This window comes from Mesoplodon densirostris, chromosome 10 (genome assembly GCF_025265405.1).
Source record: "Mesoplodon densirostris isolate mMesDen1 chromosome 10, mMesDen1 primary haplotype, whole genome shotgun sequence".
Classification (NCBI taxonomy): Eukaryota; Metazoa; Chordata; class Mammalia; order Artiodactyla; family Ziphiidae; genus Mesoplodon; species Mesoplodon densirostris.
Genome location: NC_082670.1, coordinates 102,245,277 through 102,527,563, shown reverse-complemented (window position 1 = coordinate 102,527,563; position 282,287 = coordinate 102,245,277). Strand labels below are relative to the sequence as shown.

At 47.3% G+C, this 282,287-nt stretch overlaps 1 protein-coding gene across 1 annotated transcript; it reads left to right on the top strand.

Moving 5' to 3' along the window:
• Nucleotides 1-134,690: 134,690 nt before the first annotated feature.
• On the top strand, nucleotides 134,691-268,501 carry SRGAP3 (SLIT-ROBO Rho GTPase activating protein 3). Its single transcript, XM_060109195.1, has 21 exons — nucleotides 134,691-134,785; nucleotides 154,970-155,132; nucleotides 178,184-178,246; nucleotides 191,056-191,241; nucleotides 196,387-196,515; nucleotides 198,223-198,444; nucleotides 199,988-200,089; nucleotides 202,293-202,490; nucleotides 206,670-206,754; nucleotides 216,648-216,675; nucleotides 221,609-221,711; nucleotides 226,989-227,049; nucleotides 228,767-228,844; nucleotides 238,017-238,151; nucleotides 241,433-241,538; nucleotides 241,741-241,968; nucleotides 244,800-244,879; nucleotides 259,091-259,271; nucleotides 260,462-260,611; nucleotides 262,795-263,122; nucleotides 266,983-268,501. Exons 2-21 carry the CDS (start codon nucleotides 155,070-155,072, stop codon nucleotides 267,394-267,396), a joined length of 2,940 nt encoding a protein of 979 aa, XP_059965178.1. The 5' UTR covers nucleotides 134,691-134,785; nucleotides 154,970-155,069; the 3' UTR covers nucleotides 267,397-268,501.
• The last annotated feature ends 13,786 nt before the right edge of the window (nucleotides 268,502-282,287 follow it).

Genomic DNA, 282,287 nt, shown 5'->3' with positions numbered 1-282,287 from the left:
AGACTCCCAACCACTGCGCCACCAGGGAAGCCCCTCATATCCTTTTTATAATAGTCATTCTAACAGGCATGAGGTGGTATCTCAGTGTGGTTTTGATTTGCGTTTCTGTAATGATTAAAGATGTTGAGAGCGTTTTTCATATACCTGTTGGCCATTTGTATATCTTCTCTGGAGAAATGTTTATTCAGGTCCTTTTCCCATTTTTAATTGGATTATTTGGTTTTTTGTTATTGAGTTGTGTGAGTTCTTCATATATTTTGGATATTAGCCCCATATCAGAGAGGTGATTTGCAAATATTTTCATCCATTCTGTTGGTTGCCTTTTCATTTTTTAAAAAAATAAATTTATTTATTTTATTTATTTATTTTTGGCTGTATTGGGTCTTTGCTGCTGTGCACAGGCTTTCTCTAGTTGTGGCAAGCAGGGGCTACACTTCGTTGCGGTGCACGGGCTTCTCATTGCAGTGGCTTCTCTTGTGGAGCAGGAGCTCTAGGCACACAGGCTTCATTAGTTGTGGCACATGGGCTCAGTAGTTGTGACTCACGGGCTCTAGAGCGCAGGCTTAGTATTTGTGGCACATGGGCTTAGTTGCTTTGCGGCATGTGGGATCTTCTCAGACCAGGGCTCGAACCTGTGTCCCCTGCATTGGCAGATGGATTCTTAACTACTGCGCCACCAGGGAAGCCCTGCCTTTTCATTTTGTTGATGGTTTCCTTTGTTGTGCAGAAGCATTTTTTAGTCCTCTTATTTATTTTTTACTTTGTTGATTGTGCTTTAGGTGTCATAGCCTAAAAATCATTGCCAAGACTCTGATTTTTATCATCATAGGTTAGTTTTGTCTGTTTTTGAATTTTACATGAAAGGAAGCCTAGAGGGTTGACTCTTTTGATACATACATATTTTAAAAATTGACTTTTCCCTGTTCTTTATACTAATGCATTTTTCTGGATGTGAAAAGTATATCTTTTTATTATCAACATTTGAAAATATAGAATAATATTATGCAGCATTAAAAATTATTGTCCTTAGATCCACTCTCCATAGGTAACCGCTGAATCTTGGCATATTTCCTTACAGCAGTGGTTTTCAAAGTCTAGTCTCCAGGCTAACAACATCAGAGAACTTGTTAGAAATGCGAAATTTCTAGCCTCATCCCAGGCCTTCTGACTCAGAAACTTTGCAGGTAGGGCCCAGCAGTGTGTTTAAAGAAGTCCTCCAGGTGTCTCTGATACATGAGTATTTGAGAACCATTTCCTTAGAATGTTTTTCTCTTTCTTTTCTTTCTTTCTTAGATGAGATCATGCCATGCTAACATTTTTACGTTCTACCTTTTCATGTAACAATTTATTGGAAACATTACTATGTCATGACAGTTAATGAGTTAACTTATCCAGACTAAGAAAAATTTGTATGGTATGTAAGTGTAGGAATGAAGCTAAATGTGGCCTGTTTTGGCTTTTGCCTTCTCTTGGGATATCTACTTCCAAACTCGACCACATTTGTGGGCAGCTTCCTTTACTGGCTCTCATCACCATTTAGCATGATGATGCTGGAAATGTGTTTGGGTGGAATGATTCCAGTTGAACTTGGGAAGATTTACAGACAGACCTCGTCTGGTGTAGGACTGGTGAGTAACAATTTCATCCAGGCAAATGATGCAGAGGACTGACACTTGTCGTTCCCAAATAAGAGTTGGCCTTCTGAAGTCTAGGTGGGCAGGCACAGACATGCCAATGGCAGAGGAGACATCTTGAAGGAAAGGTAGCTATGTGGCTCTGTTGGGGACACTGTCTGGGTCCTTGGTTATAGTTGAAAAATAATCCTCCGTCTTGTCTCATGAGCCAGCCCTACTAAGGAGCACTATGTCCAGTGGGAGACTCCAGACTGGCAGGCCTTAACCTCAGTTGCCCTGAGTATATCCCTCCATATAAAGGCTTTATAGTCATGTTACAAGAAATTATCTTTAAAGAGATGGCCTTGAGGACTCAGATTGGGAAAGTAACTTACCCAAGGTCACATAGTTGGGGTGTGTTGGCAATGCTGTGATTCCAATCTAAATCACCTAACTCCAGATTCTGCCTGCTTTCCGCTCTTGGTGCTGCCTTCTGGAGAGTATATGGTCCTTTTCCTATGCCTGGTGGACAGGACATCAGGAAAAGGGGCAGTGTCCGACTGTTTCAGGGCATTAGGTACCTATATTGACACTTCTGGGGAAAGTGATAGAAGACAACATGAAAGGCAGAGTGAGTGGGTTTTGGAACTATGTTGATTTGATTTAGAGTCAGAGATAAGGCACTTATGGGTTGTGTGACTGTATCAGTTATCTGTAGCTGAGTAACAAATTATCCTCCAAAATGTGGCATAAAACACACACATTTATTATCTCACAGTTTCTGTGGATCAACAGTCCAGGTTTGGTTTCCCTGGGTCCTCTGCTTCAGGAGCTCTCATGAGGCTGCAGTTGATGTGTCAGTGGGTGCTGAGGTCTCCTATGAAGACTCAACTGGGGAAGGGTCTTATATTAATTAACTTGGGCTGCCGTAACAAAGTACCACAGACTGGGTTGCTTAAACAGCAGATACTTATATCTTCACAGTTCCAGAGGCTGGAAGTCTGAGGTCAGGAAGCCAGGTGGGCTCTGGTGAGAGCTCTGTTCCTGGCTTGCAGACAGCCACCTTCTTGCTGTGTCCTCACATGGTGGAGGGAGAGAGAGCAAGATCTCTGGTCTCTTCTTATAAGGATACTAGTCCCTTCATGAGGGCCCTACACTCATGAGCTCATCTAAATCTAATTACCTTCCAAAGGTCCCATCTCCAGACACTAGCACTTTGGGGGTTAGGGCCTCAGCGTATGGATTTTGGGGGAACACAGTTGAGTCCATAGCAGATCCACTCCTAAGCTTGTGTGGTTGTTGGTAGGACTCAGTTCCTTATGGGTTGTTGGACTAAGGGCCTCAGTTCCTTGCTGCCTGTCAGTTAGAGTTCACCCTCTGTTACTTCCACATGGGCCTCTCCAACAAGGCAGATGACTTAACTTCTCTGAATCATCCCCCTTTTTACCCTATGAAATGGGGATGGTTATAGCTCTTCGAGAGGTGCTGTGATAATTCATTGACATAATGTAGAAAATAGCTTTGCACAGAGGCTGGCATCTTGTTGGGGCTTCCTAAATGGTAACTATTATTACTATTATTATAATTTTTTGAGCATCTGATACTCTAGAGCCTGGCCATTGTCCAGATTGCATATGAGGATATGTCCCCTGTCCCCTGCTATAACAGAGTCTTCCCCAGGTTAAGGACAGTTTCTAAACCACAGAGAAAATACAGTTTATTTCCTGAAGCATCTCAGACCACTGGACTGGCAGTTCTCAGAGATGTGCCATGAAGTATACAGTAGTCACACCTTTTTTTGTCCCTCCATGTCAGCCTCTTAGAGCAGGCCCAAGAGTTTCCTTTCACACCCCTAGAAACCAGACCCCTTACAGCATCCACTGCCTGTGCATGACATGGATTCGCCAGGAAGTTCAACTTGAGCCACCTTCACTTAGTCCACCTCTGTTTATCATGTCTCTTAAACCGTTGTCTGTTCTCGGTCTCATATCTGGTATTGTCTCAAAGCATAGTGTCTGCTCCTTTCCCATCCAAATCCTGGCACAGTTAACAAGGTGAAGCAGTGCTTTCCAGAGGCCTTGGAAGCCATATCTTTCTCAATCATCATTTGGGGCTATTACAGGGGGAAGTATGACTTTGTCTTATTGCCACGGGATCATGTAGATGTCCTAATCCTCACTCCGCAGAAATAAGACCAGACTGAATGTCTGTTCTGAATTATCTTTCTGCCTAAATGGAGCCCAGGAGGGACCCTAACTTGCAAAAAATATATTATTCAGCTGAATGCTGATTTCATTTCCTAAAAGAGATTGGGTCCAAATAAGACTTTAATTGAATTCAGCCTCTTGACCTGACACTGGCTTGGTTCTCCCTCCCAGTGCCTTCCAACATTAGACAAGGGAGGAGGAGGAGGAATAGACAAATAAAGAGATTCACATGGATTTATAGGCCGAACCACTTCCACATTCCTTAAAGCCCGAATGGCTGTATAAGAAACAGCTGCAGTATTTACTGGGGCCTCATGAGGCCTCATTACCATCCCACCTCCTCACAGCGGGTGTTCAGCTCCAAATGGAGTGCAGTGGAGGGAGTAATTGACTCTGCTGCTCTGGCACCTGGTGTTTCTGCCAAATGCCTGAGGTCCCTGCAGCAAAGAAACCGCCTGTCCTGAGCTGGGTGGAGGGAGGCCTCAGGGCCTCTAGTGAGAGGTGGAGAGCAGAGCCAAGAGGAGGTCAGAAGAGATTTCATTGTTCACTTGTCCATATATCTGTCCATTCACTCAAGAATTTTTTATTGAGCACCTACTAAATGTCGGGTAATGTTTAGGCACAGGAGACATAGTGAGACATGGTTCCTGCCTTCTGAGAGCTTATACTCTAGGCTCTGTCCAATACAATAACCATGAAATTTAAATATAAACTCACTAAAACAAAATCAAATTGAAAATTCAGTTATTCAGGCACATGTGCGCATTTCAAGTGCTCATAGGCTAATGGTCATTGTATCGATCAGTACAGGTAAAGAACATTTCTGCCATCGCAGAAAGGTCCATAAGACCCACTGGAATAGGGTGGGTGGGGTGCAGAGGGTCATTAAGTGAACAATCATGTAGGTAAATGAGGTAACGTCAGATATAGTGGCACTACGAAGAAAACAAAACAGGGGAGTGGGCTAGAGTTGCCTTTTGAGTAGGGTGGTTTGGGTGGGCTTCTCTGAGAATTATTGAAGTGTCCACTGAGCCCCTGTATGCCTTGACACACGGGCCAAGATCCTGGAGGAAGCTGGGTGAACAGCAAGTCCTTGGAGCATTCCAGAAGTGTAGGAAAGCTGCTGTGGCTCGGAGTAGGGAGACAGAGGGGCAACAGTGTGGGGTCAGGGGCAAGGCAGAGGCCCAGTTGCGTGGGTCATGGGGAAGAGTGTGGTGGGAGGCTATTGCAGGGTATTTAGAGGGAAGCATCAGGATCTGATTTATATGTTACAAGCTCACTCTGGCTTCTGGGGTGATCATGGATTGTAAGGAGGCTAGACTGGAGGCAGAGGGACCAGGAAGGAGGCTATTAAGGCTGTCCAGGTGAAAGAAGCTGGGGCCTTGGCATCAGGGGCTAAGGGCAGCAGCTAACCCCAGAGGGGTAGCTCTGTAGGAGATAATTCCTCATCTGAAAATATGGGTACAATAATAGTACCCAGTGTATGCTGTCACTGATGCAAGGATACAGTGAAGCAACATTCGTGAAGGACCCAGTCTTCAGAGCACTGCAGTGCATGGCATTATCTTGTCTAACTCCCTTTATAGCTCTCCTAGATGATGCTAACAGCCTCTCCTCTGCTTTCTAGTTCCTTGTCTTGCCTATTCTAGCCCAGTTTCCACACTGTCCCTGGAGTCACCTTTTCTGAAAGGCCAATCTGTCGAGGTCAGTTCCCTTCAGAGGCTCCCGACTGAACCTCGGCTAAACTTGAAACTTGTTTACATGGCTTAGGAGGCACTTCACACTGTGGCCCATGTTTCTCTCCGGGATCATATCCTTCAGGCTCCACCTTGAGCTCAGACTCCATCTACACTGATCATCACCTTTTAGCTCATGCCACTCCACCTGCCCAAAACACTTTCCCTCTCTGTCTTGGACTTGCTGTCTTCAGCTCTGTCTCTTTCTAGGCTCAGCTTAGAAATTTCCACCTCTGAGAAGCCACCTCTGGCTCTCCAAGTGTAGGTCAGGTGCATTTACCATGAGATCCCATGGAACCCTGTATTTTTTCCTCACATTCAGTTATAATTGCTCGTTTACCTGTCTCCTCAATTAAACTAAGATCCCCATGTCAGTTGGGACTATGTCCATCTGGTCTGTGATTGTGTCTAGCTCTTTGTATGCTTAGCCCATATGAAGTGTTTAAGATATATTTGATGAATGAGTAAGTGTATGAGTTAATAAAAAATTTCAATTCATATCCCTTAGTATAGCTACTTTCATTCTCTTTATCCTTCTTTTTTCCATTATTATTATTATTATTTTGAATTAGCCATTCTTCAGGCTTCCTAACCTGAGTGTCTTAGCTCAGGCTACCATAACAAAATACCATACTGGGTGGCTTAAACAATAGATATTTATGTTCTCCTAGTTCTGGAGGCTGGAGGGCCAAGATTAGGTGTGAGCATGGTCTGGTTTTCATTAGGACCTTCTCCTGGCTTGCAGACGGCTACCTTCTTGCTGTGTTTTCACACACAGGAGGGGTTGGGGGGAAGAGAGAGAAAGAGAGTGAGAGAGACTGAGATAGAGAGAGAGTGTTGCCGAGAGAGCTCTCTGGTGTCTCTCTGGTGTCTCATGGCCTCATCTAACCTTAAGTATCTCCCAAAGGCCCCACTTTCAAATACCATCACAGTGGGGGTTAGGGCTTCAACATATGAATTTGGAGGATGTTACAAACATTCAGTTTATAACTCTAAGACGAGGTGAGAATTTGACACGGGTTCCCTACTTCCTACCCTGGAATCCACTGGCAGCTGATGGCCTGCATGATGTATTCAATAGTAGTCAGATGACCTAGGTTTAGAGCCCAGCTCCAGCATTTATGAATTGTAACACCTTGATCAAGTCGCATCATCTCCTTCTTCTCCCAGTACTCAATAGAGGGTATTTAAGATGGTCAGGACATACTTGTTAACTGCATATACAAGCTCAGTGGGTACTTCAATAATTCCTCACATCGACAGCATAAGACATCTCATTCATTATTTCATTTAATCCTCCCAAGAACCCTAAGAATTCATATTATTTTCCCATTGCAGAGATGAGAAGGCTGAGTCTCTGGGAGTCCCCAGTAGTCCCTTTGTCTTGATCCTGGAATATTGTCCTTCTGCTTTTGTTTCATGGCCTCTCGTTTCACTCCTCACCCCCTGTCCGATCTTGAGGACTTGTGACCTGGGCAGGCATCTGTTGGTCTGCAGTCTCTGGCCTGAGTCCTTGTAGCTTGGTGCTGTGGTCTGAATGTTTGTGTCTCCCCCAAATTCACATGTTGGAATCCTAACACCAAATATGATGGCATTAGGAGGTGGGGTTTTTGGGAGGTGATTAGGTCCTGAGGGTGGAGCCCTAAGAAATGGGATTAGTGCCCTTATATTAGAGACCTGAGAGAGCTCCCTAGTTCCTTCTGCCTAGTGAGGATACATGAGACATCTGACTTTGGAGAGGGCCCTCAGGCAACCATGCTGGCACCCTCATCTCAAACTTCCAGTCTCCAGAACTGTGAGAAATAAATGTTTGTTGTTTATCAGCCAACCAGTCTGTGGTGTTTTGTTATAGTGCCTGAACAGACTAAGACTTTGGGCTACCTGACCAAGCACCTGTGACTATGCATTGCTGTGATTTTTCCCATACCTTAGAATTAAAAAAACTTTAAAAGGTATAAGTTCTCTAGTGTGGACTTTCATAGGGTCAGTATATCAAACCCAATTCTTCCCCTTTCAAGTTTTGAACCAACTGAGAAGTAGATAAAGGAGAAAGGCAGAGGATTATCTTGTTATTTATGTAACAAGCACATATATGACTTACTAGGTGCCAGCCAGCAACTTGCTCATGGTCACACAGCTAGTAGGTGGTAGAACCAGGCTTCCAACCCAGCTCCAGAAACTTCTTGTTATTCTACTTCTTAAATCGTAAGCTTTGTTCATGATAAAACTACAGTGGAGGACAGGGATTAGGTGCATGTCCAAAATGGCGAATTAACTCTCTATTCCTGAATTAGACTCTCCCAGCTGGTTGTGGCTCCCATAGGTGTCTCCACTATGGAGGAGCTAGCCCTGCTTCTCCTACTGCAAGTTTGGTCCTTCCTATAAGCAGGCAGACCTGAAAAGAGAAGATTAAGGGGGTGAGTTCAGTCTCTCCTTCCAAATTCACCTATCTGCTAAGTCACTTTTCCTCCTCTAGGGAGGAGTAAGTGAGAGATGGGGAGAATGGCCAAAGTGTTCACTGAACTAAGGTCTCTCCAGGTGGAATAAATGTTCCCCCGAACCCCATGGAGGCCGTGGACCAAATGCCTCATCATCCTTGGAAGTGAGCAAACTCTGCTGGCAATGATTCAAGGGCTCAAGTGTTTTCAAGTCCTTCTTTCTGTTCTTCCAGAATTAGGATTCTGAGGCCTAGCTGTGAATCACTGTTCCTGTGACTGCCTAGCCTTTGGATGGACAAGAGGACAGCTGGGCTGCATATCAGGAACTGCTCTTCTTAAAAAGCCAGAGGAGTTCTGTAGATCACCTAGCAGCCCTCCTCAGGCTTAGTGACAGGTCCTGATTGCTAAGAGACTGATTTTTCCCCTTTTCTTAACAGAGCCAAGTGGGCATGTACCTGAGGCTTGAGGGTTCCTGTGTGTATCTCTGTGTCTCTCAGTAGGGTCTGGCACCTATATGGGTGGGGAAAGAACATCAGATGTGGGGTCAGGGGTCCTGGTTTCTTGCCTGGCTCCCATTTATTAGCCATGGGAGGTTGAGAAAGTCATTCAGCCTCCCTGTGCCTTCATTTCCTCATCTGTAAAATGGGAGTGATATTACCTATCTCAAAGGGCTGTGTGAGGATCAAGATAATGGATGAGAATGTGCTTTATAAACAACAAAGCTGGATAATTTCAAGCTGCTTTATCACATTTCCCAAGGATCTTTTCTGTGAATCCCCCTTTCTCCTTTCCCACATCCTTTTCATAGCAGACACAGGTTGATTGCTCATCCAGCATCCATTCTTCCTTCTTCTGGAATAGCACCCTGATGCTGCTTTGGGAATCTCTTGGGCCATGTGGATTGTTTGGATCTGACCCATCCTACAGCTCCAGGGGCAAGCCCACGATCCAGGCCTGACCAAGCAGAATATTCTATCCCTCTGGCCATACTAATTGGTTCAAGCATAGCCATGGGCCCCAGCTTGGCTCAACTGACCATTCTTGGGGCTTTTGCTGGAACTCCTGGGAAGGACTTTGCCTTCGTCGCCAGAATTGCCAGCTTGAAGAATGTAAGCCTGGACTGTTGGGGGCCACCTTTGCCATCTTATGGGGAGAGTCTGCCACTATACAGGAAAGCAGAATGGTGAGTTGGAGAAAGGTGTGTCCTCTTGAAATTGTTAGAGCTCCTGGACCCAGCCATGCCTGATTTATGTTCATTATGAATGAGGTTGATTAGCATTTCATGTGTTTTTCCCTTTCTGTGAACTGTTATTCATATTCTTTACTGATTTTTCTAATGGACTGTTGGTGTTTTTCTCATAGATTTGAAGGAACATTTTTTTGGTATTTATTTTATATTGAACTGAAATTCACAGAAGATAAAATTAACCATTTTAAAGTGTACAATTCGATGGCATTTAGTACATTCACAGTGTTGTGCAACCATCACTTCTATTTAGTTCCAAAGAATTTTCATCATCACCAAATCATATCCATTAAGCAGTCACTCCCCATTCTCCACCTCCCTCAGCTCTTGGCAACCACTCACCTACTTTCTATCTCTATGGGTTTATTTTTTCTGGATATTTCATATAAATGGACTCATACAATATGAGACCTTTTGTGTCTGTCTTCTTTCACTTAGCATAATGTGTCAAAGATTCATCCAGATTGTGGCGTCATCAGTGTTTCATTCCTCTTTATGGCTGAATGGTATTCCATTATACATATAGAACATGCTTTATTTATCCATTCATCTGTTGATGGACATTTGGATTATTTCCACCTTTTGGCTATGGTGAACAGTGCTGCTAGAACATTCATGTACAAGTATTTTCTTGAACTGTATATTAGGGAAATTAGTCCTTGGCCTGTGATAGGTGTCACAAACATGGTTTCTCAGTTTGCAATTTGTCTTTGACTTTGCTTGTGATTTTGGCCAGGCAGAATTTTGAAACAATTGTTATGTAGTTGAATCTTTCAGGCTTTTATGACTTATGGGTTTTGTGACACAGTTAGGAAGGCCATTATTTTTTAATTTAATTTAATTTTTTTTTAAGCTGCACTGTGTAGCATGCAGGATCTTAGTTCCCCCACCAGGGTTCAAACCCATGCCTCCTGCATTGGAAGTGCAGAGTCTTAACCACTGGACTTCCAGGGAAGTCCCAGGAAGGCCATCATTATACTTGAGGTTATAAAATAATTCTTCCATTAAAACTGTAATTTATCTACTCTTATCAGTCAAACAGGGATTAAAAACAGCCACACTTGCCCCCCTCTTCCCCCTGCCCCCTCCCCACCCCGAGTTATTGTGAAGACCAAATAAGAGAAACAATATGAAAGGGCTTTATAAAATATAAAGCAGTATATATATACAGACAAGACATGTTATTATCATCACTATTAACTGTATCAAATTCTGGCACTAACTAGCTGAGTTCTGCTGTTGCTTTCATTTTGCAGAGCAGAGATTGAAGGGCAGAATTATTTACCAAGCCAGCCAAGGATGCATTAATTGGTAGCATTGGAGAATGTCACAAAAGATATCAACTCTTAGTAGTCATCTTGGGAGTGTTTCATATTTGACCAGAAAAATAAAATTGCCTTAAACTAAAAACTATTCTGGTCATTCTTCCTCCAAGTAGAGTCTTTTTTTTTTTTTTTTTTTCCTACCAGGAAAAGAAACCAGTTCAGTGGGTTTTGTGTTATTCAGCTGTAATTGTGATTTAAGCTTCATCAATGGCCGTTTGTGACATGTTTTCCTTATATTTTAAACTCTAAATTCTTTTTTTAATGGCAAACTTCAGGTTGAACACTATATTGATTGAAGAAAAATGTTACTACTTGACAGCAATTATTCCTACGCTGTTTGCTCTGGGATAGAATTGGGTACTGGTTGAGTCCTTGGGCTCTGATACGGCCGGATGTGGGCTTGCGTGCAATTCAGCTGTGTGATCCTGGGCAAACTGTTTCACTGCTCTGTCCCCCTGTTTCCCCATCTGTAAAACAAGGATGATTACAGCACCTGACCCAGTGATAAAATCTATGTCAGTGATAAAACCTATATAGAATACTTGGCCCAGTGCCTGTATGGAGAGATGGCTTGATAAATATTAGCTATTAGTATAATTCAGGAATATCTAAAAGAATCCAGGAAATGAGCCTGAGGGAAGTGAAATATACCCTCCAGGGGCTATTCTCATCCTTGGGGGTGGGGCTGGCACAGATCAAATCACATGGCAGAGCCCCTGGCCCTGCTGCCTACCACATTTATTTTTGGAGCAATCTGGTTTCTGTTTCTTCCTTGTGAAGGGTAATTATCAGGAATGGCAGTTGGTTCTCATATAGCGAGGAAGAAGTGGCCACATGGAAGAGAATGTCACAGAGGGCAGCTGGGAGATTGGGGTGAGCTGTGGGGAGGAGTGGAAGGAAAAGAGCAGGTCATACCACCTCTTGGTGGGGAAGGAAGATTCTGGATGCTGTGGGTTCATGGTGTGTTATGATGTATTCACAGGGGGCACAACGCTTTTTTTCTTTTTCCATTTTTCTTTTTCCTTCCTTCCTGCTTCCAACCCAGGCATGTGTGGAGCCCCATCTCTGGTCCTAGACCCAGCATGGTTGGACCCTAAAAAGAAATACTGCATGGGACCTCTGCTATGTGCCAGGCACTTTAAACCCATGATCACACTGGATCCTGTGCAAAGAGTGAGATCCCCACCATTTTACAGATGAGGAAACTGAGACTCAGTGGAGGCACAGAAGCTACCTAAGGCCCCCCAACACGCTGGAGTGGCAGAGCCAGAATTTAAATCACCACCTGTCATACGCTGAAGCCCAGCTTCTTCTGTTGTTCAGCACATAGCTCTATACCATACTTCATTTCAGTTTTATATGGATTTTTGTGACATTTCTGTGGCTCAGGTCCTTACACATGAGTCTCCCAGAAATCTTTGTGGATTTTAAATTTTAGTAATGAAGAGAGTAGCTGACATTTGCTAGTTTCTGCCTCAAATAGGCAGCAAGCAGTTTAAGTCACTTGCTCTAGTGTTCAGAGCTGGTCAGTGGCAGAGCCAGGCAGGGAATCCATTTTGTCACATCCCCAAATGCATGATACCAGCTCCCATTTTCCTTTGAGAGTCTAGGCTTGAGGCAGGGATGCTAATCTCTGAGCACATCTTTCTCAGGTAACATGTGTGGCTTTCACTGTTTTAAAATGGTCCAGAGGGTGACTGCAGAGGGTCTCAGTGTGCCTATCGGAAGGGAGAAGCGGGGGTAGTGGTGATGGCTGTGGGCCAGTGGCATCTACCTGTGAACTCTGTGACCTCCTGTCTCTGGGCACAAAGCTCTAATAAGCCCTGTGATTCGCCAGCTGGACTTCTCGCTTGCTTTCTCCAAGCAGATCTCATGCATTCCCAACTGTGGCTTGTACTCTTTGCTCCAGCTTGTACTGAGTGCCCCTCACCTCCCCATGCTGACCCGGAGAGAATGGCTACAGCTGTCACTTTCTCTAGGAAGCCTCAATGGACTAGCATGGATAACCTATTTACTTCTGAACCCAAATCAAGTCATTCATTACGCACTCAGGAAAAGGCAAATGGAAGATTATTTTGAGAAACGTGAAAATACGACATTCGGGGGACAATACATGTTAAGGACCATCTTAATATGTGAAATTCCAGTGGCAGCAACCCTGTAGTGCTTGACTTCATTTTTACAGAACAGATCTTATTCTGCCTTAACTGCATGTGAAATGGGTTTAATCTCCAGTAGAATGCAGGAGACTTTGCACATCTGCACAGGCAGAATCTGGGGTCAGACAGCCTAGGTTTGAATGCTGGTGACTTTGGGTAAGTCACCTCCCATACCTGTGCCTCTGTTCCTTCACATACACTATGCTGTGAGGTTGTTAAGGGATATCATGGTTAATAAGAATTGCTCTCACTTACTTATTACCAGGCTCTGCACTAAGCTCAGCCTCACATTCTTACTTGAGCCTCCAAGAGCTCCCTCATTCCGGAAGGCCCTTACCCTGCAATATTTTTTCCTCACAGCACTTATCATCGTCTACCATATTATATAACTTTCTCATTTTGTTTACCATTCATCTTCCCCTCCCAGGGCCTCTCGCCTTGCACAACTCCAGGAGGCACCATTCACAATGCATTCTGAGTTCTGCTCGGGGCAGCTTTTACTGAGAATATTACCATGACTGGTGCTGAGTTCCCAGAGTTGGGTGATGTGGACACCCTGGAGCTCCAGGAGGGTGGGGATATTTTTTCTTTTTTTTTGGTGGGGGCGCCTAGTTTGATCATTGCTGTGTTCCCATACCCAGAATGGTGCCTGACCTGTATTAAGCGTTAAGTGAATATTTGTTGAAAGAAAGAATGAAAAAGCCCCCAAAGAGAACCCATTTTACTGGTGAGGAAACTGAGGCTCAATGAGTTATTGATTTGCCCAAAGCCCCACGAGACCCTGAGGTGGCTGGGTTTCCAGCAAGCCTGCTCCGAACAGCTGTGCAAAGCTGTGTGTCTGAGACGCCTGGCATTGTCCCTGCCACCCCATAATGCTCAACAAATATTAATGAGGTTGCCTACATGGGTCAGCCCCTCTCCTCTGCTAGATAATCCGGCAGAGTGACAAACTGTCACATAGCCATTGCTTTGAGAAATTGAATTAAATTGCATGTTGCAAAGAAAAGGTGGACCTTTTGGAGTTTTTGGAGGAAAAATCCCTAACCCAACTGCTAATGGTTGGAGTTTGCAGGGGCCTCTCAGGTGCCCCCAGCCCAGTTCTTTTTCCTGCCTCCTTCCCTTTTGTGAATGTTTCTTCCCCTTTTTGCTTGCAGTGAGTTCTGCTCTCCTGTAGGCTACAATGTGTCAGTTGTTATAAAATCCGGGAGGTGGAGCTTGGTGACGAGAGCGGTGGGGGGAGCGCTTGGCCAGCCCCGCAGGGCGAGCAGTCCGGCCCCCTGTTCACCCCCGAGCTTAAGCCGTGCAGCAGGAGAACTTCCACCTCGCTCTCCTGGCTTTGAGCCTCACTGTACATCGGACCAAAGGCGCAGAAGGGAGGGAGGATGCGAGATGACCGGCTCTTTGGCAACCTGACCATCTCCTTAGCAGAGAGCCTTCGAAAGCCAGCCGGAGGCTGACTGCAGGACCAAGGAGGTGCCGCGCCTCTCGTGGATGTGTGTGTGTGTGTGCGTGCGTGTGTGTGTGTGTGTGAGCGGGTGTGAGGGTGTGTGTGTGCATCACAACTGTGTGTGCATGTCTGGATGAGTGTGTGAGTACACACATAAGTGTGTTTGTGTGTGTGTGTGAGTAGGGTGAGTGAGTGCTCTTGGTTATATTATTTTTTTGGAAGAAAAATCTTGAAAATATCAGGCAGGTTACCGTGCTCCTAGGGTGGTGTTTCTTCTTCTTCTGGTCAAGAGGACTTGGCCAGACCAAGCTACTACAGACATTTTTCAGCGAGTAAAGAGAATTTTCCTCTGAGAACAAGAGGGATTTTTTCTCCTGGCTCTGCAGCCGAGTGAAAGAGATTTGTCCCTACACCTGTGAAATCGACCAGAGCCGTGTGATTACCAGGGCTGGAGCGAGGACTCGGGAAGAAAAGGAGCAATAAATCCCAACAGCCTGTCAGTGCCTTTGGCCACATTGGAAGATGTCATCTCAAACTAAGTTCAAGAAAGACAAAGAGATCATTGCCGAATATGAAGCCCAAATAAAAGGTGAGATTTGGGCTGGGGAGTCATGCCTCCCCTCCCCTTTCCTTCTTCTCTTGCTTTGGCTTTTTTTCCTTTTCCTCCCTGCCATCATGAAATGCTGTTATGCATCAATAATCTTATTGTGAGGAGGAACAGTGGCAGCCGCACAAGTCCGGACTGGTTTCAACTGCAGAGAGCGCTGGCGTTGGGAGTACGGATTGTAGAACGGGCGGCAATCACTGCATTGCAGGTGTGTGAGGAGGATCCTACGCCCTGCTTTAGGAGTGTCGCGGATACTCCATCATCTTGGCCATGACATGTCACTCTAAGGCCATTTTGACAGTCACTGCCTCCTCCCCCCGCCATGCAAAAAAACCCTTAATTTGATTTATTTTTTTAATCATCTGTTTTTTTTCTCTCTCCTTTCTGGATTTTGTCATTGCTTTGCCTCTGTCCCTTTCTCTGGGCTGGAATTCACATGCATGTGCTCAGGGAAGCAGCATCCCTGGGCTGCACTTCTTTGTCGGTGACTCTCAGCTGGCCTGGGTTGCCATGGATTAACTGTTATGGAGCATATTGATCCAAACTAATGCAGGCATTTAGGCATAAAGAGGGAGCTCAGTGCAGAAAATGTATTGTCTCGCAGTGTGCAGCCCCGATCACCGTCTGTGCACTAGCGTTTGGGGTCATCAGCCTTCACTGAAAGCCAACAGCTAAGTGTGCTGGCTGGTAGGCGCTGCCTGGCTTCCATAGTGTCAGGGAAAGCTTGCCAGGAGGATGAGGTGACCTCTGACTGCTTGTTCCAGCTTTAGTGCTACTCACTGGGTGCACACTCCTCTAAATCCACACTGGCAAGGGGAAAGAGGAAACCGGACACAATCGTATAGACAGATTCAGGCAGAATCCTTATTTAGGCCAGACTGGAGCTTCTCCCACCCTCATGAGCTCTAGGCTCAGCCTTGGCAAGGAAAACCTGAAAGCACCATCCACCATGCTCACCCTTTCTCTTAGGATGTACCCTAAGGGAAGGCTGGGCCTGGCCTCTTGGCATATGTTTTCTTTCTGGTCACGGTTCTCCTTGCTGCAACACACGGTGTGTTGTGGTCTCCTGAAGAAAGAGTAAAGACAAAATACATCTTCGGGGGTGTTGATGCCTGCCCCTGAGGTTATAGGTGGACTGTTGAGCAAGTTGGTTATTTGGGCCTCCGGCGACCTGAGGTTCCACACCTGCTTCTAGGTACTGCTGCAGCTCGAGGCTCAGTGACCCAGGAAGTAGGGTGGCCTCCACAGGAGCGGTGGGAGGCTGCGCATCACAGCTGCTGTACACGCTTCAGATGCTTGGGAAACTTTGGGAGGGGAGCAGCCATCAGGGGAGAGCTTTGTTTTTTTCCAGTCTCGCCAACCGTCTTGTGCCTTTCAGTTCTGGTCAAACCTGGCATGCAGATGACCTCTCAGTAGACCCCAGGAAGAAATGAGCAGAAAACCCTGCTCTTCCCTGGGCTCCTCCTCTTTAGTTTTCGGTTCAGTGTAGAAGACAGTGATTTACAATGTTTCAGCCTTGCTGAAAATTTAGATACCCGCCCTTTATTGGTCAGAGATCTGAATTCTCTCGAGTGTTCAATACAAAGCCTGGTTTCAGCCTTTGCCTGCACACTTTTTAGGAAGTTTATGTTTTGTAAGACTGGCTGATTATTACTATTTTTTAAAACTGAGTTTCCCATGAAAAATGCCATAAGAGAGAAGGGTATGCTGAGTTTGGGACAGTTTGGGGTTTTTATAAGTATCGTCTTGGTAGAAAATGTGCTCATCTCATTTTGAAGGATTGCCACCACTGGGTCCGTGAACTTTGCTTGAGGATCAATTAAGCATTTATAGCTCTGGCTGATTCTTTTACTTTTTATTTTTTGCCTTTATTTTAACAACTAATTAGCAAGGATACGGTAATGCATTTCAGCAGGAAATTTGTCCAAATGATCTTGTCTCTTCCAGACTCTAAATGTCTCTGCATTCTAGTTAAAAGAGTTTGATTTTATTCCTTTAGGGTTGACACCCACACAATTTAGGTCAGGATGCTGTTGTGCCTGAAATTGTCTGGAATCTTTTCTGTCAAAATTCTGTTTGTTCATCATCATCATCATAACTATTGATGTGTGTTCGGGGCTCAACTGTTTCCATGGCTCCCTCACAGACCTCACCACTCTTGGCCTACACAAAGTACAGACAGGGTCTGTAGGAGCTCAGTTTTAGAGATGAGGAAACTGAGGCCTTGTAGTGTTAAATGACTTGCCCAAGGTCACAAGGTGGGAAATGTGAAGGCAGCTGGTTTTCTTCCAGGCCCAGTGTCCCCGATACATTGTTTGCCTGAAGCTGCCCCTTGAAGGATTGATGTCAGTAGCAGATGGCAGTTTTGTGGTGGGGACCGGCTGCCTCTCGATCACGGTCCATTGTTTACCCTCTTACTTTCCTCCCTTGCCTTTGTTGCTGGCCTCTGAAGAGCGTTTGACCAATCACCAAAAATAATGCCTGATGCCAATTACCTTCGGTATCATCTGGCCAGTTTGCCACAAACACTCCACCTAGTTTGACAGATTTTGTCCTCTGTGCATTTTGTGAGGGGAACTTTTGATTTTTAAAAATGATACTGAGTTCTTTGTTGGCTTAGTCCCTTTTTTCTCTTTTTGAAGAATTTACTGACCTAACAAAGGGGAATTTTTTTTTTCTTTAAAGGGGAATGTTTTAAAACAGCTTTTTTTTTTTCCTATTGTGAAAAATTTCAGACTCATGCCTTCTCTTGCCTAATCAGATACTTGAATCCCTTTGATTATATACCTGCAACACAGTAGTACACCACATGCTTGCACATTTCCAGTGATAGAGAACTCACCACTTCCCAAGCCCACATATTCTATTTTTGGACCACTCTGGCTGTTGTAAGCAGTTTTTATGTTGGGTTAAGTATGTCTCTAATCCACCTTTTGGTTCTATACCTTGGGACTTCATAGAACAAGACAGATGCTTCTTTCCCATGACTGCCCATTGGGTGTTTGGAGACTCCGATCATAACCCATGGACTATGATTATCTCCCATTTGCTCGTATAAGATGGTTCACTGCTGCTTTATCATCTTCACTCACCTTTGGATCTACTGCATCCCGGGTTGCAAACTCCAGTGCCTTTGAGTACTTGGCAGATAGAATAAGTGAGTGAAGCTGGCTAAGTCAGATGATTTGTGGCAGCTGGCCCAGTGCCTCAACCAGGGCAACATAAGAAGAGGTGGTAGTTATGGTCGGCCCGAGAGCACATGTCCTGTCCAAATGGGCAGTCACTACTTGGGTTCAACCAGTTGTTACCACTTAGAATGTAGGCCCAGCCAGATCTTTCCGTTTTTCAACAGATACCAGTAATCTGGATTAGAGCTTTATGCTTTTAAAGAGATTCTTGCCAAATAGACCTCCAAAAGATTGTACTGTCAAAAGCCTTCTTTAAGAGTGATACTAAGTTCTAAATGCGACTCTTTAAATGTGGTTGGAGAAAGAAAACCACTCTCACTTCCTTTATGGTGTATGTAATGCTTCTGTTAATATAGCCCAAGGGTTGAATTAGCCCTTTTCACTGCCCACCCCATCATTGCACTGTATATATTTTATCTGCTATATTTCTCTCATCCACCAGGCTAGGAGCCTTGTCAGAGAGAAGAAAATGAAACGGATTTAGTATGACTTGTTCTTGGTGACCCTGTGCTGGCTCCAAAGGGATGTTGCTTTCTGTCCAAGGTGTTCACAAGTGTCCCTTTATGAATCTGTTCAGGAACCCTGCCTGAGAGTGACACCATATTCTCAGTCTGGAACTGGCAATCTCGAACTTCTTTCCCCTCTTGAAAATCAGAACATTTGCCCATCTCCAGCTTTATGGCGCCTATCCTATTTTTCACTGTTCCCTCAAAGATCACTGATAGTGTTTGGTAATCTTATTTGCAGGTTCTCTCCACTATCCTGGCCTCTAATTCATCTTGCTGTTAGACATAATGGTCTGTTCTGCATTTATTCAGAATTCCCGTTTCCATTTCACCTTCATAGAAAATGAAAATAGAAATGTAGTGATTGATTTTCGTGTTTTATTTTTTTATTACACATCCATATTCATTTTAGGCCATCTTCTTTTTTTTTTTTTTTTTTTTGCTGTATGCGGGCCTCTCACTGTTGTGGCCTCTCCTGTTGCAGAGCACAGGCTCCGGATGCGCAGGCTCAGCGGCCATGGCTCACAGGCCCAGCCGCTCCGCGGCATATGGGATCCTCCCGGACCGGGGCACGAACCCGTATCCCCTGCATCGGCAGGTGGACTCTCAACCACTGCGCCACCAGGGAGGCCCTAGGCCATCTTCTTAATGGCATAAGTCTAGAACTGGGGGGAAGAAGACAAGGTATTGAAGAAGATCACAGAGAAGCATTTATTTACTCATTCATTTATAGGTTCATTCAGTGAACACTGAGCATCGACTTTGTTCTTAGTCTTGTGCTGGGTGTTGTGAGAGACGCAAAATATAGGATACATTCTTGGCTAAGAGTTTTCTTGGAATATGGCAATAAAATCAGTGAAGGAAAAGAAATTTAAAAAAACCCCAAACATAAAAAACTTCCAACTCAGCACCAGAATGAATTTAGTCTTAAAGAGATTATGCGATAGAGTGATTGGACAATGACCTTAGGAGGCCTCACCACCTTCAGTGACTTCAGTGAGGAAAGTAGCCTGGGTTGGGGAACAGTGGGGAGTAGTGAGGACTGTGGCTGATTAGAGAGCTCACTTAGAGGAGGCAGCCCCTGCTCAGCTCTCGCCTGTCATTACCATTGAAGGGATGTGAGCCCAGAGTGGTTATAGCTCTTTCAGTGTTCCCAGGGCATCTGGATTTTAAAACAAAGTCTCCTGATTATCATTTTAACTATTTAAAAATTTATCTTTTAAAACGTTTAAAAAATTGGGTTGTCTTTTTCATTATTGAGCTATAAGAGTTCTTTCTACATTCTGGATACAAGTTCCTTATCAGATATATGATTTGCAAATATTTTATCCCATTCTGTTGGTTATCTTTTCCCTTTTTCGATGGTGTCCTTTGAAGCACAAAAGTTTTTAAATTTTTATGAAGTTCTGATTATCTATTTCTTTCTTTCTTTTCCCATGCTTTTGGTGTCATATCTAAGAACCTTTTGCCAAATCCAAGGCCATGATGAAAATCTCCTGATTTTTTTTTTTTTTTTTTTTCCTTTTTGCGGTATGTGGGCCTCTCACTGTTGTGGCCTCTCCCATTGCGGAGCACAGGCTCCGGATGCGCAGGCCCAGCGGCCATGGCTCACGGGCCCAGCTGCTCCGCGGCATATGGGATCCCCCCAGACCGGGGCACGAACCCGTATCCCCCGCATCGGCAGGCGGACTCTCAACCACTGCGCCACCAGGGAGGCCCGAAAATCTCCTGATTTTTAAGTGGTAGCTCGAGTTTTTTTTTTTTTTTTTTTGCGGTATGCGGGCCTCTCACTGTTGTGGCCTCCCCCGTTGCGGAGCACAGGCTCCGGACGCGCAGGCTCCGGACGCGCAGGCTCAGCGGCCATGGCTCACGGGCCCAGCCGCTCCGCGGCATATGGGATCCTCCCAGACCGGGGCACGAACCCGTATCCCCTGCATCGGCAGGCGGACTCTCAACCACTTGCGCCACCAGGGAGGCCCAAGTAGCTCGAGTTTTTAAGAAACACTTTGCTACATGAACACACCTGTTGGTAGGAGAGCTTCAGCCTGTGCCCACCAGTCTGCAACTTGTGGCCTACAAGTTAACGTCCATAAAGGGTCTTGGTGATGGGGTCTCAGCCAATTTACCTGTTTCATCTTCAGTTGTTTTCTCTATTATAGGCCTGTGCTCTCATATCCACTTTAGACCAATTCCTTGTCTCTGCATCCTCCATACTCTTTTTCACCTCCAAGTATTTCCCCATTTGTGCCTTTATTCTGCTTAAAATGTCTCCTTCTTCCCCTCTTTTTTTTTTTTTTCTTTTTTTCTTGTCTGGGCAACTCCTGACCATCCTTCAATGCCTGCTCAAATGATCCCTCTTCCATGACACCTTCCTAATAACTCTTCTAGGCAGAATGAGTGATTCCTCACATCTGCCTCTCTATTCTTAGCCTTATTATCCTTCATTCCTATTTTGTGTTTAGTCCTTCAGCCATGAACTCTTGAGGGCAGAAATGCTTATGGTCATTTTCATTTCCCCCATGTGATTGGTGTACAATCAGTTGAGTGAGTGACTGATAAGTTACTAATAAGAAGTTTTACTCTTATAACTCACAGCTCAAGCTCAAGCTCGAGTTATATATTTTCTTTGACATTTGTCTTAGCTTGGGCTGCTATAACAATATGCCATGGGTGGCTGGGTGGCTTAAACAACAGGCATTTATTTCTCATAGTTCTGGAGGCTGGGAAGCCTAAGATCAAGGTGCCCACAGATTTGGTTCCTGGTGAGAGCGCGCTTCCTGGCTTGTAGACAGTTGCCTTCTCGCTGTGCTCACGTGGTCTTTCCTCTGTGTGTGGAGAGAGAGCTCTGTATCCTCCTCTTCTTAGAAGGGGACTAATCCCATTGTGAGGGCACCACTCTCATGATCTCATGTGAGCCTAATCACCTCCCAGAGGCCCTACCCATCTCCAAACACCATCACATTGGAGGTTAGGGCTTCAACACGTGAATTTGGGGAGGAACACCAAACATTCAACCCCTAACAATGTCATACTTTCTGTTCCATTGAAAGTGGAAGTTTTATTTGTTAAGGAAATATTTTTCATGGCTTGATGAGTTTCCTTGTTTGTGCCTGATAGGGGAGATGTTTGTCTATGGAGACTGGGTGAAGGCTGATGTGTTGAAAGCTTAGGTGATGTTTGATGGGGTGATGTCTGTCACAGTCGTGGTGGGATGTGGCTGGGGCACATGGCACACCAGGCACCTGCCAGTCTGAGGAAATCAGTGGATCTGGGGGTCTATATTGGCCATTTCTGGAGTTCTCACCACCAGAGTTTATATGCTAGGGAGGACTTTTCCTTTCTAGAAACCTCTATTATTTGTTCATTCATTCACTCACTCACTCACTCACTCACTCATTCAGTGACTGTTGCAAGCCATGCTTCATTTCAGGCTATACAGCTTTGCTTATCAATGGGAGGTAATTTATTTATCTCTACGTCTCAGTCATGCATATGGTATCTCATTTTGTGATCCCCCAAATTCTGTGAAATAGTCATTATTATTCCTATTTTACAGATTAAAACGTAAAATTCAGAGACATAAATTGTATCAGATTGCAGAGCGAACAGTGGCAGAGCTGAGGTTTAAACTGGAGGCTTTCTGACTTCCAGTTGTACAGGGAGGCAAGATGTATGCCAGGGCAATTTGGCCCTGAAAGCCAGGGGTTCCTTCACTGGGGGGCCAGTCTGGGGCGGGTTTTAGTCTTTGACTTCCTACCCTTCCTAGCCCTTGCACGCTCCTTCTAATCCAACCTCTGCTATCCCCTACTTAGCCACCTAGCTGTGTCAGATCCCTCACTCCCACTTTGAAAAAGGGCCCACTGGAGACTTGACGGAGGCTCCACCAGCCTGGAAATACAGAACCAGCAATCTTAGGTGTCTTCTAGTCCAACGCTCCCACTTTTTTTTTTTTTTTTTCCCTCCTGATGTGGAAGCTGATGTTCAGAGAAGACTTCTGGCTCACAGGCACTTCTAGACCATATTTCCGTGAACACAAAAGCTCTATTTGCTTGGCTCGTTGCTGTAGCCTTGTGCCTGGCATCTCGCTGGTGATCAATAACCACATGGAGTTGAATTGCTTTGGTGGGTGGGGCCAGCCAGGTGGGGATGGTTGCCTGGGAGGCAGAGCAGAGGTGCCTTGGAAAAGAGGATGAGGCGGGGGTATAACATGGGAAGGAGGAGAGGAGGTGAGGCGGGATCAGAAACTCGGTCCTGTCCTTGTAGCCGCCAGGAAGGGGACATGGGTTGACTTCTTAGAGGTGCTGAGTTTCAGTTCAGAACCTCTGGCCTAATACAGGCCGCAGCAAGCTGTATCCTGGGCTTGATTTCACTTGTCAATGATTTCTTCCTGATGGCTTGTTGGTGTTTATAAAATATCTTGGCTGCCCAGGAGTGGGGTTTTGGCTCTGTTCTCTTAATTTGTTTAATCATTAGGCCAATTTATGTTTGGAGTAGTGTTCCTTGAGGTGTATTCCATGAAACTGGATGTAAAGAGGCATTGGGTGGAAAAAAATAGCTCTGTGGTCAAATAGGTTTTGGAAGTTCTAGCATAAAGTGAGTTAAATAGGTTTGTTTCCCACAGGACTTGAATGTGTTAAGTGTGAACCGCCAAGAAGCGGGCCACAGACTTTCCTCAGACTTACTCAGCCTTGTAAACCTTTTTCATAGAATATCCCACAAGACTGTTCCAGAGATTACATTTCGGACAATGTCAGGCTACACAGTTTGTGGGTTACCCAGGTTCTTTCTCTTTTTGCCTTTTGCCCAGTTCCCTAATTTTTACAGTTTCCTAAGAGGACAGTTTGAAGAGGGGAAGAGGTAAAACAAATGCGTATCCAGCTCAGATAAGTGATATCAATGTGGTGTTTCGAGGTCACTTAGAAAATGTGGGTTTTGACATTTCCATTTACTGAGTGCTCAACCATTGATTTAAATGGTAATTTGGTGACAGTTCTTTCCTGATCAATATGCGTGGCCTGTGCGTGCGTGCCCGCCTGTGTGTGACAGGAGGTGCACTCAGCTGCAGGCAGTGTGCAAGGGACCTTGAATGGACCTTGGTGCCACCGCTGGGATTGCACAGTTGATGCCAGCTAATAACAATGCAGATGGACATGCAGAAGCCCATGGCGCCTCAGGGTGAGCAGATCTCAGCCACAAATCCAGGTGCAAAAAAAATATGGTTTTCTTTATTTTTCTGTAACTCGGTATACATTTCACATCCCTATTCTGCTGGGAGTGGCAGAAATAAATCTAAGTGAATTGGGGGTTTTCCTCTTGTTTTCTCCAGTGTTGTGTCCCAAGGTGCAGGGGGACTGGGGCAGTGCCAAGGGGACATCTGTTGTGGTTTATCATCAATCTACTTTGGCAGCTACCAAGATATCCTCCTTCCTGTTGGGTCTGCAGTGGTCGGTCCAGCCAGTGGTCCTTCTCTGTTCCAAACCTGAGGCCATTTTGCCTATTCCCCTCCTCACCTCCTTCTATGAGATTTGCAGGCACTGGGCATCATCCTGGGGCTCACACACTGTGCTGGGTCGTGAGAGACTCTGGGCATTAGTCTCAGGTCCATCTTGCCGTGTCCAGCACTCACTTCTCCTCCAGGACCTCCCTAGGGTGCTGCCTGGGGAAGTGGCCCAGCTCCTCGGGTCTCAGATTGTACAAATATATGTGGACATTCCCTCATCACCCTCCTTCCCTGGGCTTGTCTGTGGTGAGGCAGGATGTGGGTTATTTTCTTACAGATCCATAAAATCTACACACACCTTGCTTTACAGTCTCCCAGAATCTTTATCCATGTGTGGGGGAGGGAAGGAGAGGGGGATTAATAGGGGTGGTATCCTGGCTCTTTGTCATCATTCTCTCAAAGCTATTGTCCATAACCCACATTCTTTCTCTTCTCCCTGAGGGCTGGGATTTTGAAAGTCAAAAGCCAAGAATTGACTCTTTCCCTGTATTATCCCTGAAGCAGTGAACACAGAATGCCCTCCCTGCCTGAATAAGATCCAGGAGGTCTAAGGAAATATGGAAGAAAAACCTTCAATATTTCAAAATATTAAATGCAGTGAATTTCCTTCCTTTTACATCTGCACCATCCTGGCCCAGGCCACCATCACCTCTTCTTGGGACCACGGCAACATCCCCCTAACTCAGGGTTTCTCCACCTCCACACTACTGATATTTGGGGCTGCATCATTTTTTGTTGTGAGGGGCTGTCCTGCACCATGTGGGATGTTGAGCAGCATCCCTGACCTCTGCCCACTAGGTAGAGGTGTCAGCAGCCACCCCCCCGCCCCCAAAGTTGTGACAACCAAAAATGTCTAGGCCCCCGTTAAAGCCGCTGTCCTAACTGGTCTCTCTGCTTCTTCTCTTGTCTTTATAGTCTGTCTCCCTGCAGCAGCCAGCAGTAATCCTCACACAATTTAATCTAATCATGTCACTTCCTACTTTCAAACCCTCTGGTAGTATCTCACTGCTCAAGAATTGAATCCAAACCGCTAGCTGGGCTTACGGAGCCCTGCTCTGCCCATCTCAGCCAGCTCACCTCTCCACTCTCCTGGTGCCTTGAATTCTCTAAACTTGTACCCCCTCTGGGACTTTGTACTTAGCTTTTCCTTCTTTCTGGAATCCTCTTCCCCTGGATTGTCACATGGCTGGCCTCTTCTAGGTATTCAACTCTTGGCTTGCATGTCACTTCCTGACCACCCAATCTTAAGTATCTATGGAGTAACTATTGGATTAGCTGACTTGAAGTCTCAGGAGAGCATTTCAAGCTGTATGATGTTTTCCCTATATGATATTTTCCCTTCTTTTTTCTTTTTACCAGAGTTGAAAGTCTTTAAGAACAAGAGTTTTGTTTCTCATGTCCATTTGTGTTTTGTTAGTACCTAGAATAACATTTGGTATATAATAGGTGACCGTGGGATTCCGTGAGTGAACGGTGAGTGTAGATGTCCTTGTGCTGGCCTTTTTAAAAAAATATTTATTTATTTTATTTTATTATTTTAATTTATTTTTTTGGCTGCGTCAGGTCTTAGTTGCGGCACGTGGGATCTTTGGCGAGGCATGCGGGATCTTTTTTCCTTGCGGCGCGTGTGCTCTTTGTCGCGGTGTGCAGGTTTTCTCTCTCTCGTTGAGGTGAGCGGGCTCAGTAGTTGCGGCACCCGGGCTTAGTTGCCCCACACGTGTGGGATCTTAGTTCCCCGACCAGGGATCGAACCTGCATCCCCTGCATTGGAAGGTGGATTCTTTACCACTGGACCACCAGGGAAGTCCCCGGACTTTGCACCTAAGCACACATGTATATTCTGCTTTGGGGTGCCTGGGCTTGTACCAGGAATTGCAGTCTAGAGGCACGTAATGGAGCAGATCCAGGCTTTCTGAAACCCTGACTGAGAGGTAATTCAAGAAGATGAAGAATCCACAGAAGGGACAATTGTATCTACGCAGAGCCGTCCAACCTTTGGCTTAGAGGGGAATGAGATAGAGAGACCAGGGGGCCACTTGCAGGGATACTGCAGGGAATTTAATGTTTTCTGTTGAGTTCCTATTATATAGCTGAAATGGGGACACAAAAATGGATAAAATATGGTCCCTGTCCCTGTCTTTGATGGACTCATAGTTTTCCAGGAAAGATAGTTACAAAAATAGATTAATCGATTATAGTACAGTGTGGTAAGTACTGGGACAGTACTGGAATCACACATTGTGGAAACTCAGAGTGAAAGTGACAGCTTTGCTGGGGAGAGATGGAGAAGTTCTTCTAGAAGAAAGGACTTTTGGGTAGGGTTTTGAAGGATAGGTAGAAGCTCTCCAAGTAGTGAAAGGCATTTCATGAAGAGAGAACAGGAAGCGCAAAAGCATGGGTGTCGTGAAAGGGCCTGGGTACTTGGACAATGGTGAGAAGTCTGATGTGGCTAAAATCCAGAGTAGGTAGAATGGAGTGGGGGTGGGAGATAAGACCAGAAGTGAGAGGATTTTGAAGTTCCTTTCTAACCACTGGCTCCTGTGAGTCTTTGACCTTGGAGATAGTGGATGAAACTCTTATTTTTTGATAATACTTTTTTCTGATTTTGGGTATAATGCATGCTCATTCTTCTAAAAGTTTTGAAAATACAGGAAAGATAGAAGATTCTCGAAGTCACTACCTGAGATAATCACTGTAAAAATTCAGTGTATTACCTTTCAGACTTCAGATCTCTTTTATATCTATATATAACAAAAAATAGGATCCTAGGTCTTTAATGAAAAATTATAAAAATAAAGCTGATAGGCAAAACATCATAGGCCTATAGGCCTACGGCTTGAAATAGAGTATGACCTTACAATAAAGAGACTTTGCTAAGTAAGAACATCAGTCAATATGCATGACCTCCCACGTGTTTTGATGGTCCCTGAGGGCTGGGGATTTGTTTGTTGGAAACCATTTTCTTGTGGTGATAGGTTTGTGTGTGGCCATTTCTGTCCCACCAGATTTATATAAAACTCATCAAGAACTTCCCCCATCTCCACATCTGTCCCAGCTACTTTCAGCTAAAAAATTTCCCCTTCCTGGTCCTCCATAGTCTCACTTCCCTATTGGTACCCAGGCAGCTGTTCCTGCCTTTGGCAGGAAGTATTAAAAGGAGAGTCCTGTCAAAGGCAAAGAATTTAGCCTCCACAGCAGGTTCCCCCTCCCTGGTGGTACCTTTCGTCATTGTTGTCCCTCTGCCCACGTCCCTGGTGATCAGTGGTACTTTTGGGGTTCCTGTTTGCCGGTCTACTCCTAGCAGTGGTAACCTGCTATCCCTTTGCTTCATCATGGCTGCTGAGGGTATTTCCCGGGTATGGTTTACTATAGATCAGTAAGTTTTCCAACTCTTTGTCAGACAGAAAGGCCTGGATTCCTGTAGGCAGGTAGAGTTCCCATGGAGGAATTGGACCTCGGTGGGAGGGGACAGCTCCGAAGGGGGGCCATCCATAGCTTAGAGTGCCTCATAAGGAATCAGAGAGAGATGCCATGAGAGGACCCTTACCAGTGGAACACCTTAGCCACCTTCAGGGACAGAAAAGAGTGGGTGTCTCTTCTCTGATTTCATTTGTACTAAAGAATGCAAACTGGCTGAGCAACGTGACTGCTCCCCAGCTGTTGTCTCAGCAGGATATTTCCAAGCAGAGTTGCCAGCGTGTTACTTTTTAGTTTACAACATCTGTATTTTGATCAGTGGCCTCTCCGGACAGTATGTTTTGGATCTCCTGAAGATATATCACCTTGGGGAAACTGAGGCAGAACAACAGCCACTGTCTCACTTCTGACACCTGATAACTGATTACTCCTGGACCTCCAACCCCAGTCATTTGGACTCCGGAGCTTTTGCCTGGTTTTGGTCTTTTGAGTTTACTTGTCCCTTGACAAAGCTAATGTAGGGCTTTGGCCTGACCCTCCTGTCTCAGGGCTTACCCTGAGTGTCTCTGTCTTGCTGGATCTCATACTTGGCATAATAGTGCCATCGAAACTCTGCGCCAAAAACAGCGGGGGTCCTATTGTCTTCTGCCAGAAACACAGAATTTTTAGACCATTGGGAATAGTGGGAAAGAAATGTTGAGAATGTGGTGGGTCAGTCCACCTTGATTTAGTTTAACAAGTATTTATTGAGTTCCTGCTATATTCCCTGCCCTCATAGACTTTATAATGCTGTGAGGAAGACACATTTTAACTTGTAATTACAAAAAGATTGAGTATTATGTAGGGGTGGTTCAGAGTTCTTCAGGGAACCTGTAGCAAATGGATCTAAATTGCTGAAAATGTTGTGATTTCTGATATTGGTCTGTAAAACTGAATCGTATTGGCTAAGCTTACCTCACCACCATTATTTCCTGAGTTATCTAAGATCTAGACTGAACCATCTTTCCATTTAGAGAAGGGTCAGAAGCCATCAAAATATTAAAGGGGTCAGGAAAATGGGTTCTTCTAAGAGAAACACACAATTCTTTGTGTAAAAGATAAATATAGTTCCAAAAAAGGAATTTTCTAATAGTTACACTCAAGTTGGTAAATATAATCATAGGATAAGTGCTTTTAAGGTGAAATTAAAGCCAGGGATCAACTGAAGAGGATTGAAAATCATCTTGGTTGGATAGAGCTATGCTGAAGTCACAGAAATCGGGTGAGAGAAGAATGTGGACTGTGAAAGGAGGCAGCTGTGACGTGGGGGGACCGTGCTCTGGGTGGAGTTGCACAGACCTGGGTTCGCGTCTTGGCTTACGGCTCATCAGCTGAGTGATGTCTTTTTTTCAATCCAAGAAAGAAGACACATAGGTATAATACCTCATCCGTTTCCGTATATGAAAAATGGAGATAGTAATACCTACTCATGCGTGTGTGTATGTGTGTGTGAGAATTTGTTGAATAACACACATCAGAATTTCCAGCATGCTGCTTGGCACACAGGAGCATTCACTGAACGGTGGAAATGTTAGCTCAACCAATCAGAAGGTCACCAACATTGAGTCTTGGACAGTGAACCTGAGCCTACAGGTGAAGCCCTCAGTGAGGTTACCAATTAGTAGGGAGAGGAAAATGCAACAGTACTGGAAAACCATCAGTAGAGGTGGCGTTACCTGTATGGGCAGCTGGGAGAGGAAGGTTCCAGTAACTCTTAGACAGCCATGATGCTTTCTTTGCCTATTGCAGTGTTTTTACCCAGTGTGGCTCCTGGGCTACCTGCATTAGAATCTCTGGGGGTGGGACCTGGGAACCTGTGTTTTACAAGTGTCCCAGTTTTCATGAACTTGAAATATTTGGACCCGGACTGTGGTGAACTCACCAACTTGACTGTCTGTGTATCTTTTTTTGAAGGCAAAAGAACATTTTAGTTGCCATGTAGACTACTGATGAATGAGAAAAAAAACAAACCTGAATCCCTAGTGTGTGTGTGTGAGTGTGTGAGTGTCTGTGTGTGTGTGTGTGTGTTACAATCCTGTGTTTTTTTAATAAAAAATGTTTGTGTTTATATATTTAGGTGTGCCTAAAAAGACTCTGATAATTCTTACTGACTGGTAATGATGTTTATTCTTGGGAACTAGGAATGGAGTGGAAGTCAGGGATGGGGCAGGATGGTAGTGACAGGGAACAGCAGAAAGGAGACCTTTTCTCCTTATATTATTCAATATTGATTGAATTCTAAAATAATGAGCATGATTACTTTTCTAATTAAAAAGCCACCAAGATGACGATAAGTAAGGAATTTGACAAATTTTTCTGCTGTGGAGGATGTTCAGACATCAACTGAACTATAAAAGAAAAGAAAAAAAAGAAATGTAGAAAGAAAGAAAGACATCTGCAAGAGATACTTAAGTTATGCTTAACTTCTTGTGGTGCTCATTATATACAGTAAGAATGATTGCTGAAATGAAATGTATTATTTTACTGGATTATTCCTTCATGTAGCAAGGAAGATTTTTTTCCCTGCCCTTCCACAATTCTAAGAGATGGTCTTAGACAGGGAATAGTCAAGCCCAACCATTTAGTTTATTGGGTTTAAATCAGAAGCCATTGTGGTGCTGTGTCCAGAGTCTTGGATTCAGAGGCATAGACCTGATTTTCATCTCTGATCTATCTTTTGAGCAAGGCACATCTCCATTCTGCATCCTTACTTCCTCATTCGTAAAACGAGGGTGTTATCTACCTTAAAGGCTAGTTGCTGCGAGGATCAAATGAGGTGCTGTGTGAGAAAGTAAACTCTAGAGTGCTGCAGAAATGTTAATTATTTCTATTTTTGCCTAGCTCCCCCTGGACGTGCTGCTATTACCGCTGGGTTGTTTATGTGTCTGTCTCCCTGTGAGCTCATTGAGTGCAGGGGCCTTGTTTTATTCATTCCCTGAATTCTTATGCCTAGTGCCTGCAACACAAGAGGCATTCAAAGCAAGTTCTGGAATAGCTATCAAGGATAGAAAAATACATGCACAGTTAGGTTTTGGCTTATGAAAATATTAAGATGCTCTTCCAGGAAATGCTGTCTTCTACTTCTATTTAAAGGAATTAAAAAAAATTCATCCAAGTCAACAACAGAAATGATACTGCTAGGAGAAGGTAAAGAACTTTATTAAGGAAAATTTAATTGCCCAGTTTCTAAAGAGACAGCCACATCTCTCCATCCTCATTACTGTCAAGTGCGGGATGGCTGTTTCCAGGGAGGGCAAGATGAATGAAAAAAGACTGTGAAAAGGCAAATCCTGATACTCCTGGAGAAAACTCTCCCAAGAAACAGGAATGCCCCCTGGATCACCAGTTTCCTTTATTGTTTGTCAGAGCCCTAGAGTAAGGCTTCTCTGGACTCCTCAGACAATGGCCCTCTTTGGCCTCTACCCCAGACCTTGGCTGGTGAACCACAAAGTCCCTTACTTCCCCTGGAAAATAAGTTGCTTGACAAAACTGGAAGGATTATCTGAGGCCCAATTTAGGGGCTCCGCTACCTCTAAGACCCAGATAATTATCATCTGAATGGACAGAGGGGTGGACTGGGGCCAAGACTGGAAACAGAGCCCTGGTGTAGATCTGCAGTTAGGGCAGAGGGGACCAATCTCAGCTTTGGCAGTCTGGACCCTTCTCCAGCACTGCCACGAATCTGCGCTGTCTTCTGCCTTTCCCGTACCAGTTGCCTAAGCACAGAACAGCTGGAGAGCACCATTACATGGGTTCATGATTGTCCAGACAAGTGCTGATTGCTACATGGACCGTTGTCAGCCTAGATGAAGTCTCTAGTGGCCTGCCAAAAGGCTCTGCCCTGTTCATTGTTTTAATTGAGTATTTGGATGAGGACATGAGCATGCCTATCCAGTTTGAGAAGGTCAGGAAACCAAGGAGTGCAGGCTTGGTGACCAGGACATGTTTTTTTTTTGTTGTTGTTGTTTTAAAAATATTTGTTTATTTATTTATTTGGTTGTTCTGGGTCTTAGTTGTGGCAGGCTCATTAGTTATGGCTCACAGGCTCCTTAGTTGTGGCACGTGTGCTCCTTAGTTGCGGCTCATGGCTCCTTAGTTGTGGCATGTGAACTCTTAGTTGTGGCATGCATGTGGGATCTAGTCCCCTGACCAGGGATTGAACCCAGCCCTCCTGCATTGGGAGCATGGAGTCTCAACCACTGCACCACCAGGGAAGTCCCAGGACCTGGTTGTTGGTATAGAACTGCCCGAGTTTTGCAGCCCAGCTTCTCTACTTTCTAGCTGTGTGACTTTGGGCAAGGCTTTTCATCTCATTGAGCCTCAGTTTCCCCATATGTAAACTGGAGATAATTATCCAACCTCAAAGAGTTATCTAGGGGGTTAAATTAAGATAATTATTGTAAAGCCCTCCACACAGTGCCTGGCACATAGTAAGGACTCAGTGTTGGTTATTATTATTAATAATCACAATAAGATCACATATTAATAAGAGTAATATGGCAGGCTTGGGAGTCCAGTAGATCTGGGCTCAGATTTCAGCTGTGCCGCTTATTAGTGTGGACAACTTGTTTAACCTCTCTGAGGCTCAGCTCTCTGTACCACTGTAAAATAGGAACAGTAATACCTACCTTGGGCATTTCTGCAAAGCACTCAGGCCAGAACAGACACACAGTAGATGCTCCGTAAACAGTGGTTAGCATTAAGAGAAACATCACATCGTGTGGCAGACAGAACCAGGAAGCAGAGAAATCTTAAGAGAATGGGATGAGGTACTGACTCTAAAAATGTGAGTTTAATAGTATCTTTAAGAGAATACCACCAACTCTTCAAGAGAAAGATATTGAGCCCTGAAAGGAATTTCTCCTTTGAATAGATAGAAACATGAATGGGACAATAACAAGTTGGCCTTTGGTTAGGATGCCAGACCTTGGACCCTGGCCGCAGCCTGGTCCCTTGTCCAGGTGGCTTTTGCCCCTCCCCCCCACCCCGGGAGGTTCCAGAGGGAAATAGATGATAGAGGCCACGGACTGGGAAATGAACACCTGGCTTGAAGCTGTGGCTCAACACCCTAATGCAGAAGTCTGGTTCTCTACATGAACTCCTTTGGTCCAGGCGGCTTGGGCATGCAGGCCTCCCCTCCAAGCCCATACTTGAATCTTGGTTCTATTGCTCCAGGGTAACCACAGCTGGTCTGGAGCCTGAACCTCTGCCCCTTCCCTGTAGGGACCAGCCTGGACAACTGCCCTGACTTTTCTCTGAGATGCCAACAGGCCTAACCAGACACAAGGGAGAAGGGAGTCAGAAGCCTAGACTCACCCAGACTTGACCTTTGACCTCCTTGGAAGTACAACCTCTTGGAATTTTGGTCCGCAAAGGTGCCTAGAACCTGGCAAGTATATAATATTGTATCATTCCAATGGATGGATTCCCATGCTCTTCATTGTGACCCTGACTTGGAAGAAGTGAACTGAGTTGGCCTTTAGCTCACTAGAGGTCAAAATCCCCCTCCCTCCCCATCCTTGTTGACCTTTCTTCTAACACCACCAGGAGCTTAACAGCCAAGCCTATGGTCAACTCAGGGTGTGGCTATCTCCGTTTGTGGAAGAAGTCAATGGAGAATCAATGACTCCCAGACTGCGTCCTCAGAAGTCTGGATTTAAGAATGACTCCTTGATATCCTTCTCTTTCTCCAGATGTTTAAAGCAGCTCAAAACTAAAAAAAAAAAAAAAAAAAAAATTCAACTTATTTTCTTCCAGACCAGCACTGATGACCAAGCAAGAGGTCGTCAGCAGGCCAGCCGTGTATTTTATTGAGATGCACAACAAAGTGAGCAACTTCATAGAAAAATCTGTATTTTTGACTCTTATGAGACAAACCAGACGATCTGGTGCGCTGGGCCCCTGTTCCCTCACAGCAGCCAGTCAGCCAGAGCTGAGTGGCAGCTGCCATTCTTAGATGAGGCCTGCACTCTTAAATCTCCACTATTTCCTGGGCCAGGAGCTCCTCCTGGGTCCCTACACCCCCTTACCTCACACCCACTGCTTCATTCATTTCCCTAAGTTCCCTGGTTTCTATGGGCAGTTGGGTTTACCATTTCTTAATAAGGCCAAGAAGTTACATTCTATCTTGTCTTTCAAATTATGCTCATCAGATAGGATTGCACAATGAGAATCACATGACAGCATAACAAATGGTGCAATATCTATGAAACAAAAATGCCTGACTTGCCACCATCCTTTCAAATTTCAGAATAGAGACTCCCTTTCATTACTTTAAGTAAAGGCTTTACTTCTCCTCAAGGATGAGTTTGAGGTTGGAGTCCAGGGCAAGACACTCTCCCCCAAGGAGAAGCACTGTGGGGGCTGCCTCCGGCCCGTCCCTGAGGGGAACTGGGGAGAGGTGGGCTGGAGGGCCCTTCAGCTGCTGGAGGTCATTGAGGACCTGGTGATGTGGTGGATGGTGGCCTTAGTCATCCTTGTAGTAGTCACAACACATTTTTAGTAGTTAAAAAATCCCCCAGTGTAAGTTGATAGTTTGCACACCGAAGCACAGTTCACTAAAAGCAATTCTGCTCAAGCAGTGTGGTCCGGGAACTGTTCATTGAACTCTGAAGTCAGACTCAGAATGGAATTTCAGCTTCATTACTTACTGATTGCTTGACCTTGGGCAAGTCACCTCACATCTCTATGCCTCAGCTTCCACCTCCTTAAAATGGGCACCTCGCTGGGCTCTTTTTTTTTTTTGCAGTACGCGGGCCTCTCACTGTTGTGGCCTCTCCCGCTGCGGAGGACAGGCCCCGGACGTGCAGGCTCAGCGGCCATGGCTCACGGGCCCAGCCGCTCCACGGCATGTGGGATCTTCCCAGACCCGGGCACGAACCCGTCTCCCCTGCATCGGCAGGCGGACTCTCAACCACTGTGCCACCAGGGAAGCCCTTTTTTTTTTTTTTTTTTTTTTTGCTGCGTTGGGTCTTTGTTGCTGTGTGCGCGGGCTTTCTCTAGTTGAGGCGAGCGGGGGCTACTCTTCATTGCGGTGTGCGGGCTTCTCATTGCTGTGGCTTCTCTTGTTGCAGAGCACAGGCTCTAGGCGCGCGGGCTCAGTAGTTGTGGCTCGCAGGCTTAGTTGCTCCGCGGCATGTGGGATCTTCCTGGACCAGGGCTCGAACCCATGTCCCTTGGATTGGCAGGCGATTCTTAACTGCTGCGCCACCAGGGAAGTCCTCGCTGGGACTCTTGTGAGGATTAAATGACATAATTCACACTCAGTATTTAGCTTAGTGTCTGGAACGTGGGCCACACTCTGTTATGCTTCCCCAGATGTGGAGAGCTTGATCTGATCCAAGAGTGAGATTAGAACACTAGAGCAGAACCGGCAGCTTGCAGGCAAACTTAGACTCACTAGTGTGTTTTGTTTGGCCTTTGGAACATTTACAAAAGTGAATTAATTCCCAACATTTAAAAATTAGAAAGTCTTTAAAAAATCAGGAGACTTTACATAAAAATCCAGATTTCTGGCATTTCTTATGAAATGGGAAGATCTAGAAACACTGGGCGCCTGTTTTCAGACAGAGGCAAGAATTGGCTGCCCCCTCCAACTGGGGCAGAGGCTCCACTTTTTTCTAGGGCCCACCTAGTTCACTTCACTCATTTTTGTTACCTGCTTGGGCGTTTGAGTTTCTTGATCTGGAGGAAGGGACCAACCTTCGTTTAATCCTCCATAAATATTTCCAGCGACCAGGCTTTGGAGAAGGAGACGGCAGGTCGTCTTTACCGGCAAATGCCCCAGTGCCTTCTGTGTTATCGATTGCATGCAGGGCCCTCAGCTCCAGAAATCTGTGGGGCAGAGGTAGTGCCGAGGTACTCTTAAAAGAATCTGGGACACTAACAAAGATTTGTACCTGTTAATGGATGGCTGCCTTATCACAACCTGTAGGTGGGCTGACATTTAAGAAGGAAGAAAGTGTAAAGCTTGCCCTTCTGTCTAAGAACCCAGCTGGCCAAGCACAGACTGGGGAGAGGTGTGCTCAGCAGAGCGCTGGTGAAAAAGACTCAAGGTTCTCCTTGATATTAAGTTTGGTGTGAGTCATGGGGAGGCAGCTGCCAAAAAACGTAATCTGATTTGGGGCTGGGTTTATGGAAGTCTGGTGTCTGGAAGACCTTTCTAACAATTAGAGCTGTCTTGAAAGGACAGGCAGACAGCCTCAGGAAGCCTCAAGCTCCCTGGTGTAGGAGGTGTTTGAAGCTGGGTGACATGCCCCTGGAAAAGATTGTCAGAGTGGGGATTTAGGCATCAGAGGGAGGTTTGCTCTAAGTGACATATAAGGTCTCTGCCAAGCCTGTGATTCTGCTTCCTGCAGCCCAGTGGAAGAAGATAATTTCCATAACAAAAGTAAAAATCTTGCTTTCTGATAGAGGAAAGCAGAACACGCTGAAGAGGCAGCCATTTTGCTCAGACTCTGTCAAAGTGGAAATGTAAACTTGCAGCTCTCACCTAGAGATTTGGACAGCACACGTCGCTGGCCCTGCCTGATTGCTGAACCTCATCTCACCTGCAACACCATCCCTGGCACCCCCCTCATTTCTCAGAGATGGAGGGGGTGATGGGGAAGGATCTGTTTTGCACATTCTGGTCATTTGTTTAAGCTGAACTTTTATGCAGAGCTTGCAAACTGGAGGCACACAGGCCAGATCCAGCCCTTAGTTGTGTTTGATTTGGCCTGGATTGTGTCTTTGAAAAATGTGAATTAGATGCCAACAAGTAAAAGTGAGGAGATTTCACATAAAATCTGGACTTCCAGCACCTTTTTAAAAAGTCAGAAGGTCTGGCAGCGCTGGGCCTGCATTCCCACGTGGCAGCACGCGATGGGGCTCAGCGCCAGAGCCCTTCCTGGATAGGACTCGAGCTCTCACTTGGCCACTGTCTTCATCCCCCTAACCTCGCCTGCTCTGCTAGTTCACCTGACCCCCTGAGGCTCCTATAGGTACTGGACTTAGTGACACCTGGTATAGTGTTGTGGTGGTTGTTTATTTTAATCAAAATCTCATTGAGCTTTATTTTCATTATATAAAAGTCACTGATTTTCTCTAACTTTGGAGGGAGTATCATGTTTGGGATGGTCTGACTTAAAATATGGCCTTTGTGGTTTACCTGTATTTCACTTTCTAGGACGCGGGTTGGATGGGGCACCTCAAAGAGGAATTAGACATCTTCAGAGCAGCTGGAACCAAGATAAAATCTGTATCTCAGGAAAGACTTGCTATAGGTGCCAAGACAGTGCGAACCAAGAATGCAAGCAGCACCAGTGTCAACATCAAATTGAAATTTTCCTCCAGGGCTAACTATACAGAGGATGCCTTACTCTCTGAGGAGCAGAAGAAGTTGATTTGTTTATTTAAGCATGACCAGTACATTAGGCAGCAGTTTGTTTTCAAGGCTATATCAAAATGCCCTGCATGGTCAGAGACATCTAAGATGCAGTCCTGGATGCCTCTTGGTCATCTCCCTAACAGTGTGGCAGGCAGCTGGGGGCCACAGGGGAGGGTTGAGAGTAGGGTGGGGGGAGCAGAGATGCTTTTGCAGCTGCTCCTAATGAATAACTGTGGCTTGCATACCATCAGCCCCCATTTCTTGCATCTCAGCAAACACCCCTGCCTCTTCTTTTGAACTGCTCCAAGGCTTCTGATGGTTTTCCTTATATTGATCCAAATCTTCATCCTTGTAACTTCCACACCATGGGCCTGTTCTGGAGCCACGCAGAACAGTGGCTTCCCCTTGCACAGCACAGCCCTGCAGATGTCTGCCTAGTGGTCTCCTCTGTTTCGTGAGCTGGCTGACCTTTGCTGCTTGGAGGGGATGGGGTGTGGGCGGGGTTGCAGAGAGACCAGCTGGAGGCGGTTGAGGCAGTGTTGCTCACAGGTGGCTCCCAAGCTGGCTGCTTCTGCTTGGAAGCCCGAGTTTCTTATGAAGCACCTTCCTCTCCAGAGGCTCCTGGTGCCAGTCTCAGAACCTCTCTGCCAGCTGCTGGGGTCTGAATCTTCTTAGGAAACTTTGGTATTTGGTGGTAGAAATTGCAAGAACTTCACCAGAAGCAGAGGACGGTCAAGGGCTGTTAGCTCAGTGTCTGATGGCTGCTAGGAGTCAGGGGAGTGAGGCCCACTGTGGGCTTATTGGTTGGCTGCCCCACTCCGAGACGGAATCTGCTAGACCCTCATCCTGCTTGAGTCTGTCTCTCTGCTCTTAGGTTCTCAGACTGAAATTGTCCAACCTGGGCCTTCAGAATCCTTAGGAACTCCCTCCAACACCACTTCCTTGCAGAACGAGCCCCTCCCTGCATGGGACCTTGGGCTTATCACTTAGGAAATGCCCTTCTGGTCTGAGTATTTCTAGTGTAGACAAAGGGTCTTGTCTGGCTCTCCACAGTCATCTGGCGGCAATTTTCTGTTTTTACTGTAGTTGCCTCAGTGTATCCTTTTATTGAGTCATCCTTTGCCTGTTATTTTCCTTTCACCTTTCCCTAATTGTTTTTTAAAGACTTGCCTTTCTTGGGACCTTTCTTCCACAGATAGACGTGGTATTTGTGAATTGTGGTTATTCTAGGAAGAGTTATCTCTTGGGAATGCCAGGGACTGTCTGTGACTACTTGGCATCTGGAAGATGCTGGATCTTTATGGTAGGGGAGAAGATGGGCAGGTGCCATCTGAACTGCCTGGAGAGGGTTAGAGTTGCAGGACGGTGGGTGGGTGGATGGTGTTTCCATATATCCATCTCGCTTCCCACTTTCTTCCTTCTATCCCCTTCCCTACACTCCCCACTTCTTGTTTTGGAAAAGGAAATGGCAACATCCATTTCTAAATAGCGTGACATCTCAGTATAACATCATTGTTGTTTCCTAATCTGGGGCCCTGGCCATTCCCTACCTGACCTGCTTGGCCTTCCCTGGGCACTTCCTTGCATCTGAGTCAGAAGTAGAGAGGTCTTGGACTTCCCTGGTGGCGCAGTGGTTAAGAATCTGCCTGCCAATGCAGGGGACACAGGTTCGATCCCTGCTCTGGAAAGATCCCACATGCCATGGAGCAGCTAAGCCTATGCACCACAACTACTGAGCCTGCACCCTAGAGCCTGCGAGACACAACTGCTGAGCCCACGTGCCACAGCTACTGAAGCCTGCGCGCCTAGAGCCCGTGCTCTGCAACAAGAGAAGCCACTGCAATGAGAAGCCCGCGCACCACAACAAAGAGTAGCCCCTGCTCACTGCAGCTAGAGAAAGCCCCGTGCACAGCAACGAAGACCCAGTGCAGCCAAAAATAAATAAATAGGGAAAAAAAAAAAGAAGTAGAGAGGTCTTTTGTCTCAAAGAGTTGTTCCATTAACTGGTATTACCCAAAGTATTACCTTTGGATAATACTTGGTGACAAAATCTAGTTGGTGCTGTAGGTGTTACATGGAAAAGCTAGGGGCATGGAGCATATATGTGTGGAGTATGAGGAAGGGTCTGTACTTGGGAGGGAGATCAAATGTTCCTTCTGCAGGAGCATCTGTCCCGATCAGAACCCCATGGCTTGTGGAACGGCTTTGTGTGAAGAAACAGCCTATCTGGAGCCCATGTCCCTCCTGTAGTGTGGGGAGCTAGTCAAACCTTCAAGAGGAGAGGTGCCTATGTTCCATCCAGAATCAAGATTAATTGATGTTCTTTAATGGAAACAAATTGAATCTCTCAGCAGCCCTTCCCGTTAGGCTTCCAGGAGCACACTATTCTATGGAGGCCAGGCGAGTTCTTTAGAATCAGCAGGTTCTTGGAAACAGTTGGCTCCTTGAAGCTGTTCATGTCTGTGCTCAGAATGGCTGGTGGGAAATGGAGAGAAAATACCTTTAAGTTACTGGGCTGAAGGTGTAATTCTCATTTGCCTGTGGTTTGCTCGACCCACTCACATTGTTGTCGCATTTGATCTTCCACAGTTCGTGGAGCAGGTAGAGCTGGGTTATTATCATCTGTATTTTATAGGTGAGGAACTCTCTAGACTCTGGAATACCAGTCCCTCAAGATGTCTGCTCTAAAAAGGGCTGTGTGTTCAAATAGGCATGGGAAGCATTCTAGTGTGTTCCCTCCTTAGAGAGTCATAGAGCACAGCTGCATATTAAAGGCTCTGATAAGTCCTATAAAAAAAAGAAAATATTTAACCCATTGTTTCCTGAACTCATTAACTGAGGTCCTTTTTTTTTTTTGACACCTGTTGGCATCTTCTAGATGTTCAAACTTTTTCTGTAAATGGCCAGATAGTAAACATTTCAGGCTTTGTGGGCCATATGGTCTCTGTCTCAACTACTCAGCTTTGCTCTTGAGTGCCAAAGCATCCATGGACAATAGAGAAATGAGTGGGCGTGGCTGTGCTCCAACAAAACTTTGTTTACAAAAATAAGCTGTGGGCTAGATTTGACTCATGGACTGTAGCGTGCTGATCCCTGTTCTAGAACAAGCATCCTTGGAGAGATGCTGCTTGAAGTGTCCAGAGTCCTACATAGGGACTGCACTCCCAGCTCCCAGAACAGGTGGCATGGTGGCAATGTCTCATTGAATGTGGCTCAGAGGTTGGATGCTTTGCTCAGGGTGTATGACTGCCAAGTGCCATCAGAGATGTCACCCAGGCTCTTGACTATAAATTCTATTTTTCATTGTTTTCTGCTTTTCTGGAGCGAAAGACCCAGGAAGGGGGCAAAATGCACCGAGTACCTGCCTGTGCAATCAAAGTGATATGCACGTAGGTGCATGTGGGTGTTTGCGTGAAGTTGGTCTGAATATGACCATGGCATTTGTGTTGTTAAGCATGAATGTGGCCAGTGGAAAAGTTATCCAGTTAGATGTCTTTGTTTCAAAGCATCTAATGGGAGGTGCTAAAGAGATTCACCAGTGCCGTTTAAATTGAGGTCTGCAGGGAGAAATAAGGACTGTATTCAATCAATGTACAAGAATTGACTAAACACCTAACATGTGCCCTCACTTTAATTAGAACTTTTGGTTGCAACAACAAAAACCAGATGAAGCTGATGGTAGTGAAAATGGAATTTATTATAAAGATGCAGGGTGTTATCTGGAACCCAGATGGGGAAATGAAGTTGGCCTCGGACTTGCCTGGGATCAGGAACGGGGTGCTAGGGATCCCTGGTTTGTTCTAGATATTAATTGGTGTACTTTCTCTCATTGTGGCTTCTCTCTGTACATCGGCTTCACTCTTCCTTCTTAGCAAACTGGCTATTTCTGATATGTGTACGTCACAGGTGTTCATGGTTGCCCACAGCTCCGAAGTTCATGTTTTAGCTGGAGTGAATGCGTGGAAAGATTGTCTCTCTTACTCCTTCCCTCTGTCTCTCTCTCATTTGCCTTCTTTTCCTCCTCCCTCACTTCAGTATTGCTGGGGAAGACACTCTGATTGGCCCAGCTTAGGTGGTCCCTGAACCAGTCACTATGGACAGGAATGTGGGGTTAACAACACAACTCTGCCAGCCAGGATGCTACCGGTGGGGCAGGCACTTTCCAATGAAGGAGGTCTATACAGCCCTGCCCTGACTAGGCATTAAGCAGGTGCAAGGTGAAACAGATATTTTTATCCGTTGACATTTATAAACTAGCTGGAAGGTAAAACAAATACTTAGTGGCAATGAGGATGTCAGATGTGCTAACTTGTTTCAATAAGGGACGAATTTTGCTGTATAGACATTGAGTGCAAAAAGAGAGACAGGAAAGGGCCGTGGGCTGGCATCACCAGGAAGGGTTTTAGGCAGCAAATATATGTTCTCTGAGGGTGGATGGGAAGCAAAAAATTCGACTAAGGAAATGGGCATGGGTAAAGACATAGAATTACAGACATGAGTGTGCTGGTTCCTTAACAAGATCGGGGAAGTAACTTTAGAGCAGTGGGAAGTGCACTCAGGGAAGTGGGAAACATGGCTGGAGGCACGGTCCACGGTGGTCTGGTTCACTGTAGCAGGAGGGGGCAGGTGGGGCTGTAACAGGAGGGCCTGGAAGCTAGAAGTCCACCCCCTGGGGGAGGGACCCCCAGCTCGACAGAGGCAAGAGGAGTCCAAGCAGGTGCGGGTCTATCCAGGTGGGAGTGCTGGGTGTCTGGGATGGGGGTTCTGCGTGGTGCCAGCAAGACAGAGCAACAAGCAGGGCCTGGCCAAGGGGTTGGATAATTCAGAGACAGGACCCAGGCACTGAGGAATAAGGCAGATACTGTTGCTGGAGGGTGGGACAAGGCGGGACTTGAGAGAGTGGGGATTGGGGTACAAGACGGAATCCCAGGGAATCTGAATCGGGCCATGACGTCGCAGCAGGACCAGCAATGGGAATGGAGTTCAAACTCTCCTCTTCCCTTTCCCTCATTGAAACTTTCCTGTTCTCTCTCCCATTGCTCAGGACCTCATAGCTGACGATTAGCTACTCATCTGGGGAGTCAGTGATCGATGCAGGTGTCACCCATTTTAGGGACTTTTGCACTGGAACAGAAGCCACAAGTGCCTTAAACCAAGAGAAAGAAAGTGCCTGGGATTTTAGGATGGAGATACTAAGCGCGACATCAAAGATTCCATTGGTGCCCCTTCGTTTGGGGATAGGATTAGCAGAAAAGATGCCAGCTGTCCAGCAGTGAGGGAACTTTGGCCCTGGACCTGAACACTTTTAGAGCAGCAGATGTGAGGCCATCACATAACAGCTAGGCAGCATCTTTAGGGAGGAAAAAGCAGCCAGCATAGGTACTATCTGAGGACCAGTTGGCTTCAGAGGAGGCCTTGTCTTGGTGTTCATTTGCAGCTAAAAGAGGCGGGGGCAGAAAGGCAGGGGCATGCAGGATTTGGAGTTGGGAGAGAGGGATTTGAGTTCCTGACCCACCACTCCCTCACTGGGTGAAGTTACTCAGTCCCCCTGAGCCTCAGTGCTCTTCTCTGTAAATGATGTCACAGTATCCACCGTGATAGCCTGTGTGCCCATCCCTGCCACACATTAGATGCTCAGTACATAACGTGTTATATCTAAACCTCGACTCCTACTTAGAATCACAGAATTTGCCCAAATGCCCACCCTAGGCAGGAATCTCTGATAGCTGTGAAACTTCTGATTGGAACTTCCCATAGCAAGGCACTAACCACCTCATAAATAAGACCATCCCATTATTGGAAAGATTTGCTAGAAAGGTCTTCCTTGAATAGAACTGCAAGTCACCTCCTTTGGAACAACCAGAGTAAGTCTAAGCTTATTCCCATGGTAACGTCTCCATGCTGTGAGGACCGCTTTCATGTATTCCTAAGTCAGTGATGGGGAATAGTTCATATCTAATGTGCCATCTGTGTCCCTTTATGGAGAGAACACTCGTTTGGGGATAGAACGATCCCCAACCAAGTGCCAACTGTGATGGATTGGTAGTGGCTGCTGGAGAGCTGTGTTGAGAAGGATTCTGAGGCTGTTTTCCAGGGTCAGTAGGAAAAGATTATATCTACCATGGGCTTGGGGGTGAGCAGTGGTGGTATATGTGCAAGGTATTTGTTTTCTCTGCTAGGCATTCTCATGTTAGGTTCTTCCTTTGTGCTTAAGGTGACTTGTTCCCTTACCTTCTGTTCTCTTTGTCCTGCCACACTTCAACTTATCAACGTTTTAAAAGCCATCTGGCTGCCAGATCTTCTACCTCATTCATTTCTAGGGCGGATTTAACCAATCTGGCTGGCCGGACTGGGGTTTTTCCTAGAGCAATATTTTTCCCAAATAGAGGAGGACCATTTTTGAGTTTGCAGCCCACTGATAAACCTTCCAAATTATTAATATCCCTTAAAATATGGAGCCCAAGCTAAGCACTGTCTTTTGGAAGTACTTGGAACAATATGGAGGCCAGCGAGACTCATAACACATCCCTTGATCCTGGTAATGCAGCTGGAAGTTTGCATTAGCTTTTTCCCTGTGTTTCTAAAGCTGAAGCTCAGGGACTCTGCTCCTGAGTCTGAGGGTGGTGGTGGGGGAGGTGGGAGGGAGGAGGGGTAGGAGAGCCAGACCCAGTCCGGCCACATCTCCTCCTGCCCTTGCCGCACCTGCCCCTTCTGCTCTCCTCCCTTGTCTTGTGGGTAGGGACCACTGGCACATGGCTCCTTTGGGTGGAAGAGCTTCCGCTGAGGCTGCGGGAGCACCCTGCTTCCTCTTTCTGCCATCACAGTTCTCTGCCGCCTCTGTGAATCTCTTGGTAGTTTGGCTTCAACAAGACTAGGGCCTGCAGCCAGTACAGCGAGGTCCAAAGGGCCCAGGTCTCCTTGTCACAATAAGGTGGTCTGCCCGAAAGGTCCCTGGACCACTCTCTGTCCTTGAAATGTCTCCCATTCTGCAGCACCATGGAAAACCTAAGGGTGATGCAGGGATTTCCCCATAAAGCTCACTGTATATAATTAATGTCCTGCCCTTTATCCTTTATTTGAAATTATGTTCTTCCTTTCTGGGTTGTGTGTGTGTGTGTGTGTGTGTGTGTGTGTGTGTGTGTGTGGTGTGTGAAATTATCCTTTCTTAAACAGTTGGGGTAGTTTTTTCTCCTTAATACCCTTTGCAATGTTGGCCACCCTTTGTAGACACCCTCCCATTTTTTGGGAGGGGGTGTGGATTTTGCTGAACCGTGAAATCTGGTCTGAAAACTAGAAGCTTGTCCGAAGTGAGGCCCATCAGGACATAATATGCCTTCTGGAGGGTCTGGAAGATGCAATCTGTCATCCCAGTGAAGCCACTGAGGCACGGGATTGGGCAATGGGTGACTTTTAATAGTAGTTTAAATTTCCCACAGCCCAGGTTATTTTAAAGTTGGTGGTGTTTGGAATTGTGGATTTTGGAGACTCCGTTGATGAGTGCCAGCCTTGTCGATTTTTAGCGTGGCTCTGGCAACTGACTTAGCCCCTTAGTACCTCAGTTTCTTTGTCTGAGTCAGAACAGCCGTGCCCTTTTCCTAGGGTTGTAAGAGTGATTGTCAGCGACAGTGTTTAGCTGCAAGATCCATCAAATGCTGCCCATTATTGTAGTCATTTCTGATAACATTCAGCTAGCATTTATCATGGCTTCCACGACCCTGTGGACATTCAGCTTTTGAAGGGTAGGGGAGGGTTCAGAGACTGATGCAAAGATGACAGGGTGGGGGTACCCCGTGAGGCACTTTGGAAGATAGGTCTCTGCATGGACTGTCCCCTGCATCGCAGATGTCCCCTGGCCCCTGCCCACTAAGTGCTGGTAGTGCCCCCCAGTTTTGTGACATTGCCCACAAATTTTGCATTCCCCTTGGAGGGATGGTCCTGCCTCCAGGGGAGAGCCACCGACTGAGTGCTTTGGAATGGTCGGAGGCAGAAGTAGATGCAGTATGGAAAAGAGGGGTCTTTAGAGAATGGCCTGGTGGGCGATAGTCTTAAACTGTGCATATTAGCAGTTGCATATTAGTCTGTCCTGGGTATTGAACAGAGAGGGAGCCTGGGTGTCACAGAAGGAGCATACGGGGTCTGCCCCCTGGGCTGGGAGGCAGGGGGTCTGCACTAAAGCTCCCATTTGCTGCTAACTAGTTGGGGGACCTTGAGAAAATCTCTTCTCTTCTCTGTAAAAGAGGGTATGGAGAAGATGGTCCTTTTCAGCTCTGTGGCTCTAGGATTTGAGGGGGAAATGGCTTAGATTTGAGTGAGACCAAAGGAAGAACTTCCTACATGTCACGCTATGAAGAGGGAAGAATAGGCCTGACTGCTCACCTTTGTTTGGGTTGAAAAAGATGAAATCTGATAGGAGGGCCAGATTGGAAGAGCTGACCTGCTGAAATTCTCATTCTCTTCATTTTAATTGTTTGTTTAAATTAATTCATTAATTTAATTAATTTAATTAATTCATTTTTGAATATGTAATATAGACACATATAAAGCACAGTAAATATAGTGGAAAGTATTCCCATCCACCAAGCTCCCCTTCCCCAAAGGCCACTTCAGTTTATCGTCCCAGAGATTTTTACTCTCATTCTTTTAGAGCTGGGACTGCGAAGATAGTTTTAAACATGCTTTGGTTGTTATGCCTTTAACTTTCTGGTCTGAAGGGTGAGAAATTTGATCCTCCTATAGCATGTGGTTAGTTTCCTACAGTGAATTTTCCCTATTAGTCATAGTTTCTTTTTGCCACTCTTGGGTAGCGATACAGCCCTTTTCTTCTCTTGTCACATTCCCCCACTCCCAAGTTCCCCATCCTTCATTTGAATCAAGGAATTTCATAAGCACAGATCAAACTTAAGATATGACATCTGGATGCCTCGCAGCTTCTCCCTCCGTGGATTTCAGAGGGGGCTCATTTTACATAATTGTCTATTTTGATTATTTCCAAAATGGTTTCATATCCTTATGTTCTCTTTTGTCTTGGAGCTTAACTCGATCCTGCAAGGAACTGCTTTGTTCCTTGTCGAGTGTTGTAAAGTTTTTGCTTACTGAGTGGGAAGCCCTGTTGGATGTCAACCATATATTGAGGGAAGGACTCTGGACTTGGAGGGAGAAAATCTGGGTTTGAGTGCAAAATAAGCTTCTTTCTTGCTGTGTGATCTTTGACAAGCTGCTTGACCTCTCTGAACCTCTGTTTCCTCATCTATAAAATGAGTGCTACCTGCCCTATAGGGCTGCTTTTAAGCTTAAATAAAGCAATAAATGTGAGTATATTTGCAAACTGTTAAGAGGCTTACAGTTATAATTATTGTCATGCTTTTAAAAAGTATTTATTAAACTTCTGGATACCAGAGATAGAGTGGGAAATAAGCTTAGATACTTGTGTGTATTGGTGGAGGTGGTGTAGGGGGTTAAGGGAAGGCAGGGAAACGGGCAATAAAAAGGTTAACTAGTAAACAAGATAAATTCAGATAATAGTAACCATTAAAAAAATAAAATAGTAATAGAGAATGAATGGGGGTTGTTGGAACTTCTGATAAAAGATCAGGAAAAGCCACTCTAAGTTGACACCTGCATGTCATGTGAAAAGCTGGAGAAGAGAATCCAGGCCTGGGAAGCAGCAAGTGCCAAGGCCCTGGGGCAGGAATAACAAGCTTGGAGAATTAAAAAAAGAAAAATGGGGAAGGAACTGTAACAAAGCAGGTACAGAAAGAATAAAGTGAACAAGATAGAGAAAGATACAAGAACTGGGAGAGATTGGCCAGAACAGGGTCATAGAGGGCCTCATGGACCATGTTAAGAGCTTATATTTTATTCTACATGCAATTAGAGATTTTAAGCAGGGAGATGACATGATCAGTTTTCTCCTTTAGAAGGATCCTTCCTCCTAGAACGTAGGGAATAGACTGTGGGTAGGTGAGCAGAAGCAGTGGGACCAGTTAGGGGCGTGTGCCATCATCTAGGCAAGAGAGGATGCCTGCACAGCAGAAGATGCACAGATGAAGTCTTCCTGGAGGTGTTTGAGTATGAAGCTCATGCAACTGTTTCCACAGGAAAAGGACAGTCTCTGGTGCAAAGTAGGATGTTCTCTTTTCCTTTTCCCATCTGCTTTGTTCTTGTAGGAATGTGGATGGAGGGAGTTGAAGTGGGCACAGGGAAATTCTGCATTTCCTTTTCAGATGATGCAGGGTTTGGGACTACATATTTCTATAATTAATCAACAAGCATTTATTGATTAAAGGAAGGTTTTTCTAGGCCTTTGGTTTTCACTTCAGGTCAGCGTTTCCTGTGGACAAACTGGGCATCTGCCTAGAAGCCTGACAAGGAATAGTCTACGTGATTTGTATTTTCAATGGGCACAAGAAGCAGTAGAGATACCAACTCAGGGCCGCCCATATGACAGTGCAGGTTGTCCCCTGCACAAGGGCACTTGGTTAAGAGGTGGGGCCTGAAAGCCAGTTCAAACTCTGCTCACCAAGCATTTGCCCTGGCGTGGAGGTGTATCAGCAGGGAGAAGGGGCTGCCCTTTTCTAATTGGCACCAAGGCTCATCTGGGTTAGCAGTAGCACTTTCCAGCCCTTGGGGTTTCTGCTTTGTGGCCCGGTTTCCAAGGTCTGTCTTCACCTTTTCTATTCCAGTCAATTAGCGTTTGTTTTAAGAAGTATTTATTGAGTACCTACTGTGTACCAGGCACTGGGTTTATACTGATGAACAGACAGACACACTTCTTGCCCTCCCAGAGTTTATAGTCTAGTGGAGGTCATTCCATCTTTCTTCATAGCAACTGGAGAGCTTTCTTTTGGGGAAGACTGAGCTGATCTCAGCCCCTGTTCTCTGAGACATGAAATGTTGACATCTGACTTGGAAGCACCTCTGGGGGTTGGGAAACAATGACCACCACCCACAATACACGTGCACCTGAGTCCAGACCTCCAGGGAGGCGGGTCCAGCGTGGCTATGGACTGTTATTAGCTCAGGTACTTCATTGACCTCTTATTAGGAGAAGCCAAAGAAAAAAGCAAAACTCATTAGAAAAGGGTAAGATTTATCCTTGAGCCTTAGAGTCTTCATAAAAATTCTGCTTAAAATATGTACACTTTTCTGTATGTTTATGACACTTCAATAAAAAGTTATGAAAAAGCTACTTAAGTTTGTTGAGTTGTCAGGGTCTGGGCTTTGAGAATTCAGGACAGGGAGATAGGTCAGCCATCTAGGTCAGGCCTCCCAGGGGTCTCTGTGTCTTGAGAGAGTCCTCAGGCCCTTGATTCCATTCTTTAGCTTAATGAATAATCAGATTATTTTATCTGCCTTTGAGGAATCCATTTTTTTGCCAGCCAAACTCACAAAAGATTGTTTCATAAGCCCTAGTATCCATAGATAGATTAACACTGGGAGATCCACCTCTCCTGGGCATTCGTTCTCCCCAGCTTCAAGGTAGCTGGGAAACAGAATTAGTCACAGTTTGTTTGGGAAGCTTGGAATGAGAGAAAGAGAGCTGGGTGGTTTTCAGATTTTTTTTTTTTTCCAGGCTGTGGTGGAGCCAGGAGAATGAGAAATTCCATACATCTTGTGACCAGATGTGACATCTTTAACTGGGACTCAGCTGTATCAGCAAAACAGAGTCAATTTTAAACAATGCTCCTTTATTTACCTGTTTATTTTAATATTTACATTGTGTTTTTTAAGATTATAAAAGTAATGCCCACTTTCCCCTCAATGGTTTATTGAGAAAATGTTCAAACATATAGCAAAAATACCTAATTAAAAAAATCATATATCAGAAGTGTCCCATAAAGAGAGTAAAAGGTTCTCATAATCCTGCCTCCTGGAGAGAAAATCCCTATTACCTGTTTCGTAGATATTCCTCCAGACTTTTTTTCTATATGTATATGAAGATATATTATTATGATTGCCTGAACAATCATATAATATTATTCATACTATTTTCTTTCTTTTAAAAGAATTAACAATATATCTCAGACGTCTTTGCATGTGAGAATTTATTGATCTATTTCATTCATTCTTTTTTTAAAATAAATTTATTTATTCATTTATTTATGGCTGCATTGGGCCTTCGTTGCTGCGAGGGCTTTCTTTAGTTGTGGTGACTGGGCTCAGTAGCTGTGGCTTGTGGGCTCTAGAGCGCAGGCTCAGTAGTTATGGTGCACAGGCTTAGTTGCTCTGCAGCATGTGGGATCTTCCCGGACCAGGGCTCGAACCCGTGTCCCCTGCATTAACAGGCAGATTCTTAACCACTGCACCACCAGGGAAGTTCCTATTTCATTGTATTTGTAAAGTAGCTTTACTGAGGTACAAGTTATATGCCATCAAATTTACCTGTTTTAAGTGTACAAGTCATTAAATTGTTAGTAAAATTTCAGAATTGTGCAACAACACAGTCCAATTTTATTTATTTATTTATTTTTAATTTTTTATAAATTTGTTTGTTTGTTTATTTATTTATTTATTGGCTGTGTTGGGCCTTCATTGCTATGTGCGGGCTTTCTCTAGTTGCAGTGAGCGGGGGCTACTCTTCGTTGCGGTGCACGGGCTCCTCATTGCGGTGGCTTCTCTTTGTTGTGGAGCACAGACCCTAGGTACCCAGGCTTCAGTAGTTGTGGCACGTGAGCTCAGTAGTTGTGGCTTGCGGGCTCTAGAGCGCAGGCTCAGTAGTTGTGGTGCATGGGCTTTGTTGCTCCGCGGCATGTGGGATCTTCCTGGACCGGGGCTCGAACCTGTGTCCGACCCTGCATTGGCAGGCGGCTTCTTAACCACTGCACTACCAGGGAAGTCCACAGTCCAATTTTAGAACTTTTCCATTACCCCTAAAAGATTCCTCGTGTCCGTTCGCAGTCACCCCCATCCTCATCTCTGTTACCAGGCAATCTATTTTCTGCCTCTGTAGATTTGCCTTTTATGGGCTTGCATATAAATGGAATTATAAACACAGTATATGTATTTCGTGTGTGTCTAGCTTCTTTTAGGGAGCACAGTGTTTTTGAGATTCTGTCCTGTTGTAGCATGTAACAGACCTTGGTTGCTTCTCAATACTATTCCATTTTAGGATATACCACATTTTGTTTGTTTACCAGTTGGTGGATATTTAGGTTGTTTCCAGTTTGGGGCTATTATGAATAATGCTTCTACAAACATTTGTGTACAAATCTCTGTGTGGATACATTTCGTTCTTTTTGAGTGCATGTATAGAGTTCCATTTTATGGCTGTCCATTAATGTATTTAGCCGAACCCCCCTGATGGCCATTTACTTGGATTTTGATTTTTTTGATGAATAATGTGTATTGGACATCCTTATATATATATATATATATATATATATATATATATATATATATATATATATATCTTTGTGCACATTGGTGAATGTTTTGGAAGGATATATATTTACAAGGCGAAGTTCTGAGTCAACAGATGTAAACATTTGACAGTTCAATAGCTGGTGTCGAGTTGTCTTCCAAGAGAAGCTGCACCAATTTATACCTCCCACTCCCGGCAGCACAGGAGAGTAGCTGTTTTCCCACATACTTGTGTACAAGAATGAATATTTTATTGTATATTAACACATATATGTGGAATCTAGAAAAATGGTACAGATGAACCAATTTGCAAGGCAGAAGTAGAGACACAGATGTAGAGAACAAACGTATGGAGACCAAGGGGGGAAAGGGAGGGTGGGATGAATTGGGAGATGGGAATTGACATATATACACTAATTTGTATAAAATAGGTAACTAATGAGAAGGTGCTGTATAGCACAGGGAACTCCACTTTGCTGTACAGTAGAAACTAACATGACATTGTAAAACAACTGTACCCCAATTAAAAAAAAGAATGAATATTTTCATTTTTTCTTATCTCATAAATGAAAAATGTCTCATTGTCATTTTAATTGTTATTTCTTTTATTATTGTAGAAGTTGTTGACCATTTATATGTCAGTTTCTTAATTTTTTACTGGTTTATCTTTTCCTATGACTTTGAAATAATTGTTTGTATTTTAGAAAGTCGGCTCTTTGCTTATAAAATGAACTGCAAATTTTTCATTCCTTAGATTATCCTTTTTTTTTTCCCATCAGAAACTCTGTTCATGGTAGTTGTGCTATACAGATATTTTACATTTTTTTTTTTTTTTTTTTTTTGCTGTACGCGGGCCTCTCACTGCCGTGGCCTCCCCCGTTGCGGAGCACAGGCTCCGGACACACAGGCTCCGCGGCCATGGCTCGCGGGCCCAGCCGCTCCGCGGCACGTGGGATCCTCTGGGACCGGGGCACGAACCCGCGTCCCCTGCATCGGCAGGCGGACTCTCAACCACTGCGCCACCAGGGAGGCCCTACATTTTTTTTTTTTTTTTTTTTTTTTTTTTTTGCGGTATGCGGGCCTCTCACTGTTGTGGCCTCCCCCGTTGCGGAGCACAGGCTCCGGACGCGCAGGCTCCGGACGCGCAGGCTCAGCGGCCATGGCTCACGGGCCCAGCCGCTCCGCGGCATATGGGATCCTCCCAGACCGGGGCACGAACCCGTATCCCCTGCATCGGCAGGCGGACTCTCAACCACTTGCGCCACCAGGGAGGCCCGCCCTACATTTTTGAGTACTCATATCTGTTAGGGAAAAAAGGATCTGTGAACATTTTACAAGTATCACTTAGATATTTATAATATCCCCAGAAGGAGGTGAGGAAGGTAAAATATTGATAGGGGAGAAAGCTGAGGAATGCAATATGTGCTTCATCTACCAAACAGCTGAATGGGTGAGATTTTTGTCAACTCGTTATAGTTGTTTTGGTGTCACATAAGCACAGCTTCCACGTATTAGTGCAAAACCTGAGAACTGAATCTGGATATTTTTTACTTCCCAGCCCCTTGCTTGTAATAATTATGACAAATGACGTTAACGGAATCCATACTGTATGCCATTTGTTCCCACTCATCCTTGCAGTCCCTCTATGAGATGGGTAGTTATTTCCTCATGGAAAAAGGCACAGGGATCTTCGGATAACTTGCTTAGTCATACAGCTGGCAGATCCTGGGGCTGGGATTCAGGCTCAGGTTTTCCTGACACCAGAGTCTGTGCTTAACCAGGAATCTCTCCTCCTCGCTTCTGAAGCATTCAGTGAGTTCACCTAGGTCTGACCAGTAAGGAGATATTTGAGGAGGCCTTTATAAAGGGACACAGTTCCTCAGGAAGGTGGAATGTATAGTGAGAAGGCCACTGATTTGGGCTGCAAGATATGTGGGTTCTAGTCTTAACTCTCCAAGACTCTTTTCTTGTAATGAGAGAAGGCATGTGTTTGCAGCAGAGTCTGGGGAGGCGGGGGCAGGAAGAGTGGACCCTAAGACCCTTCTGGGTTTTCTGTTTGCTCCATGGTAGGAATGAGCTGGCTGTTGGCAATTAGATCTAGGCCCAATGGAGGGAGACTAGGGTAGTGGGAGAAGAGAGGTGCTTTAAACTCCGAAGTCAAATGGTGTCTAGGTGAGTATGGCTCTGCCTGGGATATTTGACCCTAGGTGATACTGTTGCCTAACCTGGATAGGCAATGGAGATATTGAAGACCTAGAACGGATATGATTAAAATCCTGAAAAATCTTGGGGATCCAGGAAAGGGTAGATATACTCTTGCTCATGTATTAGCTACCTAGGAAGCCTAAGATGCCGAGGGCAGCTGTGGGAGGGGACACAAAGATGAGTCAGTGTGGCCTGTTCTCAGGGGACTCACCATCTGGGTAGGGAAATGGGATGTATTCAGACATTACTCGAACTCAGGCAGAAGTGGTGACATGAGAGTTTCAGATAAAGAGCTTGGGAGGCAGAAAGAAGGAGCACTGGCTTCGAAGTGAGGTAGACCTGGCCTTGAGTTATGTCCTATGATAATGACAACAGCATCATTTGTTGAGCATGTACCATCTATGTTGCATGGAGTGGCAGACAAGGAGGTCCCCTTCAGAACTGAAGGACTTATCCCCAGGTCCTGGAGAGACTGTTGGCTGTCAGCCCTCTTTGAGAACGGCCCCTGCTGAAGGGAGCTGCATAGTCCCAGATTATGCCCCCTTCCCAGCCCTAGGTATCCCCTCCCCCACACCTGGACGACTTGAAGAGCCCACTCAGCTTCAGTGCCTCCACTGAGACTGCACTGTGGCTCGGCTCCTCACTCTGTCCAGTGCTGCTTCCTTCCCCTTCCTATCACAGGTTTTGAAAAGAAGAACATACCCTAAAACACTCCTGTATGATGATCTCCATCTCAGAGTTTGCTTCCCAGGGAGCCCAATCCATGACACATAGATGATCTATTCTCACGAGAGACCACTGAGCTGGATTACTTATTCTGTTTTAAAGATGAAGTAATTCAGATGTAGGGAGCTTGGATGGCTTGCCCAGGGACAGTACGTGGCACATCTCGAGTTCATACTAAGTCTGTGCTCAAAGTACAATCTTTCCATATTGCCACCCTGTAGGTGTGGGACTTTAAGCAATGGAAACCATGGGGTTATAAAATCAGGTTGCTGGAAGGGAACTCAAAGTTCATTTGGTTAGAGCTCCCATTCCTGAACCTCTGGATCTAAGTTGCTGAGATCCAGGACTGAAAGTCTCATGTCCTGGGAACTCCTTTACTCCCTCGTGGACCAGGGGGGTGGGTCACCCCATGTGACGATTGACTGAGCACTCATTGAATCCATCCATTCAGTCATTCATTCAACAGATGTTCACTGAGCATCTGCTATGTGCCAGGGACCACTTCAGGGACCAGGGGTACAGCAGTAAACAGAGCAAAGCTCTTGCCCTCTTGGAGTTGCCTTTCAGTGGGGGTGGGGCAGACAGCAATGAAACAGACAAATAAGTACACACTATGATGTCAAGCAATGGTAGGGGCTATGAGGGAAAATGAAGAGAATGTGGGGGATGGAGGGTGCTGGGCTGAGGGCGAGGAAGTGTCCTAGTTTAGAGTCAGGGGACAAAGAAGCTTTCTGGGATGAGGGGACCTTTGGCTAAGGACCTGAATGAAGAGAGGAACTGGCTATACAGAGGCCAGTGGAAGTGCCTTCCAGGAGGGAGGGACAGTACATGCCAAGGCCCTGGGCATTGGCAGGTTTAAGAAAGATGAAAGAGGTGGGTGACAGGCTCATGATGAGCGAAGGGGGGAGAGGGGATTGGAGAGGCATCAAGGGGCCATAATCCTGCAGGGCCTGGGGGCTAGGAATAAAGAACTTGGGTTTTATTGCAAGTTGGTTTGGAGAAAGTGAGTGGCACGATCAAGTTTATGTTTCAAAGGGGGTTTTGTGACTATTATGCTGAGAATAGATTGTAACTAATGTCATTTCCATTTCTTTCCTGGATTATTTATATTTCTGTTTCTATTTGGGGACAGAGAGAGTGTTGTGGAGGACATCATATTAAAACCATGGGCTTGGGAATCAGACTCCCTGGGTTCAAATCCTGGTTCCACCACTCCCTGGCAATGGGACCTTGAACTGTTTGCTTAATGTATTTAAGCCTTGACTTCCCCATCAGTAAAATGGAGATAATAACCCACCTAATTTATGAAGTGGGTTTGTTATGAGGATAAGATGTGAAAATGCTCATAGAGTTCAGCACAGCACTTGCATTTCTTTTTACAACTCATTTGTAAAATTGTGGTTAAAATATAACAGAAAATGGACCATTTAAACTTTTTTGGGGGGGGCACATGGCTTGTGGGATCTCAGTTCCCTGCTCAGGGATTGAACCCAGGCACTTGGCAGCGAAAGCGCAGAGTCCTAATCACTGGACTGCCAGGGAATTTCCCATTTAAACTATATATATATATATATTTGGGGTCTTTTGTGGTACGCGGGCCTCTCACTGTTGTGGCCTCTCCTGTTGTGGAGCACAGGCTCCGGACGCGCAGGCTCAGCAGCCATGGCTCATGGGCCCAGCCGCTCCATGACATGTGGGATCCTCCCGGACCAGGGCACAAACCCGTGTCCCCTGCATCGGCAGGTAGACTCCCAACCACTGCGCCACCAGGGAAGCCCCATTTAAACTATTTTTTTTTTTTTTTTTTTGTGGTATGCGGGCCTCTCACTGTTGTGGCCACTCCCGTTGCAGAGCACAGGCTCCGTATGCGCAGGCTCAGCGGCCATGGCTCACAGGCCCAGCCGCTCCGCGGCATGTGGGATCTTCCCAGACCGGGGCACGAACCCGTATCCCCTGCATCGGCAGGCGGACTCTCAACCACTGCGCCACCAGGGAAGCCCTAAACTATTTTTAAGTGTACAGTTTGGTGACATTAAGTACATTCACATTGTTGTGCAACCATCATCACCGTCCACTTCCAGAGCCTTTTTTCACCTTCCCATCTGGTTGCATTAAAACAATAACTCCCATGATCCTCCCCTAGACTCTGGCAACCACCATTCTACTTGCTATCTCTGCGTCTGACTGCTCTAGGGACCTCATATAAGTAGAATCATACAGTGCTTGTCCTTTTGTGACTGGCTTATTCCACTTCACAGAATGTCCTCAAGGTTCATCCTTATTGTAGCATGTGTCAGAATTTCCTTCCTTTTAAAGGCTGAATAGTATTCCATTGTATGCATATACCACATTTTGTTTATCCATCCATCCATTGATGGGCATTTGGGTTGCTTCCACTTCTGGCTGTGTGAATCCTGCACCTGCATTGTATAAGCACTGGATTTATCTTTGCCATAATTTTTATCCTGCTTTGTGTAAGTGCAGGGAAATGATAGGTGCTTAGGACCAGGAGGCAGGAGATGTAGCTTCTAGATTTGCGTGAGTTCAACTCTTTTATTCTGTCTGATCCTCAACTCTCTATCTATGAAATGGTGATGATAATGCCTACTTCAGGGGGCTTGTTGTAAAGATCAAATTAGATGTATTCTGCAGACTTTAGAGCTAGGCTGTCCTATATGGTAGCCACCAGCCACATGTGACTGCTGAGCTTTGAGATGTGGTTAGTCCGAATTGTGACATGCTGTGAATGCAAAATGCATACGTATTTTGAAAACTTTAGTACAGAACAAGGAGAATGTGAAATATCTCAAGTAATAACCTTTTATATTGATTAGGCATTGGCATAATATTTCGGATATATTGCCTCCTCCTGCTTCCTGGTTAAACAAAATATATTATTAAAAGTAATTTTACCTCTATTTTTATTTTATTACTTTTTATTTTTAAAATTTTGTATATTTTTAAAGTTATTTATTTTATTTATTTTTATTTATTTTATTATTTGGGCTGTTTCGGGTCTTAGTTGAGGTATGTGGGATCTTTGTTGCAGCATGCGGGATCTTTTGTTGCAGCATGTGGGATCTTTTGTTGCAGCGCAGGCTTCTCTTTAGTTGTAGCGCACAGGCTCCAGGGCACGTGGGCTCTGTAGTTGTGGCGTGTGGGTTCCAGAGCACGTGGGCTCTGTAGTTTGCGGCACGCAGGCTCTCTAGTTGAGGTGTGCTGGCTCGGTAATTGTGGCACACGGGCTTAGTTGCTTTGCGGCATGAGGGATCTTGGTTCCCCCACCAGGGATCGAACCCGCACCCCCTGCATTGGAAGGCGGACTCTTTACCACTGGACCACCAGGGAAGTCCCTATTATTTTTTAAGTTAAAGTGTAGTTGACTTACAATATTATATTAGTTTCAGGTATATAACATGGTAATTCAATATTTTTATATATAAAGTTATCCTTATAAACTTATAAAGTATTGACTATATTCCCTGGCTGTACATTACATCCTTGTAACTTACTTATTTTATACCTAGTAGTTTGTACCTCTTAATCCCCTCACCTATCTTGCCGCCCCCTACCTCTTTTTATTTTTTAATGTGGCTACCAGAAAACTTAAAATGACACTGTGGCTTGCTTCAGATTTTGATTGGATAGCTCTGGTCTAGAGTTCATCACTCATTTTCACATCTAGATCAGTAATTCTCTGGGTGTTCCTCCCATGGTTGGTTGGGGTCTGAAAGGAGATTCTCTCCCAGAGCTCCAGGCAGACAAGTGATTTATATCAGAAAGGTGGTGTAGTTTAAATGGTGATCAATGTTTATGGCCCATGGAAGCTTAAACAAGCTGAGAGAATAGGCCCCAGCGTTGCTGCCAATAACGTCCAGCCATTAACGTGCAGCCTCCCAGTTCCCTCCACAAAGGGTGGTTTCAGCATCGCCACTCTGCTGGGGTTGGTGATTCAGCTCCGTGTTCCCCAGTGACAATAGATTTCTTCTTTTCAAAGCCTGACTCCTACGGAGGCCAGGGTTGGGAAGTGGGGAGGGCAGGCGATTTCCCAGCTAAAGCCTCTGTGTATCGCTAATTGTATTATCACAGTTTCTTTAGGGAAAAATCATGCATTTATTTAGGACTTAAAAAATAAGAAGACCCTAGGGAGAGTTAAGATCCATTTGGTACTGTGCTTGGTTGTAGCATTTTTTTCCCCTGTGGGGTAGAGGAGAAAAGAATTTCTATTTTGCAGCTGGAAGAGAGCTTTTGTGTGCACGCCCCTCCCTCTTTCCTCATTTTATCTCCCCACTGATAGGATATTGAGGGAGCTGAGACAACGAGTGTTCCACACAGAAACAGAGATAAGTTTGGAGGCGAAGCCAGTGGGAGAAAAGGCACAGCTAGCTCAGGCCTGGGGGAGGGGGGAACAGGGTGGGAGGGCCGCCCCACCCCCCTGCTCTCTGTATCCACAGGGCGCTTCCCGCACTAATGCTCTGCCCAGAGTTGAGAGGCCAGTCACCCAGGCGTCCACTCGTGCAGGCAGGCACTCTGCCTTCGCCAGCTTTCCTGAGTGTCACATGGATTTTTGTCACATGTGCTGTTCTACCTTGGGGTCTAAGTAGTTTCCAAGACAGGTCCCAGATGCTTCATGGCTTCCTTCATTCACCATTAGGACGGTGGTCTACAGATGAGGGAAATCACAGATCCCACGCACCAGTGGGCTGGGGATGGAGGCAAGCGCTTCCTACCGTGTGAACCAGTACTAGTGAGGCCTGCCTCCACCTCGCTGTGCTTTGGTGGGGGAGGGGGGTGGAAGGGAGCTGCCTGCTGAGCAGTCAGGAGACCAGGCTCCAGCAGGGTATAAGTCAGTTTGACACATATTGGCCTCTGTTTCATCTACAGAATGGGAATACTGTTCCAGCCCTGCCTACCCCGCAAGGTTGTTATGAGGACCAAATGAGACCTGGGTATGAAAGCAATCTGCACGTTGTAAAGGGCCGTGTGAATGCAGGATATTGTCTTTGCTTTTCCTGCAACACCTAGCTTAATGACTTAATTAGTTTATAAATATTTTTACAGTCTTACCATGGGCCAGGCCCTGAACTAGGCATGAAGGATATAAACGCCTTTTCTGCTCTCATGGACCTCCTGGTCCAATGGAGGAAAAGACATAAAGCAGGTAATTGCAATTCAGGGGGTAAGGGCCACAGGAAGGGTAAGATCAGGGGCTGCAGGAGCACAGAAGAACTATATATCCCAGCTTTGGAACTTGAGAGGGCTTCCTGGAGGAAGTGACATTTAAGTTGGAGTCTGAGGGATGAAAACATGTGGTCAGTTCTCAATATGTGTTTGTTGAATGAATAAGATAATTAAAAATGCTATGAGCTGCAAGGATAACTGCTCCTCATTTATCAGTTTATAGATAGGAAACTGACCAGAGAGGTTAAGTAATTCCCTAAGGGGCCCAGCAAGTATATGGTACAGTTAGGAGTAGAATCCAGGTTCAATGCCCCAGATTTTCCTGAGCTCAGGGGAGTGGGTGAGTGTTCCAATATAGGGACAGGCTGCAGCTGCAGGGACAAGCTGGGAGGGGCATGGGATATGGTGCTCTCTAGTTTAAAGAGGACAAAACTGTCTTTATGAGGCTGGGTTCTCTGGGAAACAGACTTTGAGTTGGAGACTTCTGTGCAGTAAGTTTATTGAGGATTGCTCTTAGGATCAACGTCTGTGCAGGAGGGAAGGAAGCAGGATTGGGCAGAGAGAGAAGCTAACCTGCTATGCAGTCATATCGAAAGCCTCAGCTGATCTCACAGGGAGCACTGAAGCTGGAATGGCCTACAGAGTTGTCATGAACTGGGGAGGAGGCTGAACTTACACCCTCACAGCAACCTGTCACTGGGGTTGGTTTCCCCCCAAAAGGAGCTGTGACCTTTGGAGAGGCCTAGAGCACATCTAGAGATGGGCTCAGCTGAGGGCTATGGGGTGCCAACCCCACGGGCAGCTGGGGGATGTTACCACCATCCTGGTGTGGGGGAATGGTTGCATGAGAAACAATAGAGGTCTAGGTGGCGAAGGCAAAGTCCAAGGCTTGCAGGCTCAGTGGAGAATCAGGCCGAATGTCAGTTTGGGGGTTCTCACAAAGAGAAAGAAGGGTTCCTAGGGGCTGGACAGAGCCGGGGCAGGAATCTAGGAGGGGCTCAAGGTGAGGCAGGCGGGCACTTTCTGCCTGGAGGTCTGAGTAGGGGCGGTAAAGACCTCTGCTCTAGACAAGAGTTCAAGGGTGAGGCCCAGGTCTTTGCTAGCGCAGGTCAGGCTAGCACAATCCAGAGTGGCAGCATGTCCTTGGGCCTCCCTGGGAGGGTTTTCAGCCCCCTGGAACTGGGGGCTCAGAGGTGATTAAGGCTTGGCTTCATAAAGGGCCTGCTATCTGGATTGGCTGGTGTCTTGGGAGGCCTGTGCCTTCCGGTGGTCCAGCTGTGGGGGCAGGCCCGGCAGAGCCTGGAAGATGAGGTGGGAGCTGACACCACTGTGTCTCTGCATCAGGGAACAGTCTCCAGAGCCCCCACCCAACTGCCTCAAGGGGGAACTAATTTGGCCTCTGCTCCTACCATAGCTGTTTCCATGGATACATTTCAAACCTCAGTCTGGTCATCTTCAAAAGCATCAAAGGCAGCAAACCTCATCCATGCATAATCGTTTGTTATAGCCCTTCCCCCGTCTCTCCCACCCGTCCTCTGAACCGAAGAGACTGGCTTAATTGTGGCACAGTCGTCTAGTGAAAGAAGTATTGAACTTTTCCTGGAAGTTTAGGAGACGTGAGTTTGAATCCCAGTCTTATCATTTATAAAATGCAAATAACACCACCTAGGGCATAGAGTTGTTGTAAGGATTAAATAAGATAAATGTATCTGGAAATGCCTAGCACGTTGCCTGGCCCATGGTGAGTCCTCATTAAATGTTAGTTTCTTTCCTCTCTGTGTATTGATCAGATGCACCACTTAGAAGTCCCATTTCTCCAGGAGCACCCACAGTCTTTGTACAGTGTCTCCTTGAGTGTCACCAGGCACTTGATAGTGACTAAGCTCTCCTTGATGTCAGTTTACTTTCCCTGATGGCAAGCATCATATCCTATGACTGTGGCCTCATAGGGTATCTCTTCACCATTCTCTTTGCTGGCCCCCAAGTTTGGAAGGAATCGAATGGACCAGTGTCCTTCTCTCTCTTCTTAAGGCCAGGCCTTTGCAGGGAGCAAGCTGAGGCACACAGAGGTGGGGGAGGCTCCTTGCCTCCAGAGAGTCTATTCCAGCAGATGGCTCTGCTGCAGCTCTGCTTAGGAGGTTAATGGATACCAGATGTCTCGGCAGGCAAGCTTTCATTTTCTCCTGGAACCACTTAATTTGGCTGAACATCTGCCTTGGCTTCTGGGCTTTTCCATCACCTGAGCTTCAACACTGGTTCAACCACCAATGGATGTCAGGGGAGCTCCCTCTCCCCTTGCCTCACTGGGGGTCTTGGGGTCTACCAGTCTGATTTGTGACAGTTAGAGGTGGTGGTCGAGAGAGCACAGAGTGGGATATGGTTGGCTCCTGCCACTGTCCTTCATGTCTGGTCTGTTGTTACTGAGCCTTCCTGTTGGAAAACTGATTTTAAGCTAACAAAATGGTGTCTGCCTGTTTAAGGAGTATATGCATCTGGACCAGCCTTGGCTGGCTGTCAAGGGGCTGGGCGGGGGGAGTGTCGAGTCTTTGGAAGTGGCTTGAAGGAGGTGCCTCTATGCTCACCCCTCTCCTGCTCCATGGCCTCTGTTGGTGCATTTCCAGACCACTGGCAGCTGATTACCTCAGGGCGCAGTTGTGACGTGATTTGTGCTTGGAAAGTACCATTGTGTTGTTGGTACCACTGGTTTTTAAAGGTTGGTATGTGTCAGAGTGACCGGAGGAGTTTAGTAAGGTGCAAACTGCTGGACTCTACCATGGGATTCAGTAGTGTGTGGTGAAGCCCAGGAATCTGCTGCATTTGAAACAAGCACACCAGGTAATGCTGATGCAGGTAACTTTAGACTACTCAGAGCAAGATGACCTGGAACCCTGTCTTTTTGGGATCTGGAATTTCTTTTGCTTTCTATTCCAGGGATGTGCACACGTATCCATGATCCTTCTTCTTTGCCGGGGAAACTGCCCATCCATTAAGATCCAGATCAAAAGTGGCTTCAACTCTGAGAACTTTTCTGAACACCCCTTTATTGGGTAGAATTACTTGCTTCCTCCTTTTGCTTCTATAGCACTTTGCAGGTACTCTTACTGGACGGTACACCTCACTTTTTGTGTGTGTGTGCTCCTTGAGGACAGGGAGCTCATCTTCTTCATCTTTCTGTTTATCTTAGAGTACAGCAGACTAGCGTGTCATAGACACCAATAAATGTTTATTGACTGAGCAAAAGAATCTTGTCCAACCCCCTAATACCATACTCTTACTATATATAGGGTCTTCATAAAGTGTATTCAAATAAGACAATTTTAGTTTTGATAATATAGCTCATTTATCTTAAAAAGTATCAATGATATTTAGAGGATGAATACATTTTCTTTTCATGGCTCATGGCTCTAATCTCCATAGGACACAGTTTACTATCTTCCAGGCTGTAGTTATTTCCCCCCACCCCCCAAGCACACAAATGATGCCTTGCATATAAATGTCACATTATTAGCCTCTACTTTAAACAGTTTGCTTTTAAATGCCATTTTTATGGTTACTAGTCAACCTACAACCTATATGAATTTTGTAATTCCTAAGGCCTTTTTGAAGGTTGATTTTTTCTCTCTCACATTTATACTTCAAAGTCTAGAGGTTAGTCTCCCACTTCTTCTCTGTCATAATTCCTCTATTTTTTTTTTTTTTTTTTTTTTCTTTTTGCGGTATGTGGGCCTCTCACTGTTGTGGCCTCTCCCGTTGCGGAGCACAGGCTCTGGATGCGCAGGCCCAGCGGCCATGGCTCACGGGCCCAGCCGCTCCGCGGCATATGGGATCCTCCCAGACCGGGGCACGAACCCGTATCCCCTGCATCGGCAGGCGGACTCTTAACCACTGCGCCACCAGGGAGGCCCAATTCCTCTATTTAATAGCTCAAATTGCTGTCTGTCTCAATGGCAAGTTTCCAGTGGACAGGGACTCCGTGTTTGCAATTCTTTTTGGACAGGGCTTAGCACCTCCAGTCATAGTGAAATTTGTAGAGCGCCATATAGTTTATATAGCACTTTCCCATGATCAATGCTTTGAATCAGGAAAAACTACTATTTCCCCTCTAGGGTCTCACCAGCTAGTAAGGGACATAGCTAATGTTTGAATGCAGTTCTACTCCCTCTAAATCCCTTTCAAATATGATATTGCAGTACTAGTTATAATAATAAACAAACAAAAGCACAACCTATATAATGACCATTGGGAGGAGAATAGTTAAGTGTTCGTTGGTGTCTTAACTTGGGCTGCTGTGACAAAATACCACAGACTGGGTGACTTAGAAGCCAGACATTTATTTCTTACAGTTCTAGAGGTTGGGAAGTCCAAAATGAAGATGCCAGCATGGTCAAGTTCTTGGTGAGGGCTCTCTTCCTGGTTTACAAACGGCTACCTTCTTGCATATCCTCAAGTGGCATAGAAAGAGAGAACAATAGAGAGCTCAAGAACTCTGGTCTCTTCCTCTTCTTATAAGGACACTAATCCCATCATAGGAGCCCCACCCTCATGACCTCATCTAAATCTCATTACCTCCCAAAGGCCCCACCTCCAAATAACATCATATTGGGGGCTAAAGTCTTCAATATATGAATTTAGTGGCAGACACTCACATTGAGTCCATAACAGATGATCACAGCCATTTGATGGAATATTACTCAGCCTTTAGACAAGAGGCCTCGGCAGGCGATTTAGCAACATGTAAAAGATTTTACTGTTATGGCAATGATATAGAATGAATAAGGAAGGAAACTTGGGAAAATGAATACCATTCAACTGGTGGTTGGGGTGAAATGACATGAACATTTATGTTTTGTTTTGTTTTTGTTTTGTTTTGTTTTGTTTTGTTTTAATTTCAGTGACTGTTGCTAGAACATCAGTGTTACTGAGAAACAAAAACACAAAACTGAACCCCTCCTCGTCCCCTGCCTCTGCCACTGCACATTTGCACTTTATTAATGCTTCTGAGGTGCTGATGAAGTGAGAACAACTTTCAGCTCCCAGAGGGTGAGTGTTTGTGCATGCGTCACGGGAGTGTGGTCTGATGCAGATCATTAAGCCCGTGGCAAATGCAGAATTAAGTAACTCTGATAACAGAGCTCTGGAGCATCCTTCTTGGAGATTAAACCTTTCAGGCTTTTAGCAGCTGAGAGGTGCTGGGGATTGGAGATAGCTGGCTTAGAAAGGAAAGGAAGCGGGGCAGATATTGGATGGGGACAGGAAGGAAAATGCATCACGTTCAGGTTAGTGCTCTTTTCTGATATTGTCTGTCGCCTAGAAAAGCATTGGAAAATGTCCCATTGTCTGGGGAGAGGACAGTGTGTCTGCCTGCTTCCTGTCTTTTGCTTACTTGCTTTCCTATAGGCTGGGTTTTAATTTCATGTTCTGGCCTATTCCTCCAGCTTGTCTGTGGGTGAGTTTTCATTCTCACTCAATGACTGATCCTGTTTTACATGTGAATGCCCTTCAAAATTCAAGGGGGGTCCTACACCTTGTTGGGAAGAAGGACCAGGCCTCTCCTCTCTGCAGCCCTTTCCTTACACCTGTTCATTCAATACATCCATAGGTTGCCCCTTTTTTGTGCTGGGCACAATGCTAGGTGCTGAGAGTAGGCAGATATGGTCTTTCCCTTCACGGAGCTTACAGTTAAACACTGGTTGTTCAGGATGGGCTGCATAATTTGTAGGGCCTGGTACAAGACCAAAGTGTGGGGCCCTTTATTCAAAAATTATTAAGAATTTATTGCTTCCTTATTACTCCAATCCTCTTATCCCTGTGTGTGAGATTTGACCAGCCTCAGAAGAGGAGGATGTCTTCCTTGACTCAGTGGGCCTACAGAGAGACAATTGAACACACATAAAAGGCAAGATAAATGTTAAGTAAATATTGGTTGCTTGAGACGTGCAGCTAGGCCACACAGACATTCACAGAATGCTCAACTTCTCTGAAAATTATCTGGATGTAATCAAATATGATGATGGAAAGCTTTGTCATTCAAAGTTTTGCCTTGTGAAGCAAATGGATAGGCTGTGATCAGTCTAATTATTATAGGCCTGAAAGACAGGCTTTATAGAAAGGTCTGTTTTCTGTAGTTAACGTGGAATAGAGAGTTTAGCAGTTTTCATAAAGCAACAGATAACCTAACTGAAAGTAATGATAGAACTAAGAGTAACTACAATAGGATAGTGTCACATTTCACAAAGTGTCCTCTAGAATGTTAATTTTTAGAGAGAGAGAAATTTGACAGAATTGGTAATTTGACAAATCAGTTTTAGAAATGCTTCATACTTCGTTCCCTCTTGGAGATTTACAATTCATATGAAAGTTCCATGGCAGCAAAGAAGCCCTCAACACTTTTAGTACAATGTTATTTATGATAGCTCTTTTAAAAAGTAATAACTAGCAACTCTATCTATCAATATCAATCAACAGGGATTCTGAAAAATATGCTTTGGGAAACGTTGTTGATATACTTCCAAACTTTTAAAATGGGTGGTCTAGGGACACAGGATCTGGATTTGAGACCCACTTACAACCATGAACAAGTTACATGGCCTCTTTCGGACACTGTCTCCCCATCCGTTAAATAATAAAATCCACATCAACACAATTATACAGATTAAATGAGACACTAGGTCTGAGGAAACCTCATGTAAACTGTTAAGCTGTCCTGCAAAACATTTAGTGGCTATTGAAACAATATTGAAATAAACAACAATTATTTTCTCTATTTAAGAGTGGGTAAACTGAGTCTTGGAGAGGTTGAGGAGGGAGCCTGAAGTTCCAGAGACGTTTAATGGCAAAGGCAGTTTCCTGCTTCACAGTTCTCATGAAGATGCGTTTTAAACCAACTCTGCTTGTACATTTTAGTTTAGAAAACAAATAGGCTACCTCTTTGACAGTCACGCCCCATGGAACAGCTGGAGGCAGATGCTGGCATCAAAATGCCAACTTTCCTTTCCAGCTTTGACATCCGATGTTAGCAGAATGATGAATTCAGAGGTGACAGATTTCAAGAGGATTTGTGTCCTTTCCAGGCCAGCACACCCTGTTATCTATGAGTCTCCTCTGTACTCAGAAAACCACCAGTGAGGTTGATTGAAAAGGGAAGGTGGCTTTTTTCTGTCGTGAATGAGAAAGAACCTGGTGGGTTTTCTGTTATATACCTTTTGGAGGGAGGACAGAATCTTTGGGAAGGTGTTTTCTAGAAGAAAACACATTGTTTTTCTTCCTTCTTTGAAGGAAAAGCAGTGCAGAGTGAAAAACGTGGAAGCAAGAATTACGAGATCTGGTTCTTGTCCTGTTCCTTCAACTAACTAGTCGTGTGATCCTTAGCAGTTCCATCACCCTTTCTGGGTGCAAGTTTCCTATCTTAAAATGAGAGTTTTGGACTAGTTTGCAAAATTTATGGTTTTTGTGTTCTGCGTTTGTGAGTTTTCCATATCTGTATCACCTTTTTATTATTTTTCTGAGTATTTTTCTTTAAACAGCTCCATTCTGTACAAATTATTTTAAAGGGAAACATTACGTATTTCTGCAAATGAAAAGTGAGCATTGCTGCTAGATATTGAAGGTGACTAAAAACAAAAGCAAAGCATGGGGACTTCCCTGGTGGCACAGTGGTTAAGAATCCGCCTACCAGTGCAGGGGACGTGGGTTCAAGCCCTGGTCCGGGAGGATCCCACATGCCGCGGAGCAGCCAGTACTCACAGCAGCAGAGGGATAGTGCATGGCGTGGATAAGATGATCTAGACAGGGCACTAACAGTGTCCTCTACTACAGCAAGTCATTTGATGTTTTATCCATGACCTGACCTGTGGCATCCTCTCCTTTGCTTATATGTTTCCATGGAGTATAAAGCAATGGAATAGAAATCTGGAGCCCTGGGTTCTGGTCTTGGCTTTGCTACTACCCTGTTGTATGACCTTGGAAAAGCTATTCAACATCTCTTGTTTCCTCACCCATGAAAGGAGGAATCATATGATCACTCAGGAGACTTCCAGCTCTGTACAACCTCAAACTATGTGATCCTCTTACCCATCTGGCCTGTGTTGGAAGCATTACAAAAGCCATGTCTCACTGTAGTACTGTAGGACCTAACACCCAAAAGTTTCCTCTCTGATCGCCAGGCTTAGAGAGACAACAGTCAACATATGTAACATTTATTGAGCACGTACTATATGTGAGGCATTTTAGGCCTTAACTCATCAATCCACGCATCAACCCTGTGACGTAGGGTTTGCTCGTTTGTTCTTTCTATTTCACAGATGAGAAAACTGAGGCTCAGAAATATTAAGTAACTTGCCCAGTTACATAGCTAGTAAACGGCCACTTTGGGATTCCAGGCCCAGTCTACTGGATTCCAGAGCCTGTGCTTTCTTTTTTCTTTCTTTCTTTCTTTTTTAATGTTTATTTATTTATTTATTTTTTTATTTTATTTGGGCTGTGCTGGATCTTAGTTGTGGCACATGGGATCTTTTGCAGGCTCTTAGTTGTGGCATGTGGGATCTTTTAGTTGTGGCATGCATGTGGGATCGAGTTCCCTGACCAGGTATCAAACCCGGGCCCCCTGCACTGGGAGCGTGGAGTCGTAGCCTTTGGACCACGGGAAGTCCCCAGAGCCTGTACTTTCAACCATTTTCCATATTTCCTTATTGGGATAGTATTTATGCAAGGCTCTTGCTGCATCTGGGTCCCCATTTGGGACCTAGAGACTAGTTGGTTCCACCCCTCTCCACTTAGTCTCTGCCTTTCTCTCTCTGGGCCCTCTTCTGGGTAGAATGGGCCATAAGCCCTTTGCAGCTCAGGCCTTTGTAACTGTTGAATAAGCAAATGAAGGAGGAAGGCCAGGAGGCCAGAAGCCAACTGTGCACTCAGCCATTTGTCTGGGACGCACAGTGATGGGCGGAGGAGCAAAGAAGGCTGGTTTTGAGCATTTCCCGGTGATACCTCCCCGGGGGCGCTGCAGGCTCTGTGCTGCTATGGAGGCTGCTGGGTCTGCAGAGCAGAGCAGCCAGGAGACGTGGGATTCACCCTTGACTTAGTGATGGCTTGGCTCACCTGCATCCAGAAGGCCCGGCCGCTCTGTGATGTCTGGTCCTGGGGCCAAGTGTGGAGGGACCACAACTCACATTGACTCCTTGCCACCTGGAAACCCATAAAGTGCAGCTTAGCACCAGGCAAGGGGAGACTTTCTGTGCAGACCAAAGAGCTTTTCTTTCTCACCAGCTTTTCTTTCTCACCGTTTCCCTCAGCCCCATACCCCCACTCCATGTAAGAGGGATCTGAGTCTCACCTCCGTGGTATCTGGCCCAAGACCCCATCTAGGTGTTTGAAATCTCCTCACATGTCCCTTGTTTTCTTAGGCGTCTGCCCACCATCCCGGGCGTTTCCTCTGCCCGGCTCCCCATTTCACAGCAGGCGCTAATGCCTTTCTTGTGATTCTGCCAGCAGAGAAATCAAGGTCAGGGAGATCTGCCAAGTATACCTTTTGGTGGTTTTTAAGGAGGAGCAATCTGTAAGTGATCACTGAAGACAAAGGGCTGAAGGGATGGCTTCAGGGAGAGAAAAAAGGATGGACAAAGCAGTCTGTCTGCCCTGGATGGTAGAAATGAATAATAGTGAGAGAAGCCACATTGGCAGTCGGGACACCCCCAAACTTTTTCCTGAAGGATCCTCCATTTCAGAGGCTGATACCATCATTCATCCAGTTGCCCAGGCCAGAAAACTGGGAGTCAGCCTTGACTTTTCTCCCTCACCCCAGAGTCTAGTTGTGGCTTCTGTTCTCTGAATCTCTCTTGATTTCAGTCCTTCTCCATGGCCACTGCCCACTACCAAGGGCTCGCCAGCTCTTGCCTGGACTGGTTTAGCAGTCTCCTCTCTGCTCTTGGTCTTCCTGCTACCAGCCCTGTCCCCTCCTGCCGTCCATCCCCACCTGTAGTGCGACGTGTCTTCCAGAATGTACTTTTGACCTTGTCACGCCAGCCCCAAGTCAGAACCCTTCAGTTCCGTACTGACTGCCTCCAGGATGACGTTCAAACTCATTGGCCTGCCAGGCGCAGCTCTTCTTGCTCTGCTCCTGCTTGACCCTCTGTGGGGGGTCTCTAGGACCACCCTTATGTTAGATGATTTTCTAGAAGGGTTCCCAGCACTCAGAAAAGCTGTTATACTCATAGGTTATGGTTTATTACAGCAAAAGGATACAGATTAAAATCAGGGAATGAAAAGGTGTTGGGGGGGGGAGTCCAGGGGACACTAGGCATAAGCTTCCAGTTATCCTCTCCCAGTGGAGTCCTGTGCACAGCGCTTCATTCTCCCAGCAATGATGTGTGACCACACATATGAAGTGTCGCCAGCAGGGATGCTCACCTGAGTCTCGGTGTCTAGAGTCTTTATTGGGGGTCAATCACATAGGCATGGATTACCCATGTGACTGACCTTAGGAAACAAACCCAGGCCTTCATCATAAATCACATTGTTAGCGTAGACAATCTGGTGTTGCCCAAAGCCCCAGGTATACAAAGACAGTATCAGGCAGGATATTCCAAGAACTCAGAGGTTATCTCCTAGGAGCTGGTCAAGAATCAGTCCTTTCTTTGGAATGTTCAGGGTTGGAGCACCCCAGGCCTCCTGAGTTAACCCATTATTGCACATCCTCCAAATTCACGTCTACCACTCTCTCCCATGCACCCAGCACTCCAGCTGTATCATTTAGCCTGCACTCTCATGCCTCTGTGCCTTTGCATGCACTGTTCCTTATGCCTGGAATTCCCTTCCACCTCTCCTGCCCTAGTCTACCTGGTGAGCTCTTACTCATCCTCAAGTCTCCAGGGAAGCATTCCCTCCTGTGAGAAGCCTTCCCTGATGCCCGCAGGCAAGCTGAGCTTCTCCCTCCCTGTGCGCCCAAAGCGCTCTGTAAATGTCTCCTCTCATCATAGGTCATTCAGCGTCTACTTCCCACACAATAGGAAACACTGTAAGTTCTTTTAAGATAGGGAACATGTAGGCCCTTAAAAATAATGTTTATTTCATGTTTTTGCAGTGCTAAAAATAATACTTGCTCATGGTAGAAAACCTGGGGCAGTGTATTGCTTCTGAACTTTTTCTCTCCAGTGCTTTCCACCTAATAATCCTGGGGACCAGAGGGCCTGGACCTGCCTCTGCCTCCAAGTTCCTGCCTGATGTTGACTTAATCTGTTTGAATAAGGGTGGTTCACAGCTGTGCTCTCTTTCCTCCTCCTTTCCCCTTCATCCAGAAACATGTGGAATGGGCTGGGAGCTGAGGAAAGCTCAGGCCCTGTCCTGAGGAGCTCAGTGTGGTCGGGGAGACAGGCCCTGGACAGCTCACCATGGTGTGATGAAGTTGCTGGCAACACAGAGGAGGAGGAGGAGGGGGAGGGGGAGAAGGAGGATGGGGGAGGGGGAAGGGGAGGGGGAGGAGGGAGTTTTTTTGCAGGAAGTAGAAATAGGGTAAGGATGAAATAAGAGAAAACTTCCCAAGAAGTTGACATTTGGGCTAGGCCTTGAAGGAACTGGAGGATTTTCCTCAGGAAGGGGAGGAAAGGGGTTTCCAGGCCAAGGTCATGGAACAAAGGGGTGACTGGCTGTGCATGGCCTGGACTGGCTGGGCTCAAGGCTGAGGGGCCCCCCTTCCCCCAGACTCTCCAGCCCTCAGATGTGACATACCACTTGACTTTCCTTTGATCCCAGGCAGGGGTTATTCCCAGGGGGCTGCCCTTGCTGAGCTGCTGGCCCCGAGTTCTGTTTTGGTCATGGGGTTTCTTTATTTTTTTTATGTCATTTGGCTCTGAATATGTGTGAAATTGTAATTCAGGCTCAAAATAACTAGCTGATTAAAACCTAGTGAAACAAAAAAATGGGGGGAAATGTGCACTGAGACAGATGTCGAGCAGCCCCAGGTAGCTTAGCTGCAGGCCAGCTTTAAGCCTATAAATATATTGATGGGCACCTCTTTCTGTTCTGAAACAGCAGCCCTGGGCATCGAGTCAGCCTGTGCTATTCCATGTACCACGTTTTTCATTTCAAGGGGTCTTTTCAGCAACATGAGACCTTTTGGGGCCAGCCTGTCATGCTTGAGATCGTAGTGAGACCTGTGTGTTCACGCCAGGAGCTTGGTGTCCTACCTGAGTCCTGCTGTCTTCTGTCTCCTCAGTCACTCACTGCTGCTCCCTGCCCCTGCAAGAGGACTTTGTACTCCTTATTCCGCAGCCTTTAGGTGCTTTGAAAAGATCACAAAGGCTTCCTGGGATATTTTTCCAATGTTAGTTGACTTCACATGTGTTGGTGAAATTACCAGTCTCCTCCATGGATTATATGAGGATATTTCTGAATCCAGTTCTGTTCTTTTCTGAGTTTTTCCTTCCCTCTGTGTTTAAATCCCTTCGTTGCCACTTACTGGTCCTGGAGTCTTGGGCAGGTAACTAACCTCTCTTGTGCCTTAATTTCATCTATAAAGCTGGGATGATTATAGCACTTTTCTCACTGTTCTGGCAGGATTGAATGATATTATATGTGAAAAGCACTTAGAACAGTATTTGGCACACAGTAAGTGCTCATAAGTGATTAGGAGTATTTTGATTACCCGTAGCTCAAAATTACACTCTGAAGTCCATCTCCTGTTTTAAACCTTGGAATACTAGGAAAATGGAATATGCAGGGAGACCTGGGTTTGAGTCCTTATTTTTCCACCAACTTATTCTGTGACGTTGGGTAAGTCAGCTCTTCCTCTTGGGACTTAATATGGTCATAGTCAAATGATGAGGGTGGATTAGATCAGAAATGACAGATAGAGGAAGGGCATAGAACTTCTGGATTTTCTCTCTCATTTCCTACCAGTCTCAGATATGATCTCAGAATCTTCTGAATACAGCTCTCCAGGCAGCCATTGTGAATTGATTAGATGGCACCTGATTTCAAATCTGTTTTCTGTCCCTGGATTAGATGATGTTCTAACTCTGATAGTCTATAATCTTAAATAAAGCGGTTCAAAGAGCCCAAATTTCAGGCTCCAGAGATAGTCCATCCCCTTGCCATATACCTCTGCCTATTAAGTATGACTCGAGATAAAAACTAACTTCCAGAAGGGACTCATACCCCATTTAGCTGGGGATGAGCAGGGGCTTGCCTTTTACTGGCTGCAATATTTCCTAAACCTCTGTTTCCTCTGCATAATGTTCAAGACAGTACAACTGAAGATCTGAACACCTTTTACTTCCATCTTTGAATTTGACTTTTAAGTCAGCTTTATAAGTATTTGCATCTGTATGTCCTCTTTTAGGCAGATGTGGACAGGGCTTGGCCTCTGCCCTCAAGGAGTTTATAACTTTATAGGGGAGGTAGTATTGAGGCACACACAGCAGTGAAAAACAGTACAAAGTTGTATACAATCAGTTGCTAAGTTAAGTACTAAAACATACATTATACATCAGAGATCGGAAAACATAGCATGGCAGACATAACTAATCAATCACTACAGTCTTTCCGTAGTAAGCTCAGATGCTGCCTAGTAATCCTTCTCAACGTGGAGTTCCAGGCAGCCACTACCATAGGTCAGAATTGGCATGTGTAGTAAAATCTATATGCCATCCTGTGTTAGTTAAAATATGTTAGTTAAAATATGTAAAGCTAGCTGCTGTAATAGATAAATCTCAAAATCTCAGTGGCTCAGCACAATAAAAGTTTATTTCACACTCATTTTGAATTGGGAAATCTGTTCCACACAGTCATTCAGAGACCCAGGCTTCTTCCATCTTGTGACTCCGCCCCTCCTCAAGGCCTGTGGAGTCCTTCCCATTCAGCCATAGATGGGGAAAGAGAGAGCGAGGACCATGCCTGAGAATTCTTTATAGGTTAGGCCTGGAAAAGGCAGGCACTACTGTGCTCACCTTTTATTGGCCAGAACCCAGGCACATGACCACACCTGACTGCAAAGAAGGCTGGAAAGTTAGTCTAGCTGTGTGCCTGAGAAGGAGGGAAGAAATGCAGATACTGGTGGACACTAGCAATTTCTGCCATGTACCCTGGAATCACAGGAACTTCCAAAAAGGGTGGAGTTGTCAGAGAAGGCTTTAAGAAGGGCTCTGAAAGATGTATAAGATGTGGATTTGTCAAAGGCAGTAGGGAGGGCATTTGAGACAGGGGTAAAAGCAGGAATAAAGTTTAGGGATGGGAACCATTTGGCCTTGGGCTAAGACAGAAAGGAGACAAGATAGGCTGCGATAAAGGTTTGTGGGAGGAAATCCTGCATGGATGGGATTAAGTGATGGTGGATCCTTGACTGTGATGATATTTCCTCTCTAAATGGCAGAAATTTGGACAAGTGTTTTGTCTCCAGCAAAAGCTACTAAAAAGGCAAAGACCTGGTAGCAATCAGTGGTCTGATTCTTTCGGCTTCCGTTTTGTCCTCCAGCCATCCTTCAGTGAACCCAGTGGCCTTTTTAGAAATACCACCCTTTCTCAAGTTTCCTCAAAACCCTTTCCTAATGGTGTGAAGAGAATTCCCAATGAGAAGAGAGCGAGGGGGGCAGGGAGCTGGGAGCCCTCGTTCTTAGCCCAACTTTGCATCTTTCCCTATTTGCATTTATTATCATGCACTAATTATTCACAGAGAGCCTTGCCCTTTGTGGGTTCGCATTAATTTAGATTGCTTTTGAAAAGCAATCAAGGAGGGAATTAAGTGATCGTACATCAAGGAAAAAAAAAGACATGGCACCAAAGAGATGGGATGCGCTTTGCTGTAACTGGTCGGGTCAGGCTGCTGTGAGCTTTCCTCTAAGCCCAGGAGATATTGGCAGGTGCACCTCAGCTCTCCTGGGACCTTTGTGGGCCTGTTCGTCACACTTTTGATCAGTATCCCCATGGATCAGAATACAGAAGAGGCATAAGTGGCAGGTAGATGATCACTGGCCTGAGACAAGACAGTTTCCCTTTCTGAGCCTCAGTTTCCTCATCTGTGAAATGAAAAGGGGGATTAGGTGATCTTTCAGGCCCCTCCCTGTAGGTCTGCAACTCTCTGCCAAAGTCTTTTTGAAGACTTAACAATTGTGTAGCATTACAAATGGACACACCAACTACCTGCTCCTAATCCATAAAGTTTTCCTTGCTCAGTCTTCCCATGGGCATTAATAGGAAAAGGAAAGTGAACTAACATTTCTCTCTCTCTCCTGCTTCAATTATCCAGTGCTCTTGATTTGGCTATGGATTTCTCAACTGTTTGTTTTTGGTTTTATTTGGGAGGTCTTTGAAAACCTGTGTTTGTAAAGTGGAATATGCATACAGGTAAGCACACATTTGATAAGTATACAGCTGGACCCTTGCTTTTTTTTTTTTAATCTTTATTGGAGTATAATTGCTTCACAATACCATGTTAGTTAATGTTGCACAACAAATCGAATCAGCATATGCATACACATGTCCCCATATCCCCTCCCTCTTGAGCCTCCCTCCCATCCTCCCTATCCCACCCCTCTAGGTCATCGCAAAGCATCAAGCCGATCTCCCTGTGCTATGCTGCTGCTTCCCACCAGTCAACTATTTTACATTCGGTAGTGTATGTATGTCGATGCTACTCTCACTTCACCCCAGCTTCCCCTTCCCACCCCATGTCATCAAGTCCATTCTCTATGTCTGCCTCTTTATCAAGTCCATTCTCTATGTCTGCCTCTTTATTCCTGGGCTGCAACTAGGTTCATCAGTACCACTTTTTTTTTTTTTTAAGATTCCATACATATGTGTTAGCATACAGTATTTGTTTTTCTCTTTCTGACTTACTTCACTCTGTATGACAAGCTCTAGATCCATCCACCTCACTACAAATAACTCAGTTTCGTTTCTTTTTATGGCTGAGTAATATTTCATTGTATATATGTGCCACATCTTCTTTCTCCATTCATCTGTCGATGGACATTTAGGTTGCTTCCACGTCCTGGCTATTGTAAATAGTGCTGCAGTGAACATTGGGGTGCATGTCTCTTTTTGAATTATGGTTTTCTCAGGGTATATGCCCAGTGGTGGGATTGCTGGGTCATATGGTAGTTCTATTTTTAGCCTTTTAAGGACCCTCCATACTGTTTTCCATAGTGGTTTTATCAATTTACATTCCCACCAAGAGTGTAGGAGGGTTCCCTTTTCACCACACCCTTTCCAGCATTTATTATTTCTAGCTTTTTTGATAATGGCCATTCTGACTGGCATGAGGTGATACTTCATTGTAGTTTTGATTTGCATTTCTTTAACAATTAGTGATGTTGAGCATCTTTTCATGTGCCTCTTGGCCATCTGTATGTCTTCCTTGGTGAAACGTCTATTTACGTCTTCCACCCATTTTTTAACTGGATTGTTTGTTTTTTTTGTTATTGAGCTCCATGAGCTGTTTGTATATTTTGGAGATTAATCCTTTGTCTGTTGTTTCATTTGCAAATATTTTCTCCCATTCTGAGGGCTGTCTTTTTGTCTTATTTATGGTTTCCTTTACTGTACAAAAGCTTTTAGGTTTAATTAAGTCCCATTTGTTTATTTTTGTTTTTATTTCTGTTACTCAAGGGGGTGAGTCAGAAAAGATCTTGCTGTGGTTTATGTCAAAGAGTGTTTTTCTTATGTTTTCCTCTAAAGGTTTTATAGTTTCTGGTCTTACATTTAAGTTTTTAATCCATTCGGAGTTTATTTTTGTGTATGGTATTAGGTAGTGTTCTAATTCTTTTTACGTTCTTTTACATGTAGCTGTCCAGTTTTCCCGGCACCACTTATTGAAGAGGCTGTCTTTTCTCCATTGTATGTTCTTGCATCCTTTGTCGTAAATTAGGTGCCCATTTGTGCGTGGGTTTATCTTTGGGCATTCTATCCTGTACCATTGATCTATATTTCTGTTTTTGTGCCAGTACCATACTGTCCTGATTACTGTAGCTTTGTAGTATAGTTTGAAGTTGGGGAGCCTGATTCCTCCAACTCCATTTTTCTTTCTCAAGATTGCTTTGGCTCTTCGGGATCTTTTGTGTTTCCATACGAATTGTAAGATTTTTTGTTCTAATTCTGTGAAGAATGCCATTGGTAGTTTGATAGGGATTGCATTGAATCTGTAGGTTGCTTAGGGTAGTATAGTCATTTTCACAATATTGATTCTTCTAATCCAAGAACATGGTATATTTCTCCATCTGTTTATGTCATCTTTGATTTCTTTCATCAGTGTTTTATAGTTTTCTGAGTACAAGTCTTTCACCTCCTTAGGTAGGTTTATTCCTAGGTATTTTATTCTTTTTGTTGCAGTGGTAAATGGGAGTGTTTCCTTAATTTCTCTTTCTGATTTTTTGTTGTTGGTGTATAGCAATGCCAGAGATATCTGTGCATTAATTTTGTATCCTGCAAACTTACCAAATTCATTGACTAGTTCTAGTAGTTTTCTGGTGGCATCTTTAGGATTTTCTATGTATAGTATCATGTCATTGGCAAATAGTGACAGTTTTACTTCTTCTCTTCTAATTTGTATTCCTTTTATTTCTTTTTCTTCTCTGATTGCTGTGGCTAGGACTTCCAAAACAAAGTTGAATAAGAGTGGCAAGAGTGGACATCCTTGTCTCGTTCCTGATCCTAGTGGAAATGCTTTCAGTTTTTCACCATTGGGTATGATGCTTGCTGTGGGTTTGTCATATATGGACTTTATTATGTTGAGGTAGGTTCCCTCTATGCCCATTTTCTGGAGAGTTTTTTTCTTAAGTGGGTGTTGAATTTTGTCAAAAGCTTTTTCTGCATCTATTGAGATGATCATGTGGTTTTTATTCCTTAATTTGTTAATGTGGTGTATCATATGGATTGATTTGCTTATATTGAAGAATCCTTGCATCCCTGGGATAAATCCCACTTGATCATGGTGTATGATCCTTTTAATGTGCTGTTGTATTCTGTTTGCTAGTATTTTGTTGAGGATTTTTGCATCTATGTTCATCAGTGATTTTGGTCTATAATTTTCTTTTTTTGTGATATCTTTTTCTGGTTTTGGTATCAGGGTGATGGTGGCCTCATAGAATGAGTTTGGGAGTGTTCCTCCCTCTGCAGTTTTTTGGAAGAGTTTGAGAAGGATTGGTGTTAGCTCTTCTCTAAATGATAGAATTCACCTGTGAAGCCATCTGGTCCTGGACTTTTGTTTGTTGTTAGATTTTTGATTACGGTTTCAATGTCATTACTTGTGATAGGTCTGTTTATATTTTCTAATTCTTCCTGGTTCAGTGTTAGAAAATTGTACCTTTCCAAGAATTTGTCCATTTCTTCGTGGTTGTCCATTTTATTGGCATATAGTTGTTGGTAGCAGTCTCTTATAATCCTTTGTATTTCTGCAGTTCGACCCTTGCTTTTATGATCATTTTATTGTATTCTCTTTCCCCTCCCTCCACCGTCTTCTAATTTGGGATGGACACTGAAAGGGATTGGGACAAGAGTCCCAAATCGATTGCTTCCCTAGGCCTCTGGCAGGGGATTGTTTGCTAATCACCATTATGGTTACTGCAAAGATTTGCAAGTGTTCTGAGGGTGTCACTGATTGGTATAAGCCACATCTCACACAGGCTTGGATGAGATCCCCAGGGAGCAGACATCCGGTGAAATGAGACGGAGCCGAGGCCCTGATTGAAGAGGTTGGCAAAGGAAAAGGAGATAGGAGGAGGAGAGTGAGGTGGAACGGAGCACATGCTGTCAGAAGGAGCAACAAAGGGAAAGAAGCAGCAGAGCCTGGATTCATATAAGCCCAGGGATGTGGAGACGGGGGTGCGGGGTGGAGTGGCAAGTTCTGGCAAGGAAGAGAGAGGATGAGGAGGACCAGGGTTGAGACAGGCCCCTGGCTTTGTGATTACGAGGGTGGGGAAGATGGTGCTTCTTTGAAGAGGTGAAAGGGTGATGACGTGTGGAGAGATAATGGCTGCGCAGCACTTAGCATGGAGTTTGTGTGTGTGCTGGTGTGGTTCTCCCCCTAATTACCTCTCATCTGCCTTCAGTTACTGGATGACAATGATTAAATCCCATCCAGCCCCTTCCTCAGTTAATCCACCGACTGGGCCATCTTGCTTCCACATTTTACCTAGGAGGCACATTGTGTTTTAGAGAGATCACCATTATAGCTCTTTTTGTTGAGGAAAAAGTAAGATACAGGGAGAATTTAGTACCCACTGGCTGTAGAAAGGTCTAATTAACCTTGTTCTGGGGCTATCCACATGACAAGCTGCTGCTCTGTAGAATAACAGATGCCCCTGATGTTTATTCAAGAGCAGATTATCGATTGGACTGACTTAAACTGAGGAGATTTCAGTAACCAGAAATAAATATCTGCTTCAGGCTACCTAAGGACACAGCACACATTTAGCTGAGGTTCCTGCTTTTCCCACACACTTAGCTGAGGTTCTCCAAAGGATAGCTTCCTTATCTGAAAGATGGGGTAAGTGATACTTAGCTTGCAGAGTTATATGGGGGTTAAATGAGATTTTCTATCTCTCATACTTAGTGTCATCTCTGGCATGTAGCAGGCATTCGATAAAAAGTGGTATTGATGATGCTACAAGCAAGCATTTATTGAGTGTCCCAGGTGCTGTTACAGAATGAATAATACAGGACTCCTGTTCTTAAGGGGCTGGCAATGCAGCAATAAAGAGAGACTCATAATACTCAGGAAGTAATCACAAGGCAGTGTGGTAAACATGGTAATAGAGGGGCACTCTGAGTTCTGTGAGAACAGAGGACAGGACAGTGGATCCTCTCTGGGAGAGCCAGACAAGGCTGCCCTGGAGGAGGAGTCTCTCAAGTTAGACATTGAAGGCAGAGTGGAGAAGAGACATTCCTGGCAAAGGAGACTACAAGTCCAAAGGCAGTGAGGTTGGAGACAGCTTGGTGCTCTTTGAGGAAGCATCTGCTGGTGGTGGCATGAGAGAAATGGACTTGGTGACTCTTTCCAGCAGCCCCAGCATTTGAGGGTGATGGGGTTGGAGAATGCAGAGCTGTCTGGTATGGATGGAGAGTGGAGTGCTTCCAGTACTCCAGTGTGCCAGCCCACTCCCTGCTCCTCCATCTAATCTTCTAAGTAGCCTGTTGGGAAGGAGGGATCAAGCTTGGCATCCAGGGCTCATTACAGTCTGTTTCTAAGCCTTTTTTCACTCTATTACGAATGGGGTGCACCTGGGATGCCCTCCCCTTCTGCAGTGAGCCCAGTTCACAGGTGGCTCTTCTTCCACTGAGCCTCTCTCTCTGGCCACACCAGCCACGACCTTCTCTGCCTTCTCTTGGAGCACAGGGTAGCTAGCAAGAGGGGCTGGAATCTGGCCGAGACTAGGCACGGGGGGGCGGGGGTTAGAGAGGCACACCTGGTGGAAAAGGGGGGGCAGGGTGTCCAGGGGCACCCAGTATGTCAATGGGAGGTGGGATTTCAGGTAGAGAAGGGGGTTCACAGTGTTTCTGAAGCCACAGATGGCCCAGTAGGTGGCTGGAGTGCTGCGAAGGGGAGTCTGGGCCTGGGACCTTTGGGAATCTAGGGCAGAGCCTCCTAGGGGGAAGACCCTGTCTGGGGAGGGAAGATGGTAAGAGCAAGGTACACCAGGCAGGTGACTGATATAGCACCCACACCAGGGCTTGGGAACAAGGTGGGGTCCTGGTGGTCATACTGGTATTTGTGTTGCCTGGGAGTGGGGTGGTGTGGGTACAGCTGATTCATACCTTCTGTCTGGTAGGGATCTTTCTGGAGCTAGGTAAAGGCTCTTGGGAGGAGAGGTGCAAAGGTAAGGAGCCAGGCTGTACTGGATAACCTCCCTCTTTTAATCTCTCCTATAAAGCGACTAACTAGCTCTCTACTATTTGTGTGACCTTTAGTTTCTGAATGCCTTTTACAGTACTGTAGCCAAGTCCTCATCGAACTTTCAAGGGGCTCTGCCTAACTCCCACTTAGACCTCCAAGGCAAAATCTGTGTCTGCATTTCTAATAATAAAAGAACGTCAACAACAGGGTCCATTTATTGAGCACTTCTTCTAGGTACTGGGAGATTTACATGTATGGCTGATTCAATCCTCATGTTAAGACCTTGAGGCAAGCTTATTCCCATTTGGCACATGAAGAAACTGAGGCTCAAAGAATTAAAAATCCAGTGTTGAAGGTCACACAGCTAGTGACTGTTGCAGTTCAGATTCAAATGAAGTCTCAGGCAAAGTCTGTACTTTTAATCCCTGTGCTATGCTGTGAAATAAAATCATTCCAATTTATTGAAACTGGTCTTTGTTAAAAGCCATGACACTGCAGTGCATTATCATGCTCCTTCCTTACCTTGGCCTCCAGCATCACTTTGCTTATAATCTCTGTATGTGAATTAATTGATTGATTGAACTGGGGGAGAGGGGGTGGAGATTGAGGGGGTGCACAACGTGGGGCACATGGACTAGTGTCCTTTCCTTCCTCGAGGCCCTTGGAGAGAGCCCTGGGGGTGGATGGAAACGTCTGCAGAGAATGTTTTTCAAACAGCCTCCGAAAGCACTTTGCCGAGCAACAAAGAGCCTTTCAGAGCACAGCTCCTGAGGAGGTGAGGGGCTCAAAGGAGTGGGGGACTTGCAGGCTGAGAGCAGAGTGGGAGGGCCTGGAGTCGCCACTGCCTACAGCCTCTGGCTCCACCAAAAAGCCAAGCTGAGGAGGATTGAGTTTCATCTCGGGGTACCGCTGCGGGGCTGAGGGGCCGGGGCTGAGGGGCCAGGGCTGGGGCTGGGGTGAAGGCGCATGAGAGGGAGAAGGTCTTTAGGGAACACTACAGGGTGTGTGTGTGTGTGTGTATGTGTGTGTGTGTGAGAGAGACAGAAAGAGAGAGAGAGAGAGGGAACAAATCCGTTTCAGTTCTAGAACACAACTCTATGGGTGTGGAAGGACATTCAAAAGTAGTTTCCTAGGGACATACATGCTTTTAATTAAGAATAGTTTTACCTTATAAAAGTAATACATGCTTGCTGTAAAAATTCAACTATCAAGGTTTATAAACCTCTAAATAAAACTTTGAAAGCTCTTGTCACCCATCGTAAGTTATCACTGTTAACATTGTGGATGTATCTCCCAGACTCTGTGTGTGTGTGTGTGTGTATACTGTGTTTTAGATATATAATTAAACATCTGTGTACTAGATATGTAACTATAGTGGCTAAGTTCTATCGAATGCTTACTATGTGCCAGGCTTTATAGTAAGTAGGAGGTGTTCTTTATTTTCATGACCTCATTTCATTCTTACATCTCTGTGAAGTTAGGTATTAATGATCTCCATTCACAGGATGGGGGAAGTGAGACTTAGTGAGGTGCCGGGGGTAGAAATGTGGCTTCAAGATGCGGACGCTTCCCTGCTGGTCTAGTTCACCTTGTTTATAACAAAGTGGGATCACATGTGCCCTCTCTGCAGTGGGGCTTCTGCTCTGGCCCGTTTTCTTGGCCCCTTCACCACCTCCTCCTCCTCTCCCAGTTCCCAGTCATGGCCTTCCCCTTTGGATGCAGTTTGCTCAGTGAATCTGATAAGAAAGCATGCTAAAGCATAAGGATTGCGATCATCACTGGATGAGTTTGGTAGGCAGAATAATGCCTCACCCCCCGCAAAGAGCCCTGCACCCTGATTCCCTGGGAGCCTGTGAGTGTTACTTCACACAGCAACGGGACTTTGCAGATGTCATTAAGGTTGTTATTAGTTTCCCAGAGTGACCCTAACAAAGCACCAAAAAATGGGTTGGCTTAAAACAACAGAAATTTATTGTCTCACAGTTCTGGAGGCTGGAAGTCTGAAGTCAAGGCATCAGCAGGGCCATGCTCTCTGCCGACTCTAGGGGAGGATCCTTCCTCGCCTCTTCCGGCTTCTGGCGTTTGCTGGCAATCCTTGCCGTTCCTTGGCTTGTAGATGCATCACTCCAGTCACATGGCTGTCCTCTCCCTGTGTGTCTTCACATTGTCTTCCCTCTGTGTATGTCTGTCCCTGTGTCCAAATTTCCCCTTTTTATAAGGACACCAGTCACCTTGGATCAGGGTCCACCCAAATGACCTCCTTTTGACTTGATTACTTTTGTAAGATCCTATTTCCAATTAAGGTCACATTCTGAGATATTTGGGGCTTAGGACTTCAACATATCTTTTTTGGAGGGGGGCACAATTCAACCCATAATGACCTTAAAATATGGAGATTATCGTGGATTATCAGGGGGGCCCAGTCTAATCACATGAGCCCTGAAAAGCTGAGCACCATCTCTGGCTGGAGGCAGAAGAGAGGTGCCCAGAGGGGAAGTTAGAAGGATATGACCCATTGTGCCACCCCTGGCTCTGAGACATGGGGACCTGTCCAAGGGCAAAGACTGGAGAGAAGCCTCTAGGAGCTGAGGGTGCCCCCCAGCTGGCAGCCAGCCAGGATATGGTGACCTCAAGTTGTATAACTGCAAGGAAATAGATTCTGCCACAACCACAATCCAGGACGAAGTGGATTCCTCCCAGAATCTTCCCATAAGAGCCCAGCCAGCCAATACCTTGATTTCATCCCTGTAAGACCCTAGACCGAAAACCAGCTGAGTCAACCTGGACTTCTGAGCCTCAGAACTGTGAGATAATAAATTTGTGCTTAAATTGCTGAGTTGGTAGAAATTTATTCTGGCAGTAATAGAAAAGGAATACAGTTACCTTCCCATTTCACCGGACCTTCAGTGCCTTAAGCCAAAGACATGGCCAATGATAGGAATTCTCAGGGCCTCACGTTTACTTTCTTGGGTCTTTGAATAATACCACCATCCTGTACAGAATGTGATGTTTCCCAGTGCATTTCTTGCAAAATTTCGCTTGCTTCTCCCAGGACCCCTGTGAGATCTAAGGATATTATTCTCCCCATTTTACAAGTCAGGAAACCATGTGATTTAATGAAAGAAGTGATTTGCTCAGGGCCTCACAGAAGTGGGATTGCAAGCCAGGTTTCCTGTTTCCAAATCACAGGCACGTTTTGCCACAGCCCATGGCTGCCTCTATTTCCCAAAGCACCTGTTGTCTGAACACAATTACAGCTGTCCGAAGGCCTGGACCTCATGTGAGGGCGTGAACTTCCTTTTGCTGAGAAATGGTCAAGCAGAAGCCAGTGGACAATTTGCTTGGGATGCTGAGGAAGGGATTCCTGCCATCTGTGGGAGGATGTTGGCAGGTGCCTCCTGATGCCCTTTTCAATTCAGGATCTACAGTGGGAGGTGGGATAAGCTTTTGGTACCACGATTCAGACAAGAGAAAGCCCACTGGGTTTTGCCTGGAGAAGATGCACAGAGGAGGCTGAGCAGGACTTGGAGGGGATGGCTGCGTTTGGATTTCTGGCGTGATTGCAGGACACGCCTCTTTTTTTTTTTTTTTTTGCGGTACGCGAGCCTCTCACTGCTGTGGCCTCTCCCGTTGCGGAGCACAGGCTCCGGACATGCAGGCTCAGTGGCCATGGCTCATGGGCCCAGCTGCTCCACGGCATGTGGGATCTTCCCGGACTGGGGCACGAACCCATGTCCCCTGCATCGGCAGGTGGACTCTCAACCACTGCGCTACCAGGGAAGCCCCAGGGCACGCCTCTTGCCCGCGCCTTCCAACAACAGTTGCTTTGGTGAAACTTGCAGGTCAAACCTGAAGTAAGTGGACCCCACGGCCTCTGGCCTGCCCTCCGCTCGCTCAACGCCCCCCTCAAGTCCATGGTGCTGGCTGAGCGTACACCATGTGGTTGTAGCCAAAAGAACAGTGGTGGGAGAGCAAAGGGGTAAGGGAAATACAGGCGGAGAATAACTTCCTGCCCAGCCTGGCTTCCCGTGGCTTCCCCGCTAACCCACTCGAACCCTCATTAACTCTCTTTGTCTTTCTGTGGGTGGGAAGCAAACAGCCTGTCTTCTGAGGGCAGCTGCCCTCCTATTAAAGGTTCCTTAGCAATTTTCCACTTGTCCTTGAGCCTGGGGCCTCCCCTCCTCAGTCTTGTCGCCTGCATGGCTGAGGTGACTTAGACTGTACCTTCCCTGTGCCTGAACTCCCTGGGGAGCTCCCTCGCTTCCGCCCTGCCTCCCGCCTGTCTTGGAGTGCCCTTCAGTGCAGGAGCTCTTTCTAGCCCCCAGACCACACGCCGTCGGGACGGCTGGAAATGATGGCCTCGTAGGCTTCAGGCTGGGAAGTAGCACAGCATGGTGGACAGAACTGGGTATTTACTAAACACTTCCTGTGTGCCTGGCCCAGTGCTAGGACTCAGGGACACAGCACTGAACAAGACAGCAGAGGACCATGTGCCAGCCTTGGTTCCATCCCTGCTGGTGGCGTGACCCTGAGCTCGTCACCTCACCTCTGTGTTACAATCATGTCGAACAATGACTGAAACGGCACTCTGCAAGCATGCTGTAAACTGTAAACTCTATGGAGGAGGTATTGTTAGTTCGTATCCCCTCACTCGATCCTCTCAATTATCTCATGAGGTAGGCATGGCAGCAGTTCTTATACCCATTTTACAGTTGAGAAAGTAAAGCCTTGGGCGGCTGAAGAGTAGAAGCGGGAACAGGAACTACGTGTTCAGCTACTTAGCTGTGAGCTGATTCTATTTTACTGCATGCTATGCCCCAGGAGTTCACTGGTGACAGTGTTTAATGACATTTTCAACAACCACAGCATTCATAAACTCACATTCATCAACTGCTTACTACTTACCAAGGACTGGGTTAAATCCTTTATATGCCTATTATTATTCCCACTTTCCAGATGAGAAAACTGAGGCTCGGCAAGGATAAGTCATTTGTCCAAGGTCACTTTTCTATGCAGAGGCAGAGTCAGGGTTCACACTCAGGTGTGTCTGACCCCAGAGCCTAGAGTTGTAACCTCTGTGCTATTGCTTATCCAGCTGAGCATCTCAAACTGATGTGCCCAAAATAACCAGAAAGCATACAAGAGAGTAGGAAGGGGTTAGACTAGCAGTAATCACAACCCCGACACCCCCCACTAGAAGTGTGCCTCAGGCTAGTGGGGCCTGTGGGCATCAAGAGGGATGGCTTCCTGTAGCCGAGCTTTATCGGGAAAGTGGATCTTGAACGACGGGCAGGATTGGAAACTCAGAAGGGCAGAGGCGGGTATGAACAGGGGACCTGGAGAAGAAAGGGAGATGAGGAGGGGATCAGGCTGGTAGGTGCATGTGGGGGAGCAGTGGAGATCAGATGGGCTTTCCCTGAAGCAAAGGAACTGAAGTTTGTTCCAGCAGCCATTGCAGCTGTGGCCCAGCTGCCCACACCCCAGCCACTGAAGGAAATGAGTGCCCAGAGACGTCTCTGGGTCTGGGGTGGAGTAAAGATCATGCCTTTTTTGTTGTTTATCATTCTGGACCTTGAGATTAGAGAAGAAGAGGAACAGAGCTACTTTCTCCTAGACTCGGGGAGGAGGAAGGAGAACAGAGGGGACCAGCCCTAGGGAGGGGTTGGGAAAGCCCGGCACGCCAACACTGGTCTGTGAGTCTAGAGACCCATGTGCTGCGCTCCTGTGTAGCACTGTGAAGTTTGAATATAGATTCCTCTCTGGCCCTCAGTTTTCCAAACTGTGACTTGAGAGATGTATCAGTAAGAACCACTGGTTGCACGTGACAGAAACATCATTCGAACGGCTGAAAACAAGGCTTTATTGACTCATGTGATTGGAAAGTCCAGGGATAGTTCTGATTCTAGGGTTGGTTGGATCTGGAGGTTCAAATGGTATCATCAGGTATCTGTTTCTCTCCATCTTTTGCTCTCTTCTCCACTGAGATGCCTTGTGTTACAGGCAGGTTCACCCTTCAGGATCTCAAGGTGACTGCCAAATTCTCCAGGCTTACCTTCTACCAGCCTTGCAACCCACAGAAGAAGAGCATATGTCAGTAGTTCTTGCAGAAGCTCTAGGGTACACCCTAGGACAGCTCCTGGTCCTATGTGGTCATGTGGCCAGGGTTGCCTGCCTCTAATTTGCCAGACTGGGGTCACATGATCTCCATTAGAGTTGAAGGTAGAGTTAGTCCCACAGAAGTCACATAGAGTGAGAATGGGACGGGATGATTTCCCCAGAGGAACATAGAAGCGCTGATACCAGAAGAAGGGGGAATGAATGTCAGGCATGCAAGAACCGCAGATGCCCTCCTCAGCATCCAAGGGCTGACCTGCCTGTCTCTGAATGAAGCCACTGACAATGGGCCCCCTCTAAATTGTGTTAGGGTCATGGAGCCCTTTAAGAATGCCATGAAAGCCATGATCCCCCTCCCTAGAAAGACACACAGAACTCCTTAGCATGGCCTCTGAGGCACTGCATGATCCGTCTCTCCTGCCTCCCCTAGACCCCCAGCTGGCCACACTGGCCTCTAGCTGTTCCTTGTTCTCACCATGCTGCCTCCCTCCAAAGGGCCTTGAATTTCCTGTTCCCTCTGAGTTAATGTCACCTCTGTGTATGTTGCCTCGTAAACCTCTCCCTGGCACCTAATTCAAGAGCAGTTTAAAATTTTTTATATGGTTGTTTGGCTAATATCTGTCTTTTCCAGCAGAATGGAGGCTCCATGGAGGAGGGAGCTGATTTTGCTTCCCTTTATATCTGTAGCACACAGTAGAGTGTCTGGCACATAGTTGATGCTTAATAGTAGACAGGTCAATATATACCTTTAAATATACAATTTTCCCTGAATTATTTTTAGTGGAATACACCTTCCTAGAGTCAGTCTCTGAACCTCAGGTTAACAACCTAAGAATAAAAAATGGAAAAATGAAGGCATTGGACAGTCAGCTCACTTAAGGCAGGGCCATGCAAATGAGGACCTCCTCCCTACCCGGGCCGGTTTTCCTGATAATCTAGGTGCCATTGACTTAAGTTGAAGTCTTCTAAGTGGAGTCCCATGGATGATTAGTGTGGGTAAAACCTGTGGTCAAATAAATTTGGGCAACACCGTCTAATCTGATATATCCTCCTGCTCTTGGAGATTTACAACATACATTAATAGTAGTAATATATTTAAAAAATTATCATTAGTATAACGATCATTTATCAAGGGCTTACTATGTGCTAGGTACCTTACTAGGTCCTTCACACGTATTTTCACACATAATCTCATAATAGCCTTATGCAATAGATATCATCATCACCCCATGTTACAGAAGACAAATGAATGCTTGCATGGATTAAGAATCCCAAGTTATCGTCTAGAAAGTGGTAGATATGGAACTCAAATCCTGGCGATCTGATAGGTGTCCAGTCTCCTTACTCACTGAAGGTATGAGAAATCCTATAGTGGAAACACTATCTTTGTGTAACGTGTGTTTGTTGATAATGGAATCCCTTTTCTCTCCAAATACTTAGAAGATCTCAAGGATCGCACCTAATTTGGGACATGCTGGTGAAGTCTTAATTCATGTTGAGTAGGACCGAGACCAGAAGAATGTACCTGGCACAGACTCAATGCCACAAATATTTCTGGAGCACCCCTTGTGCCAGATGTGGTGCTAGTGGGCACAGAGCCACATTCTCATTGCCCAGGGGTACCCATAGCAGACCGGAGCCTGCTCCTGGGCTGCCCCACCGAGAGCCTACCTGTCTCTGGGTCTTCCTCGGACCATTCAGCTGTGTTTTCCCTTGGTGCGGTACTGCCCTGAGTCACGTCTATGAGTTAGTTCACAGCTAAACACACGTTCATTCTGTAAATGTTTAGTGAGGACCTTCTGTGCTCCAGGACTTGTGCTAGGGATTGGGGATCCAGAGGCAAATAAAATACTCTCTCTTTTCCCAGGACATCCACTGTCTAGATCAGTGCATAGGGAATCATAATAAAATGTACAAGATAGACTGAGAAGTGCTGTGTGAATTTCGAGATACAAGCAATTACTTTTTTTTTTTTCGATTAACCAAATTAATTTTGGTTTGGGATTTAAGTTCATGCCTAAATGATGTTGGAACATGTGGACATTGGGCAAGTCCAGATGTTTGGCTGATAGCAGTGAGCAGCTGTGTGTTCCGAAGCATCCCGGGGAATTCCTGCCCACCTGCCGCACAGGACGGGGAGGGATGTGGGAATGAGGTGCTGGCTCAACAAGAGTCCTTAGGCTGTGTCGCCAACCACGCCTGGGCAGCGAGCGTCCGCGTGCATAGAATGCCATCGCCCACTGCCCCTGCCCACTGTCCCCCCAGCCCGCGGAAGGACGCCTTTCTGGTGTCCAGTGTTGCCAGGTCACTCACATTTCTCCAGATTACTCACCTGAGCCCCGAGGGACAAGCATAGACTTTTCATTTCACTGACCTCGGGTTCCTTATCCATCAAATGGGAGTAAAGATTCCTCCTCAGGAAGTGGCCTGAAGGGTGGGGAGGTGGGGAGGTGGGGATGGGGAGGGCAGGGCAGGTCCAGGCAGAAGGAGCAGCATGTGTGAAGCTGCTGAAGTGCGACAGAGGTGGCAAGTTGGAGGAGTTGAAACAAGTTTAGTCCTTAGAATGTCACTTGGCTGTGCCCTCCTCTGGGGAGCATCCTGACAACCCCCAGGCCCACTTTATTTCTTCTCCCCCATCACTTTCTCCACCCTGGCTATTATTCCAATCCACTCAAACTGCCCCTTGGCTCAGCTGTTTCTCCCTTTGGCCAGTAAGATGCCTGATGCACAGCTATTATCTTTACTTTATCATCTATTACTTTATTATCTTGGATATCTTGGTAGGTGTCAGTGACTCTCAAACAGATACTCCCCTGAAGGGGTCAGCTGTTTCACTGGCAGTGCCCCCAGGACATCTAAACAGGGAGGCTCCCGCCATCTGGGGCCTGCCAGGGCTGGACAGGGGACAAGCGAGAGGACGTTTGACTCAGCGTGGAAGCTCTTCCTCTGTGCCCTTGCTCCTAACGTGCCATGCACTTGCCAGCATCCGTGCGCAGGGCTGCCTGTGTTGGCCGGCTGAAGCTTTTCTGCTCTGTGGCCTCCTAAGCAGGGAGTGTGGGAAGCATCCTGCCAGGGCTGGGCCAGATGTGGCCAAACTTCTGCAGCGGCGTTTGCCCCAGTCCGTAGACGTCCAGCCTCGCTGCACCAGCCTGGCCGACTTGGCCGGGCCACAGTGTGCAGCGCTTGGAGGTTGGTGACTGTGAGCCATGCCCCACCACCTCTCCTGTTGGCCTTGGTAGCTTCCCAGCTTCCTCTCACATGACTTCTGTCTCTGTTTACTTCTCTCTCTGGCCTCCCTGCCTGCGGCGTCCCCGTGCCACCTCCAGTCTAATCTGCTGCACTAAACCCAGCCCCTGCGCTGGCCCCTTCCTGGTGGCCTCATTCCAGAGTGTGCGCTGTCTTTGGCTCACCCTCCCAGCCCGCGCTCCCCCCCACCCCCCGGCTCTCTCTACCACTGCGAAGGAGGATCGGTGCACTTTTTCATGTGAAACCTATGATGTTGTATCTGGGGCTCCTCCATCAAGTGCCCAGGAGGGGACCAGCTCCTGGGGGGGGGGGCAGAAATGGGCTGCTCTTAAGTTATGGGATGAACATTCCATAGCAACCTAGCTCAGAGCTTGACAGAAAACAAATGAGTGGGTAGACACATGGGGAGGCAGACGTGAGCTCTGGGGATCCAGGCTCTGAGCGCCCCAGAGAGTTGGGGGAAGGTATCTATTATGGGTTGAATCGTGTCCTTCCCGAAGATGTTGAAGTTCTGAGCCCTCAAGCACTGCGAATGCGACCTGATTTGGAAATAGGGTCTTTGCAGAGATCAAATTAAGATGAGTTAGGGTGGGCCCTCATCCAGTATGACTAGTGTCTAAGGGGAAATTTGGACACAGACACACACACACAGGGAGGGTGCCATGTGAAGATGAGGGCAGAGAGGGGGTGATGCATGTACAAACCAAGGAATGCCAAAGGTCGCCAGCAAATCTCCACAAGCTGTGGGGCCTCCCTTACAGCCCTCAGAAGGAACCAACCCTGCTGACACCTTGATCTCAGACTTTTAGCCTCCAGAACAGAGGCAATAAATTTCTATTGTTTAAGCCAGGCGGTTTGTGGTCCTTTCTTATGGCAGCCCCAGGAAATGAATACAGTATTTGAATACCTTCAGAGCCTCTCACCTCTGATTATGGGTCAGTGTGCTCTAGCTATCAAGTTTATTTGCATCTTATTTAGTTTGGACATACAGGCTCTATTTTGAGGTATCTGGGCAGAGATTTTGATAATAATAATAAAAACTTTTAATAAGGCTCTAATGAATGAGAGTATTAATAAGATTCTAATAAGGAACTTTTTAATATCCTTCCGACTGGCGTAGAGCTGGGCAAGGTATAAAACAACCCATTATCCCATATATACTTTTACAGGGCTTTCCAGTCTACAATTATCCCATTTGGTGCTCAGAGCGGCCCTGTGAGGTTAGCACTGTGAGCATTCCCATTTTGCAGAGGAAAGAACTGAGGCTCACAGGTGTCCCATAATTGTCTTAAGTGGCAGAGCTGGGACTTAAATGTCGGCCTTCTGACTTGAGTCTCATGTTCTTTCCATGCCCTCACAGCTGCCTCCGAACTTGGAGCAGATGGGACAGTTCAAGGGCAGCTGAGCCCTTGCCTGGTGGCCTGAAGAGTAACACAGTCTTTCGATCCTCTTTCAGGAGCAAGGAAGAGGGGACATCATCCTGCCGGGACTTTGCCAGGTTCTCGTAGGACTTTGTGGTGACCACAGGGGGCCTCCAGGGTTCTTGGGCCCCTGCTAGAGCAAGGTCCTACTGTGAGAGTGGGCCCTGGTGGGTCATTTACAGCACACAGCAGGTGAGGAGAGGCTCCAGGGGGGAGCTGGCTGCCCAGGGGTGGGATTGCCACTCATCACACAGTGAACTGTCCTCCTCCACGTCTCACGGCCCCAACCCTTAGCAAGCTGGAGCACAATGACGCTTTGCAGTCCCGGGCCACTTTGTAGCCCTCCTGCGGACTTTGAAAGTGCCCACTACCCACTAATAAGTGAAGAGCTTGGGGGAGAGGAATGGCCATAAGGTGTGGAGTCTGAGGTCTGAGTTCAGGCCTCTTCAGGGTGTGACCCTGGGCAAGTTTCCTTTGACTTTGCTGCGCCTCAGGGCCCACACCTGTGAAATGGCTGGAGGACAGCGTCCAGCTTGCCGGGCAGAGGTGAGGAGGAAAGGACAGGTGGGAGCTCTTTCTAATGTTGACCTCGATGTTATTCACAACAGTAATAACAGTGAATGTCCGTGAGTGTTTGGGGGCAAAGACCATAAATCCTTCTTCCCGCGAGGAGCCATAAAGAACCTTGGTCACTTCCTAAAGAGCAGTACTACCCTGCTCCCTTTGCCTCTCATTTGTTGTGCCTGGGTGTGACTCACATTCTTTTGCAGTTTTTTGGCCTCTTTAGAAAACTCTTCTGGTTTCTATCACCAGAGAGTTTCTTTCCACTCCGTCCCTCCTCACCCCCTCCCGCCACCACCACCATGGCTCTGAGGTTGTCACGTGAATGTTTTCCACGTAAAAAATCTGGAAAACCCACTCAAGCCAAACAGAAGGACGATCTTACTGAATCTGAAGTTGATGGAGTTGGTCGCACTGCCCTGGCGCGGGGCTTCTGCGGGCTTCAGAACTCTCCAAGGGTGCGAGACTGAGGACCTGTTTGTTCTGAAACCTTCGCTGACACGTCCCACATGCTGCCACTGTCTCAGTGCAGCAGTAAACCCTGTGTCCTTTCTTGTGTCAGTGCTTCCTGTGGGTCTGTCACTGCGTGGGGCACTTTACCTGCATTAAATCCTCATTTTATCCTCTGAAACTCCAGACACAGGTCTGTCCAACTTTGAAGTCCAGGTTCTAAGCAGTCCTGGTGTAACTGTCTGTTTGAAGGAACTCTCGCCCAGTCCCTTCATCCTGCAGGTGAGGAAACTGAGGCTCAGAATGGGGGATGGTGACTTCCTAGAAGGAGGAACTGGACCCCAGATGTCCTAACTTCTAGGGCTTTTTCTGCTGCCCCTTCCTGCCCCTCAGAGACGCACCAAACTGCTGCTGGGAGCTGCCCAGTGAGCACCAGCGGGAGCCCTCACTTAGCCACGCTCTTGCTGTTATATTCCAGGTCTTGGTTAAACCTGACAAAGGTGGTATTGCTTAATTCAAGCCGTTGTCTACTTCAAAGAGTTGTACTCAAAGTCAAGTGTCTGGACTCATAAGTTTGGCAACCAGAGGGAGTTATTTGCTCTGATACCAGGCACCTGAACTCAGCAAAAATTCATAATTAGTAGTTAATAGTGCGGAAATGTCTCACCGTTCCCGGAACATGCAATGACATGTAACGCCTCGTTTCCTTTGTACACACTGTTCTCAAAGCCCTGAGTGTTCTCCCTCCTGATCCCACCCTCCTCTTATTCTCTGCCTGGTGAACTCTTACTCATCCTTCAAGAACAATTTCTTGATTCATGTCCCACCACTCTTCTCCCCAACCCTATTATAAGTAGTTCTAATATTACTACAATCTGCTTCTCCCACTAGACTGTAAACTCTGCAAGGGCCTGAACAATGTCTTATACACAATAATAGTATTTAAATCATAGTACTTAAAAAGTTCTTCCTTGCAGCCAGGCTCTGTGCTGACACTTTCTGTGCGTTATCTCATCTCATCCTTCATGACGTTTTCAGGTAGACATCATTGCTTGTCCTAATTCCTAGATGGAAATGCAGATTCACAGAGAAGTTTGGAAACTTGCCCGAGGTTACACTGTAGGTGGCAGAGTCAGGGTTGAAGTCAGTGCTGCCATGTACAGCTGTGCTGGCTGCGTACTCCCCAAGGGCATCTGCGGGAAGGGCCAGTTGAAGCTGAAATCTTGCCCTCACTGTGGTGCAGAGCTGTGAATGCTGGGAGCAAGGGGCATACAGGCACCATGAGGTCTGGCTCCAGAGTTCAGGCTCTTAACCACTGTGACATTCTGGGAATATAAATATGCACAGTCATATTGCCAGTGCCTGGCGCAGAGTAGGAGCCCAAATGTAGATGAAAGGGAGATTGCGAACCAGTAGGCTTTCCCTTTTTCTTCCTTCCCTTTTTACTGCAGAAACAGGTCATCACTTAACAGGTTACTTGGTTTAAGAAGCGCATCTTTTTTTTTTTTTTTTTTTTTTTTGCGGCACGCGGGCCTCTCACTGTTGTGGCCTCCCCCGTTGCGGAGCACAGGCTCCGGACGCGCAGGCTCCGGACGCGCAGGCTCAGCGGCCATGGCTCACGGGCCCAGCCGCTCCGCGGCATATGGGATCCTCCCAGACCGGGGCACGAACCCGTATCCCCTGCATCGGCAGGCGGACTCTCAACCACTTGCGCCACCAGGGAGGCCCAAGAAGCGCATCTTTTAGTTGACTTGCCTTGTAGCAGGTACAAAGAAATGGCTGAAAACCCAGAAAAAGTCTCCATCTGGAGCTCTAAGTGTTACACAGTTGTCTTTTATTCTAAGTAAATCCATTCTCCCAATTTGGACCTTTGACAGTTGTTAGGCTGGTGTTAAAAAGCCACAGGTGAACCGAAACAAAGGCTGGTTTTGAAACCAGCTGCTGGAACTGCACACCTGCTGGTGCATGAATGCTGGTCCTGGTTCTAGCCCTGGTTGCACAAGTACTAGGTTCTCCAGTGGTGCCTCAGAAGGTCCTGAATGGGGTGGCCTGGCTGCTGCCCAACCTGCTGACTTTCCGAGTGTACTTGGAGCAGCTGGTAACAGCAGAGCTGGTGGTTGGGCCTCTGTGACAGGCAAAAACCGGGGCTTTAGGATGAAATGTCTATAGAAATATCTGAGTTTGTGCAGACGAAGCAAGGGATGGGAGAGGCCTGGGGACAAAGTTCTGTCTGATGGACTTTTGGGCTGAGAATTCAAGCTGTGCATTCTGGTCCTGACTTGTGGCTTTGCAACACTTCCTGTTGACATAGCGGCCTGCCGCTTGCTAGTTGCATCCCTGGACAGGTCTCTTAACCTCTCTGGGCTTCCGTTTACTCCCGAGCATAGGGGGAGAATGTCACCTCCTGCAGATGATTGTGATGGGGAGTCAATGAGCTAATGTTTATGAAAAAAAACACTTTGTGAATTGGAAAGGGCTGTGCAGATGCTCTAACTACCATTATTTGTCATTAGGTAGCTGTTCTTGCCAGTCCCTGGGGCATTTTGCTCCCAGCTGCATCTGCTGAGTGTGCTCGGAGGTGGTGTTGATGGAGGAGTAGGGTGGGAAGAAAACAGCAAGGCAGGCAGAAGACAGGGAGACTTTTAGGCTGGGGCTTTCATTTACAGGTGGAGAGAACTGGTTTGGCTTTTTTCAGTCCGAAGTGGGAAAGTTGATGGTCTTCAGCAGATGAGAGTTTGGAAGCTGGATTCTCCTTCTTATTTTGCATCCCGAATGTCCAGGGACATTCCTTAAAATTAGCACATCTGAAGGCTGAAGGCAGCCCAAAGCCAGGGACTTGGCAAAGGAATGCAGATCCCAACTTCACTCTCCTTGTAGGCTGGTCTCTTTGCCGTCGGCCTGTTACTTCATGCTCACGGCCTCCTCCACACTCTTGCTCTGATGTTCCCTCCATCCAGCACATCCTTCCTACGCCTGTCCAAATAAAATCCATGCTGCAGAACTAGTCACACTTCCATTCACTCCACAGATATGTGTTGAGTGTCATTCCTCAAGACAGGAAACACAGGAGAAGGCTCACATTTAGGGGAACAGCAGAGGATGCTAAGTTTTGCTCAGACACGTTGAGGGTGAGGAACATCTGGTAGCCCGGGTCCTGGTGGCAGGGAATTCAGCCCCTGGAACTCAGGAGCAAGGTCAGAGGATGGGGCGTGGACGTGGGAGTCGTCAGCACGTGTGAGAAGTAGAGGCACAGGCACGGGCAAGGTCACTTAAGGAGAACCTGAGGTGTAAGTTGAGAAGAGCAATGGAAATGATGCCTGGCAACCAAGTGTCGAGTTCAGCGGTGGAGAGGGAGAGGGAGAGTGAAGAGGCAGTAGACGGAAAGCCAGCAAGATGAGCAGTGGCCTCTTGCGGTATGAATGGTGGGAGAGCATGGTAGCCTAGCAAGGGCCGCAGGGAGGGCAGGCGGATGGACGCTGGAAAGAGCCCACCGGAGGAGCACTCGCAGCCCCACAAGGACCAATGGCCCCCTTTCTCTGCCTGTGGGAATCGCTGCCGTAGGTGAGCTGCTGCTGATAGTGAGAGCGTGTCGTATCTCTCAAGGCTACCGGTTCACAAAAGGATGGAGAACCCAGGACTGGAGGTCTCCAGGAGGCTGGAGAACAGGCGTGGTTGGGAGTCAGGTAGTAGCACAAATAAAGGAATGGGTTGCAGCTAGAAAGAGGCATTATCCAGTTCAGGATTTCAGAGGTAGGGCAGTTCCTGGGAGCTGACAAGGTCGGGGTGGGGCCACATGAGTGGGCTCTGAGGAGGGGTGGAGCGAGGACAGAGAACTGAAGCCAGAGTGGCAATTGGTCATCAGCGTGGAGGTTCACCTGGCCTCAGGCAAGGGCAACAGTGCATGTCATGAGGAAGCTGTGTACCAACAGCCAAGTCCACATTTGCTTTTGTGGGTGTGGCTTGGAGGTCTGGAAATGACGATGCGTTAGTTAGGGGAGAGACACCCAAAGATACTAGGCTTAAATACATTGATTTCTCTCTCATGTAACAGCCCTGCTGGCTTCGACTGTCAGCAAGGCACTGCTCCATGAAGTCGTTCGGGACTTCCGTACTATGGCTCTGCCATTTTCTAGGATGTTGAACTTACTTACAGGCTGTTGCTGGGTCCCATGAGGACCACTCACATTGCATTGGAAAACACTTAGTCACAGGTCACCCTTAGCTGCAAGGGAGGCTGGGAAATTCCCATCTGGGGCAGATATGAGCTCAGTTAGTACGCTATCCCTATGGACAAAGGAGGGAACAAAATTTGTGGGACCATCTAGCAATCTGGCACAGATGGGTTTTTTTTTTAATCCTTTGAAGTGAATATTTGTTTTCATGTTATCCTGTATCACACAAATAATAGCAAATGAAAGACAATCAGTAAATACTGCTGAGAGATAAAAACTCTGTCCCAAAAAGATTGTATGGATATATAAAATATGGCTGATTCATATTTCAGTAGCACGGTTCTTTTCTAATACTAAATCAGTCAACTGGAAGATACCAGAAGTTCCTCCATAATGCAGGCTAGAAAAGTCTATTCAATTTTATTTAAAATCTGTATGCTGTAAAAGTACATGCCATGGAATTTACTAGGATGACAACTATATAGATATGAAATTCATGACATATTGATTCAACATATTGAACTGGTTTTTAAAACCAATTTATATAAATGATTATAATAGTCTATATTATGTTTAGCTCTTGAGGCATATGGTAGTAAATTTGAATTTAATTTTAAATAAATTTACATAAACATAAAAAGTTCAGTAATTTTTATCCACCCTGCATAAATTAAAAACAAAAGGATTGTACTTTATAAATGCACTTGAGGCCAAAGTTCAAACAAACCAGAAATCTAAGTTCATTTCTTACAAAGAAATCAAAGAATGACTGACTTCATAGAAAGTCATCAATGGAGAAGGTACTACTGAATATTAAGCAGTAAATATATAAATATGTATGTAAATATATATTTAGTAGTAAATATGACTTACATTTACTATATATTCTTTAAAAATTAATGTAACTGAAAAAACTTCACACTGATGGCACAGATGGTTTTAAGGATGGACAGTCATTCATTCAACAAATACTTATTCAGTGCCTCTTATGGGCTGGGTCCTGGAGTTACAGAGAAGGAGACAGACACGATGCCTGCCCTGATGGAGCGCATAGCCTAGTGGGTGGTGTGGTCTTCAGAGGAGGAAAAGGCAGCTGATGAGTGGCAGCTGTAGACGAACCAAGTGAGAGCCGAGAGATGGGTGGCTTTCACAGGAGAGGGCTGTGAGGGAAGAGTGGTGTCAAGGAAGGCTAGACTGGGGCTTAGGCAGTAGGTAGAGGACGATTCATTCATTCAGGCATTCATTCACTGGTTACTCAACAAGCGTTTGGTGATAGGGATGCAGTGATAAGTGAAAACAGTTATAGTGCCCACTCTCATTGGGTTTTCTTCCTAATAGGGTTTCTTCCTCACTTATCAGGTAATCACATGTATGGGATGAATAATTACACATGAGGTAAGACTTTGAAGGAGCAGAATTTAGATCTGTGAGAGCATTTTACAAGGGGGTATTAGACAGAGGGTTCAGGGAGGGAGGAATGACGATTTGAAAGATGAATGGGTGTTAGCCAGGTAAGGAGCAGCCGGACCAAGGGAACAGCATGTACAAAGGCCCTGGGGTTGGAGGACTGAAAAATGGCCCGTGTGGCTGAGGCAGGGTGGAGGTGGCAGGGAGGAGGGGCAGTGGAAAGGTAACCTGGGGCAAGCACACACGGGACCTGAAGGTTCTTAAGGATTTTGGCCTTTATCCTAAGAGCCAAGGGAAGCCACAGATGAGTCTGAAGCATGAGGAGTGACATGGTCAGAACCCTGGGAAGAGCTAAGCCCATAAAGTTGTGACTTTGCAGCAGAATAGACAGAAGGTATAGGACAAGGATCAGAAAGGGGTCAGAAAAGCTAGAGAACAGGAAGGGCAGAGAGCCGCCTTGGGCAGGGTTTGTGGCTCACAGGGACCCTGGGGGCAGGGATTTGAGGAGCAGATGGAGGGACAGGGAAGGGGCTCATTAACTTCAGGCTTCCATCTGGAACTGGGGGTGAAGCTGTGTGTCTCCATCTGGGTTATTTAGCAATCCTGGGACTTTACCTGTTTTCCTATCTGTAAAAGAAGAGCTTCTATGAGGATCAAAGGGAAGATCAGCTAACAGCGGGGTGCAGTATGAATATCATGGATATTGAGAATAAAGATATAGATGATATGGAGTACGGAGTGGCTGTGACATCCACCTGAAATGCCTACACTGTGTGGGAAGAAAGATGATAGGGTTCAAGGGGCAAGGAGAGGCTTAGCAGTGGCCACACCTGATGTCTCCGTTAGGGAGATTTTTCAGAATAACTGTGTGTGTGTGTAGGGGTGCGTGTAAATTGGTCTGGTTGTCAGGGGATTTGCGGTCCGAGCTCAGCACCAGTGGTCCTTGCTGGGAGGTTTGAGCAATTCGGTTCCCCAGTTTATACGGTAGATTCTGATGTTTAAAGGCATGAGGTCCTGAAAAAGATCAGCCAAGCTGTTTACCAGCTATAGGTTTATAATAATATAGAAATAGTAGTTGTTGCTGGGAATTAAAGGGGATGCTGCACCTAAGGTGCTTCATACAGTCCTGGAATAGTGGATGCACATTCAGTGGAAACAGTGGGCCCCAACTTCCTCATCTGTGGAGAGCTGAGATGAATCTGTCCCAGTGGTGACAATGACAAGGGTTTCCACTGGGAGTGTCAGAGTTTCCTGTGAGTGTTTCCCTCGGGTGGGATCCTGGGGTCTCTGACTCACCCAGTGCCGCTTGTGCACAGGCCCCAGGCCCACAACCTGCCCCAGGCACGGCTTGCTGGAGGCCTGGAGCCCAGGTCCTTGCCATGGTTCAGGCCAGGCCTATGGCCAGGATCCTAGAAGCGCCCAGAAGCCCTTGGGTGGAGTCTGCCTCCTCCTTTTTCCTGTGCACCCCCTGCCCCCCACCTCCCCTCCCCTCTTTGCTCTGAAAGCAGCAGCCTTCCCGCTGGGCCCAGGCAGCAGAGTGGCCTAAATTTAGCCTTCTGGCTTCAGTGGTGAGCCACAGGTGAAGACCAAGGGGAAAGCACAAAGGCGGCCACATTTTCAAAATACCTTTGGTCAAGACCATAAACGGCAAATCTGAGGCCCTTGGTCCACGCCCTCTGCTTGTTTTTGAGGGAAGACTGGAGAACAATCTTGTTTCCTTCTCAGCTGCTTCCCCAGTTGACCCTCCCTTGAAACCCCGCCCCCGCCCCCACTTTGCCCAGCTTGGAGCCGTTCTCTCTCCCAGGAGTGCGGGCCCTGGGCTACAGAGCAGGCCCCCATGGCCTGTGTTTGGTTTGGGCGGTATAATCTGGTTTGGCTCAGACAGACCTGCGTCATTATGCAGGCTCCATCCCCCTCAGTTCAGCCGGGCCTGCCGCCTTAGGAGGCCTGGTCAGACAGGCCTGGTGAGATGGTTCACATCTATTGAACGCTTGCTATGGACCAGGCATCCTCCTAACAGTCTTACCTCAATCAGCCCACTTAATCTTCCTAATAACCTAAGGAGTGGGTACGATGATCACCCTCTTTTATAGATGAGGAAAGTGAAGCACAGACAGGGTAACTCTCTCAAAATCATACAGCTGGTACGTGGCAGAGGCCACCTCCAAAGCCCACCCCTTGACTGCCACAGGACACCACCCCCATCATACAGCATCACCCTTTCTGAATCACTTCCTGTGCCAGGCACTTTTATGTACATTATCTCAGTTAATCCTCAACACATCCTATGAGGCAGCTACTGCTATTACTGTTCCCTTCTCAGAGCCTCAGAAACTGAGGCTCTGAGAAGTTGATCGAATCGCCCAGGGTCGGGATGGGAACCGTGGAGTAATGAGTGCAGCTGTGCCACCAGGCTGTTAAGCTCCTGCCTCCTCGCCTGCCCACCCTCAAGTGCTTCACCCAAAGCCAGCTTCCCTGGGAGTGCTCCTGCCTGCCGGATCATCCTGGAGCCTTTGTCCCTGTGTTGGGAGGCTTGTCCTCACTGTGGTTTAACTCGTGGGCTTCATCACAGCAGCCAGCAAGTGCAACAGAGGGAGCAGGGGCTGCTCAGGATTGAAATTGTAGGCAGCAAGCTACAATTGTGGGCAGACCTTGCTCCCAGAGCCCCAAATATTAGGATTGAAATAGTCCATGTGCTCCTCAGGGATAGGGATTCTTTGCAGTCACTGGAGGGGGCGGGGTGGGGTGGGGTTAAGGGAGCATCTTAATACTCCATTCTTTATTTTTGCTTCATCTATTGTGTACACTAAGGTATTTATTTATTTAATTGTGGCAAAATATACATAACAAAATTTACCACTTTAATCGTTTTCAAGCATACAGGTCAGTGGCATTGAGCATATTCATATTATTGTGCAGCCATGGTCACCATCCATCTTTAGAACCTTTCTGTCTCCCCAAACTGAAACTCTGTATCCTTTAAATACTAACTCCTCACTCCCCCACACCCCTACCCCGGCAACCATCATTCTACTTTCTGCCTCTAGGGACCTCATATAAGTGGAATCATACAGTATTTGTCTGGCTTATTTCACTTAGTATAATGTTTTTGATGTTCATCCATGTTATATGTCAGAATTTCCTTCCTTTTTAAGGCTGAATAATATTCCATTGTATGTATAGAGCACATTTTGTTTATTCCTTCATCCACCCGTAGACATTTGTGTTGCTTCCCCCTTTTGGCTATTGCAAATAACACTGCTATGATACATTGAGGTTTTATGGGAAAGTTTGCTTGAAAAAAAATCCAGTTGCTAAAAGAAATTTGGAAACCACCACATTGGACCGAAGTTGGGGGAGATGGAGACCCAGTAAGCATGAGTAAGTAACCTGCACGTGATGGGCAGAGCCAAAACTATAGCCTTCAGACTCGGAGTCCAGCACTTTCTCTCCCTCTGATTGCTGGCTCTGATATTTAGAAGGAGGAAGGAAGGAGAATGCAGCTCTGTCCTGGGGGCAACTGCCCTGTGTCCATAAACCTCCTGGAGCTGCAGAGAGGACTGGATTCAATACTTATTGAGTGCCCACGGGAGCCAGTCCAATGTGGAGATAGAGTTTGTGTCTATTTCTGCGTCTCACTGCTTGTGTGACCTTGGGTCCTTTTCTTGCTTCTCAGAGCCTAGGGTCATTGTGAAGATCAGATGAGATGAGATGTGTCCAGTGCATCTGGGGCAGCATCTGGCACACAGTGCCCAGAGAGCAGGAGCTGCCACTCCATGAGGCACTGCTGGGGATAAAGAGATAAACAAGACAGGCTCTGGCCCTTGGGAGTTCTTCTCAGTGCATCATATCAAGAGGCACATGATGTTGATTTGTCCCATTATTGGTGATATTGACATTTATCAGTTGATTAAGATGGTGTCTGCCACGTTTCTCCTTTGCAAAGTTGATTAACAAGTGTTTTGTACTCATTAATAAATTACTATTTAATAAGCATTTTGTGGGAACTACTTTGAGACAGTGTACAGATTCTATTCCTCATCAGACTTTGACCCTGCAGTTTTAGCATCACGTTTTGCCAAATGATGATTCTATAATTCCTTCTATATTTATTTATTTATTTATTTTTTTAATTTATTTTTTTTTTTGCGGTATACGGGCCTCTCACTGTTGTGGCCTCCCCCGTTGCGGAGCACAGGCTCCGGATGCGCAGGCTCCGGACGCGCAGGCTCAGCGGCCATGGCTCACGGGCCCAGCCGCTCCGCGGCACATGGGATCCTCCCAGACCGGGGCACGAACCCGTATCCCCTGCATCGGCAGGCGGACTCTCAACCACCTGCGCCACCAGGGAGGCCCATCCTTCTATATTTATTATTTGCAATTCTACTACAAGGTAGAGGCTTCACACCTCTATTTGTTTGTCCATTCATTCATTTGTATCAGCACAAACTCATGAATTTCTATTTTATTCAATGGTCTATAATCCACAACAGTCATTATTTATTTTGATGTTCAAATTGTTTTTCTATAAATTTAAAAATATCTGGCAGACTTGGAGAATAATACATAAACTACTGTGATTTTGTAATGTAAAATAATAATAATATTGAGCCCTTTCCATGTGCCAGGCACTGTTCTAAGTTTCTTTATTAACTCTTTATATATATAAATGCTTCACACATGTAATAGTTATTTATTGCTGTGAAACAAGTTATCCCAAAACATAGCAGTTTAGAAACAACAAACATTTTCTGGCTCACACAGCTTCTGTGGATCAGGAATCAGGAGTGTTAGCTGGGTGGTTCTGGCTCAGGCTCTCTCACGAGCTTGCAGTTGAGATCCCAGGGCTGCAGTCATCTAAGGGCTTCACTGGGGCTAGAGGATTCACTTTGAAGATATGCAACTCACCGGGCTATTGGCTGGAGGCCTCAGTTCCTCTCCACAGGGACTCCTCCACAGGGCTGTTGGAGTGTCCTCACAACATGGCAGCTGGCTTCTAGAGAGAGTGATCCCACAGGGAGAGTAAGGAGGAAACCACAGCGCCTTGTATGACCTTGTCTTAGAAGCCATACACCATCACTTCTGCCACAGTCCATTCATTAGAAGCGAGTCACTGACTACATCCCACACTTAAGGGGAGATGAAGGATGTTCCTAGGCCCCTTTTGAAGAGAGCGGGTCAAAGGATTTGTGATCGTATTGAAAAGCCACCACAAAATACATAAACTCCTGTGAATTCTTTCATCCATACTATATAACCCTAAAAGGTAGGTGTTACTCTCTGACGAGTTAAGTGCCTTGGCCAAGGTCACACAAGCAGACAGGGTAAAGCTGGGATTTGAACCGAGGCAGCCTGGCTTCAGGGCCCACATTCTCAGCCACTACCTGATTTGGCAGGGCCTTGAGGCGAGGAAATGGAGAATTCCTGAAGGTATCTGAGGGGAAAGAGACACGATCCATCCACCCTAGCCATGGAAGGCAGCATGCAGCAAGGTACAGGGTGATGGATAGCCCCACTGCCTTCTCTAGTAGGGCTTGCATGCAGATCCCTTTTCTAGCTCCGTACCTAGGAGGCCTGTCTTCCCACCTGTTGCTTTCCATTTGCTCATTTTGAAGGTAGACAGAGAAAAGCAGTGTAAATCATAATTTTTTAAAACGGGCAGGATGGTGGTGCTGGCCTCTCTTGCGTGGCAAAGCATTAGGGGAAGGCTTTGGGGTGGAGCACCTTTAAAAATGGGACAATATGAGACATGGTCTTTACCCTCAGGAGCACAGAGTCCATTTGGAAGACAAGAACATAAACATGAAGTTATTTAAAACCTGGATCACATGTAATTACCTTTTAAATGGTAGGGCCAAGGCTTGTGTCTTGGTTGCCCTTATATGCCACCACAGTGCCTAGTAGGGTGCCTGGCTTTGCTTACTGATTGCTAAGTGAATGAATGTTGCTATCCTACCATGGCATGGGTGGCAGAGACAAGAAGGAGGTGGCTGGTGAGGTGAGGCAAGCCGGCCAGGGGAAGTGCCTATCATGAAGTGTCTGGCCTCTGAAGGCAGCATTAGGTAGGGGAACTAGCAGAGGTTAACAGCCAAGCAGGTGTCATCAGGGATCTACAAAGACTGACAAGCATCGAGAGATGGGCTGAGAACTCAAGGACAGGGAGATACCAGAGGTCAGGAGGGGTCTGGCAAAGGGAATCTGGGCGGCAGGTATGAGAACCTGGAATCTACGTGGGCAGGCAAAGAGAGTTATAGCTCCAGCACCAGAGCATGGAATATGACTGGACGCTGAGGCAGACACACTTTACCCTTTGGTGCCTTTTGACCTCATTTGGGCCTGAACTGGTGTCTGAGGGGCTCAGTCTTAGGAATGTGAACAGGAAGGGACTGGAGTGAATTTAGGCTGCCAAGGGGCTAGGGTTTCACTTGGGCAAGCCCCCTTCAGTGTCTCCTGCAGGTTTCTTTCTTTCTTTCTTTCTTTTTAATATTTATGTATTTATGTATTTGGTTGCACCGGGCGGGTCTTAGTTGCAGCAGGTGGGCTCCTTAGTTGTAGCATATGGACTCTTAGTTGCGGCATGCATGTGGCACCTAGTTCCCTAAACAGGGATCGAACCCTGGCCTCCTGTAGTGGGAGCTTGGAGTCTTATCCACTGTGCCACCAGGGAAGTCCATCTCCTGCAGGTTTCTAAGGCCTTCACTTGCCCAAATTGTGGTTTATGGTGCAGATTGGAGTGAGGGTGAACCTGCTCTCCAGGGGTTTTTAGTGTTGAATCCCTTAGGAGACACCCAGTCCTACACTGCGGTTGAGACCCAGGGAACACGACTGCCATGGAAGCCTGTCTGCAATTCTTTACTTTTCTTTCTGTGCAAAAAGAGGGAATAGCTTCTTAAATTTCCCTACAGAGAAGATTTAAGTTTGTGATTTGAGCCCCAGCTTTGCCACTTCTTTTTTGTGGGACTTTCGGCAGGTGATATGGGATAATTCCTCATCTGGGACATGGGGGTAATTAATACCCACCTCCCTGGGTTTTGGGGAGAATCAATTTAATCAGACTCGTGAATATAATTGTTCAAACAGCAAGTGCTGTGTGAACCTAAGGGAATATTACTGTGAAACAAACTCCAGCCAGTGAGAGCTGAAAGATCTTAATATTGTCACTGGGCCCCTCTTTACATAGGGACCCGCATGTCCCAGGGGAGCTACAGACTTGAGGTACTGCTCTTGGCTCATGGAGCAAACACTCAAGATGATCCTGGTTGGGCCTCCCTGGTGGCGCAAGTGGTTGAGAGTCCGCCTGCCGGTGCAGGGGATACGGGTTCGTGCCCCGGTCTGGGAGGATCCCATGTGCCGCGGAGCGGCTGGGCCCGTGAGCCATGGCCGCTGAGCCTGCGCGTCCGGAGCCTGCGCGTCCGGAGCCTGTGCTCCGCAACGGGGGAGGCCACAACAGTGAGAGGCCCGCATACCGCAAAAAAAAAAAAAAAGATGATCCTGGTTGATAAAACCTCCAATTTGACTAGAATCCTTCCCCACCCCCAACTCTTTGTAAAGGACCGATGTTTTCTGTGAGTGCCCTACAGAACCCTCCAAGGTTTGAGCAGACAGGAGACACAGATAGAATCCCTGGCTGGGCCGCATGGTTTCACCCCAGCTAGGAAGGGGCTTTGTTCTCGCATCGCCTTGGCGGGTCCAGCCAGGCTCGCTCCTTCTAGGTAATACCTGAAAGAGTTATTTTAGCTGGACTTTCATAGATTAGGGCTTTCACATAAGGATTAGGTGAAAATAACAATGGCTCATATTCATTAAATGGTACACAAGCAACTTCTGAGTATGAGTTTCTCCTTGAAGAATCTTCCCTTGGGCCTAAAAATGCTCCTCTGGATTACTTCCTGTGTTAGTTCCCAAGAAACAGGAAGTTGTCCCTCCTGCCTATAGTAGTTTGTGTTTTAGTTGTTTGGTGTCTATATATATGTGTGGGTTAGAGATGTATGAGTTGTCCTCAACCCTTTGGTTTAGATTTCATTTTCTTCTTTGGGTCCTCTTACTTCAGTTCCTGGTGTCCCCCAGTGTAAACTAGAGAAGGCCGGTCATGTAATGGCCAAGAATGGGAGCTCTGGGGACATTTTGGGGACATCTCAAGCTTCCCTTTCCCCTTTCATAAATAAGGAATACAGCAGCATCTGCCTCACAGGGTTGTTTTGAGGCTGAAAGTTGCTAATATGTGTAAAGTTACTTAGATAGTACCTAGTGCATAGTGAGCACTCAATAAATGTCAGGATTCTTTTTTCAAGTAGCACATATGGTATTCATTACCCTCAAGAAAAATATGTGCCCCAGAAATATAAACAGGTTGAAAAGTTCAGATAAATCCGTGGATCCATGCTTGGAATATTAAAGAAAATAGGGTACTTGGGGGTACAGAGTACAGTCTTAATAAATATTTTTCTTTATTTGTAAATGAAGGGTACAGGGGATGCCCCTTTGAGGTGCTGCTAGGCCCTGCTCTGTTTGCCTGGCTGCATCTTGTCTGTTGAAATACGTACCTGGGCTTTTTTCTGCTGCCCTCACTTTTCCAGATCTAGGGGAAGTCCCTTGGGAAATACGTTAATAGATCTTGCTCCTCTGGCCAGTACAGTTCTTCCCCACTCCTGGGCTGGAGCCTCAATGCTTTAGTGATAAGACCAAGTGACAACTTCCCCTGGAATACATTATGGAGAGGCAATGGGGAATTCAAAGTGCCCGATGAGAGGCAGGGTTCCAGAGCCAGGTTTATTGCTTGAAATCTGGAGCTGAAGTGGGGTTCCCTCACTTGGAAAAGAAGGTTGGAAAAAAGCTCCTCTTGATTGCTGCCTAAGGCTATGGCAAATAGAAAGTGAGATGCTAATATATCCTTGCAGACAGTACCCGGCAAGTCAAGTCCCCAACACTCAGTGGTAAGCTTGAGCGTTCCCAGTATCACCATGGGATTTAAGCCCTGAGCTGCCACTGGGGTGTGGTCTGCACTGGGGACTCTAGTGGTCCAGGAAAAGCCTAGTGCAAAATGCCAGATAGATAGATATATAGGTAGAGAATGCAACAGGCACAAAACAAACCTCCCACTCAAGATAAGCCTACAGTTTCAAATTCCAAAACACGTGGGAGGAAAACTATTGCTAAGAAAAAAAGAGAAAGGAAGAAAGGAATATAGTCAGCACAATCAACAATAGGGAAATGAATTCACTTCAGACTACAAGAAATAAGAGTGAAAGCTAATGATGTCTTCGAAATATGTGTGAGGAGGATCCTCAAAGGGCTGAAGAAAGGAATATAATCTATAAAAAAGAATAAGAATAAATGAAATAAAAGTAAGCAGAAACTAAACAAGAACACAATATAAAAAGAACCGATTAGAAATCAGGAAATATATAGTTTTGAATCTCTTAATAAAACCTCAATAGATGGGATAGACTCAATACTGGACATAACTGAAGAAAGGGCTGGTGAATTAGAAGTCGGTACTGAGGAGTTCATCAGAGACTCAACCCAGGGTGAGAAATTAAAAATATGAAAGAGCAGTTACGAGACCCAGAGAATAGATCAAAAGACTCTAGTATATGTCAGAGTTTCAGAAGAAGAGAATAGGGGAGATGAATGAGAGGCAATATTTGATTAGACAGTGAATGCACATTTTCTCATAACCAAAGAAAGATGTGAGTTCTAGGGTTGAAAAAAGCAACCATAAGTGACAAGTAAAAATAAATTCACATCTAGACATGTTGTAGTGCAACTTCAGAACCTCAAGAACATGGACAAACTCTTAAAAGCTCCACAGAGAAAAGGCAAATTACCTGCAAAGGATAACAACTAGCCTGACAGCAAACTTCTCATCAGCAACAGCAGCTGCCAGGAGACAGTGAGGGAGCACCTTGAAAAAGCTGAGCAAGTACGACTGTCAGCCCAGAAGCCTCCGCTCAGCTAAACCAGCACTCAAGAGTGAGGATAATAGGCATTTTCAGATATACAAAAAGAAGAATGTTTAGTACACACTGATGCTTGCCGAAAGGAATACTAAAAGATGAACCTTATCAAGAAGAAAAGTGAGATGAAATATTGAGACTAAAAAATGGCATGCAGAAAAAAACCTGAGCCTAGAAATTGGTGAAATAGTTTGTTTGCAGATTTATGTAACCATTGATTATGTTTTTAAAAAGCACAAAACCAAAACTTTTGTGCAAAAAAAAGTACAGAGGGGGCAGTTTCTACTCCCTTTCATCTGATTGTTGCCATGTAGGAAATAAGCCCAGTGTTTCCAGATCGCTGGTCTTTCAAGGCACACCACAAAGCCAGAACTTTTATGTGAAATCTCCTGAGTTTTAAGGGTTCGCAACAAGTTCAGTAATTTTTAACACACCAAGCTCTTCAACACTTTGAAGAGTCAAGAAAACTGCAGCCATATATAGTATATGACACTGTACAGCCATTCAGCCTGCAGTTGGTGACCTCGGGCACAGGCAATGTTTAAATGTCCCTTGGCTCTCTGGTCTCTATCACATGAGCAGAGATGCCTTCTCCGGGGGCTGGTACTTGGACTGGGAATTGAAGGATGGGTGGGATTTAATTAAGTGGAGAGGAGCAGGAAGGGCACTTGAGACCTTGAGGTGGGAGTGCATCTGTAGTGGCTCAAGAAATAATTCGGTGGGGGTGGGGTTTGGGAGGAGGAGGTTGGTTGGGGCCAGAGATGTTTAAATATTGTCCTGAATCCTTGTGTCCTCCTTAAGATCTGGAAGTTGGTCTATTTTGAGTCACATAGTTTAGTGTCTTACATCATTCCCCAGGGACGGCCGTGGTGAGTAAATGAGCACTACTTGGTGATTAGGGTGAGAACGCCAATGAAAAAGGCAAGAAGGAGAAATCCAGGCACATCTGGGAGATTATGTGGTATGATGGGATGCTTCCCAAGGAGCTACGTAATGTGTCAGCTGGTCCTTTAATTAGAAACAGTGATCTGGAAAGCATGGCTACAGTGTGGTAATTCACGTGGATTTCTCAGTAGCTTGAGTCTCTGGCTCTGAGCTTTTCTAAATGGCAGTGTTACAATGCTCTGAACCAGTTGGTTTCTTTGAAATAAAACCAGGTAAACAAATAGAGGGGACGTGGGTGGGAGTGGTGGAGGGAAGCTGGATCATGAGTCAGGAGACCCCGCTTCTAGTCTGCTTCTTGCCATCAGCTCCTTCAGAGACAGAGCCTGTGTTACAGGGGTTTAGATCCCAAAGTCAGCATGTTGGGTCATGTCAGTCCCTGAAATTGCCCTTAAAATAGAATGTACATGGTTTCGTGTGTGTAACACTATATAGTAAGGTGTGTATATGTATAATGTATATAGTAAAGTGCCATGAGTAGAGTCGATATAACGATCATTTATTATGGAGAACATTACATTATTTAAACAATCTTTTTATTACTCTCTTTTTTTGCCACATGTGTATTTTGACTGTATTAGTTAAACGCTCATATATTACAACTGGATTGTATAAACTTGAGCATAAAAAAAATCATTGCTTTGGGCCTCAGTAAAATAAAATGAGTGGCCCAGATAATTTATAGGCCCCCCCGTTCAGCTCAAAATCATTGACTTTTTTTTTTGACATTGTAATTGAGTGTCCTTGATGCAGGCGGCAGGGTCGAATGTGGTTAAGGACACAGGTTTTGTGTCTGGCAGGCTGTGTTCTCATTTTGACTTTATTCCTGCTTAATAGGGTGGCTCTGGGAAAATACGCCTCAGGTTTGTTCTTTTAAAATCTGTAAAATAGGGATAATAGTATCTGCCTCATAGGGATGCTGCGAAGCTTAAATGATCCTTGTATATGCTTAGAGTAATGCCTGGCATAGTATTTGCTCAGTAAATGCCTCCTCTTCTTCTTCTTGCTATTATTTGCAAAACACCATGGTAAGTGCTCTTAGGAATACAAAAACTGGTACCCTCAGTCTAGTCAAGATTTACTCATGGGGCTTCCCTGGTGGTGCAGTGGTTAAGAATCCGCCTGCCAGCGCAGGGGACACAGGTTCGAGCCCTGGTTCGGGAAGATCCCGCATGCCACAGAGCAACTAAGCCTGTGCACCACAACTACTGAGCCTGCGCTCTAGAACCTGTGAGCCGCAGCTACTGAAGCCTGCGTGCCACAACTACTGAAGCCCACGTGCCTTGAGCCCATGCTCTGCAACAAGAGAAGCCATCGCAATGAGAAATGTGCGCACCACAATGAAGAGTAGCCCCTGCTCGCCACAACTAGAGAAAGCCCGTGCGCAGCAACGAAGACCCAACACAGCCAAAAATAAATAAATTTTTTAAAAAATCTATTAAAAAAAAAGATTTAGGGCTTCCCTGGTGGCGCAGTGGTTGAGAGTCCGCCTGCCGATGCAGGGGACACGGGTTCGTGCCCCGATCCCGGAAGATCCCACATGCCGCGGAGCGGCTGGGCCCGCGAGCCATGGCCGCGGAGCCTGTGTGTCCGGAGCCTGTGCTCCGCAACGGGAGAGGCCACAGCAGTGAGAGGCCCGCGTACAACAACAACAACAACAACAACAACAAAAAAAAAAAAAAAAAAAAAAAAAAGATTTACTTGTGCTGGCTAGTATACAAAGAGTTTATTATAAGGATATAATAGACAATATTAGGGCTGTTGAGGGTGGGGTTCCCTGGGAAACAGGTGCTGAGATGGAGATTAGCATGCAGGGCATTTATTGGGGTGTCTGATTGTCATCAACCCTTCTGAAGGCGATTGGCCAGAGGGAGGAGTTGACCTCTGATGCAGTCCCAGTGAAGGCCTCAGCCCATTCTATGTGACATTCTGGAACTTGGAGAGGCCCTTCAGACTTGTCCCAGGTTGGAGCAAGGGGCCCAGGCCTTTACATGGGATGTTGATCAGTCATGGACGTGGGTCGCTGCTGGAAGGAGTGTGACCTCGGGTGAGGCAGCGTTCTTCAGTCTCCAGAAGGGCTGGCCACCAGGGGTAGTGTTCCGGAAGCATTCCCAGCAGCTGGGAGGATGCAGCCTTCCTTCCTGAAGGAGAATCTGGTGGCTGATTCTGTGCCCCGCACAGTGCCCAGGGGCTGAGAGCAGAGTTAAGCCAGTACTTCCAAGGTTGGAGCTGGGAGGTTAGGAATGGAGGCCACTCTGCTCATTTCTCAGGGGTCATGTGTTTCTGCTTCTCTCTGCCCCTTTCTCCTGCCTCTCTCTGACCACAGGCTTTCTCACCTACTCACTTTGCTCATGGCCCACGATGGCCACCAGCCCAGAGCCTGCATGGTTTTAAGGCTCCTGTTCCCAGCACAACGGCCCTCAATCCTTATGTTTTAGTTCAAATGTCTGAGAGAGACTGGCTGGCTTCCACCAGCCTGTGAGTGGACACCCTCTCCCCACATCCAGCTTGGATCACTGTCCACTCCCAGTCCAGTCACTGGAGTGGGGTCTGGCATGTTGTACCTCTCCTTTCCAGGGGTCGTGGCCAGGTCAGTCACCGTCAAACATGTCTATGGGACACTTAGGAGCTCTTCTGATGTGCCAGGCAGTATTCAAGGTACAGGGGATGCTGCAGAAAATCTAACTGACAGCAGTCCCTCATGGAGGGCACGTTCTATTGAGGGGAGACTGACTGTGAAGAAATAAATAAGGTCCGATCCAGGCAAGGATTGGGACCTAGAAGAGCATTTCCCTGGGGCACAGGCAATGATGTGGGAGGAGCAGGACGAGCTCCTGGTTTGTTGTTACCTTCTCTCTCCCTTGCGGCTTCAGTCATTTCTTTCTGACTGGCTCCCCGTTGCTTCCATCTCCTCATTTCCAAACCTGGTCTGTCTTTCAGTCGCAGCAGCAGCAGCAGCAGCAGTACCTTTGCTCTCCCCTGAGCTCCTTGCCGGCCGCCCCTCTGGCAGTTCAACTCCACTGTGTCTGACAGCCTCAGCCCACAAACCGGCAGCCCTCCAGTCTTCCCTACTGCAATGGGGTTCACAGACGGAAACCTTGGGATGACCGTCGGCTCTGCTGTTTCCATCCAGCCAGTTATCCAGTCCTTTGGAGTCTGTTTCTCACATCTGTCTCCTCTTCTCCAACTGGTTCTGGCAGGATCTTCTTCCTGGCTCTTCTTGGCTTCAGTCTCTCCTTCCCAACCCATTAGTTGGTCAGATTAATATTCCCGAAATGCACCCCTGATGTCACATTCTCTGACTCAATTATCTTCTGGATAAAGTTCAACCTCCATCTCTTGGTATCTCAGAACCTCCTTCTTTGGGCTCCAGCTTGCCTGTCCAGCTGACCAACTTTTTCCCTGTTGTTGATGGCTGTGCTCCAAGCACCCAGAATGAGTGCCTAGGTTGGTTCCAGCCTTCCCTACCTCCACACTTTTGGATGTTTCCTTCCCCCTCTAGACCTTTTCGTCATTCTCCTCAATCCTTGACTCATCTTTCTTTCTAGAAGCCCTGCCTGATTCACTCAGCCAGTAATGGCCCATCTTGCCCTCTTCCAAACTCTTCAAATTCCATCTGAATCTCACTGCCACCCCTTCCCATTTGATAACTGTATTGCAGGCTGTTCCACACATATTTGATCTCCCCTACATAATGGCTGAGCCAAAGGGTGACTTCAACCTCTACTCCCCAAGGCACCCCACATAAATACATAATCTAAATAAAAATGCACTCTCCTTATTCTCAACCAGCTCCAAAGCTATTTCCCTAGTGTCCACATCCAGCAGATTGCTGCCTCCAGGCCCTGTCTATACAGAAAGTCTGGTGTTGACCCAGTTTTTTCTGGTCTGGAGGTCTTTGCAGACAGGATTGAGCCCCAGTCATCTTCAGTCCTCCTCGGGGCTGGCACAGTATGTCCACTTAGGGCGGACTTGGCTGAAAGAATGAATGGATGAATGAATGAATGCCACAACATACAGCCTCCCCTGGCATTTTCTTTTTTCCATTTTTCTCCATAGAGCTGAGCATACTTTTGCTTCCCTCTGATTGGCTGCTTTAGAGGAGAGTTCTAGATTCCATCGGTAAACTTTCATTTCCTCACTCTGTCTCGTGCGAGAACCAGCAAAGAACCTACAGCTTTAGGCAGGTAGCAAATGTCCCTTACAGTAAAAATGCAAGAATTTCTGCTGCTGCCCTTAGAAGGCTGTCCTCAGGCCCTGCTCCCTGAGTGTGCAATGGAACTGCTCTGTGGCCTCTGCCTTCGTTTCTCTATCTGTGCATGGCCTTGAAAATAAATACGGAAAAAGTGTCTGGGATGATGGCTGGGTCCCTCTGATGCTGGCCCCTCTGGAGTCCCCTTTCCTCCCCCACCTTCTTACTTCCAGGCTTCAGTGCCAGATACCTCATCAGGCCTCTGCCAGGCTGAGTCTTCACTGGGAACATTCTCCCTGACACCTCTCCTAGCCCCACGGCTCCTCTCCAGCCCTTAGATTTCTGCTGAGATGTCACTCCTTCCAGGAACCCCTCCTAGCCTCCCTGCCCACCCTCCTCTCCGTGAATTGTAATTGCTTATCCGTCCTCCTCCCTGGTCTCCCTGGTCTGCACACTCCACAAAGGCAGGGCAGGGTCTGCCTTGCTCACCACTGTGTCCCCAGTGCCGAGCACAGTGCTGGGCATGTTGCAGGCACTCAGGAAATACACGCTGAGTGAATCGATGGAGGCATAGGAGGATGGGTAGATGGAACAGGTGCTGTGTACCTGTTAGCTACTGCCATAGAATCATGCATGACAACCACCTACACAGCTCAGTGGCATCGGTCACAAGTGTTCATTGCTCGTGTGTCTGGAGGTCAGCTAGGCATCTCTGTTGATCTTGGCTTGGTTCACTCACATGTATGAGGTTGGCTGTTTTGGGCCAGGGTGACTGGGGCAACCGGGGCAACCAGGGCGACGCAGCTCCACTCCCATGTCTCCTGTCTCCCACAGGCTAGTCTGGGCGTGTGCTCCTGGCAATGGCAGGGGCGTAAGAGCAGGTGGGCACAGGCGATGACGTGGGGAGGACCGGGACGAGCTCCTGGTTGGTTGTTACACGCAAGGCCTCTGGGGCCCAGGCATACCACATTCTCTCAGCCAAAGCAAGTCATAGGCCAGCCCAGATCCAAGGGGTGGGGAAACAGATTCTACCTCTTTAGTGAGAGAGGAACTATAGAGTCACGTGGCAAAGATAGTGAGTCCAGGGGGAAGCTGAAGATGTCTGGGGCATCTAATGAAACCTGGCACACTGGGCATCACTCATCCTGGGTCATCGTTCACCCCTAGCTGGGGCCTCAGGGAGGTCACATGTATCTGGCGGGCCTCAGGCTTCTGTTTCCTCACCTGGAAAATGGGAATGATGCTATCCGCCCTGCCCACCTGTAATTACAAGGAGTTCATTCATTCATTCTTTCTTCAGCCTACGCTCAGAGTTTGGGAAGTGGTTTCTGATCTGCACAGTGCTGTGCAGCAGGATCGCTCTCCCATGGGCACTTGCCCAACAGAACTGGGGAGGAAGTGGGACAGTGGAGGGGCGGTGGCGAGACCAGGAACCTGCCTGCCGGCCCCACGTCCTAGGTTTCCCACATCTCAAGTTCTCCGCTGTGAACTGGAGGCCATGTGGGGTCTAATAAATAATGGATGCAGATGTGTTTTGAAAAGCATCAAGCATTATGTGGTCGTAAGGTACTGTTACACACAGGCCACCTTTGCCGAAGTAGCTATTTCACGAGTCTGGCTTTACCCCATGGCACTTCCTCTGTGTCCCCAGGGGACGAGATGGTCAGGAGCGAATTGTTCTGTAAAGATGTTTTCATAGCCCAATAAAAATGACAAGCGACACTTGCTAGGTGTCCTTTTTCTGCATGAGCACCATGCAACTCTGCCTGCAGAATTGCTGGTGATTGTACCCCAGGTTCCCCTGCCTGCCAACCGCCCAGGGTAGAGAAATGCTAGGGTTCGTGCTTTTTCCCAGCCATTTTCTTTTTTCAGTCCTACGTGGTCATCCCCTCAGATAAAAGTCCGTGTTTCTGGAGGAGAAGCAGGCCTCTCCTTCATCTCTCCCCCCACCCTCTCTTGAGTTTATGGTTCTTGGTGATTAGCCACATCTCTGAAATGCTAATGGGAGGTACACTTGGGCACTTGAGCTAAACTGGATCCATGGGCATTTCTCCCACTGGCTTGGGAGGAAAACCCCCATCATCAAAACAACAGCCCCTCTCTAGTTCTGGAGACGGTCCCGGGGGTGGGAGGTGGGGCTTGGGGCCTTTCATTCCTGAACTTGGAAAGGGGGCTTTTGAAAGATGGGCCTTGCAGAGTGGGACAGGGAGGCCAGAGAATGGTAATGAATTCGCAGGGTCTGGGTGCCCATCTGAGCCCACACCGACTCCGGCTTGCACCCTGGCATCTGTTTTTGTGGTTCCAGTGCAGGCTGCATTCCTTTCTGAGGCTTCATATCTCTCTAGAGGCCGTCGCTCTGGCTGGCTGTGTGGAAACACCTGGCTCAGAGCACGTCCAAGTCCCACAGAAGTGCAAAAGGAAGCGTTTGAACACTTCTTGCTGACACACGGTGTTATTTTTTTCTCCTCTCTCTCATGAATCATTGTGCCTGGAATCTTTCCTGAAGGGGTTCATCTGGCTCATGGTTCTGTCCCCAGAATCGGGGACCCTGTTGCTCTGGTGAGTGGGAAGCCGAGGCGCTGAGACTTGGGGGACGAGCCTTCCTGGGCTCACATGTCCTGGGCTTAGGTTCTGGCTGCAGCACATGGCGGCCCAGTGGCCTTGGGGAGCTTGTCAAATGAGCCTCAGTTTGCTCATTCACAAGCTCCTCCAGGTGCGCGGTCACACTAAGGGAGATCAGGTATGTGAACCTGCCTCGAGCAGATGGGTTTTGAATCTGATCTGAGATTGATCAACCTTGGATCCCTTACCTTGCTTCTCTGGTGGCTGCCGTGATCCCATGTTCATGTTCTCTATGGAAGGGGAAATCCGGGCAGGGGCCCAGCAGTGCCAGATGTCCAAAGGGTATCTCACATGTGCCATAAACAAGTGTACTCATGTTATAGTTGACATCTGCTTCCTGCCAGGAACCTAGAGTGAAGCATCACCCCCTTGCCCCAGCTAGGGTGCCCTTGTGGGATTACCACTTCCGTTCCAGGGCCTGGGCCTGGTGCTCTCTGAGCTGCATCCCCTTGGGTGCCACTGTGATCCCGCTGGTCTGTGTTGCCCCAGAGCCATCTCTGCTCTAAGCCAAAGGGTGGAAGAAGCCCTTTTCTCCTACTCTGCTAAGCTTTATCATGAAATCTCATGGTGTCTCCCATGGGACATCTGAATTGGGCCTTGAGGTATGATTAGGAGTTCACAAAATGAAGGGTAAATGTAATACCCATATTTTACTTAGAAGCTACCTCTTCTCCCAGACGGTCTTCCTTTTCACAGGTTTATGAACTCAGTTACACACATAGATGCTGGGGTTGTCTGCCCGGCACCTCTGGTCTCAGTTTGGGCTCAGAACTGCATGTGGCAGTGGCAGCACATCACATCACAGCCTTCATCACCACCAGCCAAGGTGGAGCAGAACTCTGAGCTGGACGCTGTAAAGGAAAGGCTGCATGTGGAGGCTACTGCAAGAAACTCAGCACTTGAAAGTGGTCCAGTGGCACTGCATGCCTGGGGCTCTTGTAAAATTTAAGGAAGCAGGATTTGTCAGTCATCACATGAAACGCCTACTTTGTGGAAGGAACTTAGTCTCTCAGCTGAGCCTCCCCATCGCTGACTGTAGGATCACAGTAGCCTCCTGAGCGGTCTCCTTTTCTCCCATCTCCTCTCACCTGTCTCCCATGCTGCCACCATGTTTTTCCATCAGATTGACTGTGGGGTAAAGTTTGAGTCCCCGAATGTGGCCTTCAAGGTCATCCACAGTCTGGCTCCAAAGAACCCTTCCCACCTGAGCTGCTTCATTCTGCTAAACTCCGTAACTTGTGGGCTCAGCAAGCCCTTTGACAGTCCCTGAACACACCATGCACTTCCAGACCTTGGGGCCTCGTCCACTGACTTACTCCTGATGCCTTCTCTGCTCTTGCCTCAGCTGGTGAACACCATCCACCCTCCAAAGGCCAGGCCCAGATGCCAAGTGAAGCCTCTGATTGCTTTGGCCATTACTGTCTTCCCTGAAGAGTCCCTGCTTCCTCCTTAGTGGGCTCCTAAGCTCTTTTGTGCATACCTCCATCCCAGCTCATGGTTGTAGTTTTTGTATTTGTTGGTCTCTGCTGTATTTCTCAAGGGCAGGTCCTGTGTCATCTCCATTGTTGTATCCTCCTGTCCTTGCACAGGGCCTGGTAGGTGCTAACCAATCTTGACTGAACGTGTAAATGAATGATTGAATGTAGTAATAGAAAGTTAGATATGAATTGGGACATCCACATCTTAGGAGGAAGGGAGGATTTTGAGTATTTGAGTAAAACAAAGTTTATATAAGACGGAGAGAAAAGAAAGAATCCAAGAGATTTCCAGGTCTAGGTAGAAACAAGAAACTTTTTATCTCCCTTCTGAGTATTCTGAAAAGACTTGCTAGAGTTGAAGATAAAGCAATTAAGTTAGAGAAGAAAGAAAGGAAGAATACATGGGCATGAATAAGAATTAATTTTCAGATTTAAACATGGATAGTGCATATGTAACATTTATTGGATACTCAGGCCAAGCACTTTACATGCATAATCTCATTTAATGATCTTAGCGACACCATAAAGGAGTTATTCCATTTCTCCAAACCTGACAATAAATAGGAGTTAGGATAAGAGAGAAGCGGAGAGAAAAAGAAAAGGTCATTGCAGGCAGAAGAATAGCAAGTGCGAAGGTTCTGAGGCAGGAAGGAACTTGGTATGTTCAAGCAGCAGAGAGAAGGCCTGGGGGGCTGGAAGATAGTGAGCAAGGGACAAAGGGAACCAGGTGAGGCCGCTGGGGTGGAGAGAACACATCATAGAGAGTCTTGTAGGCCCCTTAGGCATTGGTCTATTTTCCTAAAAGGGATGATAGTCCATTGAAGGATTTTAGGCTGGAGGTGAAGAATGGGGAGGAGAGAGACTTGCTGGTGGTGACATGAATGAGAGTTCTACTTTCCAAAGACCTGATTTAAAAACATTGGAAAGGGGACAAATGTGATGTGGACACTGGTTTAGAAGGCTGCTGTGGTTGTCTAGGTTGGAGATGATGGGGGCTTTCAGTAGGTTGTGGTGGAGATGGAGAGAAATGGATGAATTTAGAAGTCTTGGGGCACTAGAATGGATTGGGATGGAGGCTTGGGTGTAAGGGAGAGGTAAGGTGATGGCCAGTTTCTAACTCGAGCAAGTAGGGGAATCAAAGTGCCATTTCCTTACCTAGGGGATATGTGGTGAGATAAGTTTCAGGGTGGGAATGAGCGGCATCTCATGGCAAAGGGGTCTGGGGAACTCCCTGGGAGGAAATGCTGGCTTTGACGATCACTAAGGTCCCTAGAATTTCAGAAAGTAGGACCCAGGCCAGACACGGCCCTCCCTATCAGGTGCTTGTAGATCTGTTATGTCCCTTCTTATGGGACATGGTGGACCCAGAGCCTTGTAAAGACTGTGGTTTTGCCCAGCACTCCTCGACCTCTCAAAGACAGACACTGAAAAGGAATCAGCACCACGGGCATTTGTGTTTCTGCTAATATATTTCCTACCATGAAGTACATTCAGGATCCAAAAGGTTTGGTCCTGGAAACTGGAATGCAATATTAGATGGCATTTTATCTGTTCATTTCCCCCATAAGCTGACCCACAGCAGCTGCCCTCATTCAGGAGGGAGAATGTAAGAGGTGAACAGAAGGAAACAGGCAGTGCTTCGGAAGTTAGAATCTGCTATTGTTGTGTTCTTGCCAGCAATTCACCTCAGTGTTGGGAGAAATTACTAGAGGCCAAGGGAAGAGGAAGGGGAAGGACGAGGGGCTGGAGTTCATCTGCACGCGATGGGTGCGGGAGGTGGGCACCTTGGCTGGGAGGTGACCGCTATGGAACTATAGAGCACGGAACCTGAATTATGCCCAAACGGGGCACAGAGGGGTGTTAGACTAAGAAACTGCCCACTTGTTTAACATCCAGTAAGCTCTTAACACTGAAATAGACCTTAATCCAACAACCCAGCTTTGTATGGAATTTGAAGCCCAGAGCTTGGTCCGTAGTAGGACCACAAAAGCAATCCATTGACCGACTGACCGAGAAGAGTGAGGCTATCTGGCCAACGTCTCATGAAGAGTTATGGCCCCGGCAGGGAACAGAAAGAACCCATTACATTTCTGCTGCCAAGTGGCAAGCGAATAAACATGAGGTATTTTTCCTCTTTGGTAATAGGACCCAAGACATGAAATACGTGCTTGGCAGAGAGTTCCATATTGCATTAGCAGGACACATAGATTTATACTGGGGTAGTAAGTGCTCTCTCTGAGCCCAAGTGTGAGTGATGGGATTCCAGCCTGACTGTTGAAATTTGCTGTAACACTGGGAGATGCGTCTACTAAGGACGCTGTAACCACTTCCTTTGTGGTTGAGCTTGTGTCGCTATTGCAGTTGGTGGATGTACAGCCACATTTTGCTCTAATTTGCAGGTAATGGACTCTTATAAAGTAATAATAACCATACCACAAAGAAGAATCACACCTGTTAAACTTTTTACTGTTTATAGAACTCTTTCATGTGTGTATATATATCCTAATTTGATTTTTACCACAATTATTAGGTAGGTCTCATTAATCCCAGTTTATGGATGAGGTGAATACCTTAAGGCAGAGAGGGAACTAACCCAGACCCTATTTTTTCAAGTCCATGTTTGAGTATGAAATAGCCTTACCCAGACCACAGCATGTTCACGTGCTAACATTATCTATGCTCAGGCTTGTAAGCCATTATTAAGCCATTCGGCAACCATAATAATTCTGTATTTTTTTCTGAGCCTTTTCCTAAAAGTTCTCTGGACTCAGAATTTGAGAAGGTACATATCTGGATTCCTTTTGTTATGTCTTGCTGCACTCCATCTATCCTCTGAGTCATGGAAGGTCTCCTGAAGAGTTTCCCTGAAGGCTCAAGATTGACAACAAGAATTTAGAGCAGTGATTGTAAAGACTTGCTTGATGTGCACTACAAAAATAAAACTTCAAATAACCAGGCCCCGCTCACTGACCTCCTTGAAAATTTAACCTCTGCCCCTGTTGTCGAATGGATAAAGATTCCCTTTGAAAACCTTTGCAGGGTTTTACACACACACACACACACACACACACACACACACACAGGCGCAACCCACCTTGTTTCTCATTCTCTTCTTTCCAAAAATCAATTGGCAAGAATTTGCAAAGTTGCCAGAACGAGGTAATGGGCAATAATTCATGTAGCTTTCAGAAACATAAATCACTCAGCCTGACGTAGTGGCTTTCCATCCCATGGCAAGCCTTCGTGAGCAGTAGCTGCAATGTGCATAAAATATTCGGGCTTCACTGAGGCCTTGGATATTCTTCCATGTGGCATTCTCATCAGAAGGTCAAGGAAATTCATCCTGCATCCTATTACTGTCAGGTGAATGCACACATGGCCGGAGGCAAGTTCTCAATGAAGATTAGCAGCTCTGGCCCCGGCTGGTCATTTCAACATGAGTTAATGGGGTCAAGGTGGGGACAGCTATGGCAGAGTGGGGTCCGTCATGCTCTGGGTTTGCATCAGGGCTGGCAGTGGCTAAAGTGACATTTGCTGGAGTCATAAACTAGAGGTTTATAGATCCCTTTTGTTTAGCAGATACAGCATTAACATTAAAGAGTGAATTTGGATATATTTGGTCAGATCTGTGCTCTCTGTATTTTTATACAAGGTCTCTAATCACATTTTTGTTACCTGGCTAACCCCTGGAGATATTTGAGGTTGCTACCCTACTAGACCCAAACATGGCCTTTCCAGGGCCAATTGATAGTAAGCTGTTTTTTGTTTTTAAGAAACTTTTTTTTTTTTTTGGCTGCACTGCTCAACTTGTGGGATTTTAGTTCCCCGACCAGGGATTGAACCCGGGCCCTCCGCAGTGAGAGCCTGGAATCCTAACCACTGGACTCCCAGGGAATTCCCGATAGTGGGTGTTTTTTTAAATTTACTGCCCCTCCCCATATTAGAGGTGTAATGTCTATTATGTAGAGGATTTGAAAAATATAGAAACAGAAAAGCACAGGGATTAGTACAGGTGTTGGCAACCTTGGTCCAATGGGTCAAATGTGGCCCATTGCCTGTTCTTATAAATAAAGTTTTATTGAAACACAGCCATCTGTATTCATTGCCATACTGTCTGTGGCTACTCTTGTGCTACAGGAGTAGGACTGGGTAGTTGCAATAGAGACTGTATGGCCTGCAAAACCTAAAATATTTACTATCTAGCCCCTTAGGAAAAAGTTTGCCAAGCCATGGCTTAGCACCTAGGCGCTCAGGAAATATTTATCCAAGAAATGAATCAGTCTGTAATCCCACCACGTAGAGGTAACCACAATTAACACTTTGGTGTATATTCTTTAGTTTTTCTCTGTGTATAAATAGCTATAGTTATATTTTGGGAAGACTAAATTATACCTCCTATTTTTGCAACCCATTTTTGTTATTTAACTATATATTATGGGCATTTTCCAATTAACTTTAACTTTCCAATTAATTACATATTAACTACTGTAACTATTAACTACTATATTCACTATAATAACTATTATATCATTGTACATTAACTATTATACAGCACTGATTTTTAAACTGCAGAGAAGTTTATCGCATGGATGTATGAGGATATTTAACCAATCCCCTGTTGTTGGATTATGTGACGTTGTGTCCAAGTTTTTACTTTTATAAATAACGTTGTGATAAAAATTCCTGCACATTTTTTGGTGTATGCCTCTGATCCTAGAAAGGGAATTATTCCATCTCATATTGCTAATTTTTTTTTCACCTAGGTGTGCCTTATCCTCCCAGTACACTGGTACTTCCTTGAGGGCAGGGATCCTGTTGTACACGTTATTTCCATCTCAGATCCTCCTGTCCTTTAACACAGACGTAGTAGGCAGTCAGGAAATGCGTGTGGGTTTGTATAATATAATGCCCAGCTCCTTCTATCTGCTTCTCTGGATCCTACAAATCCCGCCTCAGCTATCCTCCTTCATGAGGTCTCAGCTAGCTCTCCAGCACCCCAAGGTCCCTCCCTCTTCTGGTCATCTGAATTTCTATATCACACACTGCTTAGACCATATTCTATAATTCTTTAGAGCTTTCAGAGTGGTAATAATATACACTGTATAAGTTTCCCATGGCTGCTGTAACAAATTACCACTAATCTGGTGACTTAAAACAACACACATTAATTCTCTCACAGTTGTAGACGCTAGAAGTCTGAAGTCAGTTTCACCAGGCCAAAATTAGGATGTTGTCAGGGGACCCCACTTGCTTCTTCCAGAGACGCTGGGGGAGAATCCGTTCCTTGTCTCTTACAGCTTCTGGTGGCTGCCAGCATTCCCTGGCTTGTGGCTGCATCACTCCAATCTCTGCCTCTGTAGTCTCATCACCTCTTCCTCTTCTGTCTGTGCCAATCTCTTTCTTTCTCTCTCCTGTAAGGACACTCGTGATTCCATTTAGGGTCTACCTGGGTAATTCAGGATAATCTGCTCATCTCAAGATCCTTAATTTAATCATATCAGCACAGTCCTTTTCTGCCATTTAAGGTAATATTCACAGGTTCTAGGGATTAGGAGCTGAATATCCTTGGGGGGTCATTATTCAACCTTCCATGACGCACTATTTCTTTTGACTGGCTAATTTATTCATTTAAAAATATTTGTGAGGAACCAGTTTGGTGGTAGACACTGACATTGTGCTAGCTGCCTGTTGTCACAACAGAGCAGAAAGGACTTGTATATAAAGGACTGTAGTCAAAAGAGCTGAGCAGTGGCTAAGAAGCTGGGAGACCCAGGTTCTGGTACCACATTGGGGTAAGGCTCTCTGTTCCTCAGTTTCCCTTTTGTGAATTAAGGAACTAGACCAATTACTGTTTCCTGAAGTGAGGGATGAGCACCACTGATGGTGTATATATAGGGTAATTTTAGGTGGTTCACAGGGACAGAACTAAATAGTGTTGACTCACAGAAATAAATAACTTATTTCCTTTTTAAATTCTACTTCAACCCCTCTTAAGGAGAAAATTGCTGTTAGGTGCTAGTGTGTCTTCAACACTTCCTTCAATACTTACCAAACTCCTTTTATCAAAAAGAAAGCTGGATGGGCTTCCCTGGTGGCGCAGTGGTTAAGAATCCGCCTGCCAATGCAGGGGACACGGGTTTGAGCCCTGGTCTAGGGAGATCCCACATGCCGCAGAGCAACTAAGCCCATGTGCCACAACTACTGAGCCTGTGCTCTAGAGCTCACGAGCCACAACTACTGAGCCCGCATGCCACAACTACTGAAGCCTGCGTGCCTAGAGCTCATGCTCCGCAACGAGAGAAGCCACCACAATGAGAAGCCCGCACACCGCAACGAAGAGTAGCCCCTGCTCGCCACAACTAGAGAAAGCCTACGCGCAGCAACGAAGACCCAATGCAGCCAAGAATAAAATAAATAAATTTAAAAAAACAAAAAAGAAAGAAAGCTGGTCTCAGGCTACAGAATCTAGGCAGAATTTAATAACATTATTTTCTGATCATTGTATTTATTTTTACGGTTACCTTCCATTAATGGAGAGTGACTCAGGTTTTTCCATTTATGGCAATACTGTAAAGTATCCCCTGTAAAAAGTGAGGTGATTTAAAAATATGTATTAAATAAATATAGGATAGATGGTTTTTAGAGAGGACACATTGTGAAAATGGCTCTGAAGTTTGGGAAACACTTAGATGTTTCCAGGGGTCCCCAGTTCTCTGACTTCTGAGTTCTGGGAGCAGGGTAGGATTGGAAACACAAAGAAAAGCGTCTTTGGTCAGAGGGTGCAGCTGGAAATTCAACATTAATGATTCCTGATCTTTTCCCATTTAAATACATCTGATCCTTCAAGGACCATTGAGCAACAAAGCCGTGAATATTAACGTCGTGTTGAAACTGATCATGTCCAATTTTAACTCAGAGCTTCTGGTAGGAGGAGGCGTGGCCTTATTCTGACCATTCTTTGCTTTTCACTGAACATCTGGAAGGTGGGGAGGCAACTTCTGTCTGACTTCTTCATGAGAAGGAATGGCTGTTATTTGGACACAGCCCAGATGCTGTAGGGAAACCCTCTCTCCCACCCACTCCGCTTTGAACTCTCCTCAAGGGACCTGGCTTCGCAATCCAGGTAGGGTTGCTCACAGGCCCACAGAGCTGGATCTGTGCTATTGGACCACAGTGGGAAGTGCGAATCTCGTCTCCCATCTTTCCAACTATGAATGTATATCCAGTGCTAATTCCCTAGTTTCTTTGCGACCATATAATTTCCTCTAAGAGGAAGATTTCCTGGCTGACAGCATTGTCATCATCATCATTAAATAATTCTTATTTTTTCAGAACACTAGCTCATATACTCTGCTTCCTTTGTTGGGGAGGTACATGGTCTTCCCCATGTTCATCAACAGAAGCAGAGGGGGAAATGCCAGTCACTTCACCCAGCTGCTTTCCAACATATGTGTTCCCCCACTCCCCAGAAAGCTGGAAGCGGATATAATTTTGTTTCAGGGAGGCCTCAGGGGTTGATGTGCTTTGATTATCTGTTCTAAGCCTGGCCTTTGCTACCCCGAGTAATTGTGAGATGGCTAAAGACAGAGTGTAAAAACTTGGCTGACTTGGTATAGTACATACGGTAAGCGCTCAGGAAACATCTCTGGCAAGTGATACGTGATTTGGAGCCAAAAGACTCCTTAATGTTTAGATGAAATTAGGCAAATCACTTCACCTCTCTGTGCCTCAGTCTACTCCAATGGTATAACAGTAGTAGCGACCTCTTCTGAAGGCTGTAGCATAATATTCACTGCTTTGCTTGAAGAAGGAGACAATTAGTGGGAAGCACGAAGTGCCTTAATTGTCTGCTGTTATTCCTTCCATTTTGCAGATGGGAAAGCCACGGCCCAGAGAGGCTGATTTGCTGAAGTTCACACAGCTAGCAAACTTCAAGGCCAGGCTCTGAACTCAGCAAGTCTGATCCCAGACCCAGCTCTTGGCACCGCATCACCCAGTGGCCCATTTATCAGGGCTGTGGCAGTGCTAAGATCTGAGAAACAATCTCATTCTGGGTCTGATTCCCTCGGATGGGTGGGGAGCAGAGCTAGACCAGGGCAGCGCCTGGCGGGGTCAGGCCAGCCGGATCTGAATCCTGTGATCCCCACACGTCCTTTACCTTCTCTTGGGCCCCAATTTCCTCGTTCTTCCCTGCCGCCCTCTTCTGTGGTCAGAAGCGATGTGGGACGCGAAGGGGCTTGGTCAAGGTTAATTAAGGACGGACTTAACTAAGCCTTTAGTAGAGGTCCTGGGCAAAATGAGAGCGATGATACAAGGTGCTGTGAGCCGGTTGGAGTTTGCGGAGAGAAGCTTGCTTCCAGGGGGAGGCCGGCTCCACTGGTCGGGCGGGGCGGAGCTGGTCGCACTGCGGCGGTGGTTGCGGGGAAACGGCTGTGCGCCGTTTCTGCCCTGGCAGCAGCCCGGAGCTGGGCGCCCTCCGGGGCGTGGGGCCCCACGACGAGCTGCATCTTTACGTTCACGAGGCTGGGTGAAGTGGCTGGGGTGCAGAGCCCGTGCTGGGCTCGTGGAGACTTTTGTGCAGGACCCAGAGAAGGAAAGAAACGTGGGCCCAGGCTGGCGCGGAGGCAGGGAAGGAAGAGGGAACCTAGCGCCGACAGGCCGCAGGATGATACACCAGGGTGTCGCGGGGTGATACACGGTCCTTGTGGGGTGGTGGACAGAGGGCATTACTTGAGCCTGGGAATCAGCTAGCTCAATGCCCAGCGTGCCCCAGGCTCACTCTACGTGGCTGCAGCGATGGTGACGTCTCATTCCTGCCATTTATTTATTTACTTATTTAATATATATTTATTTATTTATGTTTGGCTGTGTTGGGTCTTTGTTGCTTCACGCAGGCTTTCTCTAGTTGCGGCGAGCGGGCTCTAGGGTGCAGGCTCAGTAGTTGTGGCGCACAGGCTTTGTTGCTCCACAGCATGTGGGATCTTCCCACACCAGGGCTCAAACCCATGCCCCCTGCATTGGCAGGTGGATTCTTAACCACTGCGCCACCAGGGAAGTCCTCCTGCCATTTATTGCCTACCTGCTATGTACCAGGCACCAAGCCGGGGGCTTTATATGCACACCACCTCTCGCCCTTTTGACAAACCCACCAGGAAGGTATTATTTTCCCCCATTTTATAGACTAGAAAAGGGACTCAGAGAGCCAAGGTGACTTCTGCAAAGTGGAGAAAACCAGGTTTGGAGTCCAGGCTGACTCTCCCCAAAGCCTGTGAGCTGTGCCCTTCCTGCTGTGTCATGCCACCTCTCGGTGGCGGCTGTTTGTCGAGGGTCTTCTAGGTGCCTGGCACATTCCACACATTATTTTTGATCTTTGCAGCAACCCTGCAGGATAAGCACAGTTACTTGCCTTTTACAGATGGGAAAACAGTTCAGAGAAAATGACTCGTCTGCCCAAGACCTCATGATGGCCTCTGGCAGAGACAACATTCCAACTCATGAGAGCGGTTGGAGTCCAGCCTCTGCTGCGTCCATCCGCTCTGCCACACTGCTTCTCCTAAGGCTAGAGGTGGGGCTGTGGACCCCTCAGGATGCTGGGCGTTGGGCTGGTGGCAATGAGAGTGGGTCTCCATCATGCTCTTCTGAGGGCCTCGCGGGCCCCATTACACTGCTCTTGTTGGAAGCGCTGAGCGCAAATTCTGAGTAATAAAACATGGGCGTCACCCCTGCCTTAGGACTTTATTCCATCTGAAGATATGAGAAATGGCCACAGAAAGCAATAATAAGAAATGAGAATCATAGCTAACCATTACTGAGCCTCTCATACAGTGCTATCCAGTAGAAGTTTCTTCAGTGATGGAAATATTCTGTGCTGTCCAATACAGTAGCCACTAGCCACATGTGCTTTTGAGCACTGGAAAAGAGGCACGTGCAACTGAGGAATGAATGTTTTATTTTGATCAAATTTAAATAGCCACGTGTGGTTAGTGGCCGCTGTGTGCAGTGTTGATATAGATGAAGCACCGTACCAAGAGCATTCTCCATGGTCACTTACCAACCCTTAACAACAATGTGAGGTAGATTACTATCATCCCCATTTTCAGGGGGAACTGAGTCCCTGGGAAATGAGGAAATGTTCCCAAGTTCACCTGCTGAATATGCGGCAGGGCCAGGCTTTGAACTGATGTCTTCTTCCATCACAGGAGGGCCTGAGGTCAAGGTCAGGTTGCACTGGGGGACACGATGACAGCCAGAACCAGTGAGAATGGCACAGAGATGACAGATGGAGTGGGGGGTGGAGCAGGAGGTGGAGTGGGACATGATCCCTGCAAGAGGGGGGCATTGGGACAACCCCCAGGGAAAGCACCCTGACCTGGAGACTGGGTCATCTTGGCTCCTATCTGCTCCTTACTCTGGATTTGAGCCCTGGCTCTGCCACTTTCTGGGTGACCAAAGGCACTCACACCCCCTCCTTGCGTCTCAATTGCTTCATCTGTAAAGTAGGAATGAGAATAGTGCCAGCCTCAGGCAGGATTGTGTGTAGTTGTGTAACATACCATCCTCCTTGTTAGCTCCTGAAGCTTTACCCTGGGGAGGGTTCACCAGCTGCCTCTGGGGAGCAGAGGGGCAAGCACTCGCTTGATCTTGACTTTCAGGACAGACACAGGCTGTGAAAGTGGGGCCTCACTGTCCCAGGGAGTGTCAGAAAAGTTTCCACATTCTCAGGACAGTGTCCAAGGATGAGAATTGAGTGGGGCCTGCTCTGAGGGTCGTGCTCTGGCCCCTCCTTCTAGCCCAGGAGAGCCCTCTGCAGGCTAGGGGCAGAGGCCTCTAGGGACAAGTTATTGGCATTCTTAATTTCTAACTGGTCAGACCTGTTAACCAGAGCTGCAGGCTCTGTATCATATTTCTGGCCTTGCCTGACTTTCTTTGTTCTCCTTTTTATTACGGAAAGTTTCAAACATTACAAAATTAGAGAGAATAGTATAAGAAGCCTCTTCCCCATGTTCATCACTACAACTAAACTTCAATCAACTCAAGGCTAATCATGTTTTTTACCTGTATTGCTACCCCTCCCTTGTCCCCTACCCAAGGTTATTTTGAAGTAAATCCCAGCGTGTCAGGTTTCTAATAGTCCCCGTGACCCTCTCATAAATTTCTGCTGGGAGTACAAGTTGATGAAATTTCAGGGAAGGGCACTTTTGCAATCTCAAAATGCTAACATCAATGCCTTTTGATCTGCACTTCTGTGTGAAGAATTCATCACACAGGTGACATCCCTGCAGGTGTGCAAAATGAGGCTTGTATATGGTTGTTTATTCCAGCACTTTTTATGGTGGTAAACAATTACAAACAACCTAAAGGTCCAGGAAAGGGGACTGGCTAAAAAAAATTTTACATCTGGAATATAGAATATAGAATATGGAATTCTATAGTGCTGTAAAAAGGAATGTGGAAGTTCTTTATAAAATGACATGGATTGGGTTCCCCAGTGTATTTTGTGTGTGTGTGTTTTGTTTTGTTTTGTTTTTGGCTGCACCGTGCAGCATGCGGGATCTTAGTTCCCCGACCAGGGATTGAACCTGTGCCCCCTGCATTGGAGCGAAGTCCATTACAATGTATTCTTAAAAGGAGAAAGTACAGAACACTGTGAATGTCATGCTATAATATGTATAAAAACAGGGTAAATAATGTTTTTGAAATATGCAGTTATTTCTAGAAACATAAACTTGGAAACTTGGTTACCTTGCTAGAGAGGGACTAGGTGGCTGGTGAACAACGGTGGAAGAGAGAACTTCCTCTTTATACGCTTTCTACTTTTTGAATTTTGTACTAATTTTTAAAACTCCTGTACTTTAAAACTAGAATTCCCTCTTTTTCCTGTAAACCTAAAACTGCTCTTAAATTTAGTCTATTACTTAACAAAAAGGTATTTATCCAGATGGGGTGATGACTTATGTTTACACAAAAGCTTGCACAAAATATTCATAATTGTCAAAAAGGTGAGTGGATAAAGAAACCATGAATATTATTACAAATAATGGAATATTATTCAGCAATAGAAAGAAATGTGCTATCAAGCCATGAAAAGACATGAAAGAAACGTAAGTGCATATTACTAAGTAAAAGGAGCCAGTTTTAAAGCCTACATAATGTATGATTCCAACTATATGACGTTCAGAAAAAGGCAAAACTACAGCGATAGTAAAAAGATGAGTAGTTGCTGGGGGTTAGGGCGAGGAGGGAGGAAAGGATGAATAGGTGGAGCATAGGGGATTTTTAGGGCAGTGAAAATACTCTGTATAATACTGTAGTGATGCCTACATGACATTATGCATTTTTTAAAACCATAGATGTAAAACACAAGAGCGACCCTAATGTAATCTATGGACTTTAGTTAATAATAATATATCAGTATTGTCCATCAATTGTAATAAATGTACCACACCAATGCAAGAGGCTAATAATAGGGGGATCTGTGCAGGAGAGTGAGGGAGGTTATATGAGAACTCTGCACTTTCTGGTTAATTTTTCTCTAAACCTAAAACTGCTCTAAAAATAGTCTATTAATTAAAAAAAAAAAAATAGAGGGCTTCCCTGGTGGCACAGTGGTTAAGAATCCGCCTGCCAGTGCAGGGGGCACGGGTTCGGGCCCTGGTCGTGGAAGATTCCACATGCCGTGGAGCAACTAAGCCCGTGCGCCACAACTACTGAACCTGCGCTCTAGAGCCCATGAACCACAACTACTGAGTCCATGTGCTACAACTACTGAAGCCTGTGCACCTAGAGCCCACGCTCCGCAACAAGAGAAGCCACCGCAATGAGAAGCCTGCGCACTGCAACGAAGACCCAATGCAGCCAAAAATAAATAAATAAATAAATAAATTTTAAAAAGAGGGAAAAGAATCAAAATAAAATTAAATTAAAATTAAAAAAAAAAGAATTCCTAATTACTTTGGATCTGAACAATCTCCCTGCTCCCTCTGCTTGTGAGGTTGTGGCTGTGAGTGGGGTGAAGAGTGTGAGGAAACGTGTCCTCCTGGAACGTGGGTCACCTGAGTATTGCCATGGGTGGCAGCATTGGTGCAGGCGCCATGGTCTTGGGTGAGACTGTTGCTTTTGCACAGAAAGCGGGAGTGTTAAGGGGGGTGGTTAGGCAGGCTGTCGATTCTTGGACTCTGAACGTCGGAGGCATTTGGCCTCTCTCCTGTAAGCAATAGGGAGTCATCTTTCTAAGTCCAAGCTCGTCCTGCTCGCGGCACAACAGGCCAGTAATTTGAGAGACTGGTTGTTGTGGCAGGGAATAGTGACTTCATTCGGAAAGCCAGCAGACAGAAGACGATGGACTAGTGTCCCAAAGGACCATCTTCCCCGAGTCAGATTCAGGCTTCTTTCATACTAAAAGGGGAGGGGGTGTGGTTGGTGGTTGCAAACTTCTTGGCGCCAGAGTCCTTTGAATCCTTTGTTCCTGCAGCTGTTTACGCAGGCCTGGTCACAGTGTTCTTGTAAACCTCCAACAGGACAAATGTGATTCTCTGTTCTGCAACTTTTTTATCTCTATATAAATGGAAGAGTGTTATCCCTTTAAAGGCGGGAGACTTGAGAAGGGCTATCCTGTATATTTCAGGCCATAGGCAACATTCTTTTCATGGTTAACTTGTAGCAAAAGCAATAGAATACAAAGGTGAAAGTAAAAGAAGCACAGCAAATATGGAGTAGGATTTGTTCTTCCCTATTACTCCATGGAGAGTTTTATCAGGAGAGCGACACAGGGAGAGCTGTGCTTCAGGAGACCTTCTCTGGGCTTCACGCCTCTGTCTGTAAAACCAGAGGCTGCGCCAGGAGTCATGCAGGTCCCCTGCAGCTCTAAGGTTCTGATATCAAAGTCTTTTTGGACTTTCCAAGCGCCTTCTCCTCCCTGCCCAACCCCCTTTGATTTTTCTGCCACTCAGTGCTGTGCTGAGCCTGGAACCACTCCCAGGAGACAGTCTTCTGAATGAAGTCTGTGCCTTGTGAGCAACTGTTTTATTTATTTATTTATTTTCCCCTCCTTTTGAGATCTTCCAGGAGAAAAACCCAATCTGTGCTGGCTCCAAGGAAGAGCAAGTTGGAAGGGAGTTAGAGATAAGGAGATGGGTAGTCAAATCCCTGCAGGGTTCTACAGCACCAGCAGGCTGCAGTCCGGCTCCTGCCAGGGCGTTTCCTGCTAGAAAGACTTGACTCTCAGCCGTCCAAGCTGCTAGAGCCTCCAGCTGCTTGTGTGAACTGGGGGAGGTTTCTCTGCTCCTTCCAAATCACCTCCTGTCAGCACAGTGTGATTTATGAGATTTTCCTCTAAAATATGAGAACATTGGCTCCTGATCATGCCCTGTAATGGAGGAAGGCAGTGGCTGCAGCATTTTTGATAAATAATATCTCTTTAGCCCACCATCTTGTTACAAAAAGGATACAAGAAGTTGAATACACAACTTCTTGTGTATTGAACACAAGAAGTTAGATTCAAGTCTTTTAAAGAAAGTAATATGGCCTCAGTTAAGCGAGGAGTTGGGAGGGCCATTGCTCCCATCTGAAGGAGCTGGGCTTGATTTTTAGCTTGATTGCCACACACCAGCTGTTATGACCAGAGGCTGCTTACCTCTGAGCCTCCACTTCCTCATCTATGGGGAAAAAGTGGGGGAATACTAGTAGCACCCACCTTAGAGAGGATGCTATACAGATTATGTGAGATAAATATCCGGAGAACTCAGCATCAGGCGTGGAACACATGATGTGCTCTGTAAGTGCTCACAATAATTATTAAGGTTATTATGAGTCCTAAATAGTGGATGGTCTACAAGTAATTTTAAAAATATTTAGGGACTTCTCTGGTGGTCCAGTGGTTAAGACTTCTCCTTCCAATGCAGTGGGTGCGGGTTCGATCCCTGGTTGGGGAGCTAAGATCCCACATGCCTCCGGGCCAAAAAACCAAAACATAAAAACAGAAGCAATATTGTAACAAATTCAGTAAAGACTTTAAAAATGGTTCCCATCAAAAAAAATCTTTAAAAAATATTTAGAAAGCATTTTTGTAACTATGTGTTGATATGGCAGGGTTTGCACTTGTGGGAGTGAAGGCATCTCAACCCAATTTAACAAGTAGGCTGTGTCAAGGAGTGCCTGTGTAGATTGTTACAGTTCATGGAACAAAATGTGACCTTGGACAAGTTCCTGATTGGTTCACACAGAAGCCTTGCTTTCTTCATCTGTAAAAATGGATAATAATAATATCCATGTCTGGTGTGGGAATAGTGTTATGTGTGGTGTGTGTGAATGTGTGTGGTGTATGTGTGTGAGTGTGCATGTGGACATGGGGGGGGTGTGTGTGGTATGTGGTGTGTTTGTAGTGTGTGTGTGGTGGTTGTGGTGTATGTGTGGTATGTGAGTTTGTGTGGTATATGTATGTGGTGTGTGTATGGTGTGTGTATGTGTGGTGGGTGTGTGTGGTGTGTAAATGGGTGCATGGTATGTGAGTGTGATGTGTGCATTTTGTGTGAGTGTGTGGCGTGTGTTGTATGTGTGTCTGGTGTATGTGGTGTGGTGTGTGTATGGTGCTTGTGTGTGTGGGGTGTGTGTGTGTGTGTGTGTGTGTGTGTGTGTGTTGGGTGAGATTCCCATAATCACAGCATTTGATGTCCTTGGGTAAAAGCACTTGGTAAAGGTATAGTAATTTGCTATACAGATACTGATATACCATGTGTGCTGGGAGAATCCACTGTTAGAACTTAAATTTCATTCGAAGAGCTAAGGCGATATGACAGACATCCATGAAGAATTAAAAAAAAGCATGAGGCGGTCTGAGACTAATTGCAAGTACCAAGGGAGTTCATAGGAGGGTCGTGAGGGCTGAGCTGTCCAGGACTTCCTGGGAGGAGCGGAGCTTGGGCTCTACAGCACTGGTTTTAAAACTTTTTTGCTTGCCTACCCTCTAAATGAACTTCGGGGGGGAAAAAAATCTCTTTTGCCCCACACATTTTAACTTGACATCTGAAATGTTTCATTAGAAGTTTAAATAGTTACAAAGGATATCATTTCTGCCATGTTGTAAATACTGACCTCCTAGAGCAAAATTACCCTACTCTCTTAAATGTATCAAATGGAAGCTAAATAACAGCAATTTTTAGTTTGCCTTTTTATTGAAGTATCACTTATAAACATTAGAATGCCCAGATCTTAAGTGTGCAGCTCAGTTCATTTTTACCAGTGTGCCTACCACCCAGATCAAGGTGTAACCTTGATCGTCTATCTCCAGCATTCCAGAATGTACCCTCGCATCCCCTCTCAGTCAGTATCCCCCAAAGGTGATCATTTCTCTGACCTCTATCACCATAAACTATTTTTGCACGATCTCATTTTTTCTTCCTTCTTTCCATCAACATAAGGAGAGTTAAGCAGGTAGCAAGCAGTAGTTCATTTTTTCCTTATCGTATAGTATTCCATTGAATGAATATCTCACAGTTAAAAAATCTTACCTACTCTTTGCATAAATTTACTTTACTATTTTAAGAGTGACAAGCATTTTGAAATAAATTGCCCTATTGAAAAAAAAAATCTTATCTACTCTTAATGGACATTTTGGGTTGTTTCTAATATTTAGCTATAAATCTTCTATGAGTATTTTTCCATATTTTTTGGTAGACATAAACACTGATTTCTTTGGGGCATGATCCATGAGTGGAATTACCAGGTGGTAAGATAAATACCACAATACATTGGTATTCACCACCACTCATCAAAAATTACCTATACAAGGCAGAAATTTTACATTTACATTGTTCCTATCTTTACCCTCTTGAACTCATAATTTCCTTCTACTTCCTTCACAGAGTTTTATTGTAATATATTTTTATGCTTGAACTTCTTAATTTTTTTACTTAATATTTATTTATTTATTTTATTTTTTGGCTGTGTCAGGTCTTAGTTGCGGCATGTGGGCTCTCTCTTTGAGGCACATGAGCTCAGTAGTTGTGGCACACGGGCTTAGTTGCCCCATGACATATGGGATCTTAATTCCCTGACCAGGGATCGAACCCGCGTCCCCTGCATTGTAAGGCAGATTCTTTACCACTGGACCACCAGGGAAGTCCCTGAACTTTTTTATTGATTGCTCTATTCTTTTTACCCAAAAAATATATGTAAACTGAAATGGACCTTTAAAAAAACTTCCTTGGGCCATAAAACCCTAAGTACCTTTATTTCAGATTGATTTATCATACAGTTCATCAAAATAATATCAATGTTTTATAATTTGATAAATAATTGCTAAAAATAAAAAGTAAGATAGTATGGGAAATACTTCTCATAATGATATGGATAGATGGTTGATGGCTTTAAGGTGCATAAGGAACATCCAGGGATCTTGTTAAAATGCAGATTGTGATTCAGAAGGTCTGGGTTGGGACCTGAGGTTCTGTGTTTCTAATAAATCTATGGGTGATGCTAATGCTGCTGGTCCATGGACCACACTTTGAGGAGCAAGGGTTTATGAACTAGGTTAAAGAAGATTTGCTAGCACCAACATTCTAAGTCATCCTCAAAGTCTGTCTTGACACTTTGGGGCACTGCACCATAGCCAGATTCTGGACGACGGAGAAGTTGGTCTTTCTTCTGCAAAGAGAGAGGACGGTTGTAAAGAGTGAGGTGGGAAAGGAGAGATGCTGAGGCACATTCTCAGGCAGAGGAGGAAAGAGGGGGAATGGAAACAGGATCTCAGACCGATTCCTTTGTAACACTTCCTGCCTGCCCCTGCCACCCCTTGGGAAGGCTTCAAGCGCCCCAGAGTAGGGCTGCCCCCTTTGAAGACCATTTCTCCAAAGGATGCTAAGATGGTGCTGGCCACCTTTTCAGACAGGAGGCCCATTTCTGCAGGAGGAATTGGACATCTCAGGGACTGGTTTGGATTACTTGGAGAGTCCCCTGAGGGTAAATCCAGAGAAGTGAAGTTTGGGGCCAGGTGATGGGTGGCCTTGAATTCCGTGCTAAGGAGTTGGACTTAATACTCAGCCAGAGAGGGGGGCCTTGGGCAGTTTTGAGCAGGGAGCTGGTGTGAGCATAGTGTGGGGAGACTGATCTCTTGAGCAGCTCGTGGGATGGCAGGGAAGGGTTTAATGCATGGAGATGGCAGGAGTGGCAAAACCACTGGGATCCGGCGGTGATTTTTATCTCTAGCCCCTGCTTATGAACGTTTGCCCTGCTTGCACAGACCTGGTTTGCTCTGTCCGGATTTCCTGAAGCCTGGGCTACATTCTCTGGTGGTACCTGAGATGTTGATGCATGGAACTCAAGGTGATTCAGAGTAGAACACAGACATGGCCTTAAATAACCCTGAAACCTAAGAGTGAATAACCCTGAGACGCTCAGCCCTCGCTCAGTCCTGACTATACCTGGAGAAAGTCTGTCTTTAACTCCTCTCACGCTCCCGTATTCCTCTTGTTGATGGAGATTGAGCAGTTTAGGCTTAGGGCGTTTGATAGCAGTAGTCTTTAGAGAGAATTTTACAAAATTTCTGTTTTTGTTGAATAAATTTTCTATGTATCAGAATGGCAAGTCGTTCTAGTTTTACACTTGTCGTAATGACATAAAACTGTTTGTTTTAAGTAAGTTCTTTCCAGTTAGAAAAATGAGCGAATTTACTAGATCATACGGAAGAAATAATAATGCTGGTGGTGTGTGGATATGGCAAAAATCGTGGTGGTGACGTGCAATGACTCAACTTTGGAAAACACTGGGTTACACCATGGCAAAAACTGGCATTTGCTAAATCGTCCTGTCAAAGCCTGGAGAGGCTCTGGGTGGCAGATGGTAGGGAGGGGGCCGCTGGAATTGCAGTGCCTGGGCCACTGGCATTGGGTCGACTGGGTGGGTCCCTCTGCTCTCCCCACGATCGCCTAACAGCCTGCTCCTGCCTCTTCCCGCAGAGATCCGCACGCAGCTGGTGGAGCAGTTCAAGTGCTTGGAGCAGCAGTCTGAGTCGAGGCTGCAGCTGCTCCAGGACCTCCAGGAGTTTTTCCGCCGGAAAGCCGAGATCGAGCTTGAGTACTCCCGCAGCCTGGAGAAACTGGCTGAGCGCTTCTCCTCCAAGATCCGCAGCTCCCGGGAGCACCAGTTCAAGTAAGAAGGGGCCAGGGGTCTGGGGCGGCGGGAGGCAGTGCCGGGGCTGAAGCAGAAGTGAGGCAAGGACTCACTGGGGGCAAATGGTGTGCTTCTAGGCCCGGGGTCTGCAGGTAACTTCCAACTCCAAGCCTCAGTCTTCCTCAGCCTAAAGTGAAGCTAGAAATAGTTGCTACCCATAAAGATGCTGAAGGGAATACACAAGGGACCCAAGAGAAGTGCTTGTCACAGAGAGTAAGTGCTCAATAAATTGTTCTGTTGTGATTATCCCACCAAGCACCAGGCTCTGTGCTGGCTTCCATTTGGGCCAAGGTGACAGCCCACCTCCTTTCAGGACATCCTGACTCGACCCAGTTATCTTTTATCTGGGGGTGAGCCAGCCTATGTCTGCATTCCTTCAGCACAACGGCCTCAGAATTTCTTCCCTGTGAAACAGATGCTCAAAGCATTCCTCTTCCTTCCTCCCCTGGAGGACGGTGCCAGGCTTAGTTGCTGCCTTAGTTGCTTACTTACCTACACACACCCTCCAGGGCCTAACTTCTCATACCCCAAGCTCTGATTTCGAGGAGGGAGGGAGGCTTGGTCCTCTTGGGCACGTCCCTGGCTGAGTCCTCCAGCTGCAAATGCCCCTAGCTCAGAACCCGCGGGGCCAGCCGCCAAGTGTGGGCAGGAGCCACGACCTCACACGGATGCGTCCTCCTACACCTGTCTCCCCCTCCGCCGTACTCCCTGGAGGTCCCCCTCCCCTGTGGGTCATCTCTCCAGTGAATGGCCGTCAACCCCAGGAGACCAGAGACTTGTTTCATCCCGCCTGCCCCGTTCTTCTTTCCCCTGGGTTCGATCTCTTTTTTTCTCTCTACGTAGGTTTAAATTGTGGTAAAATACACATAACATAAAGTTTACCATCTTCAATATTTTTAAATGTACAGGGGTGTGGCATTAAGTACATTCACACTGTTGTGCGACCATCACCCCCATCCTTCCCCAGAACCCTTGCTTCATCTTACAAGTGTGAAACTCTGCACCCTGTAAAAAATACCCCATTCCCCTCTCCCTGCCGCCCTGGCACCCACCATTCTACCGTCTATCTCTATGAGTCCGACTGCTCTAGGGACCTCCTGTTAGTGGACTCCCACAGTACTTGTCCTTTTGTGACTGGCTTATTCCACTTCGCCTAAATGTCCACAAGGTGTACCCGTGTTGTCACACGTGTCAGAACGTCCTTCCGTTTTAAGGCTGACTGATACTCCATTGTGTGTATAGACCACACTTTGCTTAGCTGCGTCCACCTTGCTCTCTCTGTCTTTTGCATTCTGCTCCGGCCAGGGAGTGCTGTTCCTTTAAGCTCCCCTCAACATCTCCCTAAATCGGTGCCTCAGCGTTTGAACACTCACTTTTGTGCCTTCTTCCCTTGACATCTGGGGAGAAGAAATTGCTTTATTAAAGGGCAAAAAGGTATTACACTTTTGCAAATACCATGCATGTTTTTCCACCCAATCTCATCTATTCAAACTTTCATTGCGGGAGGATGCTTCTATTAATAACTTCCTCCCAGGCACTATCTGGGCCCTTTCCTACATAATCTCGTTTTTCTGATATATTTTTTGGAGAAAGTGTGTGCTTTTTTAAATGATAAAAGTAAAATACTCATTGTATACAGTTTAGAAAATGTAGAAAAGTAGAAGAAAAAAAAATCACTCGCAGTCCCACCACTCAGAAGCTCACATTTTGGTGCCTTTTCTTGCCTGTGTTTTAATAATAAAAACAACAGTGATGATTTATTGAGCACATTAACTGAGTACTTACTTTGAGCTGGATGGGTATTACTACCCCGTCTTAGAGATGAGGACAGCGAAGCTCTGACTGAGCGGCTTGTACAAACATGTCTGTGGGCCAATTATTGGAAAGTGACAGGTTTGAACCTTTGCTCCCATTCTGCCTCCTTGGCCTGAGATAAGAAAGGGCCTGCGTGTGGTCTGAGAACAGCCATGGACTCTGAACACTCCCCTAAAACCACAGACACACTGCAGAAACCCACGCCTCTGGCTGGGCTCTCATGGGAGCCATCCAGGCTGTGTGATCGGGCTGGAGCTCAGCTCCTGCCCCTCTCCTTCCTCTTGGTTTGAAATCAGCTCCCTTCCCGTTCTCGGTGTGAACATGGTGGAGAGGAGGGAGGCGGGGCACTGGGGGAGCATGGGCGGGCATCCCCTGTTCCCTTGCATTGCCTGTAATGAGCTCAGTCAGCCCCTCATGGCTTCATTAACCGAGGCCACCAGACAGAACAGGAGCCCCAGCTGGCAGTCTGGCCAAGCAGGCCACTGGACACACTCTGAAAAGTCTAATTAGGGTGTGGCCCTGGCCAGTGCAGCTGCTGCAGGCCCTCTGCATGAGGCTAATGCTTTGGCATTGCCCCCGATGGCTTTTGGAAGCAGGAGTCTCCAGGGGATGCCTGGACTTGCCCTTTGACCCCAGGGCCAACCAGCCTGACCTCTGGCTGCCTCTTCTTTGGAGCTCAGTGCACAGGGTCTGTGCTGTGCTCTGTCCTGGCTGTCCAGAGAAGCCTTGTCCTGCTGTCTTGTAGATCCTTTATTAAGAGGGTCCACCTATCTGCCAGGTACCCTCTCAGGGTGTGGGTCTGGTCATTTTATTCCTACTGCACTGGGCCCCCTGGGGCAGAGGTGGGGCCTTCGTGAGTGAGCAGGAGGAAGGGAGGAAGAAAGGGAGGGAGGGGATTTACTTGGTCTATAAAGTTCACTATGGCTGAGAGATTTGGTTCAGAGAGGGAATTAATTTGCCCAAGATCTCACAGCAGATTAGTGGCAAAACTGGGATGGGCACTGCCTTAGTCCACTTGGGCTGCTATAACAAAGTACCATGGACTGGGTGGCTTATAAACAGACATGTTTTTCCTCACACTTCTGGAGGCTGGAAGCCTGAGATCAGGGTGCCGGCGTGATGAGGTTCTGGTGAATGCCCTCCTGTGGCTTGCGGACACCTGATTCTCCTTGTGTCCTCACACAGTGAGAGGAACAGAGAGAGGAAGCAAGCTCTAGAGACTCTTACAAGGGCACTAATCCCATCATGAGGGCTCCCTTCCTCTGCCCTTATCTAATCCTAATTTCCTGCCAAAGGCCCCATGTCCCAACACCATCACATTGGGAGTAGGGTGTCAACATATGGCTTCTGGGGCAACACAAACATTCAGTCCATAACAGGAACTCACATCTCTTGACTCCACGTCCAGTGCTCCTCCTTTTGCTCCATGGGCTCCGTCTCTCTACGGCTCCAGCTGCTCCCTCTCCACCTGGGCAGCTGAAAAATTTACAGCTGCCCCGGAGGTACCCAGGAGGAGTCTGGGCTAGACTCACCCAGACTGAGTTCCATGTGGCATGTGATTCAAAGAAAGGCTCAGCTGGTGGCCCTGACGGTTTACCTGGGGCAGGTTGAACATTCAGAGAACAACATCATCACATGTGTCTTTTCTACCATCACATATTTCTATTCTAACACTTTTTTCAAAGCACTCTGACGTCTTTGCTCTCTTACAATCCTGTTGATACCCCAGGGATGCAGAGAGGGAGCCAGTGGTTTTATCTCAAGCCAACTGAGTGCCAGGCAAGCTGAGTGGGATTTTACAAAGGACACATCGTGAGCTGTTGAGTGAGAAAACCCAGGGCTCCTGGCTTCCAGCTCAGGCTTCTCTCTCCGAAAAGCCATGTGGGCCATCATATTTGAAATGTGTATATTGAGGACCTCTTATTTTCTTAGACCGTGCTTCATGATGAAGACACACAGGTTAGTGAGACGCTGTCCCTCCTCTCTCTCTCTCTCTCTCTCTCTCTCTCTCGAGCACGTGGCGTGGGGGATGTCCATAGGTGGTGTGCTTGGGGCAGGCACCCAGTCCCCGAGGCCCTGTTCTTTGAACCCTGCCACCTTCTTTTTCTTTAGGCCTCAGCGTTTAGATATCACTTCCTCTGCAAAGCTTCCTTGAATCTGACCTGGTGCCTTCCTGTGTGTGCCCACAATATTCTGCACTTGTTGATTCGCTTATTCAGTCAGTATTTATCGAGCACCTACCACGTGCCCGGCCCTGGCTTACAGTGGCAAATAAGGCAGAGTTGGTTCCTGCTGTGGTGGAATTTACCATCTAGTGGAGGACAGAGATGCAAATCAAACATAGAAAACAAATAAATGAATCCAATGATTGCTGGGATGGAATGATTGCTAGGGTCTGGGTTGGAGGGTCTAAGACAGCTTCCCCCACGTTCCCTGGCACTTTGGTGAAGACAGCTGTAAGGCTGGGCTCAGCTGGGCTGCCTCCCTCTCCACATGGGGCCAGGGCCTCACTTCAGTCGTGGGAGCTCAGGGCACTGAAGTGGCAGGGGGGCAATCTGCAGTCTTCTTGGACCCCACCTCCAGCCCCTGCCGAGATTCTCTTGATCAGAGTGGTCTCAGCTCTAGCTCAAGGGAGGGAAAATAAAGGCTTCCTCTCACTGGAGGACTGTCAAAGGATTTGCAGCCCTCGTGAATCCTCCACACTGAGCTAAAACGGCAGCCAGGGAAGGCTTCTGGAGGAAGTGGCATTTAAGCAGAGACCAGAGGGATGAGAAGGAGCAGCCGTGGGGACGGTGTGAGGGGAAGAGAGGCCAGTGGGGCTGGAACTGGTGGTGAGGAGAGCCGTAGCCATCCTCAGTAGGAGTAGCATGATCTGTTTTCCAGTTTTGAAAGATCACCCTGGATTGGAGGGGGCAAGAGTGGAGCTGAGCAGACTAGCAGGGTGATGGGAGTATAGCTCCCCAGGCAGGGGTGACGAGGGCCTGGGTGATAGCAGAGCTGACAGAGAGTGGACAGGTGCTGGGAAATCTGTCAGAGGCAGAATTGAGGAAAAGAGAAGAATCTGTTTCTGACTTGAGATGAAGGGACTTGAGAAGGGCCTAAGGCAAGAGCTGCCACCCTGTGCTGTAGTCACCTTTTTTCCTTGTCTGCCCCTCTTTTGACGACTGGGCTGCCAGCTCTGAGATGGAAGAGGGGGTGGCTGTTGACTTGGGGTCCCTAGCATCTGGCACCAGGTTTGGCATATGGTTGGTCCTCACTGAATGTTTGTTGAATGAATGAATGAAGGTCAGGTGGTAATTAACGTGGCTTTGGGCTGGGGGTGGTTGGGGGCAGGGAAGGGGACATTTGTGGCTGCCGTAGGAGCTTGAGGAGGCCATCTGGGTGAAGGCAAAGGTACCACCAGTTGTGGTACCTGGCACACGCACAGGGATGCTGAGAGGGCAGTCCTTCATTGGGGAATTGGGACTGCAGAAGTCAAGCTCTAGTTTAGAGTGTGGTCTTGACCAGCAGCTTCAGCGTCCCCATCCCGGGGGGACTTGTCAGAAGAGCAAAGTCTCTGGCCTCCCCTCAGACCCTCTGCATGAGAAACTCTGGTGGGGGGGGCGGTGGGCAGCAATTTGTATTTTAACAAGTCCACCAGGGGATTCTGATGGCCATTCACTGCTGAAGAGTTGCCCAGGCTGATGACTTTCTAGGTGATAAATTGTTTACAATTCACTTTCAGGCTGTGCTGGCTTTCCAGACCCCTCCTCTCCCCCAGCATAAAATCCATAATCCACTGCCCTTTTGCAGCCAGGCCCGACCTGCGCTGGCCTTGTCCTTTTTGAGGCTGGGAGCCTGTCCTGAGCAGGAATGTGCTGGGGAGGGTGGCACACAGGGACCTTAAGACCTGCCTCTGGGGGTAGAGGGGTGTCCTGCAAACAAATTGGGTAGTTCTAGGAAGCCAGAGGTTTCCTGGAACTAAGATTTCTTCTTCCTCCAGAGAAGTGTTTTCTGAAACTCCAACACCTTGAGCTGTCCAGCTGTGGAGGCTGGTGGTGGGGCGTGCGGGAGGAGGCAAAGAGAGCGAGAATGAGGAGAGGTGGGAAAGACTGCCACTCTGTGCCTCCCCTTAGAGATTCCCCATGAAAGGCTCTGAGAGGTTTTACAATAAATAAGCCTGCTGACTTCTTTCTGAAGGCTGTTTGACCACAGGATTCTCCCTCTCTCAGGATATTTATTAATTTTTTACCATACAAGCGCTCCTTGGGATCCAGTATAAAAAGCTCTGTTGAGACAAACTCTGGATTCCCCTCTGGAATGTTCACGCTGCATGCAAATAGTGTGGGAGTTGACACAGCCCCCTTCTTAGAATTCTGACTCCCTCCGTTTTTGATACCCCTGACCTTCCGGGGATATACCTGCTAAAAATGCTCTCTCCAGAAGTTTAAGTGTTGGTTGCTGCTATTTGGACAGCTGTGAAAAAAAAGCAACAGGGAATTCTATTCAAATATGTTTAAACTGTGGAAAGTCAGAGTGTGGAAAGAGCTGGGAGGTGCTTGGCCAGTCACTGAATTAATGCTTAATATTCTCTGCACAGGAGGTTTGGAGCATCTCTTAGCTTCACAGAGCAGTTGAGAGGGAGGATTCAGTGAGCAGCTAAGTTGATTGCCAAGAAAATGCTTCTTTGGGGGGATAAAACATCACAGACTTTTTGTTTCCACAGATGTAGCATTTCCCTAAAAAGATGCTATAACTTAGACTTAGCCTTCCAGGTGAATCCTAAGGATAGAAGCACTTTTGTAGTGAGTAAAATGTGCAAAGGATTCCGAATGAAAAGGTTTGCTCAGACCGAGGTGGGGATAATAGGGGAGGTCCTCCAGGTGGGAATCGCATCTCCATTCATAGCTGCTGCTGTTACTATGGCTACCATCACACCAGTGATGGCTTTCTAGTAGTGCTGTCCAGAGCTGGTATTCTCCTAGGACAAGTTGCCAGCCGACTCTTTCCTGGTGGCTCTGTCTGTGCTGTGCAAGTTGTTTAATCTTTCAGATTCCCCCCACATACATATTACCATATGCCCAGTGCCCTATAGATGTTTGACATGGATCGTCTCATTTAACCTTCATGGTAAATGTTGTGACCTTTGAGGCAGGTACTATCTCTGTCTTTCTAGTTGAAAACATTGAGGTTTTGAGAAATTAAGTAATTTGTCCAGAGGGACATAGCTAGAACAGGTAAGTGGCAGAACTAGGATTTTTTAAAAATATTTTAATTTTATTGGAGTATAGTTGATTTACAATGTTTTGTTAATTTCAGGTGTACAGCAAAGTGATTTAGTTATACATATATTCATTCTTTTTTAGATTATTATCTCATATAGGTTGCCACAGAATGTTGGGTAGAGCTCCCCGTGCTATACAGTAGGCCCTTGTTGGTTATCTATCTTATATATAGTAGTGTGTGTATGTTCATCCCAAGCTCCCGGTATAACCCTCCCCCCGACATTTCCCCTTTGGTAACCATAAGTTTGTTTTTGATGTCTGTAAGTCTGCTTCTGTTTTGTAAAAGAGTTCATTTGTATCTTTTTTAAAAAAATTAGATTCCACATATGGGTGATATCATATGATGTTTGTCTTTCTCTGTCTGACTTACTTCATTTACTATGATAATCTAGGATTCTAATCTTGGTTTAACTGGCTCCAAAGTGCAGAATTTCTTCTAGCTGCATGCCTCTCGGTGTGTCCCCTCACCGCTCTGGGCTGGGTTTGTGTTCCCTGAGAGTCAGCCATCAGTCCAGACCACGTCCTCCTCGTGTGGGCATCAGAGGGCACCTTCTTCTCCCGCTGGTCAGCTCATGCTCGTCTCCCCAGGGCCAGCTCAGGGCTCACCTACTCTGCGAAGTCCCTGCTGCAGGTCCCAGGTTCGCAGTCACTGCTCCTCCCCTGGCCTGCCATGGTGATCTGTATGTCACTCTCCTGGGGCTCGGGTCAGATTATCAAGGAATGATCCAGTTCATATATCTGGTTCTCCCACCTCAGTCTGCCAGCTGCTTGAAGGCAAGGGGCCATTTCTAGTCCCTCTCTCTCTGACATACAGTAGAAGCTCTATCAAAGTTTTTGAATGAATAACTGAAAAGACCAAGATACTACTGAATACTTTCTTCAAATACTTGAAGGAAATAGACTTGTGGGGATGCTGAAGGAGAGAAGTGAGGTCCAAGGATAGCATTTTCAGAAAAGCAGACTTTAACTCAACCTTGAGAACGTTCCAGTAGCCAGAGCTGTCCAGCAAGAAAAGGGCTGCCTTGGGAGGTGTGAGTGCCCAATCCATGGACGTACGTACACAACACAGTCGGGTGTTTTAGGGGCACATTTCTGTAGTGTGAAGGCTTGTCAGACCGGATCAGTGTTCCTCAGAATGAGGGAGGGATCTTCGATAGCACGTGAGCCATAAATAGTGACTGATCTTTTCAGTTCTCTTTCAGTCTTTGCAGTTATAGTTTGGTTCTAGTGTGTTGCTAACACCTCTCTAACCCTCCATTTAACAAACAGACAGCAGATCTTGGGTATTAGCATCTGCCTAGGATTCAATGATACTGTTTGGAACTTACTTTTTTCCAGTAACCTTCTATTTAGGGCAAGTAAAGGTGGTTTTTAAAAATTTATTTTAACTAAGACTAGGGAAAGTCCTTTTTGTAAATAAATCCATTTAAGTAAAAAGAGACACTCAACAGGGAGGTATGAAGTATGGTGGTGTGCGGGATGGCACAAATCCTGAAGCCAACGTGAGATACCCCGAGGGCCCCTGCCAGCTCCTCCTGGAATCTGAATATCTTTCATCTCCACCCTCTTCATCCCCCACCTTTGTTTTCGTTGCTGGGGGGGATTTTAAGGCAGGAGGGTCAGCCCCTTGAGTGGTCTTTGCAATGGCTACAGCCCCTTATCCTCCTTCCAGTTTTTCCTTCTGGGGCCTCTCCAGATCCTACACCCAGTTTCCTGGAATCCTCAGAGACTGTAATCAGCAACTTCCAAAGTATTAATATTAACCAGGATGTGATTTGTTTATATTTGGATATGCTTGATACACATAGATACGTGCATATCATTTAAATTTTATTCTAAAAATGAAAATAGATGTTGTAATAAAGATAAAATAGATGTTGTTGTAATTAACAAGCAGTGGTATGCAGGGGGTTAGTTTTGACTCCATTCCATTAGGCAAAGAGGACAATAATGATCTTCCAAGATTATACAGCACCTTACACTTTGCAGAGTGCCTCCCCAGGCTTTAGCTGCTTAAATCCTCCCAAGAATCCTGGTGGGGCCGGGGGAGTCAGGGAAGGTGTCATCATCCCCATCTGACAGGCAAAGAACCTGAAGGCCAGCCAGGGTGGGCCTGGCTTAGGATCCCCGCTGGTTGGTGAAAGAACTGACGGAGGAACTGTGAGTCAGTGCCCTTCCTCTGCTGGGTGCTGCACGTACCATGTGATGCACCCATTTTGCAGGTGGATAAACCAAGGCAAAGGTTCTCACAGGGAAAGAGAAGATGAGGTTGGCCAGACATTGCCTAATGAGGCAGAAATTTTTGTTCCAGTACCAAGAATACATTCAGCAAGTCAAAAGGGATCTCAGGAGTGCTGCTGGACCAGACCCAGTGTGCCATCACTTTGAGGTGTGAGGACCGATCCTCAGGGTGGAGGGGGCGTCTCCGGACCATTGGCACTGGGCCTTGAAGTACACATAAGGGTTTACTGGGGGAGAAGGTAGTAATGGGAGGAGGAAAACCAACATTTATAGCAAACCTACCATGGGCTGTATGGTTACATACATCAGTCAATGGATTTTCCCAGTAGCCAAGTGAGGTGCTGGTGGCAGTAATAGTGATGCCAGTAATAATGATTATTACTATTGTCAGGCGCTGGGTTTGATGCTGAGAGTGTCTTATGAATTACCTCATTTAATCCTTAAAGCACCACTGTGAGGTAGGCGTTATCAACCCTGTTTTACAGATAAAGAAAGAAAAGGTTTGACTAGCTTCCCAATTCACCCAGCTGGTGTGGAGCAGAACTGGTACTTGAACCCCAGCCTGTGACTCCATAGCACCCAGCATGGGTAAGCAGAACCTGCTTCGGGCAGGTGACCCAATGGATGTAGTTCTTCCCGTTGGAATGACTGTCTCAGGGCTGGTGTCAGCCAACAGCAGCTTTTATTTTTTATTTTTTTTTTCTTTTTGCGGTATGTGGGCCTCTCACTGTTGTGGCCTCTCCCGTTGCGGAGCACAGGCTCCGGACGCGCAGGCCCAGCGGCCACGGCTCACGGGCCCAGCCGCTCCGCGGCACACGGGATCCTCCCAGACCGGGGCACGAACCCGCATCCCCTGCATCGGCAGGCGGACTCCCAACCACTGCGCCACCAGGGAGGCCCCCAACAGCAGCTTTTAAGTCAGCAGATCTCAGCTTCATGAAGGGGCTTCCCTGCCCTGAAGCCTCACGCCCACCGTTTGCCACCAGGTGACTCCCAGGCAAAGCCCCAGATTCTCCCCCCTCACCTGGACAGCGGCTCTGCCTCCCACCTGGCCTTCCCGCCCAGCGATCATATCACTGGACCATTCAAAACCTTCATTCAACCTTGACCTTCGAAGTCCTTCATGGTCTGGCTCCTCCCTTCCTGCCACCTTTTCACCACGCCCTGCATCACTGCTGCCCGAGCCCAAAAGAACTTCTTCCAGCCCCAAAAGAACTTCTTCCAGCCCCGGAACATCCATGTCTTGTCTGACCTCACAGCTTCACACTCAGCCTTCCGTCGTCCGCCTGCAGGATATGTCTGTCTTTGTGTTTCCCATCCAGCAAACTCTTACGTGTACTTCAAGCCCACTGCAAAGGTTTCTGTGATTACCCATCCACCCTGAGGCAGAATGAGCCACTCCCTCCCCCACTCCTCTGAGATCCGCTTCCTCACCCAGCATAACATAGGAAACGTCTGTTACTCTCCCCTGCTCAGCATCCCTCCCTTCTTCTTCTTTTGATAACAAGACCTAGATTTTCCTCTGGGGAATCATCCCTGAACAATGGTGAGCCTGTGACCAGCATTGTATCCTCTTGGCCACAGAGCTTTAATCTAGCGACCTGCAATTCCAGGATTTTTGGTGGAACAGGTGGGGAAAAGCTCTCTTTTTACTGGGATGACTAGCAGTCAGGGTACTTTTGGTTTGAAGAGGGCCTGCCTGAGAGTGAAGCCAGCACAGAGAGAGGAAAGCAGAGCCAAGTGACAGAGACCAGGTCCCGCTGACATCCTTTGAGCCCCTGGATGCAGCCATGCCCGAGGGCAACAACCACCTATTCCTTTACATTTTTTTGATTAAAATTTTTGATCCTTAAAATTTTTCTTCCTCCCATTACTACTGTTTTTGTTTAAGCCAGTCTGAAGTAAGTTTTTCCTTCACTTCAACTAAAGGTGTTCTGACCAATGGCCATAAGAATTCTTGGTTTGCATTAAGTTCAACCGCTAGATTGTGAGCCTTCTCAAGGCTCATCCAGTCATCTTTTTAATCCCCTGGGACTGGACAGCGCCTATTAGCACATGGCAGATACTCAAAGGATATTAGAAGAGTGAGTGAATGAGTGAATGAATTAGAGTCTGCCAAGGGCTCTGGAGGGATACAGGGAAATATGAGAGGTGGTTCCTGCCTTCAAGGGGCTTATAGAATAAGTGATGACACAAGCCCACATGTGTGGGGGGCAACTGACGAGTGAGTTAAGCGAGAAGATTAAAAATGTCATCTGGAAGTAACTATAGGAGAAGATTGAAATGAGTGGTTCCGACAGAACATTCTGTGGACCTCAGATGATCCCTGAAGCAAAGGCCTTTGAAGTAGATTTTGCTGCGTGGAGTGAAGAGGGGAAGGCATTCCGAGCGAGTGAGTGCACAGATGCGAGGCGGAGATGCATGTGACCCAGGAAGAGTCCTTCCCAGGTTTCAGCGGCCTCACTTTCTTGTCTTTGAAGCTAGATACATAAAAGGGTAGAAAATAGCCATTCACTGTTTCCATTTTTGTGCTTCTTGTTAGGCTTTTCAAATAAATAAGTTGGGGAATTGGGAAAAAAGTCCTTTGTCAGATCACATGTATACATTTGGTTTTGAAATATATGGTTGCTCTTGTCACAGAGGTCTGAAAGGCCCTCACTGGCCGCTCCGTCACTCACCCATCCATTTGATGGATGAGGCAGTAAAGCCTCAGAGAGGTCGAGCCGCAAGCCCAAGAACACACAGCCAATTAGCAGCAGAGCCACGCTCCCCAACTCCCAGTACGATAGACTCAGAAGGCTTGGGGGACAAAACATAGGTAAATGAAGAAACCCATTCCTGGCTCAGAGCTTCACCCACTGCCTGGAGCAGAAAGGGGGATGAGGGAGAGGGCTGGGCAGGCAGCAGATTGGGCCTTAAATGGGCTTTAAATGCTGGCGGAGGAGGTTAGACTTTATCCTCTGCGTCGTAGGTCCATTTGCTCCTCTAATGGACCACAGGAAATATGCCCAAGTGACCATGTAAACTCTCCTCAGACTCCTGATCCACTTGGGGTAGCAGCCTATTATGGGTTGAATTTTGTCCTCCAAAAATTCACATGTTGAAGTCCTAAACCCCCAGTACCTCGGAGTGTGACTTTGTTTGGAAATAGGGTCTTTACAGGGGTAATCAAGTAAAGATGAGGTCATTAGAGTGGGCCCTAATCCAGCATGACTGGTGTCCCTATAATATTAAAAAAGGGGAATTTGGACATAGACACACATCCAGGGAAAACATCACGTGAACATGAAGGCAGAGATTGGGGTGATGTGTCTACATGCCACGGATCACCAAAGATGGCTGGAATACCAAAGATGGCCAGCATACCGCCAGAAGCTGAGGGCGGGGGACACGGAACAGAGTCTCCCTCACAGCCCTTAGAAGGAACCAACCCTGCTGACACCGTGATCTCAGACTTCCAGCCTCCAGAACTGGGAGACGATGCATTTCTGCTATTGAAGTGACCCAGCTGTGGCGCTCTGTTACTGAAGACTGGTGTCCAGCAGTGCGCAGCCCAGATGCTCATCCTGTCCCTCAAGGCCCTGGTCTATGCTGCCTCTGTGGCCTTGTCTCCACCCCTTGTACATCCGCTCTGCCCTCGGGAAGGCGCCCGTGCGCGCAGAGCCTTCACGCCGACTGCTGGGGATGCTCTCCCTTATCCCTAGGCCACTGTACAACCTATGCATTTTTCTGGTCCCACCTCACCCTTCTGGGCACTTTTCATCTATCAGCCGACTGTGTGCCCAGACCTGCCTGACACCAGAGAAACAGTGGTGAAGAGGACAGATGTAAGCTAGAAAGGGGTCAAAGACAGAAAGAAGAAGTAAATGAACAGGACAGATGTCAGGCGTGGTAGTGCTGTAAAAATGATAAAAGGGGGTGGTGTACTAGAGATCGAGGAGCCGCTGGGGGGCAGGGAAGGCCTCAACCAGGAGAAACATCTCAGCTAACGGCTTGGTGACAAGAAGGACCACCTCCACCTCTCCTGGGTGAGGTAACCCCCCCCGGCCCCCTCCGTTATAGACTCAGGAGGCACCATGCATTTCTCTCTCACAGTTCTTCTCACCGATGCCATTTCCTGTCTACTTATGTGCTTATTTGATTGTCATCTGAGGCCCCTACTGGACTGTAAGCTCCATGAATCAGGGAGCATGACTCACTTTGCTTAGCGCTGTCTGGCACAAGAGATGGCACCCAGTTAATATTTTCAGAATTAATGATTCGTGCTGCCAGCAAGGACAATGAATTCCAAATCCTGATTGGGGCAACTTAGGTAGCAAGAGGTTAACCATACTTTTTGGGCCCCAGAACTAATTGAGGGAGTGCTTTTCTGAGCTTTGCTGGCAGCTGCCCAAGCAAGCGTAGTGCAAGACCCTGGAATGTCTTGGAAGGGAGCGGGAAGCCAGAGGCAGAGACTCGGCGTCTTGGGGATGGGGTCAGCTGCAGGAGCTCCCCTCCCTCCCGGAGGGACCACCATCCCAGGGCAGTGGATTTGCATTCATCTGCATTTGGATGGGGCTCCACAGGCCTGGAAATAGGTTCTGTTTGCTAAGTGGAATTTTCCGGTGCCCAGCCAGAAGAAGAAGAAGGGAGAAGCTGGCTCACTGCTGATTTCATTTTCCCAACTCACCAGCTTGGCGAGGCCTCGCTCCTCTAGCTGCAGTTGCTTGGATCCTCGTACCCAGCTCCCCTAGCCAAAGAAAGAAAGCTGTGACTCACCAGAAATTTTCATTGCTATTTTCTGGCTGTAAAAAGTAAAATACAGACACATCTATGTGAAAGTTCTCAATTATACCTTAACTCAGCAGCTTCCACCTGCTGTGTGGACACAGGGATTCAAGACTGGAAAAGGAGAAAAGCCCTCAAGATGTGCCTTAGAGGACAGAACGCCTGCCCAAGTTCATTTTGGCATCTTCCAGAAGTGTGGCTGCAGCAGGCAAAATGGCTGCTAGCATGGAGAGCTGGGTCTCAGGTCAAAGGGGTCCTGTTTTCAAAAGGGACAAGTAACCCCCTGAAAAGAGAAGGCCAGTGTCCAGCTCTGCCATACGTGGCCTGGATGCTTCTTCCTGCGGTCCCAGTACAATCCAGATGGCCCGTGGGATGGTGATCAGTGTGCTGGCCGGAGCCCTCGGGACCCCGCACCTGCCCCTCTTCTGCTTTGCTCCCCGGGCTCTAGCCACACTGGCCTTTATTCGGTGCCTTAAATGCACCGAGCTCCCTGCCCCGCAGTGAGCCTTTGCCCATTCTGTTCCCTCTGCCTGATATCCTCACCCCCAAGCCCACTCTCCTGGCCCCGTTACCTGCCTCCCCCATCTCTTCCTTTAGAGCCTAGCTGAAAGGCCCCTTCCTTAGGGACACTTCAGAGACCCCCGAAATCCAGCCAGCTCCCCTCGATATGAGTGCTCATGCACCATGCTCTCTTCTCTAGCACTTTCTGTGGCTGCGACTCCATCCACACGTGCTGAATTCTCTGAGGGTTATGTGTCTCCCCCACTGGACTGTAAGCTCCGTGGAGGCAGGAGCTGTGTCTGTTGTCATGTCCCTGGGGGCTGGTCCATGTGAAATATGCAATAAGAATGTATTGAGTGGGGGAACTGCTGAATGACCCTGGAGCTGTTTTCTGGTGTTTAACACCAAGGTTGACAATATGGTCTAAGTAGTCAGGCCACAGGGGTTAAGAGACCTGCATATAGTCGCACAGGCAGTATGGACTCAGGGGTACCCCTCCCCCCTGAGTCCAGGTGTCTTTCTGTTTCATTGTGTCTTTCTGTCTCACCATGCTGGGCCCCATCTGTGGCCTTCCCTCTTCTTTCTGACATGGTGAGAGCCAGGTACCATTGTGGCCAAGGCCACAGATGGCAGCTCTCCACAGAGCGGTCAACTCCACCCTGACCCTGGCTGTGGACAGCCCTGTTCACCCCGGTCTTTTAGTCTACAAATGAGCTGCCCCACACGAGGGGAGCCAGGGCTGGGAGAAGATGGGGAGAGCAGGAGCAGCCTCCCGTACTGGAGTGGACCCAGAGGATGGGCCTGCTGGTTGCACGGCAGGCCTGGGACAGTGTCTGCAGAGGATGGGCTGGCGCATCATCCCCATCGCGGGCCTCTTCCAGCTCACCAGGGCAGGAGGAGCGCAGCCCTGCCCCATCCCTCCAGCTGCAGCCTCCACAGGCTTCCTGAGAATTTGCCTTTTCTGCCACGTGGTCACGTGCATTTGTAAAGAGTTCCAGGTCATTCCATGGTTTCAAATATCATCCAAGTGCTTGTTGCCGGCGTCCACATTTATCTCTCTAGCCCAGATATCGCCTTCTGAGTGTTCCACAAGCCCTTAAGACTCGCCGTCTTCAAATAAAACTCATCGCCTTCCCTCCCTACCCTGCCGCTGTAAATGTTCCTCATCTCCGTAAATGTTATCCCTGCTCTCAGGCACCCAGCCTGAAAGACTTGGAGTCATTCTGAGCATCTTCTTTTCCCTCCCAACCAGTCAATCTCAGGGTCCAGTCAGTTTACCACCTAAATGTTTCTTGAATCCCTTAACTTCCCTCTTGGCCTCCTCAAGCCCGTCCTCCACGCAGTAGCCACAGTGAGAGTTTGAAAGTGGAATTTTACCCTTTCACTCCCCTGCTCTAAACCCCTCAGTGGCTCCCCGCCAACCTCGGGATGAAGCTCAAACTCTCTACTGGGACTTAAGGCCCTTAACTATGGGGCCTCTTCCTAATTCTCCAACCTTGTTTTTCACTCTCCCCCCATCACTCCAGGACACGATGCTTGAGCCCCCTTGACTATGTTTGACTCACCAACCTGCTCTCTCTAGGCCTTTGTTCATCATATTTCTCCACCTAGAAAGCTCTCCCCTGTCAAACTCCATTCCAGCCTTTAGTTCTCTGTCTAGAAAGTGCTTCCTCCAGGAAGCCATCCATGCTCACCCCTCCACCAGATCTGGGCGAGGGGGCCTCCTCTGCCCCGTAGTCTCCTTCCCATCACTACATTTATGAGGCTGTATCATCATCTCCTGCTTCCTTGTGTGTCTCCCTTACCCGAATGTAGCCTTGTGGAGCAGGGTCTTGCCTGCTGTGGTTACTGCTGCATCCCCAGCCCCTCGCCTGCCTGGCACGTACACACAGAGACAGACAATGAATGAATGAAAGCCTGAATGAACCAAGGCCTCATCTCCTCAGCAGCCACTCACTTTAGCTTGACGAGTCCTTGGTTGCTTTCGGGTAACTCTCCCCTCCTTGCCGCTGCTCGTTTTGCCGCCCCTGTAATCCCGTCTGCGTTGCCTCCTGCCCACAGCTGCTGATAAGGAAAGCGCCTCCTTTCCACTCTTTCTCTTACCCAGTCTCTCCCTGGCCAGGTGACCTAATTAATGGTCCCCAAGCTGTCCCAGCACTTTTGCACCCTTTCAAGACCTTTTTCCTTTCCCCTGAAACTTACCTTCTGGCTGTGACTTCCATAAATTTTGCACATTTAATTCCCTGATGCTGTTCAATTCTTGCATCCCAGGCTGAGCTCAGCCCCTGAAGTAATTTAGGTAACAGCTCAATTATCTCATCTCCCCTTTCATCCTTGCATTTCCATTGCCACCTAGGAAGCTGTGGAAATGGGATGTAAAATATTTTCTGCCCAAACCCACTTCTCCCCTTGCAGTTCTTATCTTGGTTCATGTCATCAGCATCCAACCAGTCGCCTGAGGTCCAAATCTCAGAATCACCATCCACTTCCTCCTCCCCCACCCCCTCTCTATTTCCAGGAAGTCTCCAAGATTCTCTGCTCTCTTGGCGAGGAGTCCCTTAAATTCACCCTTCTCTGGCCACCACCCAGGCACTCATCATCTCTCTTTTCCTGGACTACGGTCACCCCTGGCTGGTCCTCCTGCCTCCAGCCCCACACCTCTGCCGACACCCATCCAGCCCTCCACTCATCCACCTGCTCATCCATCCACCCGTCTATCCACCCAACAAGCCACCCACCCACCAACCCATCCACCCACCCACTCATCTGTCCATCATCCTCCAGTCTGCCTGCAATGATCTTTCTAAGACACACATTGGTTAGATCATACCTCTGCTTAAATAACTTCCATGACTCTCCACTGCCTACAGCAGGCATTCTTAACCCTGGGTGCACATTAGAATCTTATAGAGAATGTTTTAGAAATACGAAGGTTCTACCCCCAGAGATTCTGACTGAATTGGTCTTGGGTAGGGCCTGGGTCTTGGTGTTTTTTAAAAGCTTCCCAGATGATTTTAGTGTGCAACGTGGGTTGAGAACCATATGGCCTAGATGATAAAATCCCAACTCATTAGGCTGGCGTTTGATTCCCCACAATCAAGCCTTTCACCTGTCTCCCCATCCTTGTGTCTCCCCTAACACACTCAGAATTCTAGCTCTGCTGAGCTGCTTCTCTGTCTTTGTATCTGCAGGTCCCTCTGCCTGCAATTCCATCTCTCTGCCCCTCTATTTGGAAAACTCCTACCTATTCTTCAAGACCCAGCACAAATGTGACCTTTTCTGTTGGGTTTCTCTTCTATAGCACCTACTACATGTCAGGCACATTGCTGGGCACTGGATATGGTGACTAAGACAGAAACAGTTCCTGCTCTCACAGAACTTCAAGTAGGGTGATGGGTGGGGAGTAGAAACTCCTTAAGGCAGGAATTCTCAAACCTGAGAGTGCATCGCAATCCCCTGGAAGGCTGGTCAAAACACAGGTGCTGGTCCCACCTCCAGGATTTCTTATTAAGTGGTCTGGAGTGGCCCCGACAATTTACATTTCCAACAAATTTCAAAGTGAAGCTGATGCATCTGGGCTGGGGACCACCTCTGAGAACTGCTGCCCTAGAGCGAGGTCCTCCAAGGCACACTCTCCAGGGAGTATCATTTAAGCCAAGACTCAGAGGAAGAGAGAAGAGCAGGGGCTCACACATTCCAGATGGCACAGCGCGCGTGAAGACCCCAGGCGGGAAGAAGCTGGCAGGAAAGCACAGGGGACTGTGTGACGGGGACGTGGAGTGGGCTCCGCGTTTTCTCCAGCTTCTCGCGCAGAACGGGTGCTCCGCGTGTTTCTATCCCAGCGCTTCAGCACCTTCCAGTGTAATCCTTCTGCCTCAGCCACCTCATTAGGAGCCCCTCCAAGGCAGATCTGTGTCCACGGTCACCCAGAGCCCACCTGAGACCTGACACGGAATAAATGCTGAGGGATTTGGGCTGGGCTGTTGGATTTCAGTGTTCTGGCCTTTTCTCTAGGCTATAAACAAAGGAGAAACTGCTTCGTTTCTCTTACAGCATAATGTCTCCCCCATTTTCCTTAGCGGTCTCTAACATATCCATCCTCTCTCTCAACCAAATTCCTTTCTCCCAAATTCCGGCTACCTGGGCAGATTTTTAAGCCCGTTTGGTGACAGAAAGAAAAGTCAACTGGCCTCTCCTCACCTATCCTTCCCAAGCCCAGGGTTTGGGTGCAGTGAGGGGTGTACGTGCTCTGGCTGCCCAGAGGCCCTCAGGGCTACAGTTCCACTAGACTTTGGGAGGATGATGTGGTCAAAACCGAAGTCAGCAGAATTCCCTTCCTCAGAAACACTGATCGTGGGAGGCCGCATTTCCTTAGAGAACCATGGCCAGCCCCCCGGGGGAGCCAGGCAGGCCTGGGGGACTGGACCTTGAGCCAGTCACCCTAGGTGGTGGATGGGCCTCTGCCCCAACATCACCTTCCCACCTTGGAAAGTGGAGGAAGGGTCATAGGTCAAGTACACATGCCAGATGCCCCATGTGGCAATGTGGGATTATTGGTTTGATTTTGGTATCTGATTGTCCTTTACTGTCTTCTTGGACACTAGGATATATATATACTTTATTGAGACTAACAGAGGGGTCTTTGGTAAAGCACAGAGAAGAGAGATATCCCCCATTTCATTTTTGGAAATATCCCATTTCCCAAGTTTCGGGAAACACTGGTGTATAGATCTGTGGTTCTCAGACTTGCGTGGGAATCAGCAGCTTGGAGGGCTTGTTAAAACCTAGATCACCGGGTCACCTCCAGAGGTTCTGATTCAGCAGGGCTGCAGTGAGGCTCAAGAGCCTGCATTTCTGATAGACCCCAGGCGATGCTGCTGCTGGTCTGGGGACCCCGACACTTTGAGAACCCCTGTTTTAGCATAATGCCCAGCTAGAGGACACTAAGAATGTGTCAGTCATTGAAGGACAAAGATTTGTCTTGTGTGTACTTCACTCAAAAGCAGATTTCCTTAGGCTCTCTTTCCAAGTATAGAACCTGAAATCCTCCAGGCCCTCAGCTCCATTGAGGGGCAAAAGAATGTGTTTCCAAGAGGCCAAGAGACCAGGACTGACCCTGGAGGAGGACAAAAAGGTTAAGAGCCTGAGGAACCCCCAGGGGTTGGGGGAGGCAAGGAGGGGAAGGAAAGGGTCCACTTTTTGTTCTTTCCCCTGGATATTTCTAGAACTCATACAAGAATTTCAAGCACAACTGGTTTAGTATTTCTTAACTCCAGGGAAGACAGCTTCCTCTCAGAAGGGAGAGATACATGTAGCAAGTGCCACATCCAATGGGAGAGTAGGACAGGATAGGACTTCTAGTCTAAGACCTGGGTTTTGGCCCCAGCACTGCTCTGTGACCTTGGGAGGATTGCTTCCTCATGGTCTCTGTTGCCCCAGCTGTTAAATATGTTATAATAAAACGAGTTTGAAAGGGCCCCATGAGGGTCAAAAGACCCGCGGTGGGTGACAGCGTAAAACACTGTGTGGCTGGCAGTTTCAGTGGAGCCAACCTGAGCTGTCTTGGTTTCCACAGGAAGGACCAGTATCTCCTCTCGCCTGTGAACTGTTGGTATCTAGTCCTGCATCAGACCAGGCGGGAGAGCCGAGACCATGCCACCCTCAATGACATCTTCATGAACAATGTCATCGTTCGCCTCTCCCAAATCAGCGAGGATGTCATCAGACTCTTCAAAAAGGTGGGTACTTGGACCACCCGAGTTTCTGCCCCAGGCTGGCCTTGGCAAGACAGCCAGCCACGGTGGGATGTGGTTTGGGGACATGGGACCAGGGGGCAGGCATGTTGAAGGGTGCAGGGGGCTGAGGCCTGGACTTGGCACCCCAGACCCTGAGTTTGAGTCCTGGATATGGCTTGGGGGCTCAGCCACTTCAGCAACCACCATCACCACAAAAACAAAAACCTTTGCATGGTTAGGTAAGTAGTACACTCATTGTAGGAGATTTGGAAACATAGAGATGAGCTCACACTTATATAAAAAATAAAATAAAATTCAAAAACAAACAAACACTTAGAAATTGACGTCACCTGAAATGCTATCACTCAGCCATAATCACTTTGGTTCTCATAGGAACTTCTTTATATGTACATATGTAAATACATTTTCTATGAGTGCTGATTTTATACACTTTCTAGAATATGTATGTACTTTTCCAAAATGAGATCAGACTGCATATACGATTTTACTCTCTGCTTATATCACCTAACAAATTATATAACACTGGATTACAAAATTTTCCCATATCAGTAAATATAATTCCACATTTTGAAAGATTGCATAGTATTTCATCATACAGATGTACCCTAGTTTATTTAACCAATCCCTTATTGTTGAACACTTCAGTGATTTCCACATTATTATAAGTATTGCTGCTGTGAGCTTCTTTTATATACACCTTTGTCACATTCACTGCTATTTTTTTTTTCTTTGCGGTACGCGGGCTTCTCACTGTTGTGGCCTTTCCCGTTGCGGAGCACAGGCTCCGGATGTGCAGGCTCAGCGGCCATGGCTCACGGGCCCAGGCACTCCGTGGCATATGGGATCTTCCTGGACCGGAGCACAAACCCGAACCCGTGTCCCCTGCATCGGCAGGCGGACTCTCAACCACTGCGCCACCAGGGAAGCCCCACTGCTATTTTTTAAATTGAAGTATAGTTTATTTACAATATTCTATTAGTTGTAGGTGTATAGCATAGTGATTCAGTATTTTTGTAGATTGTACTCTATTAAAATTTATAAGATAATGGCTATATTTCCCTGTGCTATACAATATATCCTTGTTGCTTATTTATTTCATTTATTGTAGTTTGTGTCTCTTAATCCCATACCACTAATTTGCCCCTCTCCCTTTTGGTAACCAGTAGTTTGTTTTCTATATCTGTGTGTCTGTTTCTGTTTTGCATATACATTCATTTGTATTATTTTTTAGATTCCACATATAAGTGATGTAATATAGTATTTGTCTGACTTACTTCACTAAGCATAATATTCTCTAGGTCCATCCACATTGCTGCAAATAGCAGAATTTCATTTTTTTATGGCTGAATAATATTCCACTGTATATGTATACATAGATATACCACATGTACTTTATCCATTCATCTGTTGATGGGTCACTGCTACTTTCTTTTTTTTTTAACATCTTTATTGGAGTATAATTGCTTTACAATGGTGTGTTAGCTTCTTCCGTATAACAAAGTGAATCAGCTATACGTATACATATATCCCCATATCTCCTCCCTCTTGTGTCTCCCTCCCATCCTCCCTATCCCACCCCTCTAGGTGGACACAAAGCACCGAGCTGATCTCCCTGTGCAATGCAGCTGCTTCCCACTAGCTATCTGTTTTACATTTGGTAGTGTATATATGTCCATGCCATTCTCTCACTTCGTCCCAGCTTACCCTTCCCCCTCCCCGTGTCCTCAAGTCCATTCTCTATGTCTGCGTTTTTATTCCTGTCCTGCCCCTAGGTTCTTCAGAAACTTTTTTTTTTTTTTTTAGATTCCATATATATGTGTTAGCATATAGTATTTGTTTTTCTCTTTCTGACTTACTTCACTCTGTATGACAGTCTCTAGGTCCATCCACCTCAGTACAAATAACTCAGTGTTGTTTCTTTTTATGGCTGAGTAATATTCCATTGTATATATGTGCCACATCTTCTTTATCTATTCATCTGTTGATGGACATTTAGGTTGCTTCCATGTCCTGGCTATTGTAAATAGTGCTGCAATGAACATTGTGGTACATGACTCTTTTTGAATTATGGTTTTCTCAGGGTATATGCCCAGTAGTGGGATTGCTGGGTTATATGGTAGTTCTATTTTTAGTTTTTTGAGGAACTTCCATACTGTTCTCCATAGTGGCTATATCAATTTACATTCCCACCAACAGTGTAGGAGGTTACCCTTTTCTCCACACCCTCTCCAGCATTTATTGTTTGTAGATTTTTTGATGATGGCCATTCTGACCGGTGTGAGGTGATACCTTATTGTAGTTTTGATTTGCATTTCTCTAACAATTAGTGATGTTGAGCATCCTTTCACGTGTTTGTTGGCAATCTGTATATCTTCTTTGGAGAAATGTCTATTTAGGTCTTCTGCCCATTTTTGGATTGGGTTGTTTATTTTTTTGATATTGAACTGCATGAGCTACTTGTATATTTTGGTGATTAATCCTTTGTCAGTTGCTTCATTTGCAAATATTTTCTTCCATTCTGAGGGTTGTCTTTTCGTCTTGTTTATGGTTTCCTTTGCTGTGCAAAAGCTTTTAAGTTTCATTATGTCCCCTTTGTTTATTTTTGTTTTTATTTCCATTTCTCTAGGAGGTGGGTCAAAAAGGATCTTGCTGTGATTTATGTCATGGAATGTTCGACCTATGTTTTCCTCTAAGAGTTTTATAGTGTCTGGCCTTACATTTAGGTCTTTAATTCATTTTGAGTTTATTTTTGTGTATGATGTTATGGAGTGTTCTAATTTCATTCTTTTACATGTAGCTGTCCAGTTTTCCCAGCACCACTTATTGAAGAGGCTGTCTTTTCTTCGTTGTATATTCTTGCCTCCTTTATCAAAGATAAGGTGACCATATGTGGGTGGGTTTACCTCTGGGCTTTCTATCCTGTTTGTGCCAGTACCATACTGCCTTGATTACTGTAGCTTTGTAGTATACTCTGAAGTCCGGGAGCCTGATTCCTCCAGCTCTATTTTTCTTTCTCAAGATTGCTTTGGCTATTCGGGGTCTTTTGTGTTTCCATACAAATTGTGAAATTTTTTGTTCTAGTTCTGTGAAAAATGCCATTGGTAGTTTGATAAGGATTGCACTGAATCTGTAGATTGCTTTGGGTAGTATAGTCATTTTCACAATGTTGATTCTTCCAATCCAAGAACATGGTATATCTCTCCATCTGTTTGTGTCATCTTTGATTTCTTTCATCAGTGTCTTATAGTTTTCTGAGTACAGGTGTTTTACCTCCTTAGGTAGGTTTATTCCTAGATATTTTATTCTTTTTGTTGCAATGGTAAATGGGAGTGTTTCCTTAATTTCTCTTTCAGATATTTCATCATTAGTGTATAGGAATGCAAGAGATTTCTGTGCATTAATTTTGTACCCTGCTACTTTACCAAATTCATTGATTAGCTCTAGTAGTTTCCTGGTAGCATCTTTAGGATTCTCTATGTATAGTATCATGTCATCTGCAAACAGTGACAGTTTTACTTCTTCTTTTCCGATTTGGATTCTTTTATTTTTTATTTTATTATTCTTTTTATTTCTTTTTCTTCTCTGATTGCTGTGACTAAAACTTCCAAAACTGTGTTGAAGAATAGTGGTGAGAGTGGGCAACCTTGTCTTGTTCCTGATCTTAGTGGAAATGGTTTCAGTTTTTCACCACTGAGAACGATGTTGGCTGGGCCACTGCTATTTTCTTAAGATCTGTTTCTGTAACAGGAATTTTAGGGTCAAATTTTGCTCATTTGTTTGTCTATCTAATGAGGTTAAGGTCATCTACTTCCCAGGGGCAGTATGAGGGTTAAATGAAATGGTGCAAGTGAAGGAGGTGGGTATTATTGAGAAGTGGTTCAGGGTATGGTCTTTGGGTCCACAAGTCTTAAATTTCTGGCTTCATAATCCTGTTCCATTGTTTATTAGCTGTGTGTCTTTGGGTTTGTTACTGAAACTCTCTGAGCCTGTTTCCTTATTTGTGAAATGGGGATAGAAATACCCACAGGGCAGTTGCTTGGGTTAAGAGGGTTATTAATCCCAAGTAAAGCATGGAAAGCAGCGCCTGGCACTAAGTGCTCAGGAAAGCTGGCTATTATAATACAAGTGTAAGAGACTATTAATACTAAAATGATCCAGCTCATCTGTTCTTGCCAGGCACCAGTTTTAGGGAAGAGGTGACCTGGGATTGCTAGACACACAGAGGAAGAAGACAAGTTGGTTTGAAATATAGTCATCTCTCCCTGGTCTGTATGTGGATTGTCCACTTTGAGGATGACTTCTATTGCAAAATTGTAACTGCAAGCTAATTCCCCGCCGCCCCCCCCCACCCCCGCCACACAATCTGCTCTGGTCTCCTCCTGGGGCTGTGTTTATGAAGTGTAGTCTAACTTTAATATTTGCGTAAGCAAACATAATTAGAAAGGTAAATACAGTGCAATAAAAAAAAAATTCACATAGTGCTTTGCAAAGCCAAACTGAAGGGATTCACATTGCTTGGTCCCATCACAAGCCCCCGCCTGCCGCTGCCACTGTCACATCTTTTTTTCTGGGTGGGAGGGAGTCACAGAGAAAGGGTCATCGGGACCTTTAGGAAATGAAGGGTCTTTTCCTGAGCTGAGCCCTGGGACAAGTGAGATAAATCTTTTCAGCTGTCATTTAGGCTGACAGCAGCCTCACTTGTGATGGAGGTTAACAGGGTGGAAAATAATGAAAAAAGGTCTACAGCTGAGCTCCTGGCTGCCTTCTTACCAGCTCTGTGTCTGTGGAACAAAGGAAACGACCGGCCCCTCTGGGCCAAGAGGGAGCTGGAGACGGGGCCTGACTGGCTGATTTAGCACAGCGTGGCCCCCTTGTGTCACATCAGTTATAGATGATCTCAGCCCTGAGCCCTGCATCCTTACATAATAATAGTTCTGCAGACCTCAAACGACTGCAGGGGCTGGTCTCTGGTCAGACTGGGGAACAGGATCATCACTCAGCCCATTTTACAGATGAGAAGGTAAAGACTGAGAATGGCCAGTTGTCATCACTTCCAGGAGGCAGCATGGCTGGACTTTTGGAGTCTGTCTCGGAACCACCTGTCACTGACATTGTGACCCTGGGTAAGTCTCTCTGAGCCTCAGTTTTCTCATCTGGGAAGAGGAGATGGTGACAGTGCCACACTTGGAGTGGGAGTCCTTCGCCATCTGCCAAGTCACATTCTGGCACTGCCTCTGCAGGAGGTGGGAGTGGCTTCCAGGCCAGGTGTCTTTCCTGTGCCCAGGCCTGGGGCAGCGGCTCCACCTGCCAGCTCCTCAGTGGTGCAGAATGCTCTTTGACTTCATAACTCACCTTTTCCTGATTCTCCGTTTCCCCTTCTGCAATGCAGTGTGTTATGCCTGGAAAGCAACACTTCTCATTCCACAGCCATTCTAGGCTTCATCTGGGCAAATGGACTTGTTCATGCAGGTGGCCGTTGCTTTAACTGTGAGATGTGGATCCACCAGAACAGAATGGACTGGATGAGCTCTTAGCAGCCACCATAGTGATCAGGACTCTTACTGTTGCAAACAACAGAAACTCAGCTCAACTGGCTTGAGGGAGGAAAGGGAGCTTATCAGCTCTTCCGAGCCAAGGCTGGCTTCAGGCATGGGGGCTTCAAGGGCACCAAGGGTGTTGTCAGAACCCAATCTCTCTGCAATTCTGCGCCGATTTTCTTTGTTTTCCAGTTTTTTTGTTTTGTTTTGTTTTTAAGGAGGGGTGGGAGAAGGGCTCATGCATAGTCAGTCTCTCTCTCTGTGATGACCACATGGCCCCTGCAGCCCCAGGCTTACATCCTACCTGCTTCAAGTCCAGCGGAAAGTGAGAGGTCCCTTCTCCCAGAATTGGGTCTTACAGGCTCTGACTGGACCAGTGTGGGTCACATGAGTGCTCCTGAAGCTGGGCATACACTCAACTCCCCCTGATGCATGGGACAAAGGATGGCTGAGGGTGGTTCCCCACCCTCAGTTTTTCCCCAGGAAAAACTGGGTGCTCTTACAAGAAGGGTGAAATAAAACAATGTGTGTCCACTAGGCCTTCTGTTCCAGTCCTTTTATTATCCTCTTCATGAGCTGTCCTCTCTCTGCCAGCTCTCCCCCAATAATAGGCATTTATTACCTTGCATTGCATTTGGGGACAACCGAGACCAATAGAAAATTCTCCCCAATGTTGAGATGAAATTTTTCAGGGTTTCCACTCACAGGTCCTGTGGGCCACCGAGATCAATCCACATGGAAATCCATCAGGTACTCATGACCACAAACCCAGGCCCTTCCCGCCTCTGGGCAAACATGTCAGGTTCCTTCAGTTGACCCCCGTGACTTGGCTTTGCGTTTTCTCTCCTCCTGGGTCAGGCTGCAGGTCTTCTCTGACTGGCATAAGTTAATATTCAGAACCACTCACAACACTCCAGAAAGCTCTGACCAGCTAAGAGGAGGGCAGGGCTGTCTAGACACTTTATTTCTAATAATGAAACCTATGAAGGCATTTGCCTTTTTCATGATCGTCTCAGTGCATTTGACCCACTCTGAACTCTCAGCTCAAATCTCTGGAGGATTTTGTACCAAATGTTTTTTAATCTGTCCTATGAATTCTGTCCTTGTGTTTTTTTATATTTGCCCTTTTAAAACTTCATTTTATTAGATTCTGGTCAAATGGGATCAGTGTCCTTTTTTAAGGGATTTTTCAAGCAGCAATACAGTAACTTTTCCAAGAGTTTCCTCATTCCTCCTCTGCGGGAAAGGCCTGTTTTATAACTTCTCCATGTCTTCCTCCTCTGTGTTACCTTCTTCTACGTGTCAGTTTTTGGCCCCGTGTTTGATTCTTCTCTACTTTCTTAGTGGAGAAGGTGGAAAGTGGGGCAGAGGGTTGAGAATGAGTTCACAGTGGAGGTGATGCTTGAATTGGGTGTTGAAGGATGAATAGGAGTCTCCCAAGTGGGGAAAGGAGGTTAGGAGTTCAGTGTTAGGACAAAGGCAAGTGCACTGGGGACAGAGTGTCATGATGGGGGTCCAAGGCACCTTGGAACGGAGGCTGCAAAATGGTGGTCCACAGCTGAATTTGGTTCTCAAGTGTAACCTGCTTGGCTTTCACTATGTTAAGAAAACTTCAACCGATATTTTAAAATTGTGGGATTTCACATAAAAATCAGAATTTTGTATTCCTCTTGAAAAACCAGAAGCTCTGACAGTACCAGAACAACATGGGGTCATACTTGGTGGTAGTTGTCCAGAGCTGAGTAGCCGCTGGCCCTTCAGGCTGGGCACACTCGCTCCACTGCCCCACAGCCCCTGTGGGTTGTCTGGTGCATGACATCGACCCCTTTATTTTAGCTCCTTGGCCCTTTGTGCATTTGAGTTTGTGGCCTCATCTTTAAACATGATCTAACAGTGCTTCTCAAAGTCTAGCATCAGAATCACCTGGAGGGCTTGTTAAACATGGATTGCTGGGCCCCATGCCCACAACTTCTGAGTCACCAGGTTGGAGTGAGGCCTGAGAATCTGCATTTCTTACGAGTTCCCAGGCGCTGCTGATGCTGCTGATCTGGGGATCACACATGGGGAGTGACTCACCTAGTCCAACCTCCTGGTTTTCCAGGTGAGGAAATGCAGGCGCACCTCTGGTAAGCACAGAATCCGGCCCCAGATGCAGGTTCTCTACTCCAGGTCCAGTCCTGAATCCACTGCCCGCCGTGGTGCACCAACAGGGAGGGTCCCTGCTTGCTCTCTCTTCCCACCCCAACCATTTCTGAGCTGGGCATTGAAGCCCATTTCGTTTCCAGCCTCAGCTTCCTTAACAATAGCCATCCATTATTCTCTGCTCTGATGCCTGCAGAATTTAATTACTTGCCCCAGCCATGGAGTGAGTTTGATTGTTGGAAGCTGCGGTGTTCTGAAGGAAGCGCTAATGAGGAAAGACTCTTAGCAGAGAAGAGAGGGCATTCGGGGGGCTTGTGTTTGAAAGCAGCCATTCACTGTGTGGCAATAAGGCCTTGGTCTTCAGTGAGCTTTTTCGTTCCTGCCTTGAAGATGTCCGTCACATTTCATAAATAAATCAGGGCTTTTGTATCCAATAATTGCCTTGCTTTGTGACCAAGATCAAAAGCACCAATGGCCTTGGATTCAAAGCCAAGTTTATTTTTTATTTTTGGATTGCAGGAGAGAGTGAGGGTTTGCATGCTGGAGGGTCCAGCTCTGACGCCTGCACAGAGAGAGAGAGTGAAGTGGGCAGAATGCCAAGGACGAGGAGCCTTCAGCCCTTTCCACTGTCTGCCAGGGAGACAAGTTGTGAACGCTTGCTCTGCTGAGGCTGCTGAGCTGGTCGCCATGTTCCCAACTCACTCTGCAAACATGTATTAGTGCTTTCGTGACAATAGATAAGCAGTAATCATAGATAAAAAAAACAATTAGTGAGTGCTTACTGTATGCCGGGCTCTGGGCTAAGCGTTCACTTCTTAAAGCCTTAGAGGAAGATGCTGTCATCACCCCCATTTTACAGATGAGGAAACTGATGCCTATAAAGGTGAAGCTGGGGTTTGAATCCAGATTTGTCTGACCCCAGAGCCCATGCCTAGTGGTAAAGGCAGGTGCTAAAGAAGATGGAGAGATGAATCAGACACAGTGCCTTCCCTCAAGGAGCTGGCAATGAACAATGGAAGTGAAGACAGATGTGCATCAGTGATGCAAATACAGCAGAAAGGGAAGTTGGTTCAGAGGGAGGAGGACTTCTAATCTGGGCTGGGGGGCACTTGGGAGAAGGTTTTATGTTGAGGATGCAGCATTTGAAGTGAATCTTGAAGTGAGGATTAGGATCTATACCAGCTTGGGTTCCCAGGAAGCTGACTCTCAGACAGTGATTATGGTGCAGGGGTGTATTATCAAATGTTCTTGGGGTCCCCACTGCAGAAGGAAGGGAGGGAGGCAGGATTCAGGGAATTTGCAAGGAAGGCCTCAAATGACTCCTTGGGGAGCTCTGAGGCTGGCGTGGCCCTTCCGAGTTGTCCTGGGTTGTGGCGACGAAGCTAGGCCTTTATACCCTCCTGTTGCTCCTGGGAGGGCATGTGGCCTTGGGTAGGTGCCTCTTTGGTGAGGCAGTTCCAAACAGGGCTGATAGCTGGGGGTGCCTGCCAGGAGCACTGCCCATAGCTGGGGGAATAAGTCCTCCAGTCCTGAAGGGGATCTGAGTGGTGCATTGCTGTGTGCCCAGTGGATATGCAGAGATCTGGGAAAAGTGAGAGACAGGACTCTAGACCAAAGGAAAGGCACATTGGCAGAAAAGTCTGGGTCCCAGATCATGAGCATGTTGGCCAGCGTTTCAGTCTACTGCAGTGGTTAGGGGTTTGGACAGACTGCATAATCCCTGTTCTGCCACTTTCCAGATGTGTGAGCTCAACCTAATCCCTAAACCTCTGACTTCCGACAGTTTCAAGCGGAAGCTAATAAAAAACCTCTTTCTTAGGGTTGTTGTAAGGATTAAAAAATGATGATATAAAATGCCTACCTGGTACACAGTAAGCAATCATTAAATATTAGCTATTATTAAGATGATTATTGGGACTTCGAGAAAGAACATAGTGAGAATTAAGTTTAGAGATGGGATCAAGGAACATTCAGGCACACAGGTTAAATAAAGGGTCAGAAATAAGAAAATATGCTCAGGAAACCACTCACTGATTAGTTCTAACTGATGGTGGTCTTTCTTTTTCTTTTTTTTATAACCTCATTTCTTTTTCTTGCCTTATTATATTGGTTTGGACCTCAATTGGTATAGTGTAGAGGGAAATGGGAGAGAAATGGCATTCTTGATGTTTTTTTAAATTTATTTTTTATCGAAGTATAGTTGATTTACAATGTTGTGTTAATTACTGCTGTACAGCAAAGTGACTCAGTGATACATATATACATTCTTTTTCATGTTCTTTTCCATTATGGTTTATCGCAGGATATTGAATACTTTCTTGACTTTTAAAAAGCATGCTTCTATCTTTTCACCATTTAACTCTTAGCATATTAGGAATAAACAGAAACCTCCTTAGTCTAATAAAGGGTGTTAACCGAAAACCACCAGTAAATCTCATACTTCCTGCTAAAGCGTTCAGCAAAATGGCTGATTACAAGATCAATATATAAAAATTAATAACATTCCTGTGTGCCTGCCACATCCAATTAGAAAATGTAATTTAAAAATGCATACATTAGGGCTTCCCTGGTGGCACAATGGTTAAGAATCCGCCTGGCAATGCAGGAGACATGGGTGTGAGCCCTGGTCCGGGAAGATCCCACATGCCACGGAGCAACTAAGGCCATGTGCCACAACTACTGAGCCCATGGGCTGCAACTACTGAAGCCTGTACGCCTAGAGCCCATACTGCGCAACAAGAGAAGCCACTGCAATGAGAAGCCCGCGCACCGCAACGAAGAATAGCCCCCGCTCGCAGCAACTAGAGAAAGCCTGCACACAACAGTGAAGACCCAATGCAGCCAAAAATAAATAAATAAATTAATTAATTAAAAAAGAATCTAACAGAGCAGAAACCAAAGTTTAGAAAAAATGCATACATTAGAAAACAAGAATGATGGAACTTTGCCCCATAAATTTTTCAGAATTATGCATATTTTAGTTCCAAAGATTTTCTTTAAAGCTTTCTACTTGCTTTTAATTTTTAACTTGATTGCCCCATAAAAAGAAAATAAGGCCTGTAGGCTCTATTTTTTTGGTATTTGTTAGAGCATTTGCCTTATCAGATATCAAGACTTCCTCTTAAGTGATAGTCAGTAAAACAGGTAGTATTAGACCAGTGCTAGGAAAACTAACCGATGGGCCAGATCAGAGCTCAGAAACAAAGCCCCCCACAAATGGGAACACAGTATATGGCAGTGGTGCATTACAGATTAGGGGAAAGGATAGCCTGTTTAGTAAATGGATCTGATTCCACTGGTTGCTTGTCCATTTCTTATTATTTTTTAGGAACTGGTTTAAACACACGCACGCACACACACACACTTTTTCTTCCATGTGGAATAAAATTAGACCTCCACCTTAGTTCCCAAAAATATATTCTAGATGGATTAAAGTGCTAAAGGTAAAAAACAAAACTGTAAAAAATTTTGGAAGAAAATGTAGAAGATTCTATTTAAAACCTTGGCGGGTAGGAAAAGGTTGCTTAAACATAAAACATAAAACAAAAAAGCACACACCATAAAGGAAAATATTGATAAATTCCATTATATAAAAATTTTTTAAATCTTCTATACAACAACAACTGCAACAAATAAATAAGGGGAAAATACAGACCAGGCAAGGAAAAGATATTTGGCATGCATAGAATTAATAAAAGGTTAATAACCTTGGGGCTTCCCTGGTGGTGCAGTGGTTGAGAGTCCGCCTGTCGATGCAGGGGACACGGGTTTGTGCCCCGGTCCGGGAAAATCCCACATGCCGCGGAGCAGCTGGGCCTGTGAGCCATGGCTGCTGAGCCTGCGCGTCCGGAGCCTGTGCTCCACAACGGGAGAGGCCACAACAGTGAGAAGCCCACGTACCGCGAAAAAAGAAAAAAAAAGATATAAATAAGTCACAGAAAATGAAATTTAAATGGTTAAAAATATAAGAAAAGATGCTCATACTTACAGGTAATCAGGAGGTAAAATAAAAGAAAATGAGACGCAGTTTGACTCCCATTAGATTGGTCAAATAATCCCAAGTGCTGACAAGAATGTGGAGCAGCAGGGCCACTTGTGTCCTCCTAATAAACATGTAAATTGGTTGAGCCCCTTCGGAGAACACTGGGAGTGTCTTGTGACAGAGAAGGAAGAGGTACATACCCTGTATCCCAGCAGTTCCACTTCTAAGTACAACCTAAGATATTCTAGCATATCTGCACACACACAAAACCTTGTGCAAGGAGGTTTTTTGCAATAGTGTTTGTAGTAAAGAAACAAAGAGAAATCACCTCAATGGCCATCATGGAGGGACTGGTTAAATAAGCTATGGATAGTCACATGATGGACTATTATACAATCATTTAGATGGAGAACTAGATCTACATAAAGCAATTGTGTATAGAAGTTGAAAACACAATGTTGGGTGAAGAAAGCAAGGTACACTATACTATTTTTATAAATTTAAAACACAAACAGTTCATATTGTTTGTATTCTTAGATACCTGTCTGAAACAGAGCTATACAAAGGTGGACTGGGTAAGAATACACACCAGCTTCACAAGAGTTATTGAGGGATGAGGGAAGAAGGAAGGAGACCATGCTTCAGTGCTCTCTGTAACAGTTTGCTTCCTAAGAGTGATTTTGAAGCAAAAATGGCAAAATCTTAATGGTTATCTAATTTGGGTGGCATATTCATGGGTGTTTGTTATTGTTCTCTCTACTCTTCTGTGTGTTTTAAATATTGGAGTGCTGGAATTAAGTGGTGGGGTGGGGAAGGTAGGTTGGAGACAGATCAAGGAGGCCTTGGGTGTCAGAGTGAGAAGCTGGGCTTTATTTTTTAGACAAAGAAGAACCACTGAAGGTTCTTGAGTAGGGGGTGTTGTGGCCAGAGCCAAATTTAAGGATGACTGATTTCGTGCATTTGATGGCTTTGAAAAGAGAGTTGCTGGACTCCGTTGTTACACATATTCACTAATATACAAGTTAGTGGTGGAAGGTGACGGGGCCTGGATCAGGGAGGTTGATATGGAAATAGAAAGGAATGAGTGGATAGGTGGATGGGTAGGTTCATGGGTAGATGGGTGGATGGGTGGATGGGTGGATGGGTGAATGGGTGGGAAGGTGGTGGATAGGTGGGTGAATACATAGGTACAGACATTTTTGAAAGGCCAGTGCAATCCTCTATTACATCCTATTCACAAACAATGCAAATAAAGTAGAAGATCATATCATAAAATGACAAGGAGGTTAGAGAGATATCTCAGGTCAGTTATTCAACAGGAATAAGTGCTCAAAAATGTTTTGAATCCCACAGATAAGCCTGACAACATCCATATTCACCTTGAAGAGAATGTAGAGGGGGAGAGAGCAGCTCAAAACTGAGGGGCTTCTGGTTTTTGTAGCTATTGGTTTTTCAGGAAGACGGATTTGTCACGCTCCTTAGGATACAGAGACTCTCACTGTCCCCTGAGCCTATTGATTCTTATCTGTGAGAGATTCGTGTCCCCCAACTCTTGCCAAAAAAAAAGAAAAAATCAGGGACATAGGAAAGATTATTCCTGAGTATGTTCTGCTTTCATGGAGACTCAGCCCAGCAGTCCACACTGTGTCCTTCTGCCTTGGCCTGGAAACCAGGGGGTGGGGTCAGGACCTGGTCACAGAAAACAGGAGATTCTACAAAACGGCACTGGGTACTGTCTGTTGTCTGATGTTGACAGTGACCTAAAGGAGAGCCTTTTAAATATCAGCATGCTTCTTAGGGTAAGGCAGAGGAATATCCGTTTTATAATTATTTTGGAATGTTTGGGGAAAAAAATTCTAAAGGCACAGAGAGTCATAGCTCTCCCAGCAACAGGGTGGAAGCAACAGAGTAGAATCGTTGAGAGAATCACATTTACTAGCTCTGTGATCTTGAGCAAATTACTCACCCTCCCTGAGCCTCTGTGTCCTAATCTTTAAAGTGGGGTTACAGTGGGGTTATATCCCATAAAGGGCTGATATTAGGCTTACGTGAGGTATTGTCAGTAAAGCAGTTATCACTGGGCCTGGTACATGCTAAGAGATCAAAGAAACGATAGCTATTATTGTTGTTATTTTCTTTAATGATAAGTATTATTGGTAGTAATATCAATAGTACTAAGCATTACTATTAACGATCGGTATTATATGAATAATAATATTTAGTATTATTAGAAGAGATCCAGAAACTCCTAGCCTGACCGTGTCAGGTCACTTGGTCATGCCATTCCAAGGTATCCTCAGACCTGTTATTTTAAGCGTTTCTGAAAATGAAGGCTTTCAGCACAAACAGGGTCCCAGAGAGATGCTGGGAGGAATTAAGGGGGGAAGGGGGTGACAGACACGACATTAGGCTTTTTGCCTTAGCCTGATGCTGGCCTCCTGGGAGGCACTAGTGGGGCCCACTTCTGCCGAGGGTGTTTGATGAATGGTCGCAGGGCCTCCCGTTTCCTTGCTGCCCGATATCCCAGCGCCGGTGTTCCAGCTCCTTGCGAAAACAAGTAGAGGACAACATTTGGAGCTGCAGCCACAGGAGACAGAAATTCGTTTGGGAAGGGGAGGAAAGAAGGGAGGTGTCCAGGAGCAGGGAAAAGAAGAAGGTGGGGGGAGGGGAAAAAGTAACAAGTGTCTCGGTGGAAGGCGGGCGGAGTGTAGGCTGAGGATGATGTCAGGAGGCAAGGGGTAGGGACGTGCCAGAGCGCTGGCAGCCCAGTTACTGGCAAGCTAGGACAGGGCCTGGAGAATGTCAGCCAGTTAGCTGTCCAAGTGGCTGTGTTCAGGGATAAACTGACCTTCCAGGACAGAGTTGGAGAAGCCCCATCCCTCCAAGACACACCCCTCAAGCCTTTGCTTTGGAAACAAAAACGCAATCTCTTTGGGAGATGGCCAGTGCTTATACATATACATATCATTTATTTAAATGGGGAACATCTGTGGGTCTCCAGTTTTGTCATTTGATGAGAAAATAAGCTGAAGCAGTGGATGAGCACTAAAAGAGACAGAGTTTTTGTTTTTACTTTGTTTGTATATTTGTTTCCCATTATTTCCTTGGAACCTGAGAACTAGGAAAACCATGGAATGTTCCCAAAGGGGGAAAACTGGACATGAGAACATCAAGCAAAGAGAAAAGGGAGACAGGTGTTGCTGACTCAGCGCCTGATGAGATGAAAGGGGATGGTTGGAGTTGAGGAAGGTTCCACCTTACTCTCTCCCTTAAAGTTTTCTAAGGGTTGTTTCGAATGGTCTCCTCTGGAGAAGTGAGAGGGAGTCTTGTCATTGAAACCCAGAATTTTAATGTTTTCTAGATGTGCAGAATGACCAGCTCCACATTTGAGTTAGCTTGAGGGAGACAGAAACATACCCTTTGCAAAGAGAACTTTTCAAATACAGCTCATGAAGTCCTAGGATTTGTAGTAACAGTTCTGAGGGTTTCCCCTTAATGGCGAGATTAGCCCTGCATTGAAAACCAAATTCAGCCATCCACAGCAGGACTTTTGGTGAAGACATTGATTTCACTCAGGAATATTGTGTCAAAAAATTTTTGTCATCTGGTGCCATCTTGACATGAATGTACAGGATTTGGTTTTGTCTTGTGTTTTGCGGAAAAGCGAGAGTCAAAGGTGGCCCCCTCTTACCCTCTCCGTCCGCTGCCTCTGCGTATTGGTTAGCTCACGCACAGGCAGTATGGAGTTCCTTTTTTTTGTTGTTCTTTTTTTTTTTTTTTTGCAGTACGCGGGCCTCTCACTGTTGTGGCCTCTCCCGTTGCGGAGCACAGGCTCCGGACGCGCAGGCTCAGCGGCCATGGCTCACAGGCCCACCCGCTCCACAGCATGTGGGATCTTCCCGGACCAGGGCACGAACCCGTGTCCCCTGCATCGGCAGGCGGACTCTCAACCACTGCGCCACCAGGGAAAGCCCTGGAGTTCCTTTTGTGCGCAAGTCTTTGTGAACAGCACTCTGCGAAGCCAGGGTCCCAGCCTTTAAGGGGCTTATGCTCTCTCTAGTTGGTTGAAAATTAGTCCCTTTGCAGAAACTGTTTGAAAGCTGGTGCTTGGTAGAGGGTTTTCAGAAGGCTGTCTCACCCTGTGGTTATTTTGGTGTCTTCATGCTAAAATAAGCAGAGTGCATCCGTATTGTTTCACATGAGCAAAGGTGGAAATTCACGGGATTCTGTAAGCTGGAAAAGTCCAGAGGTAAGTCTTAGCATCACTAGATCAGGACAGAAATGCTGTTGTCGAGGCCCTGACTCTCCTTGTGGTGGGTAGCTCGAGACCCCTGATGTCCTTGCTTGGTGACCCCAGAGGAGAGATGATCTGAGAGTATGGTCCTTAGAAAGCTGCAGGGAAAATTCTTGTTGGCTCAGCCTGGAATACATTGCCAGCTCTGACCCCGTCACTAGACACAAGGCGCCAGAGTGCTCTGGTCAGCCTGGGTCCCGTGCTGGATGGACCATCTGGTGTGATCAGACAAGCAGGGGTGAGTGCCACCTGTATCTCATCTTTTGTTATCAGAACAAGGAAGAAGGGAGAAACCAGAGATGGCCATCATGGTCAATTTAGTCCTAGCAGGGCACATGGGCCAAGAAGGACCAGGCCAAGGAGAACTCGACCTGCCTGCAAGTGAGGGTAAGGCCCGAGGATGCAGATTTTTGCACAAGTGGTGAGAAAGCACATCGGATGGGCTGGTGGCGTCCAGAGGGTACGCCCTCCTTTGCAGCCTGGACTCGTGGCCTGGACTCATCTCTGTGACAGCGTTGCAGTGGCTTGTCTTCACCTGTGTGCCCGCGTCTCGTCTTGGCCCTGGGGAAACAGGCCACAGAAGGTCCTTATGCGTGCCAGCTTTGGGGTTAGAGCGACCAAAAGCTGAATCCTGGCTCTGCCACTTCCTAGCTGTACGGCCTGGGGCAAGCTGCTTAACCCTTATGAGCCACCAGCCGTCATCTGCCGGGCGCGCATAATAATAGTACCTGCCTTAAAGGTTTCCATTAGATGATGTAGGGAGGTGACCGTGGACAGTGGTTACCTATGGAATGTGCTCCAGAAATGCTGGCCGCAGCTGACGGAGCAGAGGCCAGGGCTCACTCAGCTCTGTGTCATTAGTGCCTCGTGGAGGCTCCTATCTAGCAGGCCATTCCATAAATGCTGGTGTAAATCGAATCAAAGCCAGGGGAGGAGCTGGCCACAGAGCTACAGGAAGAGGTGGTGCAGACAGGAGGATGGGTTCAGGGGCGCGGGGTTCTATGCAGACAGTGGGGTCTGGGTCCACGGGGGCGTCAGGAGGTTCAGCCTCAGGAACCAGACTCTTCGGTGGCTCTCACAGGTTGGCGTGTGAGAAGGGCTCTTGTAGAAAGATCCTCTCACACGTTTGGATTTGGCAGGTCTGGGATGGCTGCCTTGATGAGCACCAGGGGATACAGACGGCTGCCCAACTGAGACCCCACTGGTTTCTGGGTCATAAACTCAAAGGGATGGGTGAAAGGAGACGCTGTGGCCAACTGGAGAGCACAACCCCGTCCGAGGGGTCGCTGTGCTCCAAGTCGGGGCTCAGCCTCACTGGATCTTCTAGTTTTTCAAGAGAAGCTGAAAATCTGGACTTGTAAGGGCAATTTCCTGGTTTTTAAATGTTGGAAAGAGTCAGATTTTCTGAAAACACTGTATGGCCAAATAAAACTCATCTGTAGCCCAGAGAAGCTGCCACTTGGAGCCCTAAATTTAGGGCGATTTTGTCCCCTAGGGAACATTTGGCAATATTTGGAGATCATTTTTGTTGTTACAGCTTGCGGTGGGGTAGGGGATGCTCCTGGCATCTAGAGGTGATAGGCCAGGAATGCTGCTAAGCGTCTCGTAATGCCCAGGACCGCCCCCACCCCCATCTAAGTGATCTGGTCCTCAGGGGAGTTTAACTGTCCTTAACCATGGACAAAAAAAGAAGCAGGGCCGGGGCCACCTGCCACCCAATTTTACAGATTTTTGGGTTAGAGAGACAGGGCTTTGTCCTTCCAACCCCGAGAAACCAGGGCTGAACCCTCCTTGGCCCAGTGTAATCATATTCTACAGTCTGCACACTTCCTGTCCTTGAAGGAAGCAACCCACCACCCCAACCTCTGCAGGCATGAAAGCCATGCTAGAAATGCAGACAGAGTGCAAATACACTGCCGCTGGGGTCCCCAAGGGCTGGGTGTGGTGTCTGCTGGGGATGATCAGGGTTTTAGCCTCCCCTTCGTGATGGAATGTTTGGTTTGGGTTCAGTAGTTTCTGGAACTGTAGTGAGCCTCTTTCCCTTCCCAACAAAACCCAACCACAAAAAATAAATGCCTTTAGTCCTTTGCAGTTCTATTGGCTAAGCACTCACTGTGGCCAGCCCTGCCCGGGCTTGGTGCTGAGGGGGAGAGAGCAGAGACTCAGGCAGGTTCCCTCTGGTGACTTACAGCGCCTCCCTCCATCCAATCCGCCCTCGTCTACCCGCAGCTTTATCTTCCTGAGGAAGCACAGTGTGCCATCAGACTCTGCTGCTCAAGAACCTTCAGAGGCTCCCAGGTGCACTCTGACTGAAGCCTGCACTCCGCTAGCCTCCATGATCTGGCCCAGCCTGCCTTCCAGGCGTATCTTCTGCTCTTCTGTTGCTGGGCTTCTCTCTTAGCGAACCACATTTTTCCCTATTCCCGGCCTCCGTGCCTTTGCTCAGGCTGTGCCTCCTGTCTAGAATGCTGTCTCTGGCCATCCGTGCCAAGTCAGGTGGCTCCGGTGGTGGTCCCTCCAGCCTCTTCACCCCTGCTTCCCACATCGCCTCCCCTCTCACTCTTTTGCAGCCTTTTCTGCCTCATGCCTTAGAATTATTTGGTGCTTGACCCTTGATCCCACCGAACTGGGAAGAGTTAATAAAAAATTTAACTTTGAATTCCCTTTTCTGGGCAACCTCCTAGCCTTGCCCCCGGCGTCCAGTGGGTATTGATTCAGCCTGTACCACTGTTTCCCAGGCTCTTGGCCGGTGCCTGTATGATACCAGTGCTGTCGTGTGCGTCATCGTTTTTCATCCTTACAGGGACTTCATGACACTTGTGACATCGTCCCACTTTTACAGATAAGGAAACGAAGTCTTAAAGGAACTGTCACTTGATTCATTCATAGGTTCACTCAACAAACATACTTAATGAACACCCACTATGCGACAGGCTCTATGGCTTGCTGGGAAGAGTGGGGAAGTGAGACATTGCAGACTGGGTACCCCGGGAAGCTGACTCTGGGGCCGGAATTTAACATCTTAGCAGAATGATTAGGGAGTGTACTTGGGATCCGCCCCCTAGGGAGGGCGGGGGAGGAAGCAGAGTGAAGCCAGGCTATAGTGCAGGCAGGCTTACTTAAGGTCTTAGCCAGCCCTAGGGGAGTTCTAAAGAGAGCACAGCCCTTTAGAGCTGTCCAGGTTGAGACAGGAGAGACCGGCCTCTATGCCCCACATAGATGAGGTGTCGGTCTTTGGAGGGCTTGTCATCTGATGCCTCTGATGCCACCCCTGAAGCTTTCTCTTAGCTGGGGGCTGTCTGCTGCCAACCATCCCAGCAGCTGGGGGATATGAGCATCTACCACCAGAAAGAAAGTCTCTTTGCCCTCATGGGGTTTACCTTCAAGTGGGGGAAACAAATGACAAATGAATAAACAAGTAAACAAGCAAGATCCCTGCACTTTCCTTTATAAATGCAAAGAAGAACAGTAACGGGCACTCATTTTCCAGGCAAGGAAGCAAAGATGCTGAGAGGTAAAATGGTTTAAGGTCCCGTCTCCAATCCCGGTCTCTGTGGCTCTGAAATTCAGCCCTCTCCACCCCATAACCAGGCCTCTGCCAGTTGTATGGAGCCTTGAAAGTCAAGCTAAAGAGCTGGGTCTTGGTCCCATAGGCACTGAGGCAGCCTTAGAGGGACACAGTAAAATGCATTTCTAGGAAATGACATTGGGATGGGCATGCAGAATCGGGGACCAGAGTCAGGACTTTGTTGAGGGGCAGCTTCACGAATCTGGGTCCTGCAACGATGACATTGCTTGCTCTGGGACTGGTGATGGGAAGTGCATCCATTAGGTTGCTTTGGGCTGCCAATGGCCGAAAACCCAGCTTTAAGTAGCTTAACTAGTAAATCCACAGAAGTAGAAGTTCACCAGGAGGCAGGCTGTGGGTTCAGTTCAACCAGTTTCAGCTAGGTTTCTTGTTCTGCCACCCAAGGCAGCTTCCTCTCCTGGTCCTAAGAGGCCTGCTGGTAGCCACTGGGGCTCCATGCTTTTTTGCTAGCACTCAGTAGGAAAGCTGAAATTCCCCTCAACCTTCTAAGTCCTCTTCCATGCAGTTGTCATATACTCACCCCCAGACTAACAACACATACAGAATCTACCATCTTGAGTCGGGATGGCGGTCAGCGATGTCCTGGAATGAATTTGGCTGGAGGGATGAAGGCAGGGCCAAATTCACCGCTCTGTTAGGAAGCAGGAAGGGCAAGAATGGATAGTGGGGAGGGAACGGGTATTGCCTGCTGCAGAAAAAAAAGGACTGGGCGGTTCGAAGGCAGGATGCAGTGACAGGTTGGATTGAGGATGAGGGATTTTTTAAAAAGTGTCAAAAATAGCTCCAAATTTCCAGTTGCCATATCTGGGAAGATATTATCCCGTTGACTGAACTTGAGGAGATGGAGGAAAAGTCACAACTTTGTTTTGGATAATTTGAATTTGATATGATGAGGCGCCATCCCAACTGTACTGTTTTGCAACAGCTGAAGATATGGGTCTTTGAGGTCATGCAGGACGGAGCCCAGGAAGGGGCTGTGGGGATGATGACATGGCTGCCGGTCACCGAGAAGCGGGAGCTGAAGTCAGCAGTGCGTGGGGAGCCGGCTTGGGCTGAGCTGAGAAGGCCGGACTCTTCCGAGCAGAGCTGCTTCTAGAAATTTATCTGACAGGGGTCCCTGCCCATGTGCACGGTGACAGAGTACAGTGATGTTCACTGCCTCATTGTCTGGAATATTAAGAGACTGGAGACAACCTGCTAGTTAATTAGTTATGATGCATCTGGTGTATGGAACCCCAAGCAGCTATTAGAAAAAGAGAGTGCAAGAGCTACATGTCCTGTCAGGGAACAATCTCTCAGTTATATTGTTAGGTGGAAAAAAAGCAAGAAACAAAGGCTTGTATAGAATACTTTCATTTGTGTTAAAAAAAAAAAAAAAAAACCACTATCCAACTGTATGCGTGTATATTCATCGACTGTTTCTGGAAGGTATCAGAAGAAACTTAATAGCACTTGCCTCCGGGTGGGGTTCTGGGAGCCTAGGACACTTACTTTTCACTTTTTACTTTGCTGACTGTTAGAGTTCTTTTAACCGTGTGCATTTATTACCTATCAAAAAAGTTGGATCATAAAAACAAATACGTGAGAAACTGAATCTTGGGTGTCAGAGATGTTGGCCAGACAGAGGACCAAGAGGAGGCCATTGGAGGGTGTCAGAGAGTCGGAGGCAAATGTCAGGGGGAGGGGCCACAGGTGAGACTGAGGTACCAGCTGAGACTCAGGGAGAATGGGAGGAGACGGGGACAGCTCCTTGGGCTCAGCGAGCACCTCTGTAGATGCCCAGGATGCAACCGAAGATTCTCCCGGAGCTCTGCACATGAAGTTCTGCTGAGACTCTACTGTGCTTTTGGATTGGGTTTCCTTGCTTTAGTCGCCAGGGCTGGAGGGAGGTCTAAACAGATCTCTGGAATTGCCCTGGAGTTCTTGCTATCTCTTAGGTGATCTAAGAGGTCTCCTGTAGGGTCTGCCTTCACACGGGTGATTCTTGGCCATCCAGGGCCAGAAGCTGAGAGGAAGGCAGTGGGCCAGGTGAAGAGCCTGGGAAGGCATCATGTCTGGTACTGAGCCTTCCTCAGCGACCTCAGAGTCTGGGGGCTCTGACCTGTGAAGGAGCCAGAGGAAGGCCAGTCAGCCACTGGCCATGCTTGAGGCTGAGGGAGCTGAGAGAGAGGACAGAAAGACTCAGCTGTCAGGGGCCAAGGGCAGGGCTCCCGTTGTCAATACAGAAGTTTCATATGATGGCCTGGGCAAACAGGGAGAGCATTTCCCCTCCCCCCAGATAAGAATAATAGCACAGTCATCCCTCAATATGGGGGGGATTGGCTCCAGGACCCGCCCCCCACCCCTGGTACCAAAATCCAACGATGCTCAAGTCCCTTGTATAAAATGGCATAGTATTTGCATATAATTATGCACATTCTCCCATATACTTTAAATCATCTCTAGACTACTTATAATACCTAATACAGTGTAAATACTATGTTAATAGTTACAAATACAATGTAAATGCTATATGTAAATGGTTGGCAGTAGAGTACAAGACAAATTCAAGTTTTGCTTTTTGGGACTCTCTGGAATTTTTTTCAAATATTTTCTATCTGCAGTTTGTTGAATCCTTGGATGCAGAACACATGGATATGGAGGGATGACTGTAATAATAATAATAATATGCAAAATAACAGAATCCTGGAATCTTCAGGCTGGAGGGAACCTGGAGATAATTTGTCCATTGTTTTCTGACTCATGTCCCTCAATATACTAAATATGTACGTCACTTGATGGTTTGGATTGAGGTCAGCTAAACTTGCACCCTACAGCCCCAAGTCCATGCATGTGAGGGCATGAAAGCCTCTGAAAACTTGTGCAGTAAGAAAACCCACCTCATTTTGTTCAAGGAGCTTTTTAAAGTTTTTTATTTTATATATGTGATAACTTAGGTTCCAAGGCCATGTGACTAGTCGGCAGTGCAGCCAGGCAAGAGCGCAGACCCCCTGCCTCAAGCACCAGTGGGCTGTCTGTTTACCTGAGCTGCTCACTGAATTGAGAGGCTAGATCATTATTTCTCATACTGGGTTCTTTGGAACCCCAGTCTCATGAGATGTTAGTGAGTATTGAGCTAGGGACACACACTCTAGTCACATCAGCTGAAGACACCCAGAATTACAGAAAGCTGAACAGGTTGATTGGCTGTGGGGCTTCTCTGAATCTTTAATATGGTGTCTCTGTGAAGCATCAAGGTAGGGAGGGGATGTGTAGGGTTCCCCAACTTATATGGCCCAGGAATTCCTGTTGTAAGGAGCCACCCTCTGTGGATTTGTTCTGTGGATGTGAGTTGAGGTATTCAGGTCTGGGTCAGTGAAGTTTATGTCGTTTTCTGTACCCCTTTCCACCCCACCGCAAGCATTGCTGCCCTTTCTGTGTTGAAGAGGAAATCGGTCAGTGCAGCCAGCCCCCTTCTGCCCTTCTGACGCTTGTTCTTCCGTATTCCAGAGCAAGGAGATCGGCCTGCAGATGCACGAGGAGCTCCTGAAGGTCACCAATGAGCTCTACACGGTGAGTCTCACTCAGGCTCCGCTGCTGTTTGGGATTGGGCCCCCTTTCTTCTCCGCCCAGCACAGGGGGGTGGCTGACCAGAGATCTGGGGTGACCCTGGGCCTTTTTGCTCTGTCTTTTGCCTGAGTGACAGTGAGTCATCACGATGGGATGTAACGACTCACAGCCCCAGCTTCTGATTCAGTACATTTGGGGAGGGGCCCCGGGCATGTTTAATTTGTAAAAGTTCACAGAGATCCAGATTACGTGCCAGCTGTGGGAATGTATAACCTCCCAAACCTGAAGACGCAAAGCTGGAGTGGAGAGAGCGTGGGTCAGGTAGGACAGGCTAAAGCTGAGGCCCGCTCCTTACTGACTGTGGGACCTGAGGTGGGCATGTAGCTCGTCTGGGTCTCAGTATTCTCATCTGCAAAATGGAGCACTCTTCTGAGGGTCACCTGAGGGGCGGAGGGTAGGGGTTGTGGGGTGGATGAGCATGCCTCACCATCTCAGGGGAATAGTTTCAGAACATCACAATTTGGCCCAGAACTGACCTTGTTCTCTGCTTGGAGGCAAGATCTAACTGGGTTTGGGATGGGTGTTAGAATCTAAGAAGGTGAGTGGATGGGGAACACAAGCACACTGGTTATAGTGAGGGAAGTTACAGCCTGTGCTTTGAGGAGCCATGGGCTTCCATGGGGAGGAGTGAGGAGAGGCCCAGTGACAGCCTGGGGGAGCAGGGTCGGGAGGCCCAGCAGACAGAACTACAGGCCCGCCACCCCTAAGGCAATCAGGCTAAAGAACAACTGTTATGTTTTAAGTATGTGGAGATTCCTTATAAAGCTTCTCATTAAAAGGGGAGGATTCTGCTGCTAAAATTATATTTGAAAAGCTCTGGTATGAGGGGAAGAAGAACAGGTTGTGAGAGGCCCCTCCCTTTGATATTGTTATCTTTCTAAGTCCATGTTCTGTGCAACCAGCAGGTGGTAGACCTCTCAGGGGCCAAGAGCCTTTGCCCAAGAGCCTGTACTTCAGGTTGGAAGTCGTGCCTCAGACTCCAACCTGCTATGGACTTTGGGCCAGGCATTCGATCTTCTGGGCCTCAGTCTCCAAATCAGTAAAATGGGGTGAGAGTTCCTAGAGATTAATCCATAAAAGTTGAAAGGCACATTTCTGTGATTCCAAGTTAAGGAGAAAAACTCGCACCCTGACAGTTTTTTTAATGGATCATTGCTTGGGGTAAAGGAAGCACTGCTGCTGGAGAAAACATATGACTTTGAGTCAGATTGGACTGTGGGGAAATCACCTTGTGGTTTACAGCACAGACTCTGGAGCTGGAGACCTGGATTCAAATACAGTTGATAAATAGAAATAATAATACCTGCTTTTTACACCCCCTTGTGAGAATTAAAGGGGATCAGATATGTAAGCATGCCCAGGACAAAGAGAACCAAGAGGCGTGTATCAGAGGTTCCCATGGTCCCATCACCACTGCTATCTCCACCTCCCTGGAGAGTGTGAAGTGGACTGTGTGTTCCCACTTTAGCACCCGGTGGAGAAGCCGGGTGGTAAAGGGGCAAGGCCGGGAACCAGATAAGATGTTTCTCCTCAGGATTCTGCAGAGGGTTTGTTCCCCCGTTGAGGACCTTTTCATGTTTCTCAGGCACTTCACCTCCACAGTGTTCCAGCAACTGGGTCCACATCCAGGACCCCAGCTACTCCCACCCAGATCTCTAAGCTTTCCTCTGGGCTCCAGCTGGGCTCCCCTCCTGTGTGCTCTCTGTTCACCCCAAATTTCTCCCCCATTGGCTCCTTTACCCCTGTAGATCCCCCGGACTACAGCCGCCCTCTTTCCTCCTCTGCTTGTCTGAGTCGTACTCAGTTTTCAAACCCAGACCAAACTCCACTCACTACCTTAAGCAAGCCGTCACCTCTGGGCCTCAAATTCTTTTGGCAGTTTTTAAAAAACCCCTTATGTTATCTTGAATGTCTCCACCCTATCTCTTCCGTTGGCATGTACACTCCCTGGAGTCGGATCTTGGTGAGAAGCACTGCGCTTAGGGCCCAGGGACTCAGTTTGAACCCAGCTGTTCTGTCTTGGGCAAGTCACTTCAGCTCTCAGTGAAATGTGGGCTGGCCATAGAAGCTTTCTCCAGTTTGTAGGCTGGATAGGGCAGGCGGGTCAGGGACCAGGAAGATGACGCTGGTGCCCACACACGGGTGTCCCTGCTGGCCGTGGGGCAGGGTGGCTGGACAGAAGTGAGACACTGGCCTTAGACGTGCAGGCCAGGCAGGCAGGCTGGTCCCTGCTTGCCGTCTCCCAGCAGCCTGGCAATGGCCTTGGGGCTGGTGGGGAAGGAAGGGCCAGCCCCTCCCCACTCTCTCCTTTCGCTGTGCGCTGCAGAAAAGTGAGAACACGGTGGTGCCAACAGCACCCCCTGCCCCCCACCGGTTCATTCACTGCCTGCGCTGAGTTTTCAGTAGTTGCCCAGAAATTCATTTAAATTCAGATATTTGGGGCTGCCTTCTGCAGACTTAGCACCACAGGAGACATAGCAGCCGGCCGTGAACATTTCAAGAGTTGGTCTTTGAAGTGTCTTGTACATCCTTGGTGTTCCCAGGGTACTTGTTGAAGGAGGGAGGGAAAGATCTATGAATAAGTGAAAGAAACTGGTTTTGCCTGCAAGGAGTTTAGAATCTGCACAGGGAAATGAGAGTAAACTTGTGAACTGGTGATATCACCGCCTAAGACAGAGCGTAGCGTGTGCTGGATACCTGGACTCGGAGGGAGGGCACCTAGACTGTGAACCTGGGGGAGCTGAGCCAGGTTCTCGACAGCTGTCCCTGTAGGACAGTGCTGGCACACAGTAGGCAATCAATACATATTCAATGAGTGAAGAAATGAGGGGTGGAGTTGGTGCCTGTGTGAGATTGACTGAGGGTTCAGAAAAGGGCTGGCCCCCGGTGGGCTACTGTGATCAGAGGTGAGTTCTGGGCCTGGTGCCTTTGGATGGGTAGGAATTAACAAAGCAGAGGGGGACAGAGGAAGAGAAAGGGAATTCTGAGCAGGAGTGACAACACAGGATCATGGCAGAGCAAACCGATTACAGAGGGAGGTGGGTTTGAATTCCTGCTGCACCACCTCCCAGCTTGGCCAAGTCAAATATCGTCGTTGGACCTCAAAACAAGTATAATAATAACAACCATGGCCAGAATGTATCTCACACTGTATTAGATACTTTATACACATTATTTAATTGACACACATTTTAAAGATAAAGAAACTGAGGCACAAAGAAGTAAAGCCTGGCTTAAGGCCTTTGTATCAGTTATCAACTGCTGCATAACAAGTTCTGTCAAAACTCAGTGGCTAAAAACGACAACCATTTTATTCGCTCGAGATTCTGTGGGTTGGTGATTTGGGCTGGGTTCAACTGGGGCCGCTGATGTGGCTACAGTTTCCTGGCCATTCAAAAAAAGAGCCCCAAATGGGAAAACCCCAGTGGGGTTTCAAGCCTTTGTTTATGTCACATTTGCTAATATCTCATTCCCCAAATCAAGTCACACAGCCAAGCCCAGAGTTGTGGGATGGAGAAGTAGACTGCTTGCGAAGTGATGATGCAAAGGGGCATCCCTGAGGCCATCGGGCAACTCCTGTGGCCGTCTTTGCAAACAGTCCACCACAGCACCCATTACTAGAGATTTGCTTTGAGCACTTTCTGGTTACCATGCCTCATTATGCAAGCCTTTAGATGCTCCCTCCTCCCCCAGCCCCGGAGTCATGACCACAGGGACTAAAGAGGAAATGATGTAGAGAAAGGACTGTCCGGTAAGCCCCACGTTTTTTCTTTCAATATTTTATAGAGGAGGTGGTACTGGGCATACTGATGATGGAGATGAATGCTTACGGCCACCCGTCTCCTACTTTAGGGAAGAGGCTTGTCTCCACCTGGGACCAGGAAGGACCCAGAGAAGACGGCAGGGCTGGGCATTTTGTAGGTTCATTTGTTCGTTGGTTCATTCATTCATTCACTCAACAAGGCTTCCCTCTGCCCAGTCCTCATCACCTTGAGGTGCTTTCCTTCCTAAAACATGCCAGTGCTTACACACACACACACACACACCACACACGTCACACCTCACGTATTTTCCCCTAGACTCCCATCAGCCTGGCACAATACATAGCTCTTGGTCATCATGTATTGGCCTGAGAGGAAAGAAGGGCAGAGGGTGAGAACGTGGGCCTGTGGCCAGTCTTTGCTCCAGGAGAAGCAAAACCGAAACAAAACAATAACGAAGCACTCTGTCTTCATTGTTCAGCTAAAAATATGTTCAGATTTTCAGTATAGTTCTAGATCATGAAATGCACCTGTTGTGCTTTGTGCTGACAAACATTGTAGCATCTGCCACCTGGCCCCTCCTGCTGGGCTCAGTAGCCCTGCTCCAGGCTCTCCCAGGCAGGGCTGCTGGGCCTGTCTTCCAAGCCCAGCACTGCTAGTGGGACCCCTGAGACTTGGTTCAGGGTGACGTGGAGGGGGCCTGAGGAGCACCCACACCAACTGCTGCTGGTGACAGGTAGACACCAACTGGAGTAATGAATGGGCTCTACCTTTTACTTACTCCAGCTCTGACTTGATTGTGCACTGGGCTCAGGGGTATGAAATCAACTCTGGGCCCCCAGGCAAATGACCACTCTCAGGGATGCAGTGGTGGAGAGAGCCTGAGATGGGACCCAGCAACATGGGTTCTGGCCCCAGCTCCATCCCAGGCTCACTGTGTGTCTTCCTGGACTGACATCTGTCATCACTGAGGTATAAACACTGAGGTTTCATCATGTCACTGGGCCCTGTGCCATTTACTTAATAATCTTCTTTAAATTGACTCCTTTGTAATAAAAAACCTCTCCCCGTCATAATTAATTCATGGGTAAGCAGCCTCGTATACTGGAAATAGCACAGGTTTCAGAGCCAGATGGACCTGGGTTCAAGGCCCTGTCACTTGTTAAGCCCTCTGAGCCTCAGCTCCCTAGAATATGGGAGTGCCACCACCTCATCTCTCTGGATTCTAAGAGTGAGTAGCCTAGAGTATAGCACAGTGCCTGGTGAACGCCAGTGTGAAATCGTTGTGTGTTCTATGAAAGGGTGAAACATAAATATTTTTCATTTATACTTCTAAATCTTCCCTCTCTCCTGTACCCTACAATGCCACTAGGCCAGCCCGAGCTCTGAGAATATTTTGCCTAAAAAAGTTCAGCCACCTCCTGATCGCTCTCCTATCCTCCAGGCTTGCCGTCTATTACACATGTTACATACTCAAGCCAGAGAGACTTTCCTTTTTAAAAAATTGTTGAATATTTAAAGTTAGAAATAGATAATGCCTGCATTTTGTAAAAAACCCGATAGTTAAACAGTACAAAAAAGATACACAGTGAGAAGTATGTCTCCTGCTGCCCACCTCTCCCTCTCCTCCCATACAAGCCCGGTTACTAGTTTCTAGTTCAGCTGGAGGCTCCTTGCAGAGACATTTAATTAATCACTAAGCATACATGGACTCACATATCCCGCACAAGTGGCAACAACTGGGCCTACTGTTCTGCATCTTGCTTTTGTGGTTATGTTTTGGAGATTGTTTCGTATCACTAATAATTAGAGCCTCCACTTCTATATGGTGCTTATCACGTGCTGGGCACTGGTCTAAATGCCCAGTGTCTTAATTCATTTCATCCCCGGTTCACTTTTGAGGTGGGTGGTAATATTAGCACCCCATTTTAGAGATGAGGGGTGCGAGGCACAGAGAGACTGGGTAGCCAGCCCAAGGTCACCCAGCGGGGGAGTGGCGGAGCCTGCTCCAAGTCTACTCCCAAAAGCTACTTACGTAAATACATTCAACTATTTATATAAACACACACATATACATTACTTATATATATTTATTTTGGAAGGAAATGATACTTCACATTAGCAAATGAAAAACAACTTGGTATAAATAGAAAGGTTCCTTAAGCTAAATGAAGAAAAAACAGAGTTAATTCTTGCCAGTGCCTTCAGAGCAGGCATTAGACAGGAGAGCACCAAACTGAGTTTTTCCTCCCGATATACTCAGAAGGATTCCAAGAGAACTGAAAAGGTGTAACACCTGAAATCACCTCACTAACACAAGCGGTTCCCGTCGCACACTTTGGGAAACACTGACGCAGTGCCAGTTAGCTGGGCTCTGGTCCTCGATTTCCCCATCTGCGGGATGAAGGCACGAATCTAGAGGAACTCTGAGGCTCCTCTCAGGCTTGTATCTTCCTGCCACGCTGCCCAGGGAGGGAGACTAGGGTGCGTCTCTGACACGGGGCAAGTCAGGCCCTGCTGGACTGTCACAGCTACTGGCCAAGGCATATGCCCAGTGTCATCTAGAGATGGCGGTGGTCCTAAGAAGAATGGGGGGAACAAGCTTTCCTTCTAGACAACCTCCTTCCCCTCCTCAGCTCTCCTGCGTGGACATTCCTTCACTCACTCAGCAGATGTTTACTGATCATCAGTGTGTCGAGAGGATGGGATGTGGCTACGCCATGTGACAAGTGTCAGTGGGGATATGGACACGATGTGAACGGAGAAGAGATGGCATTGGATTTGGAGCTGAATGACAGTGGAGTTTCCCGGGTGGAGAGCAAGGCAGAGAAGCAGGAAGCCGGGGTACGGGGAGCAGCCCCTGTTCAGCCGGTCAGTGTTTGTGAGGCAGGCACTAAGTGTGGCCAATCGAGACCAGGATTGATCCTGGGTGGTGGGGAGGCTAGCGGGGAAGGAAGTCTGCCTTTTGGGACTCATTCAGTAGCAAGAGACGGAAAGCCAGGAAAACCTGACATGTGTAAAAATGGCAATTTATTGAGTCTCGGAGGCTGACACACTTGTTTCATTGTCTGTCTCCCCAGCAGAGTGAGTGATCTGAGGGCAGAGGCCCTATCTGCCTTCCACGCAGTACTGTTGGCAGCACCTGGTATATCATACCTGCGTGTAATAAGCTGTTCAATAAATATTTAATGGTTGAAGGTGTCGCTGCTCCCCCCACCAATACACTCTCCAGATCAGAGGCAGCAGAACTGCGTCTCCTCCATTTTATCCTATCCCCTCCCGCCCTCCCTTTTCCTTCTTCCTTCTGTCTTCCTTTCCCCCTCCTTTCCTTTCCCTCCCTCCCTCCCCTCCCTTATTTGGTGTTGTTTTCCTCTGCAGGAGGCTTCTCCCCTGTGGTGACAAAGTTGGCCCAAGTCCATCCCTCTTCCCCACCCTCCCAAGCTCACTTCCTATCAGCTCAGCGCCCCCTAGTGGAAAGTGAACACTCCCTTCCTGGTGTTTCCAGCAGAAGCCCAGGGCTGTCTCTAATTGGCCTGGCTGGGGTCCCATCACTGTGGCCAGATTAACATCATGCATACTGATAGGTCAGGCCTGGGTCTGCTGCCCTGCACCCAGGGATTGGAGGGTAGTGTCAGTTTCCCATGAACCACATGGAATGAGAGTGGTGGAGCGGAATTTGGGGGATTTCCTCAAAGAAAATCAGGAAGATGTTCCAGAAGGAGGGGGACTGGATGATCCTAGGCAGAGAGAAACAACAGATGTCTGCTGAGGGGGAGGAGCTCAGGAAGGAGAAGAAAGTGGCTCCGTTGGCTGGTCTGCAAACAAACACCTGATGTTCTTCTACCTGTAAGCTGTTCCTCAAACCTGTTTGGCTCCTGCTTCTACTGGGCTTAATGCTGACACTGCTTCCTTTGTCTGGAATAATCCATCCCCACCCCAGTCCCTATTCACCTAGCTAATAGCTACTCTTCCTTCAAGGTTCAGTTTAGATATCGCTTCTTCAGGAAGCCTTCCTTTACCACCCTGTACCCCCCTCATCATCGCACTTATCACACCCTGTGATAATCACTTGTATAACTGTCTGTGTCCCTACTAAGGTGTGTATTCTGTGAGGGCAGAGACCATATCTGTCTTCTACATTGTAGTGTTTCCTACTATAGCACCGAGTGCAGTAACTAGCACATAATGAACTGCTCAATAAATATTAAATGATTGAAGGTGTAGCTGTTGCCCTACCCCCAAATATATTCACCAGAGCAAAGGCAATAGAATCTACCTCCCCTGTTGTATCCTCCCTCCATCCCATCCATCCACCCACCCACCCACTTATCTATCCATCCATCCACCCACCCACCTATCCACCTGTCCACCCACCCATTTATCCAGCCAGCCAGCTGTCGTTCACTCATTCATGCAAATATATATTGCTACTTGCTGGGTGCCAGTCTCTGCTCTAATACAGGGCTTATGATCATGGACAAGGTCCTGGCCCTCATGGACTTTGCACTCTAGTTGGGTGAGACAGTTTATAAACGTGCACAAGGAATAAGACAGTGATGATAAGTTCTACGGAGAACGTAGGCCACACAGAGTGTGGGCGGTCAGACTGAAGTTTGGGTGCTTCTCTTTTCCTTCAAGGGTGTCTTTGTCATGTCCTGGCCCAGGGTCTCACCTCATACACAACTGTTGTGTGGCCTAGGGATGGCCCTTACTGTGGGGTGGAGGAAGCGTACATGGACTGCATTGTTGAGAACCTATTTTCTAAAAACTGATCCTTTTCCTGCCCCAGCATGTCCCTGTATTAATGCTGTTAACTTCCAGATTGCCTTTGCCTTCTTTTGCATTTAAATGCAGATCTGAAGAGCTGTACAGATAGTACTCTCCTGTTTTCATGATCTGAGGGTTTGGGAAGATGCAAAAGGCAAAGTGTCCACAGCAAAGGCAGCATGATCACCAGAAAAGGCAATGTCCACAGCTTGGAAGGCCTGGCCATCTGGCTTGCTGTGTGACTTAGGCCACATGCTTGCTATTTCTGGGCCTTAGTTTCTTTCAATGACAGGTTAATACACCAAAGTTTCCGGAGGGCCTCTGAGAACCTATGAAACTGATTTGGGGCCAAGAATAGTGGTCTCACTTACGTGTTCCTACGTAGTGCTTCTTAAAGGCCTGTGCTTGACTTCTTCTGAAAGGCTCTCCCTGATAGGGTCTTGAGGGCTGGAAAGAGAACGCCCATCTGGCAGTAAGCTGGGTGGGTGCCTCTGAGGGCCCCTCGGAGATCCCGGGTTGAAGACCAGGTCCCAGTGACTTTGCCTCAGCTGAGCTCCTGTATCCACTTCTGCTCCCTTCCCCGCCCCAGCACTGCTGGCAGCCCGTCACGCTACAGTCACAGCTTACTGAGTTCTTTCCTAGCCCCCCTTCTCTGGCCTTTGCCAGGCAGCACAGAGAGGTCAAGCCTCTGCCACAGTCATCCAGCAAGTAGTGGGAAGGTCAGGTTTCAAAACCGGGTCTCCTGAGCCCCTGTGGGGCAGAGGATCCTTTCATCCCTATCTCGTGGTTTCCTCTTTGGTAAAGCAGGCGTGATGTAGTCCACGTCACAGGGTTTTTGTGAGAAATAAGTGAGTCAATGTATGTGAAGTGCTTAGAACTAGGCCTGGCGTGTAGTAAGTGGTCAGTAAGTGTTAGCTGCTATTGTTGTTATTATTGTTATCATGCTGCCTCCCAGGATTGGGGTAAAGATTAATTGAAATGCGCCTTGGTGATAATGAAAAGAGAGGTTTGCAAACTCTGAAGTAATAGATAATTTTAAAATATTATTCAGCATCTCCTGGACTGGCAATGCTGAGCAGGCTGTTCTAGACTATTGAGCTAAGGGCCTTTCATCCTGAAGCCCATGTTTCAGGTAATTAAATAAAGGAAACATCTAGAGGATTCTGGGCATAAATAGTTAGACTCACTTCAGAGAGGTCCCTAGGTAAGCTCTTTTGTGGCAGCTGCCTGACGTAAGTGACACCGGGTGATGAAGTTCACCATTATTCTTGGGATCAGGAATTACCAACTGGATCACATAGAGGGGGAGGAGCAAAGAAAGCAGTGGTGCCTGTGAGTGTGCTGGTGTAGAGGGAAGGTTCAAGACTGGGAGAGAGGCCCGGAGACAGCCTTCAGCCGGCTTCCCGACTCTGAGCTGCGTTATGTTCCAGGAGCCATGGCTTAAAAAGATGGTTTGAAAGTAGGCAACTGCTTTGGTTATCTGTAAACCTGCAGTCATCCCCTTTGGCCACTAGATGTCGAGAACACATTGATCCAACACACTTTCTGGTCCACTGAGTGGTTTAGAAAGAAACTTAGAGGTATTGGCGTAAGGCGTGGATGAAATCAGCAAGAAGGGCATCTCTGGAGGCTTTAGGGCAACTGCAGATGAGCAGAGATGGGTGGGATGCAGAGAAGAAGTCTTTCCACCAAGACCCAAGAAGAAAAGTTGATTGCAGTTTTTCATTTATTGTTTTGAAGTGTGGGGAGGTTTTCAGGATGAAAGGTGGGAGAAACATGGTGTAGCATAATTTTTTTTCACATTAGCTAATGTTTTTTAGAGTTTGTGAGCATTTTCCTGAAGTCAAGTGAGTAAGTTCAAGATTTTCAAACCCTCAGCCCAAATCAGGGATGTCGATGGTGGTGGTGATGGTAGCAGCTAATGCTTACATGGCTTTTACTGTGTGGTTGGTATTGCTTTTAGCACCTTATAAAAAATTAACTTATTTAGTCCTCACGACAAACCTATGAGGTAGGTGCCATTATCATCCCCATTTTATACATGAGGGAGCAGATGTCAGAGAGGTTGTGTGACTTGCCAACGTCACACAGCTGGTAAGTGACAGCATCAGGATTCAGCCCAGACATTTGGGCCAGAGGCCATATGCTTTTTTTTTTTTTTTGCAGTACACGGGCCTCTCACTGTTGTGGCCGCTCCTGTTGCGGAGCACAGGCTCTGGATGCACAGGCTCAGCGGCCATGGCTCACGGGCCCAGCCGCTCCGTGGCATGTGGGATCCTCCCGGACCGGGGCACCAACCCGTGTCCCCTGCATCGGCAGGCAGACTCTCAACCACTACGCCACCAGGGAAGCCCCCCAAGAGGCCATATTCTTACCTGACATGCTCTACGATAGATGTTGCCCCCACTGACTCCTGACATATGACAAAGGGGACTTTCTTAACAACAGATCAATGCTGTGATTTCACAGTAAGAATCACAGAGGAAGTCCTCGTTTAAAAGTCTCACTTCACAGGACTTTAAATGACAGTGAATAAGGTTATAACATTGGCCAGTAATTCATTCTGAGTTCCTTGACTTAAAGGGTCTGGCTAGTCAGAAGCACATCCCATCCCGAGGCAGAAGCTTCTGCTCCATTAGCTGCTGTAATTATCCAAACAACAGGGGAAGAGAACCAACAAGGCTCAGGAGCCATGAATTCCAGAAATTTCTTGTGTTTCTTAGCATAGACAGATGATCATGAACTTGATATTGCAAAGGGAAGTGTACTCCTAGCTGGGGACTGGGAGATAGAATACTGTTGGTATGGGCCTGGCCCAGCTTGCTCTAAGGCTGCCCCAAATACTCACATCTGCTGAACAAATGGTAATGAATTAAGGAACCGGTATGATATGATAGAATTAAAAGTCTGAGACCAGATTTTTAATGTGGCTAGATATACACTTACTATATGACCCTCCATTCCACTCCTAGGTATTTACCCAAGAGCAACGAAAACATATGTCCACATAAAGAATTGTACATGGACATTCCTAGCAGCTTTATGCATAAGAACCAAAAACTACAAACAACCCCAATAACGATCAACACGTGAACAGATAAACAAATTGTGCTATAGCCATACAAGGCAGTACTGCTCAGCAGTAAAAAATAACTTCTGATACATGCAACAACATGGGAGAATCTCGGAAAAATTATGCCGAGTGATCAAGGGTAGGTGTAAAAGAGTTTGTACTCTATGGGTCCATGTACATGAAGTTCTAGAACACACAAAAACAATCTACAGTGACAGAAAGCAAATCGGTGATTGCCTGTGGCTGGGGTAAGGCGTGGGGATTGACTGGAAAGGGTCAAGAGGGATGTTTTTGGTGTGATGGGAGTGTTCTGTATCTTGATTGTGAGGATGATCACATGGATGTAAAGTCTGGAAACTACACGGATACTGTATGATCTTGGATAAGTCACTCTGTCCTTCTGGGCCTTAGTTTCCCTATTTGTAAAATTTGGTGGTTGGATTAGATGATGTATAGGATTCCTTCTGACTCAAAAATTCCCTTGATATAACAATATCCAACTCTTAATGTGGAAGTAGAGTAGCAAAGTGCAACTTTCTTTATAGGAATTCATTTTATAGCCAAGGATGAGTTTATTTCTGAGAGCATAGAGTATCTGTTAGGTTACCCAATAATATTCCTTTGGGGAACAGAGCCATTTACAGGCCAATTTTACTTAAGGAAACAGCTGAGATAATGATTTGCGTGTGAGAAGGATGTTCCTGCGGAAATCCCGCGGGTACCTGAGGAGGGCCTTTTCCAGCGACCCTGTGGGGAGGGAGTAGGACACAAGAGACACAGCTGGCAGGGCTGGAGAGGGCAGCTGAGGAAGGCCATGTTCACCATATCACCTCTGAGAGCCCCAAATGCCCGGGGCCTGTGGTGGCCCTTTTAAATTTCCTCTTTACAGGTCCATTCCTGGCACTTAGTAAGCACTTAATGATGTTGTTGATGATGATGATGATGAAACTGCTGCTGCTGCTGATCATCATTTCCAGTCCTCAGACAGTTTGTGCAGAAGTAAAGGGCTGTGGGATTTCAGAGCATGTCATGGGAAGAGGGCGGGGACAGAGCTGACCGGAACACAGGACTTGGACGGGGGCTGCCAGCGCTAGGGCCACCCTTGCTGGGCCATAACAGCCTGTTGATTTCCCACACTCGTGTGTCTCCAGGTCATGAAAACCTACCACATGTACCATGCGGAGAGCATCAGTGCGGAAAGCAAGCTGAAGGAGGCCGAGAAGCAGGAGGAGAAGCAGTTCAACAAGTCGGGAGACCTCAGCATGAACCTGCTCCGGCACGAGGACCGGCCCCAGCGCCGTAGCTCCGTGAAGAAGATTGAGAAGATGAAGGAGAAGGCGAGTGAAGGCCCCGGGTATCGGGGTGGGAAGGAAGGGGAGGGCCAGGCTCCCCACAGCCTCAGCCTCCCCCTCTGCACCCGGAGGGACTAGGGGTGGAATAATGCTGCCAGTGTCTGCTGTCTTGGAGGTCAGTGTCGTGGTGGAGGCAGGGCTGGCCATGCCTCTGCTCACACTTGTTAGGCCTCAGGCGAGGGTCAACAGCAGGAGAGGCACTCAGCTGGCAAGACAGCTGAACTGCGATGAGACTGTCACCCAGCGAGCACATTCTGGCAAGAATCACCAGGCATTAGTGGGGGTGGGGCCTGCCCTGGACGTCAGTTTAGTGGCTGGGGGGCTGATTGGGACTTCATGTGTCCCAACAAGAGGGAACAGCGCTGGCGTACCAACCAGCACCTGGGAACCAGGTAAAGAACCATTCTGAAGAAATTGCCATCGCCAAGCCAAAGCTGGGCCAGTTAGAATCCTTGTGTGTTGGTGCTGGGAAAGTGCTTTGGTAGGGCATGGTGAAAGTGCTAGTTTTGGAGTCAGGCTGAGTTTTGAAGATGCCACATGTACAGCAACTCTCTGACCTTCAATATTATTTTATTTATTTATTTACTTTTAAATTAGTTAATTAATTTATTTGTTTTTGGCTGCTTTGGGTGTTTGTTGCTACGCGCGTGGGCTTTCTCTAGTTGCGGCAAGCGGGGGCTGCTCTCCGTTGCGGTGCATGGGCTTCTCATTGCGGTGGCTTCTCTTGTTGTGCAGCATGGGCTCTAGGTACACGGGCTTCACTAGTTGTAGCACGCGGGCTCAGTAGTTGTGGCTTGCGGGCTCTAGAGCTCAGGCTCAGTGGTTGGGGCACACAGGCTTAGTTGCTCCGCGGCATGTGGGATCTTCCCGGACCAGGGCTCGAACCCATGTCCTCTGCATTGGCAGGCGGATTCTTGACCACTGCGCCACCGGGGAAGTCCCTGACCTTCAATTTTAAAAGTTGACAGTGATGGCAAACAAATCTCCTTTCTCATGTCAACTCTGATCGATTGATAGTGGCTGCCCAGAGCCCTATGCTGAGGATTGTGAACCCTCTCGAGGCTTTAGTTAAAGACAGTGCTGTGATCAATTAATGATGTCTGTCTTGGCCAAGGAATTTAGAGGGGCAGTGTGCATGCTGCTTTTTGTCATCCTAGATTGGGTTACTTCTAAGGTTCCTTTCTTCTTCTTTTTTTTTTTTTTTTTTTTTTTTGCGGTACGCGGACCTCTCACTGTTGTGGCCTCTCACTTTGCGGAGCACAGGCTCCAGACGCGCAGGCCAAGCGGCCATGGCTCAAGGGCCCAGCCGCTCCGCGGCACATGGGATCCTCCCGGACCGGGGCATGAACCCGTGTCCCCTGCATCGGCAGGCGGACTCTCAACCACTGCGCCACCAGGGAAGCCCTAAGGTCCCTTTCTTCTTAAAAAGCTATGATATTCTTGTTGAATTTTCTACATTCATTCATTCCAGGCAATCAGGAAACATTTCCTGAGCTCTTTCTATTTGCCAAACATTGCATCAGATGTTTATTTGGGCTTTTATGAGACTAATTCTATGATTATATGATCCTACAGCTCTTAAAAATTATAGGAGATTGAGTGGGAACATAATCCAACAGGACCTGGGAAAGCTGGCAAAGTAACCAAAGGCAAGTAAAATAAAATTTCAGGGTAATTTCCAAAGGCAAAGAAAAATACGCTCCACAATAACCAGGCAGAGACCCAGTTAAAAAATGGGCAAAGGAATTGAATAGACATATCTCTGAAGAACATATATGAGTGGCCAATAAATACATGAAAAGATGCTCAGCATCATTAGTTATTAAGGAAATGCAAATCAAAACCACAGTGAGATACCACTGCACACCCACCATTATGGCTAAGATAAAAAAGTCAGATAATCACAAGTGCCGGTGAGGACGTAGAGAAATTGGAACCATCATACATTGCTGGAGGGAATGTAAAGTGATTCAGCCACTTTGGAAAATAGTCTGGAAGTTCCTCAAAATGTTAAACATAGAGTTACCATATGACTCAGCAGTTCCACTCCTAGGTATCCACCCAAGAGAAATTTCAACATGTGTCCAGACAAGAATTTGCACATGAATGTTCATAGCAACATTATGCCTAATAGCCAAAGGGTAGAAACAATCCAAATAAATAAACGTCTGTCAACTGATGAATAAAATATGGTGAGTCCCTGTAAGGGAATATTCAGCCATGAAAAGGAATGAATACAGACTACAGCATGGATGAACCTTGAAAACAGTAGGCTAAGTGAAAGAAACCTGTTACGAAAGACCACATATTACATAATTCCATTTATTTGAAATGTCCAGAGTAGACAAATCCATAGAGACAGAAAGTAGATAATTGGTTGCCAGGAGCCGTGGCAGAAAAGAATGGAGAGTGACTGCTAATGGGTACAGGGTTTCTCTTGGGGTGATGAAAATATTCCAAATTTAGATAGTGGTGATGGTTGTACAATATGTCTGTGAATATACTAGAAATGAATGTTTAAAAATAAGGTAAACAGGGCTTCCCTGGTGGCACGGTGGTTGGGAGTCCACTTGCCGATGCAGGGGACATGGGTTCGTGCCCTGGTCCGGGAGGATCCCGCATTCCGCGGAGTGGCTGGGCCAGTGAGTCATGGCCGCTGGGCCTGCGTGTCCGGAGCCTGTGCTCCGCAACGGGAGAGGCCACAACAGTGAGAGGCCCACGTACAGCAAAAAAATAAAATAAAATAATAAGGTAACCAGGCAGGGAATCACAGAGCTACAACATAGGGGGGTAGCTATAGAGGGGATATGTAGAGAGGTAGAGAAAGCCCTGGTTAGTGGGGTCTGGAGACTAAGTTTTAGTTCAGAGTTGTATGCTAACTGGCCATTTGGCTCTTGGACAAACAACTTCTTTTCAATTCTCATTTCCTCGCCTATAAAATGGATGAATTAAACTAAGATATCTTCAAATATCCTTTCCGGGCATAAAATTTTATGAGTCCATGAAGGGCTGAAAATGGTCTCATGGTTATAGTAGCCTCCTGGAAATGGGCCAGGAATTTCAAAACTCTCTGTGGAGGTTGGGTGTGTGGTTGGTACAGGGTATAACCAGAAGTTTGTTTCTAGAAATTCCCAGAATAAGTGAACCCTGGAGAAAGGTCAGAGGAGATGTCTGAGGAGAATTAAAAGGCTGACAATGGGGGCATCTCTACTGAACAGCTAGAGAACTCAGTCTGGAGGAAGGAAGGTTGAGAGTGCCTAGGTAGGAAGAAGCCCTGTTTCTTTAAGGAGAGCTGTCTCTCTCCTCAGCAGTGGGACTCATCTGTCTGAAGCGGGCAAGGGGACAGCTCTCCAACCCACGGACTCTTTACTGCTTCCTGCCCAGGATAGCCCAGAACAGAAGCAGCTTCCCAGGGAGGCGGTCCAGCTCCTAGCCAAGACCGCACCTCTGGCTGCCCACCCCGCCTCTCCCCACCACGCACATCCAGATAGCCAGTGACAGTCATTTCATGCTGCCCACGCAGGGACTGTTCTGGGTGCTGTAGGCTCTGTCATGAACAGGGACCATTAAGTCCCTGACTTCACAGAGCTTACTTTCTAGCAGGGGACCCTGAAAATCATCAAGTAATCAAAGAGATAAAAAGTATAATTTGGGCTGGTGAAAAGTACTTATGAAAAAAATTGAGCAACCAAGATGTCCTTCAGTAGGTGAGTGGCTAAGTAACTGTGGTCCATCCAGACAATGGAATGTTATTCAGCACTAAAAAGAAATGAGCTGGGCTTCCCTGGTGGCGCAGTGGTTGAGAGTCCGCCTGCCGATGCAGGGGACACGGGTTCGTGCCCTGGTCCGGGAAGATCCCACATGCCGCAGAGCGGCTGGGCCTGTGAGCCATGGCCACTGAGCCTGCACGTCTGGAGCCTGTGCTCCGCAATGGGAGAGGCCGCAATGGTGAGAGGCCTGCGCACCGCAAAAAACAAAAAAAAAAGAGATGAGCTGTCAAGCCATGAAAAGACACGGAGGAACCTTAAATGCATGTTACAAAGTGAAAGAAACCAATCTGGAAAGGCTACATACTGTGCAATTCCAACAATATGACATTCTAGAAAAGGCAAAACTATGGAACAGTAAGAAGGTCAATGGTTACAGCGGTTAGGTGGGAGACAGGGGTGAACAGGTAGAGCACAGAGGATTTTCAGGGCAGGGAAACTGCTCTGATACTATAATGATGGATACATGTCCTTATACATCTGTTCAAATTCACAGAATGTACAACATCAAGACTGAACCCTAAGGTAAACTGTGGACTCTGGGTGACTACAATGTGTTAGTATAGGTCCATCAATTGTAACAAATGTACCACCTGGTGCCAGGGGGGTGTTGATATGGGGGGATGCGGTGTTTGTATGGGAGTAGGGGTGTGTGCACGAAATCTCAGCACCTTCCTCTCAATTTTTCTGTGAAGCTAAAACTGCTCTAAAAAAAGTCTCTTAAAAATTAAATAAAAATGAAAATAATCACTAAAAATTGAACAAAGATTAAATGAATGGGAAAAATAGAGCAGGACAGAATGTGGGGAGGGGGCGGTCAAGATGCCAGGGACACATTTTAGACACGGTTGTGTGGTCAGAGGCCCATGCTGTGTGACCGTGGCTAAGGACCTGAATGACGTGGAGCAGGCCACGCAGGGACCTGGAAGGGTGGCCTGCCAGCCGGAGGGAATGGGTCTGAGTCTAGAGGCAGGAATGAACTTGGCCTCTTAAAGGACGTGCAGAGGAGGGGATGACAGGAACGTGGAGGAAGAGCCAGGTCACGAGGGCTTCACAGGCTGTCGTCCGGGTTTGGGCAGCCTCTGGGGGTGTTGAGTAGGGGCCTCTGGAGGTCTAGTTACACTCTGCTCTGGCAGACCCCCGGAAAAGGCCACTGCTTACCCAACAGTGCCGACGATGGCTGCACATGTGCAGTGTCAAGTGAGCTTTTTGAGTACAGGGTCCAGATCTTACTCACCTGGCCCATGGAGTAAGGCTTTCCAGGGCCGTGCGGGGAGCTGATCGCAGGCAGTGACCCTAAAGAAAATCTCAAATCCCTCCCATCAGTGGCTCTGCTCTCACATCCACTCTTTACTTCCTCCAGAGGCAGGCAAAGTATTCTGAGAACAAGCTGAAATGCACCAAGGCCCGGAACGACTACTTGCTGAATCTGGCGGCCACCAATGCAGCTATAAGCAAATACTACATCCACGATGTCTCCGACCTCATCGACGTGAGCTCCTGGGGAGTCTGGGGTTGAGCAGGGTCCTGCACTGCCTGGTGCGAGTCATCAGCTGAGGGAGGGCTGGCCCTTGTCCTTAGCTGGCATGTGGGGCGGCCAGTGGCCCCTGGAGCCCTGATGGAGGGGAACGACAGGGAGCCTTTGGGGCCTGGGAGAGGAGTAACACCCTGTGGCTTCTACCTCCATGGGTGGGAGTGGGCCTCCGGTGGCCCTTGCACACTTGGGCTGGGCAGTTGTAATTTAGCGTGCACTTTCCAAGCGCCCTCCTCTACACCAGGTCTTTTACTGGGTTTGGGGGTACAGGGGTGATTGTACACAGTTCATGCCCTGGGGAACTTCCCAGGGTGGTAAAGATGCTTATCTGTTTAACACCCCTGGGTCCAGTCCACTAGACAAACACGCACATATGGAAGAAAATAATGAATGAGACAAAATTATACAGGTCAGCTTTACTTGGGGATGTTATGTTGGGAGAAATCAGGCAGTTTAAGCAAGAGGAAAATGGAACACTGACTCCTGAGCACCAGCTGTGCAGGACACACTGGTAGGACAATGAGGCTTTGGGAAAGAATTCTGTGAGTGGCGCCTTCGGGGAGGCTCCTGCGTCATCTGTGACAGAGCTGGGGCTGCTTTGCATGTCTTCATGCAGACAGGGATCCGGCCCAACAGATGCTCGGTCAGGCTTCCTTGAGGGTGGGTGCGTCCTTTTCCTCTGGCCTTGGTGTATCCCGTCAGGAAGTCAGAGGGTCACTGCTCTTCCCTTGGCTGCAGAGGGGACCCATTATCACCATTATCACCACCCCCAGGAGAGGGAGCTGCCTGGCACTGCCTTCCAATTCCCCGGGGGCCAGACCCCTCCTCTTTCCTACCTTTCAGCTTTCTTTTTCACACAACCCTTTCATCTTTTTATTTACCAAATTTTTATTGAGTGCCTACTAGCTCTAGATCTTTTTTTTTTTTGTGGTACACGGGCCTCTCTGTTGTGGCCTCTCCCGTTGCGGAGCACAGGCTCCGGACACGCAGGCTCGGCGGCCATGGCTCATGGGCCCAGCCACTCCGCGGCATGTGGGATCCTCCCAGACCGGGGCACGAACCCGTGTCCCCTGCATCGGCAGGCGGACTCTCAACCACTGCGCCACCAGGGAAGCCCCTAGCTCTAGATCTTGAGGTACAACGGTGGATAAGAGCCAGTGGGTCTGTCCCCAGGGAGCTCAGCCTGCATAACCCTGATGCATTAAAGGCAGACGCAATGCCAAGCAGTGGGTGTTACCGTGAGAGAGGTGGAGGGAGTTGTGGACACCTGGATGAGGGACACCTGGTGCGAACTCTGAGTGGGGAGAACATCAAGGAAGGCTTCCTGGAGGAAGTGACCTCTAAACTGAAACCAAAGGAAGAGTATTTAGGCAGGAGGAGAGGAAAAGTCTTCAGGCAGAGGGAATGCGTGTGTGAAGGCCTGGAGATGAGAAAGAAGGCAGTGAGTTTGGGGAGCCGCGAGGAGCACTGCCATTGCCCAGATCTCAGTCTCCCGCTCCCTCTGAGGGTTTTGCCATGACTTGTGTTGTAAGATTCCAAAGTGCATGAGGGCCTCCAGCATGAAAGATTTGACCGTGGAATAGGAGGTAATCGTTAGTCACTGTGACGGCCCCACCTCCATGTCACCACCCTCACCTGCACCTTCTGTGTGTGCTTCTCTCCAAGTGCTGCGATTTGGGCTTTCACGCCAGCCTGGCCCGCACCTTCCGGACCTACCTCTCAGCCGAGTACAACCTGGAGACCTCTCGCCACGAGGGGCTGGACGTCATCGAGAACGCAGTGGACAACCTGGATTCCCGAAGTGACAAGCACACAGTCATGGACATGTGCAACCAGGTCTTCTGTCCCCCCCTCAAGTTTGAGTTCCAGCCCCACATGGGGGACGAGGTAGGCTTCTCCCAGGAGCCCATGCTTGAGGTTGCTTCCGTCTGTCTCCCCTGGGCTCCCAGAGCATCGGTGGGAGGAGAAGGTCAGCTGAGAGACCTGGGGTCAAGTTCTTGGTGCATGGGCTTCCCCAGCTGAGGAGTTTACCACGAATACCTTAATCTTGGTGGCTCAAGTCCCCTACCTGCAGAATTGGGAGACCATAGCTTCCCATGAAATCCCTCGCAGCTATGTCTAGAAGACCCCAAGGGAGTCCCGCATCTGCACACAGACAATCATCTCACGTTCTCCCCTCGGATGGATAGCCTCGAATCACCGAAGGCGGGGCCTCAGCAGAGCCACTCGGACCTGTGCTCCAGTGCTGTGAGCCCTTGGAGTACCAGCCAACCCAGTTTTCTTCAGGGCTTGCGCTGCTGACATCCTCATTATGTTCTGGAAAAAAAAAATGGGAGAAGGCGCTCTTCACTAGCCCCTAAGCAGCACACTAGTTACCTGAGTTTCACACAACCTCTTATGAAAATAGCTCCTGAGCTTTTCCATGTCACTCCTCTCTCCAGGGCTCAGGCCCCAGAGTCCCTGGAGCCAACGGAGACAGCCACCAGGTGTCACGTCTGCCCCCCCGTCTCCACCATCTCTACCCCAGGGACATGTGCCCAGAACTTTCTCCTAGTGGCCCCGTTCCCTCCCCCCAGGCACACGAGAGTCAGGGGGACCCAGCCAGCCTCTGGATCCCAGTGGGAGCTCAGCTGGGCTGTCGCTGCACCTGCTTAGCAGGGAAGGACCAGGAGGCGCCTTTAACGATGGCATTTGCTGGACCCTCCAGTGGCTCTGCCCACTTTCTTCATTTGCAAGAGATGCCTTCTGCCGGGCTTCCCCACAGCTCCTGCCCCATCCCTGTGCCCTCATGCCAGCCCTTTGGCTCATCATCTGGTGACTGCAGGGTTGGGTTGCCCAGTTAGTGGTAAAGAACAGAGACCTGCTGTCCCTTATGAGCTCAGCCAAGTTACGGCAGGCAGCCCAGCCCACAGGTAGTGAGAGCCCTGGTGGGAATGGGTGTAGGCGAACAGTATCGCTCTCCTATCTTCCTCTCTTCTCCCCTCCTCTCTCAGCCGACCCTGTGAGAGGGCCGCTGCCCCAAGCCTGCCTCTCACTCGAGCATCTTCCCGCTGGGCCACTCCGCTAACTGTTTCCCATCCTTTGTTCTTTTCACTGGTTTCTCTTAGGCAGTTGCTTCCTTACCACCACTTCCTGCCTGGAAATTAACCAATTAGTCTCACTTAATGAGATTATGTCCAAGCTCTGAGTAGCAAACCATCACGTGCTGCACAAACGTAGACCACAACCGAGAGCGTGAGAGGGTGGCCCCTGGCTCCCGGCTGGCTCTGGTGTCACTGGGTACAAGCTGTGTGACCTTGGGCAGGTCACTTAACCTTTCCAGGCCTGTTTCCGCAGCTGTCGATGGGGATGTTAATGATAGGCCGGCCCCAGCTACGCGCAGGTGGCGAGGGCCCGGGTCAACCGCAGGCGGTGGCTGTCATTTCTGCAGGTGTGCCAGGTCAGTGCTCAGCAGCCCGTCCAGACGGAACTGCTCATGCGGTACCACCAGCTGCAGTCCAGACTGGCCACTCTCAAGATCGAGAACGAGGAGGTGAGTGAGCCCCTCGGCCCTGTGAGGGATTTCTTTACAAAGGCCTGACTGGTCCTGCAGAGTCCACTCTTGCCATGGAACACATAAGAAATCAGGGTTCATCTGTAAGATGCACAACTGTTAGAACCACCTACACCAAGAATCTTTGATGGCATGGGGAATGCTCACAAGATGTTAAAGAAAAGCAAAGAGGAAGTAGAACTCTATGTTCAGTACTGTCCTAACCAGGATAAACTGAAGTATGTGTGCACGTTTCTGTGCATGTTCACGGGCATAGAAAAAAAGACTGGAAGGAAATACTTTGAATGTTGTTAGTGGTTTTGTCTGGGTTGCAGGAGTATAGGTGATTTCTGTTTTCCTCTCTGTGCTTTTCTCTATTTTCTGCAGTGAGCTTATGTTATTTTTATCATCAGAAATATAGTAGGTATTTTAAATTACACAATGAAATAACCCAGGGCACACTAAACATGTCATAGATTCTGAGCTCCAGAGAGCTTCTGTCTCGCCGTGGCCAGCATACCTCCCTTGCAGCAGGACTTCCGCCAGGTGGGCACAAATGGAAGTACCAGCTGGAGTGGCTCCACTCTGATGTGCACTGATGAGGCCACATGGGAGACCTCCTGTTCCAGCTGGGACGCCCCCACCCAGGGAGGACATCACCCAATTGGAGGACACCAGGACATGGGAGTGTCACCCGAGATCATGGGCAGGTCCATCCTCGAGAAGTGCAGGTGCAGCTGGAGATGGGGAGCCGTGGTCCCTGTCTTCAGACCTCAAGAGGGCTGTTCTAGGCAGAGAGGGCAGATTGCTTTGTGTCTTCAAAAAGGACGTAGCCAGGACGAACGTGAGCCAGAGTGTAGCTAAGCATGAACGAATCAAAGCAGTCCCTGGGGGAGGTTATGTGGAGACAAATTATATCTTTGTTTCTCAAGCCTGAGAAGAGAGAGGATACGGCCAGAGTGATTTCTTTCTTTCTTTATGCCCTACATCTTCCCCTGAAGCGTTTTAAACTGTTGACATGGAACGGTATATGCTGTATATGGATAATAATGTTAATGGAATTTAAATTGGAAATCGGGGCCACGGAAAGGAGGGTGAAGCACATGCTCCTCTGGGTAGGCTGTTCATGGCCATGGAAATGCTCCGTTTTGAACCTTAGCTTCTGTGAGGCTATGTTAGAAAGAACCAATTCACTCATTTATTCGTTCAAGTATTTATTTAGCACATACTATGCGCTAAACATTGTGCAGAGTTAAGTGAGTGGATGAGACAATATAGTACCTCCTCTCATGGAGTTTATGTTCTAGTGAGAAAAGACAGGTGGTAAAACACAAAAGCGAACGAACCCATAAATGAATATGTACACAGAATATCAGACACTAAGTTAAGGATGGTGGTCGGGGGTGGGCGGGGGGAGGCCTGATGTCACCAGGAGGCGACTTTTAAGTTGAGATCTGAGTGACAAGAGAGGCTTTGAGCAGCAATCACTGTGCAGCGAATGTGGACGCAGTTCTCCCAGGACTGTGTTTGGAACGACCCTCCATCCAAGTTCCAGTGCTCCCTTTAGGCACAGTTCAGTGAAGGGCTGTGGGGAGGCCGGGGCCCTGCGTGTGGAGCCTCCGGGGTCCCGCTTGGTCCTGGCAGAGGAATCGGAGTCCTGGAGGACCGAGCACACTGCGTGTGTCTTAGGTCTATCTTCCTCAAGGCTGTTTTTTCTCAGTCAGGCTTGCGTGGACTCAGTGGCCGACAGCGGAGGAGTTCACTCACTGAGGACAGCGCTGCCCTTATCCAGACTGTGTCCCCTCCCTTCTCTGGGTGAAGGAAACGGGGAGCGTTTCTAGCATTGCTCCTCCTCAGGGACATGTGTCCCAGGAGGAGCTGGTTTGGGGTTTTGTAACCGTAAAGAAACACAAACCTCAAAACCCAAGTTCCTTGTTGGTCACAACAGTCTCCGACGTTGTCTCCAGCAGAAGCAGTCCCATGACATGACTTTAGATTAGGCCACCTGGCTTCTTCCCCCAGCCAGCTGCTGGCCTTACTTTCCACATCACTGTAAAGGAAATGAGCATCTTTGTCCTGCCTGCCTCCTGATGCTTTATGTGGAAGAAATCAAGGAACGGTTGGGAAAGGACTTTGAGGTGTCAAAGGCATTCTGAGGCTGAAGGATTTTTGTCAACCTGAAGGATTTTTTGTGTTTCCCCAGGTTAGAAAAACCCTGGACGCCACCATGCAGACCTTGCAGGACATGCTGACTGTGGAGGACTTCGACGTCTCCGACGCCTTCCAACACAGCCGGTCCACGGAGTCTGTGAAGTCAGCTGCCTCCGAGACCTACATGAGCAAGGTCAACATCGCCAAGAGGAGAGCCAACCAGCAGGAGACAGAAATGTTTTATTTTACAGTAAGTGGCGTCCTGGCCCAGGACCCTCTGTCTGCCACCCCACCAGCAGTGATTTTGGGGAGCGGCCCAAACTACTGGGAGCCAGAGGAACCATGTGGGTCAGTTAGGCCTACAGGTCTTCCAGCGTGCTTTTCAGGTTAAATTGCCTGACGTGGCTTTGTGAAATGCAGGAAGTGAGCTACCAGTGGGTAGCACCGGCCTTGATCTTGGATTGACGGTTATTGTGATTTTCCTGTTCTAGAAAAAATACAGAGAGAGTTGTGTTCAGTAGGGTGAGAGGAAAAAGGGCTAACAGAGCCAGGTGCACGCCCCAAGTAACAACCCCCAAGTTTAGTGTATGGTTGTCATGTCAAGTTGTGTCAAATTTGGGCATGGACTCTGCAAACAACACCCTGAGTGATCTTTGCAAATTGCTGGTGAGTTGCCAGCCCTTCATGTAGAATCCCAGATTACTTACATTTCACTTGGCCAAGGAGGAACAGGGATGAGAGCCATCGGGGCTTTATTGCAACATGTATTTAGTGAACATGGAATGAGGTTAGAAGGGACCTTACATCTTCCATCTGATGTTTGATCCTGTTCAGCCTTATCCCTGCCCAAAAGTCATTTGGATTCTGCTTGAACAACCCCAGATTAAAAAGCTCCCTCCTTCCCCAAACAACCCTTTTGTTTGGCTTGTGGCTGGCTACAGATATTATGATGTTTTCCCGTATCTCTGTTATCTTCAAAAATCTTCCTCACTAGGATTTCTGGTCATTGATCTTAATTCTGTTCTCTGGGGCAACCCAGAGAGAGGCTAATTCTACTTGACAGTCTGGCAAGGTTGCAGGGAGCTGGGTTTTTATTTCTCCAGGCTAAACATATCTACTTCTTTCAATCCAGCCTCTTAGGCTTTTGTTTTGAGTGCCCTCAGCATCCTAGCGACACTCTCCGGAACATGTTCCACTTGTCAGTGCTTCTTCTAAAGTGAGATTCCCAGCAGCGGAGTGACCAGCACAGAGCAGGGCTAAACTTTCACCTCCCTCCACATTAGGGGCTATGCTTCTCTTTCTGTATGTCCTAAGATCATATTCTTTTTTTTTTTTTTAAGCTAGTATCAGTTAAATCCCTGTTCCCACCGTACTGCCATTAAACGAGGCCACCCTCCTCCTGTGGGATGTGTAGGTGATGTCTTGGGTGGGTCTGATGTTTATCACCGCTTAGATTTCCTCTTGATGGGTTCAGCTCATGGTTCCAGACTGTCACGATCCTGATCTGGCTTCTCATCACAATCACATATGCTGTCTCTTCAGACCTTGTGTCTGCAGATTCAGTAAGCATGGCTTCTGTACCTTAAAGTTTGTCAATAAAAAAAAAAACTAATTGGTACTTCAGGGCCCAGGCCAAAGACAGAGTTATTCAAAACATGCCACTAGGCTAATATTGATCCATTAATCAGCACTTTTAGATTGTGGTCATTTAACCAGTCATAAACCCACCCAATTCTAACATCCAACTCCATTTCCTGCTAGGCCTCATCAAATCCCTGTCAAAAACCAACGGTTGACGCCTACTGCATTTCCTTCATCAACATTCTTTGACTCTGTTGCTTTCAAGAAAGAACCGATTTACTCATTTATTCATTTAAGTATTTATTTAGCACATACTATGTGAATACTATGTGAATCAGCCCATACCAGTTTCGGGGGCTCACCACTTCCACGAGGGGCCTACTGTGTTTGTAGAGAATTTATGGGTTACAAAGATAAGTGAGGAGTGTGGATGAGTATTGTCACTTAGGCAGCAGAAGCAAAGAAGGGGGTTCGGCCTGCTTGAAATTAAAAGACAGCATCCATGATGGGGGTCATGGATGTTATATTTTGATCTGAATATTCAAGTTATCAACCTGGTTGGCTAGTACACCTCATGATGTGATGTTGTGACATTATTTAGGTATTTTGAGGACATAACACTCCTTTTAAAGCAAACATTAATACGATTCAATGGCATTCTTTTCTTCATGGGTCACACGTGAAGCCTGGGTGAAGCTTGGAAGAAGTAGCCAGGATCCCCAAGCCCTAGAGCCCCAGTGTGTAATTTGCACTAACCAGGTGTAATTTGCACTAACCCACCAAAGCATGAGTTACAAGTTTGGGATTGGAGCTTCACCTGGCTTGGGACAGTGAGGCAGGATGGAGAGAATACCTACTTATACTGCAGCTCTGCTTTTTATGGTGAATTCTTAAACACAGGGCGATAAAATCAGAGGGCTATATTACTGGAAGCATCCAGAGAGAGCCTCTAGGTGAGTAGTTATCAAACCGAAGTGTGCTTTTGAATCATGTAGGAAGCTTGTTGAAAATGTAGGTTCCCAGACTACCACCCTCCCTGAGGTGGCACCCTGGAAACGTGAGCACTTCTGGGTCTCTGCGGTGTCCTCCTGGGGTTAGACTCACAGTCTTCCAGAGCAGGAATATGCAAGTGGACACTCTCCCCAGCTGGGTAGGAGGCCACTGGTCCCTGCACCACACTTGGAGAAGCACCATGAGTCTACTCATTTTACCTTGAGGAGGGCATGAGGCCCAGAAATGTTCAGAAATCTGGCCAAGATCGCACACTGAGTGACCGCAGCTCTGAGCTCTTTCTCCTTCTGGGTAGAATGGGAATGGTGGTGCTTCCACCATTTGTCATCTGAGACTGCAGTGAGGACCAAATGTACATGTTTGAAAACCATCTACAGACACAAGAGGGAGTGACTGTTAGCAACCACGGGACAAGGCCCTAGGAGCTAAGAAGGACCACGGCCAAGGAGACAGGACGCCACAAGCCCCAGAAACCCAGCAGGGGGGGGCCAGGGTGCGGTGACCTCAGTCTTATCCGGGCACATGTCAGCCCCCTCCCCGTGGGCCTTTCCCCACACCTGTCTTCAGCGGGAAGATGGGGACGTTCCAGCTGTCCTGAGCTGCCGAGGCGCACTTCTTTGCTCCCCTGCGCCCTTTCTGAGTCTTCTGGCTGGGGAATAGAATGGATTTTTTGGTGAGAAACTAGCTGGCAGATTTGGGGCACTCACATCTGTCCCTGTGCCTTCATTCTCAGGGCCTTTGTAATTGCGTCCCCCTCTGCTTAGACCCTTCCCTCCCACGTGCACCCACATGGCTCCCTTCCTCACCTCCTTCAGGCCGGGGCTGAAATGGCAACTTTGCAGTGAGGTCTGTCCTCTCTCCCAGTTCCTCATTCCTGCCTTGTTTCCATCCCTAGCGTTCACCACCATTGACCAATTGTGTATTTTACTTACGTTTTTGTTAGTTTATTGTCTCTCTCCTACTCTGCTGTGTCAGTCCCACCAGGTCAGAGGTTTCAGCTGAATTTCTCAGCACCTACTATATGCCTGGCACAGCTGTAGGCGCCGAGGATCCAGAAAGGAACCTGCATGGACGGTGCCTACAGTGGCTCATGGTCCAGCAGAGAAGGCTCCAGGCCTGTGACTGGGCGACGTGGGGTGGGCAGGGCTGAGGGAAGCTGGTAGTTGTGTAGAGGCATGGCTGAGGCCAGGCTGAACTGGGGGCAGGTAGATGTGTTTCTGTTCCGGGTGCCCCGTTCCTGGCACTGTTTCCAAGTGCGTTGTGCTTGGCCAGGCCCCAGAACTAGAGGCAGCCTGGGGTCCTAGGGCAAATCATTTCTTGTGCCAGCCTCACCTTTCTCATCTGTAAAAAGAAGAAAATCATATCCCCAAATGCAGTTCAGGTTATTTTAATAGGAACGTCTCCAGGGGCCTGCAATGCCCTTCCTCCTTCAGAGTGCAGCCAGATAAAAGAAGACATGTTCTGAGGCTCCCCTCTGACAGATCAGATAACATTCTCTTGTCTCAGCTGCATGCTCTTGGCCCAGAAGCACGGAGGAACTTTGATGGCTAAAGAAGCCCACTGCCCGGGCTCCTGCAGTCCTCACCTGACAGAAGCACCTTTCACTGCGCCCATCCCCCGAGCTTTCTCTGTGTTCCCAAACTGACCTGAAATGCCTCATAGGACTGGACAGCCACACTTGGCAGAGCTGGGGATCTGATGGAGCCGACGCAGAAACCCCTTTCCTGGTGCCTGGGGCCTTGAGGGTGGCCTCCCGCCCTGGAGGTCCATTATGGAAGCAGGAATGGCAGGACTTGGCCCTGCGATCTGTAATGTCCTTGTGCCTTGTGTCTTACAGAAATTTAAAGAATATGTGAACGGCAGTAACCTCATCACTAAGCTACAGGCCAAGCATGACTTACTCAAGCAGACTCTGGGCGAAGGTGAGTCAGGTGGCAGAGGCTGGCAAGGGGGGCTGTCTTCCCCGCTGGGTTGTGTTGTGGCCCCTTGAGCTGTTTCACATGGAGATCCCGGGCCCTTGGTGGAATGAGGCCTGGTCCCAGAGCCACCTACCGGGATGAGCAGTCTGGGAAAATAGCTCTGGTACAGATGCTGAGGGGGTCCAGTCTGGCTGCAGAAACTATGGGGCAAACACAAGTCTTAGTTTGGGTTGTGGAGGAGGGTTCCAGATAAAGTGATGTGGGTCCCCAATAGGTAGGGGGTAGAATTCAGGGAACAGGCATCTGCACTGTTGCTTTTTAGCAGATTCTGTTTGCCAGGAATACTACTGGAGTGCCTGGCCAGGACTGTAGGTCCAAGAAGAAAAATGCATATGTGTAAAGCAGAGTTTGGTCCTTGGGAGACCTGGGGACTAGACTTAAAGCTCCCCAAAGGCTTCCAACGATGGGTGGGATAAAATCCCAACTGCTCCCATGGCACACGAGGCCCAAGGTCACTTGACCTCCACCTGCCTCCCTGACCTCATCTACCCATCCTCCACTTCCCTACTGTACTCCAGTGGCACTGAGCTCCTTTCTGCACATCAAAGCTCATCTAAGAAACGAAATTGAGTTATTTGTAGTGAGGTGGATGGACCTAGAGTCTGTCATACAGAGTGAAGTAAGTCAGAAAGAGAAAAAAAATGCCGTATGCTAACACATATATATGTAATCTAAAAAAAAGAAAAAGTGGTCATGAAGAACCTAGGGACAAGACAGGAATAAAGATGCAGACCTACTAGAGAATGGACTTGAGGACACGGGGAGGGGGAAGGGTAAGCTGGGACAAAGTGAGAGAGTGGCATGGACATACATACACTACCAAATGTAAAATAGATAGCTAGTGGGAAGCAGCTGCATAGCACAGGGAGATCTGCTCGGTGCTTTGTGACCACCTAGAGGGGTGGGATAGGGAGGATGGGAAGGAGGGAGATGCAAGAGGGAGGAGATATGGGGATACTTGTATATGTATAGCTGATTCACTTTGTTATAAAGCAGAAACTAACACACCATTGTAAAGCAATTATACTCCAATAAAGATGTTAAAAAAAAAAAAAGCTCATCCAACTTATTCCTGCCTCAGGGCCTTTGCATCTGCTGTTCCCACTGCCTGGAATGCCCTTACCCCATGTCTCTGTGTGGATGGCTCCCTATCCTTCAGCTGTCAGCACAGATGTCACTTCCTCCTGAGACCCTCCTGCCACCCAACCTCAAGGAATCACCACCTCTGTCCCAACACTCTTTCTGTTTGATTTTCCTCATCTCACTCATCACCATGTGAAATCCTCCTATATACTATTTGTTCACCTGCTTATTGTCGTTGGTCACACCCCCACCCCCAAGAGCATCATATCTTCAACCAGAGTAGGGACTTCCTTGCTTATTTTGTCCACCACTTTATCTAGTGTCTAGAACAGTGCCTGGCTCATATCAGGCACTCAGTAGCCACTGAATGAACGTTGAATGGAAAGGTCACCAGAACGTGAACTAGAAACCATCCAAGGTCAAGGATGTGTCAACTGAAAACAAAAATGCACACGCTAAGAGCTGAGAGTTATATTTTATTCAGTGGACAAAATTGAGGACTTAAGCCCAGGACACAGCATCTCAGATAACTCTGAGACACTGTTCCAAAGAGGCGAGGTGGGGAGCCAGGATATGTAGGAGTTTTTGCAACAAAGACCAGGTAGTCAGAACATCTAAAGATTGCTGTTAGTAAAAGAAAACCAGACATCTCATGTTAAGGAATTTGGCACTTTTCTATATATGGGAAGATGCAAGAGTCTGGGCTCAGTGCAGTCATTCCTTTGATATGCACCTCAACTCTCTGGAGCCAGTATCCTGTCTTTTCTCATCCTGAGTTTCCTCAGGGTGCACCGTTTGTTGTGGGGGGCAGGTGGCGGGTGGCTGCAGTATCTGATGATTCACTGGTAGGCATTATGTTTTATTTATTTATTTATTTATTTATTTATTTAGGCTACGTCGGGTCTTAGTTGTGGCACGCAGGATCTTTGTTGCGGCACGTGGGATCTTTCATTGCAGCACGCGGGCTCTTTGTTGCGGCACGCGGGCTTCTCTCTAGTTGTGGCACGTGGGCTCTGGAGCACGCACGGGCTCAGTAGTTGGGGCGCTCTGGCTTAGTTGCCCTGTGGCATGTGGGATCTTAGTTCCCCAACCAGGGGCTGAATCTGTCCCCTGCATTGGAAAGTGGATTCTCGACCACTGGACCACCAGGGAAGTCCCTGGGCATTATGTTTCCATCCCAAGTTCCCTCAGGGCTCTCTGTTGGGAGTGGCTGTAGTGGCTGATGCCTGCAACATCCCTTGTTTACTGATACGGCAGGCGGCATTTTTAGTTCACAGATGGTTTGCAGCAAGTCCTGGTGGCCATGGAGCCGGGTATGAGGCTCAGCTTTGAGGGGAGGAGCTGACCTGGGGCTTCAGAAGCTGCTGGGCAACCTCAGAGATAGTCTTGTGTTCTGTGTAGAGAGGGCTGTTGGCTGAAGGATGTGCTCCCCTGAAAGGAAAGAAAACGTGGGGTCTGGGAAACAGGGGGACAGTATAAGAGAGATGAAGGAAATTTCTAAGATGATGATGCCAGTAGATCCCGAGATGACAGCTTGAAGCAGCCTAGAGAGCTCCCAGGAGTGTCCTGGGGAAGGAGTGTGACAGGACAAGAGTTGTGCTGGGCTGTGGGGCTGGTGGTCACTGCCGGTGGAAGTTCGCTGTCTGCAACACGTCCTTGCCTTCCCTGGCTCGCTCTCTTCTCCCTGTGGGTGCACATTCTAGTGACTGTATCCTGGCCACACAAGTCCCTAATTCCTGTCCACTCAGCAGCTATCAAGGGGGCTGCCAGGTTCTGCAGGAGCTTGGCATTTGTGAGCCCCATGCTTTAGAAGAACTGGTGAAAAATGAAACCATTTCCCAACCCCAAGGCACTTACATTCTAGCTGGAAGACAACACGTGAATCCATAAAGAATTAAATAGCGATAACACTATCACACAGAAATACTGACTGAATTGCCAGGCGAACAGTACAGACTCTGAGGGTTGTGAGTCCAGAGAGGGAGGTTTCGCTGTGGGCCCAGGAGAGCTGGAAAGGCTTCAAGGAAGATGAATAACTAGGGCTTGAAGGAATAGCCAGGACTTTAAAACTAATACCAATGGAATTTTTTCAATCAATTTTGTTGACATATAATGGATATACCATAAAATGCACCCATTTTATGTGTAGAAATCAGTTTTGACAAACACATACATCCACCTGTCACCACCACCCGGAAGTTTGCTTGTGCCTCTTTGCAGTCAGCTGCCCCCACACTCCACCTCAAGGCACCACTGATCTGATTTCTATTGCCATAGACTAGTTTTGTGTGTTCTAGCTGGTGAGAGCTGGGGAGCTCTTGGAGGTGATGGAAATGTTCTGTATCCTGCTTTGGGTGGTGGTTAGACATGGGTGTTTAGGTTTGTCAAAACTCATTGATGGAGAGGAAGAGTAGGGGAGATGGAGTTGCAATGAGCTTTTTCTTCATTTCCCCTGTCCCGCCCCTCTACCTCCTGCCCATCCTGACATTTCAGTATTGGACCAGGCGAGTGGGGCCATGGAGGAGTGTGGGTAACACGGAGGAACAAGAACAGCAAGACTAGAGGGAAAGGGGAGAGACAGAAAGTCCTAGAGAGGAGCTTGTGTGTGTGTGTGACGGGGGCAGCTTCCACAGCTCGCAGAATCAGTTTTTATGGTCATGGGATTGGGGGCTGCTGCTCATGAGTCGTAGCAAAAGGTGGGTCCATGTGAGTTGCTGGCTACTTGTACTTTCGAAATCAGATACCCTGGATTTAGAAAACAAGATGTTCTTTTAAAAAATAAGATCCCAGATGAGGAAGTGCTTCTCTCCAGCTCCTCCGTGAGTGCTCTCACATGCAACCTTTTATTCCTGCCCTTGCCTGAATGGCCTTAATGAAATAATAATAACAATTAGTTTTGGTTGGCGTAACTCCTGACCCATTTGGTCTTCCAAGTTTATTTAGCCTTCAGCTGCGCCTTGCTTTGAGATGTGATTTATGAGTCCTTCTTCTGACTTTTGAGCTGAAGAGCAACAAAAAACTGAAAATGCAGCTTCAGAAGTATAATGGAGTCTAAGAAAGAGCCATCTAGAAGAATTTCTATAGTCCTGTTTTCTCATAAGCCAGCAGTGAGGAAAGCCCACTGTGCTTCTTTTGATAACTGGGATGGGTCTTGTTAGACTGGTCAATTCTGGGGAACTTTTTTTTTTTTTTTACATCTTTATTGGAGTATAATTGCTTGTGTTAGTTGTGTTAGTTTCTACTGTATAACAAAGTGAATCAGCTATATGCATACGTATAGCCCCATATCCCCTCCCTCTTGTATCTCCCTCCCAACCTCCTTATCTCACCCCTCTGGGTGGTCACAGAGCGCCGAGCTGATCTCCCTGTGCCATGCGGCTGCTTCCCACTAGCTAGCTATTTTACATTTGGTAGTGTATATATATATCCATGCCACCCTCTCACTTCGTCCCAGCTCACCCTTCCCCCTCCCAGTATCCTTAAGTCCATTCTCTACGTCTGTGTCTTTATTCCTCTTCTGCCCCTAGGTTCATAGGAACCATCTTTTTTTTACATTCCATATATGTGTGTCGGCATATGGTATTTGTTTCTCTCTTTCTGACTTGCTTCACTCTGTTTGACAGACTCTAGGTCCATCCACCTCACTACAAATAACTCAATTTCATTTCTTTTTATGGCTGAGTAATATTCCATTGTATATATGTGCCACATCTTCTTTATCCATTCATCTGTCGATGGACTCTTAGGTTACTTCCATGTCCTGGCTACTGTAAATAGAGCTGCAATGAACATTGTGGTACATGACTCTTTTTTTTTTTTTTTTTTTTTTGTGGTACGCGGGCCTCTCACTGTTGTGGCCTCTCCCGTTGTGGAGCACAGGCTCCAGATGCACAGGCTCAGCGGCCATGGCTCACGGGCCTAGCCGCTCTGCAGTATGTGGGATCTTCCCGGACCGAGACACGAACCCATGTCCCCTGCATTGGCAGGTGGACTCTCAACCACTGCGCCACCAGGGAAGCCCACATGACTCTTTTTGAATTATGGTTTTCTCAGGATATATGCCCAGTAGTGGGATTGCTGGGTCATATGGTAGTTCTATTTTTAGTTTTTTAAAACTGTTCTCCATAGCTTTTTAAATTTTAATAAACTTTTTGTTTTAGAATAGTTTTATATTTATAGAAAAATTGCAAAGATAAGATAGTACAGTTTCCATATACTCCACATCCAATTTCCCCTATTATTAACATCTTCATTTTACACGAATATGGTATATTTGTCACAATTAACAAATATTGATACATTATTATTAACTGAAGTTAGTAAATTACTGAATTACTGAAAAAACTGAAGCTGAAACCAAATCTTCAGTCATTTTTGTGTCTCCCCTGCACAATAAAGCTATATGTGGATTCTAAGGGCATTAGGGGAAAGGGGAGAATTTGCGCTGACTTAGTTCGATAAAGATCTTGCCCGTTGGGCAAAGTTGGGGCATGAAAAAATCGAGCAGGCCAAAGAAAGCTCAGAATCTTCTAATTCACTCTTCTGAGCATCTTCAGATGATTCCCCTCTACCTGGACTTGTTAACTCTTCCATTCAGTAGAAAGCTCTTCTAAGAGTGGGGCTAGGGTAGGGTGACACCTGCCTCAATGGCCTTTTTAGGTCATCTGAGAGCTATTTTATATTGGGGGATAATCTGGTCATTTTGAAAACAGGTGAGAAATATGGGGCCAAGTGGAATATTATTACTAAAAAGATACAAAGCTTTTTTAAAAAATGAAATGAAATATCACGTCTAGTGCCTCAGTTTCTCTCAAGTACTCTTTTGACAGCACGCCTCAAAGAAACCACAAGTTGGAGGAAACTAGGTCTTTTGGGTCACCCTCACTTAGAAGCGAATTTCTGAACATGGCACACAAGTCAAAATGCTTCTATGTGCCCTGCAAATTGTCATTCCTTGTTACAAATGTCACTGCCACATCTTGGGAACAAGAGCGCACGCCCTTATGTGCCCTCGGCTGTTGCTATGTCGTTTTATTGGCCAGAGGATTCTTAGTTTATCATCTCTGAGTCTTAGATTTCTGACCTCTTTATTGCCCTGGGTAGTCAGTAAGCTCCAGGGTTTACACTTAAGATATGGGCGGGTTTTCAGTTTACTCTATAGCCCCTCTAGGGTGAATGGTGCATTGTCTATAAAAGGGGTGAGACATAACCTTTTCAGGCCAAGATTTAATAGCCCATTACAGAGCAAAATGTCCACCGGGACCAGACAGTTCTGACCTTCTAGAAAATGACTGAGCCACCAACTATAAAGTATATTTTTAAAACCCCAAGAGGTCTCAGGTGGTAAAGGGCAGAACATTTTTGATTTCTGTTATTTGTTAGAAGTTGAAACACCATATTCCAAAAGATGTTTCTGGTAAAGAGGTTCTTGAGATCTGGAATGTGAGTCAAAGCTGAAGGAGAATAAATTCGATTCGTTGCCAGAGGAAGGTCTGTCTTGAGTGTGTTCTGACACATTCCACTCCAGGACCCAGATCCTTTGATTCCTACCTACCCCTTTCTCCCCGCCCCCCGGCCATCCATTCATCTGTCCATCCATCCATGGGGACACAGTATATACAAGACGAACAAGGTTCCTGCCCTCGTGGGGAAGAGAGACCTCAAACAGGAAACAAACCATTAAGTAAAGAATTATTACTGAGTGTCCTCGAATAGAAAATTGGGGCTGAGATAGAGAATAGTTGTGTATGGGGTTGGGGAGCATTGGGGCACCTGCTTTAGGTTGGGTGATCAGAGAGGCCTCCGAGGGGAGGTGATGTTTAAGCTGAGACTGAAGGATGGGAAGGCGTCAGCCACGTGAGAAACTGGGGAGAGAGTGTTGGGGCAGAGGGAACAGCCTGTGTGAAGGCAGGAAGGGATGTGGTGAGGTAGGACTAAAAGAAGGGCACTGTGCCTGGACCACAGTGGGTATGTAGGGGAGTGCGTAATTCTGGAACCAAGCGGAGGTAGAGCACGAACCTCTTCCTAGGTCCCCTTTGTCAGTCAGAGTTGCACAGCTGACTACAGCCCTAAGGGAAATGATGTGCTTTATAGTCAACCCAGGCCACTGGCTGACGCTTTCATGAGTGGGCTGCCGTCAGCTTCAACTCCGGGTCTTAGATCTACGTGAAAATTTAACTCAAGTTGATGTCTGGTAGGAATTTGCCCCAGACCCCAGGCACACAATCAAATTAAGCAGAGCAAATTTTCCTGTTCTACCTAACTTTTCTCCTTTCCTGCTTTGGCTTCTGTTCAGCCAGTTGCAGTCACTCTTTTTTTTTTTTTTGCGGTACGCGGGCCTCTCACTGCTGTGGCCTCTCCCGTTGCGGAGCACAGGCTCCGGACGCGCAGGCTCAGCGGCCATGGCTCACGGGCCCAGCCGCTCCGCGGCATGTGGGATCTTCCCGGACCGGGGCACGAACCCGTGTCCCCTGCATCGGCAGGCGGACTCTCAACCACTGCGCCACCAGAGAAGCCCCATGCAGTCACTCTTGTAACTGCTTGTGGCTTTGGTCAGGAATTAAGGAACTGTGTGCTGATTCGCTCCAAGTTTTATTCTCAGACTTCTCTAACTCTCTTCCTCCCCTCATTTTTCTCCCCATTCAGCTTTGTTTTCTGAAACAATAGAGAAATATAAATGCTCAGTTCTTTTTTTTTAAATAAAGTCCCTTCCTATGAATGCTAGATGGGTCTGGAGCTGTTCTGTCCAATATGGTGGCCATAAGCCACATGCGGCTGTTGAACACTTGAATCGTGGCTAGTCTGAATTGAGATGTGTAAAACGAGCACCAGATTTTAAAGAGTTAGTAATATATATATCTTATTAATTTTTATATTGATACATATTGAAATAATATTTTTGATAGATTAAATACAATGTATCATTAAAACTAATCTTTCATGTTTCTCTTTACTGTTTATATGTGGCTTGCATTGTATTTCCATGGGACGGCACTGGCTTGGAGGTTCTCTCCTGCACCATAAAAATAAGGAAGTACTGAGTCATGCTGTGGAGGAACCTCAAAAGCATTATGCTCAGTGAAAGAAGCCAAATGCAAAAGACCACATATTGTATGATTCTATTTTTATGAAATACCCAGAATAAGCAAATCTGTAGAGGCAGAGAGTGGATGAGTGGTTGCCATAGGCTGGAGATGGGAAGAGGGAGTGACTATAAATCGGCACAAGGGATCTTTTCAATGTGATGGAAATGTTCTAAAATTGAGTTGTGGTGATGGTTGCACAACTTTGAATATTTACTAAAAATCCTGAATTATACATTTTAAATGTGTGAATTTTATGATATGTAAATTCTACCTCAATAATTAAAAAAGAGGGCAGTGGATACGAGACTGGAATTCCAGGGAAATGTAAGATCTGGAGATAAAGTTAGGAAGTCTCAGCAAGCATTTGGGATCACCTAGAGAGGGTGGAGGAGACCCAGTTTGCATCCTGGAGCCATTCCAATATTTAGAGGTTAGAGTCTGGACAGATGAGGAGACAACAAGAGAAACTGAGGAACAGCCTGTAGGGCAGGAAGGACACCTGGAAAGTGTACAGAGTCATGAAAATCAAGAGGAAAAAGCTTTATAAGAAGAAGGGAGTGATTAACTGAGGTAGGCAGTGCTGAGTGCTGAGCAGTCAGGTAAGAGCAGAGGAGACATTGGGTTCAGCCGCACAGAGCAGTCTCCGTGGAGCGGTGAGGACAAAAGCCAGCTGCAGTAAGGCAAGAGGAGGAAGCGACAGGAACCCCAAACAGAGCTCCTTCAGGAAGTTTTGCTGGAAAGGAGAGCTGAGAAATGGAGATTGAGTTAGAGGAGAAATGGGGTCAAGGGGAGGCTTAAAAGGCAGGTTGGATGTATCCAGTGTACGTGTTGATACGCTGATGGAAATGATCCAGAAGAGAGGAGACTGGCGGTGCTAGAGAGAGGGGAGACACTTGCAGAAGCAAAGCCCCTGAAAAGGGCCGAGGGCATGGGACCTGCAGCACGGGGTGTGGGTTTTAGCAGAAGCAGGATGCTTCCTCCAGAGCACCGGGAAAGGAGGTAGCGGGGGAATGGACAGGCGCAGGTAGGTGGGTAGGTCTCATGGTGGTACCCAGAGACCCTGTCTTATTGATTTTGTTTTCCAGTGAAGGAAGAGAGAAGGTTTTCAGCTGAGGATGAAGGCAGGAGGGCTGGGTGTGGGCACTTGGCGGGGTTGAGTAACAACAGAAGGTGTCTTATGGCTGATACCCTTCAGTGCCAGGCATGACAAGTGCTCAGTAAACCTTTGTGGACATAAAGCAGTGTGTGAGCTCTCGAGCTGGGGTATGCATAGAAGAGAGTACCGGGAGTGCTTGTCAAAATGCAGATTCCTGGGTCCTTATCCAGGAAAGAGCCAAAAAATCTGCATTTTTGACAAGAGTTCCAGAAGATTCTGATGCCACTGGTCAGCAGGTTGTAGTTTGAGAATCGCTGAAAAAAAAAATGTGTAGGAACAATAGCAAATGAAAAATATGTGAACATGGCCCTACAAACAGGAGGCACTGAGGATTTAATAAGACTCAGTTCTTCGCAACAGAACATACCTTAGGCATAAGATTTCCCAGGTCACAAATAAGGGGTTAGTTGTTTCTTGTTTTTAGAAAAGGATGAATGTTCTCCGCTCAAAAATAAACCACCAAAAACGAAAACAAAACCAACAATTAAATCAATGTACACTTTTCTTTCCAGGGGAGAGAGCAGAATGCGGTACAACCAGGTAAGAGCGGTGCATCTTGTTTTCTTCACCTGCTGCCTGAGTGGGCAGTGGGAGGAGGTGGGGGGAGCAGGACAGGCGGGGAGGTGGCGAGACAGTGCTGGAGCTCAGGGCAGCGGAGGAGTCTTAGAGGGGACGGTGCCTCGCCAGTGTCCCCACGGGGGTGTGGCTGTTCTGAGAGGGAAGGCAAAGGCCTTTTGGCTGCTCTGCTGGTTCCAGCATTAGACTGGTGACGGGGAGGGAGCCTTTCAGAGCTGCTGTGGGAAGTGGGTGTTGTCCCTCGTTGCTATCCATCTGGTGGGAGGACGGGAAGGTAATATATATTGCAGAGTGGCTGAGGGCAACCAGGAGAAGCCAGAGGCTGTGGGGTAGCTGCCCACCTGTCTCCCCATCCGTTCTATGGCTGCTGAGCAAACCGCCGAGGCGTGGGGCCCAGCCCGGGGTCCCAGTTTGCCAAGGCTCCGGGTTTGGCTGGAACCGCACACCACCGGGCATACGCATGTGCATATTCACACGAGCGCACTCAGAAGCCCGCTTGCTGCCCGCCCTGGCTTCCGACCTCGCAGCACTGGGATGGCCTGATGGCAGAGCCCCTGGTGGGGGAAGTAATAGTGGGCAGCTTCTGCTTTCTCTCCAGCTCGCTCAACATTATCCTCTGGGCTTTTCCCTGAGCAGACCAGAACCAGTGAACACTTTCACTCAGCAGCTGAGAGCTGAGAGGCTGGCTTCAGGACTGGACCTTTCCTCTACCTGCGGAGAGTTTAGGTCCATAAGCATCCCTATCGCTGCCCGGGTTCCTTAGAGCCCATCCATTTCCGTGTTCCCAGCAATACCTGTCCCACTGCCCAAGTTGAATTGAGCTGGTGGCCCAGAGGCCTGCACTTTTCCATCATGTGGTCATTGAGAGCTCCTTCTGCCTCATTCTGGGCCCAGTGACCCAAAAACATCCTTTCCCCACAAGTTCTTCCCAGTGGCCCAGAATCCTGGAAAGCTGTCCTACTTGGCAAGAGGGAGGATGAACCCTTAACTCCTGCCTCATCTGGAAGGGAGTTGGCTGGGAAAAGGCTTGGAAAGCTCTGGGGTTTTCAGTTTGCTGGCCCAGGGTCGGGGAAGACTGAGGGCTCTCCAGAAGCTCAGACTGTGCAGCTGTTCCTCTAGGCCCCGGCAGTCCCCGGACATTGGGAAGATTCATGATACCAGGCGAGGCCCTCCCAGCACATGGGTCAGCAGATGTGCAGGGTTACCTTCTAAGAACCTTTTAGAAACAAACTCCTATTTATTTATTTACTTACTTACTTACTGCAAGAGTGTTGTCATAGTCCCAAAACAACAGAAGCCACATTTTACACCAAAGTCTGCAAATAGTGAAACAGATGGGGGGATGAATTGAGCCATCCCTCACTTCCTCCTAATTCTTAAAACTCATGTGGGAGAAGATGATTCCAGCAGATTGTAGGAGAGATCTGTAATCAAACCCTTAGCGAGGTCCCAGGGTCTTCCTTAGAGAAATGTTGAGAGGTTTTTTTTTTTTTTTTTTTTTAAATAAAGCCCTCTGAGATGCTGTCTTCCACACCCTCTTCGACCTAGGGCCTGGGAAGTCCAAGCTAGGATTACAGACCTCCCACTTAGATACACTGCACTAAGCTGCAAATCCAGCCATCTGCACTTTGGCCCTTGGCCAAGGTCAAAGGCAACTCTTAGTAAAGTAAAAGCTTCCTCTTACTTCCAAAAATCATTTTTAACTTATTGTGGAGTGCACTGCTAACTTGGAAGTGTTTTTAAAATTTATCTTAAATGCGCTGGGTGAGCTACTTCTATACTGTGGCCCTCTTTAACTGCCATAGTTTCCTGTCCAAGGTCAGTGTCGTTTTGGGTGCTTATTTGAACAGGTCCCCTCAGCCAAGTTGTTGCTGGCCTTGTATAGACAGACCAGTTTTTGCACATGGGCTGCAAAACATTGTTTATTTTTTTCTCATACTTTAGAATGTTATCTTAGAATAGCCCCAATTCATAATAACCCCGTAATTAGGCTGACCAGGTGCAATAATGCACTTGAAAGACGTATGGTAAATGGCAAAGCCAGATGCAAATGTAAGGTTTGATATGGTTATTCAAACCATTGACTGGCTTCCCTAACCTAGGTTGACTCGCTCCAAGTCTGGATTAGCAGTGAAATCACTCGAGATTTCTTTTCCAAACAGATGCAACCCCATGCACACCCATGCACAGCTTCCAAGAGCCTGACCACCATTGAACTACAATATTGCTGCCATTTTGGATGTTGACACCCACGTCTGTTGGGTTGTCTAGGGAAATAACCATCCTTCTGGTCACAGAATAATTTTGAGGCCAATTCCTGTGTTACTAACGCGTGTTAATTTTTATCTTGGTTGAAAGGCAGAAAGGGGACATTGGTCTCTGGTTTCTCTTTCTTCCTCTCCGTGGCTTTCTCTGTTCCTGTTTTCCCTGCCTCTCTCTCTCTCTCTCTTTCCTTTTGCTCTGCAACTGAGCAGCAGAAGAGATGGAAGGCTTAGGCTGCCCCACTTTCCTTGGCTGAGCTGCCCCCCTGCTCCCCACTTTGTGCCCCACCCAGCACTTCAGTAAGTCGGTATCAATTTGGTGTCATGCAAAGTTGGGATAGCTACGTTTCCTTGTCAGAGATTCCGCTCACTGCACAGAGCACCACACAAAAAGAAAGAAATCCTGATGTGGTTCTAACAGTCCTTTGCTTTCTGGATTGGGCAGAAATTACGTAACTTCAAGGAAAAAAATCCTTAGGACTTATTTTAGGAAATAAATTTTAAAGGCACCCTAGATATTTTTGGTATTGGGTGTCCAACACCTGCATTAAGAGTCTGTACTCTTGCTGACCTTGAGAGTTTAATAGATGATTTAATGCTATTGCTGAATGTTCTGTGATAAAATCAATTTCCCGATTTCCATAATCACGCGGGAACCTGAAGTAGGAAGAGCTGAATTCTGTTCCCGTGACCTTGGGCAAGTTTCTTAATCTCTCCTGGGCTCATTTGCCTTATGTTTAAAGTAGGTTTAATAGTTCTTGCCTATCTCACAGGGTTGTCGTGAGGGTATCATGCAGCGTGAGATAAGGAAATGATGTGAGAACGTCCAAAAACAGAAACCCAAATCACCATGGAAACAAGGTGGTGCAGCTGCTACCCTCCAGTTATGATACGTAAAACCTATGGCCCTGTCACATTTTTGGCACTCTCTTTTGGCATTTGGAAATTCAAAAGCAGATCTGTTGTAAGAAATATCACTCTCACATAACCCACCTCCTCAAAACATAAGTAACTTACGAAAAAGAAATGACATGGACTTAGCTAACCGAATTGACGTAGATCCAAGATGAGCTCAAACTAATCTTGCCTGTTGTTTCTTTGCAAAATTTTGGTCTGTGCTGTTCTTTTAGTTCCAGTGTTTGGGTGGCATGAGATTTGGATTCCACTGTGTTTTTGCCCGTGCATGTCCTGGGGCTAGCAGCATTTGCTCAGTATTCAGACACCTAGAAGTTGATCCGAGTTCCCTAGACGGCGGGCCTGCTGAGGGAGACGGGCATCACAAGGCCAGTGAGCAAGGCAGCATGAGCCTTATCTCCTTGACTGGCTCCATGGCATGTACGATTTCTTGCCCATTCACAGAAATCAGTCAAGGCTTGTGGGCCCAGGTCTGTGTTCATCACGCATGGACATGATCTGTGTCAGGCTTGGTCCCCACTTGGTACCTCTCAAATTACGAACGAAGCCAGTTGAAAATGAACTGTGTCGCTTGGTTAGGGACCCTCCTCCTAACCTCAGAAAGCCCTTTGCCCTAGAAGGCTGGCAGCATTGAGTCAGGCCAACTTGGGTGGTGAAAGATGAGCAAATAAGCCAACACAGGTATATGCATGTGAGCAACTCTGGAAACTGGTCCAGTGTTTGTGGCTGTTTCGCTGTCGCTGGTGAACTGTGGTATGATCGCCCCTCCCTGTGGCCGAGATGGAGCACAGGGAATGGAGATCCTAAAGTCAAGCAAGACACTTTCAACCTGACCCCAGGGGTCCTCCACTGGCAAGGGTTAATGGGATGGATGAGTCTTTGGCTGGAAATGGGAAAGTTCCCTAAGGCTCTATGACAGACCCTTTGGTAAAAATCTTGGGATTGGAGCCAAAGAGGCCTGGGTTTGGGGCCTGGCTCTGCCACCTCCCCCCTCTAGGCCTCAGTTTAGGCCTCTGTTAAATGGGATCACACGTGCAGGGTTGAGCTGACGTTAAGTGTGGTAATGGATTTGAAAACATTGTAACTGAAAGTGTACTTGACTAAAGGACAGGAGATAATCATCATCCTGGGTCCCCTGGGGACCCCAAAGAAGCTGCAGCCTCCCTCCTGGCATCAATTTCTTCATCTCTAAAATAAGAATAATAATTGCCTGGCTCTTAGATCAATGGAATAAAGATTAGTCAAGTGCATTTGAAATGCCAGGAGGCATTAGGAAGATCAGTGCCCTGGTATGGTGGGAGTTGAGACTTGGTGATGCATTTAAGCCAAAATAATGAAAATTAACCCTTCCAATCATCTTTGAAAGTCTCTTGCTTTCTTGGGCTACAGATTACATCTCTCCCCTGATTCCCCCTCCATCTGGTCAGCTTTGTGGGATGACAGCCCTGATTGGAGTTTCAGTGGTTTCCTGGACACGTGCTGTGCCCTCCTGTGATTTAGAATACATTTGTGTTTCTCCTGCCTGACGCCGTGGGTAAATTAAGACCCGCTTAAACATCCAGGGGCCTTCAGATGGAGCATTGGACACCAATGTGCTGGGGGTTCAGGCCTTCCATTTGCATTTTGTGTTCTCCTCCAGTCGTGGGTCATAAGAGCGTCTTTCCCAGTTGTATGTTTACCTTGGTTGCTTTCTTGATTTCTTTTGTTCCGTTTTCCCCTAGGCCCCCCTGTCTTCCCCCTAAACCACAGAAAATGAGGAGACCTAGGCCTCTCTCAGTGTGTAGCCATAAACTATTTAACGGCTGTATGGAAGCGTTCATTAAGGTACTTGCTGGGGAGCCACGGAGTCCGCGAATGCACCCAATGTAATGGCAGCCTTTCTCCACCTCCTCCCCCGGCCAACAGCCCTGCCCCACCCCAACCTACCGACCTACCAACGACTGACGGACTGGAACTTTCAATCCGAGCCCTCGGCCAGGCCTTGTGGCAAGCTGGTCCTCCCGGCAGCCTGCTCTTAGCTTCAGTGAGGGCTTCTAATCAGAGCTGCTTTTGCCTCTGACCAGTTGCTCCTAAGTGCTTTCCCTTGATTCTCAGCCCTGGGGGAGGGTTGCAATCGTGCTGGGACCCAGTAAAATCCAGGTGGTGCTGAATCCGTGCTGGACAGTGGTCCCTGTCAGCCCCACTTCACTGCTTCAGGAACTGCAGTCCTGGCCAGCCTGAGGGACACTTAGAGAAACCCCCTCGCCTTGAGTCACACTCACGTCTCCCAAGAGGAGACAGGTTGGAAACAACACAAAGAAAAGCCCTGTGAGTGAATGTGTTTTTATACAAGTGATTTTTTTTTTTTTTTTTCTTTTTGCGGTATGCGAGCCTCTCACTGCTGTGGCCTCCCCCGTTGCGGAGCACAGGCTCCGGACGCGCAGGCTCCGGACGCGCAGGCTCAGCGGCCATGGCTCACGGGCCCAGCCGCTCCGCGGCATGTGGGATCCTCCCAGACCGGGGCACGAACCCGTATCCCCTGCATCGGCAGGTGGACCCTCAACCACTTGCGCCACCAGGGAGGCCCACAAGTGATTTTTTAAAGTTGAGAATATGGCAGCAAAGGAACACAACACGTACAACTTGTACGAGAGACAACCCTTCCACCTACTTTTGTTTCTTGTTAGGCAGTTTGGGAGAAGACAAAAGAGCTGAGGTAGTCCCTTTAGAAGTCCAGGTTAATCCTTGACACCTTAAACTAAAAAGAAAGCTTTTCACCTCAGTGAGTTTCTCTTCTTGCTTCTTGGCTGCAAAGGGTGCAGGATCAAGCCATCCCAGATAGAACAGCTCAAGGCAAGTTAAGATGGTGATGGAGTTGAAAAGGGCAGCACGTGGGGGACATACTTGAGGAAGGGGAGATGCATTCTGAACATTACTTAGGGGAACAGCGGAAGGTCCCTGGCAGTTATTGGAAGCCTGCCCCCATCTAACGAAGACCCTTTGCAGAAAATAAGAGTCAGGAGAAAAGTAAAGGTTCTCGGGCCCTGCCGACACTTTTGGAGTGAGGCTGCCCCTGCTCTGGCTCTCTCTCCTCTGTCCTCATATAGGGCACTCACAGGCCTTGCCGGGCAGGGAGGGTTGACCTCAGGCGTGGGAGGGGGTAGGCAGGACCAGCCTGGGTCCCTCTGCCTGTAAGCTGAGTTCTGGGGGACAGTGGGGGAAGGGAAAGGGGAAAAGGAGGGCACAAGTTGGGACTGCCTGGGGGTGGGAAACTGCAGCAGCTGCTCTAGGATGCCTCAGAGGAGGGAGGTGTGGAGGACCCCAAAAGGAGGGGTGCTACTGCGTGCATCAGGGAAGGGGTGCTGTTTGGAGGTGACCCCGTGTGAGCAGTTTGCCATCCAGAAGGTCATGGGAAGAGGGGCTGTCTCAAGAGCCCTTTCTTCATCCTCGCTCCTCACCCCAACAAGACTTTCTTCTCGAAAAACCATACTCCAGAGCTGAGAGGGGACTGAGGCCCATTTGCTACTCTCTCTGCCCTCAAGGAGCTTATCATGTTGCTCAGGAGGTTTTTGACAGAAAGCTGAACGCGGAAGATGATTCAGGATGAGCACTTGGTGACTGATTCCCCATGGAAATAAGTTCTGTGAGAGCTCAGAGCAGGAAGAACCGTGAGCGCTGGGGCCCGGGCGGCTTTGAAGGACGGGTCAGAACACAGCAGAGGGGAGCACGGAGGAGCCCCTGAGAGGAGGAACAGAATGAGCAAAGGCTCAGAGACACAGACACCTTTCAGAATATGCTCAGCTCTTTGGAAACGGGTGCTGTGTCAGGACGCTTGGAAGGAGCTCTTACCTGATGGCATTTGCAAGTTAGGTGTTCTGTTTAGTGGAACAGTCTCTGAATGGAGAGCTCCTACAAAAAATGCCTGACGCTCGAGTGCCGTGCATCAGCCGCGGGAGCGTCTGCCCCTTGGAGGTAGTCACCAGGAAGCCACATCCTTATTCTAAATATATAGCCATTGCTGCAGCTGGTCAGTCTTCTGAGAGCCTGCAGCAGGACCTTTGTCAGCGGTGCCAAAACTTTGTCTGAGAACGGACACCCCAGTCTTTGGAATGAAAAGCGCCCATCAGAGCCCGGTTTTGTAGCCACTGGAGTCCGTAGTGGGCACTAGGGGACTGGCTCTGAAAAGAGCCCCCAGAGAGGGACACCCCAGAGCACTAGGCAGCAGCATGTTGCTGGAATAAGAGCACAGCCTCCTCAGGGGACCGTTTGACTGAAAAAAGTATGTTTGTTGAGCGAATGCATTTCTTTATAGTCACGTGTGCTTGTACCGCACATCATCTGTGCAATTCCGCCAGCTCTTCTGCGCACCCACTCTAAGCTCCCTGTGGGGACAGACTGCAGCGGCGGGACCCCAACCTCAAGGATTGTTAACTCTCAGAAAATGAAAAGGCAGTGTGATGCATCCAGTCCTTCAACCTTTGGGAATGGAATTTAATTTCCTCTTATGATTCCCATGCTATCTAGAAGAAGAGTCAGCGTGAACTAAGAATCCCCAGCTCTGAAATTCTAAAGCTCTGAAAGGCTTTTCAATAAAATAACATCACAGAAACTCCATGATTATGAGGGTTTAGAGGGACAAGGAAGCATCCCCAAGAATGACGGATAAATGTAGTTGGAGTTACTTGTATAGATTTCTAGGACCTTACCTGAATGGATTCTTTTCAAAATGCTTGCTTTTTTTCCCCCCTTCTCTCGGACAGAAGGAAACCCAATTTATTATGATAAATTTTGAGGCCCAGGAGGTCTACCTTCGGGATGGGGCAGGGGGAGTCCTTACCTTGTTTCAATAAAATGAGAATGATAATTACCCACCTCCTGAGTGTGTGAGGAGGATCAGATGAGTAACACCTGCCAGGTTCTAGAGCTCTGCCTGGCGCAGAGTCAACACCATGGAAATGTTAGCTGTTAGTGCTGCCTGGGCTTTCCGGAGAGCGCCCATGGGGCCCCGTCTGATCACCTGGCACTGCTGTCCTAGGTTCAGGTAGGCTTAGTCGACATAGGAAAATTCTAGTTGCTGAGGTGCCAGGGGCTGGACGGGTGACACCAGCAAGCAGGCGCACATCCTCCTGTTTCTCAGTTGGGATGAGACACAGCACGCACCCCAGAGCCTGACCCGCTGCATGTGTGGAAAGAAAGAAGAGGCAGTGCTCCCCTGCAAATGGGCGACTTCAGTGAAAGCAGAGCCTCTGGTTCTTCCCGCAAGATCACGAAGCCTCTCTGACTCCACTGCCCTCCCTCCTCCAGGCTTTGTCAGCTTTTGGGGTCCCTGAGGCTTTTTCAGTGCCAGGGTGAGGGTCCGTGGGCAGAAGGAAAGCAAAGCCAAGTGGGTACCCGGGACGAGCTGCCCCAGGTGTTTGGTAGGAAAGCACGGGCAGCTGTGTGGAATTTGGAACCAGGTGGAATCCTGTTTGGTCCTATTCAGAGGGCACCTGACAAACACGGTCCTGGTTAACTAAGAGCTAAGAGCGAGGTTTCCTGAGCTGACTTGCAGGGCCAGTGTCCCAGGAGACACCTGAGGGCGTGTGTCCCTCCTTTTCTGTGGGTGGCTGGGCTAACCTTACAGAGCCTTAGGTGGGCTCTCACCATACGTGAGTAAACAGCCCCCGTGTTGAGGAGAAGCTAGACCTGGGGTGAGGCAAGTGTTCAGTACACACCGTTCCTGCCCTTTGACAAGGACTGAAAGAGGCCCCTTTGCCCCCTGGCGTCCGAGGCAGCCACCCTGGTAGGCTGGCCGGGCAGGTCCGGAGCTCCACTGGGCCCACAGTTTGCCTGCCATCCCCCCGGACCTCCGCTGGCTGCCATTGCATTTCGGCGTTCCCGGACTCTGAAGGAGCTGCTTGCTCTAACTGGTCTTATTACTTCTGCGTAATCTTCTCTTTTTCTTCTGCTCTGCTGCCTGTTTATTTTTTGTTATCAGAGGAAGAAGAAATGCTCGAACCAGGAACCAGGTATTTACTGGAAAGTTCCGTCAGCCCCATTCAACTGGATGGAACCTGTCTTTAGCCCTGACTAGTAGCACAGGGCCCGCCTTGCCTGTTGCCAATGAGTCCACTTTATTACCCTCTCTGTGACTGTAGTTAATCAAGGACAGGATTTGCAGGTGGGGTGTGGAGGAGCCACGAAAGCATCCAAATTCATGGTTTTTTCTCTGTCCCTTGACATGAGCATATTATGTATGCCTCATTGCTTCCTCACCTTCTGAGGAGGCTAGTGCTTAATTTGGCCCCTTTTCAAAGAGAGTTTTTTAAAAATTGTATGCTCTGTGAGTGGCCTGAAATGGCAGAGAGGTCAACCAATCATGGAATCCGAAAGATAATTATCCCTTGCCCAGCTCTCTGTGGCCGTGGGCCAGTCTAGGAAAATATAATTGAAAATACATTCACACCCCAGATGCATGTATTTAGAACTGCATCTTATTCAGCCTTTCTGACCAAGGTTGCCACTCAGTGGTCAGTGGCTGACGTTAGCTGTTTCTAGAACTTTTCCTTGTAATGTGTTTACTGTTAAACAAGTATCTGTCTGGATGTTTAGGTTGTTACGTTGTGAGTAGAACTGGTCTCCCCTCCTCCGAGCTCAAAAGGATCACTGGGGCCAGCCTTGCTTCCCCCATGGTGTGTCCTTCTTAATTCTGGCAGCAGGTCCTACAGTACTAGGCAGAGGCCTTGATCCTGCCCTGAGCGCTGGGAGAACAGAGTTGAGATGGGGCTGAGGGCAGTGGGAGGCAGAGAAGTCTTCGAGGGCAGATTCCAGCCCCTCCAGGCGGTGGGCTCCCTCCCCTTCTCTGATGTGCCTATCAGGCCTCCTGAGCCCTGATTCCTTCCCAGCTGAATAGGAAGACAGAGCATTTCTTTAAAATGATCACAGCTATGGCTTTTCTGCAATCACAGAAGACTTTCTATCTTAACTGTTTGTGGAAACTTTAGAATTAGTGGTTCCTTGCTTGTTTTCCTACTAATCTGATGGTACTAATTTTCTGGCTTGAGTTCATAATCTGTGTTTGCAGTGTCTTCTCTCCTGTGGTGGTTGCCAAGTCCAATACAACTCACAACTTTTTTTCTCAAGGATTCAGGACAAGCTATACCACTGGTCGTCGAGAGCTGCATCAGATACATCAATTTATATGGTAAGCTCGATCTCAGGGCAGTGTTTTCAGCTCTTTCCAGAACAGGTGCTAGGCTATTCTCATAAGAAATGAGATTCAAATTCATCTGGGAAGATTTCCTGTTGCTGCTCTGCTTCTGAGAGGGAAAACGTTCTATAGAACAGCTGCTATCTTGAGTGCTGTCTATTGAGCCTTGTGTGTCGGGGGAACTGAAGATGGTGGTGAGAAGACTCAGGAGCTAGGAGAACCGAGGAGCAGGGAGGGCACGTGGGACAACTGTATTAGTTCCTTTTTTGCTCCCACCCGAGCCCAGAGCTCTGCAGTTTGAGCACTGAATGAGGTTGGTCAACCGATCAGTTAATCCTGCTAGACTGTGGTAAGCTCCATGGAAGAAATAGAGTGTCTGGGATTTGCCACATGGTGTCCCCAGCACTTAAATTGTGCCTCCATCTATTCATTTATTCATCCCTCCAAAAATATATTTCCAGAGTGCATAGCAGGGCAGGCACTGTTTTTGACAATGGTAGCTTAGCCACGAACCAGACAGGTAGGATGCTGGCCCTAGGTAGCTTACATGACCAATTAGAAGGGCAAGGGAATGAACAAGCAGAGAGACAAATAATATAATTTCAGATAGTGATAATGCCAAGGAACTAATTAAAGGGGATAGAGAATGGCTGGAGGAGGGCAGGCCTGCTTTGGCTAAGGTTGTAAGGAGAGCCGTCTCCGAGGGGGTGATATTTGAGTAGAAGAAGCCAGCCATGCGGTCCAGGTGGAGAGAATGGCAAGTGTCAAGGCCTAATATGGGAAAGAAGGCCAGCGTAACTGGACGGGAATGAGCCAGGAGGATGGGGTAAGAGACACAGGTGGTAGAAACTCAGCATGAAAGAAATGAACAGTGTTTATTGAGCACATACTATATGTACAAACCAAACTTTAACTAAAGTCTGCCTTTAAGGGTAAACACTTTCCTGAATTATAAAGTGGAGAGTTGTTTCATATAGAAAAACTGAATCTCAGGGAAAGGATCCCAGTCTTAATTCCCTTTTCAAATGAGGGAGGCCCTCTACTTCCTTCAATCTTATAGGTCGCTGTTTTGTTGTTACTGCTGTGTCAGGTATCCAGGTCTCCTCTTTGTTAAGGCCTTGTAGAAACACATAAAAAATGAGATTGTTCTTCTTCAATAAGTTAATGTCCCCCAAACTCGTTGATCCCAAGCCAGCATGCACTCTAGACTCTAGATTTTCTTGAAGGAAGACGTTGTCTGTGATGGGCGAGGGAATGGTTGAGGGAGTGGCAATAATCATTCTCATTCAAAATCTCTGTGGCTGTTAAACTCTGATGGCATTTCTAAACTCAGGCCAAGCTATTTGGGACCAGTGCAACTCATGAACGCACTAGGCAGCATTCACTACCCAGTTATTTGATGGAGCTAACCTGTGGGTTAAAGTGGAAGTCATTCACTGGTCCAGTGTTGATATAAACTTCTTGTTTCCTTCAAACCAAACAAGAGACCCTAGACATATGAAGCAGAATGTGACTGAGTATTTGGACCAGATGAAGTTCATCACAAAGGCTCCTTTTGGGCTTCTGCCAGGAGACGGTCACTGGGAATGACTCTGTTACAAAGGATGGTGTGAGAAAGAGGCAAGCAGTGGGGAGAGTCTTCCGTGTTCCCAGTGGTCTGATGAGCTCAAGGCATTTTCTCTTTCCTTTTTTGTTTGTTTATTTCTTTTAGGACTCCAGCAGCAAGGGATCTTCAGAGTGCCAGGATCCCAGGTTGAAGTCAATGACATCAAAAATTCCTTTGAGAGAGGTAGGTGTGGAGTGATCATCTCCAGCTTGTGTCCAGAGGAAGCCAGGATGGCTGTTAACGCATGTCTTAGAGCCAGTGGTGCTGGGGCAGCTTGTATCAACATCTCTTCCCAACTTCACCTTCAGTGACTTCACCCTGGTAGCTCGAAATCAGCCAAGGTGGGAGTATTTACACCACAGAAATTGGCAAACACTAAGACCTTTGATCTTTTTCTCCTCCCCCCACCCCACCCTGCCAAAGAGCTAGCTGTTGAACATTTACCAGCACACAAGGGTGACTTTCTCTGGTGGGCTCTACAGTGGTTGCTGGGAAAGAGGGCCTTGGAATTATTGTGTGAATCTGTAAAGGCTGCTGTGTTTTAGAAAAGTTGGAAGAAGCTTGATAACATGGAGTGGCTTAGAATTGCCTAATTCTTTTTTATGCAGTGTTTTTGGCAAAGCTATACTCCCCCACCCTCGGGGAGGTTACCTAGTTCCCACTTTGGTATAAAAGCTTATCAGAAATGAAGTGGCCACCAGAGTGTGGCTTATTTGGTTGAGCTTCCCTTGGCCTCAGGATCCCTGATGGGAACAGATGGCCAGTGGCAGTGTCCAAGCAAAGTAAGGACTTTCTAGGGTCAGGAGGAGCTCAATTCTTCTTAAACCTCTGCCTTTTTATACTAGTACATATCTTGCTGCTACAGTGAAACTGAGTCCGTGCATTTCCGTTCAAGGAAATATTTTCCAGCATCACGCTCTCTGGTTGTTGAACAAAGCCCATCCCAAGGAGGAAAGAAGAGCCAGTGTGGGGCATCCTAAGCTATATCTCCACCTCTAGTTTCACAGCGTTTGGAAGCATCCCATCTCCGTAGTTACTCCTCAGCTCTGATTTACTACATTTTTCTCTGAGTAGTTAGGTACTAAGTTTGGTCTGAGGACCCCAATCCCAAACCCATTTCCCCGCAATACATCACATCCCAACTTACAAAGCACTTTCTTACCCATTCTTCTATGTAATCCTCCTAATAGCCTTGGAAGGTGTATGGTTTGTCCTTGTTGGTTGTGCTCTGAGCAAGCCTCTCCCCGGGGCTCCAGCCCTAGAATTCTCCCGACTTATTGCCAGGCTTCCCCTGGAGGGGCTGCCTCCTGAGCAGACTCACCTCGGTCACCGTATCTTCCCACTTCCATCCTGAGATCTAGCTCAAGGGCAGAGGAAGCAGTCTGTCAGCCCCAGGCAGTCACCACCATAGCCCCCAGCACAGAGCTTTGCAGCGCTAGGCACTCTGGCTTGGAACTGGGTGTGGAGGGCAGGACTGGGCTGGATGTGGCTCTCAGTGGCCCATGAGGAAGGTCCTGAGGAGCTTAGGGTTTGGAGTCCACTCCAGGATCTTGGGTACTTAGAACCAGGGAGCCCCAGAATTGCCCTGCTCCAAGCTCCTACTCACACATTTATTCATCCACTCAACAAGCCTGCATTGAGCCCTGCACTGCACTGGGTAATGGACTAGGGCCTGTCAATATGATAGGAACAACAGACAAGTCACTGCTAGCAGAGAACCGGTTTAGTGAACAGCACAGTCAGCGCAAGCATGGCGTAAGTGCTGGGTAGCATGGGAGCCCCTAGCCCAGCTTGGGTGGAAGGGGGAGGAATAGCAAAGCCTCGAAAGGCTTCCTGGAAGAGGAAATGCCTAAGCTGAGGCTTGAAGAGTAAGGGTCAGAGGAAGCAGGAAAAGGGCATTCCAGACCAAGGGAACAGCGTGTGCAAAGCCCACAAAGCAAGAGGTATCCTCCCCTCAGCATTTCTGATAGAAGTGTCATTCATCATTTCCCTGAGCTTCTCTTGGCAATGACAGACAGCCCAGCCAGGGTTTGGTTTCTTTATTTCCCCCAATTCCTTTACACCCCTGCTGCCCTGTGTTCATTGTAAGTGAACAGAGCCGTGGTCTGGACCCTTGGCTGGTTCCATCCTCCTGGGCTCATCCCATCAGAGAGAATTCCTTGTATGTCATGAGTAAACTGCCTGGTGCCTCCAGCCCGGTGACCGCTCCCCCTTGTGTTTTCTTACTTGCCCGTGTCTTGTAAGTAAGTACCTTGCTGTACCAGGCAGCCAGGCCCCATCCCCACCCCAGCAGCGCTGCTTTCTTTCCTCCCTGAACGTGATTTCTAAGGTCAGCACCTTCTGTTACTTGCTCAGGTGCCTTGGAGGGGTGTTAGTGCAAATTAGAGTTCTCTGCTCCTTGGAGCGAAGAGATCACCTGACCCAAACCTCAGCTGCAAAACTTGTTTTCTGCTTTTTCGTTGCCTCATGTGTGCAGTTGGCCCCTCTCCCTCTCACCCCCATTCCGGGGTGAATCTCATTCTCTTGCCCGCTTCGTCCTTCTGGTCCACCCGAGCCTACACGGGAGCATGGCTTATTCTAAAAGAATAGTTCCTGGGATGTCTCTTTTAGAAAAACCCTTTTTGGCTTCTCTGGGCTGGCTGGTACCCAGATTTCACACGCATTACTTTCTGTTTCTTGACATTCACCACCCACCGGCCCTGGGTTTGGGTTCCTGACCTGGCTGACCCTCGGGGCACCTCCTCCCCCCTCTCCTGAAACCGGCTTCCCTCTCCCTGGCTCGCCGCTGTGTTCTCCTCAGCCCCTGGCAGCGAGCGGCCGGAGCCCACTCCTCGCGGCGCACCTACTCTAACTTGTGATGGAACTTTCTCTCCAAACCAGTACATTGTGTATTTTAAAAATTTTAAACCCTCTAATCCCTGCAGGGTGCCTGTCCTTTGCCACTTGTTCAAACAGACATGGGTCTTTTCCTCCTTGGCCCCCTTTCCCTTTTTTTCTCTCTTTGGGCAAAGCTCTTGCCTACGCTCCGTGCAGAAGGCTGTTGAAAGGAGCACAGACCTCTTTTCCTTAAGCTTCTGAAAAATTACATGTTGGAAATCCATTTTTGGCTTATTATTCCTAAACCCACTTTCCTTCTCCTCTGACATGAGTCAACCAGGGTTTTAGTTGGGATTATGATTTTTATTATTCTATTTTGCTGTCAATAAATCTCAAACTCAGCACTCAACTTTTGAGATCTTCCTGTAATCTTCTGGCAAAATGAAGGAGAAAACATCATGGAAAAGCAGGAATCAGCAGCTGTGCTGTGGAGAGAGCCGTGGTTTGCTGTTGTCTCCCAGGCTACTTTTTTGCCTCTCTGTTTTCCCCACAAACCAATCCCCTGTCCTCTTGGTATGTAAAAGGTGAGAGAGCTGCCTGTGTTCCCTCCTCATGTGGAAGGGTGGCTGGAAAGGGAGTCAATGGTCCTTTCACTGTGCTCACATCAATATAGGGTTTGGATTTGGGGCTGAAATCATGGCATGTAGGATCTGACACATTCTAGACTCTGGATGTGGCCCTTCTCAGATCTCTTTCCTACCCCAGGAAGAGGGGTGTGAGTGGGAGACACAGGGAGGGGTTGTCACGTTGCGGAGCCTCGGGATGGGGCTGGAGGATCCTGGCCGCAGAGACCTGCCGTGGAGAGACCACCTGCGGGCTTCCTGCCATGCCCCCATCCAGCAGCACGTTCCCCTAGAGCTGTGAGCACACACCGTGTGTTCACTCTGCCCTAGGTGCAGCCTGCCTTCAGCCCTTAGGCAATGCTGGGGCGACCTGGCTGGGAGCAGGCTGCAGGCGGGGCTGTTCGGTAATAATTCTGCCTCCCTCCCCGGGAAACTAGCTAGCAAAATGGGAACTAGCTTTCTCTTGGACTGGCCTGGAATTTTAGCTCTAATTCTCCTCCTGGAGGAAGCCATCATTCACATACACCATCCTGCTCATCTTGAACTCTGGAATTCCATTCATTTCTAAGCCAAAATTGGCAACCCTTGCAGAGAGCCAAAGGCCTGGGCTAGGAGGGAGGATTGTTTGGATGGCTCCTTTTATGGACGAAGTGCCTTCTGGGAGGAAGAGCAAGAATGGATGGGGTGTGTGTGTGTGTGTGTGTGTGGTCAATAAGTTAACCATACTTAACAAGGAGAGCTTATATGGAGGAAATAAAATCCTTGTGCTTTTGGATCATGAGACCACAAGAGTAACATGTGGTGCGCTAGGGGAACAGCTTAATACAACGCAGAGTTTTCAAACTCTTATGGTCCTCAGAGGGGCTTCAAGGGCTGCTACTGGGATAAGGAGGGAAGAAGAGAAGATAGGGCTTGCACCTTTCTCTAAATTCAACTAAGGCAGCTTTGCTCATCCATGGGAACTTTTTTCTTGAAAAAAAAAAAAAGTTGAGATTCTACTGTAAAGGAAGGAGGGAGAGAGGGAGGGAAGGAAGGAAGATGATAGAGGGATAGATAGATAGATAGATAGGCATGCAGGCAGACAGGCAGCAGATAGAATTGAAAACCACAGGTAGAAGAAGGAATATCTCCCAGGCATTACGACGCCTGGGAGCTGCTGGGTGTCTGTTTTTGACTACATGAGCAAGTCGTTTCGCTTGTTGGGGCCTCAGCTTTCTTGCAGGTGAGGGGGTGGTGCTGGGACCATGCCTCCCTTGGTGCCATGCAGTGCTGTTTTGCGGATTAAGAGAGATCACATGTGCCAGTGTGCTTCTCACTTGAAAAGTGCTATATCAGTATAGGCTATATATATATATATATATATATATATATATATATATATATATATATTATGTTTTCTCTCTTCCTTCCTCATGAGAAAGTCTGTGGGGGGAGCATTTTCCTTTTTTTTTTTTCCAGTTTTTAAATTTTTTAATTTGTTTCGAAGTTAAACCCAAAACACATTGACTTCATAGGAAATCCACTGAGAAATGTTTTTCTAGGCTGAACACCTGTTTGCCTCTAGTGTCCCCCCAGCAGAGCATGTACATGTTATTTACTTTCATTTTATAATCACTGCTGTCCCACCACTATACCAAGATCGCCTAAACTGTGTGTGTGGTATTCTGAATGTCCTTACTGATACCCTAAGTTCACTAACTGCAAAAGATTTTCTGGGATAACCTGTCACTTGAATTCTTTGGCTACTTTTGAAGATGAAGTCCAAAGAACTCTTAAATGATTCTCCTTTGGGGAAGATGGTATTTTATAGGCATTAGCAGCAGGCACCTGGGGCTGTACTGATCCCATCTGGCATCACCGGCCGGCAACCTGTAAAACCAAAGAATCATTTGATGCAACAGCCAACTAAGTGACTCAAAACTGAAGGTTAAATTTAAAGAAAAAACTGATTTAGAGAAAAAAAGGTAATCCTAGAGGAACTCATTCTAAGCAATCGGTCATTATGCCTGTGTGTGTGTGTCTGTGTGTGTAAGGCAAAACCAGATCGATTGAGTGCAGGCTGGTGGGTCCCAGATGACTCCTTTTCCGGAGACAGTGATCTGAGGGAACAGAATCTGGCAAGTGGCCAGTACCAGTAAAGAGCAGCCATGAAGTGCTGGGGACATTCACATTCAACCCCTGTGGGGGAAGCGTTTTCATCTCCTCCTATGGGAACGTCTGAGAGGTTGACCTATGGAACACAGTGCATGGGCCGCCACACACAGTCGTTCAGGCTGGGCACTGCACAAGAGTACTCGGTCACGAGGACAGGAGTGTGCTGAACTCTGGCTCATGCCCTGGAAGCCACAAGCCCTGGTTCAGGAAGGGGGGCTGTCTTTCTCTAATTTGCACTAAAGCATGTTGGGGCCAGCAGAGGCCCTGGCAGTGACACACATTCTCTTCCCACAGAGGCAGAGTATAGAGATCCAAGTATGAATTGGCAGTTCTGCTCTTCATTGCTTGCCAGGCTTAGATTGCTCTGGGCTGTTCTGGGGGGAGGAGGAGGAGGAGGAGCCCACTGAGCAGACCTCTCTCAACACCTTCAGCAAGGTGTCAGGTTGCTGCCTGCTTCCTTTCACGTCCCCCATGGAAATCCTGATGGTGAACTAGCTCAGCAACCCCCATTAAACTGAAAAGTGCTGCTCTCCTGAGATATTTTCCCCTGTGCAATTGGCAAAAATTTAAAAGACATTCCATGGGCAGGGCTATGGAAAAGCATCCTTCTCCTGTGTTGCTGGTAGGAGGAGAAAGTGGTGCAGCCCCACTGGAGGAGAATTTGGCTTTATCTGATGAAACTACCCATTTGTTTGCCCTTTGACCCAGCAATCCCACTTCTAGGAACCTACCACAGAGACACACCTCTATGAATAAGAAACACAGGTACAAGGTTATTTGTTGTGGCAGTATTCGTAACAGCAAAAGATGGGAATGTCAATCCATAGGAGACTGGTTGACTACATTATGGTCTATCCATGAAATAGAGTAGTTTGCGGCCATTAAAAAAAAAATGAGAAAGATCTGTATGAACTGACAAGGAGGGATTTCTAGGATTTACTGTTAAGAGAAGAAGCAAGTATATGTAGTAGCAGAGTGTGCTACTTCCATTTTATGTAAGAAATGAGGGAAGGTAAAAAAATTGTATATGTGTATTTGCTTATTTTTGCAGAAAGAAAGATTAGCAGGACAAACCAGAGACTAATGAAAATGGTTGAATGTAAGGTGTAGGGAGAGAAGAATAAGAATAGGGCTTCTCTGCAAGCAACTTTCTATCTGGTTTGACTCCTGGAACATGTGGATGCTTTATATTTTCAAAATTGCATACTTTAAAAAAAAAGGATTTCTAGGGCCTCCCTGGTGGCGCAGTGGTTGAGAGTCCGCCTGCCGATGCAGGGGATACGGGTTCGTGCCCCGATCTGGGAGGATCCCATATGCCGCCGAGCGGCTGGGCCCGTGAGCCATGGCCGCTGGGCCTGCGCGTCCGGAGCCTGTGCTCCGCAACGGGAGAGGCCACAACAGTGAGAGGCCCGCATACCGCAAAAAGAAAAAAAAATAAAAATAAAAAATAAAATAAAAAATAAAAAAAAGGATTTCTAAAAAAATTAAATCCCTAAAATTGAATATAAATAGAAACAAATAAGCTGTATATCAGACTGACACCCATACAGAGAGTAACTTTTCAACATGTGCTCTGGTCATACATTTTTTTAACAGCTCTATTGAATTACATACCATAAGCCTCGTCCATTTTTTAAAACGTATATTTCAGTAGTTTCTAGTATATTTATAGATTTGTACATCATCACCATAATCTAATTTCATAAAATTCTCATCATCCCTAAAGGAACCCTGTACCCATTTGTAGTCACTCCCTGTACCCCTTACATCCCAGCCCCCATCCCTAGGCAACCCCTAATCTACTTTCTGTCTTCTGATCATATGTCTTTAGTGGGATACATTCTGAGGGCCTAAAAAACAAAAAAAGCCCTGCGAATAAATGTTAATTTTTATGTAGTAGGTTTATTGCTAGTGGTGATACTGCTATTAGAAATCTGAAACTGTTTTATGTATATTGTAGGATAAGGCAGATACATTAAAATATCAATTATAAATATTCAGAACAAGATTTTCACTGTAAGAAAAATGAAATGCAAATACAAAATAAATGAAGGTAAAGAAAACATTGTATCTTAAACACGAATTAGAAATATCACTGTGAACTTGTGAAAAAATATATAAGTATATTCTAGCTCTATGCACTGAAAGAGGCTAGATGTTCTTTATGACACTCCTGTGATGAGCACACCTAGAACCTAGATCTTGGTTTCTAAATACCATGCCCTACAAAAAGCAAACAAAGCTCCTTAGAGAAGTTTTTTATTCCAGGTCTAGGTCAAGGAAAGTACCAGGTGATTCAGGGACATTTGTTTTGTTTTGTTTTGTTTTGTTTTGTGGTACGCGGGCCTCTCACTGCTGTGGCCTCTCCCGTTGTGGAGCACAGGCTCCGGATGCGCAGGCTCAGCGGCCATGGCTCACGGGCCCAGCCGCTCCACGGCATGTGGGATCTTCCTGGACCGGGGCACGAACCTGCGTCCCCTGCATAGGCAGGCGGACTCTCCACCACTGCGCCACCAGGGAAGCCGCCAGGGACATCTTTTATGCCAGAAAGCAATTAAGTGACCAGTAGAGGTCGCATCAAAGGACATAAGAAAGGACTCCCCCTGGCCAAATGTGGGGACAATCTGAGCATCCCAATGAATAGAGGTGTAGTGGGTTATAACACTTTGAATTAAAAATTATAAAAACAAGCCCATAAAATGTTTAAAAAAAATAGGAGGGTGGAGGGAACACGGAGAAAGCTCTTCTTTAGGGAAGAATGCCACCTAATAATTGTAGATGGAATGACAGAATCAGAAAATCACCATTTTGTTAGAACCGCAGGGTAATAATTGATTTGGGCAAAAGTTATCATTGGATGCTCAAAGCACTGGGTAAAGTATGTTAAGCACGATGACATGCACATAGATCACTTACTGTGTACAAAAATATTTTATATTTTACACTTGTTATTACAAAGGAGAAAATATACCTTTACAGTGTAGAGATCCAGAGGCCACCACCTTAACCCAGTGATCAAGCATTACCCACATAGTATTCTTGCCCACAGTATTTAACCTGACTCTAATCATGAGGAAGCCATCAGACAAATCCTGAATGTGAGGCATTCTACAAAACAGTTGGCCTGGACTCTTCAATAAAAGTCAATATTATGAAAAACAAACTAACAAAAAATGTTGGGGTCTATATTGCATTCAAAAGACTAACGAAGCATAGCAACTGAATGAATTGTGTGAACACTGATTAGATCTTAGCTTTTGAAAACTTCTGTGAAAGACATGGGACAATGGGGGATGTTTGAGTAAAGTCTGTGAGACGGTGTTCTGTGAGACGGTGTTCTGTGAGACAGTGTTTTGGAAATCTTGTTAATTTTCTTAGGTGCAATACATGGTTACGTAGGGGAATACCCTTATGCTTAGGAAGAATGTGTTGAAGTATTTAGCAGTGATGTGTTGTAATGTCTACAAAACGCTCTCAAATGATTGAGCAGTACTAAATATAAGTAGAGAAAGGGAGGGAGAGCAAATACGGCAAGATGAGTGTAAGTGTAGGGTGACGGATGTTCATTATTTTAATTCTACAGCATTCTTATAGATCGGAGCAGTTTCAGAATCCGCTGCAGGGAGCACTCTAAGCATGCTGTGTGGTGGAGGCTGTCACATCTGTCCTCCAGTTCAGGCTGGGCCAGGTCACCTCTTCCGCCATCTGCACACACCCTGCCCCTTCACCGAGCTGAATCGTCATCTCCTGTTTCCCCTTAGGTGAAGACCCGCTTGTGGATGATCAAAATGAACGAGATATCAATTCAGTCGCTGGCGTTCTAAAACTGTATTTCCGAGGACTGGAAAACCCACTCTTTCCTAAGGAAAGGTTTCAAGATTTGATATCTACTATTAGTAAGTATTTCCCAGGTGGAATGATCAATTTCTTGACCAATCTTTATTGAACCTGCACTCCAGGCTCATCGCTGCAGGGGAGGGGTGCCTTGAAAGAAGCCATATGACTCTTGTCCTCATGGAACTTAAAACCTAGTTGTTGAAATAACAAGATGGTTTATAATAGAAGGACTCATGGTCATGGTACACCTCTGGGTATAGGAGGAGCTCAGAAGCAAAGAGGCAGAGGGAGCCTTGGTTTCTGGGATCACAGCTGAGGGAGAATGATGTGAGTAGAGTCTTCAGGGAGGAGTGGACCCAGGGATCCTAGGAAGGGTTGGGGACACACAGATCAATGGGACCTGCAGGAGGGTGTCCCAGCCAGTACATGGTGTAATGCTGGAAGGGTCAGGTGGAGCAAGAAAGGGAAGACCTTGAATGCCTTGCAAGGATTCCAGAGCTTTTCCCCTTGGGTTACAGGCAGCCATGGAAGGTTTGGGAGTCAGGTCAGCAATATGGCAAACAGGGAAATGATGAAAATAAGTTGATTGGGGGCTTCCTCTGACATCACTAGCCACGAGAGTCCTTCTTGACTAGTATTTCTGTGGATAAAGGCAGGAGCCCAATCTAGGGGCTGAAGTAAAGGCACCTTGACTGTAAGATGCCAAAATCCACGGCAATCTTTTGGGAGTATTTTTTAAAATAAACTTTTAATTTTAGAATATTAGAATGTTAGTATTTTGGAATAAACTCTTTTTTTTTTTTAATAAACCCTTTGAGTGACAGAAAAGTTGCCCCACACCCCGTTTCACTAGGGATGCTTCTCACAATGTTCTGAAGGATATTTGCAGCCAGGGAAGTGCCCCAGGAGGTGACAAGAGCCTAGGGAGGCTTGAACCCTCTTATTTGTCTTGTGTGAAAGGCTCTTCCTCCACTCTTCTGCCCCCCACTACTTCCTGCTCATCTTTCCTGCTCCACCTCAGGCTCCAGACCACCTCTCAGAAATCCCAGGCCACAGAGGCCCATCCCTGTCTGAGCCCCATGTCACCTGCTCAGCCAGTATTTCCAGAAGCTCCAATAGCCCAGTTCCTGAGTGGACAAGGTATTCGGCCCCTGGTACAAGGTCATGGCATTGTGTACCTTGAATGACAGTGTGAGAGGAAAAGTCCCTCCTCAGTTCCCTCCCAAAGCCTTGGTTACAGCAAGGAGTGACACCCCCTCTGCCCCCAACGTACAAGTCAGTCTCCCTGCTAAACAGAGAGAGCAGGGCCTCAGTCTCAGAAACTTTTGTATAAAACAATGTCTACCTATAATTTGGTAGCACTGTTTTGCTTTCATTGTATCTCTTTTTATGTTACCTTCTAATTATGGCAGTTGATCCTGGTTTCTCCTTTACAGAGTGAGGTAAGGTCTCCTTTTCTAAAGAAATGTATTTAAGAAAACAGTATTAATAAACAGTAGTGGAGGTGGTCTAGGGCAGTGTGACTGAAGCCGAGGACATGGAGGGGCCTGTATGGGGGGCAGTGGACTCGATATGTGTGCCAGAGCCTTCCACTCTGTGTGGAGGCCTTGGTGAGGCGCCAGACCTTGAAGGTAGGCTGGAGCATGCCAGGTGGAGAAGAGAGATCACCAGTGTGTGCAAAGGCCTGGAGCCGGAGAGCCCCTGTGTGTTCGGGTGGAGGGCTGGGGGGTGGCTAAGGTGGCCTGGCATAGTTCTTCTGGGGGCACTATTTGTTGAGTGTCCCACACATTCAGGACCCTTAGCACCTTGGCCCCTGGATCCCAAATGCCAGTGGCACCCTCCAGTCACTGCAACAACCCCAGAGAATGCCCCACATATTTGTAAGTGCCCCAGAGGTGCACGCCCACTTCATCTGAGAAGCATGGCTCTCAATCATCTTCAGATACTTGGAGAAGGGGCGGCAGCTGGGAGATGAAGCAGGCAAGGGTGGTTGAAGCTCCATGATGAAGGGCCTTGGATACAGAAGAGAAAGGGGGAAGCTGTGTTTTAAAAGGAACATGCTGACAGGATGTGGAGGCTGGAGAGAGGAGGGGCTGAGTGAGAAAAACATGTTTTTCTCTGAAAAAGAAACTGACATGGGTTTATGCATCAGCCCTGCAGATAATCATTGGAGCTTTCGTAGCTCACTCTTAGCCTGAGCTTTCTTTCTCTACAGAGAAAAGCCCACAAAGCACTTTTTTCTCCTTACCAAGCCCAATTAGCTGCCCCCAACCCTGGCCTGACTGATTAAATGTCTGTATCTCTAGGGTTGACCTGGACAGGGGGGTCAGAGACAAGAGCCCAAGAATCACCAGGTTCTTTGAGCAATATACAGCTCAGGAGGTGGTTATTTATTCAGTGTTCATTTCCTGAGCACCTACTCTGTGCCAGGCCTGTGCTGCAGCTGGTGTTTTTAAAGAGTCTAATGAAACCCGGTCCCTGCCTGTGTTCATCAGGACTCATAGGCTACAGGTGACAGAAACTCAGCTTCCACTGGCTTAACCCGTAAAAGGGAATGTATTGGCTCATATATCTGAAAAGTCTAGGCCCAGCTGGACTCAGACCTCACACGACATCTTCAGGAATCTGTCCCCTCCAGCTCTGTGGTGACTTCACTCCCGGACACCATCTTCTTGCCTGGGAGCCCCCAGCTGCTCCTCTACCCAGTTTCAAGAGGGAACTTCTCTCTAGGTTTCTGCAGCTGAGTCGCAAGGATCAACCCTGATTTGTTCTGATTAGGCCATGGACCCCTCCCTGGGCCCAGCCCTGTGGCTAGGGGAATTTGATGCTCTGATTGGCCAGGCCAGGGTCACATTTCCATCCCTGGAACTGAGAGTAAAACTGCCTCCTCCTGGGCTTCCCTGGTGGCGCAGTGGTTAAAAATCTGCCTGCCGATGCAGGGGACACGGTTTGATCCCTGGTCTGGGAAGATCCCGCATGCCGCGGAGCAACTAAGCCCGTGCACCACAACTACTGAGCCCATGCACCACAACTACTGAAGCCCACGCACCTAGAGCCCGTGCTCTGCAACAAGAGAAGCCACTGCAATGAGAAGCCCGCACACCACAACCAAGAGTAGCCCCTGCTTGCCGCAACTAGAGAAAGCCCACGTGCAGCAACGAAGACCCAACACAGCCATAAATAAATAAATAAATAAATAAATAAATAAATAAATAAATAAAAACAAAAAACCTGCCTCCCCCGAACCACGTGGGCTGATCTCACAGGTGGGACTCACAGATGTCAGCTACTTGGCTCTCTGATGATGAAAGGCGCCCTGAAAAGTCCCTTTATGTTACAGAACTGGAGAACCCAGCTGAGAGGGTGCACCAGATCCAACAAATCCTCATCACCCTTCCCCGCGTGGTCATCGTGGTCATGAGATACCTCTTTGCTTTCCTCAACCAGTGAGTTGCCCAGCCAAGGGGAGGGACCCCCCTCTTTGACTCAGCTCTGGCCTCCTTTGGGAGGGGGTGTCCTGAGGTTTGTAGGTACAACTGTTCCTAGAACATGGGACCCTCCTGATCTTGAGTAGAGCCCCCAAGAGAAAGAAACCACGGGGGAGGATTCGCCTTTCCCTGGTGACTTGTGGGTACTCCTTTCTTGTAGCCTCTCGCAATATAGTGACGAGAACATGATGGATCCCTACAACTTGGCCATCTGCTTCGGGCCCACCCTCATGCACATCCCTGATGGGCAAGACCCTGTGTCCTGCCAGGCACACGTCAACGAAGTCATCAAAACCATCATCATCCACCATGAAGCCATCTTCCCCAGCCCCCGGGAGCTAGAGGGACCTGTGTATGAAAAATGCATGGCTGGAGGGGAAGAATATTGGTAAGATTCCCTTCTTCTTAATATTATTATTATCATCGTTGTTGTTGTTACTGTTGAACCAGAACAGTAAGAAACCCTTTGATTTCCTTACTGTTTTTTAGTCTGTACTCCCATATATATTTTCTCATTTGAGCTTCACACCAGCCTTATACGAGGGATAGGTGCATCAGTCAAGACTGTCTTGGTTTATAAGGGACAGAAATACAACTCAAACTGGCTTAAGCCAATTGGGAATTTAGTTTTAACTAAATAAAGTCTGGGATCATGGCTTTAGGTATAGCTGGATCCAGGGGTTCAACTATTATCATCAGGACTCAGTCCTGCAATTCCCAGCCCCTGGCTGCTTTCTTCTACATTGGCTTCATTCTCAGGCAGCCTCTCCCTTGGTAGTTTCAAAGAGGCATCTGGTAACTCCGGTTTAGAGCCTGTTCTCTTGCCATCCCCAGTGGAAAAAGAGCTTCTCCTTCCCAAATATTTTAACACAAGCCCAAGAATTATGTCTCCTTCTGAGGCTTGGGTCTGGTGAACTAATCACATCGATTAGGAGTTGTATGTAATGCTGTCATTGGCCAGGTGAGCTGCAAGCCCATCTCAGGCAGCAGGGGAATGGATAATCCCCACCTCAGCCTCTTAAACTGAGAATGACACCACCCTTGTCCCCTACCATCTAGAGTTCTCTTTTCCTGGCAAAGTTTGTTCACTTTCTTTGAGAGAGCTCCACACCAGGCCAACAGGTGCTAGTTGGGCACCTCTGTGTACCTGGTGCTACACTGTGTCTTGGAAGAAATATTTTAGAATCTTATCAAACTCAAGGCTGACTACCTTCCACAGGCTAAGACCTTAAAATACGGTGAAAATAGGACATTTCTGTGAAGGCAGAAAATTCAGAACACCAACTGACAAAAACCAAACGGTTCCTACTCTTTCTTTCTTCCCAATCCAGGACAACACACAGCTGTATGTTTAGGTATTACCCACACTGCTTTCAGCCAGATGCCTACAGGGGAGTTAGTCTTTTGATTGTCAGAGCGTTCCTGGACTCTGGCCTCGCTTTAGTTCTGTGGGCATATTTGGGCAGCAGCTTCAAAGAAGGGAAACGTTCCAGCCTCCTTGTTTCTCTGAAACACTTCTCTGCGTAGAAACACCGGGCCACAGCTCTGTAATCTCATCTGAGGCACCTGGAGCCAGTCTGTCCCTGATCTGTAACAGAAATCCTACAACCAGCAAGCACACTTTTTAGACAAAGAGAAGCTTTTCAACTTTATCGCTTTTGCAGCCATTACCAGTTTTCTTTTCTTGCTGCAATATATATGATTAGTGCTCTCGGAAGGCACGTACGGATCTTAGCATACTTACCAAAGCACTACATACAATAACCACACTTTTCTTAATCCCATTTGTGCCCCATGAGAAAGGAAAACTATTAATTACATGGTAATTTTGGAGGAGTTTTCAAAGCCAAAAAGGAGGATTTAGTTGAGGGTCTCATCACGGTGGACAACATTCATTCATTCACAGCATCTGTCCTGGGCCAGGCCCTGGGCTGAGGGGCAGGGGTGTAACCTGACCAGGAGTAACCCCTGAGACAGGGAGGAGGAAACAGGCAGTTCTAGGAGTAGGGGCCCTGGAGCCAGTGTAGGGAGGTCAGGAAAGGCTTCCTGGGGGAAACACAGTGACTTGACTACGACCTGAAGGATGAAGTGGGTCAGCCAGGTGAGAGCGAGCAAGGAATGTGCTAGGCCTGGAGCACGCAATACAATGAAAAGCGTTCTGTATGCCTGCAGTGTTGCATGTGACGAGAGAATGGTGAGGGAGGAGGCCCCAGAGGCCAGCAGGAGCCAGGTTATGAAGGGTCTTAAGCCATTGTGCAGAGTCTGGAACTTACCCAGGAGAATCTTTCATAATAAAGTCCATATTCCTTTAAATGGTATTGTAAATGTCACGTTCAAGAAGACTTCCTTGACACCCTATGTAGGTCCCCTCTCCTGTTCTTGTCTCTGCTCATTTGTGCCTATAAAACACATTTCAACTTGTAGCACTTCTGTTTCTCAGCCCATGAGGGCAGGGTTTGTGTCCACGTTACTCATCAATGCATCCCTCTTACCTAGCGCCATGCCTGGCATAGATTAAGACTCAATCAATGGTTTGATTAAAAAAAAAAAACGGATTGGCTCACTATGTGAATGAACCCTGGCCTCAGGAAGCTTACAATCCAGTGAGGGGGCAGCAGCTGATGAAATTATTCTAGTGCATTAATGAAGAATTTGATGGTCCTGGACTCCCTCTACCCCTAAGCCCATCATGGTTGCCAGCCCGCTCGCCACCTGGGCTGATGTGGATTTTGCACGCAGCAGCATGAGGCAGCCCCGAGGAACCCCCTCCTTGGGAGCTTCACCCGCCTCGCTGAGCTTGTCGCTTCTGCTGTAAGACAGGCAGGGAGCCAGTCCAGATGGATGACTCAGTACTTCCAAAGTTCCTTCTGCTCTGGCCTGAGGTCCTTCTGGGGAAAAACGTCGGTGTTTTACTGCCTTCTAGATCTTACAGAACACTTAGGCATTGACAGCCTTTACCAAGAAGACAGCCCAGCAAATTTCAGGGCCGGGGTCAGTTGGGGGGTGGTATTCAGGGAATCTTCCCAATGGGTGAGGGGGCCGGGAGTGGTTTTCTGTGAGGAAGGTCTGTGGGTGGTCAGATGAAAAAAATGGGATGAAGTGGGCCTGGCCTGATCTGGGTCAAGGCGCAGAGGTGGGCTAGGCCAGCGCCTGCGGGAGGCTGAAGGCAGCGTGAGGTACAAAGCCGCCCAGGAGCCCCCTCCCCATGTTTCCTTGCAGTGACAGCCCGCACAGCGAGCCAGGGACCATTGACGAAGTTGACCACGACAATGGCACCGAGCCTCACACCAGTGACGAAGGTGAGTGAGGGGGAATCGGGGTGAGGAACTCACCTGGGGCCTCTCCTGCTGACTCATGCCTACCCACCTGCTGGGCCACCCATCCAGCTTTGCAAGTCAGCACGTCATCCTCTGGAGCAGACAGCAACCCAGAAAGACCTCCAGTCCACTGCATCCCCGCATGGCTTGCCTCCTTCCCTTCTGTGTCCTGCCTGGCCTGAGTGCAAATCCTAATTGACGAGTTTCCTAAGTAGGAAGCAGGCATTGTCCTCTGAGCCTCCCCTGCTGGGGGTCTGTTCTGCGCCCGGCCTGAGCTGGGACCTGGGGCACATCAATGAACCAGACATGGGTCATCAAGGCGCTCCTGGTCCTGTCACCTGACAGGTCGAGAGCAGCTCCCCACCATGCAGAGTGACAATGCCAGGCTACAGGGGTGGCCCAGTGCAGTGGGTACTCCGAAGGCGAGGCCAAACGGTGGTGACCCAGGGAAGTGTGAGCAGGTAGAGAGAGAAAGGCCAGCCTGGGCTCTGAGGGACTCCTCAGACCTTCCACCCCTCTAGACAAGGAAATAAAATCAGGTTTGTCTCTAGGGAGCCTGGACAGTGTAGGCAAGCAGTCTGGATAATGCGGGCCTGGGGCCAGCATTTCCATTAGGCAGATCAGGCACAGTGCCCAGGGCCCACGATGCTTTCAGGGCCCATGAAAACATTTTATTTTTTTTTTAATAATAAGAAAAAAGAGAATATGAGCCTGGATTATATTCATCTCTGTACAATGCAGTTGTAAGATATAATTTTTGACGTTTCTTTTAGTGGAGGAAGGGGCCCATGCAAGCACAGATGCCAAGGACCTGAGAGTCACAACACCTCCCTATGTTGACTGAGCACAGCCCTCCTTTCTCCCTGTGATAGTCTCACTTTTAAAAAATCATTATTCAGCAGTTCTCTTATTGGCCTTTGTGTTTCTCTTGTGGGACAGTCCCAGGCTCTGTTGGCCACCATTTTTGTCAGGAGAGCTGGGTATGTCCTCAGGTGAGGTTTCTGGGAGTTGGCATAAGAGGCAAGACTAATAGGTGGGTTTTCATATTCTAGTGGCACTATTTCAGTTTCCAGCCACAGAACCTTCAACTCAAACTGACTTAAGCCTAAAAGGGATTCAGATCATATACTTGAAAATCCCAGGGTAGGCATGGCTTCAGGCATAGCTGGATCCAGGAACTTAGTAGAGCTTGTCAGGAATGTGTCTCCACCTTGCCATTCTGCTTCCCTCTGTGTTGGCTTCATCCTCAGGTAGGATCTCCCTGTGTGGTGGTCTCTGGCAACTCCAGGCTTTCCTCATCCTTTTACCCAAAGTCCCAGTGGAAGAGAGCTTCCTTTTCAGAATGGTTCCAAGAAAGCTGCTGGGATGAAGTCTCACTGCATTGCCTTGAGTCACGCACCCAGGCGAGAACCAGTCACTGTGGCCCGATAGGGAGCTGATGGGTCGGACCTGGGTCCCAGGGCAGGAAAGCACATCTAGGCACAGTGTTCAGCTCTCCCAGAATCCTCAGAGGCTGAAGTCATCCTGAGCTGAGGAAAGTGTCCTGCAGAGCCTTTGTCTTGAGATATGAAGGCTGCCACCTTCTGCTTGTTTGCAGTGGTTTGCTTTTCTCTGTCCTTCCTTTCCTCTCTTTTCCTACCACCTCCAGTCCACCCTCTTCCTCTATCGCTTTTAACAGCCCCCCTTCTCGTTCTCTCCATCTGTTGCTTGTTTATTCCCGTGTGTGTGTGTGTGCGCACGCGTGCACGTGTGCGTGCAGCTCTTGTTCTAGATCTTGCTCTCAGCCTCTCCTTCCACTGGTGGAAAACACCTCTTGTCCAACAAGTTAGACTGATTTTTCAGTATTGAGACCTGTGGGGGCTGCTGGTGGAGGCAGACACATCTGTGAGGAAGTGGGTCAGGTGCCCTCTGAGGAGCCTTGCAGCCTTCCTGGGGGACCCACTTTCGGGGGGGCTGAGGTCACTGTCAGTCACCCTGCACCTGCTGTGTTTCCCCACAGCTCCTCACTGGGGGTGGAAGGTGTTGTGGGCATCAGGACTGAGGAGGGGAAAGGCCAGAGAGCACGGGGCTTGCTGCCACAGGACACACCTGGCAGGCTTCACCCCCACCAAGAAAGCCCCCAGAAAATGCTGCCTCGACCCCTCAGAGCAGAGGCACACAGGTCCCTGGAAGGGGATAGATCAGAGCCTTGTGTCTGCTTCTCCAGGAGATACCGCCCCTATTGTTCTTTGTCATGCTGCTGGTTTCTGAGAATGACAAAGGTAGGAAGAATCGTCCTGGAAGGACAGTGGTCCTCCCCGGGACAGCCAGTTCAGGGAAGGCTCTCGCTGTATCCTGTGTGTTGGTGTGGGTGCTGAACCATGGACATTCTCCGGAGAAAAATTAATTGCATTGTCAAATGTTTACATTCATGCCAACTCCAGCTGAAACAGTCATAGAAATGTAGAGCTGCAGGAATGGTCAAGGGGGCACTAGACTTGAGACCTTTATGGCCATGTGATCTTTGATAAGCCACATAACCTCTGGCCTTGGTCTCCTTATCTGTAAAATGGGAATGGCAGCAGCAAGAGAATTGTGGTCTAGGTTAAAATGAGGAAACATCAATTGACTGTGTATCCAGTGTAACTCTTTCCTGATCCTGATAAAGAAACCAAGTCCAAAGAATTTTATTGATGTAACTATTTATTGGCAGCCTAACTGCCTGATTTCTTACCTACTTTCCTCTAAGACATTTCGTGTAGGGGATCCATTGGTATCTTCGTTTCTCTTGAAAGTACCCTGTATGAATGGAGCCCAGCCCTTCAAAGGTCAAATAGGCCATAACACCGCAACACCATGTCCTTGTATTCGATGGCTCACCCAATGTGAGTGACCGAATTGGAGGAACAAGTTAGTTGTTTGAGAGTCTCCTGCCTTTGCTGTCTCAGCAGATTCTGCACCTAACTGAGGCCCGCTGCCCTGTCTTGAGTCTATAACACATCATGGGTGTGAGTGTGGAAAATCCATTTGTGCTTGCTCTTCCTGTCTCCAAGACTTATGAAGAGACGATGGTTAAGCTAAGAACCCTTGATTGTTGGAAATAAACAATGAGAACATTAAGGCAGCCAGTCAGTAGCAACTTTATTAATACAATGCTAAATGAGGAAGCAGACTGCCAGACAAAGAAACCACTGAAACTGGTAACAGAAACATGCTCATATAGTTAAAATGTGCACCATCATCCTTTCATTGATATTTTCCCCAAATTCGCCAAATTGCCCTTGACTCCTTGCACATGATCTACATCTAGAAAGCCATTAAACCATTAACTCTTTGCACACATCAGGTATCCATAAATGGGCTTTAGGAGGCCCATTACAGGCAAAATTTTATTTCTGTAGGAACATGTGCCTCTGAGAAGAGGTCCACAGTTTTCATCAGATTGTTCTAGGCATTGACTAGAAATCAGGGTAAGATTTTTACTTGTTTCTAAAATATTGGTTCGCAGTATCTTTTTTAATAAAAAAATTTCAAACACACCGAAAAGTTGAAGATAATTGTACAGTGAACACCCATATAACTACCACTTAGTTTCTACAATTGATAACATTTTGCTTTATTTGCTTTTTCATGTATCTGTCTACCCGTCCATCAGTCCATCTTATTTTGTTTTTAATTAATTAATTAATTAATTAATCTGTTTATTTGTGGCTGCATTGGGTCTTCGTTGCTACGCACGGGCTTTCTCTAGTTGCAGCAAGCGGAGGCTACTGTTCGTTGTGGTGCGCGGGCTTCTCATCGCAGTGGCTTCTCTTGTGGTGCACGAGGTCTAGATCGCAGGCTCAGTAGTTGTGGCACACGGGCTTAGTTGCTTCGCAGCATGTGGGATCCTCCTGAACTAAGGCTTGAACCCGTGTCCCCTGCATTGGCAGGTGGTTTCCTAACCACTGTGCCACCAGGGAAGTCCCTCCATCTTATTTTTAACACATTTCAAAGTAAGTTTCAGTCATCACTGAATGTCTCCCCCAGACACTTCAGCAAGCAAATCATTAAAAAGGGCCAGTATTGTTCATGGTTCTTTTTTTAAAGTAAAATTGCAACACTGAAATGCATAAATTTTAAGTGTTTCATCCATGAGTTTTTATAAATGCAAAAACTTTGTATAACTCAAACCCCTCTCAAGATACAGAACATTTCCAATACCCCAGAATGTTCCTTCATGCCCTTTCCCACTCAGTCCCTGCCCCAAAAGCCCAAGAAGCAACCACTGATGTGATTTTTTTCCACCAGAGATTAGTGTTGCCTGTTCTAGAACTTCATATAAATAGAATTGTGAAGAGAGTCTTTCTGCTCTGTCTTCTTCTACTCGACATAATGTTTAGAGATTCATCCATATTGTATGTATTAGGCAAGGTTTTGAGGGTATTAAAATGGTATTTCAGTCAGTTTACACGTGAAAGCCCAATTCTGCCTGAATGATTGCCACTCTGCCCTGTAAGAAATAAAGACAATAGAAAAATGAGAACAGTGGTCACGTCATTATTTCCTCACCGCTAGTGCAGGGATGGTAAACTGGCCAGCACCATGTGCTTAGGCCTGAAACCTGGGTAGGAATCTCACTGCCTCTTTTATTTTAACCATTTTAATGAGATATAATTCATATACCATACAGTTCACCCATTTAAAGTGTACAATTCAGTGGTGTTTAATATATTCACAGATACGTGCAATCATCACCACAGTCAATTTTTGAACTTTTTTTTTCAAAAAAATGTTATTTTTGAACATTTTCATCACCATAGAAAGGACCCCCATGGCCTTAGCTCTCATCCCTTACTCTCCTTTGCCTCCCACATTTCTCCCTAACCCTAAGCAACCACTAACCACTTTCTGTCTCTATGTGTTTATCTATTCCAGACATTTCATATAATGAAATTATGCCATATGTAGCCTTTGTATATGGCTTCTTTCACTTAGTATGATGTTTTCAAGGTTCATTCCTGTTGTAGCATGAATCTGGAATTCATTCCTTTCTATGGCTGAATTCTATCCCATTGTGTGGACAGACCATGTTTAGTTTAACCATTTGTCAGTTGATAAACATTTGGGTTGTTTCCACTTTTTGGCTGTTATGAATATTGCTGCTGTAAACGTTTGTATACAACTTTTTGTGCAGCCATATGTTTTCATTTCTCTTGGTTACATACCTAGGAGTGGAATTGCTGGGTCATACAGTAGCTCTATGTTTAATCATTTAAGGAACTGCTAGAGTGCTTTCCAAAGTGACTGTACCGTTTTATATTACTACTAGCAGTGTATGGGGGTTCCAGTTTCTCCACATCCTTGTCAATACTTGTTATTATCTGACTTTTTTATTATAACCATCTTAGTGGGTGTGCTGTTGTGGTATCTTCTTGAGGCCTTGATTTGCATTTCTCTCATGACTAATGATGCTGAGCATCTTTTCCTGTGCTTATTGGTCATTTGTATAACTTCGCTGGAGAAATGTCTCTTCAGATCCTTTGCCCAGTTAAAACTTTGGTTATTTGTGGGGTTTTGTTTTGTTGTGGTTTTTTTTGCAGTACGCGGGCCTCTCACTGCTGTGGCCTCTCCCGTCGCGGAGCACAGGCTCTGGACGCGCAGGCTCAGTGGCCATGGCTCACGGGGCCAGCCGCTCTGCGGCACGTGGGATCCTCCTGGACTGGGGCACGAACCCGTGTCCCCCGCATCGGCAGGCGGACTCTCAACCACTGTGCCACCAGGGAAGCCCTAATTCCAGAATTTTTTAATTTATAATTTGTATCTCTTTATTGATATTCTCTATTTGATTCGACATTGTTCTCATACTTCTTTAATCATGGTTTGCTTTAGCTGTGAACATATTTGTAACGGCTACTTTGAAATTTGTTAAATTTGACATCTGGTCATTCTCACAGGCATTTTCTGTTGTCTGCTTTTTCTCACCCCAGTGTTTGCATCATACTTTTTTTTTTTTTCATACTTTTTGGTTTTTTTGCATGTCTTCTAATTATTTTTGGTTGGAAACTGGACATTTTAGATAAAATATTATAACAACTCTGGGTACTGGTCCCTACCCTGTGAGGTTTGTTATTTGCTTCTGTGTTTGTTTAACGACTGACTGGACTGTTTCAGTGACATCTGTGTTCCCCTTCCTCCCTTCCCCCATACATACAGTGTTAAGCCTGATGTTACTTCCCAGAGAGGAACAGCTTTGCATATGCCCACAATTACCTGGGATGACAGTGGTTTTGGTAGGGTTCTCTTTCCCTGACTACATCCAGCTGTTAAACTCCACTAATTGTTGCATGTTTTGCTCTATTCTTTTTTTTTAAACATCTTTATTGGAGTATAATTGCTTTACAGTGGTGTGTTAGTTTGTGCTGTATAACAAAGTGAATCAGCTATATGTATACATATATCCCCATATCTCCTCCCTCTTGCATCTCCCTCCCACCCTCCCTATCCCACCCCTGTAGGTGGTCACAAAGCACTGAGCTGATCTCCCTGTGCTATGCGGCTGCTTCCCCCTAGCTATCTATTTTACATTTGGTAGTGTATATATGTCCATGCCACTCTCTCACTATGTCCCAGTTTACCCTTCCCCCTCCCCGTGTCCTCAAGTCCATTCTCTAGTAGGTCTGCGTCTTTATTCCCATCTTGCCCCTAGGTTCTTCATGACCTTTTTTTTTTTTTTAGATTCCATATATATGTGTTAGCATATGGTATTTGTTTTTCTCTTTCTGACTTGCTTCACTCTGTATGACAGACTCTAGGTCCATCCACCTCACTACAAATAACTCAATTTCATTTCTTTTTATGGCTGAGTGATATTCCATTGTATATATGTGCCACATCTTTATCCACTCATCTGTCGATGGACACTTAGGTTGCTTCCATGTCCTGGCTATTGTAAATATGTGTCCTCAGTCATAAATTTTTCTGCAAACCAATTCAATCAAACTCTGTCTCCTTTGAAGGAATAGTTTCTGAGGTCATTGTTTAGTATTTATTTTGACCCTAGGAGGGCTCCTCTCTGCTGTCTTATTCTCTGGTTGTCTCTTCCAAAATAGTTGGCCTACAGTCTGGGCTGTATCTACATTAAATCTGTGAACCTGCCCCCAGTTGCCTTTCACCACAATCTCCACTGTTCTTGAGAGCACCCTTAGGCCTAAACTTCTCCAAGCTCTGTTGCAAATGAAGTCAATTCCTTTGGGAAGAGATTAGCAGCTGTTTTACAGCCTACTTCTTCCCCCAGGCAAAATCTCTGAGGTAGAGGTCTGGAGTTGGGGGTGAGGACAATGGCAAGCTTCTGAGTGACCTCCCCATTCTAGGAGCTGAGTGCTTTGTGGAGAGGAAGGCAGCATCCTGAGGCCCTCTCAGCTTGCCTCTTCTCACAAGGAACCATCACCTCATGAGGTAGGGTAAGGGTGATCAGGGCCCGAATATTCTCACTGGTGCCGTGCCCATGGCAGAACTTCTATTGTGTAAGTGAAGGTTGGTTGGAATGAGGAGCCCTCACCTCTCTACCGTACTCACCTGGGACTTAGCCTCAGCAACAGGTAGCTGGGGGCAGGAGGAGAAACACTAATGTCCTGCTCCTCCTGGGAAGAAAGCCCTGCTGCTGGAAGCTTGGTGGAAGAGGAAGCCCTATATTCAGGCTACAGGAGCCTGAAGTGGAGTCTACCTCCCTGAGCTTGGGGGTGCTGGTGGAGGGAGGGAGTAGTCTTGGTTCAAATTGCACAGACTCACTTTTCTTACCAAATTTTCATAGATTTTCTTGAATAGATGTTTCTTCATTTGTTGTTTGCCTGTAGGACCATTTCCAGAGGTTTTCAGTGGTTGTTTGTTTGCTTGTTTTTGCATTTTTCACAAGTTTCACTGAAGGGTAGATAGCAGATCTCCCCACAGTGTCCTGCCAGGTTGATCACTCTCCTATCCTCTTAAATAAGATCAAAGTCTTAATACTAGCTGGTGCTGCAGCCAGAGGCAATGAAAGAACCCAAGGTCATGAGTGAACAGAGGAAAAAAGAAGGACCCTGTGGACAGGCCCCAGGTGATTTCATTACTTTGGTTGCAGGGAAGATGAGAGAGAAAAGAGGGCACAGCCACGTTCCTACCCTTTAACACGGTGACCGTGGCCTCTGATAAATGGTCCTAATGAGATTAGGATTCTCTCTTAAAAGAGCAGAGACAGTGTGTGTGTGGGGGGCGGGTGGACAGGGGGCAGTGAGGTGGTTTGAGAGGGACAGAGCCATCTGCTCTCCCGTGACCTAAAGGGGTCCTCTGTTGTGGCATCATTAGAGAGGGGCATTGGCGCTTCCTCTGGGTGATAAGTAGAGAAGGATAACTAGTATGGGATTTGCAAAATCTCCAGCCTTCAGCTTCTGAAATGAAACCAAAGCTCCAGTCTGTCTTTTCATCTCCATGTCAGGCCCTGGGCTATTGTAACCGCCGCTGAACTGCTCCTGCCTCCAGCCTCTCCCCTCCAGTCCTTTTCCAACTCTGCAACTGCTCTGTTCCTGGAGTGACTTTTCTAAAGTGTGACTCCAGCCGGGCCTCTACGGGGACAGCCTTCCACCTCTTCTTGAGCTCAGGAATGGCCTCTGTATTTCTTCACTCCCTGTAGGGCCCGTGGGGCACCTACCTGGCCTAACCAGCCTCTCCATAAGCAGGAGTCAAATTGAATACCAGTCATACAGTATGGTATACATGTATATTCATATTTGCACTGTGTCCGTGTAAAGGCCCTGTAGCAGGAATAAGCATATTGTGTTTTAAAAACATCAAGAAGGCTCTATTAGTGATACCTGGGACCTGGGCTTAGATCTCAGCTCATCACTCTCTACTTATGTCACTCGCCCCTTGCGTGACAGATCATTTCACCTCAACCTCAGTTTCCTCACCTGTAAAATGAGGATAGTGTGCAGATACTGTTTGAGGGTATCACTTACAAGAGATAATATAAGTAGAATCCTTGGCACATGGTAAAAGCTTAATTTGTTCATGCAAGTAACAAGTATGTATTGAGTGCCTACTCATCCCAGGGACTGTTGTAAAAGTGGGAAAATAGCAGGAAATAAAATCCCTGTCTAATGGAGCTCACATTTTAGTGGGAAAGATCAGCAGTAAACAAATTTGGAAACAACACATTTGTGCACACACACAAAAGTTCAGGTTTTGATCTGATCTATGAAGAATAAAGCAAGAGTGATCTGAAGTTGGTGCTTTTGTAGTTAGTGAAGGGTGGCCAGGAAAGGTCTTGCTGAAGCATTGGCATTTGGGTACAGATCTGAAAGAAATGAGAAAATGGCACACAGTGGTCAATAAATATTTGTGAAATGTGAATGGTGCAAATGTCTGGGAAGAAAATATCCCAAGGAGAGGCAATAACAAGTGCAAAGGCCGCGTGGCAGGAATACTTGGCATGTTTTAAAAGCATTAAGAAGGCTCTATGAATATTTATACTGAGTTTTTAGGGGTAAAGTGTACTGATGTCTGCAACTTACTTTAAAATTCATTAAAAAATTAGATGGATGGATGGATAGATAGAGGGATGGACAGATATATGCTTATGTTAGTATAGTAAAATGTTCATAGTAGCATTTAGGTGATAGGTATATGAATATTCACCGTAAAATTCTTTCAACTTTACTTTGTGTTTGAAAAGTATCATAATGCAGTGTTGGCGGAGAAACATCAGGAAGTCTAGTGAGGCTGGAGCAGACTGAGGGAAGGAGAGAGTAGTCAGAGAGAAGGCCACCGAGGTCTCCAGGGCCCAGAGCATGGAGGGCCTCATAAACTGTGAGGAGACAATTTGTGTTTTGTTCTAAGCACAATGGGAAGCCTTCAGAGGGATTTGAACAAGAGAGTTTCATGATCTAATTTATGACTTTAAAAGATCCCTCTGGCTGTTGTGGGGAGAAATGCAAGCAAGAATGAAAGCAAGGAGGCCAGGTAGAGGGACAGTGGTGGTCTGGACCAAGGGGGTGGCAGTGGAGGTGGTGAGGCTGGTCAGATTCAGGGGACAATTTGAAGGAGCTGCTGATGGATTAGATATGCATTGCCCGAGAGCAGGGCTTTGGCCTCAGCAGGGCAGATGGTGGTTCTGTTTCCTAAGATGGGGCAGATGAGGGAATGAAGTAAGTTTGGAGAGGGGTGAGTGAGAGAGTGGTAAGAGGGAGAATCACATGTTCTATTTTAGGTGTGAAAAACCCAAATAATTGACTTCCTAATAAATGGTAGCTATTATCATTGTTTCTACCCCACATGATTACATAGTGGCCTCTGCAAACACACGAGCTCTCTCTTAGCTTGCAGCTGAGGTCTACTCCTCATCTTTTCTTCTTTTCTCCCCCTTACATTTTCTACTTTTCCTCGCTCCTCCACCCGCCACTCCAGACCACCACCAGTGACTGCTGGAGCCTCTGGAAATGAGCAAGCCTCTGCCCGGGTCGGCTCCTTCAGCATTACGGGGGGTGGGATCAGAGGAAGCCCTTGGGGTCAAACCCGAGAGCACGCAGACGGTGGGGTTCAGCTCATGGGCTTGCAAAACCCTCCGGCCTTTCTGTCTCGGTAGCTAGGCAGACACACAGGTCCCCAGGTGGTGCTAACACATGGCTGACGTGAGATTCAAAGATGCAGCAGAAAGAAGTACGGAGATCTCTCCATTTTACTGAGAAGGTGACTCTGAGTCCAGATCTGAGTTCATTTGACCCATTTAGCCGGGCTGTCATTTTGCATCAACTATGTCAGAACAGCACATAAAGACATTTGTCAGGTAGCCAACTGGGGAAAGCTGACTTAACTGTCAGAGGCCTGCTGTCTGCAGGAGGCTGTCCCAGGCACTGAGGGCTCTGTCCACCAAGAGGCCACTGCATCTCATGGGGACACTGGCCCAGTCTTCTTGAGCCACCTGTTCACAGAGAGGAGTCCTAGTGTGCATGCATGGGTTGGGGATTAACAGGGAGGGATGATTTCCATGCTGCTCATGGCCCTTAGGAGTCATTAGCTCTGGTAACAACAACTAACTCTCATATGAAGCTAATTGTGTGCCAGGCACTGTTACAAGCACTTCATGTGTAATAACTCGTTTAATCCTATGACAGCCCTATAAGGTAGGTACTATTATTATCATTCCCATTTTACAGATGAGGAAACGGAGGCTTAGAAAAGATAACTAAGTTGTTCAAGTTCACACAGGTAAAAAGTGGCAAAGCCAGGTATCGTGGCTTTGCCACTTTTTACCTGTGTAAAACTCCATGATGGACAGGTGGACAGGCTGTGTGGACAGAAAGAAGATAATCCACGAGGACGGGAGAAGAGACAGTCCCATGGATGCTCAGCACAGGGAAGGTATCTGCAGGATAGAGAGAGCAGGGGCCACCTTTGTTACTCTTTTGTTTATTAGAGTTTAATAGATCTGTCTGTCTATATAGGTATATATATATATATATATATATATATATATATGTATTCTCTTTATAATATTAAACATCTTTGTGCTTGCTTTAAAATACAAATACATAGGGCTTCCCTGGTGGCGCGGTGGTTGGGAGTCCGCCTGCCGATGCAGGGGACTAGGGTTCGTGCCCCGATCCCGGAAGATCCCACATGCCGTGGAGCGGCTGGGCCCGCGAGCCATGGCCGCGGAGCCTGTGTGTCCGGAGCCTGTGCTCCGCAGCGGGAGGGGCCACGGCAGTGAGAGGCCCGCGTACAGAAAAAAAAAAAAAAAAAAAAAAAAAAATACAAATACATGAACACTTATACATGACCCATTTTCTACCCATTTTCACCTCTCAGGGTACAAGCTATAACACAGGTTAAATAAATCATAGGCATAACTGTCCTGCTCCCCCAAAAGTCTCCTTCCCAAAGATCACTAGCTTCATGGTCTTGAGCAAAACACTTAAATTCTCTGCAGCTCAGATTTCTTTATGTAGACCTGCTGCATAAGCTAAAGCCATTAGTAATTATAATCATAATCACAAGAGCCACTATCAGCTGAATACCTAATGTATGTCTGTGCTATGCTGAGCACTTTCACGTATCTTTTCTTTTTAATGTATTGAAGTCTCGTGTCTTTCTTTTTTTAGATATAATTGGTATATAACAGTTTATTAATATCAGGTGTGTAGCATAATGATTCAATATATGTATATATTATGAAATGATCACCACAGTAAGTCAGGTTTAACATTCATCACCACACATACTTTTTTTTTCTTATGATGAGAACTTTTAAGACCTACTCTCTTAGTAAGTTTCAAATATATAGCACAATTTATAGTCACCGTGCTGTATATTACATCCTATGATTTACTGATCTTATCACTGGGAGTTTGTACCTTTTGACTCCCTTCACCCATTTCGTCCACCCCCACCTCTGGCAACCACCAGTCTGTTCTCTGTATCAGTGAGTTTGGTTTGTTTTTGATTTCAGATTCCACATACAAGTGAGATCATACGCTATTTGTCTTCTTCTGTCTGACTTATTTTACTTAGCATAACGCCCTCAAGGTCCATTCATATTGTTGCAAGTGGCAGGATTTCCTTCTTTTTTTATGGCTGAATAATTTTCCATTGTTTATATACACGAATCTTCTTTATCCATTCATCTGTCGATGGACATTTTGGTAGCTTCCATGTCTTGGCTATTGTAAATAGTGCTGCAGTGAACTTGGGGGTGCAGGTATCCTTTCAAGTTAAGTGTTTTCATTTCCTGTGGATAAGTACCCAGAAGTGGAATTGCTGGATCACATGGTAGTTCTATTTTTAATTTTTGGAGGAAACTCCATACTGTTTTCTGTAGGGGCTGCACCAATTTATTTCCCACCAGCAGTGCACAAGGGTTTCCTTTTCTCCACATCCTCACCAACTCTTGTCGTTTCTTGTCTTTCTCATAACAGCCATTCTAACAGGTATGAGGTGATATCTCGTGGTTTTGATTTTTGATTTGCATTTTCCTGATGATTACTGATGTTGAGCATCTTTTCATGCACCTGTTGGACATCTTTTTGTCTTCTTTCATGGATTATCGTTTAATCCTCCTAAAGGCAACTGAGATGTACAGAAATTATGTAACCTGCCTGAGGCCACACAAACAAGATGTGACAGAGCTGGGCAGTAGAAGTGTCTCAAGGGCAAGAGCTATGTTCTCATTGCTTAACCCAGGCAGGGCCCGTCACTGACCAGAGAAGAATAAAGCTTTGATGGGTAAATGTGTGTGTGCAAAGAGATATGCTTGATCTATAGCCCCCATAAGAATTCTCCCATTCCCCAAATTAAGCTCATGGACGAGTGTGTTAGTCAGCTCAGGCTGCCATGATAGAATACCACAGACTGAGGGGCTTAAACAACAGAAATACATTTCCTCACAGTGCAGGGGGCTAGAAGTCCAAGATCAAGGTGCCATTAGGGTTGGGTTCTGCTGTCGTCTCTCTTCTTGGCTTGTAGGCAGCTGCCTTCTCACTGTGTCCTCACAAGGCCTTTCCACTGTGCCCGTGAAGAGACAGAAAGAGAGATCTCCGAAGTCTCTTCCTCTTCTCAGAGGGACACCAGTTCTATCAGATTAGGGCCCCACCCTTATGACCTCACTTAAGCTTAATTACTTCCTAAACACCTCATCTCCAAATACCATTACATTGGAAGTTAGGGCTGCAACATTTGGATTTGAGGGAAGACAGAATTCAGTCCATAACAATGAGCTCTGAAGAGAAGCTTCTGGGAACCCTTAAAAATTGTGTACAGTATTTTGCATGGAAGGGAATCCATATACAACATCTGTTTGACTTCCCAAAAGGTAAGAACCGCTGGTACTATTATAAGTGAACAAAGAGGGAAAGGATTCATGGAAAAATGGAAACAGAGCCGGCATTAAGGGATAGAAGAAAAAGAAATTTCTTATAATATTGTTTTAATAAGTGTTAAAAAGTGGAGAACAAGAGGGGCAGTGGAAGGTAAGGATGTAGTATTTCGGCCCCATTTTCCATTTGGGGAAGTTAGATGGCCTGCCTGAGATCACAGCATGGAGAGTGGATCTGAGCCTAGAACCCAGTGTCCTGAGCCCCAGCCCACACTGTCTTCACCAGACTTGTTGTCTGTGCTGCCCCACAGAAGCCAGGGCCATCTGAGCAAGGCCCCTGGGCTGCTCTTCTGCTGACCTCATAGATGCTCTTCCCCTTGCTTTCCTTCTAGAAGTGGAGCAGATCGAGGCCATCGCCAAGTTTGACTACGTGGGGCGGTCCCCACGTGAGCTGTCCTTCAAGAAGGGAGCCTCACTGCTACTGTACCACCGCGCCTCCGAGGACTGGTGGGAGGGTCGTCACAACGGCGTGGATGGGCTCATCCCACATCAGTACATAGTTGTACAGGACATGTGAGTGGGAATTGGGATCTTCTGTGAAGAATGCCATGATTGATTAGTGATGTCTGGAATGGGCACAGGAATGGGGGTACTGCATTGTATGACAGCAATTTGCTCTCCCTGGTATGACACACTTGGTCTTCTGTTAAGAATGGATTATATCTAACATCCCTTTGAATGGTGACCCACTTAACAAATAAGCAAATTGCTCATCCTTCAGAGTCCACAGGGACAATGTTTGGTGCCCTTGGCTCGCCATCCCGGCCCACCTGACAGCCTCCAGGGCATTTATCACCCACTATGGTTCTCAGTGTCCAGTGGATCTTGCCATATACCTCCACCCTCCTGGGCCTTCCCTGTAGCCAGTGGCCATCCCACTCCCTTCTTAATAGCCCACCATTCTCTACCCCGAGGTGGCTGTCTCAGGAGACGGGCAGAAACAATCATCCCCTCATTTCCAGCTAAGAGGGTACTATTTTTTAAAAAAGAATTTTAGGCATTAAAAAAAAGCCCTACATCCCAAATACCTGCCCCACCATAATGCCCAGAAAGTCTACCCCTTCCATTCTTTGAAAGCCTTTGAAGGTTCCTGCACACACTCCCTCCGAGCTCCAGTCTGCCTCAGGTGGAACTGATTTACCAAGGAAGCAGCCACCAAGCTGGGCCTCAAGGGGAAGGGGCCAAAGGCATATGTCTTGATGGCAGAGGGGACGGTCTGGAGACAGAGAAAAGTCCAGAGCTCGGCAAACAACAAGAGGATCCAAAGCAGCTCTCTGACGTCCCCAGGCCTCTGAGGGCAGGGAGAGGGCATGGCGGGGAGGCAGGCAGGGCACCCCAACCAGCTCCAGGCCCCTCACACCTGTTCAAAGCCCCAGGTGCAGGGAGGGATGGAGATGCCTTCCTCCTCCCTCGCTGGACCCCCAAACTGCTGCTCATTGCCCGGGGCTCAGCTTGCAGGCCCCCTCCCCCATTTCTCCAACACACCCTTCCCTTTAACTTGTCCCAGTCTCGAGCATCTGGGAGAGAAGAGCCTAGATGAGGGGAGGAGAAGGTAGGCATGGGCGGTGCCACGGAGGGCCTCCTGCTGGAGAAGCAGCAGCAGCTCAACCACGAGGTGTGTGTGGATCCAGCCCCTCAGGTCTCAGCACATGGCGGTTCTCTGGAGCGAAGCCCTCCCAATTCACGTCTGTCCTTCTCCCCAGGGACGATGCCTTCTCGGACAGCCTGAGCCAAAAGGCCGACAGCGAGGCCAGCAGTGGGCCACTGCTGGACGACAAGGCCTCCTCCAAAAACGACCTCCAGTCCCCCACGGAGCACATCTCGGATTACGGCTTTGGAGGGGTGATGGGCCGGTAGGAAACGCGGATTCATTCTTTGCGGCTAGTACAGTCACAGTTTGTGTCTGACTGGGGAGAAGCAAGGGCACAGGAGGGAGAGAGGGAGGCTGTCGTGGCCCCTTCTTCCCCACAAGACGTGACGTGGGGCACACCTGGTGGGTTGGCTGGAACTGGCCTAGAATGTCAGGTAGAAAGTGATCCAGCTTGGAGCAGAGGTGGAGAAAGAGGAGGAAAGACATATATTGGCAACCAATGCTTTTTATTTAAAATAATAATAAACGGGAAAGAGAGAGTTGCAAGTTGGCAAGTATTTTTCCTCTCTGTCTCCAGTTCTTACACCTCCTCCCCACTTTCTGTTGAGGACCTCAGTTGTTATATTTAAAAATGTAAAGCTCACTTAGTCCCTGAAGTGCACTGCAGAAACAGAAGTCTCACACCCACTTCGTGGGGGAAATTGACACTCGGCTCCACGCACATATTTGGTGGGGGCAGATTTGCCAATTTCTTCACTCCTGCTTGTGGGTGGGGCTGTCACATGATCTTTCCACCAGGTAAGGAGCTGGGCTCCTCACTCCCTCTACAGGTATAGTCCAAAGCACGTGGTTGTTTAAAGAAAAAAAATACAATAAGGAAATGAGAAGGAGGGAGAGAGGGAGGCTGTCGTGGCCCCTTCTTCCCCACAACATGTGATGTTGCAAAGGAAAGCTGGCAGTGTGTCACTGCTTTCTTAATCGAATTCTCAAAATGTCATGTTCTTTGTTTTTCTGGTGGAGCGGTCATGGGATCAACCCACACATGGGGTACTTGCAGATAAAGCCAGAGAAATCAGCCACAATAAGAACGTATGTTTATGAATTTATTTCAGCAAAAGTCCCAGTGCCTCTTTTCAGTGTATTCCGTTTGGTTCAGGGTGCTGCTAAGTGATAGAATCAAGGGAGATGGACGGTTGGGGTAGGTAGATGACAGAGTCATGGTCCCTTGACTTCCAGGGGGGCCGTATCTTCTCCTGCCTCAATTTCCCTCTCCCTCTGTCCTCTCTCATCTACCTTCTTCTCGTTCTTTCTTCCCCAGTACCCTTCCTCTCGAACACCGGTGCTTTGGTCCTGTTGGGGTGCCCACAGGCGGTGCTTAGCTTGGCTGGTGGCACAGGGTCTAAAGCGCGGCTGACCACACTGAGCTTGGTCCCCGTCACAATCCATTCCCGCACTCCGCCCCTCTTCCCCGCCCCCTTGCCACTTCCAGCCTTCCCTCCCCTCACCAGTGCCTTGGAGTTTTCGGTGCCCTCCATAGGACACAGCAAAATCTCCTGTGGGTAGAACCTCTTCAGAGTGCTTTCCAACCCTCTGAACCTCCCTTAGAAGGTGGGCAACGAATATTGTGCCCATTTAACGGATTAATAAAGTGGGTCTGAAAGAGGTCACTGGAAAGTCTGTGACAGAGACAGGACAAGAATTCGCCTTCCTGATAGACAGTCTAGTCCCCTTTTCACTCCACCACAGCCTCCCTGAGGGGTGAAAGGTATCCAAGTGCACGGAAGGCGTTCCAGTGATGCACATTTTACTCTTAATGACTAGTTGTCCAAGGTCTGGAAAAGCCTCATAGGAACAGCCCTTTGGTGACAACACTGGGCTGTGGTCAGTTCCCAGGGGGGCCTCCTGAGCCTAGAAGCCAGTGTCCCGAGCCCCAGCCCACGCTGTTCTCACCAGGCTTCTTGTCTGTGCTGCCCCATGGAAACCAGGGCCATCTTGCAGGGAGCTTGCAGGGAGCTGGTAACTCTTTGGTATAGTCAAGCCTCAATGCCTCAGACCAGTCAGAGGCCCTTTGGAATCATGGAGACCTCTAAACCGCTTAAGAACATACCATGAGCCCACCTAACCGGGAGCGAAGTGTTCCCAGGTTGAAATCCTCCTGGCCCTGACCTAACGTGCAGACGAGATTCACTATGTAATTGGCACCACCACCGACTGGAGCTTGGAACACCCCCGACTCCTTCGTGTGCGCAGATGAAACCCGCGGGCCTGAGTCACGTGCTCAGACAGTGCCTTCCCTGCAGAACCGCGGAGTCTGGCTGAACGAGGCTTTACTATACCCACTCCCTAGACTAGTGTGTAGCGTGTGGCCTGGGGGTTGGCTGACCCGTGTGACACTGGCCGGGGTTGACCTCTGCCCCATGCCCCCGCCCCCTGGCTCCTTTGCAGAGTGCGGTTACGATCTGATGGAGCAGCCATCCCCAGGCGCCGAAGCGGGGGAGACACACACAGCCCGCCCCGGGGCCTGGGCCCCAGCATAGACACGCCACCCCGGGCCGCCGCCTGCCCCAGCAGTCCCCACAAAATCCCCCTCTCCCGGGGGCGGATCGAGAGCCCCGAGAAGCGGAGGATGGCGACGTTCGGGAGCGCCGGCAGCATCAACTACCCCGACAAGAAGGCGCTCTCCGAAGGGCACTGCATCCGGTCGACGTGCGGCTCCACCAGGCACAGCAGCCTGGGGGACCACAAGTCCCTGGAGGCCGAGGCCCTGGCAGAAGTAAGGGCCAGCGGGAAGGCAGGCTGCGCCAGCCGACACCCAGAGGGGCAGGGGGTGGGCACCTGCAGACGGGGGAGCCCCTTCGCCCTTCAGGCCAGGCTCAGGCTAAGCCAGAACGTGAGGTAGATAATGAGCCGGCCCCCCTGTGGGAACGGAAGCTGGATGGGTGCAACTGCTGGCTGGGGCTCCTGTGAAGACCCAAGGGCCCGGTCTCCAGGGCCAGAGGTGGGATTCCCGGATGTGGGGATGTGGTAATGGCAGACGTCTCCATAACGTGGCAAGATTGTGCTCTTCGTGCTTTCATTCGTTCATCTTGTCATTCATTTATTCATTTGTTCATTCATTCATTTATTGACAAATACTGATTGAGCATCTGTTGTGTGGCAATCACTGGCTGGCACTGAGAGTATAATTGACCTAAAATGGATCCAGGCCCTGCCCACATGGAGCTTATGGTTTAGAGAAGAGAGAGATGCCAACCAGTAACACACACAGCTGTGGGGTCAGGAGTCTTGAAGGAGGGGACTCTGAGTTTCAAGAGTGCTTAGAGTTTTGTGTTTTTTTAAATAACTTCAAAAAATTTTGGATGAGAAACCTGTGTGATTTTTACACTTGCCAAGCAAACCAAACAAATTCATTTAAGAAATTGTTATGAAACAGTTTGTTTAAATTGTTTAATAATTTGCATAGCTACTTTCCTGTGTTTTTGATAGTTTTATCATAGTTCAGAAGTTTCCATTTTTCCCTCTGGAACTTGGCAGGGTGCCCATTATGTATCCCCTTCCTAGTGTTTTCTCCCAGTTTAGAAAAGAGAGACAATTAGAACCTTAGGGTCGGTTAGGATTCTATTGTGAAGAGTGGCCTTGAATCCCTGTTCACAAGGGGAAGGGAAAGCTGAGAGCTTGGGGGCTGTGTTCTAGAGGAGGCCAGGAAAGGTTCTCAGGGATATCAACACAGCAAGTGAAACACCTCGCAGGATCTAGTTTGGCCCCAGGTCCCAATGCCCACCCCCAAGGTATCAGCACCTTGGCATGGGTCCAGCAGAGCAGCCAGGCAGCCTGCTGGTCCCTCCATTGTTGGGGGCCATTGTCTTGAGAAGTATTGCCCTAGCATCTGCCGTCACCTGGAAGCTCAGGCCACCTGAGGCCTGGCCCAGAGCCTTTTACACGGAGAATCAAATGCAGTCTACGCCACTGTTTCCAAAGTAGGTCCCACAGCAGACTGGTTCCATGAGGTTATTAATGGAAGGGAAAAAGGTGTTCTATGGTCAAGAAAGTTTGGGGAATGCTGGTCTGGCAAATTTGAATGGGTTGTCTGCAACAAGAATTATTAAATATGTTGATGTGCACTGTGAATCTTCAAGAAAGAGAGCAGGGCGCACCCATCTCCCAGACTTCTTTGACCTTTAGTCACAGAGCATTTTGCAAGAGCGGCCTAAAGAATACACGTGGGGCGTGCTGCTCGCGTTTTCCGTCTGCAGACATATCTACACACTCTAATTTGATAGCTACCATTCGATAGCAGAGCATGGGAAACGGTATGTAAATAGCCAAGGGCACCCTGGATGGCCTGCAGCCTGCTCAGCATTGGCTCTGATGAGCACTTGGCATTGCAGGCTGTGGAGGGCAGCTATGTAGTAGTAGGTGGAGTTACCTGAAATCCTCTGGTCTCAAAATGTCTTTTAGGATTTAGATTGGAGCCCAGTTACAGAGGCAGTTTGGGGGTCTGGCAGCACCGCCGTCCAAGGTGGGAAGGTCTCGTTCCGGAGGAGGTGAAAAGGGATCATTTCCCCCCGCTGTCCGTGCTCCCCAGCGCCTCTCTGCAGCTCCACTCTGAGATCACGGCATCACCTCTCAGACTAACGCAAGGCTCACGCCTAAACCCCCAGCTGATCTTCCTCTGGGCTCGCTGTCTTCCTGGCTCACACTCTGCGAGGGTGGAGTGGTGGTGGTGGGGATGGTGGTGGAGGGGAGATAATTATATTTTATTTATTAGTTTTGCCTCTTGGCTCCTGCTGGAGTAGGGCAGACAGAGTAGTGATGTCAGTGGGGGACTTTAAGCAGACTGGGACGTGGGAGGCGGGCTTGATCACTGCAGGGTTGGGATGTAGCAAAGGTGGGGACAGGACTGCCTTCTCTCCTGTCAGGTGGGACCCCCGTCACAGCCCCACAGCTATTCCTTGTAGATAAAGGCACAAATAGCATCTTCCTTAAAGTAGACAGTGTTAAGGGCAAAGGATAAAATGTCCTGGGGAAGCATAGATGCTAATATTAGCCATTAGCTAATCATCAGTAGTCTCTTCACAAATCAAGATGATAGGCTGGGACCCTGATGGAGGCCAGATTGGAGCCTGTCGTGGAGGCCCAGCGGGCAGGAGCCGCCTGAGGACAGGGGAGGAGAGGAGGTGAAAGAAGGCGTGGACGGGGAAGGGGCCGGCAGGACACCTGTGGGCACCAGCCCCATCAGTCTGACCAGACTTTCAGTTTTCCCAGAGTTGCCCCAGGGCAGAAAAGCTAGCGTGTCTCAATAGTCATCCCGGAGCCTGAGGTGGGTCAGCACCTTCCAGCAGCGGTTCTAAGCACTGTCCCTCCTTGTCCTCTCGGTGGCCCAGCTCAGCCTGAGCAGCTCCCTCTGCCTCTGTGTGGAGGCATCCCTGGGAAACCCCGCGGGAGCCGAGGACTCTGGCTGAAGGGAGTGTGAAAATCACCATCTAGCAGTTCACAAAATGGCATCACGTCCACTGTCTCATCCCATCTTCACGGCCAGCAGGGGGCTTTCAGCACCTGGACCGAGTGTGGTGTGGAGCCACTGAGACTTGCCCGAGGTTGCCCAGCAGCGGTAGCAGAGGAACCTTTTTCCCTCCCAAACCTGGGCTCTGCATCCAAGCCCAGGGCTCCTGGGTTAAATGCTGCCATCCAGCTCCAGTGCCCACTCCTGGAATGCTGGGCCCCAGGTCAGCCCTCTGGGCTGCCGGAATCTCTCTCTGTCTCATTCAAAGCGCTGTCATACGGATGAGCTCTTAAATATCACAATATCCCTGGGAATTGTGTAGGCAGATGAAGATTTTTGTTGCTTTTTAAATTTTCCATTAAAAAAAATTTCTGATTATAATACAGAGAAGAAAGTAACAGTCCTATTATCCTGGGGTGAGCATTGCAAACATTCTGATATACAACCTCCACACAAATGTCCTATGGACAAAGGAGAGAGATATTTTTTAATAATAATAGTTAGGAGCATGAACACTGGAGCCAGAACTACTGTGCTGCTAAGTAGCTGTGTGACCTTGGACAAGTTACTTAACCAATCTGAGCTTCAATTTCCTCATGTGTGACGTGAGCGTAATGGTAGTTCCTACCAGATAAGTGAGAGGATTAAATGAATTGTTAGGGGAAGGGGCTTGAATTGGTGCTCGGTATTAGCTATTATTGCCATTGTTATTGTCATTATTTGGAAATACTAGGTACCAGGTGCCATGCCATGCTCTTCGCAGGAACTGTATCATTAAATACACTCATCAACCCCTTGAGGTCAGTATTATACGTGTCTGTAATCTACAAATGAGGATTCTGAGACTCAGAGAGGTAAGGTGGCTTGCCCACAGTCACACGGCAGGGAAGTCACAGAAATAGGATTTGAACCCAGGTTTGTGTGACTGCAGAGCCTGCCACCACTAGGTCTGCGATACTCACTCTGATTTTCCTTATGGTTATAAGACTCCCTGGGATCCAATCTCCATCCCTTCCATGAGATTTGTGGGGAAGCCTCCTTAAGAAGCCTACAAGCTGGGTAGCAGCCCCAGAAGGGTTAGATCCCAGGCCTCCAGACTCTGTGCTGACGAGCGCTCTCCCTGTCCCCAGGACATCGAGAAGACCATGACCACAGCTCTGCACGAGCTGCGGGAACTGGAGAGGCAGAACACAGTCAAGCAGGCACCAGATGTGGTGCTGGACACCCTGGAGCCCCTGAAGAACCCGCCAGGCCCCATCAGCTCAGAGCCGGCCAGCCCCCTGCACACCATCGTAATCCGCGACCCTGACGCTGCCATGCGTCGCAGCAGCAGCTCCTCCACCGAGATGATGACCACCTTCAAGCCAGCCCTGTCCGCCCGCCTGGCCGGCGCCCAGCTGCGCCCGCCCCCAATGCGGCCGGTGCGGCCCGTGGTCCAGCATCGGTCCAGCAGCAGCAGCAGCTCGGGCGTGGGCAGCCCGGCCGTGACGCCCACCGAGAAGATGTTCCCCAACAGCTCGGCCGACAAGTCGGGCACCATGTGACCTGCGGGGTGGTGGGCACCGCCCCGGCCCGCTGTGGCCCACCGTGGCCGAGGGTGGCCTCTGTGACTCCCACGTCCTCCCGGTGCTCCTGGCCTTGTCGGGCAGGGCCCAGAAGGTCAGCCTGGGAGCAGGTCTGTGTGGAGCTGAGGCCCAGGCCCGAGCCACAGCTCACCTTCAGCCACGTGAATCCACAGGCCTCCCTCCCGTGTGCACACAGACGGCCAAGTGGTAAGGAGCAGCCGCCCCAGCCAGAGCCTTTCCCAAGATCGTGGCAAATGTTGAATGGCTTCACCCGCGTATCGTCACTGGAAAGTTATTCTCTCGACATTCTACATGCATCCATACGTGTGTATGTATGTGTATGTGCATATGTACACATATATGTACGTATGTGTCTGTAGGAGTGTGTGTGTATATATATATATTTATGCATCTCTATACATATACTAGATCTGGACACACATATGAAATGTATATAGGATCTCCTTTTTCTTTTTATGAAACTTAGATTTACCTCAGACCCATGCCACCAAACATCTCCCGCTGAGTTACTTGGTGGGACGTGCAGGGACTTTTCTGGGAGAATTTAAGGCCCACAGTAACTGCAAATGAAGCAATATACCACTCACCTGCAGAAAAACAAAACCAGTCTCCCACTGTCTCCAGAAGTTGTGGCCTTCCAGAACAGTCTGCCCCTAAAGGAAGGGTGGGGCAGGCGGTACCCCGGGCAGGCTGCTCCCAGAGGTGGGGAACCCTTCACAGAGCCCCCCCACCCCATCCACCCCAGAGACCCTGCCTTTCCACACAGAGGCCAAGACCAACTGCACCCCAAAGGCATGGAGGATGTTGGCGAGAAGCGCCCTGACCGCAGCGGCCTGTGTTCGACCGTAGAAGAGGGGATGGTGAGAGCCTGAGCCCCATCGTAGCGCAGTGTTATGTGTGGTTGGGAAAAAGGAAAAGAAACCCAAGCACAGTGGTGTGGAATGCTTCAAAACCTAGAAACGCTGTAGGAATAAATCTGTGGTAACTATAGAGGTTTAACTTATACCATTTTCAAAATATTTAATTTTGTCTTTTCCTCTTTCTACTAATTATACTGTGTCAAAATCTGGAACTAAACAGGCAAGGAGACTTTGAGTCCCATCATTTTAATTTGAAATCAGGCTGTGATGCGCTCTGGCTGGTGGCCTCTTGCATGAAGCACACGGGGCCGTAAGTGCCCACCTCAGACCAGGGCTGGGGAGGGAGCCCTTGGCACTTGCCGTCCTAGAGAACGCTTTGGTGGACTTATGCAATGAAATAAGCTTCCCTCTCCCCTTTCCCTTCCCTTTTGCCCACCTCCTCCAGCACATTTAACTCAATTGAAAATATGGGGTTAGGTTTGGGGGGCGTGTCACTCACCTCACTGACCCTCAGTTTCCTGCTCCATAAAAATGTAAGTGAGCAAGCGGTGCAACCTAGAAAGCATTGTGCCAACACGATTGCTCTTTTCACGGTCATCACTAAGGTGAAAACCATCCAGCGCCTTCCTTATGAAACCTCCTAATGGCAGTTGAGAAGTGGGCACTGGAATTTTCCTACCAGCTTCATAAGAGCCATGAAGCCTGGTCCTGCAGGTACATCACCTCTTGACATTCCATCTTTACCATTTCAGCCCACTGGATTAAGTTTCGCCCTCTCCTCTGGTTCCCAGACGGGGGGACCTATGAAGCCACGTTACCTAGGTGTATATGGGTGGTGAGCCACGCTGCCTTGCCTGAAGCACTGGCCTTGAGAGCACACAGTGGAGGAAAGAATAAGAAAGGGCACAAAAAGAGAATGCCAGGGAGAGGCCAGTGACAAACTTGACCTTCCCTGTTTTGCCTGTAACTCCTGGAAATGAAAGAGCCTCAGAACGAGCTAGGAGCCCTCTGTCTTTTTAGCACATAAACAGACCCCCATATTACATGTTAGGAGAGGAAGCAAGGCCTTAGGATGGCTGTGACTTGTCCAAGATTTCATAGATGGCTGAGAGTGGGGCTGGGTCCAGCTCCTAAAGTCATTTCTTTGCAAGGATGCTGTGATATGCAGCAGGATAAGAGACTTCTCATTTCCACCCCAGAGAGACTCGCAGACCTTAAATGCAGTGGCCCCCTGTGCAAAATGCCACATTCTCTGCCATGACTACCAGACGAAAAGTGAAAATCTGAGTTGACAGATCAGTTGCCTGAAATACATAACACCAGTCAGATCATGTGGATTTTCCTCTGAAATGACTAACTTCATCTTTCCTTATTGAAAATAGGCCTGCCTTTCACTGAATTACCTGAGGGCAGAGCCTTTGCCATTTTCTTTAGGCACCTATTCTTCCATTGGGAAATGGCTGGTGAGTTCACATTTAGGGAAGCTCACACCCCACTCATCCAGCTCCAAATCTGAGCCTTGACGCAGAACCACGTGGAAAAATAATTCCCCCTGCCCCACCCATCTGGCGCTCTGCATGTCTCAGGCCCCCTCCACGCGCATCCAGGCCCGCCCGCTGTCACGAGCACTGGCATTCTCTTCCTGACTCCTGCCTGTGTTAGTCCACTATATATTGCTGTATTTGCTTAAATGCTGGAAAGTAACTGTTAAAATGTGAAACTGTAATTTTTTAAAAGGCTACAATGAAATCACAGCCAATGCCACTCACCAAATCTTTGCACCTAGTAGATAGATCAGTGTAAAAAACAAGTACCAGAAACCTAACTGTACAGTGAGCGTGGGGGAAAACGTAGTAACCTAGTTAGTAGTCCTCAGTATAACCAGTTGTACAAGGGGAAGTGGTGTTTGCCTGCTTGTCCATCACAATTACCGAAAGCTGTACTGATCAGTTCATTGATAACGGGCAATTTTTTTTTTTTTTTCTTCACAGAACAGTTTCTTAACCTTCAACTTACCCTGAGGTCAAGCCTTTTGTCTTTATGTGTTACTGGTGTTCAGTCTCTTTTAGGAATGAACCAGCAAGATGTTCATTTAAAACTGACCAAAGACAATTCATTCCTGGTCTAGTTTCCTGGGCCTGGGGCCCAGCCTCCGGCCGCTAAGGACCTTTCTTGGATAAAACGGAGAATGAGCCGTGCTTCCTACCCCTCTCTCACTCTCTCCCTTTAGTCCCCTTTCCTCTTTAAGAGCTGCTCTGAGCTGTGGGATTCTGTGAAAAATTCTTGCCTTTCCTTGTTTTCAGTGCTAACGATTTCTCACCTTGAAGCGCCTTTAGAACCCCAGGCACAGCGCACACCTGGAGGGGATTGTCAGCTTGGGAATTAGACTTGGGAGTCTTTTCTCTGAGGTCACTGGGCCCAGGGGCAGGAGAGAAACGGATCCCGAGGGACGAAAGGTTCCTATTCCGTGAAGAAATCCAAGTGGGAAGAGATGCAGGGAAGTGGAGTCATCCCTCGGCTGCCAGTGGAACTAGCAGTTCAGCGATCTGCCTTATAAACAAACACTCCACAACTGGCTGGTGGTACCCCCAGGGGGCCAGCACGGGGAAGGGCCTGGCGTGGGGCTTGCTTCCCTGTTGGAGGCCCTCGGAGTGCCTTGTCAAGGGGATTTCTTTCTCATTCAGGAGGCACGGATGCAGAGGACTTCCTGGGACCTGGTCATTACCTGGCGCTCAGCACACGTATGCAGCTGATGGCAAACCATGAGGCCTAATGGAATGGTTCTTCCTCTCAGTCTCTCTGTCCCTAACTTTTCATACTAGAGCAAATGCCTCATCCTCCTGAGAAACCCAGAAAGAAGGACGGCTGGCTCACAACCGTGGGGGTTAGGGGCTGCTGGGTTCAGGGAGGGAGGCCTGGAGGAAAAGGCAGGAAGCGGGTGAGCCGAGGTGTTGCTAAGATGATTTTCTGCTGTGCAGAGCTAATGGTGGTGTTTCATGGCAACTGCCCCGGTTCTCTGGGGTCCCCGCTCCTCTCCGCACATACCTAAAGCTGCGGGGGGAGCTGAGGGCAGGGGCTTTGCTGCCAGGTCTGCGTCCTCCTCGCCTCTCTGAGGGTCATCTGCCAGGGTCCCGCCGTCTCATCCTCTGGGACTGCCCCTTGCCGACACCTCCTTTCTGTGTGAACTGTCCCAGGCAAACGACAACCTTGAACCAGAACAGCCAGAGTGCATTTTGCTTTCCTCGAATGGAAGTAGCTTCTGGCCAGAGTTTCTGCTCAGGCTCTAGTCCCCGGCAGTGTGACTGTTTACATGGTTTGGCAATAGGTTTGGTTCTGATTGCTTCAGAGTGGCTGGTCTATTTCGTTTCCTTTGGTTTCCTTCCTCCCCAAACTGTCAGGAAAATCAAACCGAAACCACCCTAGGAGATTGCTGGTTGCCTGTCCCCTTGTGGCGATAAGTGTTGCCCTCTCCCGGAGATCATTTCTCTACCTTACAACCCAGCGCCCGTGCTGTAGAGTGTCTGACTGGATCCTCTGTCGCGTATTCTGATGGTGCCTGCTGGTTTGACGTGGAGCTATCCTGTGAAATAAAACAGCTTAACTTTTCTCAAATGTGCTCCGGTGGTTTTTGGAAGGGTGAGGTCGCCCGCTGGGGATGGGGAGGCCCCAGGGGGGTGTTCCTACCCTCCAGTCCACGGTCAGTGTGCTTCCCCCGGGAAGCATCCCTGAAATGTCCTTTAGCTCAGGTCGAACACTGTGAAGGCCAAGTTTCCAAAGAGGACTGCGTCCGCTGCAGAGCTAACTGAAGGAGGTAAGTGTGGGGGTGCCTGCTGGGAAAGCGAGGACCAAGACTGTCAGAGCAAAGGCAAGGGGGCGGGGGAGCTGTCGTCTGAGGAGAGGCCTTCCTGAGCTTCTGACAAATCAGCGGAGGCCACAGGATACTATTGCCAGTGTGACTGCATATGCAGCATTTTAGCATCTGTTGTCTACACACGTGTGATACAGCCCCTTGGAATTGTGTCTGTGTGTGTGTGCCTGTGTGAAGTGTTTGTTGATTGCTTATTTCTGTCCCAGGCACTAGATTAAGCATGCATTTCTCATCAAATTCTCAAAATAGCTATTGAAGGTAAGTACCCTTCTTAAACCCCATTCTGCAGAAGAGGAAACGGAGGCTCTGAGAGGCTAAGCAACTTGTCCGAGGTCAGGCTAGGAAGTGAAGGAGCCCGATTCTGAGCCCAGTCCGTCTGACCCCGCAGCCGTGCTGTTTACACATTCATTGTCCTGCCTGCCCTCAAGCAAGCTCATCATAGTGGAAATTGGCCGCAGGATCCCATGATGAAGGTAGCTCCCTGCGGGCCGTAGTCAAGGAATACTCCGGGCCTTTCCTTTCCAGTGAGCCCTCTGGTGGATCTTCACACAGGGGCCTTTGCAGAAGAGAACCAGGTCTTCTGCCAGCCTCAGGGAATCCATCAGTCCCCCCATAGCCTCTCACCACTCAGTGGTGGCCTTTCGCTAATTCCAGGCTCCAGTGCGGTGCGGCCTGCTGAGGGTCTGGATTTTGGGTGCATTCCATAATCTGTTTACTGGCTCAAAGCAACCGTGCTCTCTTGAGAACCCTGAAAAAGAAGCCTGTCATTCAACAAGTGTGTGGTAAGCACCTTGGTGTGAGCCTTGCCCCAAGTTGGCTGCTGGGGAGACAGATGGACGAGACCCAATTCCTACCCGCAAGTTGCTTGCAGTCTAATTGCACAAGGCGATCACTCCAGAATCCTGAAATCAACTTTGACTCATTAAGGCAACGATGAAAAGGACAGCATCTCCGACCCACAGAGGCACAAAGAAAAGATACATTTTAGCTGCCTAATGGCTTTGCCAGCCCCAAAGCAGTCCATTGCTGGACTGCCCACTTCTGGGCATATCTGTTTAGGACTCTGCAAGGGACAAGCTATCTAACCCACGTAGCCTGAAGGAAAGAGAATTTACTCGCTCATATAGCTGGGAACTCCAGGCTAGGATGGGCTCCAAGCACAGATGGTCTGAGAGTGGCGTGGTCTCCCGGCCACAGTCCCCTCTTCTCAGGCTGGCTCTACTCAGCTCTGCCTGTTAACTTTATGCTCACAGGGCTCTCTGATACCTTGCGATTGCCCGATGGCTGCGGAAGCTCCCCCTGCCTGCACCTCCTCAGCTTCAACACAAGGAAAGTCTTAAGTTTGATTCATCTTGGTCAGAATTAACGCTGCAGGTCATCCCTGAAGCAGCCAGAGGGTCTAAACAACCCCTGGTGTCAAGGGTGGTGTCAACCCCACCCACACCTTCTATCAGGAACGAATAGTTGCCCAAAGGAGATCCTGGGGGCTGTCCTTATGCTGTAGACCATGATAAATACTAAATGGTCACTGAGTTGTAGAGTGGTTAGTTACGCAGCAATAGCTAACTGATAGGCTAGAAAAATGCTCATGCAGATATACTCCAACTTTGCACTTATCCCTGGACTCCAGGTTAGCTTAACAATAATAAAACTAATATTCATCAAGCACATGCTGGATGTTCTTCCAAGAACACAGTGCAGAGTACTTCACATACTTCACCTCGCTGAAACCTTAAGACCATCCACAGGGGTAAATTCTGTTAGCATCCCTATTTGACACATGAGGAAGGTGATGTGCAGGGGCTTTAAGCCCAGGATTCCATACCTGCTCTGGTCCCCTCCTGTGGCCCCTGCCCCCGTCTCTAGGTAAGTGCTTTGTCTTCCCACAACACCCATTGCCTAAGAGGAGTACAGCCACCCTCGCAGATGTGAATGAGGACTGCAACGGTTTGAATCCTGGCCTCCCCTCCTTACCAGCAGAGAAGGCTCAGGAAAATTCTCTACAGTTCTGCCCCTCAGTTTTGTCACCTCTAAAGCAGGGACAGTAATAGTACCTGCCTCGGAGGCTTGTCGTGAGAAGTAGATAAGTTAGCACATAGAACATGCTTGGGACAGTGCCTGGCGCAGAGAAAACCCTCAATAAATGTAGCTGCTATAATGATGATCTTGTCTTCTGGAGAGCCCTAATTCCAGTGCCCCAGTCCCAAAGCCAAATTTGTTGTTTTCCCCAATGGGCCTTGGGGCCTTTGTGTAAATCAGCTAGCTCACCGCCTGCTCCTGTCCCAGAACCCCAAATGGGAACATACAGGTATATATAAATACATCTGTATTGAGCATCTACTGTGTGCCAGGCACTGTTCTAAGCAACTTACATGGACTATCTCATTCTCTTCCAACAGAGAGACTATAATGTATGAACCATTATTGAGCCCCATCAGGTTCAGAGAAGTAAAGTAACTTTCTGAAGATCACACAGTTGATAAGTGGTAAACTTGAATACCTGTGGAAGAGGTCAACTCAAAACATAGGTGGCTGGCTTCCCCCCTGCCCCACATCCCTGCCCCCATATTAATTTCTTTGTTTTCAACGTGCCCGGCCTAGGTCTCCACTCCACTGATGGCAAACATATAGACACCCGTGACTGCTCGGACCCACCAAGACTCCTGGTGACAGCTCCTTCCTGGCCCCCAGATATACAGACACTACTTAGACATAGTGGCTGCAGGAGGGCAGGGATAGGGCTGAATTTGACTCTTTGTCCCCTATAGGCCCAGCCCAACACAGGCAGTTTAGTGAAAGGTCGATTAAATGCAAGGATGAGATTTTTTTAAAAAAATGCATAAGGAATGCGTGGGGTGATTGCTCTTCTGCATTTCTTCCTCAAAGCTTGGGCTCACGTCCAGCCCGATCCTCTACTGCCATCATGTGGCTATTTGTAGAATGGCAGGTGGGATCTGTGGTCTCCAATTTTTACTGTGAAAATTTTCAAACTTCGAGAATACAGAGGATAGTATAACCTATTATGTCTATCATCTAGATTTAACAATTATTTAAATTTTTCCAAGCTCGCTTTATATTTTTAAAATTTCAAATAAATCACCAACATCATGATATTTTACCCTGAGATACATCAGCATCATCTCTAAAAATGACATTTCTACCTAATGACAGTCACATGTTTACAACTAATAAAATTAACAATAATTTCTCAGTATAATTTAGTACCTAATTCATACTCAAGTTTTAATGATTGTTCCCCAAAACGTCTTGTAAAGTTTGGTTTGCTCAAATCAGGAGCCCAACAAGGGCATAGTGGGGTTACATCTCAAATCTTTTTTATTTTAAAACAAAAATAACCTCTGGTCATGACTTGGGAAGAACTCTGGTTTGCTTTCTGGTAGAATGCCCCATGGTCTGGATTTGTTTGATTGCTTCCATGAGCTGTCAGTTTCCTGTGGCTGCCCTCTGTGTATGTTTGTGAGGTAATAGAAAATATGTGCACTGGTCTCTGCCCCAATTCCTGGCACAGAGCCCCTAAAGCCCTTGTAAATTCCTAAGTGATAACATCACTGGGGGCACCTTTTGTTCTAATGAGAGGACCCTGGTGGGCTCCTGGATGACTCTGGGATGGGGTCTGGTCACCAGAAAAGCCAAGCCATCATGAGAAGCTTGGAATTTTCAGCCCGCCTCAGCCTTCTCCAGAGAGGGGAGAGGAGCTGAAAATAAGGTTCATAATTGATCCTGCCTACTTGAGGGAGCCTCCATAAACTCCCAAAGTAGGGGGTTCAGAGGTCTTCCAGGGGGACAAACGCACCCACACTGGGAGGGTGATGCACCCCAACTCCACCGGGACAGAAGCTCCTGTGCCCGGAATGCTCCCAAACCTCACCCTGTGTGTCTTTTCATCTGACCGTTCATCTGAGTCCTTTGTCATAGCCTTTAATTAACTGGTAAGTGTGTTTCCCTGAGTTCTGTGAGCCACTTTAGCAAATTAATCGAACTCAAGGAGGGGTCATTAGAACCTCTGATCTACAGCTGTTGCTCAGAAGCCAGGCGATAACATGAGTTTCTGATTGGCATTTGAACAGGGTCGGGGAGGCAGGCCTGTGAGACTGAGCCCTTGACCTGCGGGGTCTGACACCATCTCTGGGTAGACAGTGTCAGAACTGAGTTCAGTTGTAGGACACCCAGCTGGGTCGCAGAGAATTGCTTGTTGTGGGGAAAAACCATGCGTTTGGGGACCAGAAGTGTGCCAAGTGTCACATGTGGCTAGCGATGGAGACTCATGGGAAGAGAGCAGCTGGGCGTTCCCTACACAGGAAAACTGAGTTTATCTGATTCAGTCTTGTAACCTGGGAACTGGATCTAAATGTTTGATTAGGTTCAGTTTCACCATTTCAGGCAGGAATGCTTTCTGGAGGGTGAGTACTCCACATCATGTCACATCAGGGGGTGTGTGCTGTTTGGTGCCCCCTTTCAGGATTGATGAGATGGGTTAGTGGGTTCAGGTGGGTTCACGCGGGCCTCTCACTGTTGTGGCCTCTCCCGTTGTGGAGCACAGGCTCCAGACGCGCAGGCCCAGCGGCCATGGCTCACGGGCCCAGCCGCTCCGTGGCATGTGGGATCTTCCCGGACCGGGGCACGAACCCCTGTCCCCTGCATCGGCAGGTGGACTCTCAACCACTGCACCACCAAGGAAGCCCTGGGGTGAGATTTGAAGTCAGGCAGTCTGACTTCAGAGCTGGTGCTGTTAACCTCTCTGACCTGTGGTTAACAACAGGTATTAGTAATAATTATAACTATTACTCCTACTGCTATAACCAGCCACTCACTATGTGTCAGACACCTTGGTAGGTGCTTCCCAAGATTTAAAAAGCAAAGTTATTCTAACAACCCTCTGAGATAGGCATTGTTACTCTTATCCTACAAAAGAGGAAACTGAGGCTCTAAAAGGTGAGTGACTCATCCAAGGTCACCGGGTCAATGGAAGAGCATAGATGCAAACTGAAGTCTGTGTGACTCTAAATCTTGTTCCCCTAGTCACCAGAGACTTCTGTCCTGCGTGATTCCCACCCTGCCTCCTTTCAGTGGTCCCCCGCTTTTCTCTCTTAGCCCCAGGCACTCCCTGTATCCCAGGGCCCCAGAGCCCCCAGGCCAGGTGATCCACCCAGGGAGCATTTGTTGGGCGCCCCCTGCACTCACAGCTGGGGCTGGGCCACAGCTGGTCTAGTCTGGGAGATGAAGTAATTGCCATGTGGTGTATTTGTGCTATAACATGAGAGGGGCAACCGGCTTTAGCACCCCTAGAGGGCACTCAACGCTCCCAAGGGGGCTCTGGGAATCTAAACAGCCTTTAAGAATCAAAGAATTGGAGCTTGAATAGGGGGCGGGGTGTTTCCAGACATCATGACAGATGGTGGAGATTCTCTGGTGCAGGACTCAGCTACACACCCCTGAATTAGTTCCAGGTAGAGGGCTGCCTGCTTATAGGAGGAATGGCTTGGAGCCTGTGGAGACAGGAATTGTTGCATAGAAGAATTGTCTTGCTCTGGCACCTGTAAAATCCAGCACCAGATTGGAAGCAGAGTACAGATAAGTATTGGGATCAAAGAGAGCAGGAGGAGGTGGCTCTGGAAAGAGGAGGGACCAATAGGACTGGGGCTGTACCCGGGGTCTCCCAAACCAGGCTCCAGGCAGGCAAAAGACTCTTGCGGAGGGTCACTTTGGTTTTTGCTCACTATAGCAGTTAGCCATTGCTGTGTAACAAACACACCCCCAAACTTAGTGGCTTAAGACAATAGACATTTTTTATTTACCACGATCCTGTGGATATATTGAGCAGTTTTATGGGTAGGGCTGGCTGGGCTGCTCTTTGCGGTAAGCAGGTGGCTTGCCTGGGGTTGGATGGTCTGGGATGGCCTCACCCACATATCTGGCAGGTGACTCCATGATGACTTGGCCACTGTCCCTCAACATACAGGAGGATTCTTAGGGTTTATTCACATGCCAGCCCTGGGGCTGGGTCTCCAGGGTGGGAGTGGCTGGTGAGAACAAGGCAGGGTCTACATCTAGGAGGAGTTAGAGGGTGGCCTGGTCATAGGGATAGAGTCCCCAGTAAGCACAGAGCCCAGAGCACCTTCACCTCCTCCAGCTGCTGCCACCTGGTCAGCCCTGTCACAGCCCCTGATGGGTACATCTGTGCTTTTCCCACTAAAATCCTTTCATCACCCAGCAGCTAGAAATGAAATGTAGATGAAAGTGTGAATGATTTTAAATCTTTTAAAAATGTAAATCTTTTGAAAATGTAAGTCAGATCATGTCACTTCCCTGCCTAAAACCCTCCAAGAGCTCCCCGTGGGGGTTATAGCAACATAATAACCCTGGCATCTGACAGTCACACGGCACTTGCTTATTAGGTGCCAGGTGCTGCTCTAGGCACTTAAATTACAATAACTTATTTAATTCTCACAACATCCCTATAAGGCAAATACTACTATTATCACCCCGTTTTACAGATGAGAAAACTGAGGCAAAGAGAGGTTAAGTAATTTGTCCAAGTTAACGTGGATTAAAACCCAAACTCTTTTTTCAAGGCCTGGAACTCTCCACAGCCCCGGTCTTTACATGGCTGCCTCTAGCTTATCAGTTGGATCCTAGCACAGATGTCACCTTCTCAGAGAGAACTTCCCAGATCAGCCAGTTTATAGCGTCTCCCCACTCTCTACCACACCATCCTCTCTTGTTTTCACATCACTTCCCATTTTATTAAATGAGCTTATCTACTCCTTTTCTTACATTCTCCCTTCTGTCCTGGCCCCATCCTCTGCCAAGGTGTCAGCTCCTGAGAGCAGGGACCACGACTCTTGTTCACCTCTGAATTCCAGCACCTGGAAGAGGTGGGTACCGGCTCAATAAACATTTGTTAGAATTGAGGGAGGAAAAGAGGGAGAGAGAGAGGGAAGAAAGAAGGGATAAAGCCTGGCTCCTTCGATATTCCCCTCCCATGCCTAGAATGAGGCTGGAGGAAATGAGTCCTGGAGGAAAAATGGAGGACAAAGAGGAGTGTGATTACGAGAGACCCCGGCAAGGAACGCGGGGGCCTGGGACCCCTCAAGGTACAGCCAGACCAGGCCCCACACTCAGCTGGGAGAATGTTCTCCTGATTAGGGTTGTCAGATTTGGCAAATAAAATACAAGATGCTCAGTTAAATTTGAATTTCAGATACACAGTGAATAATTCTTTAAGTATGTCATGTGCAATATTTAGGATATACATATATTAAAAAACTGTTTGCTGTTGATCTGAAATTCAAATTTGCTGGACATTCTGTATTTTTTTATTTTTTATTTTTTTGCGTTATGCGGGCCTCTCACTGTTGTGGCCTCTCCCGCTGCGGAGCACAGGTTCCAGACGCGCAGGCTCAGCGGCCATGGTTCACGGGCCCAGCCGCTCCGCAGCATGTGGGATCCTCCCAGACTGGGGCACGAACCTGTGTCGCCTGCATCGGCAGGCGGACTCTCAACCACTGCGCCACCAGGGAAGCCTGGCATCCTGTATTTTATCTGGCCACCCTATCCCAGATCCTCTCTTTGCGCTAGTGTAACAAGAGATTCTACTGAGCACAGGCTTGCTTTTTCTGTACGGAACATTTTGTTTTTACTCCTGAATAAGGAAGTGCAATCTCTTTATTGATCTAACAGAAGGAGAATGTCTGTGGAACCAGCAGCTTGTTAGAGGAGATTGGCTCCTGCGGGTGGATAAATACTATGGGGAAGGCAAGGCAGATGCTTTGTCCTGAGCTCAAAGTGGCTTTCAGAACCTGCTTGTGCCCTTGTGTGGACTTTCCTTCCCTGGCCCAGAGGTGGGCTTGAGTGGGTGCTATTGAAGAGGGCAGGAAGGGAACTGCTTGTCCAGGGCGGAAATTTATGGGTACGTGGGCTTATTCTGGAGATTCACTCATTCATTCAGTCCCACCAAGCAGCTGGTGGCAGGAAGTCAGAGATGAATGGTACTGGGTGCTGCCCTGGAGGATCTCCAGAGACAGGGAGATGGATTTGGACCCCAGGGCCAACGAGTGATGCCTGCTTCCAAATCTGTCTTCATAGTTGAATAGGAAGCATGCATTTCTTTCCCTGTCTTCTCTCTCTCTCCCCTTCCTTCCCCATTCCTTTTCTCTTTTCTCATCTCCTCTCTATCCTTCTCTCACTTCCCCAGCACTTTGCCACCTTAAACCTTGTAGCCAACTAGTACTATAAAAGAACAATTACTGGCGCACCCAGGCTTGGGATCTGGTCTTGATCTCATTTCCTTTGTCTTCCCAAGCCTACCCCATCTCCCTGCATCCAGGACTAGACAATACATCCAGCACAGCCTGGATCCAATACATACAGCACAGCCTGGAGTTCATTTCCATGCCCCTTTCTAATTGGCTGATATAAACCCACTGCCTCCCCTAACCTGCCACTCCCCACCTTCCTGTTGGAGCCCCACTAGGTCTAGCATCCTGGAATCCTTAGACCTCTGCCCTGCGGCCTTGTCTGCTGTTATTTCTCTATAAAGTGTCAATGGGTGATCCCTTCTGGTTTGGGGTTAAAAGATCTAGATTCAATGCCGGACTTTGCCACTGACAAGCTGTGTGATCTTGAATGAGTCCTTTTGCCTCTCTGAGATTCAGTTCCTACATCTATAAAATGGGAATAATTCTCATGATGGGGTCCTTATAAGAATATTCTGTAGTGCTTAATATGGACTCAAGCCAGACTGCCCAAGTCAAATCCTTCCTCTTCCACTTAGTAGCAGAATGCACAATGCCAGTTATCTATTGATTTCTCTTTCCTCATTTGGTTGGAGTGAGTCTGAAATAAGTCAACATATGTAAAAACATCTAGAACAGTGCTTTGCATACAAAGTGCCTCATAAATGTCAGCTATTATTGTGACGGATATTAAAGTCCTTTGTCCAAATGCTGTTAATATCATTATTGCCCAATGAGTCTGGGCACAGGCTGGGAAAAATCAATTTAATATATCTCTGACTCAGGGGCCAGAGTTCCTTATGAAGAGAGCCCAAAGGAGTGAAGCCTTAACCTCTCTGAGCCTCCTTGTCTTCATCTGTAAAATGGCAATAGCAGCCTCACTTCTGCCTGCTTCACAGGGAAGCTCTGACTGGCCAATGGTAAACACTTAAAAAAAAATTACGAAGGAATGAATACATGGACCACAGGGGGAAGCAGTGGCAAGTTGCAGGGGTCTTCCCTGAGTAACTGACTTGCTGTATGCTGACTTGCTGCCCATGAGATGTGATGTGAAGGAGGCCCACATCAGGCAGCCTATCGATGAGTGCTGAGTTGAGCAGACAGACTGAGTGGTGCGATGGTCAGCGCTTCACATCTGGGTAACGGGCACTCGTACTCACTTGGTGAGAGTATAAATGTAACGGTACAGCCCTTTTGGAAAATCACATAGTGCTAGCTATCACAGTGTTTAAAGAGCACACAAATTCACCTAGCAGTTCCATTTATAGGAAATCATCCCCCAATATTCTGGCTCAAGTGTGCCAAGATTTATATAGATAGTGTGTTCATTGCAACTGTTTGCAATAATGAAAAACTGGAAACAGCCTAAATGGTCCTCAGTATGGGTGTACATAAGTAAATTGTGGTACATCTGTATTATGGACTACGTAGCTATTAAAAGGAACAAAGTAAATCTATATGTATTAACATGGAGAGGTCTCAGGATGTATGTAACTAAACCAACAGAAAACCTCAAGTTGACAGAGGTATGCATTTAATATATCAACATTTGTAGGCAAAAAAAAACTGTATCTATGTATCTGCACAGGAAATATCTGGAAGGCTACACGCCAAAGTTAAGATGATTAAATTAAATTAACCATCCTATTTGATAAAAGAGCTCCTATTTTAAGGCCAGAGGCCCTATGTGTAGTCTGGTCAAAGACGTTGCGTGACTCAGAGAAACTCCATTCACATTTTTGAGCCAAAGCCTCTTCTCGTGTAAACGAATAATGATATTTACCTCTCAGTATTGTGATGGGGTGAGATGAAATAATGGATGTGAAAACCCCAGCTCTGAGCAGAGACAGCTCATTATAGCAATCA

What these genes read in the sequence shown, in the direction of transcription:
- SRGAP3 (XM_060109195.1), top strand. Translation starts at nt 155,070, where the DNA reads ATGAACAATGTCATCGTTCGCCTCTCCCAAATCAGCGAGGATGTCATC. An exon ending in AGCCCCACATGGGGGACGAG is followed by an intron (nt 198,445 to 199,987) that starts GTAGGCTTCTCC and finishes TCATTTCTGCAG; the next exon opens with GTGTGCCAGGTCAGTGCTCA. An exon ending in AGATTTGATATCTACTATTA is followed by an intron (nt 238,152 to 241,432) that starts GTAAGTATTTCC and finishes TTTATGTTACAG; the next exon opens with AACTGGAGAACCCAGCTGAG.